Here is a 288358-nt window from a genome sequence, read left to right as displayed (position 1 = left end):
AATTGCTGCCTTGGTGGAGGATCTTCCTCCTGCCTTTCAAAGCCATCCTCTATAGGGTACAGGTGTCAAATTTGCCACGTCACGTGATGTGTCGCAATATATTGTGACTTTTTTTGCATTGCCGGAGCTGGGTGGGCGCAGCCTCTGCATGATGCAACTGGCTCGTAGACCGGCAGTTTGACACCCCTGCTCTGGGGTGTCTTTCGGCTGGCTGTTCTCCCATTCAGCTCAATCTAATGCATAGGATTATTGTTGTGGGGAAAAATAGGAGGGAGCACTATCTTTGCCAGCTTGAATGAAAGGCAGAATATAAATCAAATAAATACATAAACAGATAGCACAAAGAGCATTATGTAATATGCACAACATGACTGATGCGAATTACATGATTTGCATCATTTCTGCAATGATGTCATAGTGCACATGACATCACTTGTCCCTGCTGTGGATGCCCATGGATCCATAAGCAATTCTAGCACATCTGGAAGATGCCAAGTTGAGACTAAAAAAAAAAAAAACCAAGCAGAGTTTGGAATTATAGATCAGGTTTAAAGCATTATAGTGAAACAACATTTGAAAAACACCAAAAGACTATTTCTTGTCCTTGTCTTATTTCTCCTGTGGGTCAAAAGGCCCTTCCAATTCATTCCAGTTCTTCTCCTGGTTCTTCTTCCTGTTCCTTTCTGCCATCACAATGGCAGCGATCACTGTCACCAGGACAGTAACTGTGATCACCAAGACGGTGGCTGTCTCTGCCATGCACAGCTGACTGTCCACAGAAACAAGCGGTGAGCCAGCTAATTGCCAAGGACTGAAACAGGTGAGGTTCTCATAATCATCCACATGAAGATGCCGAACACTCATGATTTTGCCAAAAACCCTTTGGAGGTCACAGTCGCAGGCCCATGGGTTACCAGCCAGCTGGATGTGGGTGCTGACTGTTTGGATATTCAGAAAAGTCTTAAATTTTAGGTGGATGAGCCGGTTGCCAGTCAAAGCCAGAAAATTCATGTTGTGTAATGAAGTGAAAGCTTCTACCTCAATGAAACTGATGTTGTTGCTGTTAAGCAAAAGAACTTCCAGGTTCTGGAGCATAAAAAAGAAGCCATTATAGATCACTGCAAGCCTGTTAGACTGAAGGTAGAGATGTCGGAGCCTGGAGAGTCCTCGGAAAGTTCCTCTCTCAATCGAAGTGACCAAATTGTGGCTCAAGTCCAACTTCTCGAGGTTCTCCATATACTGCAAGCTTTCAAACCCCAAAGCTATCAAATAGTTGTGGGCCACCTTGAGATCCTTCAGGGAAATCAACTCATTTGAGAAGTCATGTGGTAAGCGAGCAAGCAGGTTGTGGCTGAGATCCATCTTCTCCAGGAAACTCAGGGACATGAATGTTTGGGGCCAAATCTTTGCAATGGAATTGTGGGACAGAAGAAGAATCTTCAAAGACCACAAAGCATCAAAGCAGCCTACCTCTAGCCCACTCAAGTTGTTGTGTCTCAAGTTCAGCATCCATGTACTGTGAGGGATGCCATGAGGAACATGGGCCAAGTGCCGATTGTGACAGTCCACGAAACTGGAGGATTCATAGCAGAAGCATAGATGGGGGCAAATCTTGGACGTATCAGCCCCATGAACCGAACAGAAAAGAGCAGTTATAAACAAGAGATACATTTCTAAGAGGCCTGCAGCAGAAATTATTCTTGCTGTGCACTTGCAAAGTCCACAGAAAGGGAATGGAGACCTACACTCCTGCACTTCAGATCCTTGTCAGCTTCTACAGATGGGAGAAGAGAATCAGATTTCCCCAGAGGAACCCATCACAAAGAGCTCTTTGTCAAGTAATTAGCTAAGAGCTTCCTTGGACTTTAGCCTTGAAGAAGAACAACAGGCAACTTGAGTGAACAAGAGAGGAGGAAGGAACCAGAGATCTGTAACTGGAGCAGTGGTATTTTCTGTAAGATAGGTCATTCATACCTTAGTTTCTCTGTTTTCAGCACTCGCTGGTTGATCTTTGATAGACTAAATCCAGGGCAAAAAAAATGGTTGTTGTTTTTTTCAGTTGATCTTCTGTAGAGAAATACTAGGCAAAAAAAAGAGGGAAGCGGCACTGATTGGCATATTTGTAGTGGAAGGAAATATAATTGCTAGCATTAGTTTCATAGGTTTGAACAAACAAACAAAAATCTCCCTCCTCTGAACCATGCATATATTTATGCCATGAATAGCACACACACACAAGGGGAACTCAAAAAACAGGCTAGGGATAAATCGTCATGGAGAAAATCTATCTATGTGGTTGCTAGGAGTCAAAAATGACTGGATGGCACATAATCAAATATTAAGGAATTGTTCATGCTGCCCTCCTGCACTGTACAAAAATTGAAGAGCACTAAAAGAAGCCTCTGCAATGTTCATATGCTAGCAAATGTTCCTGCTTCTGAGATTCAGCTGTCAGATAAATTTCTACTGGCCCCTGGACATTAAGAGCATTTGGTCAGTAAAATGGGAAAACTTTTTTTTAATAAATTGTCCAAGTATCCTTGTATTTGCAATAAGAAGCACTTGTGCATAAAGTATAGTTTAGCTAACTCACCTTTCAAGATGAGTTTGATTTTTGATGACTTCAGGTTCACAGTTTTCTTTGTATTCTTACAAATGTTGCTTGCCATTGTCTTCTTCTGGTACAGTTTCCAGCTTTCCAATCCAGCATAAAAAATACATATATTTTCTGGAGATCTCCTATTCAAGAACAATGTTGGGCAGTTCCTGCCAGCTTCTATAGTTATCTTGTTACTGTTGATGGCCAGAGGTTAGCCTTCTACTTCAAAGCAATTCTGAAGTATTGTCCCACCAGGCCTAGTATGAAGATCAAAGAAAGATAAGAAAGCAGAGAAATCAAAGGTCCATCAAGTGGAAAAATCGGGTGGCCATTAAAATAGCCTAAGGAAGATAACGAACCTTGCTGCAATGTCCACAACACAGTGACACGTAAACTTTGTTTCTTTTCTCTCCATTCTCTCTCCCTACTCCATATATTTTTTTCTCACATATATGCCCAAATTTCTCTCATGATTGTATTCCATAAGATGTCAGGAAGGAGACAGAAATACAGCTACTTTTTGTGAATAGAGGGGAGACTTTTAAAAAATCAGACTGTGCAGTATAATTCCAGACTTTTGATCTGCCGACTTTAGGCTCTCATATCACTTAAGAGTCCTATGTAAACTGTAAGATATATTTCCTGAAAATGTAAAAGAATGGATTGTGCAAATTCTAGGCAACATTATGATTGAAGGGAGATTGTTACCTTGGGATGCTCCTTTCCTCCTGGGTAAGAGCAGGGATTGTAGCAGTGGATTGTGGGTAACCTTTCTTCTTTGGCTTGTTCCCTCCACCTGAGTGAGAGGCAGTGGGTGGATGTGAGTGGGTTATCTAGTGCCTAGGTAAAGAAGTGCTGAGTGTGAGACAGAAGCATGCCTGAGGCTGGTGTCAGCTTTCTTTTGGTGTGATGTGTAGTTGTTGGAGTGGGAGACTGAGGTGGCTGGAGGAGAAGCAGAAGCCAGGTTATTAGTAGTGGCAGATAGAGGAGATATGGCAGGAAACTGAGGCTGGGTGGTTCTCAAGGAAAGTGACCTTGATGTTTCCAGCCACTTATTGTATACCCCAAGGGCTGGCCATCAGCATTCCAGAGACCCTGGTTTTCAGATCTGCTGCTTAAATACACAGTCAGCCTTCAATAAAACTTGATTCGCAATGTAACTGTGAATCAGAGGGCTGATCTTGTCTAGGTTAACAAAATCTAGCTGTGCCCAGATCGGTTTTGTGCACGGCATCAGCTAGCTTGCTAAATAAATTAAACAAACAAACAAACACCTCATGGCAATAGTGCTGTGATCAGGAATTGGTGGCTATTCCCATTAGTTCTTTGCCGTAGACCAATAATTCCTTGTTCCTTCTGGAGTTATTTGTTCCCCACAGGTCCACCCCAGGTACCTGACGGATCCTATCAGGTTTCAGATGGAACTTTGGAGTGTTCCTAGGACTCTAATGTGTGGTTTGATTAAGGCTTTAGTTGCTGCTTGGAATGAGACAGCAATTTTGGCCTTGGAAGCCTGGATCGCTGTCTTCATTGGACTGTTTCTAATGTTTATTTTTTTTAATTTCTCCCCAGTTCACATTCCTCTAAATTTATTGATACGTGTACTTTCATTTTGTGCATGTCTGCTGCCCTTTACTTACAGCACTGTCCTGTAGATCTCCAAATGTAGATGTACAGCATCATCCTACATCCTACATTGTTCACATAGAATTGAGCATGAATAGGGACATCTATGGAAAAAATCACGCTGAGGAAAGTTATTATATCACTGTCATGGTTCTGATAGATGAATCCCATTAAAGAACTTCAAGGCAAGAATTCTTCCTTAAAGAATTGTTGAAGGAAAAGTCTTCATCGTGGTTCAGTCCAAGCTGGGAATAAACAACATGGCGACTGTTATGTCCTGAGCCTGTGAAGGCAGGCTCGGGACGTTGCAACGGTCCCGGGCAGGTGCAAGCTGCCCGGGACCAGACTGGCTGTCGCCAGCACTCGCGCGCATGCGCGAAGTGCAAGCGCGCCAAATGTTGCCGTTTGGCCCGGGGATCGCCTTTAAAAGGAGCAGAGGGATTGGGGCGTTGTCGGCGTCTTGTAACCAGTATGCTGTACACTAATAAAGAGGCTCCTGAGAACTGCGACTGCTTCTTGCGTTATTTGCCATTTCGCTAAGGACTTAACAGCGACTGCTTTAGAAAGAAGGTTGCAGTTTATTGAAGAGGAGAGCCAGACAGAAAGATGGCTTTGGAAGAAAAGAGAGAGAGCACATGTAGGGAGTGGGTTTTTCTACCCTCTTGGGCTTTTGTTTGGAGTTGTTTCCTGTTCCTGTTTGAGGCTTTGTATTTCCTGTGTCATGTATTTTGACTTTAGTCTGAGTGTGCCCCTTTGGCATCTATGGGTTAATCCTATTATGTCCTGTCTTAGAGTTTGGATGGGGTATGTAGATTTTAGGTGTCTTTGTCTTCCTAAGCTTCTAGCTGGGGGCCGCCAACCTTCCTGAATGTTTTACATCTCCATTTCTACAGAGCTGGTTTCTGCTTGGGGGAGGGAGATTTGGGGCTATTAAGAAAACTGGGCATGCTTTTCTGCCTCTTTAAAATCCTTTGAGGGAATATATTTTTCTGTCCTTTTAGTATTTCCTTCTCTGGGGGCTGATTTTCCACGGAACATTTTATTTAGGAAACAAAGTATCAACACTACATAGTTGAACCCCAAACTAAATTCCCTTCCTCCAGATACAAAGTAACAAGTTGCAATTTCCATCCCCTGGAAGCAGTCATAAATCACATTCTCAATTAGCCTGAAGTGAGGACTCCCTCTCCAGCTTCTCAGGCTGCCAAAACATTATTAGTTTGTGTCCTTGAGTTCCCACTGAGTTACATTATTATTGTGGCTAGCTAAGCTCAAGCATTCACCCCATCTTTCCCTTCTACATCTGATTCCTAAGCAGCAAAAAAAGCACGTTGAAAGCAGAGTAAAAATGGTTGCAATTTCCCTTAGTTGTCAGAGTGGGAACATCCATTGTCACAGCGTTGACAGTTCCCTCTGGAGTTATTTGTTCCCCACATGTCCACCTCAGATACCTGACGGATCCTATCAGGTTTCAGGTGGAACTTTGGAGTGTTCCTAGGACTCTAATGTGTGGTTTGGTTAAGGCTTTAGTTGCTGCTTGGAATGAGACAGCAATTTTGGCCTTGGAAGCCAGAATCACTGTCTTCATTGGACTGTTTCTAATGTTTATTTTTTTAAATTTCTCCCCAGTTCACATTCCTCTAAATTTATTGATACTTGTACCTTCATTTTGTGCCTGTCTGGTGCCCTTTACTTATAGCACTGTCCTGTAGATCTCCAAATGTAGATGTGCAGCATCATCCTACATCCTACATTGTTCACATAGAATTGGGGGACATCTATGGAAGAAACCAATCTGAGGAAAGTTATTATTTCACTTTCCTTAGTTATCATCTTATTTAAATTAATAGGATCCTAGAAGCTGATTCACTTGTGAATACTTTGTGACCAACTATTTTCTTTCTCATTAAATTTCTCATCCCAAAGGAGACAATTCTGTTCAACCCACATTTGGAAGGGATATGATGATCCACAGAGAGATACCTATACTCTTATTGAGTATGGTGATAAAACAATGTCTGCTTGGATGAATTAATCACTTTGCATTTAATATGTTATATGATACTATAAAGCGATATTTCTCCACTAACTTCAGAGTGCTAGTTAAAGTTTTCCAGGAGTTGAAGTTCACACATCTTAAAGTGCTTGAGACCAAAAAACTCTGCTGTAAAGTATTCTTTAAAAAAAAAGGTCAGGGGTATGGGAATGGATTGTAAATCTGGAAACTCAACTTTTATTTTGACAGAAAAACTTTTTATCTGAAACCTTATATGAAGGAACAACACAAGAACAAGGTAGTGATTCAGATAAGTATTCAAAATAAAAAGAAAAACTATACTTATTTTAGAAGCATGATTATAGAAAATTTTTAAAAAATTTTTAATAGAAGCATGATTATAGCAGCCTGCAGTCTGACGCTCAAAGTGAATGAATATCTATTGTATGTGAAAACAGACCTTAGCTTTCTCTCTGCATCTATTCTGTGAATTTCCTGTTCCAAAATCAAGAAATAGATTTAAAAATGCATTTAGCCCCTTCCTCAATGGCCACAGGAAATCTATTGGTTTTATTTATATTCAACACATGTAGTTTAGCAACTGGTCCTCGGATTAATCCAGGGAGTAGGAGTTGACTAATCACAGAGGCAGCTAAAGCCACTTATCTTTGTTCTGCTATATTTAGGATGTTGAACACTTTTAATTTCTAAAAATGTCTCTTATAGTCTTATAGCAGAACATGATACATGACAAATACCAGTTTCCATTAAAAAATTAGATAGGATAATATTAAAACAAAATATCAAAAGAGACATTATGTAGGTAAAATAATTTGCCAAATTAATTTCAATAGAGGATACTCTCTACGAAGTATGCAGCCTTAAGTAGATATTTCCACTGAAATTAACTTTCCTAACCATGAAAGGATTGTACCTATATAATTCATTATAAATTAAGGGGCAATGATATATAATTGACAAGATATACAGTATATCATTGAAAGCCAGAGTGATGTAGTAACTGCTGGATTAGATTGTGAGTTTTAATTTTAGGCATGGAAGCTGCTGGGTGATTTTGGGCCAGTCAAAAGAACACAGACAGTGGCTTGCAGGATTGCCTCCTGGCCTCCTGTTCCAGTAGCCTTTTCTTACAAGGAAGCCCATTATATTATGGCTCAGTTATAATGTAGTTTGATTTGACTTATACTATGCAAACAAAGCTAGGATTTGCCAACCAGTTATGCACACACAGTTATGGTTTGTTCAGAGGTAGTAATTTATTATGAATATGTCCTACTGGTTTTCTCTATTATTTTTGTATTTTTTGTCAGATGACTAGTCTCCAAAAACTTAATATATTGCCTTGCAGTAAGAAACCAATGATAAATTATGGTTAATATCACGAGTGAAACCAGTCAAGGCAGCATGTATCAGAAGTTAAATGAGCATATTTGCATTTCAAAATCTTTAGCCCAGCACCAGCCATATAAATTTTTAAGAATTAATACGTTTCTTTGTATGAATTTATAGGAAAAACCTTTAGATAGTTTGGAATATTTTAGAATAAAGTATCACACAACACTGTATCATAATGGGTTTTTCGTGTATATTCCAAGCTCAGTTATTATTTTACATATGTTATGGCTTAGCAAACTGTATAAACCTAACCAGTTATGATTCATTGAAGAACTCTATTTCTCTGCTGCTATCTCATGACTGTCTAGATCAGGGGTGTCAAACTCAATTTCATTGAGGGCCACATCACCATTGTGGTTGCCCTCGGAGGGTCGGGTGGGTGTGGCCAGGGTGGGTATGGCCTACTGGGTGGGCGTGAATGGAGTGGGTGTGGCCTACTGGGTGGGCGTGATTTCGGCAGGCAGCAGGGCGCTCTCCTCACAGTGCTGAGAGGTTGAGCCGAGCGGTGCGAAGCTCAGCAACTTTGTACCTTGTTGCCTGCTGAAACTGGGCAGGCTGTAGGCTAGGCAGCATTGCACTTCTCATCAGATTTGCGCCACCCAGCTGAGCTCTTGGCGCTGTGAGGAGAGTGCCCCGCTGCCTGCTGAAACCAGGCAGGCTGGGAGCTGGGTGGCCTTGCGTTTCTTTTTGGATTTGCGCTGCCCGGCTCAGCCTCTCGGTGCTGAGGAAAGCGCCCCGCTGCCTGCCAAAACCCCTCCCACAGAGCCCATCAAGCTGGATATGTGAAGTAGGTGAGGGCCATTTGCTGGCCACTTCCAGGTGATGGTGTATTTCTTCATTCCTCACAAAGGGTGATACCTCCTCAGCATGCACCCAGGGGGTGGGGCCGACACGGCAGGGTCTGGTTCCTCGCTGTTTCCAGACAGCCTTGTGGAGCTAAGACTGAATGCGTTTCAGCATAGATGGCCACCACAGAATTGTACATTGGCTCCCGGCCGGCATGGGCCAGGGCCAAGGCAACGGGAGCCATTCCCTCACTGTTTCCAGGATGGCTTTGCAGGCCATATGAAACCATTTCGCGGGCCACATCTGGCCCCCGGGCCTTGTGTTTGACATGTCTGGTCTAGATTTTTGCAGTCAAGAGATGACAAACCTAATTTATTTAGAACAATAACTTTGGAAGAAAGCAGCTGAAAGTCAAAAAGCAGATGGTTAAAGCAGTTGCTGAATCATTTCTTAATGCACTGGTTTCCTGGCATAAATGCAGAGGGCTTATCACATAAACTTTTGTGTAATTTTTAGTTTGGTTCTGAATTGGATTGCTGCTGAAACTTTGATTCCCATTGCTAGCTATCTTCACAAAATGCACCACCAGGTCAAATAAAGATCTAACAGATGTATTCACGTGATTGATTGAGTTTAATTAAATCTGTTAACCTATTTTAGGTTATTTTGCGACATAGCATGCTCTGTGAGTCCAGTCTTCCTGGTTATAGTCCAATGCATTTTACAAAACTAGAAATTGGATTAACTTGGTAAACAGAAAGGCACATAATATGAAGGCAGCCATAAATGCAAAATCCTGCTCTTAAGGGGAAATAACTAAGGAGGAGCAAACATGAAATGGAAAGCAAATGGTTAGTGAGGAATGTTGAAAAATCAGAAGGAATAGAAGTTAGCATTTGATGAATTTTAAAATATGGATGATTATAGATTAGTCAACCTCAGACTGCCAAACTTCAGAAAATTTGGGAATGCAAATCCCCAAATAGATTTCCCTGGAGGATGCCAATGAGGGAGTTTTCTAGATGACATTAATGTGAAAAGTTAAACAAGATTAAACAGCAGGTAGTTATCGCTTAATGATCACTTATTCAGCGACCTTTTGAAATTACGACCATGATGAATGAAAGGACTTTTATATCTTGTACATGAAGTTATGTCTGTTGCAATGCCCCTACCATCGTATGATTAAAATTCCAGCACTTGGCAGTCTGCCCAGTTTTACAACCGACTGCAGCGGTGCTGCAATGCATCCATCTCTCCCTCCCGTCTCATTTCCCACTTGGCCTATTGGCACATGCGATGCTGCTGTGGTGTTGGGCCTGCTCCCCACCGCTCCTGTGAGGCCTCAGCCAGTTATAGCTGAGCAGTGCATGTGCTGTAAAATTGTAAGGTAATAATGTTAGGTATCAGTTTGCAGGACTGCCAGGTTCATTTAGTTGATAGTACCGTGTTCCACAACCATCCATTTCCACTACAGAGGTGTCTATGAAATTTGCCACGGCCATTGCCAACTCTCCATGGCCATCTCACCGCAGGACAACTTGCCTCAGGACAACTTGCCGCAGGACAACAGTTACATTAATATCAAAGACACGATGGAATAGAATCATTAAAGAAAAGATGCAAAAGGAGGAAAAGAATGAAATGTGAATGACAATTTTTTAATTATTTATTTTAAATAATTAAATTGAATTGTTAAATTGTCCCAGGCGATTTGTCCTGTGGCACGTTGTCCATGAGTTATGCCGCAGCAAGTTGTCCCATTCTGCTACACAGAGCCAAGGAAATGGCCTTGAAGCAAATATCCAGGATCTTTTAAGTTGGCAATAAGCACAATGCATTCCTTAAGTCCTGGGAAAGGAGTAGAGACGGGACATGAGAGATTTGTATGATTCTGTAATTATTACATAACCTACAGTATAATTCTAGTCTTCCTGAGGAGTTGGTTTCCTAGCCCAGTCTCCCAATGCAGAGATTAGATTTTAACCTTCATAATTTCCCAGGTAACATCTCCAGCTATGAGCATGCAACTGCAGTTTCAATACAACTGAAATAAGCCAGACTGGAGAAGATTGGTTTATTTGGCCTCTAGCACCAGTAGTTAAAATATTTAGGAGCATTTTTCATAATCTAATCAGGCACTGAAAAATATTCAAAAATGAAATTCAGTGTCACCCAACTGCAAGAGAAAGATCCTGCTAGATATTCCAAGTCCATTCTGCCAAAGAGAATCAATTGTCATTGTTATAACCATGCACATGCAGAAATTATTGGCAAAAAATATAGTTTTATCCTTTTGGGGGGGGGAAGAGAGCTTTGGAATTCTTATTAAATCAAATATATATATATAGTCAACAAAGCCTATAATGCTAGCCTGCAGAACAATTCAACTTTTGAAGTCCCTACTTTCTGCTCAGACAAATGCCTCCCCTCCTGCCAATTGAACAACTTATACCCATTTTCTAATTCATGAAGCTGCCATTCTCCATGGGAGAGCATTATATTTCAGTCATTCATCACCTGAGTCCCTATGCCAAGAAGATAAAATCATCCCCCATAGCACCTTGTCTATTATTAAAAGCTCCTTGCTGCCCAGCTAACATTAGCTTTGTTCATTTAAGGAAGAATAGAGAAGGATCCTTGAACAGGCAGATATGTTACATGCTGCTCCAGGACAGGTGCAGGAGTCTACACCTTATCAAGAAAACCTGGAATTATTGTAGAACTTAGCTTCCTGAAATGGTAAACCCTTTCCTTCAAAGGGAAACAACTTTGTTAGATGGAGCTATCTCAACAGGAGTTGGAACAAAATGCCTCCAGGAGACCCCACTCTTCTGTAGCCCCTCACCTTAATTTCCCCCTGTAGCACCTTAATTTCCTCTTCTGTAGCCCCTCACCTTAATTTCCCCCCCGATTAGATTTATACATGCTTAATCAAGCCAGTAAGATCTGCACACAACATTATAAACATGATTAAATTTTGTTTTGAGCCACAACAAGTTTTATGAATCCAGTTTGTTTAGCTTGCTTAAGCATTAGCATATAATGGAAGGTCAAAAGATTGGCTTAGTAAACTGTATAAACTTCAGAAGCCTTTTTTACTTAAAAATGAAAAATGTTGGTTTTGATGATTAGCTAAGATAAAGAAAGAAGAGTAATGTGATGTTAGAGATTAACATATATTTGTACTTATACTAGCTGCAAGGAATATTGAAAGCCTCTTTATATCTTTTTTCCTCTTTTCTATTTTTCTTTTCTTGCATTTTTTTCTTTTGATTTCTTTCTTTTGAACACAGCTATACCCTTCTCCCATATTCCCCACCTATCCACTGCATACCCTCTTCGATCACAATCCCCATCACTCCTCTTTCACCTTTACCAGGAAGGACACATTTTCTATCATTCTTTAAGCATTTAGTTACATTGCAAAAAAATCCTGTTCTTTTGCTTGGCATTTTAATACTTCCAGAAGATTCTTGAAGACAGAAGGAAAAATGCTTGAATTTGTCAGTCAAGCTGATAGGCTGATTGATACATCATACAAGGATAATGGCTGTGTTCTCACAAACACTCAATCACAAAGTACCAATTTTAGTCTACTGGTCTGACTCCAGATAAAGCAGCTGCCAGTTGCAAGTCTCAAGAAGATGCAGGAAAAGTTATATAGCATATATGTTAATTTTTTTTATAAAGAAATGGAGGGGGGCAGAGAGACCATAACACAATCTTGCTAATTTTTAACTGCAGTATATAATTCACTTTTCTTTAGGCAACATCCAATGTTCCTGGAAGACGTTCTAGGAATGTCAATTTTATGAATTGGGGTGATCTATTGTCAAAACTGTCCCCATTCAGAATTGACACATTTTATGAATTCTGTGGTATGTGGCAAGAGGATGCACAACAATGCCACTATTATGTCAGTCTCCCTCTCAGTGGGGAGAAAATAAGAAAGGCCATTCATCAGAGGAAAAAAGAGATAAAGATTTGTTGTATGGATTCCCCTGCCTCTATCCTGTAGGATAAAGAAGGATATGAATTATATGCATGGTGTATCTACAAACAGAGCATCAGCTCAGTTTCCCACATGGGAGCATTTATGTCTAGTAGAAACAGAGAGGGCAGCATGCTATTTGGGCAGAAGCAGTTCTATTTCACTTTCTCTGTAATTTTGAGGCTAAATATGTATGTATATATTAATATGTATTAATATATAGCACACAGATTAACATGGAAATGGATTGATTGCCTACCAATCAATGAGTATCAAAGGAACAATGGAGGTAGGTCACATAATATTATTGCATACAGCAGATCCATTACGTAAAGAAATATACTTTAAAACAGAAACTGATCATATTGATATAGAATGAATAAACTCTATGGTGCCAAAGTGGGGAAAACATCACCTGTTCCAGGCTATGTATTTTATCCTTTTAAGAGAATATTTATCCTGAGTTCATTCCAATATTTGAGTTGACAACTTTAAATGTAAATAGCTTTACTTCTTCCTTGGAGTGAAGTAGTAGGAACCCAAACTAATGACTTTTAGTGGAGATTACATCTCCAGAAGGAAGCTCTCGGCAGTGATGGCATTCCATTTTATGACTTTTATTATTTATTTTTTTGTAAATAAAATACCCCTTTGTTTTTATAAATAACTCAAGGTGGCGAATGTACTGAGCACTCTTTGACTTCTGACTATTAATACAGAGTGGAGGAAAACATTTTAACATTCAGTATATTGAAGTCTGTTTTTAAACAATAGATCCAAAAATTAATTTTAAAAACATATCTTTATATATTACACCGTGTTTAAAAGATGTTATGGAAGAGGAGTAAGTTTTACCAGACAAGACTGAGACTGATCTGAAAGTGGATTTAAAAATGTCAAACTATAAGAATGATAGGGGAAAAGATGCTAGACTGGACATACAAAAGAAGCAGCTGATATCTTAGGAATTAAAAGGAACATAAAATAAAAAGTGTGACCTTTTATATTGGATTTACAAAAGAGGCTTGTTAAAAATTTGAAGAATTTGGTAAGAAAGGACAAAAAATAAAATCAGGTTTTAGGACATTATTTGAAAAATTAAAGTTCAATATTGTCAAAAGAAAGAAATATAAATTTGCTTTATTTGATCAAGGTTAAAATAAGTATGTTGTTGTCTCTGGTAAACCTTAATGCACATCAGGACTCAAATAACAGGGCCTCATGGATTTGTTTACAGATAAGAGAGAAATATGAGAAAAAGCAACGATTTGTTGTATTTTAAGATAAAGTAAGAAATAACCGACCATAGTTATTAAGGATCTTGAGCACCAGGCCAACATCACAAAGCCAATATGTGTTAAGTCTGAAAGGTGCTTCATTAATATCCCAGCACTATTAACTAATTAACTGTATTATTATAAACAAACAGCAACTATAAATGTTAAGATTCTTGCTATCTTTGGGATCATGCTCTCTGGCTGAAACTGCTCACCCAAAATGTGTCAGTAGAAAGGAAATGTTGTAGGTATTAAACTCTTGAAATTCTGGGACAGGACCTTGAACTGTGGTAGCAACCTTTTCTCTCCGAAACTATTGGACCCTCAAGGTCAGGATGCCCCTCCCCTGTTTATATTTGGGTAGACTTAAAACTTTACTATTCAGCAGGGGCTTTGGTGGGAGGCTGTCATAGGACTCAGACAGAAATGCAGAAAATTTCCTTTTTCCAGGATCCATTACATTCCCAAAAACATTATCCTCTTAACCGAGCCTGTTTTGGAAATATTAGTTTTACTGAGCTTAAATGCTTCATAATAGTTTAAGATGCTTGCAGCTACACTTAAACCAAACTTAAATAAAATTAGGAAATTGATGTATTGCTCAAGATAACTTGATATTCTGTTCCGTATCTTTAGGCCCCAATAAGAGATCCAAACATTTATTTGGCTGAACATGCTACAGAACTGTATACAGAATATTCTGCCAAAAAGCCATTGCTTAAAAAAGAGAAGTGTGCATATTCGAATTTCTGTGATATTCGGCTGTAACCTACAGGTCATATTGCAGGAATAACAAAAGCTGAATTCTCCTAATGCTGGAATCTGGTCTAGAACCTTCCAGGAAAGTCAGGTTACAGTAATTCTACCATTATCACAATCAGAAAGGACATTGGGAATATGATCCCCACTTCAACATATCAGAAACCCAGGTCACAAATTTTGGGCCTCCTACATAACAAAATTCTGAATAGGCTGGCTCATGACAGGCATGACTTGTTTTCCATTAACTTGATATAACAAATTTAGAACTAAATCTTTATTATAACTCAAAAGCAGTAGCATTACAAACTGCTGCCTGTCTAAAATAAAGGCCAATTCACAACTTGAATGCTCCCCGGGTTTAAATCCAGCGCCTTTGCTTCATGCATATTTTTCTGTTAACCAACTCTCATTTTATTTTACACACTCATTGGTAAATTGCAGTGCTTGCTTATATTCTCTGTATTTCTGCAGTGGGAAACTTCAGCCACTAAGAAAACCCCAACAGCTTTTGAACTGTCCCTCAATCCATATCAAAAGATGTATTGTATGGTTAAAATTGAAATATAATCCTTGTTCTGATTGATTAGCTCTAGACTAGCCCTGCACTCAATCTGTCCACTATATCTCTGCTTTTTTCAGTGCCTTGTCTTTGTCACTGTGGGAACTTTACACACAGGTTTGCAATGATGGCTTTTATTACAAACCACTTTGTCAATTATTTTTACCATTCAGTTTTTATATATGATTCAAGGCAACAAACATATCTAACATTCCTACACCTATTTTCGCCACAACTACCACCCTGTTAGCACTGAAAGAAAGCAACACACTCATCCATCAGGCTATCATGTTTGTTAGAGGTTTAGAACTTAATTCCTCTTTTTAAGCTAGCATCGTAACCACTTCATCAAATTGGCTCTTAGTCCAGTCTGCTCTACTTACTCCCCATACCTTTTTTCAGTCTGCTGCAATGTCTTCCTCCTGTAATGTTTGTATTTCAGCTTTGTCCAGCAGTCTTATCTTGTGAGAAGTCACGATCCAAGGCAAACTGACAGATTTCTGTCCCCATCAACTCAATTTGGTCATTTAAATGTCCTCAATACATGTGATTTTATTATTACATGCTTTATTTTACATATTATTAGTCTTTCATTTTGCTTTGCTAATGTAGAGAGCCATGAAGATGACTTTAAAGGGAATATTCAGAAGCCATTATAAAGCAAGGACAAAAATGTTCTTAAGAGCTGGAAAGAGATAGTATTAGAAAAAGGCTTGGACTGACACATAGGGGGAAGAGGGGGAAGTAAAAACAAGCTGATTTGCAGGATGTATTCAGGTCAGATGTTACACCATCCCAAATGTTAAGATTCACCTATTTTTATTTTGAAATGGTGACAGTTTATGTGTGCCATTTTGTAATGTTAAAATTCAGGGGGGGGGGGAATGATATATTTAATTCCCAAAGGGAAAAACAAAACAGGGACTGCAATTTATTAGACTATAAAAAAAATTTGCATTTCGACTTCTGGTTCCAGTACACGGCGATGCCGGTCGCGCTTGGGGACTCGTCTCCAGTCCGGCTGGGTTTTCTTCATTGATAGACTCCTTAGTGGGTTGAAAGTTGCCCTGGAGGGGCAACCACCGAGGCTTGCTGGTGACTACGGGAGAGCGGCAGCTTCTCCCCTGGCTCCAGCTATTTCCTCAGGGCCGACAGAGCAAAGATTGTCCTGCAAGATGGATGATTACCCTGCTGCACCAGCTGAAGTTACAATTAATTAGACCCACCATGGAGGATCTGGGTGAGACCTTCTTTGCCCCTCTTTGCCCTAATTGGTTTTTTTCATTGCCTGTAAAAGCTTGGTTGGAATTACTTCCCTGTCTGGAAAAAGCAGCTTTTGTGTATGTGGGAAGAAAGGCGCTGAGAACAAAAAATTTTAAAGACTATATTTTATTTTCATTCATTTCGGGGTACAGAAAAAAATGCTTTTTCGAATTGTATTATTATTTTATATTGGAAGATTATCTTCTCCACTTTTGCCTTTAAAAGATAGAAAAAAAAGGAAAAAATGGTGTCTGGAAGATTTTTTATTTACTGAGGACATCTAGTGGTGAAAAGTTAATATTGTAATTGTGGATTATTCTTTGGTGAGAAGGACCTGACCTTCAAACTATTCTTGGAAAAGTTGGTGCAGCTGTGGGAACTGAGGGGGTGGACACTGCTTAATTACAGTTTTTACTAAAAAGAATAAAGAAAGGATTTTCTTTAATCACTTTTAAAATAGAGAAATTTTACTCTCACTTAAATTGCAAGCTTATACTGGAAAAGATCTATGAGGCTACTGAAGAAATATGTGCTATAAGGAAAAGGATTACTACAGAACGAAGAGTCAACTCCACCCCAAACTCTCAAACTGACTTTCAGATCATATCTGATTATTCTACAATCCAAAACATACCAGAAGAGGAACTAAGGGAGATTAAAGAGGAATTTGCTACAATGAAAGAGATTACTACAGAACTAAGAGCCAGAAACTCTCCTTCAAATCTTAAAATTGACTCTCAGATTACATTTGACTATTCTACAAACCAAAATACACTAAAAGATGACTTCATTGAGAATAAAGAGGAACTTATTTTAGCTTATAAGCATCTTATCTATATTTTTGAGGATCAGAAAAAGCAAAGATTGAGATTTGAACCTTTAAAGCAGCAATGCTTCAAGGATAATAGAAATAGAGATCCAATGCAAAGGACAGGAGGCTTCTTATTGTTTCAAATGGCATTACAAGCAACAGAGACCTATCAACTGAAAGGGAAGCTCTGTTGTGGAAACCTGGTTGGCATAAAAAGAAGCCTAGAATAAGACCGAAAAGAGAAACTTAAAACTATATATACTGGATTTAAGGCATTTTAGAACTATGGATTGATTTAAGGACTAAGTTTTTGAGTTAGAAGTAAGAAAAATGGGTGATTATTAGAATATATATATTAAATAGAGTAAGAATGTATTTTTTGGAATAATAAGTTTATTTGTATGAAAATTATTATGTTAATGGAATGAAGAAAACTGAAGAGGTGTTTTAGATTGGGATTGAACTAATAATTAATTGAATGTTGTTTTAATAAGATGATGTTTGATAATATGGATGTTATTAGGTTTGATAATTAATTGGATGAAATCAGAATCTTGTCTAATGGACTTAAATGATTTAAGGTTGATATTACTTTGTCAGTTTAAGGAAATTGATTGATGGATGGATGGATTAGATATGTATAGGATAGATCAATATTTTATTTTAATTGGGAGATATTAGTGGAAGAAGAAATAAACAAGATTTATGATAAAATTAAGGAATTAGAATATATTTGGAAGGGGTACCTGAACTGATAATGTGGTTATTTAAAGTTAAATTTGATTATGATATTGTAATTGCATAAAACTCAAAAACAGGTTTAGGATTAATAAAAATTTAAGTTAGAAATAGACTATTTTAAATATAGTAAGCTATTTGAGGGAAATAGAGAGGGAATATTTGATGTACTGATTGAGTTATTTATATATGTTTTGTCTTTGGATTTTTGATTGCCTCAGCACCACGGTGTGTCTCGAGCACTTTGTCTTAAGAATTAAAAAAAACAATAAAATTTGTTTAAAAAAAAAAAGAAAAATTTTGCATTTGAGGCCCTACTGAAAAGGTCACCATGCAGTTTGGGAAAAAACTGTAAGTAGTTTACCTTGGGGGAAAATAATCAAAATGCACATTAAAATTGCTTTTTATATATATTTCATAGTATGATTCTCTCTTCTCTTCACCTTATGCTACTTTTACTAATAAATAACCACTTCTTGTATCTGTACACAATTTAAAATTAACTTTCATTTTTATACTGCAAACATTTAAGAAAGTACTTCAAATCATAGCTTTTAACTACAAAATTATAGCTTAATGGCTGATAAACTATTTAGATCTGCTCATGGAGATGTGTTCTGCTGCCTTCCTTTTAACAGTTTGAGGATCAGTCTCAATTGTTATCTGTAAAAGAGATTAGATTTCTGGGTATTATAAAATTTGAAAATACATGTTGTCTACTCTCAAATGCTGGGACATCTGTTATGACTATCTAATATTCTTGCTGTTTCTGATTGGAGTGCAAATAACACATTGAATACCTTCCATGAACAATCATAAATTTAATCAAGTCTCTGGCTTATGGTTGTCTTATATACTGTTGGGCATATCTTGTCTATTTCAATTTTGTATATGGTTAATAATTTTGTTATTACTCACCTGATTACAATGTACATACCATTTCAATTAGCACTGCTACATTAGAGATTAAACCCTGTATGTGTGCATTTTTTCTGTTGACACATTCTTCCAGATCAGTATGCCAGCAGCAATACAGGATGCCAAAATCAGTACAGCAATAGGAGAGCCAAAGGAAGGCAGGGCAACCCCTTGTTTTTACAACTAATTCATGCTACTGTTTTCCCCCAGATAGACGATCTTTCTTACAAAAATTAAACTGAACCAAGCTCGCATTTGGAGAGCTAAGGCCAACTATGCCCTAGACAAGCAAGCACAACTGAGTTACTTACATGGCTTTGAAGACTAATATTTTTTAAAAATGTATTGATGGTCTATCAGCCAAAAAATGGTGTAAAGACTGGAAAGGAAATAAACTATTATGCACTACTTAATACAGGCCCCAATACAGAAGCAGAGTTGGAAGAAGCCAGTGAGGCAATTGAATCCAGGCCCTACTTTACATAGGAATCCAAATTAAAACTTCCCAGAAAAAATGTCTGCCTAGCCCTCACTGGAACACACCACTATTCTGGATCATTCACTCCATTCTCAAACAGCTGGTATAATTTTTAAAAACATTTGGTTGGAATGTGCTTATATAATGTGCTGCCCTCTAGAATGACAGAAAACAAGTCTTAGACCTTTTTTCTGGGTGGCCTCCTTTCAATTATAAAGAGGGCTATTTTATTGCTTCCATCTTTCTTGGAGCAAGCATTTCTTCAACTTATCTCCTTGGACTTACTTTCTAAATCTGATATAAATGCCCTTCTGTAAATATGTTCCAATTTCTCTAGATCCTTAAAATAGAGTACCCAGAATTAGACACAGTACTCAAGGTGGAGTCCAGCCAGAGTAAAATGAAAAAATTACCTGTTATGATTTTGAATTATTTCTGATACAATATAAAAACATTACTTTGCAGTCATTATTACAGCATTAATTCCTGTTCACTTTGCAATTAAGTATCACTATACTGGCAGTTTGACACCTCTGCTCTAGCCTATCAAAAACATTTATTTTGTCTTGTGGGATTTTGTTCTTTGTATCATATGCAACTTCAGTTAGCATTCTCTATATCTCTCAACTGAAGTGGCTAATAAAAGTTGAATTCTGCCACTTTACATTAGTTTAATAAGGAACTATTCATGAAGATGTTTTGAGCTAGCTATGTAGCCGCTTCATTCTAATTTCCTAACTTCCAGTAGAATGTCTTGGAGATATTTTGTCAAAATGGAAAGTCACCTATATGATGTGCAGAGAAATTTATACAACTCTATCATATTATTTTAGTGCTTGTTCTAGAGAACAAATGCATAGGGCTTGGTTTGTTTCATAAAGCTTTTCTTTTCTGCTTTCCACACATTAAAGTTGCACTGTCTTGCAAACAACAAAAATATTAATTCACACATTTTACAAAAATATCCAGCAATTTATCTTTCATAGAAATATAGAACTGATGGAATATGTAAAATAGGTATACGCAACAGAACATATGAGAGTGCACAAGTTGGCATGCAAGTTTGCACATAATGTGCAACTGTATATCCTCATGTGTCCTCCAATTGTAGCAAGCAGTATGGTATGTTGTTTTCCAATTCTCTGTAGAACTCTCCCCCCCAGACATCCTCTACCTGCACGCTTAAAGACACAAACCCACCAACACAAATGCTTAATTGATGGTTAAAAAAATTCTGGGTTTTTATTGGTTTTGCTAGACAATGCTAAAAAAAAAAACCTCCATTCTGAAAGGCAGGGCTTGAATTATTTAAATTTTTATCCTTTTGTTTAAAAATAACAAAAAAGGGAAAAGGGGAGAAGAGATCATAGCAAAAAAAAAAAAAAACAACCCAACCCAACAGCAGCCTCCCATTCTATGTTATCTTTATATCCTATGTATCTTCAAAATATTTATTTCCAAACCAAGGATACTTATGAATGACCCTGCAAGCAGCAAGTCCAGGAGAAGCAAATCATACAAATGCTGACCATGTCAACAACAGAAGTACATAGACTTACGGACAGAGATTATTTCCAGTCAAAGAATCATACTAGGATTCCCAGAACTACAGCTACTGTGCCTGATCACCATCTACAAACAAAGAAGCTGAAGTAACCTGTCCTTTTAACAATGATACAGCCAGCACTATCCATAATAAGTCATGATGTCAAAACATGTGTCATGTGACATACAGGCGATATACTTGCATCATGATGTCTTACAAAGGTACATAAGTTGCATCATTTGCACCACAACACATGTGTTACTAATCTTTTTGCTCCTCTGCAAATGCCATGGGCACAACAATAGACCATTGGAAAGATATTTTACTATGCTGCAGAGGAAAATCCCACTGAGACAGTTTTATTCTCCTACCAATTCAGATGCTTTATTTCCATGGACAAAAGGCAATTGAAGGACTAAGGACAATCACATTCAAGCCCAAATCTTCATGCTCCTGTCCAGCCCCCATTGGGTCACTATGGACAATACACAGATTGTTCCTCCTACATTATACCCAGGCAACCTTTACCTACAGAAAATCTTTGCGTGCTTCACTGTGGTCAGTAGAACAACACATAAGCAAGAGGAAGCTGTGAGATCTAGTTTCCATTCCTTTGAGGATAGAATGATTCCACTACTCTGTAGTCTTGGTTAGCAGTTCTAATCCAGTGGCATTAACAGAGCTCAGATTTGTGGCAATATAACATAATGCACAAGATAAAATTTATGGAAAGATCAAATGAGAGAAGCCTGTATGCATTCTGAATAGGGCATGACCCACTAAAGCCCAAGCTTCAGCAGAAATCTGGTCTTCAGAATTATACCTAAAAAAGCCAACTGCACAAAGCTTGATTGTTAACAAGCATAGAGATTTTTTTTCTGCCATGATCCCAATTTTGAATACTGCGAGAAGCAGAAAAATATTTAAGGGGTATTTATATATATATATATATTTATTTATTATATATATATTTCAAGATAAGAAAAATAAGGCTAATTCAAGCCTTGCCCTGTGCAAACGAAAACCAAAATGAGATCGCCAGTCACAGAAAAGTTCCAATTACATCACTACAGTCAGCTTGTTATTTTCTGTTTCCTCTATTCTTTTTGCTTTTTAATGTGATAACTAGGGAACAGAATTCTCCTAGCATATAGCAAGAATAGGGGTGGCATGGAATTGATTTCAGTAAAGCAGAAAAAAACCGGGAGGGAGAAAAACGTCAAATACAAGACAGCTGACTGTTCTAGGGGGAAAACCTGGTGGCCAAAAAAGTAAAGAGTCTGTTAGTCAAGTAATGAATGAATTTTAAATTATTCTCTGTTTGTCTTTGAAGTCTAAAGTTCAGAAGCTGTGGGTCCCATCATTACAGGGTAGCCACGACATAGAAGTGGAACTCCCCTGCCCTCCCCTGACCTCTTTTGAAGAAGTCTTTGTCATCTGCTGCTGCATGTTCGAAGGGTTTCCCCCCACCCCCACCCCCCGCAGGAGCACTCTGTCACAACCAGGAAGGGCAGGCGGGACTCAGGATGAGAGGGCGCTTTCCTTCTGTGTTGGCTGGACTTGTGAACGCTGCATCAGCTTTTGGCTTTCGACATCTCTAAAATGTTTCTCGACCTGGATGGAGAAGGAGGCAAGGAAGTTAGCACTCATTTTAGACAGTGGAACTGCTGGCATGTTCCTGAAAAATAGTGGTTCATGAGGCTGGAAACATTGATCGCAACAAGATGGTTTACAGCTGTGTTCCCCAACTTTTCTGGTCAGTGGACCGATGGAAATGATGGCAGTGGAGGGAGAGGGGATGGTTTTACATGCATGTGCACGCCACTTTCATAAATGCAGCTGTGCATGTGCGTGCTCATGTGTTTCCCAACATTTCCATGGCCTAGTTCTGAATGGACTGCAACCCGACAAAGTGCCACAGAACAGGGTTTGGGACCCCTGGTTTACAGCAGTTTGAAATTGGGGGTCACTGATGAACCATAAAAGAAATCAATTTTTTTTAAAGCAAAAAAACACAACAAAACCAAGGTGTTTGTGTTCCACTGCAAATATTAAAGAATATCGAGGAAAATGTATCAAGGGATTATACTGCTTGACATACAGAACATGTCTTTATATAAATAAACTTCAAACACGACACACAGACATTTTTTATAGTCCTACTACTGTAGGATTGTGAAATTTCATTCTATATTACAAATGCAGCTACCACTTTAATCATCTGAATTTTAGTTTGTCTCTTGTTTGATCAGATACTTAATTTTTTAAAAAAGTTACAGGTAGTCCTGGACTTACAACCGCAACTGAGACTGGCATTTCGATCATAAGTTGTCGTCATAAGCCAAGTCACTGACATGATCAAATCTAATTTTACTGTTTTACAGCGGTTATTAAATGAGATGCAATCCTAAGTTGGAATCCATTCTCCTGAATGGGTGTGTTTTTTTTTGCCAGAAAGTGGTAAAAATGTCACAAACTGTGGTCATGTGAGCATGGGACACTGCAACAAGTCATAAATATAAGCCAAGTTGTCAAATGCCCCAAATGCGGTCATATGACCTTTGGGGTATATGCATGAGAAACATTTTATAACAGCCAGAAGTGTTTTATAGGCTGTAAACCACCCTTTCCAACACTGAACATTTGTTAAACCACTAGTCACCATTCAAGGACTATCTGCATTGCTTGAGGCATACATGTGATGGAATGTGCACCTGCAACAGCAGAGGGGGAGGATTTTGCCAACTCAGAGGGCGATCCAGCTCAAGATTGCACAATCCCAAACTGAAAGGGGAAGGGGGAAAGAGTTTTAGGATAACCATACCGTAGAATCTCCCTGGATATATCTTGTAGCTTACAAAGTTATAGTTTTAGTTTGGCAAGAATCTGTCTATTCGGTGTAAGGAAATAAAATATTGGACTCAGTTGGGTCTTACTATTTCATCCCTGGGCCTGAGCCTGACAATATGAAATCTACATTCATACATTGTATCATCACTGTCTACTGAAGCATCATTACTGAAAAAAAATGTCTGAGTTTACCAAATATAATTAGAAGCTAGTATTTATGAATTATAGTGGCTGGGCTCACATATATTCCAAAATCAAAACAAACCATTTAATGGATAAGCAAGATATGTGAATTCAATTTAAGTTCACTTTTGATTCTGCACAATCAAGGTGCTTGCTTGTGCAGCTATTCTTTGAACCCCATTTTCGCTTTTCCCTGATACCCTCTGGTCTTTGTATACTTACTATTTTGCGTACATGACTTAGGGCACTCCCCTCTTTGCCTTTACAGTTTTCCACTTGATATGGAGGGGCAATGACAACTTCTTCCATCACAACTATATTTTTCTCTTGCCATTTACAATCTTTAATACTGGAGAAAGCACAGAGAAATTTTATTGGTTCTATCAATGAAAATTCATGGGAATTTGCAATGGAAAAAGAGAACAGGATAATGCTGTTTGTTCTCGTCACTAACTGACTAATGACTTTCTTTTTAGCTGAAGAACTAGTACTCCTGAACATTCCTATACAGGTAGTCCTCGACTTACAACCATTCGTTTAGTGACTGTTCAAAGTTCCAACAGCACTGAAAAAAGTGACTTGTGACCGGTTTTCACACTCTTGTGACCATTGTAGGATCCCATGGTCATGTGATCAAAATTAAGGTCCTTGGCAACTGACAGCTTCAGGGCCCTAGGGTTATGCGAGCACCATCTGTAACCTTCCCAGTTGTCTTCCAATAAGCAAAGTCAATGGGGAAACTCAGATTCATTTAACAATCACATGATTCTCTTAACAACTGCAGTGATTCACTTAACAACTGTAGCAAAAAGATAATAAAATGAGGCACAATTCACTTAACAACTGTCTCACTTAGCAATAGAAATTTTGGGCTCAATTGTGGTCGTACGTTGAGGACTACCTGTACTAGTTTTTCATGCTGTGAATTTGTTCTGCGAGTATACAAACTTACAAATGAGTCATTATTAAATTTTATTTTTATCAGTCCTCAACATTCCATTAACATTATCCTCTTTTTCAATCATCTAAACATCTGTACATGCTGAACTTTATAATTGTAGATATATAGATTAGGTTCGCATAATGCTAAATCAGCGTTTCTCAACATTTGTGTGACGATGACCCTCATCACATGAACGTGCCATGCATGCGTGGCGCCGCCCCCATGTGCGGCGCGCATGCGCGGCGCCGCCCCGAGGGGGGAAAATGGCAGATCACATTGTTTGGCGACCCCCGTAAAATGGTCGATCGACCCCAAATGGGGTTGTGACCCATAGGTTGAGAACCGCTGTGCTAAATTATGTTTTTTGTCAATAAAATATGATTAAATTTATATGCATGTCTAAGACATAAATTATAAGCCACAAGGAATTACTTTACACATAATGCTAAATCAAAATGAAATAAACCACATAATGGCTTAGTAGGATACCTGAATATTGTTGTGTAGTTTTACCAAACTGACTTGAAGTATGTAACAGGTATTTAAGCTGTAAACTGGTTCTTTTAATGGACAGATGTGCACCCTTCACAATAAACTAGTTTCAATATAATTTTCATTTTCATTACTGAATTTAAACCCTTTAGAAATACTATTGTATCTCAAAAAGTAATTAAAATATACAGTGGGATTTTTTTAAATGAAGTGATTTGCATAAATCATATTTGCTAGATGAAAATGAAAAAATAAAACATTCACAAAGCAAAATTCACACTATCAACATAAATTCACCAGCAAATAATCATATACCATTTGTATCAAAGAGCCATAACAATCCAAATTATCTGGGGTTAGAATAATTCACCTAACATATTCAATTTTAATCACAAAAAGTTAGGAAAAAAATCAGTTTTATTTCCAAGTTCTTGATTTTTAAGGAAAAGAAAAGAAAAACCAAATTATTTGTTGGACCGAGCACTTGGAAGGGATAAATGTACTCTAGCAATTTCTGCTCAAAAATTACCTACTAATACCATTATATCTATATAAGTTCATGTTACTTACGTCTTGTGTATAGTCTGAAATAGTTGTTGTCCTTCCAAGGAGACCCCAGCACTAATTGCATATGCCTGGCTCATCTTTTCTTCCTTCTCCATCCGTGCTTTGCTTGCAAGCTGCAAAGGTACATGAGAGATGCAGTAACTTTAATCTTCAAATGGAATTGAATCTGCGGAATGTCTGGATGACAAGAGATGGGACCAATCCCATCTCATGAAGTTAAGTTCTTTAACTAGTTAAAAACTCTCCAAATCAAAACATATAAACCACAGATAATTTTAAAATATGGAAGCAATGAGGTAGTTTTAAGAAGATTAAAGGGGTAGAGGGAAAGATGAGGGGAAAATGAGGTACAGCTGACATACAGTAGTCCAATCGAATATTCAAATCCAGGAATTCTGGGAGTTGAAGTCCACACATCATAAAGTTGCCAAGTTTGAGAAACACTAGACTAGAAGAAATGTACAAAATGCTTCACTTATAGCTTTATTTGTAGGAAAGAAGGTTAGTTAACTAAATCCATTTGTTTTATATCTTTGGCAAGAACTAAAATGTGGCTATCAAACAACACCGAGAAGCCTCCATATTCTCTTACTTAATTAACAAGTGCCATCGAAGGCTCTGACAGATGAAGAAATTATTTAATTGGGAATATGCCCAGCAGGCATATAACAGAACTATATTTCTATAGGCAAATCCATTTTTCCCTCATGCCATCACTCTGTGAATACCTAATCCTCACAATACTATCATATGTGTAAATATATCCACCCATGTTTTATGGCTATAGTATTAGTATTATTATTATCCTTCTCATATTCTCTATTACCGCCTCTTATAGATATCATTATTGTGATTATTACTGTTATTTTGCATGTACACTGAGAGATTCTGAGACAAATTCCTTCTAATCACTCTTGGCCAAATAAACCCTTCTCTTCTCTTTAGCAAAATTGTGCCACAAAATCAAAACTCTGAAAGGCAGCAGTAACTGCCTTTCTATACTTTGCCCTTATATGATAAATAGTTTAGCAGGCTGCAATATCCACCTGATATTATTTTAGATACTGCTGTACATTTGCATTTCCAGTGCAAAGCCAAATTACTTGACACTTAGTACAAAACTGAAATGTGTATTATTCACCCTTCCAAATCCCACATGAAACATTCTGAACAAATTTCTCCCATGACCCCTACAAAAGAGTTACATCTACATACATCTAATTATATACATCTGTCATTCCCAACTCTAGGCAATTAAAAGATAGAACATCTATGGGAAAAGGAAAAGCCTTGACCCAGAGATAGGCATCTAAGTAAAAAGAAAACAAAACCTAATAAATAAATAGCTGGACCAGTGCTTAATAAGGACACCTCATTCCAGTGATAAACAAGAGGATAGCCATCTTTCTTGAATCTAGCATTCTATTAAGTCCACGCTACAATCATATATAACTTTGAGGGAAGGCTGCCTTGTCCAACTAAAATGCATCAGGGAAATGAGATACAGTTGAACAGTAAAATACTCTCAAGATTAAGAATGCATTTTAAAGCCTGAAAATTATTATGGGATATATTATTTCCAAATTGAAGATATTGAGAAAATTAGAAGAATTGAGATGCACATTTAATTTTAAAGTGATTAGACATGTGTGCACAAAACACATGCATTATCAAAACCTGCTCCCATGTTTCCTGGCGAAGCCTGCAACTGGCTTGCATAATAACAATGGGGAATCACTGTTGAAGTGACTTTTGAAAGATGGTTAAACTGTCCATTGGAACTGTGACTGGCAAGTTATCTTCTGCTGGCTTATAACTTCCAATGTAATAGAATACTGATCATCTTTAGTGTCTCATGAAGTGTACACATTAGCAAAGTTTAGTATTTTTATCTGTTATTTAAACCTGCAACTTTTCAAAATGAAAATATTTTTGTGGTGCGGTAAGAGAAAAGTTAAAGTTGACAACTAATGCTAATAAAGTCAAGAGAATATTAAACACATAGTACTATATTAATTTCTTGGTCAAGCCAAATGAAATAATTTGATCTATTCATATGGATTTCATAAACTAATTCATTGTTTTATAAGATTGCTGTGCTAGGATTTGAGAATTTCTGGATTAGGAAATATTTAACAATTACCAGAAAAGATATTGCTGCTACTGAATATGAATATGAATATTTAACAATTACCAGCAACTATATTGCTGCTACTGAAAATATAATGGATAAGAACATCAAGATGCAGTTTAAAAGTCAATTGGAACTAAACAAAAAACATTTTATGCTGTGAAGTTTGTGTGCGTGACTTCAAAATCCATATTCACAAAAGAGTCTTACCTTGCTAACATTGAGTGAAGCTAAAGGTGGGGGTGTTTCCGTGCGGTCATTAATTATGTTAACTTCTGATACATACTGCAAATTTATAAGCAAGATATCTGCGTGGTTAGGTTTGCCACTTGAGGAAGGGCATTCTGGGGAAAAAATATTAAGGAAACGTACAAAACATACAATTGTATAGCAATTCAGAGTGTGATATACTTCTATGAAGGAAGATTTTATCTTTATAGTATATCCAATATAATCAGGATTGCCTCCTGAGAAAAGTTGCAAACAAATTCAACAGCACAATTAGTTCACTTAAAACATCCAGCAACAGGTGCTAACTATATAAACCAAACCTTACCCAACACAACAATCATTTTCTTAATAGCTTTATCAGTCTCTCTGCAAAACTGCTGTAAGAGCACACAAAATCTCTGTGGACTATTCATTACATCCATGAGGCTGCTGTCAAATCACCCAGAATACTAATTTCATTGTAATTAAAAAAAAACAGATCAAAGCCTCCTATCACAAGACTGAACACAGAATCTTGTGCTGCTACTCTGCCCTACCAGGATACTCCTTTTTTTCCATGAATTGATATGCAATAGCTTACCCTTTCAAAGCCATACAGGTTGAAATGAACTACACTTGGAAAAGAGAGAGAAGGTATTGAGTTTCAGTCTCCCTGAACCAATGTTCACTATGACATTTTAATAAAAAAGAACACTGTTTTGGGCTACTGTATCAGCTATGGGTATTATTTCTTAGATCAAGAAGGATGTCAAATAGACTACTGCATTATTAGGTTTCTTGCCTTTTAATAGCTATGATTATACATCACACCAAAATAGTCTATTCACATCTCATCATCATTCATTAACTCAATTTCTCTTGAGTTCTTCAATTCAAAAACTATGGCCCAGACTACAATTGTCTTAAATGTAGTCAGTGAAGATCCATAGCAGTTACAAGAAATAACTACTCCAACTACTTACTCCTTTCTTTTTGCTGCAAATCTTTTTTTAATTCATATAATAAGATAACCCAAACCAAATATTACTGTAAACCTCTACACACACACATATCAAAAACAATTGCATAAACAGCAAATGAAGACTTACATAGATTGACTTGCATAAAATACTTTTCAAAGATTATTCATACTCAGATTACTAGCCATCCTATACTGAGAAATCAAATGTTACAAGTCACCAAAATCCTGCACCACTGTCCACTTCTCTTCCTCAAAGCAGCTTCCCACATCCTATCTCCATAAATTACATATTCTTGACATATCCATTTTTTTTTCCATTTCTATTACAATACCAGAAAGCACTTTCTGTGCTTCAGTTTTCACTTCTTATCCATTAGCACTCAGTTTTCTCCTCTTCCTTAACCTAGTTAACTTAATACCTCTTCTTCATCCTCCTTCCTGTATAGTTCACCTCTGGCTCCAATTCCATATGTAAACAGTATGGTTCAAATACCCAGGTAGTCCTTCGAGTCTCCTCTTTCAAAATTAGGCCCCCTCCCCCAAAACCACGCTTCTGGGTTTCTGGGACTCTTTGACATAGCGCTCATTCCAGCAACAGCCCCAATCTTTCCAAATCTGTCACAGCTCCTCATGCTTCCATCTGCCGAAGAGGATCGAGTTGGCCGAGCTCACGTGCCCCTTTCCCATACAGACCCCTCGCGGGCCCAGCCACGTCCTCCCCTTGCCCTACCGGAGCTCTGCCCTGCCCTTCCCAATCAGGATACTGAGTGCCAACATCTTGCTGGGGTAATCAAAAGCCACCACCTCGCCTTGCAGCCGCTGTTCCTGGCAAGTCCGGCACGACACTTGGCTGCCCACACTGAAGTACTCGCCCGGGGCCGCCATCTTGTTTCAGGCCCAGGCCGCAGCGGCGGCACCCTTCGCGCCCCCGCTGCGCCTCTGCAACCTTCGCTGAGGTGGCAGAAGGAATGGCGCGAGGAAAAGGAGCGCCGAAATCGATCCCGGCGCGCCAAACCGGGGCCGATGCGCTAGTCTCTCCTCCTTTAGCCACCTGGCTCCTTCAGCCTAGGCGGAAAAAAAAAAAAAAAAAGGACGAGTGGCCAAGGCAACGGGGCCCCGCCTGTACGTCGGCCCCTCCCGCACCCACGCACGCACGTGACGTCACTAGCAAAGATAGAGGCGGTTGGCTGGCTGTTCTGCGGTCCCTGTTTAGGGAGGTGCGAGCATCCCCCTACCAACGTTTGGAAAGAACACCACGGGGAGCAGAGGCAGGTTAAAAGGGGGAGGAGCGACAGGAAAGGGGCGGGTCCTGAGCCGGCGAATCTCTTGAGGGGTCCAGTTAGGAATTTGAGCTGGTGTTTTATGCAGATTTTCCCTGAAATAAACCTGATTAAGGATTGAACTTTTTCTCAATAGATGACCATAGAGTAATCACTCTAACTACGAGGGAAAGCATCGCGGCTACAATCCTAAGCCCACTGAACCGAGAGAAATGTGACTGCTTAATAAAGGCTGCTTCTGAGCAAGCACTCCCACATTTCAATTGTAAGATTGCAGATTACCTGTTCGAGAGCAAGTTTAACCTGCAGTAAAACTATCTACGATGGGCTGCAAAGTGGAGATCGGTCAGTGCATCGCTCCTAAGGATGCATTGCTGTTTGGGGGCGAATAAATCGACCTCCATTTAGTTCAGATGAAAAAGTTAGGATCATTCATTAGTTTAATAACTTGCCTTTCCTCCAGGAGCTTAAAATAGTGACCACAGCATGCTCTTTTCCAGCGTTTCCCGACATTTCACGACTGCAATAGTATTGGATTGCGAAATAGTTCTTGGTCCCATATTATCCGGTCTCTAAAGGTGGATCTGGATATCCAATGCCTTTAAGCCTTTAAACTCTACATCACTGTAGAGTTTCGCAGTGCTAGTTCAATGCTTGCGATTTTCATCTGTGAGGGGACAGATGGATAGACATTTCAGATAGACGTTTATATATTCGGAAAGATAACGAAATTCTTGTGGCATCTTAAAGAATACTGTAATTTATTGTAGCAAGGTTTTCCGACAGCTTGCAAATGTCCAAAGAAGCAGAATGCAATTTATGAAAATGTATGCTATAGAAACTGTTGGACTCTAGAAGGTATAATCATCTCAAATGTTTTTGTAGCAAAGCCTTTTACTGAGTTCCATAGATGGATTAAACTAGTTTAAACTGAGAGGTCCATATTTAAAATATTCTATTAATTGAATCATAATAGATAAATCTATCATGGGTAGAACATATTCATTTTTGCAAAAGAAAACCATGTGTCTGATCAAACTTTCAAGTACTCTTAGTTTCGAAAAAAAATCTTTTTAAATGGAAGGGTGACAGTTGCAGGCATTTACTTTAAAAGATCGGTTGCAATTCAATAGATTTTATCCTGAAGTACGTATGGATAAAATAGGTTGCTACATAATTGCAGTCCTAAACAGATTAGAAAATGGTTGAATACAAAGCGTGTACAGCATTTGTAGAAATACAGATAATAAGTGACGGCACTTTTTTGAAAATTGAATCACTGTTTTGGACAAATAAGAGTTAGGAGCATTTGTGAAAGTGAGATTCCGATATATCGACCTCGACAGTTTGGAGGACTACTACCGGCAGTCCTCGATTTATGATCCCAATTGGGAATGGAACTTCCATTGCTAAGCAAGGCAGTTGTTACTTAATCAATTATTTAATTATGTAAGTTGCACCCAATTTTATGATCTTTTTTGCCATGGCCATTTTGTGAATCACCACAATTATTAAGTGAAACATGCAGTCATTAAGTAAATCTATTTTTCCCCAATGACTTTGTCAGGCTGGAAAGACGGCAAATGATGACCACATTACCCTGGGAGTCTGTACCACCAAAAATTCATTCCAATTGTCAAAGGCCTGAATTTGGATCATGTAACCACAGGGACGCTGCAATGGCTGTAAGTGGGAGGACCAGTCGTAAATATTTTTTTCCACAGCATCATAACTTACAACCATTTATTTAGTGACTGTTTGAAGTTGAAAACTACCAGTAGATGGCAAATTACTGTACCAAATTAAAGCTTCCTGTAACTATTTCTGGAGTTTTTCAAGAAGAAACTAGACCAGACATGTCAAACTCACGACATCACGTGATGTCGCGCGACATATCGGAGCTTTTTTCCCATTGCCGGCAATGGGGTGGGCCCAGTTTCCTGGTGATGCGTCCGGCCCGTGGGCTGGCAGTTTGACACCCCTGGACTACCATCATTTGTTCAGAATAGTATAGGATCCCATGCTTGAGCAAGGGATTGTACTAGAAGACCCCCAAGGTCCCTTATAACCTTGTTATTCTATTTCTATGTTTTCTGCTAGCTAATTGTTAGCCAGATTTTTGCAGTCCAACTATGGTAGCCTTGATTAAAGAAAATGGGTGCAAAGCAGGCATCAGTTGTCAGCCTTGCAAAGGTGAAAGAAAAGGAATTCAAATAAATTATCCATAAGTGTCTCTGATGAACATAATTTAAAATCTTACAAAGCCCAGCAGATATATATTTCTTAAAACAAGTCCTTAGAAGCAGTATTGAAAATAGTTATTGCAGAAGCAGAATAAATGCAAGTTAGAATTTTATATGAGGTCAGTATGATAAGAAACTCACAAGTTCTTTATACACAATCCATGCTACTTAGAGGAAACAGTTGAGGGAGGCAATGTATTACTTCAGAACAAAATATTAAAGCACTTGAAAATATATGTTCACTACATTAAATGGTACTGTGGGAAATAATCTTGAAAGTAGTCCCAATGTAAGGTTTGTTTATGAAACACTGAAGAATATTAGGAGCAGTAGTACTGGATCAAGCCAAAGACTAATCTATGGTCAGAGAATCCATCTACATTTCCAACTGTCCAAAAGTGAGATTAGCTCCATCCCTGTTAATGTTCTGGAAGTCCCTCAACACTTGGCCATGTCATCAGGCTGGGATCCTAGTGACATTCTAAGACGGTTCCATCATTGTGGTTAATACTATCTCCCATGCCTTGTTTTTATATATATATATTTTAATGCAGTAATAATTCTTTTGTATTTTTATTAATGATTGATTAATGAAATAATAACTTTTTGTGAGATGGGTGGCTATTTAAATTTGATAAACACTGTTTGAATTTCAAGAGGGGGAAAGAGAGAGATTCACTTTCTTTATATTCTGTATAATTTTAACACTTTTCATGACTCGTTAACATCTTTTTAATATATGTTGAAAAGTTCCAAGCAAAGTACAGTACAGGACTGTAATCTTTTACCAGAGGGGAATTCTTCAATATCTCCTGATACTTTGAATGTGCTTTTTTGTGGGGGAGGGGGCCTTTTTCCAATTTTGTAGGGGTGTGTGTGTGTGAGGGAGTGGGCCTACTGTATATGCATGAATGGGACAATCAAAAATGGATGAGAAACTGACAGAAGGTCTCCCAACATCAAAAACTTATATCCTAACAAATATACCAATTCATTAAATTGGAATGATATTTTAAAGTCATGGCTTTCTGAGACTCCTCTATTTTAAAATTTGGGGACTGCAAAAATCAGATCATCATATGGCAGCAAAGAGTTTCGTGCCATGTATCGGACAGAGAAATACATCTAACCAATAAAACTACAAAATTATTTAATAAAATAGTCAAAATTGCAACTTGAAAGATTACGCGAATCTTGGTGAATGTCCCTTTGTTCATCCGGTAATCAAACCGGATGCTGATGAATCCGTATCTCTAAGACTTCTGGGAAATGTAGTTTGGTCATTCAATTGCGCGAACAATCAGAAACCGGCAATTGCAGGTAACGGGAGGAGACGTGTAATTGACCCGAAAGCGGACAAATCGCAAAGAAAAGAAAAGAAAGAGGGAACTGTTTGAAATCGATCTTGGGAAATACAGAAACAGAGCTGAAAAGAATAGCTGATTAATATTTCTAATATTATAATGCTTAAAATACAGTTTTAAAACTTCATTTAGTATGTATTGTTGAGCCATTATTGGTGTTTGTATGTGTGGGGGGGAGAGGAGGTAATACAATATACGTTCAGTCAGACATGAAAATTTTCTAGCATCGCGTTTTGTATTCCTAACAAAAAAGAATGTTAAATTTAGCCTATGCGTGTCTCATCGCACCTTAGGGCATTACGTTGCTTTATCCTCAAGAAATCTCTTCCTAGAAATCCTGGAAGCAGTTTGGGGAGGAGAAGGGCTAATGCAGACTTTTCAGGTTTGTCAGATCAGGGTTTCTGGAGACCGGAAATCACTGCGGTGGTGTACTGAAAGCACCAGAAGAATCAGGAAGTTCCTGGTGTGAAAGTTGTCCTTGAACTGTGATGTTTTAGGGGCGTTTTTTTTTTCTCAAAACTGAAATTATTTGGGAAAATCACAGAGAGCAATTGTGAGTTGTGAGTTTTCTGAACTTTATTCTGAAGCTATCATAGAGGATAATGCAAGACCAACTAGGATAACAGATATAGTAGATGGCAGATGGTAATTTGAGCTTGGTTTTTGGCATCTTGGTTGCCCTAAGGCGGTGTTTCTCAACCTTGGCAATTTTAAGATGCTGGACTTAAATATCTGGAGAATTCTGGGAGTTGAAGTCCATTCACAGAACAAAACAAAGCTGTTCCCTCCTGCTAATTCTCTAGCCTTGACATTTCTAGGTTTTTGGATGCTATCAGCCATAAAATATTTGTAAAATGGTTGTGTTTGGAAGTATTTAGCTTGTCAAATGACAGAATAACATTTTAAGATTTTTATTCTGTTCTGGAAAAATATGTTTGTAGAACCACAGCTAAAAAGTTGTGAGAATTAAGCAAAATTCATACCAAGACTCTTGGTCTCTAAATGCTCACTTTACACCATGTGTTTTCTTGCCTCACAAAATTTTGTGTAGGGGATAATATGGATTTAATAATATTCCACAGAGGTGAGGCAGCTGTTGAAAATATCTGTTTCCAGGTCTGCTCTTCCGTGATCTGTCAAGTACTTAAGACATAGAGCATTCTCTCATAGGTGGATCAAATAGGATGAAGATATATTTCTGAGGGTTCTCTTATTGGAAATATTTTTGTTCAGTGGAAGAATCTTTCTGTTCAAAGCCATTTCTATTCCTATCTATGGCCCATCTCATAAAATCCAATCAGGTCAGCATGATCTCATTGAACATACATCCCCTGCCACCCTTCCATTCTCCTGGAACAGTTATTACTTATTAGGTGTATAATAATGGACTCTGGGCAGTAAACAAAACTGGAAAATCCTTGAAAATAGATAAAACATCAACAGTTCAGACTAAAACAATCTTATGAACAGCACAAATCAAACAAAATAGGAGTGCTACACAAATAATAATACATCATTCTCAGACCTGGGTGGAATTAAATCCATGTTTTCAGTACTTTCCTTGTTTCTGGGTGGGTGTGGGGGGGTGGATTGAACTGTTCCAGAAGGTGAAAGCACACCACCTTGATCCCACAATATTTTAATAGTTTTTCTTCCAAGATCTGCATGGTCTTCATGTAGGTCATAACAACCTGGCTGTTCAAGGAGCTCTGAGCTGTAGAGTTTTGTGAATCCATTAGCAATGCTATGACTGTTTTAATTTTGTATTCCTTGGACAGTTGAGTTGTTTAATAATTAAGCAGTCATATAAATCCAATCAAATAAATGAAATGAATAATTTGTTATTATGGTTCATTGCTTAGTCAGCCTGATGTTCAGACTGGATTTGGCATTTTTGTCCACCAATCAAGTCCTTTCCAAGGATCTGGGATAGCAGCTCTTGATGTTGATGTCATTGCAGGATGTACCGTATTTTCCGGCTTATAAGACGACTTTCTAAACCATGAAAATCTTCTCAAAAGTCGGGGGTCATCTTATATGCCCAGTCGTCTTATACGCCGGAAAATACGGTAAGTTGTTTCCAAGTCCAGCTGCCTTTTGTAATTGACCGATGGTGAATTTATCAATGCTAATGGTGTTCAAGTGGTGCTCCAGTTCTTTTGGGTTTTCACCAAGTCACCTATTATTATTGGTACAATTGGCACTGCAATCTATTGAACACGTGACAAAAGAATTGTCTGAAACTAGCTGTTTGAAAAACTTTTTTCTAGGACTTCCTTTAATAAATAAGGTATATTTCAAGATATTTGTTTTAATTTCTAATTAAAAGCCTGGAGCTTACTAGATTGATACTTCTTCCAACTTCCATAAATCCATGGTGGCTGGGGATAATGGATATTTACATATTTCCATGCTATCAAATTAGAAAAGACCACTATATGGTTTCCAGACCCAAATTCAGAATGGAATTTCCTTCTTGGCCACCCTCAAGAAATACTCTGTATTGTAACTAAAATTATCTTCTCCATAGCATTTAATAAACTGGATTTTTCTATGCCCGTCTTTCCCTGGGATGGTTTTACCTCTTTCTCACGTTGCTATTTGCTTCTTTTTAAGATTCTTGGCTGCTGCAAGCTGTTTTATATGTGGATTCCTTATAATCTAATTATTTTATATTTCAGTTCATTGGATTTCAAAAAACTAAAAACAAAAGAAAGGTATATTTGTTCCTGTAGTTAACCACTTTAGACATCTTTGGGATAGAAAGAAGAATGCAAGTATTTTTAAAATATTATTTTAAACATAATAGTTAATTTAGGCTTCAACTATCATATGTTAAACTACTGGTTTTATTTCTGTATCATCTTGACTCCAGTAAGGTTAATCAAAAGAACTTCTACTGAGAGACAGTGGTTGCAGTAAAGACAGGCTGAATCTAATGGTCCCGCACAAAGTACAAAGCTATTCTTCCCATTCTAAAATCCAACACACACACACCCCAACCAGTGTGCTGGCACCACTTGGTGCCACAAGGTTGTTTTAAGAATGTTGAGGTGCAAGGGCGCAGCAACCTTGGAATCAGGTTGGAACCGGCTGAGAGTGAGTCCATCTCATCTCTGAAGACAATCCCCCTCCCTAATTCCCATTTGTCTGAAATGGTATAGGGTTCCTGCCTGAGTAGGAAGTTAGACTAGAAGACTTCCAAAGTCCCTTCCAACTCTATCATTATTATTCCCCCTTGTTTGTGTGATTTATGCATGTTCCTGTGATTTAATTCATATTTGCCCATGTTTTCCTATAAGCTTGTATCATTAGTTAGGGATTTTAAGAGTTAGTTTTGGGACTCTATGATGGAAACAGAAGCAATGCAATAGTTAAAAAAATTCAAGATAGTGGCTTTGGTCGTACTATGTCCTACTGTTACAGTTGCCATCTTGACACATTTTACCCTATAGGTAGTCCTATAATGCTAGCATATCCACTGGAAACATGTCAAATAATAAGGGATTATTAAGTGCATACTTCTGCCCTACATCATATTTCCTAACTCTCTGATCATAATTTTATTTTATTTAATTATTTAACTTAATTCATTTATATAGCCTTCCATTTTATATCGAACTCTGTGAAAAAAGGAGAGGGATAATGGGGAGAAATAATAGGAGTGGGGGTTTAAATGACAGTACATGAATGGTAAAGGTAATGGATGTTTATTAATAGGGTATGCATGCATGATGAGTGAGGTATTTAGGTTTATGCCCAGGTATGGCTTTTCTGTATCCGTTTGTGGCACTAGAATGCAGTAGAAAAGTTCCCAGCAAGGTGTTTCAATACAAAATGGCCACTTTTGTTTGTCATTGACTTACAAGGTCCTTTCTCAACTTAAGTGATGGCCTCTGAGATGGCTACTGCTGAGAAATCTGAATTTCACACATCTAAAGGGTGGCCAGATTGGCTTACAAGCAGATCTTGAATCATCACATGCTTCTTCTTTATTGTTATGGAAGCTATTTAACTATTTTCTGAACAGTTTCATTGCTTGATTTCTGCATTGCAAAGACATTGGCTCAGTAAGAGCTTGTCAGAAACGCATTTTAATTCTTCTCATCTATTTCAGTTTCACCACCATGGATATCGTTTACACTACTGGTGTTCAGTTTGCTGAAACGCTTCAGAGTGCCCTGCCTGGCCTGGAGGATTTTTGGCTTTGGGTAACCTTTTTCGGCGATCCCAAATGTGTCTTCATTATTTATTTCCCTCTTGCCTACTTCCTGCTGGGTAAGAAGGTTGGATTGACGGTGCTGTGGTTGGGCCTAATCTCAGAATGGCTGAACTTGATGTCTAAATGGTGAGGAAAAAGCAAAGGTAAAAAGACAATATTCCAGAATTAAACTAGATTCATTCCTGTGAACTGTATGGAATGTTTGGAATCTAGCCATTCCATTTTTGGCATCAGGAAAACCCATAGGAGCAAGGGCAGTATTATTCTACAGTAAGACAGTAACTTCTTTGCTTTTGTAAGATGGAGAAGGAGCGTTGTCTTACCTGAATGCCTTTTCTCAGCATGATGATGGAGAATCCACAAATGGGTTGTCTTAATCTTCCTGCTCCAATAAGACTAAGTCTGAAGTGTAGATACGCCTCTGCTGTGCCATTGCACCCCAGTTTGAGACTAAGGCGATACACAGACATTAGTCCAGCGCGTGTGCTTTCCTAATATTGGAACCAGGGCCCAACTGACCCTAGGTGGGAGGGAGTGGATTCTCCATCATCATGCTGAGAAAAGGCGTTCAGGTAAGACAGCGCCCCTTCTCCAGCATGATTGGATGGAGAATCCACAAATGGGACATACCAAAGCCCTGTGTCCCTAAGGGGGGAATCAGTCTGGGCCTGGGTCCTGCTAGATGACAACACGTGTTGCAACACCCTGCGACCAAAGGAGGCATTGGAAGATGCATATTTATCAATCTTATAGTGACGGACAAAGGACAAGGGCGAGGATCATGTCGCTGCCCTGCAAATCTCCCCTATGGATGCCTGGGTCGCCCAAGCTGCCGAAGTAGCGGTGCCCCATGTGGAATGTGCCGTGATATGCCTAGGAACCATCAGTGATTGAGTTTGGTATGCTAGGGCGATGCAGGCCTTAATCCATCTTCCTATGTTGAGGAGGAGACCTTCTGGCCCATGCATGAAGGTTGAAAGGATACAAACAATGCCTCGGACCTATGGAAGGCCGAAGTCCGTCTGATGTAACGTTGCAGGGCCCTGCGAGCGTCAAGTGTGTTCCACTGCTTCTCAATTCATTGGACGGGGTGGGACAGAAATCTGGTAAAACCACCTCCTGGGATCTATGATACAAGGAATTTACCTTGGGTACAAAGGAAGGGTCTAGTCTGAGGGTCACCCTGTCTGCATGGAAAACACAAAGGTCCTCTTTGACTGAAAGAGCGGCCAGTTCTGAGATTTGCCTGGCCGACGTGATCGCAACAAGGAATGCCACTTTCATAGACAATAGTTTAAGCGAACATGTGGCAATAGGTTTGAAGGGTAATGAAACGAGTGCCTGTAAGACCTGGTGAAGGTCCCACGATGGGTATCAGTGTACTGTAGGTGGCTTGGCGTTAGTCGCTCCCTTTAAGAAGGAACGGACCGTAGGGTGATGTGCCAGGGGAGTGGCATTGTCACACGTGATTACCGTAGCAAGGGCTGCAACCTGTCTACGGATGGTGCTCGGGGATAGCCTCTTGTCCAACCCATCCATCAGAAATTCCAACGCAAGTGGTACAGAGATACCCGAGAGTTCTACCTTACGACCTGAGCACCAATTGCAGAAGCTCCTCCATGTGGCATCATATATTCTATTTGTCGAGGGGCACCTGGATTGTTGAATCATGGCTATCACCCTTGACGAATATGAGTCTTGGCTCAAGGCCCGCCTCTCAAGTGCCAAACGGTTAGTTGGAGCCATTGTGGGTATGGGTGCTGGAGCTCCCCGAGTGAGGGAAATACGACCTGCCGGGATCCTCCACGGAGGGGAGACGGAGAGCTCCATCAGGTTGGTGAACCATGGACGTCTCGGCCAATGTGGTGCAACCAGGAGGATCTCCGCCCGTTCGTGAAGTGTCTTTCGGATCGTGGCGGGAAGAAGTGGCAAGGGAGGAAAGGCATAAAGCAGTTCCCTGGGCAGGGGCTGTGGAGGGCATCTGTCCCCTCTGCTGTTGGAGACGGGAACCTGGAAAAAAATCTCGGGAGTTGGGAGTTGGTTGGGGAAGCAAAAAGGTCTAAGGCTGGGGAACCAAACCTGTCCACGATCTCCCTGAATACTTCCGGGTCCAATCGCCACTCGGCATGGTCCACGGTGGCTCTCCTTAATGAGTCCGCCTGTTGATTGGTCACTCCGGATATGTGCTCTGCCCTGATGGAAGCAAGATTCAATTCCACCCAAGACCCCAACAACTGGGCCTCCTGCATGAGAGGCCTGGACCTTGTCCCCCCCCCCCCCCGCCTGTTGACGTGGGGCTTGGCAGCAATATTGTTGATAAGTATCAGGACATGCTGTCCTGCTACTAGGTTGCTGAAATGTTGTAGAGCCAGATGTATGGCCCTGAGTTCCAGCCAGTTTATATTGTTTTGTAAGTCCTCCTGGGACCACCGACCCTGAGCCCAATGTGACTGGAGGTATGCTCCCCAGCCGAATAGGCTTGCGTCCGTGCTGATGGTGATTCTGACTGGTTCTCTGAACTCTGCCCCTTGACAGTGCTGGGGAAGCCCACCATCGAAGGGAGTTCAACACCGGCCACGGAACTCGAACCTTCTGGTTGGAAGCGCTGATGCGTAGCCTCTGAAATGGAAGAAGAAGCCACTGTAGTTCCCGGGCATGAAGGCGTGCCCACGGAATGATCTGTACACAGGATACCATCTTCCCCAGGAGCTGAGATAATGAGGCTAATGTGACCACCTTGGCTCTTCGGATCCGATGGACAAGGGCCTGAATGCTTTCCTGACGGTCCTGTGATAAATAGACCGTACAGCTATTCGTGTCTATAATTGCCCCTAGATGTAGGAGCTGAATTGAGGGTACAGTATAGCTTTTCTGAAAATTGACAGAAAAGTCGTGCTCCTGAAAGGTCCTGATAGCGAGGGCGAGGTCTGACTGAGCGCTCTGGTAGGAGGAGGACTGAATTAATATATCGTCCAGATAACACTGGACTCTGATTGGGGATTGTCTCAGGTGGGCTGCCAGTACTGCCAGTACCTTTGTGAACACTCTAGGTGCTGAAGAGAGGCCAAATGGTAAGGCCCTGTACTGGTAGTGCCGTTGGGCATAGCTAAACCTGAGGAATTTGCGATGCCCAGGGAGAATGGGGATATGCAAATATGCCTTAGTTAGGTCTATTGATGTAAGGAAGTCCCCTTTTCTGATGCTAGCTAAGATTGATTGTAGTGACTGCATCTTGAACTTCCTGTACATCAAATAATAATTTAGATCTTTTAAGTCTAAGATTGCCCTCCAGCCCCCCGAAGACTTGGAAATGACGAAAAGATTTGAGTAGAACCCCCGTCTTTCCTGGTCCTGCGGTACTCGTTCTGTGGCCTGAATCTGTAAAAGTTGAGCAGTGGCCTCTGACATGAAGTCCGCTCTAGTCCTGTTCGTGGGAATGGGGTAAGATCGAAACCGATCCGATGGACTGGCCCAAAACTCCAGCATCAGATCCTGAGTAACGGTGTTTAAGATCTATGAGTGATGACCTATGAGTCCGTGGTAGTGGCTGCCCATATGTCAGAATAAAGGGACAGCCGGCCTCCTATAGGAGAGGAGTCTGTGGGATCACGTGCCTCGTTTGTAGAAGTGTCCTCCCGCGCCTCGAAAGGGCCGCTTGGCCTGGACTTGTGGTCGATTTCTGTATGTGGAACAGTCTTGCTGGCGCTCCGGTCTTTGGTAGGAGGTGCGAGAGGCCTGGGCCCAGTCCCAGGTGGAAGCTGGCCAAAAGGGCTGCCTACGATAGTAGTTCTGTGATGACCCGGCCCCTGAGCGCTTATCTCCTTTTTTGGAGGTGTTAATGAGGGTCTTGCGCTTGCCTTCTATTAGATAAGGATCTAGGGCCGTGCCAAAAAGATGCCCCCCGGTATAAGGCTTAGTGGCAAGGCGCCACTTGGCTTTGAGGTCTGCCCGCCAGTTCTTAAGCCACATAAGTCTGTGGGCTGAAATGTCCGCCCCAATGGCTTGTGAAGAGTATCTGGCGGCATGTAATGAGGAGTCAGCTATGTACTGGGATGTGGCCACCAAGTTATCCAGGTTCTGGTGAAATCGGACCTGGTCAGGGGGAATCATGTCCTGGAGTTCACGCAGCCACAGTACTGAAGCCCGAGTGAAGAAGGCCATGGATGTGAAGGCCTTGATGGCCCAGGCCGATGCCTGATGAGATCTGCGTAAGGCAGCTTCAATTTTCTTGTCCTCTGCCTTAAGTGCCTCGGTTATGTCCCCTGGGATGTTTGTATTGGAAAACAGAAAATTCAGAGGCTCGTCAATTTGAGGAACCTCCAATAAGGAGGTGAAAGATGGAGCCACATTGAACAAGCTCTTCTCTGTTGATCCCAGATAGGGGATAGAACCCAGGTTATCCCACTGTTTCTGCACTGTGTTGCAGAAGAAGAGGGGGGTAAGGGATATGCTTCTGAGGTACCACCGGTTCGGCGTACAGTGGATTAGGATCTTCCTGTTCCGGAGTGATGTTGGCCATTGTGCAGGCCTTGAGTAGTAAGGAGTTGAAAAGGAAATGGTCAAAAAGACCAACAGGTGGAGCTGGATCTGATGTTGAGGTACCCTCGTCATCTGATAAGATCAGGCCTGAAGAGTCGAAGCCTGCAGCCTCTGAGTCAGAGGAAACGTCCTCTGTGAGGTCTGGTGATTCAAGGCAAAGAAGGGACCGAGGAGGTGCTGAGGGAACTTGGGGGGGGGGGTGCTGGGAGACAGAGGAGGCCATGAATTGGGCAAAGGCCTGAGCTATCATGACCTGAAAATGCTCAGGTCCTAATGACTGTACATCGGGGGGGCGGAGGCCTGCTGCAGTTGGTGTAAAAATGGCCTGAGGCCCAGATAGAGCAGAGTTGCCCCGTGTGTCCCTAGATTTAGCCCTGACATGACAGATTCAGTCTGGGCCATTTCTCTAGGGGGAGACCAGGCCCCTGGGGCTAAACTACAATGGTTAGATAGGGGCTCAAATATGGATCCTCCAGGTGTAGTGGTGTTCAATTGGCCTGGAGTAACTAACCTCAATTTGGAGGAATCCTCCAAAGTGTGAGGAGTGGTGGTCTCTTTGCCTGATCTAGCTCATTTGGAAGGCTGTGTTCTAGCCTTTAATACGCTCTTCCCCGCCGCCTCGGTAGAGGCCGTGTGTTTCTTTTTGGCGGGGGGCTCGATGGTGTCCTGTAAGGATGTTGGAAGGGAGTTGTCTGCCATAGTGTTTGGAAATTCAAATTGGCAACCTGCACTCTAAATTGCTCGAGGAACTGAGATAACAGGCCTCTGAGAGCTCTATTCAGTGAAAAGTTTCCCCCCCCCCTCAAGCATTGTAAATTCACTGAAGGAGCCCAGTCGAAGGAACGTCCAAACCCAGGTGAGGGTGGTGGTGGTGGGGGTCAATCGCCAGGTAGTGCGTCCTTGGGACGAGCTTGCCCTCCCCAAGTTCAGCTGCAATGTTCAGTTTAGAGAAACAAAATGGAGGCTGAAACAAAATGGCGGCAGCAACAAAAGCGCGCCAAAAATAACTGCCAACTGTCTCTGAGACTGTAAACCAGCCTAGCTGAGACCTCTACGAGCCCTGGTTCCTGTAGGAAGCTCCTGGGCTCCTCGGTAGGCACAAGGACGTGATCAGCGTTCCTGACCTGTCTGGAAGCCTCCGCTGTAAGTAATAGAGCTCCGACGATCAGCTGGCTGTCGTGCTGTGCTTAGTGTGGATTCGGCTTGCCGCAAAGGCTCCAGTCGATTAGGGAGTCCCCCGTCAATCAGCTAGCCAAGGAGGTGTGCGCAGGCTAGCCTCCAACAATCAGCTGGCTGTTGGAGCTGCTGGTAGCCTCCGGGTAATAAAGCAGACCTCCGCCGATCATCTGGCTGGCAGAGCCACAGCCCCCTGGACCGATGGTGCCAGGGAGAGCCTCATTGACTTACAAGGAGCCTGAGGAAATCATTGCAGTAACAACCTGTAGAGTTGTCTCTGAATATGACAAGGAGAGAACGAAGCTGTTATCAGTCTGCAGAGAAGAGCAGGTAAAAACTTCCCAGCAAGAAGAAATGAAAAAAATTTTTAAGACTAACTGATCAATCTTGTTCTAACTGACTGAAAAAAACGCGCCTGTAGAGCAAGAGACTAAGTCTAAAACTGGGGTGCAATGGCACAGCAGACTTAGTCTTATTGGAGTGGGAAGATTAAGACAACCCATTTGTGGATTCTCCAATCATGCTGGGGAATGGTAGATTCAGCCATTGTGATACAGAAGGAGGAGCCAACATCCAGGAACTAAACACAAAACATAAACTTTGTTTTGCATCAAGGACATCTTATAGAACTATCTCCAATTTATACAGAGGATGAATTCCTTTTCATGGTTTATAAATAAATGCTTTGTGGCTGAAATGGCATTCACATAACAAACATCAAATATATAAGAGAATTGAATTAACTAAATTAAGGTAATTACTTAAAGAACCCCAAGGGAAAAAAAATCTATTCAGTGATTCTGGATGGTGTGGAGAAGCAGAAAATCAGGCATGAAAGGAATTGGAATATTGAATTTATTTGTTAGACTTACAGCCTGCCTGTGATAAAAAAATAATTCACTCAAAGTCACCGTCTGAATTTCCACTTTCACCCCATGCTGCACTGTGTTTGAATAGGATGACTTGAATTGCAGCTGGTAGTGCTTTTATTTGTTATTAACCAACAGTCCACTAATATTTGTTAACTGACGTTCAATAGAATTTTGTGGAGTAGCAAAATATTTTTGGCTTTCAGAGGAATTAATATCAAGGCTTAGAACAATTTTGGAACTATTCATCGATGGAACAAATCTTCTTGTTCTGTCCAGGATATAGAATTATAGAATTGCTCCATTAAGAACAAGAGGAGGATGGCTTATAATACTATAGTAGTCGTTAGGACTTGGAGTAAAGGTTTGTATATATACATGAATAGGGCTTTCTTGGAACTCATGCATTAAAAGCTGATTGCAGATGGGTTGAAGAGCAGTGTAGGACCCTTGCCTGGACTCTGTGCATTTCATTGGCCTGGGAAAAGCTCTATGTGTGTGTGTGTTCCAGTGTTTGCAAATAAAGCTCTTCTACATTAGCATGTGAAGAAGACTTTGATTTAATTGGAAACTGTTGTTCTCTTTCTTTCTTACCATACCTGTTAGTTATACAGTAGGTGTGAGGCCTGATTCACACTGTGATGAGTCCAGTAGAAATTAACAAAATAATGTCCAGTTGCAGATAGCCCTGCCTTCACAAAAGTGGCAAGCTTGCAACCCTTCTGCTGTAAAATACAAATTAGAGCCAGTGGTTTTACGCTGATAAACAATAATATTTAGTCAGAATGGTGCAGGGGTTGAAGTATTTTCTAGAACTGGAGAAACTGGTGTTCTAGTCCACTTTCAGTCCTGAAAGGTTTCTTAACACTGTAGGCCGCAGTCGCTGGCTTTCAGTCCATTATTCCTCATTGAATTGTCATAGCAAAATATTGGATGAGGAATTGCTATCTAATGTACATCACCTTGAATTCTTAGAAGAAATGAATTAATAAATCTAGTGAAAGAGTACCATAGTTGTCAGTTGTAAACTAGTAGATAAGGTGGCAAGTAAACTTAAACTTCCTAGCATTTTGAAAGTGTTAATTTTGTTCTTCCCAGCTCTTAATTATATATATTTCCTCTTCCTTTTATTTCCAAGGTTATTATTTGGGGAACGGCCTTTCTGGTGGATCTCTGAATCTGGATTTTCCAAGAAGAAGGAAATTTTTCTCCGTCAGTTCCCATCCAGTTGTGAAACAGGGCCAGGTTGGTAATGCAGCCCAATAGAAAATAGGAATTGAAGAAAATAAGTGTTGAAAGTTTATGTTACCCTCTCTCCACATTCTTGAAATTCTGTTCTGTAAGGTTCTTGAATGGTTACTTTGCTTTTAGTTTCAACCTGCTTTCCTTTGGGTGAGTCAATGGTTTCAGATTGGCTATGCCTACCATGCCAGTTATTGTGTGAAAAAGCAAGGCCTTCTCATGACACTCATTTTGTGAGAATAGTGACAACATATTTTTATAATGTTTGATCATCCAAATCACCATTCCAATATCTTAGGAAACACCATTTTCACATAGAAAATTCAATAGTTTACCTATAGGATCTTTATAAAATGCTATTTTGTTTTCATTTGGACCATACATTCCCAGTATCAAAGTCTTAGCTCCTTGTAAAAAACTTTCATTCCAACATATCTGCCATGATTATTAGTCAGTATAAGTTTTGAATACACTTGAGAGAGTTTATATACAAAGCAACTCTGTTTCTTTTATTCCTACCGAGATAAATTCCAATTTTTTGTCACCCAAATATTTTGTATCCTTTTTCCTAATAGCTGTTTCTTTTTTAATTAATTTTTATCATAATATAAAATACAAATGAGAACAAAGATAAAGGGAAACGGGGAAGGGAAAAGAAAGAGAAAGAAGTGTAGGATGAGGGAAAAAAAGAAGAGGGGAGGAAGCATTAACTTCCAACTTTTTTCAGCATAGCAGAATAAAAAGAATAAAATAGCCACAAATTTTTATTTATTTGTACTTAACTTTACTAGCTATTTCTATAACAGGAAATGTATTTAATCAGAAAATCCCCAAATCAATATGTTTTATAATAAAAAAAATCCCCCTAATACAGTATCTGTTTCTTGTAAGGAAACCACATCTTGTTTGAACTTTTCCAGATAATGACATACAGGTGGTCCTCAACTTGAGATCAGAATTGGGGCTGGAATTTTCATTATAAATTATGGGGTCGTAAAGCAAGTCATCACATGATCAGACCCGATTTTATGATCATTTTAGTGCTTTCATTAATTGAATCAGCTTCCCCAGTGGAGTTTTTTGCCATTTTTTTATGGAAACCAGCAAAAAAAGTTGCAAATCACAAACCCGTGACCACAGGGTGCTGCTAAGGGTTGTAAATCCAAACTGGTATCCAAGCGCCCAAATTGCAATCATGTGATTGCAGGGGTGGTGCAACAGTTGTAAGTGCAAATACAGGAGGTAAAGTACTTTTTCCAAGACCATCATAACTTCAACTTGTCATTAACCAAACAGTTGTAAGTTGAGGAATGCCTGAATTTTTTTCTATTCTGAGGAGCATTTGCTACACTGTTATTCCACATTAAACATTTATAATCCACAGTTACACCAAGATTTTAGAAAAATCAATACTTGTGCTGAATGTGGTAGTATCCTCAGTGTCCAGCTGTATCTGCTGTGGCATTTGTTTAGTTACTCTGCTATGATCCTTTCTTTTTCTCTAATTCCTCTTTGAGTTTTCCCAGAAAGTCTCTTGCTTTCTGCACAGTGTTCAATCTGAATCTCTGTTGTCTAAAACTAAAAATCGCCCTTTCAGCTTATCCCATCTAAATGGAATCTTTTTCCATTTGAATTTGCTGACAAAAATCGACTAAAATCAAATAATCAGATTAACCAATTGATAATTAGTTAATACAGTAACAGAAGTTACCTGTTATCTTTATAGATAGTCTTCAACTTACGACTGGTCGTTTAGTGACTGTTCAGCAGACCTACCTAGGGAGCTATTTACTGGATTCAAAGTTCTGATGGGTCAGCCCCCGCTAGTCACATGACTGTACTTTGGGTACTCAGCAACATTCATTCCTATAAACCGTGTAGTACAATCCATGACTACATTTTGTAATGGTTTTGACGAAAAACGGCATTTACTTCTAATTTTTTTTGTAAAACCACACCCATAGCAAACCCTTGGTTGATTTAGTAATCACTGCAAAAAAAAAAAAAAGTAAAATCAAGCCGGTCATCTGACCAATACATTTTATTATATGAGTTACGACCACAATTGTAATTTGAGGACTACCCATAGATTATTAGTTAATTTAAGAACACTATGTGTAACTATGTGACATAATTATACCTTTTCTTTACTTTTTTTCTCTTTTACATGGATGGTCACCAGCAAGCAGAGGGATTTTATTTCTTTTTCTTTTTTGCAGGCAGTCCCTCTGGCCACTGTATGATCACTGGTGCAGCCCTGTGGCCAGTTGTAAGCATTCTGGCTAGACAGATAGCCAAGAACTCCAAAAGGTATGTCACAATAGCACTTAGACTTATATACTGCTTCACAGTGCTTTATAGCCCTCTCTAAGCAGTGTACAGAGTCAGCATATTGCCCCCAACAGTCTGGGTCCTCATTTTACGACCTCGGAAAGAGGAAAGGCTGAGTCAACCTTCAGTCAGTAATGATTGAACTGCTGACAGTTGGCAGAGTTAGTCTCCAATACAGCAATCTAACCACTGTGCCTCCACGGCTCTTGAATGCTGTCATTTTGACAATTCTTCCATTGTGACTTATAGTAATTGTTTGTTTATGTGTTAATGTATTCAGTTCTTCTTCCAAGAAATACAGGAAAGTATATGACTTTCTGACTCTCTAAGTCAGAATTGATTTTGTTAAAACTTGTGCAAATTTCTATTTTTTTTTCTTTTTTGTGGAGTTCCTGTCACTGCTATAGAATTCAGGGGCCCTTTTCAGTCTACAATAAATCATACCAAAACTATCAATAAATCCAGATCTATGTATTTCCAACTTTTGCTTCCAGCAAGACTGGACATTCCCCCCCCCCACACACACACATACACACTATGATGTAAAATAGGCAAAGACACATCATACACAAGTGCCAGGCAAAGATTTGGAATTTTTTCTTGCATTGAGATTGGAGGCATGGATTCTTTCTTTCTTTGAAATGCATCATGTCTGATTTATTGATTTATTGATTTGATACATACTCTTTTTTTCCCTTCTGGTGCTTAAGGTAATGTACATAGCTTGTTCTCCACCCATTTTTTTTCTCACCATTAGTGAAGTCGGGTAGATTGGGCTGAGAGGCAGCCCCTGACCCTAAACTCATTCAGTGAAGTATTGCGATCACAGTCAGATCACAGCTTTTACATACCTTGGACTTTATCTTAAGAGTTTGCTTTGTGTCTTAAAATTGCTGTTCACTGTGGAGGCAATGGAGCCTTGAGTTATTCACCTTTGGTCTGCAGTACTGACTTCTTTAAAAACTTCCTGTTGAAGTATGAAGCCCTGATCCTCCTTCTGTTACCTGCATGCGGCTTCCTGCCAACACTATTGTAACTGAACATCAGGGCCACAATGAATACTTGACAGTACAGCAGGGAAAGTCCCAGACTCTTTTCTTCCAAATACCTCTATCTCCTATCAGGTGATGTTGAAATCTATGCACATTTATTATAACCCTTTATGATATATTTCCTATTATATTTTATAATATAATTTGTGCCTGGTTCTCCCAGCCCCAGAAAAACAAAAAAGGCAAATATTTTATATATTTCCGGGTTGCAATTATTCCAGGCCCTTGATTGTTATGGTTGCAGATTCTGTAACTTTTTGAGCTGTGATGCTACTTTTTGGACATAATACTCTAACTAGCATCAAACACTTGCCTTCCAAATAGATAGGAACCCCTCCATTTGAAGACGGATAATCAACAAGGTGCTTTTGTTTGATCCATTCCTATAATTCTTTTCATTCTGTTAGTAGAATTGGCCTCACTAGTCTTCTAAAGTAGGAGCAATCCAGGAGTGAATGTTTGCAGATGAGGAAAAATATCAGCTTCTGGATTATCTGGATTCAGCTGATGCAATTGTGAACGAAGTCCCATCAAGATTCTTTTAACATTAGCAGTAGAGAAGGCAGCAGAAATGCCTGATTCTTTTTAAGGTGTTTCTAAATCAATAAACTGGAATTTCCATTTGTAGACCAACCTTAGCTGTGTAAATCTTTCACTCATATATGCAAAAATGCTTTATCCTGTTTTTCCTTAATTTGAACAGAAATTGTAATTTGGGACCTAGTAGTTCTAAGGCTGTTGGCTTTTGGGAGAAGCAGGAGAAATCATTCTCAATCCGTCTGAGTTATTTGGTGTGACAGTTTTCTTCTCCCATTTTACCTCAACAGTTGGATCTTGAAGGCAGTGCCCTTTACAGTTTATTTCCTCCTCTTGCTGCTTATCGGATTATCACGCATCTTCATACTTGCTCATTTCCCCCATCAAGTTATTGGTGGCATTTTGGCAGGTAAGTACATCATGAAAGTTAGCAGTACGTTATTTGTGCATGTTCTAGGTTCTTGGTTTCCACGTATATGGCAAAAACATGTGCTGAACTAAGAGATATCAGCCCAATTTTTAAACACTCCTTTGAATATTTGCTTTCAAGACTGATAAAAGCATGTCTCGTTGAGAATATTTCTATCAAAACCACTTTCCATCGGTAATCTGGTAGGACCATCAATATAGTTTCTCTCCTGTATCTAAGCCTGAATCCTGACTGATCCATAAAATCCTTTTTCTCCAGTATTCTCTGTAACTGCAGCCAATTACTTTTTCTATAACATTGCCCCCAAAAGGATGGTTGGAGACTGGGTGATAGTTATCTAAAATAACGAAATTAAACAATGACTTATTGAGAATGAGACATTAGCTCTGCTGCATTCAAGGCAAGAGGCAAATAACCCTTCACCACTATTGTCCTTCCTGGCAACCTTTCATTAGTGGGACAGATATCAAATCCACAGCTGATTAGATTATTGGATCAGAATGCCATATCCATTTCTTCTGCACCCTTCAGCTCTAACTGATCTTAAATAACTACAGATCAAAGAGTGCCAGAAAATTATCAGATTAGAAATATTGCCAGCTTCTTCTTAAAAAATTGTCCTTTTGCCTAAAAGCATACTTATTTCTAATTATATGTTCACAGGATTATAGCACATACTTGGCTAAAGAACAGTTTATGAGATTATGAACTTGGTAAAGAAATTACGTATCCCCTAAATTAAGAGTGGCCACATCTGGATCTCTTAGTTAAATCTTTGAATGATTTATAATAGATCATTTAATATTTCTCATGCACCATTGATTTATCATAACAGATATAAAATTATTATAATATGATTCTCTATCTCAGCTTATATTAGTTTGAGAGATAATATATTAAAAGATGTTTGGAATAACCAAGAAGGGACTTTCATGTGGAAGCATGATCATCCAACAGGCTCATCCTGCTTCTCTGTGTAGTTATTTGGCAGGGACTTCCAGGTTTTGACCTTAAAATCCTCCCAAAATCCAAACAAGAAAGGCGACAACAAAATTAAAAATACAGTTCTACTGCTTCTGGTGATAATTACCATATCACCGAATGCTGAATTGCTGACCTGGCTTCCCATAGGCTGCTGACCTCTGCTTTAGAACATCCAAAGATTAAGGCAATAGATTGGCAGTTTACACTGAAGCTTCCCTTTTCTACCATCTCTCTTCAGGGATCAGTCTAGGTTGGCTACTTCAATTCTGGGTCCCACTGGAAAGAGGATTCCGTTTCTACCTGATGACTTCATTCTCCCTTTGGCTAAGTGCCACAGTGATTTATTGGACATTGATTACTCTTGGCATAGATCTCAACTGGTGAGTTCCTTCAGTGCAAAGGAATGCACATGGTCATCTTTTTCACAGGGTATCTAAATATCTAACAGGCTTTCTTAACTAGCACTCTTTAATGGAACCTAGCATATGTACCTGCAACACTAGGATGCTGTTTGCCAGTCATCTTGGCTGTTTTCTGTATTTGCTAGTCTCGTGCACACAGAAAAGGGTAAGATAAAATCATGGCTTAAATCATGCCCTAAATATGAGATGAGGGCAACACTACGAAGACATCAAGTGAAAGTGATATTGCAATGCTGTTTTAATTATGCTATAAATACATGAAGGAAACAAACTCTCTGTTTTGTTGCCTGTTTCACGCACATGTTCACCATGAACTTTTTAGCACTTTTCTTGGTTTGAGTTGGAGGAAAAGAAGCCATCCATCCACATAAACAGGGGGTGAGTTTTGCCATTATTTAACTGGTCTTTTAAAGATTTAAAGATCTTCTTTAATTCTGACATCTTCAAAGATCTTCCAGCAAATACCAGGCATATTCAAATAATAAAAGAATGTTGACTTAAACATTTGTAGGAATTCACTTCTAAAAAAGAAAAAAACAGTTTACCCATGGATACCACATTTTGTAGTTTTAGAGATTCAGAGAGATTCTAGAACTACTCAGATTTCAACTTTTTCCTCCTGTAGATATGGCTATAGGTAAGTTTCATATGCCTCTCTTCATTTTACTGTCTTTAGGTCAATGAAACTTGCTATGAAGTGGTGTGAAAATCCCAAGTGGATCCATATGGACACATACCCATTTGCTTCCCTGTGTCGTGATGTAGCCACCGTCCTTGGATTGGGATTGACCTTTCACTCTTCATCCTATACTCAACTGAAGCTGGAGAGACTTGGTTGGCTTCAGAGGGGATGGTGTGCCATCCTGGCTCTTGTTGTCCTGTATTTCCTAAGTAGTATTGCCCAGCCACAAGGAGTGGCTCTGTGGTATGGGCTGAATTTTGTAAAGTATGCCAGCTTCCCATGGATAGTAATTACCCTGCTTCCAAAAGTGATTCTAATACTGGCCTCTCCAGGAACACAATCTCACACAGAGTAGCTAGAAATATTTGTTCTTTCTCCTTAGACCTTCCCATTGAAAGAAATGCTGTATTTCCTTCAAAATGAAGAGCAGCTATGTCCAACCCACGGCCCACGGGTCACATGTGGCCTTGGACATTTAGTAATATGGACCCACAAGATCATAAAATTTTAACATGAAAATTCAATCCACGATCACAGAAGATCTCAGGTTCAATCTCCAGCATTCCTACGAAGGGGTAGAAAAAGTACTCCAGTAAAATCAATAGAAAACTGAATTAGATAGTTTGATAATTTGATTTTGTATAAGGCAACTTCCTCCAATTCTAAGTGCCTTGTCTTGCCTTAATTTGGTAGCAACTTGAGGTCAAAGTCCTATCAAAGACCAGCATAAAATAGCTGATTCACAAAATGAGGTAGAAACTATTGTTTCATGTATGTCAAAGTTCACCATATTTTGAGGCAATTAGAAATGTCCCTGTTGAAGGCACATGTCCTTATTCAGTTCTGTAGTCCAAAGAAATCAAGACAACGTGCTGTGTTACTTTTTTTCTAACTGCTAAATTCTTCCTAGAGCAAAAATGACTATTCTGACAAGCTGTCAGTTTTTCTAAAGATGACTGGTTCATTATGAGTTAGCACCAGGGAAGAGCTTCTTGGAAGGGTTGAGCATCCTCTTCCCAAATATTCTGCTGCTTTCTGGAATTGAGCTGGAATGTTTTCCTGCTTTTTGTGAGCATGGATCCTCACAATAATTACTATATGATTAATAATAACCCATGTTCATAGAGCAGCATGACGTGTTTCCCCAAAAATAAGAGGAGCTTGTTTTATCTTCGGGAGATGTCTTACTTTAGGATTGCCAGAGCCAGGTCTACCATGCCGTGACACTTGTCGCGCTACTGCCTGAGTTCTTCTGTGGTTACTTGCGGCCACACGCCATGTAGTGCATTGCATTGCTACTGCTGGTCACAGTAGGAGACCACATGGTTCATTGCCCCAATCTCGCTGCTGCTGCTGCTCATGGCTGGAGGCCGCAAGGCTCATCACGCCACTGCTGCTGTCTCAGCTGGAGGCTGCAAGTCTCATCACATCGATCGCGCCACTGCCACCAACTGGCAGGAGGCCACAAGGCTCATAGCGCCATTTGCAAGTGGGTGCGATCAGTGCAAGGAGCCTCACGGGCTCCTGCCACAAGCATCAGCACAAGCTGCGTGGCCTCCTGTTGTGAGCAGTGGCAGCAGCACAATTGGCACAACAAGCTTTGCTGCCTCCTGCGACCAGCAGCAGTAGCGCGATGTGCCACATGGCATGTGGTTGCAAGTAGCTGTAGAACTCAGGCAGCAGCGCAACAAGTGTTGGGGTATGGGAGACCCGGCTGCAGCAATCCTAAGGTAAGTGGGTGTGCGGCGCGTGGGGCAGCTCCATTCCCCCACCCCCCAGATTGATTTTTACACGTGCCCCTTGCCCCAAAACTTATTTTGGGGTAGGGCTTATATTAGGCCCATGTGTAAAAATCAAGCTAAGGCATATTTTCAGGATAGCTCTTATTTTCAGGGAAACATGGTACAATTATTCAGGAGGAAATTAATCCTTTTAAATCTGTGAAGTATTGGAAGGGCTTCTTATTGGAATCCAAAACTACAACAATGTCCAAATTTGCTTGTCCAACATCTGGTAGATCCTAACCATCCCCTTCAAAATCATTTGAGTCCATTATCAAACCATTCTAACTATCCAACCATGGTTAAGTGATTTTTTTTCTATCCTATAATTTAAATTAAGTTTATCATCTAATTCTGCCTTTCAGATCAGCAAAAGACTAATAAAGAGACCTCTCCTTTTAGAAAAGGCATAATGGAGAATCTTTCCTTCCCTTTTAATGTGATCCTTACCACACGTGTGTTTTGCATTACAATCAAGCAGCTGGTACTGAAAATGATAACTGCATGGCATACTTGATTCAGGGCAGACCAGACCACCAAACAATGGAGAAATACGATCTCAGGATATCCCGTTGCTGATTTGCAAGTTTGAAAAGATGTTGCAGTAAATTATGTTCAAGTTGATATTTTCAACTGGTTGTATAATGTGTTTGTTTATGATTAATTCCATGCAGAGCAGCTGGTGTATGTATATTTTATATTTTGGTATATTTAATGAACTTCTATTAGATGGATATTTCCATAAATGAGGCTGCATTTTACCCATCATCTCTCTGATGTTCGGGAAAATGAAGGAAATACACACATAAAAGGTTTCTGATTATCCTAGAGGTGTGAACACTTCTTATTTGCACTACTTTGTGAACAGTCTTTAAATATGTTTATTTTTAAAAGTTATTTCCATAAGCAGGATCATTTATGTAGCCCTTTATCTGTCGTCTTACTACAATTAACTTGCTCTCAGTATGCCTCCATCCATGTACAATAAAACAATATCTTCAAGCCTAAAAGTCTCCAAGGTTGAAAAAAAAAAGCATACACTCTGAAATTACAGAACATTTTATGATGCAGCTCTCTCAGAATGCTTATTTCATTGTACAATCTAATAGTCTGTGGCAAACTAGTAGTATTTACAAAGAGAAGACCCAGTTGCTTAGCATCCTAAATAAAGCACTCCATAACGCAGTTTATTTGTGGCTGGTCCCATTTGTGAACCATGTACTTTTGTTACTGTGTTTCTTAGATATTATTCTTGAATAACTCCACACACCTTTGGGAGCAGTAATATTGCAACATTTAGTCTCTATTTTCTATACTTGTGTTTTATAGTCTGTTCTATTTTTGTTTCCGAAAATAGCTAGAGTCAGTTGAATCTCAGTGTGAGCATTAGCTACTTCTTGTATCTAGGAGAGAACAATGGTCCAATCTGGAACTTTTGAACAGGACAGAGAAGATACATTTCTACATTATATAATGCATTGCTGACCACTGGGATCTACTACTATTGAATGTAGTAAAAAACACTAGAAGTAACTTAAATTATTTGTAGTATAAAACTGTTTCTGCCCACAAATCATGATCTAAAATTCAGATTCAGAAAATGGCACTGATTATTGAGGAATATCAGTAATAATCATTTACTCTTCATCTGCATGTGACACTTCTAGAAGCATCTTGCAAACCATTCTGGACAAAAGGAGAGCCTTTGCACAATTTCATGTGTGCCAACTGCGCCCTTTCCTGGAACATGAGGCCATGTGCTCAGTCACTCATGCCCTGGTCATCTCTTACTTGGATTATTGCAATGTGGCCTACATAGAGCTACCCTTGAAGAGTATTCAGTAGTTACAATTGGTCCAAAATGCAGTGGCATATATAGTTTGGAGGCCCCAAGGATGGCACATGTGACACCACTTTTACGTGAACTGCACTGGCTGCTGGTCCACCTCGGTACAACACAAGGTGTTATTATCTTTACCCTTTTTAGCATGACTCCAGGATATCTGTACAATTGTCTTTCCCCAATGGAACTGGACCACTCCGCTCATGCTGGCAGAAGAGACCTATTGCAAACCCCACGAGTTAAGGAATTTCAGCAGATGGGATACAGGAGAAAAGCCTTTTCTGCCACGATCCATCCTTTGGAATATCTTTCCATAGAAGAGATCTGTCCCCTCCCATTTAGCCATAAGGAAAAGCCTTAAAACTTGGCTGTGCTGGCTGGCATGGGGTCCTGAAGGAAAAGTTGGCTGGAGATGGTTGGTGCACTAACAGAGAAGGCAGTCCCACCTCTCTTCTTTAAACTTGTTTTTGTGTGTGTGTGTTAATTTTTAGTAATTTTAATCCATTTTTATATTTGTCTTGATATTTTTATATTTTATCTCACTATAAACCACCCAGAGTTGCCTTGAACCACAAGATGGGTGACAAATTAATAATAATCAAAAAATCATTAGGTCAGTTAAGATTCCTAGATTTTTCCCATTAATAACACAACCCTATGCATGTTTACTCAGAAGTAAGCTCCACTGGACTTGATGGGCCTTATTTCTAGGTAATTGTGTATAGAATTGCAGCCTAACATGATGCTTTACTTTTAATGACTTACAACATACAATAATTCTAGGATTATGTATTTTTTCTTAGCATATTTTTACCTGGAATGTGCCCCTGGTAAATCAGCATTATACATTGTTAATCAAAGGTCACTTTTGTAAGAGTGTTTGTGTGTGCGCACTCGCATAAGAGAGAAAGAGAGCAGATCGTCCTGAAGATTGCCGGCATCTGTGCTAATTGCTTCCTCCTAAGCCCTCGCACTTGCATCAGGGCGGCAAAGTTGCCTATAAAAGTTTGGCTGTGAAACAGCTGGGAAAGAGGAGGAGAAGGAGGTGTGTCTTTGTGGGTGAAAGTAAAGCAGCTTAGAAGCAGCTAGAAGGGGATATGTTTTGCTAGGAGTACTCACAAGGAATAGTAGTAGGAACAGTATGTGTAGCTGTGGAGAACAGTGAGTAATTGTATGTGAATATGCAAGTGCTTGTGTGTGTTCTCGAGGGACCTGGATGGTTGTGGACTCTTTTGTGTCTTTTGAGCCCATCAATCTGAGTATAGTTAAAAGAATTGTGATAAAGTGGTAGTAGTGGGATATCCATAAAAAGATGGGATATCCAAAACAAGTAGAAATAACTACACAGGTGGCATCCAAATAGGCGGGATAGGCTCAGAGACGAATTAAATATGAAAAGAAAACAAACCTTAGTTACAAAAGGAAGTTTGGCCTTTGTAGAGCTCGGACTTTGCTGATAATAGCCAACATCCTGGCTGAAGAAATCAGACTCTCACTAGAACCTGCCCCCAAACAGGACTAGAAAAGGCAGAAGAAGCAGATTCTCCTTGGATATAGAAGAGACTACTACTTCGGTAGAGATAGGTATCCACTCTATGACTGTAGTTAAGCCAAAGAAGAAGAAAGACCAGGCAGAAAAGGGGCTAGGCTACTTAGGCCAATTACAGAAATGCTGAAGCAACAGCAAAAGGAAAGGATTTAGTTAAAAAAGAGTAAGAGTGGCTTTGGAGGGAAACAGAGAAGAAGATAGGCTAGAATGAGAAAAGAGTGAAAGAGAAACAAGAAGAGAAGAGTTTAGGGGGCTGAGAGACTTACTCAAAGGGGTTCGGTCACCAGAAGGAACACATTCAGCTCTATCGTTTTAAACCTTATAGTGGGAGAGGTATAAAGATACAAAGATCCCTAAGAAGAAGATGCTTATTTTACTATATTTGAAATTGTTGTTACCTCTTGTAAATGGTTTGAGAATGTAACTAGATTAGCCCTGAGTTTAACAGAAAAAGCTCTAAGGACTTACAGTAGTCTTCTAGCTAGGAAAGTAGTTTATTATTACAATATTAAAGAGTTATCTTTATTCAGGTATGATGCAACTTCTTAAACTTATAGGCAGAGGTTTAGAAGCCACATACGACACACATAAAGGGATTTGTGAATTGTAGGCAAAACTGATAGAAAATAATTGAGGCCAGATGAAAGAAGCAAAGAAAAGGCAATTTTAGAACAATTTTATAAATATTGCCTACCAAAATAAGATGCAACCTAGAAATGGGTCAAACAGCTATAGGCTGAAGATTACCTGGCAAAAAAGATTGGAGAATATTGGAAAGATACAAAAGGAGATAGAATATTTCTGTTCTAGAAAATAGGAACCATAAAGAGCTGGAAAGGTTAAGGAAAATGTGTATCCAAATTAAAGGAAGGCATTGGGAAACTAGAGAGACCCATAGTTGTTACAACTGCAGAAAAAGTGGACATTTGTCAAAACATTATAAAAGACAGAAAAAAAATGTAAGCACCTCTGGGGGAAAATATGATTCAAGCAAAAGTTAATGGGTTTAATTAGAGGTCTAGTACAGGGGTCCACAACCCCCGGTTCCATGGACCAGTACCAAGCCACGGCAGGCCAGCAACCAGTCCGCACAAACAAGCAAAGCCCCATCTGTGGAATGCAGGCAACACACAAAACCATGCATCCTCCGGTCCGTGGAAAAACCTCTCCATGGAACCAGTCCCTGATGCCCAAGAGGTTGGGAATCTCTGGCCTAGTAGATACTTGGAGTAGAGGGATGTTAGTATGCCCTCACTTAGTAAAAAAAGACAGCATCTATGGGAAAAGGGTCTCTTATCAATATGTTTGGGCAATCTAAGATGGTCTCATTGGTAAAGCTAGAGTATAGGGACACTGAAATGAACAGATAATGGTAGTAGGTATAATCCCTAACTTAACATATAACCTATATTAATGAACAAATTTTCCACTTACTGGTGGTTGGACCAGATAAAAGAATTCAAGTGGGAGACAAATCGTAGTTCCTCAGGAACATTGCATGGCTATATTGGAACTAGCCCATGAAGATCCATGGTTTGGACATGAATAGAGATAGGGCACGTTAAAAATATTAGGTAGATTTTATTGGCCAGGTATTTGTAAAAATGTGACCCATTACTGTAGATCCTACCCGGTTTGTTAAGAGGAAGATAATAAATTTCTAGTGGAAAGAGGGTCTTTAATCCCAATTTCTTTTTTAAAAAATAGTCACGGACATTGTAGGCCCTCTGCCACTGTCCAGTAAAGGCAATGAATATATCCTAGTTATCTGTGATTATGCAATTATGTATCATGAAACAGTTTTGTTAAGGAATGTGATAGCCAAAAAACAGCTGAGGAGCTGTTCAAAAACCTTTATAGGATAGGAAATTCCTCAGACATCCATGGGATTTAGCTTCTTTGAGTTACTTTATGGGAGACAATCTTGAGTTTTAGACATTAAGGCTGGGATGAAAACTTGGAAAGCCTTTAGAATTTAATAGAATATATATTAAAGCAAAGGAATAAGTTAAAAGCCCTAGGACACATTGTCCAGAAACATTTAGAAACAGACAAGGAAAGACAGAAGGGACACCATGGTAAGGGTTTAAAGCCAAAGAAGTTTAATGCAGAAGATCAAATACTATTATTATTGCTTAGTAAAGAAAGCAAATTACAGGCTAAGTGGTAGGGTCCCTACACAGTAAAGAGTAGTGGGGTATTAAAAGTTCATACCTCACTTTTCTGTTGTGGCTCAACCCCTTGTGGACCTAAAAAGAAACACTCTCAAGGGTAAAGCGGACCAAAGAATGCCAGGAGACATTTAATTAACGAGCTGTGTGTGGGAAAGCAGTATTGAAAGGGTTGGATTTTCCCTAAACCTTTGTCCAACAAATAGACACTTCTAACATAGACTTAGGTGCAGTGCTTATCCAAAGTAATGAAGGGATGTTGTGAGCCACCTTTCAAAGAAGCTCTTTCCAAGAGAACGAAAATATAGGCACCACTGAAAAAGTCTATGCACTAAAACGGGCAATCAGTATTCTGCATGTTTATCTGTGGGGTTGAGAATTCACTATAATAACCATCAACCACTCATCTAGCTGCCACCAATGAGACACCAGTTCATGGTTATACATATGGTATAATCTTATTGCCTCAATATCACATATTTGGGATATCACAATGCGGTTGTTGATTTCCTATTGTTGCATGGGAAAGACTTTGCATGCCAAAAATTAAACACCTGGAATTTGTATGTACTTTTGGACCACTGGCTGGGGGAATTCTGGGAATGGAAGTCCACACATCTTAAATTGTCAGGTTATGTACACTACAAATTCAAAGGTGATGGGAAATATAGTCTAACATACTTAGAGAGCACCCAGATGGAGAAAAGCTATTTCAAATACAGAAGTAGACAGATTTGTCTGACTCAGGATACTGCAGACTTGTTAGAAATTTTCCCCATTGGGGTTCAACAAGTAGGAAAACTAAAGATACACACATCAAAAAAGGAGGGGGGAGGGAAAAGCAAGATAGCTCCACACATTGATTTTTACCACAGAATATTGCCAGAAACAATTTTATTTACACAAGGACAAACATTGCAACATCTTACAAAATACTCAACTGAAAATTGTATTCAGAGCGAGATAGACAGAAAGCAAGAAAAAAAAATCTACAGATATTCCCCACTTGTTGGGCATCTTGCCATATCATGGGTGGGTGGAGAGGCTGTTTAGAAGGGAGGAAAAAGACAAAAATGTCCCAATCCTCCTCAACGATAACCATCCCCATGACAGTTTAACACTGTGTGGAATTGGAGCTGTAGCGTAAAGTTGTTCAATGCTGGTGTCCTAAGGACTAATGGCTTTTCAAAAGTAGTTGCTATTCTTGGCCAGAACTTTGTTTCTTTCTCCCTCCTCCCCACCCACCCCCCCAAAAAACTCAAGATGAAAAATATGAAATCAATGGTTCATGGAGATTTTCTTGCCCCCACCTCACATAAATAAAGGAGGTGGTAGAAACAAATGTAATGCAACAAAGTCTAAAAGTGGAACCATCATTTCCCAATTGTAAGCTTTATGGAATACATTGATATATTTAGCTGTAATCTTTTTTACTCTAGGTGGAGTGATTTGTATAATTGCAGTGGTAGAGTTTTTGTGTAATTTATGATGATTATGAATCTGTAAGTGAAAAAAATGGTAGTAGAGAATAATATATATTTTATATCTATGCCACTGGATAATTAGCTTGGCCCACTGAATGAAGCTGCATTTGTATAGAAATTCATTGAAAAGCCTGCAGTGTATTTTAGGGGGAGAGACTATTTCCAACAATCCTGGTAATGCACACAAAAGTTCATGGATTACCCAATGACATGCACAAATGGGAGCCTGACGATACTAGGCCCTTATGTACAGGTGGACATACAGCCAGAAGCCAGCAATAAGCCTGTTGCAAATCTTTAGGATTGCATAACAACTGCCCATAAATCAAATGCAGCAACACTTGTTAAGATGTATACATGAATGTACAAATAAAGGAAATATCTGCATCTCCTGTGTGGGCAAAGAGGAAAAGTATCAGTATTTTAAAGGAATAATTCATTCTATAACACAGTGATTCTCAACCTTTTTAATGCCGCGACCCCCAACCGGTCGTAAGTCAAGGACTACTCAACCGGTCGTAAGTTGAGGATTACTCAACTGGTGCAGCACTGTTTGCAGAATGGGACTTTTGGTGGGCTCAGAAGGGCAGAGACAGCTTGGACAATTCCTATTGGCTTTTGAAAGCCAATAGAATTAGACTCTATTCAAGAGAGTCTATTCTATTGGCTTTCAAAAGCCAATAGAATAAAAGGGAGTAGCACAGCTAAGGAAAAGGGGGGAAAAATGGTGGACTGCGTTGTTTGGTGACCCCCGTGAAATGGTCATTAGACCCCAAATGGGGTCCCAACCCACAGGTTGAGAACCACTGCTATAACAGAAAGGGAATCTTGCAGAGAGTTGATGCTACAAGTCCCATCAGCTTTGGCCTTTTTCACGCTTAGAATTAATAGGATTTCTGCCTCTAAATATCCTTGGCAGCTGGAGCTATAGCTGAAACCCAACAACATTCAGAACCCCCAAATTTCTCATGTCACAGAACTTTATTTAAAGAACCACAGAAATGCCTTCTATGAACATTATCTGTGTTAATTTGAAAATTCAAAATACTGCCTAATGGAGTTATATATCGTTTTCACTACAACTTAGGGTACAATCCTGTATACATTTACTGGTGAGTAAGCCCTATTTAATTCAACATTTCTTTCTCTGTAGACATGCATAGGATTGTGGTGATATACTGTATTCAACCTATTGTGCTTCATGGACAAAATATTCGGCCCTTTTTGAAGGTAGCAAAGAATGTCTAAGCCTTGCCCATGAAAAAGGTCATTTTAGAGTTTGAAGAAACTTCCCCAATCTGTCAGTCAAGGAATCAGATGTGAAATTATGGGATGGAATGGCTAGTATTGAAAATGTATCACTTTGGACAATTGAACAAGAGCCACAGCAGACCATCTGACCTAGCAATCATTCTCCTCTTACTAGAAAGATCTTCCCTAGCCTTCCAAACATGTTGGATTTCAGTTCTGATAATAGTCAAGCCATGTTGGGTGAAGGATTATGGGAGCTAAAGTTCAATACATTTGAAAGTCCCAGGTTAAAAAGATTGTTTTTCATTAATGAGTTACATCTAATCAGTGCTCCATATTCGGCTAAGCATAATTTAAAGACCAGAATAGATGCAAAATGACAGCTACTTTTTGAGCATTTGATCTCTGCTATAAGCATGAATCACATTTTACAAACCACAATGTCCTGTTCATATACTGCATTCAACCAAGACCAAATACACCAGAGTTCAACTTACTACAATGTTGAACAGAGTCTCTGTGTGAATGGCAAAGCCATTTGCTTTCATTGTGTTGACAGAAGCAGAAGGCTGCACAGTGCATGATACTGAATTACAGAGATGATATGGACAAATGCAAGAGTGGCGGTGCATCTTCTGTTTCTATCATTAGGAACCACATTTGTTTTGCTGCTTTCCCATTTGGGGTGGGGTGAGGAAAGATGGGCATGCTGGCCCATCTGAGAAGGATGACATGCTGTAATGTAGCCCATTCTGAACCTGATGTCCCCTCTAATCTACAGAATATGGAAACTGAAGTCCAACACATCTGAAGGCTGTTGTAAAGTAATTAATGCTACAGGTGATACTCTACCTCATCCAGATACCTTTCATAGCAAATATATAATTTACTGCTTCTCATTTCTCATGAAACTTGATTTTCCTTACTATTCCTCACTTCTAAATATACACTTGTATATATTGGACTTTAAAAAAAAACATAATGAAATTCAGAAATGGTAAGAACTAAATGATAAGGAACACTGATGCCTTCTTGTATTGAATGGTCCAGCTTGATCTTGATACTTTTAAATATCCAAAATATAGCATGAGGGAGAAATACACTACAGTACTTAGCAGTGGTCAGACTGCCACAAATAGATCTTGGTGGGACAAAGTGTGCATTACCAAGTTGATGGGGGAAGTCTCCAATCCTTATATCTCTCTCTAAGCAGAAAGCTTTTGGCTAACATGGGGATGAAAAGAAGCTATCTCCAGGCATGCACTGTTTGATAAATCAGAGCAACATATGGTATTGAAACAGTGGTCTTCATTGCCACAAAGAAAAATGGGAAAGAAAACAGAACATAGCACTGTCAAGACACGACATTCCACTCATCATGACTGTGAGAATAATTATAGGAAAATCTGGAAAGAAGTATCACTCACACAGGCACACCATGGAACAATTGGGAGGACTAAACCTGAACAAGTGCAAGAATCTTTAAAATAGACCCTGGCAAGGTTTCCATACGTGCAGCTAAAAATAGGTCACAGCCTTACATTCTACACAACTACCCCCTCCCCAGTGCCTCCCCCTCCCACACACAGCTTAGAAATCCAGCAGCCCTGGTTAGTGAAAACAGTATCAAGTCCCATCTTTTCCTTTGTTTCATTATCCCTGCTATCAACTTTCCAAAGGAAAGGAGAGTTGGTACGAGTTAAAAAAATACTATTAAATAATACATCTGTAATAAAATTATATACCTTTTTTCTTTATATCCATTTCTTTTAAAAGCTAAAATTGCTCTGTTTCTATTTTTCCTCTCTTTTTGGCTGGTGAAGTAACAGCAAAGAATTCTCTCCTTTTTCTTTTGCTTTGTTTTTTCTTTATGAATGGACAAACTTTCATCAAAACAGAGTTTGTACAAGTGATACAAGAAATCAAATTATTTACAATAAATGACAAGGAGTCTTTCAAACAATGACAGAGTGAAGGAGGAAGGAAAATAGCAAAAAGAGAATGTCAAAGCATTGGTCATGAAACAGTCCACATATGCAAAACTTTTGTTACAAAAAGGATTTTATGACACACAGAGTGATCCAGCTAAGGAGGTCCAATCTTGTAAATAGGCTTGTACGCATATATCGCATATATCGCTTGACAGATTGAGAACTGCAGGCATAAACAGGACACATAATTAGATGTGCAAATCAAAGCACAGCTGAGTGATGATGCAGTCACACTGAACTGCATTGTGTTGGAAGTGAGTTAATGCTCATCCACAATGATCCCCAGGCTGGTGAGATATTCATGGTTTCTTTGAACATACCTGGTGCAGGATCAGGGCCAAAACATGCATTGAGGCTGGGGATATGTGATTCCTTTCTGTATTTATGTAGGATAATTGTTAACTAGATGGCAAATGAAAAAGGGATAGGACTGAGGAGAGATGGTGTAAAAATGAACTTACAGAGAAATTAAGGCATTAACAAAAATGACTTAAAGGCACACTTTTTCCCCTTTTCCCCCACCTCGGGAGTTTTTTCTAGAACTTAAACCAGAACTATACAAATTGAGGAACACCTCAGAGCTGAGATGAATAGAGAGATTTAGGCAACAAAGCTAGCATTAAATCCAAATATTTATGAATTTATTTTTGGGGTAAGGAAGAGAATGAAAACATTAAAAATTGCAAAGGTAGGAGAAAGGCATTTGAAAATTCAGGGCCAGGGAAGGGATTTTCAACCCCATCTCATTGTGCAAACAACCCACAAGAGAGGAATGTTGTTTCAAGATCAGATTTAGAAAGAGGTGAAGTGGGTAAGTCTGGCTCAATGCAAACAGGTAATATGAATGGCTTGCGTAGGATAGTAGAACCTTGTGATGCATAGGAAAATTCTCCTGTTCTAGACTCTAAAATGCAAGAGGCAGCTGTGGGTCCCTTTGTTCAGACTGCAATCCATTTCTCTTTCATTCCAAACAAATGGAGGAGGGAAAATTATATATTCACTTATACGGAAGAGGAAAGAGGAGATGAAACTGAATTACAAGAGTTGGAGATGACTAATAAGATCATTAAATCCAACTCCTTGCTCAGAATGGGCATCCAGATTCAAAATTCTGAATAACTATTTAGGATCCATGTGAACACTGGAAAAAAATTATTGAGGAAGAATGCACTTCTTTGCTCGCTCCTACTAACTGTATGTATGAGAGACAAAGAGACAGAAAATATTTTTTTCTCCTTAAGAAGCAAAATGGTTTTTCCAATCCTAAGAAGGGGACAGGTTTAGTGTCCAATGGAGCGAGTGGGGGAGGGAATGGTATCTGAATAAGGAATAATGGGGATGTCCATGTGAAAGCCCCCTCACCAGTCCCTTCACAAATCTCCAAAGAGTCAGGACAATGATGCTGGTGAGAACAAATGCTTGGAGACTGACGCGATCACGCACACACACAGAGGCTCATTTTGTCCAGTGCAACTCTTTTTTTCCTTTTTTTTCTTTTTAATAGATAAAAAATAATAATTTTGTTGTTGTTTTAACGAACTCACAAATGACCAATTAAACCCACAGAGTGACAGCTACAGAAATTGAAGTCTTGGCACTTCACAACACTGGTTCAGCCTCCATTGGCTCTTCTACTGATCTGTAGGAAGAAGGTAAAAAAAAGAGATGATGATGATTAATGGTTTTTCACTATTAGTTATGCTGTTGATGAAAGGATTTTCAAGGGCTGCTTAATAGTAGTAGGGGCACTAACAATTCAAAGGCTTTGTTCTAGGTGGAGGTGAGGTCTAATGACAGTTATGCCCAATCTAGCACTTTCCAGATGGGCTTTGACCACTAGTGCACTCCTCCCACTTTCTGACAAATTGAGGGACCAACACACCAAAGACTAAGGCAATGTTTGTCAATCTCAGCAATGCTGGTTGATGCAAGGCAAGAAAAGACAGGCAATGCTCCTCTTCCTAGTGGATTTGGATGTGCAGAAGTGATTCCTGCCCTTAAGAAACAGTGGTACAGGTGCTGGGGCAACCTGGTCAGGCAGATTAGACCTTAAACTCTCACAAACAGACACTTGCCATCTCCCAAAATGAACCTACCGGACAGCACAGTCTGCTTTTCCTTGCTCTGTGTCCACTGACAATGATGCCATGGCATTGACGGTCTCTGCTTCTTCTGTCTCACCCTTCTGTGCCTCCAGCAACGAGTAGCCAACAATTGCTGCAGAACTTTTCACTGAATCCCAGTGTTTGCCTGTGATACAATTGCCAAGCATTAGATTAAAAATTCTAATACTTATGTTGAGTTCCTGTCTTGTCTACCTACCTTTTCCAAACCCATCGTACTATCAATAAAAGCACACTGTTGTAATCTTTATTGGAATATTTCTTGCTATAATCATGCCTATAATCAACCAATTGCTATGATCATGATTAAGGAGATTTATTAAAATAAATGACTAGCATCCCTAGTCTAGTCTTGAGTGGGACTAGATAGTTAAAACTAGCCAGTTAACTGTAGTTTAGAGATGAGAAATTTCAGGCATGCTCTCTTCTACCATCTAAAGATTGTTGGAAAGGTGGCAAAACAAATGTGATGCACCAGAAAGCAGGACTAGGAAAACGGGGTGGTGCAAGCAAGAGGATTTGTGCTAAAATTCAGAGAAAAATCTAAACTAATGCTTTAAAAGATAGTGGACCTTACTTCTCTTCTAAGCAGATGCTGGAAGGCCATTTGTTTGGGCTACTGTAGCTGATGATTCTAAGGAATTGACCTGGGTGGCTTCTAAGACATGTTTAAACCTAAATGTTATGGCTCTGAATTAGGCGGTAGCATCCTGGTCCAACTTAAACCCATCCACCCTCAATCCCATGTATGATAAAATGTTGAAGGTTATTTTATATCACTAACATTTTTTTTGCAACATAAATTTTACAATAGTTGAGGATATTGCAGATGCCATGCTGAATATAAAGGGCAATCTGCCTCTTACAAGCATGTTGCCAACCCCTATTCTTCATACCAACATGCTGACTGGGGAATTCTGGGAACTGAAATCCACATTCCTTAAAGTTACAAAGGTTGAGAAACAGTTTTATACTATAGAGTTATAACCCTAGCCTGAATGCAGAATAAATCACCAGCTCAAGTTTTTCTTCAACAAATCTCTTTTTTCCATAAGAAAATGCAATCTGAAGCCAAGGTCATGCCTCAAAAACTTACTCTGGATTTCAATGACATTCTCCAATGTAGCTATGGCATTTGCATTGGGTTTTTGTTGCAACAGAGCTTGATCCAACTGTTCCAACTGCAACAACAACAACAAAAAAAACCTCAAGAGTTTAGTTTCTTGATTTCAAATCTGGATAGAAGTCATGAGAAAAGAAAAATAGTTCAAATAAAATGGGTGCCCAAGCAAAAGGCTGTCTGTGAAAATAATTGGGGACATGGTGACAAAAAAGCCAAAACAATTCTATTTCTATTTCCCACAAAGCTTTCATTTGCCATTCCATCCACTTAATATTGTAAATTTATGAAGTTTGCTTCTATTTAGGTTTGAATGACATTTGTTTTTTGTTTGATTATATTTAATAATAAGGTACCTGTGCTTAAATATAAGTTTCCATGTCTCCTTGTGCTCTGCCTATAGTACTGGTATATATACACAATTCACCAACCCTTTATTATTTTGCAACTGAAAATTATAGATTTAGAGAAAAACTCAACACTCATAAAAATATTTGCATTCTAAATAGTGATCTAGAAAAATATCTAAAATAAACTATATTGTTTCATACGTGTTATAAATATATAGGCTGAATGCCAAGTCACACAGTTTTGTGTGCTGCTCAATTTGAGTTACTGTGGTTGAAGATACTACACAAATAAAATTTAGGACAGAGTTAACACACATTTGTAAAATAATCTAATTAGCATCTAATATATATAAAATCTAGGATATAGCCTATATTAAATTATAATATAAACACTAATGTATATTAAAATTACACCAAGTAAAAATATCTATTAATATCAGTAATATTAAAATTTTAAATGAATTATCATTAAAGGGGATGCACTGCAGGATAATAGCCCATCAGAGTTTGAGGGATCTTCTGTGCTGCTGTGCAAAACCTCATGCACTGCAATAAGGGGTGTTTTGTCTATAAGCAGCATCTGGGCATAGGCTAAATTCTGGTGACCAGGATATCTACTGATCAAAGGAAGTATGAATCTAGTTTGGATGTTTCCATCAAGGGAGCCCTGTAGAAGAACATGTTCTATAGTTTCTAACTCTCTGGAATCACAGGTGCAAAACCTTTCAGGCAATGAAATATTCTTGTATTTACAATTCAATACTGCAGAGGAGAGAACATGGCATTGGGCACTAGATAAAGCTTTTTGAAGACTAGGTGTTTCTAGCTGTGCAAGGTAACAGTAACAATGTACTGTTGATGCTGATAGGAAGGTTGGAGCTTTCCCTAGATCTGCTTGCCTTTGCTTCAGGGATTGTTTCCCCTGATCACATTCCATCTTAAGAACTGTGGAGGGAGAGTAGCCTAAATTTTAAAGATTAGATTCCACAGCCTTGATCCATGTGGACTGGATTTTTTCCTGAAGATTAATGGTGCTATGCCTTAGGGAAAGAAGCTGAGCTTTAACCAAAGCTTTACAGATGCACTCTGGACTCTGTCTTCTCTCATAGATGTGTGTTTGGGACACATCATGGTATATGGAGAACTGCTCTAATGAATTTAGATTGTACCCTTTCCAGAGAGGTGAAACACAAAGCCGGGGAGAGGGAGGGCAACCAAAATCCCAAAAAGGAGCTGGGCTAGAGGCTTAGCCTGAAAAAGTTTGAATGCGGTTAGAACACACTATCCTCCCTTGGATCAGAACAATTTAAGGATGGCATTGGCAGATCTTTGTCCAGTAGCAGCATCATATTCGCAGTTGGCATTCATGACTACTTCTAAATACTTAAAGCTAGTCACTTGTTCTATTTTGTGGCTGTTAATGCTCCATAAATGGAGCTTCAGCCTTTTGGCAAAAGTCATACTCTTGGTTTTCATTACTGCAAAAGGATGAAAATTCTCAGAGCTCTTTTGAATCTATTGGTGTTCTGGGAATAACAATTTGTCTGCATAGAGCAGCAGGGAGGGATAATTTAGAGGGATAGAAATTTGGATCATTTGGACATGCCATTGATATAGAAGCTGATAAACAGGGGTACTAAAATATATCCCTGTTTTACCCCTTTTGAGTTGTAACTGGCTTTGACAGAACCCCTGCACACTGTATTTGACTTGAATTTAGTAGAAAAGCCTATAAATGCTTGATGAGGCTTCTGGATTGGGACCTGGATACAGAATCAAAAGCTGCCTTAAGATATACAACTTATGAATGAAGAATTTGGGACTATTAGAGGATATTAGATATTATAAGAAAATAAATGTTATATATATAGCTTTAATATCTCTCCCCCCCCATAGCTTCTACGCTTCAAGAAATTTGATATTTTTATGTTTAGTGTATCTCATAAACTCTAAAAGGGATCTGCATTTTCTCTTCTATCCATTTTCATGACTCATTTTTTTCTCTAACTCTGATTATTAGAGGACTTTTTACATATATTGATCAATTTCCTATATACAAAAGTAGGTATTTTGTCAATTTCAGGATGAGCCTTGTGCAGACACCACTAAAGATGTCAAGAGTCAACTAAGTGAATGCCTTCTTGTTAGAGACATGTCTTTTCCTAAAGGATAGTACTTTTTAAGATATCTTATTAGAGACTTGCTTAATGGCACACAAGGCCTATACCCACTCAGTGTTTATTTGTAAAGAATATTTGTAAAGATGATGCCTTTTTGCAAGGCTTTAACAATTAATTTTTGCCTTGATTTCAATACTTTTAAATTATTATTTCTTGTAATATTTAGCTATCTTTGCTTAAATAGAAAGGTGTGTTATAAATTAAATAGTTAAATTTTAAAATGTACTCTTAATAGATACTGACATGCATTAATGTGTCAGGGAAGTTATACTTTTATACACCTTTCCCATCTATTACTCTACCCTATTGAATGCTAGTTCTCTTTTCAAAAGCATGGATAAAATCACAGCCAACTATTGTCGAAATCTAGACAATGATTAATCATTAGAGTCAGTTAAGACACCAGGCTAGAAAGCAGGACCCTGAGAGTTCATGTTGTGCCTTATCCATGAACGCTGACTGGTTGACTTTGGGCCAGTCACACACTCTCAGCCTAATGCACCTCACAGGGTTCTTGTTGGGAAAATAGGAGGAGGAAGATGCATTGGATATGGTCACCACTTTGAGTTATTTGTACAAATAATAAAATGAGAATAGATAAATAAACATATTTTGATGTTTCCATTCCAAGCCTGATTGAGACTTTTCCAGCACATACTTTTATGTGTTACTTTTACTCACCTCAAGACCAAGCAAGGCAGAGACACAGGCTTCAGAAGCATCACAGATGGCAGTCAGATCATGACCACCTTCTAAAGCTAAGACAACACGCCCATCTGCCAGATCCATCAGTTGTTTGGTCAGATGCCCAAAACCTACATGATCAAAAAAGATATATGAATTAGTGAGTTCTGTGTTAGCTTTTACATTGCTCCTTGCTAGAAATTGAAGAAAGTCATGGATATCTATTATGATGAAAAACAGTATCTTCAACATTTATGAAAATAGTGATCAGGCTACTTGGAACCTGAAAGTAGCTAAATAGTCTTTAAGCCACTACCTGGGACCATCAGGGATCTGTGTTTTTAATAATGCTTGTATGAGATATACATTTCATTTATCTCTACTTCCTTGATCTTTTGATCTCCATGGAAAAATCTGCACTCCAACTATTGTGGCATCATTTAAACCAGTGGTTCTCAACCTTTTTAATGCCGCGACCCCCAACCGGTCGTAAATCAAGGACTACTCAACCGGTCGTAAGTCGAAGACTACTCAATTGGTGCAGCACCGTTTGCAGAATGGGACTTTTGGTGGGCTCAGCAGGGCAGAGACAGCCTGGACAATTCCTATTGGCTTTTGAAAGCCAATAGACTTAGACTCTATTCAAGAGAGTCTATTCTATTGGCTTTCAAAAGCCAATAGAATAAAAGGGAGTAGCACAGCTAAGGAAAAGGGGAAAAAAATGGCGGACTGCGTTGTTTGGCGACCCCCGTGAAATGGTCGTTCGACCCCAAATGGGATCCCGATCCACAGGTTGAGAACCACTGATTTAAACACATGGAGAGACTATAGCTCAGCAACACAGTATACAAGCTTTTCTTGGCACTCCAATTAATAAGGCTGGGAAAAGCATGTCAGAAAAGCTATTACTTGTTAACAGTAAATAGCTGAATTACTATCAATAAGACATTCTCCTATAGTCATACTGGTTTTGAAATTCTAACTTGACAAATGCCTTTTGCTAAGGTTAGGAAACCTATGGAGACACTAGAATCTTAAGCAAACTACTTTAGCTATTTTAGCTCCATAGTGAAAGTTAACTGGGATATTTATTCATATCTTTCCCAACTAATCTGTGAATAGTTTTCCCTATTTATAAACTACATTTATAAAGGGACCCTCCCCCATGTTCCTCACACTCACATTTGGCTGTGACGGAATATCCACCCAACGGGGACAAGTGACCCTCAACAGCATCGAAGCCAGCAGAAACAAGGACCAGATCTGGGGAGAACTCGTGGGCTATAGGCATCACCACAGTCCTGGAGGACACAAAACAGCTCTCAGATTTCTCTTAAGAAGAGGAGGCAGGACAGCATTAATTGGATTAATTGGAATGTATGGATTAAGAAAATTCCAGCCATTTCAGCTTTCCCATCTGAGTCTTTGTAACTTTCTCCAATGCACTTAATTAAAGTGGCCACATATTTGTAGATAAGCATTCCTCAGCTTGGCATCATTTGGAATTTTAACTTCCATAGTGCATTATCAGTCTGGGTTTTGGTCTTGAATGCTAGAAATTAGGAATCAGAGATGAAGAACAATCATGGGCTATTAGAAGGTTTCTCCTAATTGTACTCAACAATTTTTGGAATGGGAACTATGTTAGTCTGCTGAAATAAAACCAACAAGCAAATTTTGTGTCCCTGAAACACCTTTTATAGTATAACATGAGCATAACATGAATAAACCAAAGCTCCACATAAAGTCTTTATGAGGCCTGCAATACCAATAAGCAGAGGTCATCTCAAGCATCAAATGCTAAAAAGTGGCAACAGAACATGGACAGAGAAAGCTGTGGGAAGCCTGTCTTTGTTGCTCTAATGTAGCGATCTTCAAACATAATCGTCCCATTGTCAGAGTTGAAGTGAAAAGGAGAGCCATCTTATTTTTATCCCATTAGGAAAAGTCTTAGACTATCCCAGTTGTTAAGTACCTATGAAAATTTTACCTCCTAGAATTTTGCCACAAAGGAAAAGAGAAAGGAATACATTTGACAGTGTTGACTATTGTCATCATGTATGTAACCTTTACTTTGAAAATGACAAGCCACCCCTTGGCATTTTCCAAGAGAAAAACAATGTTCTGGGCTTACCAAAACATTCCTTGTTGGGCCACGGAGCTTTACGTATTCTTATTTACTGTGGATAGCAAACATACCTGAAGGCTGTCAGATATTCCACATCACCAATAGGAGGATCTACTCCACCAGTCCAGGCAATGTTTACATTGTAACCTACACCCATCCCACTGCCAACCTGGAAGAAAGAAACATGGTGGATAACAAAAGCCCTCAGCCATAGGGTTTGCCATGCTGAGAGCTGTCAAGATATGGGAAGAAAAATATGTAAGAATAAATCCCAATGAGGGGAGCAACATGTTATCAGATTCAAGTGAGGAACAGGATTTCTCTGGAGAATTGCTGATTAATCTCAAAGTATGGCAATGGGTGGGCAGATCGGTATAAATTTGGCTTGGGTAAACGTTACAAGCATTTAAGTATCAAAGAGTTATGGTATATTTTATATAAACTATTTTTTAAAATCATCTAGTGGATAAGGCATTAGGCTGAAAATCAGGAAACTGAGTCCCACCTTAGGTATGGAAGACAGTTGGATGACTTTGGGACAGTTACATTCTCTCAGCCTAACTCATCTCACAAGGATTGTTAGTGTACAAAAATTAAGAGGAGGAAGGAGTATTAGTATGTTCACACTCTGAGTTATTTATAAAAATAATAAAGATAAGAACATCTAAAAGTTTGCAATTCACTCAACTTATTCAAATACATACGTTTTTGTAGTTTCCCAAATTACACTTCGTATGTAATTTTCTCAAATGGTACATCATTTTTAAACATCTAGTTTTTACATAAACAATGTTCTTTCTCTCTCACACTTCATTGTATACAATGTCAGAGATGCTTATTAATTGAGACCAATGTGTCAGTCCCCAAACCAAGAATAACACATAGCGATTCTTTCAAGTTGAGTTATTGTTCCACACATATAGACAAAAATCTTGCCAGACTGAGGACTCTACTAATTCCATCTACATATACTCTGAAAATTATTAGGAAGGGGCTGTATTCTCCTTTCTCTTACATACAACATCCGGACCAAGTTGCCTCTTACTCTTCTGGAATTCCCTCCTGGAATTCCATCTTTTTAGTATATTCCATCTTCATGAATTATGTTTATGTTGTGACCAATTCAATTTGGAAAGAGCATCCCCATTTTTTGCGTGTAAAGAAATGCATGGTAGATCTATTTCCTATTAATATTTGTTCTGGAAATACAACCCAATCAGTGGCAAACTGCCAGCCATTTTTCTTTCCAAGCTTCACATGGAGTACAAAAGTTCTGCCCATATAAAGTGGCATCTTCATAACAAGGGATAAATCAATGACTTTGTTCTCTTTTTTTGGATTCAAAGCTTCTACTGGACAAGCCTCTTATTTTTTTTCTGCAATTCCTCTATTTACTACAAAGCCATATAGTATGAATAGAGGAGGCTTGCCTTGAATTTTTTTCAATACTTATCTACTTCTTTTTACACCCTGCTTTTTTCCTTCTTGTGTTTTTCTCCACTGAAGCAAACAATTGGAACCCAGTTCAAGGTGTTTTATTTCTCTGCTCATATTTCTGAAATATTTTGGGATTAAAAATATTTCAGTTTTTTAATCTAGACTCCAAGCTTGTTCCAGCTTTAACATCTCTTGTTATACAAATCAGATTAAAAAATTAAAGGAATACACATACCTCTTCAGGAGCACCACTGCCTGGGAAGAAATTTCCATTATCGTAGCGATGAAGGGAAATGTATAGAACACTGGGGTCGCTGTAGAATGCCTGCTGGGTTCCATTGCCATGATGGATATCCTATCAAGATGAGTAGAATTTAAATAGAAGAATCAGCTGGGATCTGTACCATGATACACACAGGCAGCAAGACACAGCTCTCTTTAATTATATTGATGGACATTAAATTTTTAAAAATATATTGTAAGCTCATGAAATCATTAAATCTCATGAGATGTTAGTGTTTTCACATAATTTGCAAAAGTTTAGACATAAATGCCAACATTTCACAGGAGATTAATATTTCCACACAAGATTCTGATGTTCTCAAAGAAGTGTGTGCTACATATTAGGTTCTATGACATCTCTTCTCTTAAAATAACAGCCTGATAAATCTGAGCATCTGAAAAAGTTGCTGATGCTACCTTATCTAAGATAAAACCCAAGTCAGAATAGAGATAATGTTCAAAGATGACATTAAAAGTTGATATGGAAAGAGTTTCAGAAGAAATCCATGAGATAGGACAAAGAGCTTAAAGAAAAATCTTATTGTTCCATTAAAGATGGTACCATTGATAGCAGCCTCAGTGGAATGCTCTCCAGTAGTTCTGATGTTTTCTTTTATTTTCTGTGACTTTCTGTGAATTTCATATCAAGAGATCAGATTTTGAATATCAGACAGTGGACTTTAAATAACAAGAAGCTTTCTGGGTCTGTTCCTCCCTTTTCAAGTGTGGAAGAAATTCTAACTGAGGAAATGGTAGTTATCTCTCTTGGCAAGGTAGTTAGAAAGAGACAGAAGAGAAACAAAAGAAGGAGAAGGGAGGGGCAAGTAAGGAGGCATTTTACAAAGACTCAGAAAGCATGGGGTAAAAAAATCTCTGCTCTCCTCACTATATTTAACTAATCTTTGCTCACTTGTAAATAAGATAGATGAACTGCACCAACTCAGCAGCCCTCTGCTTCATTGAAATGTGGCTGGATGATTCAATTAATGATAGGTGCTTGCAAACCCCAGGATTTCAGATTCAGATAGAAGTGCAAAAATATCTGGCAAAAAGACAGGTGGAGGTATCTTCTTTTATATTAACAACTGATGGTGTAAAAATGTCACTATACTAAAAAATTTTGTGATGTGGACTTAGAAACACTATTCATCATTTGCATACCCTATTATTCCCCTTAAGAGTTTTCTTCATTCACTCTAGTTGGTGTCTACATACCACCTCAAGCTTGCATAATCAAGGTATTGCAGATCTTAACTGACCAAATCCTGTGGGATGAACAGCTATCCAGACTCCCTACTCAATGTATTAGGAGATTTTAACAATGCTAACCTAAGCCATTGGCTGCCCAGATACATTCAGCATGTCAACTCTCTCACAAGAGGCAATAATATTTTAGACCATTGCTATTCTACAATAAAAGCTCTCTACCAAGAGCTCTCTACCAAAAGTGACTCTGGGACACTCTGATCACTGTATGATTCACCTTGTACCTGTTTATAGACAAAGACTTAAAATCATAAAACCAATAGTTAAACTGTGATATCTTGGATTGAAGAGGCAAGGTTAAACCTACCAGCTTGCCTCGACTGCATAGACTGGAGTGTTTTGAAGCTGCCTCAGTGGACTTGGATGAACTCACTGACACTGTGACATCATACGTTAGCTTTTATGAGGACTTATGTGTGCCGACCGAAACCGTACGCATCTACAGTAATAATAAACCTTGGTTCACAGCTAAGTATAAACATCTATGCCATGCCAAAGAGGAAGCCTACAGGAAAGGAGATAGAATGCTGTACAATCAGGCCAGGAATGTATTAACAAGGGAGATCAGGGCAGCAAAGAGAAGCTACTCTGAAAAGCTGAAGAATCGGCTCTCCACAACTGAACCAGCAAATGTGTGGAAAAGCCTGAAAAATATCACTGGCTACAGCAGACCTCTCTCAGTTGCAGAAGAGAATTGGAAACTGGCATATGACCTGAATATGTTCTACTGTAGGCTTGAGAGGAGACCACTATCAACTATCATTACTCTCTCCATCTCAGATACATCAACAACATCTAAGTCTCCTACACCCAACTCCATCCCTCTGGGCCCCCCACCTCTGATGATTACCAAAGTTGTGCAAGGTCTATTTCACAAACAAAAAGGTGGGAAAGCACCAGGTCCAGACAGGGTAACTCCCTCTTGCTTGAAAGTCTGATCAACTGGCCCCAATCTTTACCTGCATTTTTAATAAGGAGATGTATTATCTCCCTTCCTGTTTCATACACTTTATTATCATTCTGATGCCCAAAAAATCCTCTATCAAAGAACTGAATGACTACAGATTGGTGGCTCTGACATCCAAGGTTATGAAAACCTTTGAAAGGTTAGTGTTGGCCCATCTGAAAGCCATCACAGATGTGCTTCTAGGCCCCTTGCAATTTGCCTACTGCGCAAATAGATCGGCAGATCATGCTGTCAATATGGCACTGCACTACATCTTACCACATCTTGAATCCCCGAAGAACTATGTAAGAATCCTTTTTGTAGATTTCACATCAGCATTCAACACCATCATTCCTCTCTCTAAATTGACTCATCTAGCTGTGCCTGACCCCACTTGTAAATGAACTATAGGCTTTTTAATGAATAGGAAGCAGCAGATGAAGCTAGGGAAAAATCACATCAAACACCCGGTTCAATTAGCACAGAAGCCCCCAGGTTGTGTACTCTCTCCATTACTCTTTTCTATATATATATATATATATATATATATATATATATATATATATATATATATATATATATATATATATATATATATATAATATATATATATATATATATATATATATATATATATATATAATATATATATACACCAATGACTGCATCTTGAAAGATCCTTCTGTTAAAATACTGAAGTTTGCAGATGATACAACAGTCACTGGTCTCATGCAGACAATGATAAGTCTGCATATAGACAAGAGTTGGATCAACCGGCCCTGTGGTACAGCCAGAACTATCTGGAGCTGAACATTCCTAAAACTGTAGAGATGACAATAGATTTTAGAAGAAGCTCTCCTATTCTATAACCTCTTACAATATTAGACAACACGGTATCAAAAGTAGACACATTCAAGTTTCTAGATTCTATTATTTCCAAGGACTTGAAATGATCACCAAACATTAGAACCATCATTAAAAAGGCACAACATTTCTCACCTTTTCTCATCTTTCCTACTATCTTCTCCTATTGGTTTATGATTTATCAATTGTTTTAAACTTATGATTAATGATTGTAATATGATTATGACCTGTAACCTAAGAGAGTAAGTGATCATTGGAGTAGGAAAAAAAAGCCTTACCCAATCCACAATGAGGATTTTACTGATGGCAAGCTTTTGTTGTAGAAGCTTAGCAGCAATGGCAATAGAGTTGAAGAAGCAGAAGCCCCTAAACAAAATGAAAAGGATGGCATTATTGGGCTAAGATAGATGAGCAGCATAAGAACTGATATATTCTACCAGAATAGGGCCTCCCTAAGCCCAACTTTCTCCATTACAGCAGGTAGCCAGATATCATGAAGGATATGCTCATTGGTAGAGCATCTAAGTGATTCTAACAGGTACTAGATTGAGTAACTCACCTCTCCAATTAGCACTAGGATAAAGCCTTGCCTAAAACCCTCGACTGCTCCTGCCACTAAATGGTGCCATGCCTTATTTGACCCTTAAAAATGCTACTTATAGTAACAGGTACCACAGTATGCTATGGAAAAGAATTTTCTAATCTTATCACCTTTTATACATCCATTTTCTAAACGTATTTGGGGGTATGGATGTCTAAGTAAAGTAAGTTTTTCAATAACATATCAAATATGCAGTACAACTCAAGAAAAAGAGATGGAATTTCATTTGAGAAGATGGCACATAAAATGGCTTTTTAAAAAATGCACCTTTACTTATTCCACTTTCCCAAAAGAATTTATTTTAGAAAATGTAAAATTTTTAATTTTGCAGTAGTTAAATGTAGTAGATATTTTTCCCTCAATTTATAGCATATACTTACATGGCAGTAGACTCTTCTGCATGGTGACCTGGTGGTCGGATGACAGCATATCCATTCTAAGGATGAAAAAGTCATGTATCTTTAATAATATGTTCATTACATTATGATTAGCAAAACCACTTTTAATGCACTTTCTGTCAATGGATTTAAAGAAGAATTTACCTTAAGTTCCCCTGATGCCACTTTAAAGGCCAGCTCCAGCAAACAGCCAACAGCCATGCGGACTGCACTGGATGAATGCATTTCATTCCATACTGTGTCACTGTCAACCTGCAGTGAAAGTTTATCATAGATCACAGGAGTTGCAGAAGTTAAAGAGTAAAGCCATCCAAGCTGGCCTGATCATTTCCTTCTTTGATTTCCATCTTGCTTTTAGTTTAGAAATTCATACACAATACTTATTCCTTCTATTTTTTCCACAACAACAACAACAACAATACTGCAAGGGTTGGGGTTAGAAGAGTGATTGGATAAGTCATCCAATGAGTTTCTGTGGCTGAGCATGTACAAGAATCAAGATTTCCTCATTTCTAGGCCAGCAGTTTAACCACTACTTCATACTTGGTCCCGTAGATTTTGTCCTATCTATGAAAGGCTTTAGGAGATGAGGGAAGTAACCACTTGCTATTTGATAAGTAATAGGAATGGTGTTGTAATGAGAGGACTTGTGCGTGGACAGTCCTTTGTGGGCTTTCCTTCCTATGCAAACAAGCTGCCCAGAGTTACCTTGAGGTAAGAAGGGCGGCCTATAATTTTGGAAATAAAACAAAAATAAAACTGCTAGAGGAAGTAAAATGGAGCACAGACAGAATTCAGGAAAGTGACAAAGATACATCCTTTCCACCAGGCTTCTAAATTGCTAACAAGAGTCCCTGCGGATTTTACTCAGCTAGTTCTTGCCGACTATAGAGGGTAGTGCTCATCTCCGTTTCAAGGTCATTGAGCCAGCGCTGTTAGAAGACATTTCTTTTTTTTAAATTTTTTTTTATTTATCCCTTTTTCACTTTACAACAAAAATAAAAATGAAAAATACATTTTTTTCTTAACAGTACTGTATTATACATCTCATATATATTATTTACAATTTATTTACATTAGTAATCATGTCTTTTTATTTCTCTGGTCTAGCCAGTCATAACATTTGTTCCATATTTCATAACATTCTGTTGCCTCCTTGTCTTTTAATTCTAGTGTAAGTTTATTCATTTCCGTGCATTCTAGAATTTTGTTTATAATCATATCGTTTGTAGGTATGTTTTCACCCTTCCAACACTGGGCATATACTATGCAGGCTGCTGTTAATATATGTATAACAATGTATTGGAGTTGTTTTTTCATCTTTAAGTTTATTATACCCAAAAGAAATAGTTCAGGTTTGAGTTCAATTTGCACATTAGTTATCTCCTGTATCCAGTTCCTTATCTGTTCCCAATAGGTCATTGCTTTAGGGCATAACCACCACATGTGATAGAATGTTCCCTCCTTATTTTTACATTTCCATTCCGGATTCATATTTTTATACATTTTAGCCAATCTCGCTGGTGTTAAATGCCATCTATAGAACATTTTATATTGATTTTCCCTATATGAAGTTGACAATGTCAGTTTACAATTTCTGTTCCATAATCTTTCCCATTCTTCCAGATTTATATTTTGGCCCACATTTCATGCCCATGCTATCATTGGCTCTTTCACTATTTCTTCTTCCAAATCTACCTCTAATAAATATTTATAAGTTTTTGTTAAAAATTTTCCTTCCTTACCTATTAAAATTTTATCCAATTGGTACGGGGTCTGGTTTATTCCGTGCTCTTCCATATCCTTACTCTGTTTAGATTGGATCTGTAAGTATGGCCACCAATCTATGATTATTCCTTGTTCTTCTAATTCTTCTCTTGATTTGAGCTTTCCTTGGTTATCTAATAATTCTTTGTATCTAATCATCTTTTTTTTATCCAAGGTGTTAGGGTGGATCATTGCCTCCATCGGTGAAATCCAATTTGGGATTTTCCTATAGTGTCTTTTTTTAACTTTTTCCCCATGTCTGAATCAACGCATCTTTTATCTGATGTTGATAAAAATATGTGTGTGTTTTCTTGTGTTTTCCCCATAAAAAGGCATGCCAGCCAGCCTGTAGGTCATGCCCTACAATCATTAAAACCTTTTATTGTCTAGGTTTATCCAATCCTTGATCCAGAGTAGTCCAGCTGCTTGGTAGTAAATTTCCCATTTTGGGAGCCCAAGTCCACCTCTACTTCTATTATCCTGTAACATTTTCATGTTTATCCATGTTTTTTTGCCCAACCAAATAAATTTGTTTATTATTTTGTCCAATTCTTTAAAAAAAAAAATTCTCTAATTTTATCGGGACTGTTTGGAATAAATATAATAGTTTTGGTAATGTATTCATTTTAATCGCAATCCTACCTAATAATGATAATTGTAATTTCTCCCAGGCCTCAAAAACTTTTTTCATTTGTAATATCAATTTTTTATAGTTATCCTCTTTTATTGAGGAACACCTTGTGGTAAGCCAGATTCCTAGATATTTAATCTTTTTTACAATTTGCAATTCTAGATTCTCTTCTAATTTTCTTTTCTGTTTTTCAGTTAGGTTTTTAACTAACATTTTGGTCTTTTCTCTATTAATTTTTAATCCTGCCACTATTCCGTATTTTTCTATTTCGTTCATCAAAATATTTCCTCTCTCTAGTTGTTCCTCAATAAAAAAGACCAAATTATCCGCCTGTGTCTTATATTCTTCTGTCTTAACCTGTACCCCCTTTATCTCTTTATCAGTTCTAATTTGAGTTAATAGCACTTCTAAGGTCAAAATAAAAAGTAGAGGTGACATTGGATATCCCTGTCTTACTCCTTTATTTATTTTAAAGCTTTTTGTATTATCTCCATTGATTATCACGCTGGCCTTTTGTGTTTTATATATTGCCTTTATCATGTTCTCAAATTGCCCTCCAAATTTAGCGTCCTCAATCTGTTGGAACATAAATTGCCAACTGAGATTATCAAATGCTTTCTGAGCATCTAAAAAAATTAGTGCTACCTGTTTTCCAAGGTATGCTTTGTAATATTCTAAGACATTTAATACCGTTCTTGTATTATTCCTAATTTGTCTTGTGGGTAAAAAACCATTTTGATCTGGGTGTATTATATCCTGTAATATTAGTTTCAATCTTTCTGCAATTACGGTGGCAAACATTTTATAATCAGTGTTCAACAACGAGATTGGCCTATAATTTTTGATCTGTTTGATCTGTGCCTTCTTTTGGGATAAGGGATTATAGTGGCTTCTATCTAGGAGTCTGGTAATTTGGCTTTCTCCAACACATCATTATACACATCCAGTAGTATCTTTTCAAAGTCCTCGTAAAGCGTCTTGTATACTTCCCCTGGAAGGCCATCTGGCCCAGGGGTTTTATTATTTTTTTATTTTTGTACCGCAGTTTTTAATTCCAAGGCTGTTATTTTCCCATTCAATATTTCTCTCTGTCCTTCTTTTAATTCTGGCAAACCATTAGCCTTTAAGTATTGTTTTATACTCTCCACATCTATTTCCTCTTTTTTATATAGTGACTCAAAATAATTCTGAATTATTTCTTTCTTTTTATCCATTTTGTATTGTGACCATTTATCGTATAGTTCCTGAATAAATCTTTTCTCTTTCTCTTTTTTAAATTTATAAGAGAGCCATCTCCCAGGCTTATTTGCATGTTCAAAAAAATTTTGTTTTGCTATTTTCAATTCTTTTGTTCTTTCCTCTTGATCTATCATGTTTAATTTATGTTTAGCCAAGACCATTTCCGTTTTAATCGATTCATCCTGGGGCTCTTTTTGTAATTTAGATTCCAATTTTTTAATCTCTTCCTGGAGTATATTTTGCGTTTGCCTTTTCACCTTATTTTTTCTTGCTATATAGGCTATTGCTAAGCCTCTTAAATATGCTTTCGCAGTGTCCCAAATAATTTGTACTGTTGATTGTTGTTTAGTATTCTCTTTTTTAAAAAAATTCCATTTCTCTTCTAATCCTTACTATAAATTCTTTTTCTTTCAAAATGTGAGAGTTCATTATCCATCTTTTTCTTACTTTTTTCTGCCCTTTCCAAACTATTTTCAGAGGGTTATGATTGGCCCATATATTTGGCATTATTTCTATTGTCTCTATGTCTTGCCCTACTTCTTCATTCATCCATGCCATGTCTATTCGAGACCAAGACTTATGTGGGTTCGAGAAAAATGTATATTCATTTTTTTTATTCCGTTTCCTCCACTGATCAGATAGTTTAAATTCATGTGCCAAATCAAAGAATGTCCTTGGTAGTGTTTTCCTTTTCTTTTTCATATCACTAATATAGTCTTTTTTTACATCCACTACCGCATTATAATCTCCTACTATACAAATATTTCTCTGTCCAATTTCTATAAGTTTCTCATGTAATTTGTAATAAAATTCTTTTTGATTCTCCTTTGGTGCATATATTACCGCTAGCAGCCATGATTTCGGTTCAGTTTGTAATTCTATTGCTAATATTCTTCCATTTGTATCTTGGTATTTCAATTTAGCATTAATTTCTTTTCTGATATAAACCGCTATTCTTCTCTGTTTTTGTTCAGCTAGTGCTGATTACAATACTCCTAATTTGGGGAATTCCAAATATTTCCTGTGCTGTTCTTTGATGTGTATCCCTTGTAAACAAACTATGTCTATATGCTGTTTTGCTAATTTTGTTAGTATTTGTTTTCTCTTTGCGGGTGCATTTAATCCATTTATATTAATAGATATTAGTCTAATCTCCTTTTCTATTTTCTACTTGTGTGTTCTATTTGTGTGTTTGTCTTGTTCTTGGACCTACTCCTCTTTCTTTCCTCTCTCCCTTTTCTTCCATGCTTTCTATCCCTCGTTCTATTTCCCTTACTTCCTGCTGTTGGTCTTCCTGGCTTTTGGATTCCAATTCTTCCTTGCTGCTATTCTCTTCCTCCACTCCTTCCAATTGTTCATAGAATTCTCGTGCTTTCTCTAGACTGTCTATCTTAATCCTTCTCTCCCTCCATGATATCAACATCCCCTCCGGGATTAACCATCTGAATGGTATGCTTCTTTTGATTAAATATGCACTAAGGAATCTATAATCTCTTCTCTGTTCTCTTATCTTCTTTGGTACCTGTTTTAGAGTCTGTATTTCCATACCTTTATAAATCATTGGATCCTCTCTTGTAATTTTGTAGATTATATCTCTCACTTTTTTCCTAGCAAATCTAATATGTATTTCTCGTGGAAGTCTGTTACGTCTGGTATAATTTGTATGAATTCTGTACGCCTCATCTATCTCTATCAATATCTCTTGTTTGTCCCTTTGTAGGGCCTCGGCAATCAAATCCACCATGATAGCACCCAAGTCCTCTTCCTTCTCCTCTACCACATTTTGAAATCATAGATAGAATGCCGCCCTATCCATTTCTAGATAGATGATTGATTCCTCCATTTTTTATTAGTTGCCATCATTTCTGTATCTAATGTATCAACTTTTCCCCTACTTTATCCAACCCTTCTTCTACTGTCTGAATTCTTGCTTCATTTTTCTCAATTGTTTGTTGAATCATCTCAATTCTATTATCCAATTTATTCATATCCCCTCTCATTTCTACGTGATTCTTAGATATTGTCTCCTGAATTTTTAGCATTGTTTCTTCGATAGTAAGAAGTGTTGTCTGCATGGTCTGCATATTAACTATTACACTCTGTTTTTCTGTACCAAACATTCCTTCTAGTATTCTTTGACCAGGTGGGGATGAGGGTGTCAGTGCTAGGCTTGACACTGTTTTTTTTCCTGTCCTCAGTGTTGTCATAGTTATCACTTATTTCTCTCATATTTTCTATTTCTGAATGTCACTCTATTTACCCAACAGCTTTTTAAACTTTATTTTGACTCTAAACTTCTAATCCTTCGTTTCCCTTCCTCAACTCCTCTGAAACTACCTCCACTGCCACAATTCCCTAAATCTCTCCTTACTTTCTCCAACCCTCTTCACTTTCTTTCCTCTTTCACACAATTTGTCTAAAAATCCAAATTACTTCTCCAATTGTATATTATCATTCTTATCTCTTTATCCCATCCTCTCGTTGTCTCCTTTGCCTTCCAAGCCTCGTCCACGTTCCTGTCACTTCCAATGTCGTGCCCCGTCCTCTCGTCCCCTTCCCTTCCTCTCGCACTCAACGTATCCCCCCTTTCAATCCTATTCACTTTCTCTCGCCTCTCTTAACTGAAGACACTGTCCCTATTAAGCTCCGGATTTTCCTTCCGATCTCATCACTCCTGCCGTCAGTCTGTTCCTTTCGCTTTCAACTCCTCTCTCACCTCTCTTAACTGAAGACACTGTCCCTGTTAAGCTCCGGATTTTCCTTCCGAACTTGTCTTTCCCACCGTCAATCCGTTCCTTTCGCTTTCGTTTCCTCTCTCACCTCTCTTAACTGAAGACACTGTCCCTGTTAAGCTCCGGATTTTCCTTCCAATCTCGTCTCTCCGTCAATCTGTTCTTTTCACCTTCGTCTCCTGTCGCGTCCTCTCGCCATCTCTTTCACCTTCCGGAGTTTTACTATGCACCACTCTCTTTCGCACTTAAACACGTACTCTCATCGTCTCCTTGGCTTTTTGAATCCTCTCCACGTTCAGGTCTGTCTCCAACTTTCTTCTCCAACCACTTTCTCCAAAAGCCTCTAATGCTCCACAACGTATTCACTCCTCCATTTCTCCTAAATTGCCATTTTCTTTTCCTCCCCAGTTGTTTGCCTATCAATCTTCTCCCTTCACTTCTCTCGTCTCATAGGCTCCACGAACTCTGCCTTCGCCACCGTCTCTCAGCCTTTTCTTCCTTAATCCTCCACCGTCTTCCTCGTATTTGCACTCCAACGTTTACCATAAGGTCTTTCCTTCCTTTATGTCTCCCTCCTGTTAATCCTCTGGTTGTTAAATCTGTCAACTCATGGCTCTTCCCGCCGGGTCGTCACTTGCATTGAGGATTCCCTCACCAGTTGAGCTTCCTTTCAACATCCACACTAACAGACACATAGATCTTTTTAGACTTTTCAATTATTCCTTAGAGATATTTTGAACTATTTTGACTCACTCATTAACACATTCTGTTAAGTTTCTCTTTTCTTCCGCATCCTCTGTGATTTTGTCAGGGCCTCAGATCCGCCATCTGTTGATGGCAGAAATTTCCACACTGGATTTAGGGGGTTTCTTTCCTCATAACAGGTGGTCGCCTCTCACCTTGTTACTCTACCGGCTTCACCCTTTCTCACATGTAGCCCTCCAGGCTCTCTACACCCCCGAAGGGTCTCCAATCGTAGAAAGATCAGAGTTAGGGGACAGAGACTGTCCTCTTGCCTCCACACCGCCCTGACGTCACCACCGGGAGTCTGTTTGAAGACATTTCTGCAGTCGTGGCCAGCATGACATCACAGAGCACTGTAGCAGTATCCATTTATCTACTTGCATTTGCATGCTTTCAAACTTTAGGTTGGCCTGAACTGGGGTGAGGATGGGACCTCACCCTGTCGTGTGGCTGAGCCACCGCATTGCTCCAGATTGTTAATAAAATTGATTTAATGATATTGATGTTTAATTTTACTCTAATTTTAACATTCTTTTTATTTTCATGTTTTATAATTTGTACTTTAGCTGCCTTGAGTGCTGTATGGATAAAAAAACAGGATATATATTCCATTAAAAAATGAAAATAAATGAAAGATGCAGCTGAGGCCTCATTCATCACTTTATCTATTCCTTGCAGGCAATAGATAATTGCTATATAGGATTCTTGTGGGTATTCAATAGCATGTAGAATGAAGATAAGAAGCAACAACCCCAAAAGGAATGATTTTAAAGCCATTTCGGTACAATTCAAGGACACATGAAAAGATCAAGAAAATGCAATTAAAATATAACATAAAGAACCATCTTATATCAAACTCAATCTTTTGTCCTCTGGGTTTCATATTGGAGCTCTACAGGCTTTGAGGCAGGGTCATGCTCCATCACAGATGAAAACTACATCTGGTTGCTATTAACATGAAGCCTGATTCACAGAAATTAAATAAATGACACAGCAGAAATGAAGTTTTAAGCTGGAATATGGGAGGCTTTCATTTCACTCACCCCAATTCCACCACACGGGAGGACAGCATACATTTTCTGACTAAGGGGGCCTTAGAGGAGAAACAAAGAAGAGGAAAGGGTATAAATGCCACATTTCATATACCAGTTACACTGTACTTAATTCATTTTCCTTACATTTTTCATGTCTATTTTACTACCATGGAAAGAACAAAATTATAATCTTCATGAATACAGGATTCAATTGGGCAACTTTACATTCCATTACTTCTTTTTAAATTGCCTACAGTGGGTTATAAGTCAATTTAATAGCCCACAATTTTGAAAAAGCATAAGCTCTAAAATAGCTAAACAGGCATAGATCAAATAGCCCCTTCCCTCAAATAATCTAACTTCCTCTAAAAAATGGGACTCTTCCCATTATGTGCAAATGCTCACTTAGTTTTGTATCATCACTGCCTCACTCATTCCATCTCCCAATTCAGGAAATACAGTCCCCTGCCATACAATGTTTTCCCATCTGATAACAGAAGTTTAAAGACAGACTTTGCCAGGTATAACCATACATGTTATGCCTTTACCATATACATAGATAAAGCAAAATTCTGTATATTCTGCGATTTTTGGAAGGGGGAGCAACATTCTGCATTATGAAAATAGAATTGCATAAAGTCCTAGACATTCTACCTAGTAATTTCTTGTTGTCAAGTTTTTGCCTGTTCAAGGGACTTGTTCCATATAGTAATGTGTGATGTTCTGAATGGACAGCCTGGATTTCATCCAATGTTGCCTTCCGGCCTCGGATTCTCTAAGTAACAAAAAAACAGGTGAAGATATTAGACAGAAAATTTGAAATATGGACTTTGAAAGTTACATTTACCAACACAGATGTCTTGTCCATGTTTTGGTAGTAAGGTTTATTCATTTAATATTATTTTCAAGCTAAATATCTAAATTTGGTTTAACAATTAAGCTTTTCTCCATTCCAGCCTTTCCAATAATTCATTTCAGGTTAAGAATTGTGGACATTTCTTCAACTGTCCCTCTTTACCATTTGAGCATTCATGAATGGCTTAGGGCCCATGTCAACATTGCAATCAAAATTCATATGCTCTTCAAAGACTAAATCAAGGATCACTTTAATAATGTTCAATATTAAATGATTTTATAGAAAAATGAATTTGTTGTTCTGGCTTCAGAACAAAGGGTTCCTTTTCAGGCTGCTTTTCTATTCTGGTCAAGCTTTGTTTTTTGAGTAGGACCCATGGCATAGCACACATATACAATGGTCCCTCCAGGCAAAAGCAATGCCAGCCCTGTAATTTAATTTCCTTTGTGCCCCATTAGGCTTTCTCTGAAATATTTGCAAGAAACCTTCCCCTGACAAGTGCTTTGATAGTGGCATGATCCTTGGGATATTTCTCCACAATGCTGTAAGATCGTTCACATTACCTTGCATTAAGTCAGATCACTGGTCCATTTGCCAAAGTACAACTTTTTGACTGCCAGCAGCCAAACCGTCAGGAAAAGGTATTTTCATTCCTCATTATCAGAGATATTTTCATCTCTCATTATTAGAGCTCATTACCATCTCTCTAAAATCTGCATGGAAAGAATTCATTTGCCACTAAGCCTGCCTTCCTTAATCTCAGCATCTTTAATTCGCGTGGTCATCAACTTCCAGAATAGCCCAGGTTGCATGTAATTTCTACTTGCTGAGAATTCTGGGAATTGAAGTCAGCACATCTGGGAAGTTGCCAGATTGGGGATGGCTGTAGTTGTAGCTGAATCTAAGTTTCCTAGATACATGTGTGAGTTAACAATGAAAGCAAAGGTGAATTCAAGAAAGAAAATACATATGCAAGTCTCTAGAAAGCAAATGACCTTATCAGTTAATAAAATCAGTTTAGTGTCTCATTTTCCTTGTTTATTGTTCTTTCTCTGAAAAAATCTTCTTTAAAAAAAGGTCCAAAGAATTTGACAGAGCCTACAGTTTTATTCTTTTGCCTTTTTTTAGAATGAAGCTAGAAGGATTATTGAAAAACGTTGTAACTAACGAAACAGCTATATATATGTACCAAAGTTCAATGTCAATTCACATCGAAGTAGCAGCTATCTTTGGAATCTCATATTTTAGAAATTTCCCCCCAATCCCTAACCTGATCCTTCAGGTCTTCCAATAATCAAATGTATCCATCTTCCTGATGCTTGTCCTCTTCTTGCCTTTCCTTCCACTTGGCCATTTGTATCTCAAGTGAGAACCCTACATTTATTTTTCAATGATCCATTTGTTAGCTGTCCATGGAATACTGCTCATTTTTTTCCAACACCAAAGTTTAAAAATGTCAATGCTCTTCCTATCTTGCTTTTTCAAAATCCAACTTTCGTTTCCATAAAGTATCACCGGGAATACCATGGCTTGCATGATTCTGATTGATTAAAGATCTATGTGTCTAGTACAATGCTGATGTGAATTAGTACATTAGGCCTTCTGATTAGATTTATATCAAAACATATAACAGCTGATCATGTTTGATACAAAAATTATAACAAAACTTCAAAACAATCTTGTATTTTTGACTAATCATTTCATAGCACTGGATTTCACCTACTTTCTGCTGAGAGAGTTCAATGACCTGGTATTCAAATACATTTTTACTACCCTTCCCCGCCCTCTAATTTTAAGCATGGGAAGAAAATAAATGAACAAAAGACTCACCCTCACAGCTAAATTTGCAGATGTGGCAGATATCGAGAGACTGCATAGATGCTTTCCCCAGGAAGGTTCAGTACATAATTGATGATCAGCCCCGGGGGGAGGGGGGGTCAATACTTTTATAAAGTCAATACACGTTCCTGCATGAAAAATGTAACAAAGTAACCTATAGTACTTGAAAATTAATGGAAGAGCAATGAGGAAAGATGTATATGGTACTGTTTTTCATGCAGGAACATGAGCTTTCAATTTGTACATGGACTATTTGTTTTCATGCTAGGTATCAAGAGTGTTGACATCCCCAGGAATGGACTGACCTTGCTGGGGAAATTCTGACTCTATGAAATCTCAAAGTATTACAGATTATGATAGAGAAATCTGAGATCTTGTATGTGTTTGCTGAAGCAAAAATTCCAGCAGTTCAAAGTGGCTAGGGCTGCTGGGACTTGTAGTACAGTAACATGTAATTGGAGTAGCTTTTGTTTTCAGAGTTCCACTGCAGTTATTTTCTTTTGTGATGGAAATACAGACCGAAGGCTATGCTTTATGTATCTTTCTTTGTTTTTAAAATCCTCTTCTCTGTGGATTGTTTCCAAAACAAATAAGATGTAGCAAAATTGGATATTCTTGCAGCAATTTAAAGATTAGCAAATTTATTAGGACTTGGGAACAGAATAAAAACTATCACGTGCCTGATGCTGTGGACTCATCTATTTTGTATTTCTTATTTTTTATGATGCCACAAAGCTTGGATATTCCAGGATGGGGCCCTTCCTCCACTGTAAAATCATTTCTCCAAGTGAGCTATTTTTTTTTTTTTAATGTGACTTTGGAAGCTGTCTTACCAGCTGCTGGCAAAAAAAGTTGCACTCTGAGATTTCTTACCTCACACTTGGTTAGCAATCCTGTCTCTTGTAGTCTGGACCAAATACTCTGTATCCTCCCAGCATGTTCTGGGTGAACATTAGTGTTTCCACATGTACACTGGTGCTTCAGCATGAATGTGTCATAAACAACACCTATGAGAAGGTGGTAAAAACGCACAGAAGGAAGGAGGAAAAAAATAAAAAGCAACCAAACTCCTGCCCAGGTAGAATATTGGGATTCTGATGGCATGCTAAAGACACTATTGTATCACAAAATTATTATCACCATGGATGTGTTCAGTTATAAAGCAATAGTTTACTAGAAGACAAACTCCTAAGATCGCTTCAGTAAACCAGCATGGCTTCTTCTATCCTGATCTCTCTCTCTCTCTCTCTCTCTCTCTCTCTCTCTCTCTCTCTCTCTCTCTCTCTCTCTCTCTCTCTCTCTCTCTCTCTCTCTTTTTGTGCAGTGACTTACCACTCTTTCTAAACAAAGCAGGAGCTTGTGGCTACCACATTATTTTTATTTGTTAAGAATACCTGAGGTTGATGAGGTTCTCAGATACATTCTTATACATTAGAATACATAATCTACCACTGAGCCCCCATCCTGGCCATACTGTCTTCAAAGACTACAGCCAAATGCAACAAAAGAGAAAATAATAAAATATATAAGGAGAGAGATCTAATGCAAATTTAAATTATATCTAGTTTTTTTCCACTAACCCTGCCTATTCAAATGGCATATAGCAGCCAGCAAACCACTTTTTTTCTCTGTGCTTTTAAGTCAGTCTTGACTCATGGATTAACTCTAAAGTTTTTCTGAAAAGATTTCAGAAATTGTTTGCCATTGTCTTGCTAGGGCTGAGAGAAAGTATCTGGCTTTGTACCTAAAGCAGGACCAGAACTCAAGATCTCTCAGTTTTACATTGATACCTTAACTACTATACCAAACAGGCTCTCCAACAAACCACAAAGGACCCTAAAATTGAAAAAAATAATGCATTAATTAAAAGTATCTAAAAAGCATTTGCATTAGCTAATCTGATAACCTGGCAAAGTGAAGGAATCACATGATTTCCAAATATTCACTGGCTTTTACTGAAGGTGCTATTTTTAAAGTCTTTTAAAATTTAAGGCTTAAGCTCTGAGTATCTGAGGGACTGCCCCTCCAGTTATGAACCTCTCCAGTCATTAAGATTTGCAGAAGCCTCCCTTATCAGAAGCCTGCATATCTGGCATGGGAAAGAGCATTGCATTGTTTCTAGCTTGGAATACATTCCCCTATGAGTTACATTTTGGCCGATATTTTGGCAACTTTTAAGAAAAATTGTAGAGACTAATTTTTTTCTACATTGTTTTGATACTGGTTAATATCTAATTTTATATAAGTTTTAACATTTTGTGATTGACAGAAGTCTTAAATCCTCATCAAGTACAATAAACCAATAATAAAACAAATCCAGTTAAAACCACCAAACTGGCAATCTTCTCTCAATGAACCAAACTGATTTAAATTCAAGATATTATCCTGTTGTGCCCTAAAGTAAAGAATAAAGCAGAGACACTATTTAGTTCTTGGACACTAGGGACTGGATGTGATAATAAAGGAGAACTTACGCAGAATCCCCTGCATATCTGAGAAAGAAATTTTCAGGGTAGGAGATGCAGTTTCTAAGTAGCTTGTTCATGCCCAGCAAGACAATGATCTCACTGTCTTCCAAGCTTCAGGAAATAAAGTCCTTCACCTACCTGTAGTGAAAAGGTGATGGACCAAAGGCTCAGGTGTACTGTTCTTCAGGCTAGTGCTAGCAGGTGAAGACTGGGTACGGCTAAGGGCTTGATGGGGTATAGTACTTATGCTCAGGGGAGTTTGATAGAGCTGCAGAGATCTTAGCTGATGTGCATCAGCAAATACCTATACATTTCAGAGGAATAGTAGCCAGAGAGAAAAAAAAAAAAGACAGATCAAAAGATCTACTATTTCAATATTTCATCAGTTTTAAAAAAACTGCCTTATTTAGCCCAACCTATAGCATTTATGAGGAAGCTAATGCTCATTGACAGTTGCTTTTTTACTTGTCCATGTATTTATGATTTATCCTAGTACATACAGAGATAGGACAGTACAAAACATGTCATATTGAAACATTGTAAGACTAAAATTTCATAAAATGTTCTGTTTTGAGTATGAAATGGACAGCTGAAGCAGTCTGGAAATGATTTAAGCTTGGAAGTAATCTTTTCTAAGCTTGAACCACTATATGAATCAGAATGCTTCCAAAAGGTAAAAATAGCTAATTTTGCATGGTTATTTCATGAAATTTTACAGCTCAGTTATTTCAAAATAACTTGTTTTGCTTTGCCCAAAGAGAACTATATATATATTGTTAAAACATTAGATTTCAGAAACATAAAAGAGCTGAAATTTTATTGTAGACAGGTATATGGCTGATATCAATCATATCTTATAGCAAGTTCTATGGATGTAGCCTAATCCTACTCAGTTGGCCATTTTAATTTGAAAAGTTCATTGAAAAAAAATTAGTTTAGACCTCAAGCAAGGATCACTTGGAAAATGGACGAATGAGAGGAAAGGAATTTAGAGAAGGTGCATGTGGTGTTTGTGTGTGTTTTGCTTACTTCCAAATCTGACCCAGATCCGCTTCCTGTTGCCTTGAATCACATAGGCATGGCAAGCACAAAACATTATTCATCAGGAAGTATAAGAAGTGAAAGGAAACATTTGTTTATCCTGATCTAACCCATTCCCCTTCCAATTATTTCTGCAACCCACACACAGAAAGGTTAATTTCTCTGCCAGTAGCAATGGGAGAACAAATCCTTCTCTCAGCAACATCAATGGGATTTTTCCTCCAAATATCTTCAGTGTTAATATATTTGTTTAAATTGGTTTTTATTTTTTGCTGGGGGGGTGGGAAGCCACTCTGATTTGTTGAATGGGAATATAAATTTCATACAAAAATAATTAGATTCACACATTATACTAGGCTAATTTAGGCAATTAGATTAAGCAAACCAGTTCCAGTTAATCATGGGTTAATGTGACCTATGAACACAGCCACTGACTCCCTATGCTGCAGCCATCCTCAATCTGCAGAATTTTAGAATCCCCAGCCAATTGCTCTGATGGTTGGAAATCCTGGAAAATGGTTACAATAAATCTGGAAGGTACCATGTTGAGAACATTCTATAAAGTACATTCACAGAATCGAAAACATGGCAGAAACTTCAAAAATAATATAGACCACATCTTCTGATTTAGGAAACCTCTGGTAAATGGCCATTGTCTTTGTTTAAATTCCTACAAGTTTATTTGTTTATTTTATTTTATTTAGAAAATTTATATTGCTGCTTACTCGCACATGGTGACTCAAGGCGGCTTACATGGTTACTTACTCCCCCACCCTGGCAACAACACACATTCATACAAGCAATTTAATGGGCTCCATCCTGCTCTGGGTTCCCCAAGCCTGCTGGCAGAACCACGTCTTCAGCATCTTCTGAAAGAGTGTTAGAGTAGGGGCCAATCTCATCTCTGGAGGGATGATGTTCCAGAGAGAGGAAGCAACCACGGAGAAGGCCTTTCTTCTAGGTCCCACTAGATGTATCTCCTTAGGGACCTGCAACATTCTCCAGTATAGTGGGTTGGGTAGATATGACCAGCAAGAGATGGACCCTCAGATAACCAGGTCCCAAGCCATGAAGTGCTTTAAAAGTGACAACCAGCATCTTTCCCAGAAGGAAATTGGCTACCAGTGCAATTCCCACAGGAGAGGTGATATATGTGCACACCGAGTTTTGCACAAAACCATGCAGCTGCTGCATTTTGCACAACTGGAGCTTCCGGATGTTCTTCAAGGGCAGCCTTATACAGAGTGCATTGCAATAGTCAATATGAGAGGTGACTAGGGCATGAGTGACTGTGAGTAGGGTTTATTGATCCAGGAAAGGGCATAAATGGCACACATCCCGTAGTTGCACAAAGGCCCTCCTGGCCACGACGGCCACCTGCAGAGCAGGAATCACAAGTCCAGGAGAACCCCTAGATTATGCACTGGGTGTGTTTGGAGTAGTGCCATCCCATACAAGACCAAAGATGGCAATTCTCCATGGGACAAAGACCTCCAAACCCAGAGCCAACTCAGTTTTGCCAGGGTTCAGTTTCAACTTGTTGCTCCCCATCCAGCCCCTAATAGCCTCCAGGCACTGTGAGAAGGAGGTCACTACCTTCAGAGGCAGTTTGGGATTACTTGGTCAAGATATTTAGTTAAAATTATTTTTCTTGTATTCTGAATTCAATGATTCAGAACTTATGCACTGGAGGAACAGAAGATAAAACGTTCTACCCTTGAGCACAAAATTATCCAGGACTATACTTCTGACTTCCCAGATATTACTAATCTTCCAGAGATTAGATTCTCCAAAATTTCTCATCACTGATCATGTTGCTAGAATTGCTGGGCATTGATGCTCAGTAATTATTGCAGGCTGAAAATTCCACACTACTGCCAAGATTTTTAGATATGATTGTCTATGGGATCACACTGGAGAAAATGGAGCTTAAATGTACGGGGAAATGATCAACATGAATCAAACCTGCATATGACTGGTGTTGTGTTCTATGTTTGACTGATTAAATATAGAATTCCCCAGTAAACTCAATTAAGAATTTTCCAAATATGTGGCAATCATTTTAACAATAGCACCCATACCATATGCATGTGAGTCCTAAGCTACCCTTCAATGTTCCTTTGACATACTTTATTTTTGAACTCCTTTCAATCAATTCTGATTTCTTTGCTGACCCTTTTTCTGGAGGACAGGACTTTCATTTTTTTTTGCCAAACACACATTCTAATATGGAACTGATGAAATTTTTAAATGAATAGAACTGAAAGGAAGACAGATGACTCATAATCAAGGATGACGTTCAGAAGCCCGAAGTATGCTCAGAAACCAAGGATAAGAGAGACAGAAAAGGTGACTGTAATGCAGTAGATGAGTCATTTCCCCCTTTGGAAGCTCCATTATCTCAGATGAATGGGGTTGAAGAACGGGAAACAAGAAATTTAGTCATTCAACTAGTTCTCCAAACTTATAGTTCCTTGTAATTCACCTCCCCTGTGCTATGAAGCACCTCTTTTTCTATTCTTCCATAACCATATTATTCTTCCTACTTTGATCCAGTCTTCCTCAAGAAGCAGTAGTAAACAAGCTCAGCATGAATGGAAGAATTGATATGTTTGATCTCTAATGGGACTGCTGCTGCTGTCTGCAGTATTGTTTTCAATTTATAAAAGTTTATTTTTACTTTTAAAAGTGTGCTATACTTTTCTTTAATTGATATTTATGTCCAAGCAATATGACTAATCATTCAAATGGGGCATACTTTTCTTCTGAACCCTTCTGCTTTTTTTCTACTTCACTGCAAATATCAAGAAGTAGCATGGCAGCTACATTTTCTTAGGGCATTTGTCATAAATAACCCAAATGTATTTTCTGCCTTTATGCCCACTAATGATTTTTAGAATCATGATTTCTCTGCTATTTCCATTCTTTTCTACCCTCTACTTCTTCTATGCCAATTGGCCAGCAGTGTTGCCGAACTGGAAACACCATACACAATCCCCAAAGCAATTATAAAATAACGGAATCTCACTTCCTCTCATACTGAAGAGCAGGAAAAAAGGGCTATTAGTTTTCCTTGCTAGCCCAGAAATTAATTGCCATGCCTAAAAATATATGTTATGCTAAGCAAGTTTGAATCTCACATTTTTGCATATGTTTCAAGGCACAAAGTCTCATAACTCATAGAGAAGTTCTTTACTCTCATACATACAAGGATTCCTATATGCTTTGCTATCTTGCTGAGGAAATGAACAGATGAACATCAATGCCTCCCCTCTCATACTGCATGTAGTCTTGAAGGGGAGAAGCCTTTTGCAATAGAACAAAATTTTAACGAGCACTTTCCTGTGACTTCAGTACAGATTTTAATGACACATTATTTTAAGAGAGGCCTCACCTGCCTGTAAGTAACTCCCAGCTCCTCAACCTCCTGTTCTTCTTGCAGCCTGTTCACTCCAGCTTCATCTTTCATTCGAAGACAGCCTTGCTCTTTGGCTATACTTTCTTCTTCTTCTTCGTCCTCCTCTTGTTCCTCTAAGCCATCCTGGGTCCCCTCATTTTCTATTGACCCATCCAGCACAAAGGGCCCCTGGCCCAGGCCCAAACCAAGCCCCAAAGATTCCTGTTGTTCTGTCAGTTCCTCTTCTGTTTCTTCAGGGTGTGTGGTAGGTGGCCGGGGCAACTCACCAGTCTTAGTGATTATCTGCAAGAGGGGAAAAAATTAAAAAGGAACAACTGCTTGCACTTTAATTGCCTGGTAATTTTGAGGTCAAAGCAAGAACCTGGAAGCGTTGGGATAGGGAGGAACAAGGCACACTAAATACATAGTTTTTGCTGTTCTGGTGACTTTAATTCTTTGAGCTTCATTTCTAGTCCTCTTAGCTGCCTACAGGATAAAGAGGAACTCAGAAAAATACACATATTATTCAATTCCCCTATTCTAAACAGACTGACAGTAGCTGGAAGATTTCAATCCCAGGTACCTTAGAGCATGCTGAATGACAAATAGAAGGGGAGAAAAGAGCTTTGCTATCAATCATATACTTTAGTTTGGAATACCAGAGAACATGGATTCATGTCCAAATGGATTACACAAAAGTTTACCCGAGTCACATCTGCCTACCTTTCCCAGTTGAATCTGCTGCTGTTTCTGCTTCTCCAAGAAATGTTGGTGCTGTTGCTGCACAACCAAATGTTGCAATGCTTGGGGGCTCTGAGGCAGTGGGGACGATTGGGTGCGGCTCAATGGACGATGTCGAGGCAACTTGCTTACGGCGCGCAGGTTGGAGGGGATGCGTTCTCCTGTCACTAGAGGTGATTGGCCATGCAGAGGAACTGTAATGAAGAGACCAGGCTTTATTATGAAGACACATGCAAAGTATTACATTATATTACATTTAAAAATGAAAAGCAATTAGCCCTGTAATTAGATCTCATCTTTCTTTTTATTTACATGGAAATATTAGTAAGCAGCTTGAACATAACCAGACTTTCACAAAGCTCATATTCTGAATGCAAAAGTTGGCTGGATAGCAGCAGACTTGATTTTGAAGAGAGGAAAATTATACCAAAGATACATTATAAAGACTACTTAACACTGCCACTAACCCAACAGAGGCTTCTATATGAGAAAAAAAAATATAGTAAGATGAAAGACAAAAAATAATTTGCTTTTAGCCACAGGTCTTGATGATCAAATACATAAAATAAAGTCTAAGAATGTACCAACTTCTTGTTTTTATTAATTTAGAGTAATTAAAAGTAGTTTTCAAAGCACAGAAGTGTTGCGCACATTCATCCCCTTTGCAATCAATTGCAATTCCAGGGGAAAAAAAGTTGCTTGCACTATTTTGGATGCTACCACAAATTTTGCAATCTGGTCTGTATTGAAAGCTTTTATCCATCAAAATCTTTATTGCTATTTCAGTATTTGTGAAGTGCTTCATTGCTGGATAAGAGAGGACAAAAAGGTCCTTCTTAAATTAACATGTATTTGGTAGGAAGACAAATAACCTGATCTTTGATCATTCCATTACCACAAATACATTCATGGTTAAAACTAGGGAAGGTAAGAATACCTGCTTTCTGGGAGAACTGTAGGCATGAGGTGGAATCCCAAATCAATAAATGCTCCCTACAACAAGAAAGTTAGGATTTTCGGATAGGGTGGTTATCATAATTGTTGTGTAATGTGATACACTATCTGAAAATATGTGACTGGCTGATAATTTGCAGTCAATTGCAAACTCATAATCATAAAACTGACTTTTTTGGTTGAATCTGGGTTCTCTGTTCAACACAGTCCTAATGAAAAACAGATCTACTCTTGACTGACTAAATTGTGTCCATCTTCCTGATTTCAGCAATTCTTCCTGATAATATAAAGTAGATAAACTGTGTTCTGCATTTGAAGCAGTTTTTCTAAGTATGGCAATACTGATTACTTGAATTGGTATTGTGTATCATTAATCTGTTATTGGTGTTCAGTTACCAAGTCGTATCCAGCTCATCGTGATCTCATAGCAACCTGTGATGACCCAGGGCACAGCACAGAGGCAATGCAGTCAGCTGGCAATTCAAACCGCCCTTTAATTCCTCCAATTTCCCCCAAATGCTCCCACGTTTCTGGCAAGCCTCCAAACAAAGGTAGACACACACACATATCTCTGGCTGCAAGTAGTTTCACATACAGTCTAATAGGAGAGGAATTTATTCAAGGCCACGGAGATAAGAAAGAATGACACATAGATCATGAATCTAAAGAGTCTCACGGTTGCCTGAGCAGTTTCAGTAGGGGAGCCAAAATACAGTCCGAGTTCTTTAAACATCCAAACAATGTTGTCAGCCAGTCCAATGGTCAGTGTCCGGGTTTCCAAGCAGAAGTCACAAAACAAGAGATCAGCAATAACATACACAAAACTCCAAGGAATCAGCATTCACTGTGCCTCTCCCCACAGTGTCTCCTTAAATCTCATTCTCCAGGTGTGTCTTGTGGAGAGAGGTGGAAGTCTCTCCTCCCAAGTAGTTAAGCCTGCCTGCGTTGTTCCCTCCTTCTCTCCACTCTCTGTGCTCTAGGATCAGGTGGGGGTGGCTCTTCCTCATCACTTGAACTCTCTCTCTCCTGTTCCTCCTGTCCCACTCCTGAAGGGCCCCGGCCTGCCTCTGCCTGCTCTTCCCCACATTCCCCTGAAACCACAGACACCTCTCCCTCAACCTCCATAGGGTCCCGCTCATTTTCCTCTGCAGATTCAGGCTCCAACAACTCTTCACCCCACCCCCGGTCCTACACTGCCCAAACTCATGCCCACTGCATCAATGATACTGTCTAACTATCTCATCCTCTGCTGCACTCTTCTATTTTTGGCTTCAATCTTTCCCAACATCAAGGTCTTTTCTAATTAGTCCTCTCTTCTCATTTGGGGCCAAAGTATTTGAGCTTCAATTTCAATCCTTTAAAGGACACTTGGGATTGGTTCCTTTAGGGTTGACTAATTTGATCTCTTTGCAGTCCAAGAGACTCTCTAGAATCTTCTCCAACACCACAATACTTCAACACTCAGCCTTCCTTATGGTCCAACTCTCATAGCCATACATTACTACTGGGAAAACCATAGCTTTGACTATATGGACCTTTGTTGGCAAGGCAATGTCTCTGCTTGTTAATATATTGTCTAGGTTTGTCATAGCTTTCCTCCCAAGCTTTCCTCTTTTAATTTCAGAGCTGCAGTTGCCATCTGCAGTGACTTTTAATATCATTAAATGGAATATCATTAATACTCAATGATAAAGCTGTTTCCTTTATAGTGCTGTAGCAATCTTCAGAAAAAGGATTCTGCTGACAACTTTCTTTTTTAGACTTTCAAAAACCTTGTGATTGCTTGGACTTCTGCTTCCGGATCAGGCAGCTTCAGCCACACGAAGGGCTTTGCTCTTCGATGGCTGCCTTTCTCTCTACTGGTAGACTCTTATGCGGGTCTTAAATCGCCTTGGAGGGGCGACCACCACCGAGGAGGCTTTTGCTCGGCTGCGGTGGAGCGGTGGCTCCCCCTACAGTCCGAGCTAACTCCGTAGGGCTGATGGAGAAAATCGGTCAGTAAAATGGCTGATCACTTTGCTGTGCCAGCTGAAGACAGAAAATCATCTAAGCATAAAGAACCACCGTGGTAAATCCGGGTGAGACCTTTCCTCCCTCTCTTCATTCTGAACTATTTTTCCTGCAAAGAGCTTGCTTTTTAGATGACTTCCCTATTCTAAGAGAGCAGCTTCTGTCTGTTTGGGGAAAAAAACCACTTCAGAATAGCACTTATTATATTTTGAACCTTTTGGATATTGGGCATCCCTGGAGAGATTTCTAATTTAGAGCATTATTTTACTTACTATACTGAAGATATTTGCTTTTTTTCTGTCTCTTTCGTTATCATTTTTAATGAGATAAAGGCTTTTAAAGTGCAAAGAAAAGCTTTTTATAGCTTACTGAGGACATCTTGTGGCAAAAATTACTTCAGGAATTAACAAGAAGAAAAGATAAAGGCTTGGAAATAGCTGTGGGTTGTGTTTGTGATTTAAAAATTGTGGAGGCGGATGTATATGGATTCTAAATACATACAGTTTCCACAAAAAGATTAAAAGACTTTTTTTTATTATGGAAATAGAAGTTTTTTACCCACAGCTTGACTATTAGCTGATATTGGAAAAAATATTGGAAATGACAGAGGAGATGAAGTTATGGAGAAAAACTAAAGATCATTTTGCAGAACCACAAGCTGAGCCTCAAACTTTAAAATATCAATCTATAGGCCAAGAAGAAGCCTATATGCAACAGTATACACAATCTGAGATGGAAGAAGAAGTTACTGATCAATTGAATTCTGGACTGGATTATGAGCTGATACTGGAAAAAATATTGGAAATGACAGAGATGAAGTCATGGAGAAAAACTAAAGACCATCTTCTAGAATTACAAGCTGAGTCCCAAATTTTAAAAGACCAACCTACAGGCCAAGAAGAAGCTTATATGCAACATTGTACACAATTCGAGATGAAAGAACTTACTGATCAATTGAACTTTAGAAAAATTCTGGACCCAAAACCCCAGACTGAGACTTTAAATAATTATTCTATAAATCAACTGATTACTACAGAGGAGGATATTTCACAAGCCTATGTACAAATGGAGAACTTTGAAGATCAAAAAATGACTATAAGTGAAGATCTCCCATTGCCAAAATTAATTGACAGCCAGATGCGATCGACTGAAAGTTATGACAACCTGGATAACCAAGATGAAATTATAATATGGAATAAAATGGACTATATTGTTTATATGATACTGGAAGAAGGGGAAGAGAATTTTGATCAGATTGATTTGTTGATAAACATTAGTACTCAAATACTGAGATTTGATGACATAGATGCGACATTACGGAAACTAACTTGGTATAGAAAAAAAGCCAGAGTTAGATTTAAAAATGTGATTTAAAATCTTAATTATTGGGTCAAAAAGGCTTTAGAAATTTGGACTGATTTGACAATCTAATTGAGTAAATGAAAGCAGTAAGATAATAACTGGTGTAATAATATGTTTGTTTTAGATATGATAGTTAATTTGGTTGAGAGTTAAATTTTACTTAACAGGCCGAAATGATTTTTTTGTTTGTGTGTGTGTTTTCTACTCTGTTTATATAGAAAACTATTTTGTAATAGCTGAAGAATTAGAGAGATCTATGACAAGAGAAGAAAGGGTATTAATTAATGATGTATTAAATTAAGAGATGGAATATATGTGAAAATATTAGAATGTTATTCTTGGAATATTATGTGTGTTGTAGAAGGGATACCCAAAATTTTATTAATATGTTTGTTTAAGATTAATTGGAATATTTTAATTGAAATTAGTGGAGATTAAAAGCAGGAATGATTTATGTAGATGTAATAGTAGAGGCTTTATGGATTACTGCCTTGTCATGGCGAAGGGGCTTGTGTAACTCAATGAAGCTATAAGCTATGCCATGCAGGGCCACCGAAGACGGACAGGTCATAGCAGAGAGTTCTGACAAAATGTGATCCACTGGAGAAGGAAATGGCAAACCACTCCAGTATCTTTGCCATGAAAACCCCATGGACAGTACTAAAAGGCAAAAAGATATGACACTGGAAGATAAGCCCCTCAGGTCGGAAGGTGTCCAATATGCTACTAGGGAAGAGCAGAGGGCTAGTACTAGTAGCGCCAGAAAGAATGAAGCGACTGGGCCAAAGCTGAAAGGATGCTCAGCTGTGGATATATCTGGTGCTGAAAGGAAAGTCCGATGCTGTAAAGATTTTTTCTCCATAGGAACCTGGAATGTAAGATCCATGAATCAAGGCAAGCTAGACGTAGTCAAAAAAGAGATGACAAGACTGAACATCGACATCTTAGGAATCAGCGAACTAAAATGGACAGGAATGGGTGAATTTAACTCAGATGACCATCAGGTATACTACTGTGGGCAAGAATCCCTCAGAAGAAATGGAGTAGCCTTCATAGTCAATAAAAGAATAGGAAAAGCAATACTGGGATACAATCCCCAAAATGACAGAATGATCTCAATTCGAATCCAAGGCAAACCATTCAATATCACAGTAGTCCAAATCTATGCCCCAACCACTGGTGCTGAAGAGGATGAAATTGACCGGTTCTATGAAGCCCTACAGCACCTTATAGAATTAACACCAAAAAATGATGTCCTTATCATCATGGGGGATTGGAATGCTAAGGTAGGAAGCCAAAAGATAACCGGAATAACAGGCAAGTTTGGCCTTGGAGTACAAAATGAAGCAGGGCACAGGCTAATAGAATTTTGTCAAGAGAATACGATGGTCATAACAAACACTCTTTTCCAACAACCCAAGAGACGGCTCTACACATGGACATCACCAGACGGTCAACATAGAAATCAGATTGACTATGTACTCTGCAGCCAAAGATGGAGAAGCTCTATACAGCCAGTAAAAACAAGACCAGGAGCTGACTGTGGCTCAGATCATGAGCTTCTCGTTGCAAAATTTAGGCTTAAATTAAAAAAAGTAGGGAAAAGCACTATGCCACTCAGGTATGAACTAAATCATATTCCTGATGAATATACAGTAGAGGTGACAAATAGATTTAAGGAACTGGATCTGATAGACAGAGTGCCTGAAGAACTATGGATGGAAGTTCGCAACATTGTACAAGAGGTAGCAACTAAAACCATCCCAAAGAAAAAGAAATGCAAGAAAGCAAAATGGCTGTCTGAGGAAGCTTTGCAAATAGCTGAGGAAAGAAGGGAAGCGAAAGGCAAAGGAGAAAGAGAAAGATACACCCAATTGAATGCAGAATTCCAGAGAATAGCTAGAAGAGATAAGAATGCCTTCTTAAATGAACAGTGCAAAGAAATAGAAGAAAACAACAGAATAGGGAGGACCAGAGATCTCTTCAAGAAAATTGGAGATATGAAGGGAACGTTTCATGCAAAGATGGGCATGATAAAGGACCAAAATGGCAGGGACCTAACAGAGGCAGAAGAGATTAAGAAGAGATGGCAAAACTACACAGAAGAACTATACAAGAATGAGCTTAACATCCCAGATAACCACAATGAGATGGTCACTGACCTCGAACCAGACATCCTAGAATGTGAAGTGAAATGGGCCTTAGAAAATCTGAGCAACAACAAAGCTAGTGGAGGTGACAGTATTCCAGCTGAGCTATTCAAAATCTTAAAAGACGATGCAGTAAAAGTGCTACACTCAATTTGCCAGCAAATTTGGAAAACTCAACAGTGGCCACAGGATTGGAAAAGGTCAGTTTACATTCCAATTCCAAAGAAAGGCAATGCCAAAGAATGTTCAAACTATCGCACCATTGCACTCATTTCACATGCTAGTAAAGTTATGCTTAAAATCCTACAAGCTAGACTCCAGCAGTATGTGGATCGAGAACTACCAGAAGTACAGGCAGGATTTCGAAGAGGCAGAGGAACTAGAGATCAAATTGCCAACATACACTGGATCATGGAGAAAGCTAGGGAGTTCCAGAAAAACATCTACCTCTGCTTCATTGACTATGCTAAAGCCTTTGATTGTGTGGATCAGAACAAATTGTGGCAAGTTCTTAAAGAGATGGGAATACCAGACCATCTTATTTGTCTCTTGAGAAACCTATATGCGGGTCAAGAAGCAACAGTGAGAACTGGACACGGAACCACTGATTGGTTCAAAATTGGAAAAGGAGTCCGGCAAGGCTGTATACTGTCACCCTGCCTATTTAACTTATATGCAGAGCACATCATGAGAAAGGCAGGGCTAGATGAAACAAAAGTTGGAATTAAGATTGCTGGAGAAATATCAACAACCTAAGATATGCAGATGATACCACGCTAATGGCAGAAAATGAAGAGGAACTAAAGAGCCTCTTGATGCGGGTGAAGAAGGAGAGTGCAAAAGTTGGCTTGAAACTCAACATTAAGAAAACCAAAATCATGGCATCCGGCCCTCTCAATTCCTGGCAAATAGATGGGGAAGAAATGGAGGTAGTGACAGATTTTATTTTTCTGGGCTCCAAGATCACCTCAGATGGGGACTGCAGCCAAGAAATTAAAAGACGCTTGCTCCTGGGGAGGAAAGCTATGGCAAATCTAGACAGCATACTAAAAAGCAGAGACATCACCCTGCCAACAAAAGTGCGTATAGTCCAGGCCATGGTTTTCCCAGTTGCAATGTATGGCTGTGAAAGTTGGACCATAAGAAAGGATGAGCGCCAAAGAATTGAGGCCTTTGAACTATGGTGCTGGAGAAGCCTCCTGCGAGTCCCTTGGACTGCAAGGCGTTCAAACCGGTCAGTCCTACAAGAGATCAACCCCGACTGCTCTTTAGAAGGCCAGATCCTGAAGTTGAAACTCAAATACTTTGGCCACCTAATGAGAAGGACTCACTGGAGAAGGGCCTAATGCTGGGAAAGATTGAGGGCAATAGAAGAAGGGGACGACAGAGAATGAGATGGCTGGATGGAGTCACTGAAGCAGTAGGTGCGAACTTAAATGGACTCCAGAAGATGGTAGAGGACAGGAAGACCTGGAGGAACATTGTCCATGGGGTCGCGATGGGTCGGACACGACTTCGCAATTAACAACAACAACAACAATAGTAGGGGTGCTTCCGTGGATTGATTGAATTTTAAGAAGAAATAGATTAAACTAAATTTGTTATATCATGTGAAGAAATAGAGGGGGGAATTTTTTTTTCTTTTTTTAAGGTATTAATTTTAGTTATATATATATATGACTTGTTTTGCTATGATTGATCACCCTTTCACCACGGTTTTTTCCTGAGCACTTTGATGTTAAAATTAAAAAAAACAATAAAATGTGTATTAAAAAAAAAAACCTTTTTTTTTTTTAATCAAGATCTTACATTGCCTAAAAAAAAAAAAAAACCTTGGACTTCCGGTGGTTAAGGCGGTGGAGATGGCGGCTACTTTGTAGCCGTCCTCCTGAGACGGTGTCAGATCCGCGGAGCACAGCGTTCATCAGCTGGCCCGCGGCTCGCAATCCTCTTCCCGGGCGAAGGGAAGGGGTAGAGATCGCATGAATAGAGGTAGAACCTCTTAACCTTCCCTGGATTTTTATTTTAGGGGGGTAGAAAGAGTGCTCCCTCGGAGTTCATTGCCTTCTCCGCCTCTCAGCTGTCTTTGTTTCTTCGGAAACAAAGCGAAACGCCGCTACCATCTCCGTATTTAAAGTAACCGTGAGTAATTTTAAACCGGACAGAACTGTTTAAAGGATTTTATTTATAGTTTAGCTTTATTTTATTTTTTTTTAGTTTACTTAGTTTATTTAGTATGTGCTGATTTTTTTTTATTTTTTGAGCTTTCTTTTTTTTTCTCGCGGGCGGAAAAGTGAGAGTGAAAGTAAAATGGCGTTTTGAAAGTTTTTTTTTCCTTTGAAAGACGGACTGGCTGAACTGTTGCTTAATACTGCTTTCCTTTTTATTTTTTTTATTATTTTTTGGGAGTTTTTAAATTGATTCTATTTTATTCTATTTTACCTTATTTTTAATTTTTTGGATTTTTTATTTTCTATTGGTATTTTTATGAAGAAAGAAAGATAAATTAAAATGGCTTCAAAACGGCAACCAGTTACTACAGCTCCTAAGGTAACTTCTTCTCCTGCTACTTCTACTGTGCAACAACAACTTAAAATAATACCCTCAGTGCAGCAACCTAAAACTACTCCACCTTCACCTCCCCCATCTGGCACATCAGCACAAGACATTAAAGAAATAATGGTAAATGCTGTATCACAGTTTAGGGAGGAAATGAAGCAACTTTTGGAACAGAATAAATCTGAAAGCAAGGAAGAAATGAAGAAAGAGATGAAGGAGCTTTTAGAACAAAATAATACTATTTTGAGGGATGACATACTTTTAGCTTTATCTGGAGTGGCCTCAGTGGTCGTGAAGCTGGATTCTAGAGTGGAGGAAATTGAAGAAACAGTAGAACTTTTGGATTATAAATTCCAAGATATGCAGAAAAAAGTGGAAACTTCACAAGATGATATTCTCATGTTCCAGTACAGACAGATGGAATATGCTTTGAGAATAAGAGGCCTGAAAGAAGATAAAACCCAAGACTTGATGGAAATGGTGATTAATGACTTGGCTGTTATTTTGAATATAGATAAAGATGAGTTACGTGGGGAAGTGGAAAGAATTTATAGAGTTAATTCTTGGATTGCAAAACAGAAGAATCTGCCTAGAGATGTGGTGATATATTTTGCTAAGAAGTCTTTGAGAAATCAGATTCTGCAAATTTTTTACAATAAAAGATTTCAGATTGCTGCCCAAGATATTATTATTTTAAAGGAAATTCCACCTAAAATTTTAAGAAGCAGAAAAGATTTTGCTTTTCTAGCAAATGAACTTAAAGCAAGACTGATGCCATTTAGATGGGAGATTCCGATGGGTATTGTTTTGAGCCATGCGGGGACACGTTATAGACTTAACACAGTTGTTAAAGCTAAGGAATTTTACAAAACAGTCCTGGGTGCAGGCTCACCTTTGCCCATGATGCACAAAGTCCTGAGTGATAAAGAGATGGAACAGAAACCTGAAGGTACAGGTGCAACGACTGCTGGACAGGTGGTATGGATGTCTCAAGCAGAGGTTAAAGAACAGAGAATGACCCGTGCAGCACATAAACGTAAAGAAAAAGAACAACAGAAAAAAGAAAAAGAAATTAAAGAATCTACTCAGCAAATTGTCTCAATGCCGGTGGGAGGAGCAAGACCCAAAAGCTCTGCAACATACTCTTCAGTAGCAGAATTTGAGGGGATCTTCTCCAGGCTCAAGGCCAAGGGAGATGGCAAAGCTCCTGACCTGGAATGTTAATGGATTAAATATTCCTCAAAAGAGAAAAAAAATCTACCATTATTTAAAGCAACACAACAATGATATTATCTGCTTGCAAGAAACTCATATTACATCTAAAGACCAAAAATACTTAAACAATCCTCGTTTGGGATCTCATTTTGTATCTCCCGCCCCTGGGAAAAAAGGGGGTGTGGTAATTTATGTTAAGCAGAATTTATCTGCTATCCTGTTAGAATCAGATCCTCATGGAAGATATGTTATGCTTGAACTTGGTTTATATGGCAAGAAAATTCTTATTGTGGGGCTGTATGCACCAAACCAGCAACAGGAGCAATTCTACAGGTTGCTACATCAGAAAATAACCTTGTTGGACTATAGATCTGTGATTTTAATGGGAGACTGGAATGGTGTCTTAGATATACAAAAGGACAAAAAAGGCTCTTCTACTTTTTTTAAACAGGCTAAACTACCTAAAGCCTTCTTTGACATGAAAGAAGATTGGGAATTGAGAGACTATTGGCGTGAACGTAACCAAGAAGAAAGGGACTTTACCTTCTTCTCAGATAGACACCAATCTTTCTCAAGAATTGATTTTTTTTTGATCACAACAGATTTATACAACAGGGTGAAGAATGTAAAAATTTTTCCTAGGACATTGTCTGATCATAGTCCAGTTTGGATGGAACTGTTTGCTGAGAAAGAAGACAGGAGATCCTGGAGGGTGAATGAGAATTTATTTAAACAAGAAAAAAATGTCCACAAACTAAAGGAATGTTTAAAGGAATATTTTGCTTTAAATATGAATAAGGGAACATCAATGTCAATGGTGTGGGATGCAAGTAAAGCTTTTATGCGTGGTATTTTGATAAAAATGAATAACTTGCATAGACAGAAACAGATTCAGAAACGTAAAGATTTAGAAGAGGAGATTAAATTAAAAGAGAAACTCCTAATTTCAAATCCTTTAGATGAAAAGGTGAAAGGAGCTATAAAACTGTTAAAAACACAATTTAACATGTTGATGGCTGATCAAGCTGCAACCAATTTACTATTTATGAAACAAAATACATTTTGTAATGCTAATAAACCAGGGAGATGGTTGGCTTATCAGTTAAGAAAGAAACAGAAACAGAGGAATATAGATAAAATAAATTATAATGGTAAATTGGTTTATCAGAAAGAATTGATTAAGAAATCTTTTTTAGAATACTACCAAAAATTATACAAGAGTACTAATATTCAAACTACAGATATAAACAATTATTTAGGTAAAGTTAATTTTTCTAAATTAACAGAAGATCAGGAAAAAGAGATTAATGGTTTAATTACTAAGGAAGAAATTGTTACAGCTATTAAACAATTGAAATTGGGCAAAGCGCCGGGTACGGATGGGTTGACATCTATTTATTATAAAACTCTAGTAGAAGAGATGACTCAACCGTTGTGTGAATTGTTTAATAACTTATTACAGGGGTTAGAGATCCCTCCATCTTGGCGTAATGCATTTATATCACTGATTCCAAAAGACAATCAAGATCTTACATTGCCTAAAAATTATAGGCCTATATCTCTTTTAAATGTGGATTATAAAATTTTTGCAAAAATTTTAGCCAACAGGCTTATGGGGATCTTGCAGCAGCTTATACATAAGGATCAATCGGGTTTTATAACTGGAAGGTATATGAAAAATAATGTCAGACAAATCATTAACTTATTAGAGTATTTAGAAAAGAATAACCAAGTCTCTGCAGGCCTGATATTTTTGGATGCTGAAAAAGCCTTTGACCAAGTGAATTGGCAGTTTATGTTATGTTTAATTAAGGAGATGAATTTTGGACAAAATATATTACAAGTATTATCTAATATATATCAAAAACAGACTGCTCAACTTATTGTAAATGGGGGTTTGTCAGAGGCTTTTGTAATAGAAAAAGGTACAAGACAGGGATGCCCGTTATCTCCGTTATTGTTCGTTTTAACATTGGAAATTTTGTTGATTAAAATTCGGGAGTCTCAAGAAATAAAAGGAATAGAAATTAATAAAAAAGAATATAAATTAAGAGCCTTTGCAGATGACTTGGTTGTTACTTTGTCTCAACCTACTTGTTCGGTGGTAAAATTATTACAATTGATCCAACAATATGGACGTGTTTCTGGTTTTAAAATTAATAATAATAAGACTAAAATATTAGCTAAAAATATGACTAATGGTGATAAACAGGTTCTAGTTAAGTTAACAGACTTTGAAATTGTTGATAAGGTAAAATATTTGGGGGTTATATTATCTGCTTCCAATGCAAAATTGTATAAAAATAATTATGAAAAGCTGTGGACGGAGGTACAGAAGGATTTAAAAAATTGGAACAATTTACAGTTATCCCTTATGGGTAGAATTGCAGTTATTAAAATGAATGTCCTGCCAAAGTTTATTTTTCTGTTTCAAATGTTACCTATTTTAAAGAGTGATCGTAATTTAGATGAATGGCAAAAAGGTATTAATAAATTTGTTTGGGCAGGGAAAAAACCAAGGGTGAAACTTAAAATAATGCAAGATTTTCGTGAGAGAGGCGGACTCAAGGTACCAAATATGAAATTGTATTATGATGCTGTAGTATTAACATTGATCAGCGATTGGGTGAATTTAACAAATATAGAAATACTTCATTTGGAAGGTTGGGACTTACTTTTTGGATGGCATGCCTATTTAATATTTAATAAAAAAGTGGATTGGGTTTTTAAGTCTCATATTATAAGAATCTCTTTGCTTAGAGTATGGAGGAAGTATTATAAATGTGATTTTAAAATACCATTATGGGCTATACCTCGGCATGCCATAGAAGGCATAAGGAAAGGGGTTAATATGGATATGGTCTCTTATGCACAGTTACTTAGATGGGATGGCCAAGACTGGCAGTTAAAATCTTTGGAAGAATTAACACATGAAAATCTAATTTATTCATGGTTCCAATATAGACAAATAGTGGATAGATGGAAGATGGATTGTAAAATGGGCTGGCTCAGAGAAGATGAAATTCTTCTAAAACAAGTAAGAGATCAAAGGCCAACCCATATAAAGAGAGTTTATGGGGTTTTAGTGGAATTGGATTCAGAATCTGAATTAGTTAAAGATTGTATGATTAAATGGGCACAGAATATTGGTGAATCGATTTCAATGGATACTTGGGAACTTATTTGGATAAGAAATGTTAAATTCACACAAGCGCAAAATTTAAGAGAGAATTTTTATAAGATGTTTTATAGATGGCACCTTGATCCAAAGAAAATGTCCATTATGTACCCTAATTTACAGCCGAAATGCTGGAGATGTGGATACTTGGATGCTACTTATTATCATATCTGGTGGACGTGTAAGCATATAAAAGCTTTTTGGATTAAGATATGGTGGAATATTCAAAGAATTTTTAGAAAGAGGGTAAAATTTACTCCGCAATTATTTTTATTAGGTATCGTTATTGATTGTGATGCTAAGGAGGTTATATTGATGTTAAATTTGATTACAGCCGCTAGGCTGTTAATAGGACAATATTGGAAGAAGGAATCCTTGCCTACTTTACAAGAGTGGTTTTATAAAGTTTCGTATTTGGCAGAAATGGCAAAGATTTCGGCTTTTTTAAAGGAGCAATCTCAAGAGAAATTTTTTGCGGTATGGGAAAAATGGATAAATTTTATACAACATAATTTGGATATGGAAAAATATTATTTAGCTTTTCTATAACTTGTAATGATTGTTTTTTTTTTTTCTTTCTTTCTTCTTTTTTTTTACGCTTTATGTATTATTATTCATATACTTTTTTATATATGTTTTATTTTTCGTCTACCTTTTTCTTTTTTTCTTTCTCTCTCTTTTTTCTTTTTCCTTTTTTCCTCTTTTTTTTTTAGTATATATTATTCACTTTAAAGCTTATGTTATGTATATTATTATTATATATATTATGATTACGATTTTTATTATTATTATTAATTATTTTATAAATTGTAAACGTTATTTTTAAAATTTGTTAAATAATCCTATATTCAGTTCTGGGAAGTCGGGGGGGGGAGGGTGGGGTGGTTTGGGAGGGGGGGGGTGGATGTTTATCTGTAAAATTTCTGAAAAAATTCAATAAAAAAAAAAAAAACCTTGTGATTGCTTGTTCTCCAGACCTCAGCCCTTCAATAATAGGGCTACATCGACTGCAGGCCCTTGGTAAAAAAACATCTTGATTGTATTATATTAGACACTGCTATGTTAATGTGCCGATTGTGGTATCCTGAAGTACTTTGTTTCTGAAATATATTCCAGATATTCAGAGGAGTATATTTGTTCTATTTCCTGTCCTCTTTGTGCACTTTTGATCTCTTGCCAGAAATAATCACTTTCAATGTTTGATTCCCGATTTCACTCTTTAGCAGAAATTACTCATTTTGACCAGCAGCCCATTAAAATGATTCTGCTTCAGAAGAATTATGTAGTACCCTTTTGCTGAGAACAACCAATAAAAAGGAATAAAATGCCTCATAAGTGAGCTGCCTCTGGCAGCTAAGAAGTCATCATGGATACACATTTAGTTAATTATCAGCATTGCCCAAGATAGATTAGGATAATGACAGACAGTTAGGTCTAGTGGTTAGGGCACCAGGCTAAAACAGGGAGACTATAAAATCTAGTTCTCCCTTATGTATGAAAGCCACCTGAGTGACTTTGGGCCACTCGTTCAGATTGTCTCTTAGCATAACTAACTTCACAGGGTTGTTGTTGTGAAGAAAATAGGAGGACGAAGGAGTATTAGGAATGTTCATCATCTTGAATTATTTATAAAAAATTAAGGCAGGATAAAAAAATGTTATTGATTTCAATTGAATGTTTACCAGCTACTCCATTCCCCCTTGTTTCTCAGCTGCTTCCAAGCAACATTTTCTATGCCATGCCCAGCCCTTGTGGACACACTATGTTAAATCACATCTTGACCTGCTCACCAGCAATTAGTGTATTTTGTTGTCGAGCCTGTTCCAAAAGCAGGACATGTTGAAGCAAGGAAGCGTGCCCATGATTATTGGTCTCTCCCTCAAGAGCAACCCCCAGAAGGCAACTGGGAATAGATGACATGCTGAGGAACTTGCTTGTCAAGGCACCTCCCTGGCGCAATGACTGGATGCTCTGGCGCTCTGCTTCTTGCTGTGTGGTTAGATTTGGGGAGGCCTAATGGAAAGAGAGACAAAGAGGGCTTTTAGATCTCGTAGGTCCAGATGGGAGATACAATAAAGTAAAATATAAAGTAGGAAAAAATGAAAAAATATGAAATTAAGAGGTAAAAGTGCAAAAGCAAAGAAAGAAAAAGAAACAAAGTGGCTTCTAATTTCCTTTATAGCATTCAAAAGCATTTTCACTGCAAAATACACACTCACTGTCCCCTTCATCCATTTTAAACTTTCTTACATCATCTCCTTATTAATCTTTTTGCCAGAAGTTCTTATAAGTCTTTAAAACTTTTTTCTCTTTATTCCTTAGTAATCCAGAAAAAATGATAACCCACCAAGTGGAATATTATCCTGCCACAAAGAAAAAAAATATCTTTAGCTATAAATTAATTAGTTCCAAAAGTGATTAAGAAATGAGGACTGGGCAAAGTTTATGATTCTCGTTGAGATAGTGAAGAGTTCTTGAAGTCCAGGAATATCTTGGAGCTACAAAATCCACATTCCTGTCTTAACCTGATTAATACTATGAATGTTTCATCTTTTAGTGTGCATTACTATAATCATTCTAGATGTTCAATAAATGGAAGGACGAGATGAGTTTAATGAAGAAATATATAGAAAACTACACCCTTCCTATTATATCCCATAAATTCATCAAAAATATTAACCAGATTCTGCAGAGCTCTGGAAAGGTCTACACCTTGCAGTAAGTTTAGGAAAACATGATGTTGAAGAAGGTCCAGGTATGGAAATAATGTCTTTGGATATTTTTAGCCTCATTAAGATATCACTGGATACCCAATTTAAATTCCCAGCCACATCTATAGTTAATCCGATCCATTATCTCCCCCTATTTGATCTCTCTGCTTCTGCCATTTGCCTTGTACTTACTTCATATTGGAAGTAGAGTTCCATTCTACTTTTTGTAAAGCTCCATATGTACTAATTGTAATTATAGTGATTTTATGAACAAGAACTATTGCAGCAGCAATAGGAAAACTCAAGCTCCAGAAACTTCACTGATTTGAAACATTTTTTTTTCCTTTCCCTTCATTGTTAATTTAAAATGTTAATTAGGGGAAATGACTGAATAAATGATTAAAATCTTGATACATTTTAAACTTTCATTTTGATTATGTTTAAAATTTTAATTTGAAAAATATTGGAGCAAATCTCTTGCAGCCGTACTCACATTGAGGTGTGAATTTGTGACTGTGACAGTTGCCTGGAGTCCTAAGGAGATATTGGGCAATGATGGAGAAGTGTATAGACTGAGTTGGTTAGCTGATCCATCCACATTAACAGCTTGGTGTTGGGGCAACATCTATATAAAAGGAAAAAAAGGATTAGGAACAAGAGGGAGCAGTAGATAAGATAACAGAGATAAATAAGAATATGTAATATATAGCAGGAAGAAAAAAACCTTGTTATTCTCCCAACTCTTTAATATGACCTCATTAACAAGGCAAGACAGAGCAGAGATCCTGGGATATACTGTAAAAACCAAAAATAATTATTTTCTTATTTTATATATATTATATCCAAGAAACAAAATAATAAACAGCTGAGGGATCAATGTCCCTGAATAATAGTCAGTTAACATACCATCTGGAAATCTGGAGCTATGCTGGCCAGGAATTATGGGATTTATAGTGTAATACATCTAGCCAGGCAGAATTAATAAGACTGGTATAAGCATTTCCTTTTCAATTATTCTCTACTAATCAGAACAGATTTACATATGCTTGATAATCTAAAATTAGCTCAATAAGAAATTAAAGTTGTGAGTTCTGATATCAAAAGTCATCAAGAAAACAAAGATTAAAACTCCCCAATTCTTTTCAGAGAAACTTTACCCACAAAGGAAATTAAATTATGTGCCAAAACTGGACTGGATTGAATCTCTAAGCCATATACAGCCATACAGCTGCATTTCAAGGCAGCTGGGACTCTGAATTCGTAAATAAATATTCATTGCTTTCTCTTTTGCTTTTAATCCTTTAGACAAATAAAAGAAGACGTTATATTCCTCCAAATATTTTGTCTACATCCTCGTTCTGCATCAATAGATACCACCAAATTAGTCTACTTGGATTATTCATACAACTGCATCAGTAATGATATGATTCCAGCAGATAAGAATAATTGTTTCAAAAGTATGTTATAAACTTATCATAGAAGATTACTACCTCTCTGCTAGTATTAGATTTTAAAATCTTATCAGCTGGGCTGAACAACTATCAAAGATGCAACTAAGGCAGTTGTGGCTGACTCCATCTTCTTTCACCCTTATATCTCTTCTCTACTGCAACAGTTGGCATGGTTGTATAGTATCTGCCACTAACACTGTAGATTTTTTCTTTTTCCTTGGGTGCTACAAACACTTTACCACTGTAAAGTGAATTATACACTGGTAGTAAATGATGGTGTCATTTTAAAGTTAAAATTACAATCATATATTTTAATTTGATGTAAGATAGAATCAAAGCCTTTCTTGCATATGTTTGTGCACAAATATATATATATATATATAGACATACATTTACTCTGTTTCAAAATGTACAGTATACATTAACTGTATAATTGCAATGCAATATTCCCACATAGATTTGCTGTCTGGACTGTTCCTGGCTCAAGATAATGTTAGATATTTAAATAATTAAATTTCTCGTATTTTTTTTAAATCTCCCTAATAGGCCTAGATAATGATGATATTATAAGTGTATTTCAAGCAAGAAATAGGAGCTTGGAACAATGATATTGTTCTTTTCAATGTCCAAAAGCAGATTTGTCCACCAGGTGGTGTTTTGTTTTGTAACAATGGGAAAACACTCTTCAGAAGTGCTGGGAGAAGGGACTGTCATGTAGAAAGTAATGATAGGTTCTTCTGCACTGCAGCTCACTCCAGCCCAGCCCAGTGCAGTCCAGAAGAAGTCAAGGGGAAAAAAGTGAGAGAATGGAAATACCCACAGAATTTTCCCCACAGAAACAGGACAAATGCTCAGTGAAAATCAGAAGAAAATATCTAGCTTTGCTTTTTACAGACAAAACCATTTCTCTCTTCAGGGAGTTTTCAGGTTGTTACAAGAAACCTGGCACTGTCCATATAAATACTGCATAGAATCACATGTTCTCTTGGAAAAGAGAGTAAAAGCAATGTTTTTGTTCAACAGACATCCTATCACATTAAAAGCTTTTGTTGAAGAGAAATAGTCAATGTGTGAATTTGCCATTCTTCTTCATCTTTTCTAATGAGTCTCAGCCTTTCCTCTTGTTGCTGCCTTATCAGTTCTGGGGCTATATTGGCTCACATATCTGGGCCTGATCCCATTTCAGGTTGGCCTTCCTGCTTTGACTTACGTTTAGGGTGGGCACCTGCTTCTGTTCTCTTCCAGTCTGTTCAACTGGAGAAACTGCCCTTTCTATTTGACCCACATTAGTGTGTTTAGTATATGCTGTGGCATTGGGTCTGGTTTCATCAGCCAGCATGATGTCTAATTTCTGCAAGGGCAAAGCTCCTTTCTTTTAAGAGCCGTGGTGGTGCAGTGATTAGAATGCAGTATTGCAGGCTAATTCATTGCTCACTCCAGGACTTTGATTCTGAATGAGTCAAAGTTGATTCAGCCTTCCATTCTTCCGAGGTCAGTAAAATGAGGGCTCAGATTTTGTGAGCAATATTCTGACTCTGTAAACCACTTAAAGAGGGCTGTAAAGCACTATGCAGCGGTATATAAGTCTATTACTATTGCCCTCTTTCAACAATTGTTTTTCATGCATGATATTCTGGATCACTGCATCAGCCAGCACCCCTTGTAGTTGCCCCTTTCAATTGGATATCTCTGTTAGATATCCCACTTTGCTTTAGGTCATTGCACTGTGTTTTGGATATCCCACTCTGCCACCACGTTGCTCTAGGAACTTTTGTTTATATCCAATTCAGGGCCCACTCCAGCCTCTCTGGCCTTTAGATAATCCACACACCAGTAGACCATTGGATAGTAGTCCTAGTTTGCTATCTCACTCTTCCCAGGTCTACTGCTGCTCCTGCTCTTTATTATCAGGAATAAATTATAGTTCTCTTTAACTTCAGGTTGTTTCCAATTTCCTATACAGAATAGCAAAACCTACAACCCTTCTTATTCCCAGAATCCTTCAATGCCAACCGCTCCATCATAACAAACATGACCATCCTTGTACCACCACACTCAGATGCTTTGCTGCAAGGCTTTTATTGCTGCTGTTTGCCAAGCTAGATGGGCTAGCTGGGAAGAAGCAGGGCACCATCAGCCCAAGGTGTGAGCTACTCTCAGCCAGCCTGCCCATTCATAGTGGTTAATTGAGAAATTTCTATTATGTTATTACCTAAAAGAAAATTTTAATGAAATATACTGTAGATATGACTTCAAGAAAAATTGTCTGGAATGTATAAAGTTACTTCAAATTTATTGAAAATGAACGGTCATTTTATTATGTGTGGTGGATTTGTAAAAAAAGTCTGAAATTTCTAGAGTCAAATACATATAATAATTCAAAGAATTGTAAACTCAAAGGTCCCTTTTTCTTCAAAAGGAAACTGGACTGTTTTTTCCTTGAGGAAGAAGAAGAAAATGTTTCATTTCTCATCCTAGGAGCTTCATCAGTTCTGGTGGTGAGGGGAATGGAAAGATAGGTACTAAGAGTTGAGATAGGATGGTGGGAGAAGGGAAGGATAGGTTCTCATAGGATGGGGGGAGGTGGAAGGATTGCATTTCTTTGTAGTTATCCGGTCATTAGCATTCTCTGAGAGCTGTTGAGGCCACTTGGGGATTTGTCTGTGCCCTCAGGGTCACCTGAATCAGGGTGCAATTGGTTGTTGAATTTTCTTGGAACTGCTGCAAGGGCTGCATTATAAACTGGAGATAGTGTCTTATTCCCCCTCCTCTGTTGAGGAAGAGGTATTTAATTCTAATCCTCTTTCAAACCAATGGTCCTCTCTATCCAAAATGTGGACTTTGCTGTCTTTAAAAGAGTGTTTTTCAAATGCAGATGAACTGCTGAATCTTGTCCTGATGGGTTTGTTCTCCTATGTCAGTGGCGGCAAACCTATGGCATGCGTGCCAGAGGCGGCAATCAGAGCCCTCTCTGTTGGCACATGCGCCACTGCTGCCAGCAGCAGGTCCATCAGGCTGCCACCGCCACACAGAGCAGGAGCCCCATCCAGCACAAAGGAGGTGAAGCGGCCGACTAGCAAGCTCGAGTAGAGGTGGTAGAGCAGAGGTCACCAACCATTGTTGATTGGTGGACTGGAAGAAAAGGGAGGGGGAAGCATTTTACATGCGGGCATGTGCACACAGGGCCGCGAGCACGCACACACTGCAAATGGAGCGGGGCTGGTTCCTGCATGATATTCACTAGCCCTGTCCTGTTCTTGCGTAGTGCAGTGCCTTGTATCTGCACCCTGTGACATGGTGGCGGCCATTTTTGCACCCTGCAGCTCGGTGGCCCATTTTTGCACCCCTGGTTTTTGCATGCCAGAGGCAGCACTCAGAGATGCCTCCTTGCCCTCCCCCCCGAGGGCACCACAATGCTGATGTGGCCCTGGCACTTTACAATAAATAAGTGGATTTTGGGTTGCTGTTTGGACACTCTGTCTCTAAAAGGTTCGCCATCAGTATCTTATGTTGTGCCATGTGCTAGTGAAGTGGTTGTTTTGTTTTATCAATGTACAGATCTGCATATATATCCCTGATATATTGCACTGCCTATATCACATTGCTGTTTGTGTCTGGATGTTTTTTCCTTGGGCTGGACAAGCTTCTGCCTTAGTGTATTCCTGGCTTTAAAGTGAACATATATATTGTGTTGAACTGAACATGTGAAAATGTATGTTGTATTGAATGTTGTGTTGAACTGAAATCAGAACACAACAACATGTACGTTGTGTTGAACTGAAATCAGAACTTTTCTTGCTAGGATTAACTGACAGTCAAGTAGAAAAGAGCCATAGAGGATTATTTTTATATATAATTACTACTGCAAGACTATTACATGCACGAAAATAGAAATGCTCTGAAATACCCACAGCAAAGGGATGGTTGGTGAAGACCGAATTAGTGAAGATGGTAAATTTAACTTTTTTGATTAAAGATCAATAATTATATTTATCAATAACTGAAAAATCCTTATATGCATTTTAATGAAAAAAAGAAAAAAATGAATTTGTGATTTATGGGTTTGAGGATTGGTATGGGTGGACTATAGCAAGAAGGAAATTATAATGTAACATTAGACAGAGAATAAAATATAAATTCATTTATAACAGTGGTTCTGAACCTTTCTAATGCCGCGACCCCATAATACAGTTCCCTATGTTGACCCCCAACCACTTATACATCACCGGGTGCCAAGGGCGTGGCCAAAGAAAAGGGGGAAAAATGGCAGACAGCCTTGTTTGGCGACCCCTGTGAAATGGTCATTCGACCCCAAATGGGGTCCCGACCCACAGGTTGAGAACCACTGATTTATAACTTAAAAAGATTGAAGCTGCTTCTTCATATTTTTTCTTTTCTATTTCTTTTTCTATTTTCTTTGTTTCAAATATTTGTACTGTTTTTATCTTGTTAAAATTATTCAATAAAAATTAAACACATACACTATGTGCACATTCATAAAGAGAGAGAGAGAGCATATGTATACGCTTGGAAAGCAAGTAAGAGATGTTTTATCCCATTGCTATCTCACATTTAATTTGTGAAGCTAAAATAGTGACAGGCCAAGTCTACTGGAGAGCCCAGATAAGCGCAGCCATCTGAGCCCTGGTCTGTTTGCCCCAAACCCAACTATTGTTCAAAGCAACAAATACTGGGCTAAATATGTATATGTAGACAAGGAAAGAGACAAAGCACATATCATAGCAAGTAGCAATACTCTTTCACTAGACTTACCTCAGAATGTATATTAGGCACTGAACCAGTAAGCCCATTTTCTGTGATGGTGCTGTTGGAACTATTTGGGGAACTTGGGCCAGATCCAGGAGCACTGCTGCACATTGAAGACACTGCAATGAAAGTTTTTTTGGGGGGTGGGGGGGGGAGGAAATTGCCAAGTTAGTTCTCCACTGAATTAAGATGCTCTTGTGCCCAAGTAGGCTACTGAAAATTTCCCTTTTTATTTTGAAGCAGAATTAAGTTTCAGTTCACACGGTAGCAAAGAAATATTGGAAAAATATATGTTAAAAAGATAAAATTCAGTTGTTGGTTTGGTTTTCCTTTCTAACAGAACAAAGCACCAAAGAATGTTAACATGCAATAAAGGAATATCATGTTACACAACATACAATTTACACAAGCTGCGTAAAAAAAAATCCCTAGCATTTCCATGTTTTTAGTTCACAGGGCTATTAACTGAACAGCTGTCTCAACTGAAAACACTTATTACAAATGATATACACTCAGTCTTCTTTTACAAGATTTACTGAAATGAAAGGATATCATTAAAGAATTTCAGTGATTAATGATTCCCAATTTTCCCTGAATATGTATACATTTAGTTGGAGATATTCTTAGTTTCTTTCTAACAGTTTTTCAATGAACTGGTGAGGAAATACTTCTTTTCACTAATAACTGAGAAGCTTGCAGGTGGCTATTTACCACATAGTTTCCTGAAACCATATCAATCTGTAAACTATTACCTCCCTTTGTGATTTTCTAATCAAAATGTTTAGATTTCCTTGTTTATCAGAATTGATAAAAAAGAGAAGGATGCAATGCATGATTCCACCACACAGAAATGAATGCTCCTAGCTTTGTTTTTGACATTTCAAATTCATCTTTCTACATTAATTATAAATACCGACATGAAACAAAGAGAACTCTAGTTTCCCAGAAGGAGCCTGAGGTTGCTAAGAGCTCAAATGTCAACTTTCTATACTCCTTTCCCCAATTAAAATAAAAATCTCTTCAGAGTGTTGTTCTATAACTTCTACAAATTAAATGGCCATCCAATAAATTACTACTATTTAAATAATAATAATAATAATAACAATAATAAAGTTGAAAGGGATCTTGGAGATCATCTAGTCCAACCCCCCGCTCAGGCAGGAAACCCTATACCACGGGTCGGCAACCCGTGGCTCCGGAGCCGCATGTGGCTCTTTGAGCCATCCCCTGCGGCTCCAGAGCCTCCCCCCATTTTCAGAGAGAGACAAGGAGAGAGAGAGGCACTTTCTCTCTCTTTCTCTCTGTCTCTCATGTGGACTTGCCCCCTCGCAGGGCTCCTGAATGACCCTGCGCCCGGGTGCCCCACCCCCTGGGAGAAGGGCGGCCAGGAAGTCCCTTTCCCGGGCTGGCCCCATCTGAGGCGCACGTGGCTGGGGAGCCATGTGGGGAAGCCCCAAGATCCCCTCTGGGAACAGCCCTCCCGAGCCTCCACTGAGCGAGCCAGCCCTTCCACAAATGTGGCCCCTAGGGAGAGCAGCCCCTCCGATGCCCAGCCGGCGCGACCGTTGACCAAGCAGCAGCAGAGCTGGAGACAGAGGGTCATTGGCGGGGGGGAGGGGGCTCTGAGTCCACTGCTGCAAAGTGGCTACAGGGCAGGTAGCGCCCCCCCGGCTTACTTGCTCCGGGCGGCACTCTCAGTTGGGGCATCGCTTCCTGGGCCATCCCCGGGCCGCTCCCTGGGCAGCCAAGCCAGCCACATGTCTCCCCGGGCCAGACGGCAGTCATGGCTGGTGCGGCGGCCAGTGGGAGCACCGCACCCCGGGAAGCTGAGCCGGCCACATGTCTCCCTAGGCTGGGCCGGGCGGCAGTCATGGCTGGGGCAGCAGCCAGCATGGGCATCGCTCCCCGAGAAGCCGAGCTGGCCACATGTCTCCCCAGGCCGGGCCGGGCGGTAGTCATGGCTGGGGCAGCAGCCAGTGCAGGCATCGCTACCCAGGAAGCCAAGCTGGCCATATGTCTCCCTGGGCCGGGCCGGGCAGCAGTCATGGCTGAGGCAGCGGCTGGTGAGGGCATCGCTCCCCGGGAAGCCGAGCCGGCCACTTGTCTCCCCAGGCCAGGCCGCAGTCATGGCTGGGGCAGCGGCCGGCGCGGGCATCGTTCCCCAAGAAGCCGAGCTGGCCACATGTCTCCCCAGGCTGGGTGGGGCAGCAGTCAAGCATGAAGCTCGCCTGGATGCCGCAGGGCTCTCCACCACCTGGCCCCATTGGTGGCGTCTTCCTCGACCACTTTCGGGGAGCCGCCAGCACCGCTGCCCTCAGTGCTGCAGGAGGAGACCTTGGGCTGTGAGGCTGGTGGGGCCGGCAGCGATTGGGACCCCCCCTCGACCCCGCGGCGGCATTCCCCATTGCCGGCACAACTGCCCACGGTGCACCCAGTCCTGACACCCTCCTCCTGCAACGGCAAAGTGGCTGAGGATGTGGCGGGGGCGGGGGGACCCCAACCATGCTGCAGTGGCCAACGCCGCCGGAGCTGCCGCCGCCACCACCAGAGCTGCTGCCTCCTGTCCTCCCCCTCCCCGCCTGTTCAGCTGAGGACACGGCGGGGTGGCGGCTGAGAGCGCTGCCTCTCATCCTGCTCCCCCTCCCCACCTGTTTGGCTGAGGACATGGGGGGGCGGCTGGGAGCTGCTGCCTCCTGTCCTGCTCCCCCTCCCCACCCATTCATCTGAGGATGCGGTGGGGGAGTGACTGGGAGCTGCTGCCACCCGTCCTGCTCCCCCTCTCTGTCCGTTTGGCACTGTCTGCCTTTCGCTCTCTCTCTCTCTTCACCTGGAGGGAGAGGGAGAGAGAGAGAAAGAGAGAGAGAGAGGAAAGAGAGAAAGAGGAAAGGAAGAGAAGAGAAAGAGAGAGGAAAGAGAGAGAAAGAGGAAAGGAAGAGAAGAGAAAGAGAGAGGAAAGAGAGAGAAAGAGAGAGGAAAGAGAAGAGAAAGGAGAGAGAGAGAAAGTTAGAGGAAAGAGAGAAAGAGGAAAGAGAAAGAGGGGAAAGAGAGAAAGAAAGAGAAAGAGGGAAAGGAAAGAGCCCCTAAGATATTGGAACACTGCTATCATGTCCATCCTCGTCCTTCTCTTCATTAAACTAGACATACTCAATTCAGCAACCGTTGCTTATATATTTTAGCCTCCAGTCCCCTAATCATCTTTGTTGCTCTTCTCTGTATTCTTTCTAGAGTCTCAACATCTTTTTTACATTGTGGTGACCAAAACTGGATGCAGTATTCCAAGTGTGGCCTTACTAAGGCATTGTAAAGTGCTATTAATACTTCACATGATCTTGATTCTATCCCTCTGTTAATGTAGCCTAACACTGAGTTGTTTTTTTTCGGCAGCTGTAGCACACTGCTAGCTCATATCTAAGAGACTGTCCATTAGGATTCTGAGATCCCTCTCATAGTTGCTACTATTGAGCAAGGTACCCCCTATACTATACCTGTACATTTGGTTTTTCTTGCCTAATTGTAGAACCATATTTTTTTCACCATTGAATTTCATTTTGTTAGATAGTGCCCAGTGTTCAAATCTGTCCAGATCCTCTTGTATCTTAAACCTGTCTTCTGGAGTGTTGGCTATTCCTGCCAATTTGGTGTCGTCTGCAAGTTTGATGAGTTCCCCATCTATCCCCTCACCCAAATCATTGATGAAGATATTGAAGAGCACTGGGCCTAGAACAGAGCCCTGGGGCACCCCACTGTACACTTCCCTCCATGTAGACGCAGTTCCATTGAAGACCACACGCTGAGTACAGCTGGTCAACCAGCTACGAATCCATCTGATGGTGATGCTGTCTAATCCACATTTTTCTATCTTATCAAGTAGTAGGTTGTGATCTACTTTATCAAATGCTTTACTGAAGTCCAAGTAAATTATATCCACAGCATTCCTCTGGTCCACTAATTTTGTCACTTGGTTAAAGAATGCAATAAGATTTGTCTGGCATGATCTGTTTTTGACAAACCCATGTTGGCTTTTAGTAATGCGTTTGTTTGCCTCTAGGTGTTCGCTGATTCGTTGTTTGATTATCTTTTCCAGAGTATTCCCAGGTATTGATTATCAGTGATACATGTAAAATGAATGCATCACATATTTATTTATTTATTTATTCCTGAGCTTTTTCAATCTGCTCTTAGGTTCACCAATCCCTCCTCTTAGATTGCAATTTATTTAAGAAGTCTTTGAATAATTATCACTTTATTGATAATATTATCATACTATTGGGTCAGGATTAAACTAAAAATATTCAGACATTTCTTCCTCTTTCATGTTTTTAAAAAAGAAATGCTATAATTCTCATAACATTCATATTCTTTGGCCTGAGTTATTGTGCTCCCTTTTGACTAAAATTCTAATCATATACAAATTCACAATGCAGTTATGTATAAGTAATAAAATTTACTTAGTATTAGTTAGTGTTATGTTAGAATTTGATAGCAGGTTTGTCAGGGAGACCAAGGACTGGATGCATAACACAGTAATATAATTTATAATTTATAAATGTTTTTGAGTCTCATTAATATCTCTAATATTCCTGTAGAAATCCATAAAGTGAAAAATAAAAATGGCAGAAAAATAAAGTGGAACTAGCCAAACAAACAAAAAATATTTGAATTATCTGAAAAATTAATTCAAATTTGATTCTAGCTTTCGCACCAATTAATGTTTAAAATAAAAACATGGTTTCATGTGATCACAACATAATTTGAGCAGAGTGCTCTCAGCTAAGCTATCACTGATCAATGAATGTAGTTTAAAACAGAAAGCTCCATCTTTCAAGCAGGAAAGAGAGAGGAAAGTGAGGGAAAATTGTACAGGGCTCTCTATAGTTTTTTCTTTAGGAAAACATGGCTTTACAATTACATTTCAACAAATGATTGTTTTATCTATTTTGCCAAATTTCTTCTTCAATTGCAATGTTTTGACTCCAGTATCCTGTTTCATCAGCCACTTTGTAGTACACAGAGTATACCAGTATATAGTTTTAGTTTTTAATCAGTCTTTTTTCTCCCTTCTTGATATACTTGGGGAGAGGACTGAGGAACGAAATGTTTCATCCATTTTTTTTTAAAAAAAGCAAATGATACTTGCACGTGGGCTAACGTCCTCTTACCTGTGATTTCAATTGCTCGTTTTTTGAAGGTGCTGATGACTGTCCCATCTTTCCTCCGCAACAGAGGACTGCTTCTTCTCTCTGCCACCTTCTGTTTTAATCGTGAGCGCACTTTTAAATTGGGTTCTGAGGCTGAAAGGAAGAGGGAGGCAAGAATGAAAATTAAGGTGATCAGTATTCTACTGAAATAGACAGACTTAAGCAAGGAAGCAAACTGTGGTGAGGAGAAGAAGCTAACTGCATCTACATTTACCAGATCAATCATATTGCTTCAAGAAAGACTGAGCTTTTTTATAAATATATTTATTCTGCATTTCTGAAACATAACAATAAAACATTCATTCCCAACACAATGTCTTCTAGTTCTACCAAATGCCAACCAGTACAGTTAAATGTCAAAGTCCATGATATCTGGACTCAGGATGACTCCATTAAGAAATGAAGAATCTGAGCAGAAGACATATTATTATTATTCTTTTTTAGCAACACAGATATCCAGCACTGATAGGGCCTGTGTAGGTGGATGCAGCTTATTCTCACTTATTTATTCTCTTCTGCCTGATAAAACCCTCCACCTCCACCCAGGATACCAATTTAGATTATTTTGCTCCATAAAATCTGGAAGATATTCTATATAGACAACTTTTTTCTATTCAGCTTCTATGTCTTTATAAAAGCATAAGTGGAGTCCTGCTTGATCAAGCTTATGATCCATTTAGTCCGTCCATAGCTATGCAGATGCATTCATAAACAAAGACAGCAGAGTTATTGTCTTCCCCTAGTGCTAGCAGCTATCTGGGATTAAGGAAGTAATAAATAGCCACTAGGATTAGTAGCCACTAGGACTAGCAGCCATGGATAGCTGCTGATCTTTCATAAATTTGTTCACTCCCCTTTGAAAACTTAGTGACCATCATACCATCTGATAGCTGCAAATTCCATGGTTTCGCTAAACACCATTTCTACATGTCCTTTGAAAGTATATATTCAATCAGACAATGCCAAACAGACTACTACCTTTTATTCAGATCCTATCGTTTTAGAGACTATAACTCAGACATTGGCCAGTTTCTTTGCATCACCTTTTCAAGATCTTAATTCTTTCAAACTATATATTTTTTACTTGTAACCAAGAAGTTGGCAAGGTTCGAATAACCACAAAATACACCTAACAGACTGGAGGTGGGGAGAACAATGGGGAGAACCACTTAATATAGTTAATAGCTTCTCCAGTCAAAAAGTTGAAGAGGTGATGAACAAGATTCTTTACTGACTTAAATCCTTAGATACATGCTGCCAGTCACTAGGTTAGGAAGACAAACAGTCAGAGTTGGCATAAGGCAACTTCCTATGTTCCTAAAATGTCCTGATTTTACTTAGCTGCTGGGCTGTTTTTTTTTTCACATAGTTTGACTGTAAAAAATTTTTTTGCAAAAACCAGCTGAGATGTTACACAATTAGCATCTAAACAGCTGATTTCTTGCAAGGGGGCAATGACTGCATCTAAAAATAGGCTGTTTGTGAAGCCAGTCTTTATAGTACATTTATCCAGTGCTCTATTGTAAATTTAGAATTCATGTCATAATATTTTAGCAGAATGAGGATTTAGTATGTGAGCTTGATTTTCAATCAGAAGTTGGGTTTTTCACATTGTAAAATGCAGTATTTCATAACATACTTGTAATTAATATTCCTTTCTCATTTGTAATCTGATTTAATCATATTTAATCAATTTTTCTTTCCTTCGCTCTGTCAGCACCAGTCCATTGTCTCTACAAGTTAGTACATATAAGTTGCAGAAAAGCCACGCAAATTGACCCTCTCCCCTTTTGTTTATTCTTCAGCTATAGATCTTTACTAACCAGTTTTCCGGAGTGGAAAGTCATCTCTGCTATCATAAGTGCCAAGTAAAGGTAGTTTGCAAGACGCTGGTGTTCCCGGGCTGCCTGTCTGGGGAGGGGAACTCTGGTCCAATGAGGTATGATGAGCCCCCCTGCACAAATCAGAAAAAATATGTCCAGATTTATGTATTTATTAAGAAAATTTATATAGCTGCCCAACTCACTTTGGTGACTCTGGGTAGCTTACAAAGAAAAACCAATAATTCCACAGTCATCAAGATTTAAATCAAGATAGCTGTTTGTACACTAATTAGCATACAAGTAGTCCTCACTTACTAACAGTTTCATTTAACAAACATTCGAACTTCCAACAGTGTAAAAAAACAGCTTTGTAATCAATCTTCAAATTTATGAGTTGAAGCATCCCACAATCACATAGTCATTTGTGCACTTTGCAACAGAGATAATGAAGAATGTGGAAGTAAAATTATAAGCCAATGATTTTCTACAGTGACCATTGCGCTTAGCAATGGAATTACTCATACAATTGTGGTAGCTAAGCAAAGACTACCTCTGCTTCTTCTGAAAGTATCCTTCTGCTTTCTCCATTCGTATTGGATTGCATTTTTAATTTATAGTTATTTAACATTTCTTTAAATTTCATTGAATGAAAACGGCACCCGAGTATATTCAGTAGTCAAAGGCCACTAGTACAGATGGATTCAGTTATCATTCATTTCTTCATCCTTGTTTTTTTCTGTATAGCCTGAAATTCTTCTACCTTTCCATTCAGCTTTGATGAAAGAATTCTGTAATACCAGAATGCTCATTAACGCTACCAGTATGAGTTGAAAATGGTACCATGATTCTTAAATTTGTAAAGAATGAAGGAAAAGGGAAGATTGGAAGGAAGATCACAGTAATCTTTATCTTCTCCATTTCTCCTTTTGGCTGGAGAATGATCACTGATTTAGTATAGTAATACTGATCTTCAACCCAAAACTTAACTGATTATTTGATCAATATTAATACCATTTCATTGAGCAACATATTGTATCCCTTTGTCATTAAAGCTTAGACCACTATACCAAATTCAGTCTTCTTTCTATGGCCTTTTCTGTAAAGCAGAAATTCAAAGAAAAAATTCTGATAGCTACTTGATAGTAGAAGCATGAAAATAAGTATAGGCTTAACTGGGTAAGACTGGAAAGGATTTAGTGATATTTCCAGTAAAACTGCCCGTTTCCTTGAGAAATGGATTTGACCAGATGCTATACAAATTAGACAAAGATGTACTATTGTTGTGAACAGAAAAGGAAGGAGAAACTGTCTTACGCTTCCAGTTCCCCCACGATTCATTATCCAAAAATAGAATTTGCTTTTGCATGCACAGACACAAACATATACACACACAGAAACACACAAGCTGGCATACTGGTGAGGGAACTGTGAAATTGCTATTTTGAGCAAAATAAATGAATGAATTATTTCCCATCATAATGTAATTATGTAAATATAATTATTGCTGAAGATTTAAATTTAGAGAAAATTAAGTCCTTGAAAATGAAGACATATTCCTATTCTACTGCTGGATATACAGGAGCAAATATCAGTTGCACACTGGTTGTATACAGTAGATCTTGCATGTTTGTGACTGAAGTATTTATTCCATAACTGAAACTCAACTCTGTGCACAGCCTGTCCTAAATCAGTCTTAGATGAAAATCCTAGAGTAGGGTTTCTCAATCTTGGCAACATTAAGATATGTAGATTTCAACTTCCAGAATTCCGTAGCCAGCATGCTTAAGTTAAGGTTGCCAAGGCTGAGAAATCCTGTCCTAAAGACAAAGGAAAGACTTACCAGCATTTTGGATGCTGGGAGAGGGAATGATTCAAGCCACCCACTGTAGTTGGCTCTTTTGACTTGCTGAGAAGGAACTCTTGAAGTTTCAGCTTCACTTCAGTGCTTGCAATAGCACCTTTAAAAATTATAGAAAAACACTGGTAGAAAACATTAAAGGCAAGTTGAGGTGTTATCTCCCTTCCCTAACCTGGGGCTATGCAAATATGCGACCTTCAATTCTCACAAGTATGCCAGTGAAATGTGTTCAGGGACACTACTTTCCTCATCTTGTATTCCAGGCTAACAACCTATTTTTAAAACCCAGCATCAATCAAGCTTACAAAAGGGGGGGTGGGGGAGAATCCACTTTTCCTAAGTACACTGGCAAGAATTTTAATCACATCATCCTTCACATATTACTGAAGAATTCCATCACAGAGCTACATTTACTGAAATTTTTTAATCATTCTTTATTTATTATGAGGTGGAGGTTACAGCATCAATTGAAGAGCCAAGCCAGACACAGCATAACATCCAGAAATGCCTCAAATTTTATTTCTTTAAACATGTTATACAATCCCAAATCAGGGCATGTCCCCTGAGGTTTGCCATTGAGATCTCTCAATTCAACCCATCCCCATGCTCCTGTTGACACAGATAACTGTTGGTAAACTGTAAAGAGCCTAGTCATGCTGGAGAAAAGTGGTAAATCTGTCCATCCAGTGTGAAAAAAAAAGTATATGTACAGAAATGAATTTATGTATGGTACTATACCTGCCTGCTTCAATGCAACATTGACTACATGTACAACCATGGGTGCTCAACTCACCATACATTGTCTCATTTAATCTTCAAAGGGAAAATGATTGTTCATCTTTGTTCAAAAAATAACTCCCAAAGTTTGCAGATTTATGAAGAATCTGAAAATTAATTTGCAAAGATTCTCCATTTAAATATATATATATATATTTAAATTCTACAATCTGAAAGGAAGTGCCATGACAAAGAAGTCTAACCTTGGGTTGAAAGCCAAATTCAACAATTTATTTACATCTTTATATTGCCAATATACTTGTGAGGACAATTTTAATTATTTGAGTGGGTTTAGGTCCATGCAGATTGTTTTCAAATATGCTTCTCTATATGATATTTTGGGAATAGGAGAATATAATCCTCTAACACTCTCTAGTTGTTTCTTCCAGTCCTTGAAATACAAACAGGATATCATTCCAATAAATGCAGTGCAATGCAATTAAAATTTATTACTTTCTTTGCTCTTCTCCTTGTTGCGTAAGATGAGTAATTGCTGCTCCAGACGCTGCTTCTCCAGTTCTTCTTGTCGCTGTTGTTCTCGTTTACGCTGTTGCTCTAGTTCTTGTTGACGCTTTGCTGCCAACATCTCTTGCTGTTGCTATAAAAAAGAACAGGGAGAGAGTCAACACCACCAAAGGCAATTATGTATGTGCTTGAGCTTACATACATAAGCTCATGTATGATGAGCTTATGCATAGATGTCACATATAAAATACATTTTCAAGTCATATTTCAAACACAGATTATAACATCAAAGGTGGAAAAAGTGAATTAAGATTGTTTTCACCCATTAATAACTTCTCTCTTCCAGTAATTATTGCTTTATAAAACTTCTGAGTGATAGGAAAGTTATAACTAAGGCTCTTTCTACAGGATTTTAGCAATTTAGAAGTTTCCACTAATAAAACTACCATGGAACTCCTATTTCCATATAGAAAACATTTCTGTTACTCAGTTGATCATCTGAGCTCCTGCCTCCTGCTTCTCTAGCATTTGAAATATGATAAAAGATTATGCAAAAAAATAGTAATGCTAGTGCTTTGAAATATCCTTCAAGAGGTCCATGTTTGCTTTTATATTGCTTTTGCAGAACATATTTGCATTCTGTAGTAATTCAGATTTCTCTTGATCTTATTGACTGATGGTTTCTCTTTTATGTTGTTCTCACTTAGTGTTTTATGGCCTGTCAGCTGTTACAACCTTTTTTTTTACAGGAATTATGCTTCTTTCTTATTATTTTTGTGATTAGCTCTCTTACTAGGCAAAAATCAAGCTTGGGCTCTGTATGCATATGCCAGTGAGGGCAAACCTTTTAGAGACCTAGTGCCCAAAAACCGCCCAGCCCCTGCCCCTGCTCCGTCCCCACCCCACCCGCCGGACCACCCACCATTTCCATGACCCGCTGTAGCAGATCGCCCAGGCGGCCCAGCAGCGTCATGGCGGCCATGCCCTCTGTTCGCGCCCTGCAGCATCATCTACATGCGATGGGGCGTGAGGGTGGAGTCTTGTCCCTGCTGTCATGTGCTTGGCTGCACTGCTCCATGTGGGCCATGCCCGAGGGCGACTCTCCCCTGGGAGGGGGCTGCTGGTGAGAAAGGGGGTGTGGGGGGAGGTGGGGCTGGGGCGATGGCCCATGCCCACAGAGAGGACTCCGAGTGCTGCCTCTGGCACGCATGCCATAGGCTTACCACCACTGGCCTATGCTGTCCACAATGTAAATTTTTCATTTGTGTATTTATGCTTATGTAACATATTTCTACCAAAGCCCATGCCCTTCCTCTTTCCATTCTCTAAGCTGTTCTTTCCTCGTCTGGATAAAATCTGTTGTCACCATTTAATTGTATTATGGTAACAACACAAAAATAAATTTAGGTTTGATAAGACACCAAAAGCATTCTAAAAATATAGCTTTAAAAATCAGAAACTTCAATTAGATAACAAAATAACATTATTTCCTAGACTTTCATTTATTTTACGGGTAGCTGCAAAAAGGTTGATAGAATTAGGAATGAATACAAACATCATCCCTGAAAACTACTTGCCAACTTAGGTTCTATTGTCTATATTGATACCTTCAGAAGAAAACAGCAAAATCAAGAAGAAAGGATTTTTGTAGGGATATGTGATGTAGAATGATATTGGAAAATAAAAGCACCTGGCCATATTTGGCTTCTTTATAATTAGCTTCTGATCTTGATAGTATTTAGAGAGGAGATTACCATCAAATTCCAGGACTTCTGGCTGAACTAGAAAGTTATTGTGAATAGCCCAGAATTGCTTAAGGTGGACAGACATATAACATTATAAATAAATAGGAAGTTGAAAAATAATCCAAAGACAGCAATGCAAACCATTTCTATAGTATCTCCTCCCCTCAAAAAACAAACAAACAAACAAACAAACAACGCATGAAGAATTGTGAAGATACTAGAAGTTGGGCTCAGTTTTATAATATAAACAGATCCCTTTTTCTACTTCTGATTTTTATCCCCAGCAATTATTATTTCTGAAAACAGAAAATATATAGAGAAAATCCTGCTGAAAACTTCCAGGTCTATGAAAGAACCTGGTATGTATAATTCAAAATTGAAGATGTGTATCACTGTAAGTGAGGTCTATAAACTATGGATTTAACTAAAGTTAAAAAAAAGTAGAATAAGGAGGTTTGGGATAATAGTTAAGATAAAAAGCTGCAAAATACTGATTTAAACAGTGGCTGATAGCATTTATACGTACTACAATTTGTAAAACAAAAATGTTCATATAAAAAAATCCTGATTATTAAATGCAACATTATGTTCAGATATAACTCTGAATTGTTACTACTGAATAAACCTACTCTCTCATCTTCTGACAAGCCTGTTATTAGTTGTAACTCGTTTATTCGATTCATACACATATCAAGTGATAACATAGCTTATAATCTAATATATGAGCCCACCAGTTTATTTGAACAAGCTAGAATCATAAAGTACAGTGAAAATATTTTATCCCAGTTCAAATATAAAAATAAGTTTATTGAAAACTAGGAACAATTTCCTCTTCATAATCACAATGGAACGTAGCTAAAAAGACATGCAAGTTTTTCCACCTTACCTGGGCTCATTGTATTAATCTGAAGTTCAGAATTAAATATGAATGAGGCCAGTGTAAGTAATAGCTTGATTAGGTTGCAAGCTATTAAAATAAGGGACATGGTAGTCTGTTTCTCGAAGTGCCTTTAAAAGTATGAAGTGGGTATGAGTGATTCATACTGATAGTAATCCATATTTTCAAGGACAGGAAGATTCTAAAATACAATACATGAACACCATCAAATAACATTACCCATATAGTTTTTATCACTGCTATTGAAACAAAATCTGGAGTCGCATGCATGAGTGATCAAAATAGAAGGGACGTTGTCTTACCTGAACGCCTTTTCTCAGCACGGAGATGGAGAATCCACCAATGGGTTAGGTCTGTCTTCCTGCCCATTCAGACCAGGTCAGTCAAACTTGCCATGCCTGTCCTAAGCTAGGACACACCCAGTCTTGACAAGGGCGAAAGCAGCTGACGACAGTCCAACGTGTTGGCTCCCAGACCCCTAACATTGGCCTGACGGCCTTATAGGGAAGGAGTGATTCTCCATCTCCGTGCTGAGAAAAGGCGTTCAGGTAAGACAACGCTCCTTCTCCAGCACAGGAGATGGAGAATCTACCAATGGGACATACCAAAGTCTCACTGTCCCAATGAGGGGGAAACAGAAAAGGCCGGAGCCACGTCCCCAGAAACCACCTGCTGAAGGACCCTCCTTCCAAAGGAGGCGTCCGCAGATGCAAACTGGTCTATCTTATAGTGCCTCACAAATGGGGAAGGCGAAGACCATGTCGCAGCCCTGCAAACCTCCTCGATAGAAGCCTGTGTGGCCCATGCCGCAGAGGTTGCAGCGCTGCGAGTAGAATGTGCTGTGACATGACGTGGAGCTGGCAGGGAATGCAACTGGTACGCCTCTGCAATGCAAGTCCTGGATCCACCTGCCTATGTTGAGGCAGACACCTTCTGCCCCATGGAGGCCTGGTGAAAGGAGGCGAAGAGGGCTTCAGACTTGCAAAAGGACGCTATTCTCTCGATACAGTGTCGCAACACCCTGCGGATGTCCAGTGCGTGCCACTGCCATTCCAAGTCATGAGACGGATTAGGGCAAAAATCCGGCAAAACAATCTCCTGTGCTCGATGAAAAGGGGTGTTGACCTTCGGGATGAAGGTAGGGTCCAAATGAAGGACCACCCGGTTTTGGTGGAAGGTACAAAGATCCGCCCTGACCAACAGTGCCGCGAGCTCAGAGATGCGCCTGGCCGATGTGATGGCGACCAAGAAAGCCACCTTGAGGGACAAGGACCTCAGGGCACAGGTTCTGATAGGCTCAAATGGCAGTTTGGTGAGGGCCCATAGGACCCGTGGCAATTCCCAAGAGGTTTACCTATGTACTATGGGAGGTTTTGTGTTGGTAGCGCCCTTGAGAAAGGAGCATATCCTGGGATGCTGGGCCAAAGGAACCAAATTGGCACAGGTAAGTAGAGTGGACAGAACTGCGACCTGCCTGTGGATGGTGTTAGGTACCAATCCCTTATCAAGACCTTCGAGTAAGTATTCCAGGATGCTCAGGATAGTCATGTCCGAGATAGCTAGATGCCGCCTCTCACACCAATTGCAAAAGTCCCCCCATGTGGATTCATAGATTCGATTTGTTGCCGGCCGTCGGGAGGCCTGAATCATGGAATCATGCCGGGCGAGTATGATTCCCGTGTCAGGATCCGGCATTCAAGTGCCAGGTGGCTAATTGTAGCCACTGGGGTTCTGGGTGTTGCAGAGCTCCCTGGCTGAGAGACACACGATCCGGGGGAATTCTCCATGGGGCAGAATTGGAGAGATTCACAAGGTCTCCAAAACCTTGGGAGGGTGGAGGGCAATTTTAGACCTCAAAGGTCTGAATTCCCATATTGCATACCGAAAATTCAAGATGCAGACTCTTCAGTCCATCTTGGGCAGCATAAGGAACGGAGACTTCCTGGCGTCCATAGACCTCACGGAAGCATATCTCCACATCCTCATCCTCCCAGACCACCGGCAGTTCCTCAGGTTCTGTTACGCGGGCCATCACTACCAATACAGAGCCCTTCCCTTCGGCCTTTCACCAGCTCCAAGGGTGTTTACTAAAGTCCTGGCAGTGCTGGCTGCACATCTTCGATTGGTACTGCTGCGTGTCCAGTGTTATCTGGACGACATTCTCATCCAGTCGTCCACGAAGAGGATGGAGTAAAATCCCTGCCCCTGTTGACCGACCGGCACAGGTTCTATGACTCTTATCTCCAAAAGATGTCAAATGGCCTCCTGCATGAGGCCATTTTTGACAGGATTCTTTGATAGGGGCAAGGAATGAAGTGCTCTGGGGGGCTGCACACGAATTCCAGGGATAGACTGTATTGAATGGTCTGACGGACCCAGGAATCTGTAGTGGTGGGCAAGAGCGCCAGTCTGCCACCTATGGGGTGGTAACTTGGGAGTCATTTGGATCTTCTATAAGGGCGACCCCCCCTCAAAATGGCCGCTTGCTCTGGAATTGTTGTCTGGGGCTGGGGCTGGTCCTGTCAGCCGGGCGATCCTGTCTGGCCGTGAAGGGGCGGGGAGGCTAAATGGAACTTGAGCCCATTCCTGGCTGAAAGGACTGCCTGTGCATGTATGGGTTAGCGTGCCTGTCGGCCCGTTTGCTGAGGTGGACCAACTCCTTCCACTTGTCCTTATTTTCGGTCAAATAAGGAGTCAGGGCCTCTCCAAACAGCTGACCACCCTGATAGGGGGTGTGGCTAGACCCCATTTGGACTTTGGGTCAGCTTGCCAATGTTTTAGCCATAGTATCCTTCGTGCTGAGATGTTGGCTGCTATGGATCTGGATGAGAACCTAGCCGCATGTAGTGTCACATCTGAGACATACTCCAATGCTGCAATGAGCTTGCTCAGGTCTTGTTGGGTATGTACCTCCTCCGGGGGAAGCCTAGCTTGTAGTTGACGGAGCCAGAGTAGGGAAATCCTGGCAAAGAAGGATGCACAAGTGGCAGCTCTAACCACCCATGCCGCCGCCTGGTGAGTCCTGCGGAAGGCCAGTTCCCATCTCCTGTCCTCAGCCTTTATGCCTCTGCCATATCCCCCGACACTGTGGATGAGGACAAGAGGGGACCAAAGGGTTCATCCAACATTGACACCTTAAGGTCCTCCGCCAGGTCTGGCGCTGCGCTGAACAGTTTCCTGTCTGTTCCCCCCGGGGGGGGGAAGGTGCCAGGTGATACCCATTGCTTCCGGACCGCATTCCGAAAGAGTGCTGGACAAGGAACATGGTGCGGAGTTACAATGGGCTCGAAGAACACCAGGTTCGAATCTGAGCTGGATGGTGGATCTGACTGAGGGGTCTGGTCAGGGCCTATGTTGGCTGTTGTACTGGCCCTGCAGAGCAGAGGCAGGAAAAGGGCCGGATTGAATAGACCTCAAAATGGTGGAGGGTCTGGGGGAGGGTCTTCCTCCTCCCACCATGACATGTCAGGTTGGTCCTCCCACGAAGATGAGGCTCTGCTGAGAGAGGATCAGGATGGTGAAGAGGGACCCTGGTACTCGGGTGCACCCAACTGAAAGGATGGGGGCATGGAAGCCACGGACTCGGGTCTGGGCACGTAGTAAGACCTAGCAGCAAGTGCCCGGTCCACCACCTGGGTGATCAGGGTTTGGAGACGGTCCTCAGAAGGTGAGCCCTTGGGCTCAGCCACCCTGAGTCCAGCCACTGTGGAGGTAAAAGTGGCCTCTGGAACTGAATGTGAGACCTGTGGTGGCAATGATGGTTGGTGGGTCATTTGGACTTGATCCACCCCAGAAGAGGGTTTGCGGTGGGACTCCCCTCTGGAAACCAGACCCCTTGAGTAGAAGTCGAGGGCCCCAAAGGGAGATCAAAGTCCGCGTCCTCTGTCTGCTCCGCCTTTGCCCTGACCTGCTTCTGCGCCTTGGAGAATTCCTTCTCCAAACCCTGATGCCTTGTGCTAGCCTGTTTCTCTGCCACTTTTCAAGGCTTCTTTCCAGAGATGGTTGGGCCTTGGCTTTGATCCTGCCTGCCGCATCCTGATTGGAGGATTTCTGCCTTTTATGGCTAGTAGATGGGGAGGCAGTGTTCTTGAGTTGAGACACCGTAGAGTCCTCCATCCTGGGGTGAGAGGGAGCTCTGGCAGGGAATCAGTTGGCGATTTGGCTGAGCAGGTGGAGCAGGGGGTTGCCAAGGCAATAGTTTATTCCGCCCTGCTCCCCTGGCCACCCAGTCGGTGAGGGAGGCGGACTGTTTGTCCCCCTATTTGGGTCCAGTTGTGTCTACGGCTACGGCAAACCTGCTTCCACGTACAGCTCTGGTAACGACGAGGTGTCAGCACGCTCGCCTGGTGGGTTGGATCTAGCCCACTAAGGGGTGGCCAGGTTAATGAATTGCACCAGTGAGTGCCAGTAATGCAGCTCAGCGGCTATGGCACACCACGTGCACAAATAGTGGCGGCACAGGGCGCTGGTAATAATGCAGGCCGGCCTGGTAAGCATGGGCCGGAAAGGCCGAACGACCCCAGCTCTTAAAAACCCAACACAATCCTAGGTTGCTTTAACTGAGGGGATGGAATAGAATCAAGATCACGTGAGAATAGGCTGAAAATGGCCCCAGCTGCAGGACAGGCTGCGGTCCAAGATGGCGGTCACCCGATCGGCCTGTGAGGGAAAAACAGAAGGCTGAAGATACGGAGCCAATAAGGGGGTCTCAGTAAAAACCCGCCGGGAACTTGCTCGGCTGCCACAACTCTTTCCGGTAGCCAAAAAGACGACCGGAGCATTCCGGGTTGAAAACGGCAGGAAAGGAGCCTTCCGGGTCGAAAAAAATGGCAGTCGCTTGAAACGGCAGGAAAAGGAGCCCTCCGCCTCTACGATTCTGCAGTGTCTGTTCAGGCATCGCTTCTCGCACTTACTCTCTTTAAAAAGGATTCAGCCGAATGAGAATCCCACCCCCCCCCCGGGAGGTTTGAAGAGCCTCGGGCTGCAGCGCTGATCCCAGCGCTGTAGAATCTAAGTAAAATGAATGAAAGTAGAACGGAAGTCTCCATTCTCTTTATGGACCCGAAAGAAAAAAAATTTAACCTCAGACTGCAGCGCTGATCCCAGCACTGCAGAATCCAAATGGGACTGGATGGAGGGAGAACGGAAGCCTCCGTTCTCCTTAGGAGTCTAAAAGAAAAAAAAATTGTCTATCTTCTATCAGTCATTCAAAGCAGCGCTGATCCCAGCGCTGCTGAGAATGAACATGGATCTTATAGGAGAATTCACCAAGGGTAAGCTCTATCCTACCTCTTTCTGGGAGCCAAGATTGGCATGTCTTGTAGGGCTGGAGACCAGGTCAAGACTGGGTGTGTCCTAGCCCAGGACAGGCATGGCAAGTTTGGCTGACCTGGTCTGAATGGGCAGGAAGAAGAGCTAACCCATTAGTGGATTCTCCATCTCCTGTGCTGGAGAAACATAATATCACACTTGGAGATGAAAGAATGTGCCAGAATTTAAATCACTGCAATTCTTATCTCTGGATTCTGAAAATTGGAAAACGAGCACATAACATTCTTTGATCATGTTCAAAAAAAAAAAAAATCACTGTTCCAATACCCAGATTTTTTCTCTGCATTTGGATTCAGTCTAAGGACTTCCAAATGAAAAGGTACAGAATCTATGCAATTTTTGAGTCTTGTCTCTTACAGTAGTACAGTGCCTAAAAGAAAGGAATTCCTACTCCAATCCCGAGTAGTTAATTAAATGTAACTGAAGTGAATGCAGATTTATTTTTACCAGTATTTTCATCTGCATTGAATTTTAAATTCTAGCTTGGTTGATTGAGCTTGGGGGTTTCTCCTTCATAAAGAGCTTTGCATTTTGATGGTGAGGAAAACAGTAAAACAAGGCAGAAATGACACACCGTACTTCAAATCCAAAATTAGAAAAAGTTGATTGATACATACCCCATCCCATTCCCAACATAAATAGTTCTTCCCAGAATGGAGCTCTAAAATAAGAATGCTCTATCAGAAAAGATCCTGATCCCTGGAACAGTCTAGATAACAGATGGAACTCATAGCAAGGCTTTATCAACAGAAAAGAGCAAAGAAGAAAACAGGGGAAGAAGCACTGGCATGGGGGACATAGGATCAGGTCCATGAGTGCTAAGATTGTTAATTAGGCTCAGAAACATACAGACTATCATGGAATGCAGACTAATGCAACCTGGAATACTTTCCTGCTTTGTCTATATCAGGTGCCAACCTGTGGAATTCAGTACTTTTCCAGTGTCTAGGAAGAGCCATTAATTTAATAGGAGGATAGATAGGATTAGCTTAGTTGGCTGCCAAATTCTAGACAACTATAATACAGCAATGTTATCTACTGGCTATTTTTGCATTCTAGATGTGGTAGCCAATGGTTATAAGATCAAGGAAGAAAGAGGAAAAGTATAAAATAAAGGAGATAAATGGTAATTCGGGCCACAGCTATCATGGGAGTCTCAGATCACAAGACTGAAACCTTGAGAAGCTACTTGCTACATTCTATAATGTCAGAGGAAATGTTAGCCAAACCCCCAAGCATCTTAGGTCTGGGTTTTATCAATATTCAATCTTGCTTATATGTAGCCTCATCAAGCCTGAAACTCTTCTTCAACTATTGATCTTTATTCTAGGAAACATGCTGTTGCAGCTGGCACTAGTATCATTAGCCTATGTCACTCTGTGACAAAAAGAAGGTATTGTATGAATACCATTTCAGGTACAATCCTATTTAAAGGATTTCCATTGGGCTAGGATTCTTGACAACTGCTGCGAGTTCAAATAGATAATACTGGGTGTGACACGAAAAGTATGATTCAGAAGGAGACAGCTTGGTGAGCATCTCCAAATTACCTTGAGGTGTTTCTGCAATTGGACTTCATGTTGCCGTGTTAGATGCTCATGTTGCTTCTGAAACTCGGCAAAGAGCAGCTGCTTCTGCAATTGCTGTTGCTGTTTCAGAGCCAGCAGTTCCTGCTGCAGCTGCTGCTCCCGGACAGTTGGGTCCATAGTGGACACATTAGATCGGGAATCCATCCGCAAATCCACTGGGCTGCTGTTGCTGTTGCAAGAATTCTGCATCACCATGGGAAGAACCGGCTTCAAGTCCATAGCTGGAGATTAGAAAGAGAGTTCATGATTGCAGTAGAACAATTGGCAACAAAGAGTGCTGAGATCATGGCCTACATGTGCACGTTTGTCTATCCTTAAAGAAGAGCCTTGCAGCAAGTAGAGTACTTCTGTTTGCATGATAAAACTGCCAAAGACAAACTTCATGGATATACTATTACAATTTTATGCACATCAGTAGCTAAACATGATTTGTCGTTTATGAAGTCTACAATATAATATAATATAATAGAATAGAATAGAATAGAATAATAACTTTATTGTCACTTTGAATGTACACTAATCGGCATACATTAAAATGAAATTTCATTGCATTCAGCTCTTAAAGGGTCACCATCTCCGATACACACTACATAAATATGACAAAAATAAATAAATACAGAATTATCTATATACCCACATATATTATATGACACAGAGAAACAACAGTCTAGTTCGGGTTATGTATACATGTGCATGGCGAGAAAAACAAATCTTGCAAATTTATCAGACGGATGGCATAGGGAACATTGCCATTATCTTGGTTGCTCCAGTGTCATGGAAGGTTGATAACAGTCTGGATCCTTGGGAAAGGGTTTGGGAGTTTGTTTGTGGCTGACAATAACAAGTGGGAGTTGCACCAAATATTATATTTCAGATTTTCAGCTAGCTACCCATTCTTTTTTTTCCAGGATTGATTCAATATGTTTACAACTTTTTCCTCTACTGAGTAATCATGTCCTGTTCAATGACCAAGTTCTACCCTATCATAGGATTAAAAATAAACGTATTTTTTTCTTCTTAAAAATTTTGCATTTCTGCAAATATTAAAATCCCTTTAATCCTACTGATAACCCTCTTATTTTGTGTAGATTATGTTGCTTGACTACCTAAGAATCAATAGTTAGGTTATAATTTAGAAAGTGGGAAGAGAAGGATGAGGGGGGACATGATAGCAGCGTTCCAATATCTCAGGGGCTGCCACAAAGAGGGAGTCAAGCTATTCTCCAAAGCACCTGAAGGCAGGTCAAGAAGCAATGGATAGAAATTAATCAAAGAGAGAAGCAACCTAGAACTAAGGAGAAATTTCTTTTAAAATCATTAACTATGGTCTAGGAGTTCAATGTTATCATTATAGGGACATGATATTAATGAAGAATGTATTTAAAATGAGTTTGTATTTTTTCTGACCTCCCTTTATGAAGATGGGCAGACAAATTAAATATTCAAACGTACTAATTTTCATTACTCCAAAAGAGAACACTAATAATTATGCTGCAAAGTAAAAAATTATTTATATAAAATAAATAAAAAATATTTTCAAGATATAGAACAGACGCTAAACCTTCCATGCCTACTGCAGAGATTTACAATCCAAGTCGGTTGTAAACGTCATGCCAGTCTCAGGCATCTGGCATCTGTTGAGGGGTTTAACATGAGACATATCACAATGAACGGATGGATGAATATTTCAAGGTTCCAAAGAAATCTATTCACAAACGGATGCCAATTTCCAATTAGCACAACTTATTTCTAAGACTATTTTGCCAACCATTGCCAATGTATTGGCTTTTTTATCTACCAACATTTTAAGATGCCTAGACAGGAGTGCCACAAATTCTCCCACATCTTCAGTCTTTTCCAAGTCTAAAATCAAGACGAGGTTTCCTAAATCAATATGAAGATGTAGATGAAAATATGATACTTATGAACCAGGCATAAGGATCATCTTCAGGGATATTCATCTAACCAACTTTTGAAGATTTGTTTAAGAAACTGTGCAGACACACAAATTATTGGTTTTCAGTGTTACCATTTTACACATATTTGGGCCTTGATTCAAAGGTCTGGAAAAATGACACAAGAAGTATTCATCACAGATAAATCTTGTAAAATAAATCCTTTGATGGCCTAGGCCACATATGCTGCAAACTGAGATGGCAGCAAGGGCTGCTATTTCTGAAACTTCCTATTTATGAAAAATTCTCTACAAATAAAAATTTGTGTCAAAAAGTAGCAAGACAGCTATTGCTCATTTCTTCTGATTATGTTTACTTGCAGAGTTTTGTGTTATTTTTTTCTAAGGGAGCACTTTGCAAAACTGTCTCCTTCACCACCAGTAGAAAATCTTACCTCACTATCTCAATAATATGTATCCTAGCCCAGATGTATCGACTGGGCTTGGGGAGAGAAGAAATTTAGACGGCAGCTATTCCCAGGCAATCAAAGCTGCCCTTTTTTACACATGTGTGACACATATAATAAAGCGGCAGAGCTTCAGTCACACAGTCATGATTGCCATCCTGAACATTCACACACGCTGACACTTTTAGATTAGACTATAAAGAGAACCAATTGAAGGCAAAAGATTTGGAGAAAAAATTAAAGTGTGGTTAACTAAGCTCTGTATCTTTATACATTAAGAGGGTTGCTTTGAAGAGAAGTGAGGGAAATCCCCAGCTAATTAAACTTGTGCGTCTGTAGGAACTCTGTAGGACAAAACATATTTAAAAATAAAGTTTGGCATTTCCTTCCAAGATTTAGGGCTTGCTAAGGCTACTACTTTGTCCTTAGCTTGTTAAGTCCTAGGGTTTGCTAAGGACAATACCGAGCAATCCAAACCTTGGATTCCTAAGCCTGCAAATATAATTGCAAAACTTCAATGAAACAATATGTACTTCTATCAGCACAGAGAATTCCTTAGAAAAAAGACCAGTCTCAGGTGGACATAAAACAAAAATATCATGGCAAGGTTCATCAAAGGACAGTTTTCAAAAATAGGTATGAGTTTATACGCCAGTAAAGTCTGTAATCCACTGGACAGGGGCAAAAGAAATATCATCTAATCCCCAAATGATGGGATAGATTGAAACAACCTGCATCTGGAAGCAATATGTCTCCAAGCTAGGTGGTATCTCAGCATGTTGGTTGCAGAAAACAGATGCTTTTCCAAAGTAAGAGCTTGTGATGTGCTTTAGTTTAAAACTTATTGTTACTCTGGCTCAAAATTATCAGCATATCAGAGGACAGGTATGCTTAGCCTTGAAATGTTATCCCTATAAGGTTCTCAGCCTTGCAACATTAATGAGCAATAAAAGGAAATATTAAGTGCCCTTCTAGGATTCATGTGGAAGGCCTTTTCAAGCAGAAGACACAGCTTTCAAGCCTCAGTGCAGAAGGAGAGGGAGAGAAGGAGGAGAGACACAGAGAAGGAGATTTCTCACAGATTGGCAACTTGAGCAGAACTCAGCACTACTTCTGCAGCTTCATTTGCACTTCCCAAAGTAACACTGCTACTGCTACAGTTCACACTCTTCTTTTCTATATCTGAGTGACTTGCAGTCGATTTGGCACATTGTGAATGAACAAGGGCTATGGTGACTCATCAGATACATACCCTCTGTTTTCACTGCTGTTGTAAAAAAGCACGGTCTGTTTTATTAAGTCACATGTGCATATCTTCTGGGTATATGTGTATATGTATATGTGTATATATGCGTATGTTTATAGAACTCTGCATCACCGTTACCATCCCAAATGAGATGCAGCAGCCTAGAATAGTCCCGCACAGAGAGACATGGACATATAGTATCAGTAGCTGAGAAATCAAGTCTGACACAAATCGTACCATTCAACCATCCTTTTCTGGGATTCTGTTGTAATTATAAGCAAGAGGGTTGGAGCAGGGGAGAAAAGCCCATAAAAGACAGCAAGAAAGTCAGGAACTACTGTAAATATAGATGAAACCAAATAACAGCTGTTCACAGAACAGAAAGCAAGGAGAGGAAGAAAGGACAGTTAACCCAGAGGTGAGAAAGACAGATGAAAAGGAAAAAAGAACTCTTGATTGATTGTTCTCAAGTTTTAATGCTTCTTGAAACTCTTGTCTGTCAAGCAAAATAGAAGTGAGAACAAGAGCCCTGAAAAGTTTTAAAAAGCATAGAGAAAAATAGAGAGAGTATTTACACTTGAAAAATAGAGACATACTAAATACAAATATGTTTTGATTAAAAATTTCCAAGGCAGCTGCAATAAAATGTTAATGTACATGTGACAAACAAGTAAAACCAAAGCCAAGCTGTTTTAAATTTTTTTCTCAAGTAAATAAACAAAATTGTGCAATACAAAGAGTGCTGTTAGTAGCTTGTAGTTATATCCATTGAATATAGCATCCAATTTTAACTCTGTCACCATAGTTATTAATCCCACATTTTTTTCAAATTGTGGATCCAGACTTTGGGAAAATAGTGACCAACTTTGCAAAAGGAGTTTATGTCACAATCTTTTTTTTTTTTTTTTAATCTGATCTGACTTTTGCAGGCAAAGTGAAAATATCAAACTGGGTTTGGGCATTGGTCCTCATTTTGCTTATGCAGATTACAGTAAGTAGTTGCTGTCCTGCAGTTTCCTATGATAATACAGATTAACATTTAATCATTAAAAGTGGTATATTTATTTCCTAACCAACCATAGAACCATTAATAATGTATTATTATTAATGATACATTAATGCAAATTAATGTATCATTTTAGTATTGCAAAGTTTGAAAAGTAATATATTAATTGATTAGCTGGCACCACTGTGGAGGGAGGATCTTGTTGGGGTGAGATTAAGATTAAGAACTCAAGAAAAGTCTTGCAAATGCCATCAAAATCCAGCATCTAATCTACTTGGCAGTCTACCAGAAGCTCACAAGCAGAACATAAGGCAACTGATATTTTCCAATATTCTTGCTCCACAATATTTTTTAAAGTTTTTAATTGATTCAAATATAGGCAATGCCAGACTTTCAACCACAAATGGGATTAGAATTTCTGCTGCTAAGCAAGGCAATTATTAATAAATTGCACCTGATTTTATAACTTTTTGCCATGTTTGTTAAACAAAACAGTGCAACTGTTAAACGAATCAAGTGGCTGTTAAGTGAACCTAGCTTATCCCATTCACCTTGCTTGTAAGAAGTCACCTGAGAAAGTCACAAATAGCAATCATGTGACTTCAGGACACTATAACTATCAAAAAAATTGTGCCAGTTGACCACATTTTGATCACATGACCATGAGGATGTTGCAATAGTTGTAAGAGTGAGAACAGGTTGTAAGTGACTTTTTTCAATCTTGTTACAACTTCAAACAGTTGCTAAACAAATGATTGCAAGTAAAGGACTATTTGTAATCTTAGTCTCAAAAGATTCTACAGGCATGTAATGCAAAATAACTGATGCTTCCAAACACAGGTTGGCTGAGCCAAAAAGTACAGAGAGTGCAAATCATAAATATTTTACCCTTGTAAACAAACACATATCATATCTACATATTGTACACCTTTTTGTTCCACTGCTAAAACTGTGTGATTTTTTTTGTAAGGTAGCAGTTGCCAGGCAACAAGGGGAAATAAATTCAGTCACATGGATTCAACTGCATCAACAACTCAAACTCAATTCCAAATAAGGAACATTGCCCAGCTTCTTGGACAATGAGGACAAAGCTAGAATCAGAAGCTGGCACTGTTAAATATCTTTCAAGGTTCCACAGGAACCATTCCGAATTCAAATCACACTGTTCTGAATGAGGCTTATTTGTTTGGATGCAAAAATACGCTGTTCCATTCATTTTAGAAGTGGTTTGACTTATTTTCATTTGAAACTAAGCATTTCAAGTTCAAAATGACCCAAATTCAAAATATTGAACCATATCACCTACTGTTCTTCTTCCTCCACCTCTGCTCTTAATGCCTATTTACATGATATCTCTGGACATGAGAATGCAACAAGGGCAAAATGAATCAGCAGCATCCTCCATCTGAACAGCAGTAACCCTTGGGCATGGAGGGAAACCGCTAATGAATGGACAATGGTAAAAAGTAGCAGGGATGTCAAAGCAAGGGCCATTTTGCTAGAATCCACACAAAACTTTGCCTCTTCAAAATGAGAAGTAGGATTCCCTTATTTGTAGTAATGTCATCAATATTAAATTGGGAGACTCTTTTATTATATTGCAATGGTCAGCCAGAACCATGCAACATAGAACCTTTCTCTAAGGAAAAAAATATATATCAATGCTGATGATAGAACTGAAATTTCCACTACATCAGAGGTTAAAATGGGTCAAGAGACTGCCCACTTTTCCATCTTATAATATTCGTGGCAAAATTTCCCTTCGAGCAATGCTAAAGTTGTTCCTAGCTACTGAAGACTTACAAAGACTGGAAAACAAAAATGATGCCCTTGGTCCCAAAGAATAATTTGCCTACTATTCATCTCCTTTTTATTGAATTTTCAGAGAAACATTACTGAAAACACATTATTATTTCAGATCTTTCAAGACTAAACCACAGTTTTAGTTTTCCATTTCCACAAACCCTTCCCAAAGCAGAACACTAACTTGCCTATATGAATGACTTTTACCCACAGGAGAAACTTCTACAGAAAGCTCAGGATGGACTGAAACTTCAGGCCTAATGTAACAAAAATTTAGAGCAATCTTTTCCAACCTGGTGCTCTCCTAATATACTGTGTGTAAGTTCCATGATCTCCAACCAGCATGGATCTATGACCCTCTAAAAATTAAACTTAGTCCTAGTTTAGGAGAAAGAAAATGGTAAACATATGAGTTTATTATAACATGCTAACAAAATAGATACTTAATAAACCATTTTAAAAATAAGAGGAAAAAAACAGATTCAAAGAAGAGCTTAGTGTCCTTTTCCTGAACTTTTGCAAAACACCACTAAAAACTCTTGTTAGCTTGCTCTAGAAACAATGTTGACACTGTGACATCCAAAGTGCGTAACATACTTATATGACTCAATCTCATTTCAGTAATTTGATGCAAAAATCAATTGTAGTTATCTTGTCATCTTAGCTGTTATGTGGCAATAGTACATCCTGGTTTGCAATGTTTTTGATCTAACGGTCATTTTGATGACCTCTGTGTCTTTTCTCTCCTTCCACTTTTGCACATTAAAGGGGAAGTCAAATATTTGGAAATCTACCTAGGTGAAAAGGGCTTTGCTTTACAGGTATGCTTAGTGTTCAAATTCTTCTTTGCTGTAGTTCAAAATGTGAAGCTCTTTGGCCTATATTTGGAAAGCATTAAATCATGTATTTATTTAAAGTAGGTCCTAAATTAAAATATAGAAAACTGAATGCATAACGCAAGAAAAAAATAAGAATTTTTTCTTTGCACACATAATTCCTTGCTTTTATTAATACATAATCCCACCATGAAGGAATATTAGAAAAAAATCTCCAGAGTAGTTCTAATGTCGGTCTGTAGTACCTTATAATGCTTTGTATACTCATTATCTTTTTTAAAAAAAAATCTCATGCAAGTATTCCTCAACTATTTTTTAACATGTGAGTATGCATGGAATTATCAAATAATATTTGAGTACATTGCAGTCGCAGCTTTGGGCAGCATGATTAATCACAGTATATTGCAAATGCTCCAGCCAACATTCAGTATATGTGCATGTGTATTTTTGTCTGCACAGGTGCAGTTCTGTATCTCTGACTGCTTTTTCTCATACTCGAACTCATCTTTTTTTTTTATCAATTCTCATGATCAGAAGAATTCCTCACTCCCACCCTGTAGTTACTATAGCATCCCACAAAACTCCTGTGAGTTTACCAACAATTGAACCTACCCTTATAATGAGAATTACTACTATATTCCTTGCAATATGTAAATTTCCCTTTTTTTCCAGGTCAAAGTTAAATCCAAGATGATTGAAAGGAACATAGTAAAATTTTTGTGTCATTGCCTTTTCATATAAGACCAGAATGTGATATCAGAATCAAAAATGAGTATTTGTCCAGTGGATGCAGACTTGGCAAACAAAAGAAAACACCTGGTGCTAGCTTTTCAAATGAAGAAAGTGTAAAGATCATTGCACAGTTATAAAGTTAGCCCAAGGTTAGAAGGCCAGCTGCAGCATTACTAAAAAAATATTAGAAAACAGCACCCTCTTTAATATTAGCAGACTAAAGACAGACTTTTTAAAGAAAGGATGGCCTGAGGTTATTACCAAAATTGAATTTCCTGGCAATGTAATAAGCCAATGGTAATGGTATCAGCAAAGATTTCTTTTGAACCTAAAAACAGCTGATTCCATGAAAAAAAGGTTGAACAGAAAATAATATTCTTCCCAACAATGTCTGTGCCAGCTGATCTTAACATTTATAATGTATTTGCATTTATGGATGGGAAAAGCTTTCAAACTACAATAGAGAAATCTGAGGCTTATTACCTGTCATGAAAACATACAAGGTTTTCAGATCACACTAACAAAAGTAGGCTGATGAATTTGTAACAGATCTGAAATCGAAGAGTAGGTCTTGTGGCTTTGATATGTTGACTGAATCTCTGGTCAAAGATCAAAATTGTTTTGGGCAAGAGAAACAACAAAATGCAAAAATGCTTATAGAGAGACATGAACTTGTCTCTAGAAAATGCTACTCAGGTATATCAAGCAGCAGAAGTTATTAACTCATATTTGAAAGTTAGGGGAATAGAAATGATAACATTACTATGCCTAATGGTAATTAGCCATCACTTGTGATAATGACTTAAAAGGAGAAATGAGATAAGTGAACTCTAGTCAGAAACTGCTTTAACCCTAACAAACAAATCAGCAAAGTGGGAAAATAACAAAGAAATTAGAAATAGGGTAAAGTATGCGCAAATAATGTGGCTGATATAATATGAAGCAAACCTACAGTGTCCAGCTTATGGACAGAAATATCACAATTGTGGAAAGTATAACCATATGGCTAAAAAGTGCAAAAGTACAAAAACAGTTCAAGAACATTGTCGGAATAAGAATCTGAAGATTTTGATTTCTTCATAGGCTCAACTGATGTGAATAGGGTAAGACACCAGAATGAAGTCTGGATTGAAACAATATTCACTAATCAGATCTCCATTGTTTATAAGACTGGTACTAGTTTGCAAGAAACTTTAATAACTCAAAGTGACTGCACAGATTGAAGCCTAAATTTGGCTATGCTTCTGAAATCATATGCTATGCACACAAAACTACTGGGGATTCAGAACTCTGAAAGGGAAAGGCATTCTCTATGATATCAAACCAGTAGTAATATTAAATCATTCTGGGCTTAGAAATATCTGAGAAATAATCAGTTGTTTTGACTCAGACAATATAAAACATCATAAGGAAAAAAAACCTCTATGATCTCATGACTTTTTTTTTTTTTAGTAAAGATGGACAATTAGTAGTACATATTATCAAAAATGTTAACAGTAGCATTGAGAACAAAACTGAAATGAGACTTGGACACAATGAATACAAAAGGAATTATTCACAGTACTGAATGATCAATGTAATGGGTTCCTTCAATGGTTGTAGTTCACAGAAAGATAGAAATCGGAAATCTGCCTGGACTCTAAAGAATTATACAAGCAAATTCAAAGAGAGCATAATCATATCTCAACACGAATAGACCTCTTAATGAAACTGGCAGGCACAAAAATATTTTCCAGCTGTATGCAGCAGCTTGGTTTTCGCACCTACCACTGGATGAAGAAAGCACATGCCTATGTACTGTATATTTAGTATGTCATACAGTTTTGATACAATATTAAACATATGCCCTTTGGGTTGCATTCTGTTTCAGAAATATTTCATCATGCTATGCAACAACTGTTGGAAAGTATTCCAGAAACAGTAAGCATGGCCGATACATGGCAGTGCCATAGAACAACATATGGTAATCACTAATCAAAAGAAAAAGTCACATCCTCCATTATTAAAGTGAACAAAAGTAGATAAAATCTATAATATTTGGGAGAAATACTGACAAAACATGGCATTAAATCAGATCAAGCTAAAGTAAGAGGTAGGGAGATATGCCAAAACCAATAGATTGATAAGACATTCAAAAGATCATGAGAATGGTAACTTATGTTTTGAAATTCAAATGTTCACATTTGAACATTACTTTCCAAAGATGCTGTCTGGCACACAGGATTTCAGCAAATGACAAAGAATATCCAGATGCTTCTATACAAGCTATATAGAGCAGAAGTGTAATCAAAAAGTCAAATAGACTAATCAAATAGTATTGAAAGAAGTGTGAATATTTTTTGTCTTTTTCAGAAACAGGATGTGTGGAAACTTTTATTTACTAACAATTGAACCTACCCATGTTATAAGGATAATGGTATCTCCCTTACAATGTTAACTTCATTTTTTTGGTAGATTAGACTTAAATCCAAGCTTATAATAAACATAATCTTTTGCCTCTTGTATCACTGCTTCTACATAAAGGGGCGTTGTCTTACCTGAACGCTTTTTCTCAGCATGGAGATGGAGAATCCACCAATGGGTTGAGACTGTATTCCTGCCCAATCAGATCAGTCAGCCAAAGTTGCCACGCCCGTCCTCGATGAGATCCCAGTCTTGACACGAGCGAAGCCATTGACTGACAGGAAGACATGTGGCTCACCAAAAAAGGACTAACTAACCCTAGGCCTATATGACCTACCAGGGTGGGTGTGGATTCTCCATCTCCGTGCTGAGAAAAGGCGTTCAGGTAAGACAACGCCCCTTCTCCAGCACTGGAGATGGAGAATCCACCAATGGGACATACCAAAGCCTATTGTCCCTGAGGGTGGGAAATAGACTGGTCCCGTGTGGAACTTTAGTGTACAACCTGCTGGAGAACCCTCCTACCGAAGGAAGCCTCTGCAGAGGAGAATCTATCGATTTTATAGTGACGGATGAACGGGGAAAGCAAGGCCCATGTGGCCGCTCTGCAAACTTCCTCAATGGAAGCCTGGGTGGCCCATGCCGCAGAGGTGGCTGCACTCCTTGTGGAGTGTGCTGGGGATCAGCAATGCCTCCGCTTGATATGCCCCGGTGATGCATGCTCTGATCCACCTACCAATGGTGGAAGAAGAGGCCTTCCGACCCCTGGAAGAGGAGTGGAAAGAAATAAAGAGAGCTTCTGAAATGCGGAATTCCGCTGTTTGTGAAATATAGTACCTCAGGGCCCTACGGACGTCCAGGATATGCCATTGTAGCTCCAGGGCATGCGCTGGATTTGGGCAAAAGTCCGGTAGCACCATCTCCTGTGACCTGTGAAATAAGGAGTTGACTTTTGGAATGAAAGTAGGGTCTAGGCGCAGAACTACTTGATCCCTGTGGAAAGAACACAGGTCATCCTGTATTGAGAGTGCCGCTAATTTGGAAATACGATGAGCCGACGTAATTGTCACCAAGAATGCTACCTTCTGGGTTAGGTAGCGGATGTCGCACGTTTTCAGTGGCTCGAACGGTGCCCTGGTAAGTGCCCGTAGGACTGTGGTAGATCCCATGAAGGGTATCTGTTTATGGTGGGGGGCCTGATGTTCACGGCCCCTTTAAGAAATGAACGGAGTAAAGGATGATGACCCACAGACTCACCAGAGTTACAAGATAAAATCGTGGAGAGGGCAGCGATCTGTCTGCGTAGTGTGTTTGGAGCCAGGCCCCTCTCCAGGCCGCCTAACAAGAATTCCAAGATGTTGGGAATTGTAAGTTCCCCGATGGTCAGGTGCCGGCCGGACCACCATGACTGAAAACTTTTCCACGTTGCCTCATAAATACGATTCGTGGAAGGGTGTCGAGAGGCCTGAATCACCCTGATGACCCCCTGCGAACAAAGTTCCCTTGTTAAGATCGAGCGCTCAAGTGCCAGACGGCTAGTTGGGGATCCGGGTGGAGAATCACCACTTGATTGAGCGAGACCCTGTCCGGGGGGATCTGCCAAGGATCCGTGATGGAGAGCTTCTCAGATCGGCGAACCAAGTTCTCCTTGGCCAATATGGGGCCACCAGGAGTATCTCGGCTCGTTTCTGAAGGAGTCTGCATATTACGGCCAGGAGAAGAGGAAGGGGGGGAAAGCCGTAAAGCAGACCCTGTGGCCATGGGCTCCGGAGCGCATCTGTCTGCTCCGCTCTCGCGGACGGAAATCGGGAGAAGCGAGTCAGCTGTGCATTGGACTGAGATGCGAAGAGGTCTACCAGAAGGCAACCGAAGCGGTGACAGATTTCCTTGAAGACCCTCGTATGGAGGCGCCATTCCGAGTGGTCTACTGTTGTCCTGCTCAGTAAGTCTGTCTGAGTGTTTGCTTCCCCTGATATATGGTCAGCCTTGATTGAGGCCAGGTTCTGTCCTGCCCAGGATCCCAGCAGGAGGGACTCAGACCATAGGGAGCAGAACCGAGTGCCCCCTTGGCGATTTATGTGGGCTTTGGCTGCCACATTGTCCGTGAGGACTAGTATGTGTCGCCGTGCCAGCAAGCTGTGGAAGTGTCATAGGGCTAGGTGGATGGCTCGTAGTTCGAGCCAGTTTATGTTGTGTCGAAGATCTGATGTGGACCAACAGCCCTGCGTCCACTGGATCCGGAGGTGAACTCCCCAACCGAACAGACTTGCGTCGGTCGTGAGTACTAGCCTGTCTGGCTCTCTGAAGTATGAGCCTTTGAGCATGGCTGGGGACAGCCACCACGTGAAGGAGCGTCGTACCCATTGTGGCAGTCTTACCCTTTGCTGGGATGCACTGAGGTCCTGCCTCTGGAAGGGAAGCATGAACCATTGCAGCTCCCATGAGTGAAGTCTGGACCACGGTACGATTGCTATGGTTGAGATCATCTTTCCCAACAATTGGGAAAGACTGGCCAACGTTACAGACTGCCGCCAGTGCAATTGGAGCACTGACTCCTTTATGCTGTTCCGGCGTTCTTGGGAAAGGTACACCCGGCACTCCACTGTGTCTATGATGGCCCCGAGGTGTAGTAGTCTTGTTGTGGGTGTCAGATGACTCTTGGGAAAGTTCACTGAGAAACTCATGATCCTGGAGCAGTTTTACCACTAGTTTGAGGTCCGCCAGGGCGGACTGGGTGGACGACTGGATTAGTATGTCGTCCAGATAACATTGGACTCTGACTGGTATCGTTCTTAAGTGAACTGCCAGGACCGCCAGTATCTTGGTGAACACCCTGGGAGCCAATGACAGGCCAAATGGGAGCACCCTGTATTGGAAGTGGCGTCCCCTGTATGCGAACCGTAGAAAACGGCGGTGGGCCAGAGAGATAAGGATATGAAGATACGCCTCTGTGAGGTCGATAGACGTCAAGAAGTCTCCTTTTCTTACGCTTCCCAATATGGAGCATAGCACTTGCATTTTGAATTTGCGATATGTTAGATGGAAATTCAGACTCTTGAGATCTAGAATGGCTCTCCATCCCCCTGATGTCTTGGGGACGACAAAGAGTATGGAGTAGAATCCCTGGCCTCTCTGGTCCGGTGGTACCGGTTCTATGGCTCGAATACTTAGATGTTGAACGGCTTCGTTCATGAGTTTTTTTTTTGTTCAGTTCCGGAGGTATGGGCAAGAGAGGAACTGATTTGGGGGGTTGGAGAGGAATTCTAGGGAGAGCCCGTGACAGACGGAGTTTATCACCCATGCGTCTGTGGTGGTGGCTTCCCACTGGTGGGAAAACAGAGCGAGTCTGCCCCCTATGGGAGGGGCTGATGAGGAGTCATCTGGAGTGGCGGAAGGGGCGGCTGTTCCCGTGAAAGGGCCGCTTACCCTGCGCTTGCTGCCTAGGCCTTGAATTTTGCCTATCTGCCTGTCTCTCTCTTGTCTATCTTGTCTGGCCTGAAAGGGCTGCGATGGCTGGGAGTAGCCAAACCTAGCTCCTGTACGAAAGGGCTGCCTCCTTGAATAGTGACCGGGGCACCTTTCCGGCCTCTTGAGGATGTGATTAAGGACCTTGTGCTTGTTCTCTGTTAGGTAAGGAGTCAGTGCATCCTCAAATAGTTTACCTCCCTGGTATGGTGTGGATGCCAGCTTCCATTTGGATTTGGCATTGGCTTGCCAGTGTTTTAACCAGAGCATGCGCCGGCCGGTGATGCTGGAAGCAAAAGCCCTGGCTGAGAATCTGGCTGCTTGGAGTGTTGTGTCTGCCGCATACTCCATGGCCACTACCATCTTACTGAGTTCCTGCTCTGTGCGGACATCCTCTGCTAGAACCCGGTTCTGCAGTTGCCGGAGCCAACAGAGTGTAGCTCTGCTGAAAAATGAAGTGGAGGTTGCAGCTCTGGTAGCCCATGCAGCTGCTTGGTGTGTTCTCCGGTAAGTGGACTCGCATTTGCGGTCCTCGGCCTTAAGGGCCTCAGAAAAATCCCCAGATATGGCGGTGGTCAATACTAGGGGCCCTAAGGGCTCGTCCACCGTCAGTACCTCCAACGCCTCCTCCAGTTGCTTGGCTACGTTGTACAGCCTCTTGTCAGTGTTACCTGGGAGAGGAAGAGAAGCCGGGGAAGCCCATTGTTTCCAGACCACATTCAGGAACCAGGAGGGGCAGGGGATGTGGTGTTGGGTCGCTATCGGTTCGACGAAGTTCGGGTTGGCCTCCGCGTCAGGGAGAACAGGTTCTGATGGAGTTCCCTGTCCGAGGTGAGCTGTGGGTGCAGCCTTACACAGTAGGGTAATAAAGAGAGGGGGGTTAAAGAGACCGCTGAATGAGGGCACCTCAGATGGGATGTCCTCCTCCTCGGACATTTGAACCTCTTGCTCTGTGCCGGGTAGGTCAAGGTAAGAATCCTCGGAAACAGATGACCCGGATGGAGAGGAGGGACATTGCTGGGTCTCTGTCCCTTGCTGATGGACGGACCTGGACCTGGACGTCCCCGGCTTGGAGGCCAAAGCCCTAGCCTCAAGAGCTCAGTCTACTGCTTGTGCGATCAGGGTCGCTAGGCAATCCTCCAAAGGTAATGGGGGTGCCTCGCTAGGTCATAGCCCTGCTGCCATGGATGTGAATGTGGCTTCGGGAGCCCCGAGACACCCGTGGGGAAAAGGACTGGGAGAGAGAAGAAAACTCACCTGTCCCACAGCGTGTGGGGGACTGAGAGGATTTCCCCGTTGACCAGACCCCCAGTGGGGACGATGAGGCCCCCAGAGGTAAATCAGGGGCTAGGCCTCCGTTCTGTGTCTTTTCCAGCCTGGCCCTTTTCTGCGCCCTGGCGAACTCCTTTTCTAGGGCTTGGTGTCTCCTGCTTGCCTGTTTGTCTGCCTTCCTGGAAGACTTTTTGGTAGACCTGGCCTTAGTGGCCGTTGGTTTATCAGTGCCATCTGGGCCAGGTAAACCTGACGTGGATGGCAGGGCTCCTGTCGAGGGAATGATAGCTTCCTCCATTCTCCAGTAGCACAGGGCCACGGTAGGGGGACCCTGGTAATAGGTATACACATTGGGTAAGGACAGACGCACTACAGGGGGCGCCTGGAACCCAGGTACAGCCTCTGCGTCCTGGTACAAACAATGGCTGTGCACGGATAAGGACAGGCACACGACTGGGGGGTGCCTGGAATCCGGCCTGGTATGCTGTGGATAAGGACAGGCACACGACTGGGGGTGCCTGGAATCCAAGCAGTTATTATCCGGATAAGGACAAGTATACTACTGGGGGTGCCTGGAATCCGGAAAGAGTCAGTCAGTGGAGGTGGTTAATTGTGGAAGCAAGGAGACACCAAATCCTGGAAAATGAGAGATCAATAACTGTGCCTGAGTGATCAAGCTTGCTTGTTTACTGAAGGAGTGCTTAGGATACTTCTTGGGATTGTGAGTAATGTCAGATGTTTGAAGGACTTCCTGAAATTAGGCCTCTCCTGTCCTTGACAGCGAGCCTCTACAGGACAGTCTAGTTCTTCAGCTAATCGGTTCCCTCTCTCTGGTAAAGCTTTGCCCTCAGTTGAGGGGAGGAGAAACCGCTCTATCAGTAAGGCCTCTCTGATTGTAGGCCACTTGAGTCACTTTAGCTGAGGCAAGGTAAAGAAGGGAGAAAATGGCCATGCGTGCGCAAAGATGAATGCCGCGCATGCGCAGTGACTCCCTCATTCAGTATAGTAAAAAGGAACCGCTGGGCATGTGCAAAAATGGCCGCCGCGCATGTGCAGTAGCTTTCCCCTTCGACCTGTGCCACGTGCGTCTGGACAAAGGGAGCCACGCGTGCACTGCGCGGTTCCAAAATGGCAGCCCGCGTGGAACCTGGGAGGCTATCAGGTGAGAGATTAACCGCGTTGTTCCGGTCTTTTAGCTCTCCAGGTTCCCCCTAACAGCTGGTCCACGTCTGATAGCGCGGGACCCCGAGCGTACCTCCCTCCGCACGCACTCCCACCCTTCTTCTACATACTAGCCTCTCAAGCTCTGTGGGTCCGGTGCTGCCCACGAGCCACTGCTAAAAGTCAAGAAGAGACTGGGTTCTTCTGCGGAGCTGCAGCCGCAAGCTCCGCTCGTGCGAAAACGCGCTCCCCAGCTGGCTAGACTGATTGGTGTTGGTCAGTGGCCGTTTCTAGTTTTTTTTCCCCTTTTTGGAGGGATGGGGGGTGTGGGGGGAAGAAATAGGAAGGAGCCCCTTCCCTACTCAGGTTTAATATCCCACAGTGGGGATATGCTCTCTAGATTTTTTGGCAAATTTTAGAATTTGGTAAGTAATCCAAATAAAGTTAAGTTCAATTATTTCCTATCAACTCTTCAGCTACTGGAAAAATAATCCACCAAAAGAGAGACTGTACCTGCCTAAGAGCCAAACTTCCACGTCTGTTCAGTGGGCGAGATCAGTCAAAACTGGGATCTTGTGGTCCAGGACGGGCGTGGCAACTTTGGCTGACTGATCTGATTGGGCAGGAATACAGTCTTAACCCATTGGTGGATTCTCCATCTCCAGTGCTGGAGAATGAACAATACACTATGGGAATAAAAACCTCATGAAATCTCATACCTAGCATTAAACGGTACAAGCTCCCATCAGTTAAATTCTTTTTTAAATTTACACAAAACAAAGTGGAGGATAGACCAAGGACCTTGCACACCACTGGTTATCACCAAGGATGCTATGCTATAGATTGTAATTACTGATTTTTAAATTGTCTTATAAATTCATGTTGAATACTGAATCTGCCCTGGTCATTTAAGACAGAGGTCTCCAACCTTTCTGGGTTCAAGGACCGGAGGGAAGGAGAGCAGCTTCAAAATTGGTGTGGGCATGCGCGCACACACACAGGGCTACACACACTGGTGCGGCACTAGCAACCTCATTCCTGCATGTGGCATAGCTCCAAATTGATACTATATAGATATATTTTAGGGTTTAAAAAAACCCTATATTCTAGCAACATGACCTTCTTTCTATACTGCAGTTTCTAATGCAGGGCCTGAGGCTATCTGCAACCTAGTAAGATCAACTGCATACTGGAATACTAAGCATTGATCTTTGGAAAGATGGCACAGAATAACTTTTTAAAATATAGGAAATGACAGGAGGAGAAAGGCGGCATAGAAGCAATCATATTAGAATTGGTTCCTGCTCTGCCTCCCCACTCTTGTGTCAGTCTTATCCATTTCCAGCATTGCAGCAGGTGTCTTTGGTGAATGAACTCTCTGCAGTTGTGAGTAACTGCTTCATAGACGCAATATCATTTGTATGCGAGTGAGAGGCCCTGCACAGCTGAATGAACAACCTGTTCTTAATCTAAACAGGAAGTTGGGGGTGGCGTAGGATGAGAAGGATGATTCAAGGGATGGAGGGAAGAGAAAGATGCCCGGAATACTAATGCAGTTTCCCTCCACCCCTCCAACTCAAGTACTGTAGAGTGTGCTGGTGTTATGTAGGCACACAGGCAAAACAGATGCTTGTAGTCTTTAACAAAATTCATTGAGCCACTGATCATCCAAGCAGAGTGTTAGAAGACAGTTCTTAGTCTCTTTTACTTACACACACACACACACACACACATACACTTTTACACAATTAATAGTTTCATCCTTTTGTCCAAGAATTCAGAGAGGCCTAAGCAGGAGAATCCCAGAAAGGCCTCCCAACTTTTTGCTAACCAGGACTGATCCGAATACATTTCAGAAATAAAACTAGAGCACAACACTTTTCAGTTTTTATTTTTAGATTAATCATTGCAACACCACCAAAAACTTTTCAGGATCACTATGTAAAAAGTTGGCAACATGGTCAAGAATTCTAGAATCTTATGAGCTTGATTATCTTCCAAGCTTTGAATCATTTAAAATTAAAAAAGAAAAATTTGTCATGCCTTACGTGCAGTACCCCGATGTTCCACTAGTGGAACCAAGTTCTATGATCATCACTATCCTCAATTTTTTCATTTCCCAAGGGCTCTTAATTCAAATTCAACCAATAATGAGATTTAAGCCCAAGCAACAATCAGGACTGAATGAAATGTGCATTTACTTGAATAGCACAATTCATGTGGTCTTATACTGCTGAAAAGAAATGCTAGTTTATGTATTTGAGAAGCGGTGTCTTCCAGTGTTCTTTTTTTCTCCTTCCCATTTATGCAGTTTAACAGAGAATAAATCCCAGAATAAGAAACTCTTATCTGCATACACAATTTCTACATTATTTTCTAATCCTTTCTCCAAACATGTGACAAATTTTAGATGTTTGCTCACAATTCATCAAATTGAAGATTAAGAAAATTAAATCAAGGTGCATTAACTTACGTTTACAGAAAGCAAAATATTCGTCAACTGTTTTGTTGACGATGAAGAATTTGTTTTTATCTGAATTATAATTTCAACTCAGCAAGGCTTAAGGAGAAGCATTCTGAGCAGGAATTGGTTAAATTCTTACTGTGAATTCTGTGAAAAGCAAATAAAATAGTCAAGAAAGATGAAAAGGAAGATAAACACAGGCATGTTCAGAAAGCAATGTCCGGCTTACTCCAGTCAGAATTCACATTAGAACTACCTCTCATTTAGCAATACTGAACCAGTAGCAAAATGCATCAAGGAACTGTAAGCTCTGCTAACAAAGATATGTCTTGCCCGGATTTAACATAAATAAAATTCTTCCTACTCATATAGCTGAACCATTTAGGAGGGAAAATTTATATAGTCTCTCTCTCTCATATTACAAATTTAGATCTATATGTATAACATTCTGCCCCTGCCTCCCCCAAGAAGCAGAACATTACTAGAAGAGGAATATGCTCAATTGCTCTTGGGAATCCTTCTCCTGCCCTTATTCAGGCCTTTCCATGAAATATATATATGCCTAAGAAATTTCCAAGCTTTATTACTAAACCACAAATAATAAAGTATTCATTTTTTACCTCCTGCTATAACACTTTCCTTGAATAGTCTACTTTCAGCCTAGTCCATATACATGCTTCATTCCTTTTTCCTTCTTTCAGAAAGTCTTCAAAATATTCTGAGGGATACTTGTATTTGGTAGAAGTATGTAGCAAAAACTAAGGCAGAGATCTATGACAAAACAACAAAACTGAGCTCTAGCCTGTAAAAACTGCTTGTTAAAAGATTTTTAACAAGAATCTACATCACTGTCTTCTAATTCAGTAATTTTCTATTGCATCTTCCAGTTATAATTGCTTTTGACCTTAACCAACTTAAGATAACAAAATGAAAGTTTTTCTCACTCTTACATAATCTGTTTGCTCTCATCCTCAGGTTCTTCAGTTGTGTTTTCTCACTCTATACCTAATTTTCTTTGCCTTTCCATTTCTCCTGTTCTGTCTCTAAAACAATCATTGCAGGGAGGTGTTGAAGAAATTTACACATTCTGTGTGCTAAACCCAAGTGCAAATTTGATATTTCCATCCTTCTTCACACCTCTCTATAACAGCAGAGGGAAAACAGATTCCATATTAGCAACTCCAGATTGTGCAGTAAAGTTCCATCCTGCTCAGAATCTATTTTCTGTCATTTTATATCCCCTCCCCCAAATTCCTCAGTAGAGAGTTTTTGCCAAATTCTGCTTTAGTTGCTGAGGTTTATGGTTGTCGTCACCACAAACACTCAATGTATTTATAGATCTATGGGCTTTACTCCAAACCTGTCCTTCCACCAAATGGTCCAAAACATTTCTTGCCATTTACTCAAACTCAAGAAAAGAGGAAGACATACAGACATTGATCCCACATGTATGCTATGCTAGAGACCAAGAGTTTGCCTTTTCTTCCTGGCACGGTGAGACAAGCACAGCGTTTTGCTTCTGTCATGTATCTTCTGGCTGTTGCTTCATCTTTGCAATGCAGGAAAGGGAGGGGTTGATTTCAATTAGGAAAGGCAGCCTAGACCTTTGCTTGCTATGATTTTGCCCTCAAACATTTTCCTCCATTCCCCTCCCAATCCACATTTGAAATACATCTTGGCTTCCAGAAGACAGAAAGCAAATTTGGAGGGCTAAATATTTGAGAGAAAAGGAAAAGCTCTTTAACAAACTCTAGTAGTCTCAACATTATATTGTCTCATTTCTGTTTCATCAAAACTCCTGGAATAAATTTCTAAGAGTGTATATAAGAGTTTTAAACAAAATATAAGAAGATTGAAAGATTCTGCTTCTCCATAGAAAAAATAATACTTCCCCCTTCCAAAAGAACAGGGGAAAATTCGAGGAGCAACTTTGAGAAGAATTAAAGACTCTTTCTTCTACTTACTATTTTTCCCCTCATAATTATGCCTTCCTCCTTTTTAAAGATAAATTAGCAGCCCGGTTTTGAACATGTATAAAGGAAAATGAACACAGTATCTTATTCCTGCATTTTTAAATTACAAAATCTGAGAAAAGCTATGTAAATCCAAAACGTTGGACAGGTACTTACATGAAGTCTTGCTCAAGTCAAGTTCAGCTTGTGGTGATAAATACAGTTTCTCTGCAGGAACCCAAAGTTGTTTTGCTATTGGCTTTTATTTATTTCCCACTCTAGTTTAAAACTTACAATTTTTTTGCCAGTCTCACATCTAAATACTAATCAGTTCCAAATTATGGTAGCTTATTTTTCTTTTAAAATTAGCCACAGTTAGCTAGATGTTGACACCTCCTGGGATGGTACATAAATCTCTAGCTGCAGGAGTTGATGGAAATATCAAATTCTGTAATCCGTACATTAAATTTTTTATTTTTATAAATAACTCGTGAGCATATCTAATACTCCTTTCTCCTCCTGTTTTCCCCACTAAACAAACCTGTAAGGTTAATTTGGCTGAGAGAGAATGACCCAAGATCATCCCGCCAGTTTTATGCTTAAAATGGGATTAGAATGCACAATCTTCTGGTTTCTAGGTTAGTGCCTTAAACATTAGATTAAACTGCCTCTCTGGGGTGATCACTGTGTCACAATCCATGTGCTACAATAGTTCACTTTCTATTTTAATGGTCAGTTTCTTGTTCTGGAGAGGGATTGGGAGAAAGATTGCACCCATGGCCCAAAATGAAACTGCTAGGATTCAGCATCATCAGTATGCTGATAATACCCAGCTGTATATCTCATCCTTGGGCTGTGCAAGTGAATCTATCAACATACAGACCCACTGTCTGGAAGTTGTTCAGGTCAGATGGAGCAGAACAACTTCAGTTCAATCCTAACAAGACTGAGTGAGTCTGACTATTTGGTTGGGGACATTTTCATCATTGATCTTGAATGGAGTAGCATTTCCCATTCCAGACTGGTACCTAATTTGGGGATCAGGAGGATTTTTGTTTATCTTTTGTGGCTATTGCACCATTTCCTAGAGTAGGATGCGCTACAGCTATCATGCACTGATCACGTCATGAATGGATTATTGCAATATGCTCTACATCGGCTGAATATCATCTAGAAACTATAGCTGGTACAAAATGCAGCAGTGTGAACAGTAATGGGCATTTCTCAATATGTTCATATATCAATAGGGCTATTTGAGCTGTACAGGCTACCAGTTGTAAGACACCTCTTAGAATATTGGTATTATTTTATGTGTTTTTTGTCTTCTTTTATAAAAACTGTTCAGTGGCAACTGAACCACAGGTACGCATCCTTCAGTCTATAGGTAACTTTGAGGACTTCTTCTATATCAAAGCACCTTTAATAAGGCTTTATTTAAAATGCAGTTACTTTTGCATGGAATTAGGGATTTTAATGGATAAAAATGTCTTAATTCTTAAAGAGTTTTAAGGCACCCATATAGTCCTTTAAAAGACAAACTCCCCCAAATTAGACCACCTAAAGCAGTGGTTCTCAACCTTGACAATTTTAAGGCATGTGGACTTCAACTCCCAGAATTCCACAGCCAGCAATGCTGGCTGTGGAATTCTGGGAGTTGAAGTCCACATATCTTAAAATTGTCAAGGTTGAGAACCACTGACCTAAAGAAATATTTTACAATACTTATAGCCCATTATGCTATCTCTAAGTTCCAAACCAGACAAAAAAAGATGTTAAAAATTTTGGTTTGACCCAACCAAGTATCATAATGGCTTCAAGAAGCTTGTTCCCTGTGAGCCACAGAGATGATTATTTTAGTCACTAAAAATACACATTTATATTAAACACATGTTTAACTTGATAAGAACTTTAGATGATGAGCTTTATCTCCTTTAGTTTACCACTGCTACATGTGGCATGATTTTAATGGCAAAGATAAATGAAGACAGAAATTATAGTTCTTGCTATTCCAAGTTCTAACATCTATTCTATTCTACATCTAGATATTCCCTAATATTTCCTGCTAGCAGGCGTAGTCAACCTTGGCTCTTTTATGACTCGTGGACTTCAACTCCCAGAATTCCTGAGCCAGTCCACGAATCATAAAAGAGCCAAGGTTGACTACCCCTGTGCTAGTAGATACATTTGGAATGTATCTACTCTGAGAAAGTGGCTGCCATGGGTTCAGCCCAATCATGAAAAATGAGAAGTCAGAATAAGCAGGGTAAAAAACAACAAAACTTCATAATTTTACTGTTTTCCCCTCATCCTTTGCTCAGCAAACATCATGCCTTTTCTGTAGGACATTATGCATTGAACAAACTATTGCCAGGATTTAAATTAATATGTAGTTTGCCTCCAGATAATGGGTCTGTAAAGGCAAAGAAACGGTAGTGAAAAAACATCTCTTCCCAACTTTCCCTTTCACATAAATTGGAAGTATTTGCTTATTGATCTTTTCAGAGACAGATGTGTGTTGACTCCACAAGGAGCTTCCTGTGCTTTTAATTGATAGCAAAGGGAAAAGAATGGTTTATATCAAAAGTAATTAATCTGCAATAGCAGACAAATTAGACTTTTCCCTTTCACCCCAGCCTTTGCTTAACATGCAGTTAAGAGCACTTGGACTCATGCTTTATTTCTGTGACACAGGTAGTCCTCAACTTACAATCAGTCACTTAATGGCTGTTCAAAGTTACCGAGGCTTCTCCCAAAAGCTACTTATAATCTGGTCCCTAAATTACAGCTGCTGAAGCAATCTCATGTTCATTGCCCTTATGACTAATTGCAGAGATGCTGCATCACTCCCTTCTCCATAGCTCCTGGTTCCTGCAAGCACTTCCCTCCCCCAGCGGCTTCCCGATGGCTTTAGAACTGATTTCCACTCCTCATTTACCCTTTCAGGAGTTCTGAAGCTTTCTATAGGAGTGAAACAGGCCACTTTTGTCACTTGGCCATTTGACACTGCATAGCACATGGACAAACCACTCCATTTTGCTGCCTTAATGCAGTTTGCACAGTGCTGCAGAAGCTTTCTGTATCTTTCAGAAGCTTTCTGCAGCACTGTGCAATCTTGTTAAGGCAGCAAAATGGAGCAGATGTCTAGCAGCTTCCATTTGGTTCCAACAAGCTTGTGGGGCAAAATGGCTGCACACAGCCTATGGAGAAACTGCTCTTTTGCTGCCTTAATGTACTACAGTACTGCAGAAGCTTTCTTGCAGTTTTCAGCTTTTCGCAGCACTATGCAACCTTTTTAAGGCAGCAGGAAAAAGAAGTTTGTTATGCAGCTGCCATTTTATCCCTGTCCACAAGCGAACAGGGCAAAATGGCAGCCACTTCCTGTCACCACCATGCAGCCCATGAGCAAACCACTCTGTTTTGCTGCCTTTACATGGTTTGCACAGTGCTGAAGATTTCCACAGCTTTCAGAAGCTTTCTGTAGTGCTGTATAACGTCGTTAAGACTACAAAATGGAGTTGTTTGTGTCGTGGTTGCCACTTTTTCCCCATGCATGAGGGCGAGGGCAAAATAGCCATCTGTACAGCCTTTCAGAGGTTTTCAAAAGACAGTGCAGACTCTGTTAGCAAACCAGAATAGATCACTTTATCCCTCAGCTATCTAGCATGATTCTAGAAGCAGCTGCCATGTTTCCAGAAGCCAAATTGCATTCTTGTAGCTGTGAATATGACCACCACTTCCAGAATTGCGCCATATAACCGTGCGATGAAGCAATCCATTTCAGGACTCTTCAAAAAGTAAATGAGGAGGAAGCATTTAGCCTGGTGTTGTGGAAATCAAGTCTAAGACTGGGGGAAAGGTCTGTGGGGATCTAAGGGGCAGGAAGAAGAGCACAGGGTGTCTTGGGGGGTAGGGGAAGCCCTTGAGGGTCTAGCACAGGTTAAGACCCACCTGCCCAACTATCCCACCCCGTGCTCCTCCATTTAATGACCTGCACCTCCATTTAATGACTGCATTAGGAAATGCAGGGACAGGGGGAATCACTAAGTGAATGGCTTCATTTAATGCCATCACAACATGTGACCATAATGGTCAGGCTCCACTATGGTCCTATTATAAGGAGTACCTGTATTATGCTCCCAAATGCTTAATTGGAAAGTTAGGGTAAACAAGGGGCAGCTATGGTCCATTCACTCAGTCCTGACTCCTGGGGACAGGAGGGATCGCAGGTAAACAAGTGTCTGCAGTTTTCTTGGCAGTATTTACAGAAGTGGCTTACCAGTACTGTTAAGTCCTCGCATTAATGGCGAATGATGAAGACACATCTTTCCTTGAATAACTCTTTATTCATTTTCCAGCCATAACTCCAACAATGAGCAAAGGCACACAGGCCTCCTTTTATATGCCCAAATCCCCAGACACAATGGCAACAGAAACCAGGCACTTTTCCCGCCTTGCGCATGCGCACAAAGCCAGTGCTACTCAGTCTGGTCCCGGGCAGCTTCTGCAAAGTCCGGGACATTGCAACGTCCCGAGCCTGCATTTGCAGGCTCAGGACACAACAGCCCTACCCCCTAGCTTGAATCAATCCTGTCATTTTTTAACATTCTTCTTTGGGAAGAGTGTCATACTTCCTCACAGCCAAACATGGAAAAGAGTGCCTGAGGTTGCCTCCACCCACAAGTTTCTTCCCATTGCTTTGGTGAATAGCTAAACTCGAAATCATAAATAAAACAAAACAACATTATCAGTCTATGACTTTAAGGGCATTACCCCTGGAACTGGACAGCAACTTCACAAAATTGAAAGATATTTGGGCAACCTCGGACCGGAAGAGTTTGCTTGGTCCCTTTCCTCGCCCACTGGGTTGGGTGTTCCAAGATGTTGCTGCCCACTTGCTTCAGGAGACCCTGGTGTTGTTGCCTAACCTACCTGCTCGCCTGCCAGGCTCAGTAGGTCAGGATTTTGCTGTCCCCTGTACCTGGTCAACCTGCCCATCTGCTGGCTGGCTGAGCCCTCTGAGCTGAACCCAGCATCCCTTGGAGGGGTGATATTCCCCGGATCCACAATGGACCTTCCTTGGGAGCATTGTTCCTGGAACCCAAGGTCAGCAGATGGAGAGTCAGGGTTGTCTACAGGGCCCCAGTACCCTGTGGGCCCCAAGGTCATGCCTAAGGAGACAGAATCAGAAGTTGCCTCTCTGTTTGCCCCCTTTCCAGAGAACTTCCTTCTGGGAGCAGTTGGGGAATTTGGCCAGCCGCCATGTTGTGTTGCCAGTTCTCTTGTCAAATGTGAGTTGTGTGGATACCCCCGTCAGTCTCCCTGACTGGAGCATTACTGGTTGTGTATGAATAGTGTGGATACCCTGTGTGACTCCCTGGCTGGAGTAAGTAAGGGTGTATGGTGTGACCCCCTGCCCCATGAATTCCTGTTTGGAGCACTTGCGGAAACTTGAGATGGGTCACCAATGGCCTGCTCAGCGGCCAATGAATACCGGTGATACTGATCCTCAGAATGCATATTATCATCTTCCTCCCTCCCCCCCCCAAAGCAGAGCCAGGAGTGGAAGGGTGACAGTCCAGCCGCCAATGCAGCTGGTCTATGTGCCGCAGAAGTACACGGCCGTCCTCCAAAGTCACCTCATAGGACAAAGGTCCAGAGACCTTGCAGACCACAGCTGGTACCCAGAGATGACCGGGCCCGTAGTTCCGAGTCCAAACCGGAGCACCCACTTGCAGACTCCTTGGTGCCCGAGGGTGTGACACCTGAGATGCCATCCGGTCAGGGTGCAGTCTGTCTAACTTAGTGATAAGCCGGCGACCCCAGCGAAGTTCAGCAGGGCTCTTCCCTGTGGCTGTGCAAGGTGTGGTGCGATGTGCAAGAAGAAAGTCTGCTAACCTGTGATGCAGTTACCATAAGTCAGTTTCTTAAGGGCATCCGTTGGTGGATGGGTAGAAAGGAGCCGAAGTTGCATGGCGGATCAGGTTGGCCTGAAGAAAAGCCTGGAACTCAGAAGAGGTAAATTGAGGACCGTTATCTGAAACCAGAACATCTGGAAGGCCATGAGCTGCAAAAATTCCTCTCAACACCTGGATAGTCTTGGCAGTAGTAGTGGAGGATACAGGAACAACCTCTAGCCACTTGGAATGGCTATCAAGAACAACCAGGAAGAATTGCCCCTGAAAGGGCCCAGCCTAATCTATATGTACCCTAGACCATGGGTTTTGAGTTTCCTCCCACCTGTGAACTGGGGCCTGAGGCTTTATCAAGCCCAGGCCACCACAAATGGCTGCACGCAAGCGCTTTCATCCTGACTATCCCAGGATGTCCCTCATGCAGAGAGATTAAGATTCTAGATCTCAATGAGGCTGGGATTACTACCCTACTACCCCATAACAAACATCCCTTGAAAGTGGACAACTCATGCCTCTTTTGCCAGAAACGTTGGAACTCAGAGTCCAGGCATGTGTCAGGCCATCCTGACAACACCCATGTCAGCACGCATGTAAATGTGTGATCAGTGGCAGTTTCTGCAGCCACATTTCTAGCATTGAGGGGAGACTCAGGCAGCTCGTGAATGGACAGAATATTAATGGCTGGAGCAGGAGCAGGCTCCAAGGTTGGCAGGGGTAATCTATTCAGGCCATCTGCATGACCCATTTCCTTTCCAGGTTTGTGAATTAACATGTAGTCATATGCTGACAGGAAGATGGACCAACGCAGCATACGAGGAGACAGGATATATGAGGTTTGTTTGGTAGTGGTAAACAACCATAACAAAGGCTTATGATCAGTGTAGACCGTGAAGTGAAGGCCATATATGAAATCATGAAACTTCTTAAATGCCAGCCACGATAGCCAAAACCTCTCTGTCAATTTGAGCGTAATTACGCTCTGCAGAAGACAGAGTCCTGGAATAATAGGCCACAGGGACCTGTGTCCCATCAGCCTTCAGGTGGCTAAGTACAGCTCCCACCCCATATGGAGATGCATTACAGGCAATGCAAACAGGTAGCTGCTCATTGAAGTGAGCTAGCACTGCATTGGAAGTAAGCAAGGTTTTAACCTCATTGAAACTTTTTTCATGGACGTTAGTCCACTGCCAACAGGCTTGTTTGTCTGTGCAAAGGTTCAGCTATTGCAGCTTTATGTGGCAGAAAAGCATGGTAAAAGATTAATAGCCCCCCAAAAGCTTGTAATTCGCCCTTAGACTTAGGGCTTGGGGCCTGCTGAATAGCTTTCAATTTAGCTTCAGAAGGGTGAATGCCTTGAGCATCTATCCTGAATCTCAAAAAGTCAGTAGAATTAACTCCAATCTTACACTTGTCCTTCTTTAGCTTAAGGCCTGCTCTTCTAAAATGAAGCAAGACAGCCCTTAATCTCTCTGCCAAGTTCTGAGATGATTCCCCAGCAATGAGGACATCATCAAAATATGGGCAGACTCCAGGAATACCCCGCAGTGTGTTCTCCATAACACTTTGGAATATGCCAGGAGCTACATTCGCCCCAAATTACAGTCTCTTTACTTTAAAAGCTCTCTATGGCAGTGTTTCCCAAACTTGACAATTTTAAGGCATGAGGACTTCAATCCCCAGAATTCCACAGCCAGCAACGCTCTATGGGTTACAATTGTCTGAGCTCAGCAGCTGCCTCATCAACAGGCAACTGTTGATAGGCCTGTGCCAGGTCAAGCTTCGCAAAAATGTGCCCCCCACTTGAGGGAGGCCAGGATATGGCTTACTATAGGTACTGGATAAGCGTGCTGCTGCAGTGTCTTGTTTAGTGTGCACTTGTAGTCTGCACATATACAGAGCCGAGGTAGCGCAGCAGTTAGAGTGCAGTACTGCAGGCCACTTTAGCTGACTGCGTTCAGCAGGTCAGCGGTTCAAATCTCACTGGCTCAAGGTTGACTCAGCCTTCCATCCTTCCGAGGTAGGTAAAATGAGGACCCAGATTGTTGGGGGCAATGTAAATATATATATATACATTGCTTACTGGTGTACACCACTTAGAGAGTGCTTGCACTTAAAGCGGTATATAAGTCTCATAAAATAAATAAAATAAATAAATATGTCCCCATTAGCCTTTAGAGGCGTTACTATGGGGGTTTTCCATGGACTAGAATCTACAGGTTCTAAGATGCCCTGCTGGAGCAATTTGTCCAGTTCAGCATCGATCTTGCTCTTGACAACAAAAGGTACCCTCCTGGGCTTAACCCTGATGGGCATTATGGAAGGATCTAATCGTAATGAAACTGGAGGCCCCTTGTTGGTTCCAAACTCAGAGCTAAACACATCTGCAAATTCCTTGCAGACTTCTGCCAGGCTCCACGTTTGCAAATTGTGCAGCCCTGTAACCTGGATTCCCAGAGCCTCGAACCAATCGAGTCCAATAAGACTCGTGCGTTCACCCCTAACAACCAACACATCTAAGGGACCTTCAAAATCCTTGTACTGTACCTTAAAGGTAGCCTCCCCCTTAACACACACCTTAGAATTCTGAAAGTCTACGAGTATTACATTGGATGGCCTGAGTTTAGCTCGAAGGCCACTGCTGCTGCAAATTTTCCTGAATGTGTTGAGGGAAATAATGGAGAGAGTGGACCCAGTGTCCATTGATAAAGGAACCCCTTGTAGCCTTACTTTAAGGGACAGTTTCTTCTTAAGGGATTATGTATGCCTATCCTTAAAATATTTCTGCGTGTTGCGCAGAAACCCACCCTATTTTGGCTGGGGACCCTGGTACCTTTCAGATGCAATTCTTCTCTAGGTTGTACCTTCTGACAACTCAAACAGATGGATGCGATGTAGCCTTGCTTGCTGCATGCTCTGCAAATGGCGGAACGGAACCAGCAGTCAGCTTGTTTGTGGCATCCTCTGCACCCGAAGCATTGAAGAGCTGTTGGGGCATTTTCTGTGCGTTCCTTCTGTCTCCTTCCAGCTGCCTGGTGAAGCTTATCCACCTCCTCTTCAGGATCTTCCTCTGAATCTTCTCGCACGTTCTCCTGGTGGACAGTGACTGTTTCTGGAGAGCTTCTAGTGGGCTGCAGATTCTTTACCGCCCTGCCTGCTGCTTCCTCTGCTGTAACTTCTAGCAGAGCATCTTGGAAAGAGACATCTTCTTTAGCGAAGATCTTCTGCTGTACGTCTCTGTCCCTTAACCCACATACAAAACGGTCGCACAGCCTTTCTTCCAAGTCTTTAAACTCGCACGGTCTGGCTGCTCGCCTCAAGGCTGCAATAAAGTCCTTAGCAGATTCACCTGCCCTCTGGTCCCTTTGTTCAAAAGTGTGCCTCCAAGCAATGACGGACAACTTAGGCTGGAAATGCTCTTTCAGAAGTTTCTTTAAGTCAGTATACGTTACTGACTCCAGGGAAACAGGGGCTACCAGATTTTCTGCAATCTCAAAGGCTTCCTGCCCGCAAACACATAACAGGGTTGCAGCCTTCAATCCATCTTCTCTGATCTGGTTTACCCTGAAATAATTCTCCACCCTCGCAACGTAGGATTCCCATCTCTCTGGGTGTGAGACATCGAACTCGGATAAACGGCCGATCTTCGCCATTCTGACTTGCACTTCACCACTCGCTTCTCTTTGGGAAGGGGTCTTTCAGCCAAACTCACCCTCCTGCGACGCTGTACTGGCAGGCTGGGACGCTGACTTTAACGCCGTCTTCCCTCTTCAGGACTTCTTTAGGTTAGCCTTTACAGCCTTCTTCTGTTAAGCTTGTAAAGAATCCCACCCTCGTCGCCAGTGTTAAGTCCTCGCATCAATGGCGAATGATGAAGACACATCTTTCCTTGAATAACTCTTTTATTTTGTTTTCCAGCCATAACTCCAACAACGAGCAAAGGCACGCAGGCCTCCTTTTATATGCCCAAATCCCCGGACACAATGACAACAGAAACCAGGCACTTTTCCCGCCTTGCGCATGTGCGCAAAGCCAGCGCCAATTAGTCTGGTCCCAGGCAGCTTCTGCAAAGCCCGGGACCAATGCAACATCCCGAGCCTGCATTTGCAGGCTCAGGACACAACAAGTACCTTCTTCCTAGAGCTGTGAGAGAAAGTAGTCCAAAGAGAAAAACTAAACTAGACCTTTAACATAGGGCCTTAACTACTAGATCAAATTACATCTTTTAAAATAAAGGGTAGAGTAACATATAAGGGAAAAGTGGTAGTAGTGGGAAAAGAAATAGTTAATTCCTATTATGACTGCTTCTTCTCCTGCCTCCACATACACAGGGAGCCATTTTCAAAGCTTATTTCTGGTCCTTGCTAGGCTAGATGGGCATTTGCAGGGGAGAATAAGCAAAAGAGGGGAGGCTGTAGGAAGGGGAAAGAAAATAAAACAAAATAGTACCTTTCATCCAGTATTCACAGGAAAAAAGCCGGGCTGAAAATGCACGTAACCATGCAGTACTAGGCATCTTATAAATTTCAGAGGGGAAAACACACCAGAATATAAATAACACCACAGAAAAAGCCTGCCAAGGAATAACCACAAGATGGCACTCTCCCAATTGGATACAGTACACACATCAGGACCACTCCTAATAATCTTAGTGATTGAAGAGATCTGTAGAGTACGGTGAAGGTAATCTGTCAGGTATCCCACCCAAGTGGTTTAGGGCCTTGTAAGCAAAATATTGAATCTGGGTCAATAGCCAGCTCACAATTGCTTCAGCAGATGGAACACATTCACAATTAGATGCCCTACTCAACAACCTGTCTGCCACATTTTGCATCAGCTGTAACTTCTAAACTAAGTTATAGTAGCTGCATGCAGAATACATTACAATGATGTAAACCTGAGATTAATAGTGTACCAAAATATTATAGACTAGCACTCTATAATATTTTAAATCATATCATTTGTTTAAATATTGCAATTTTTTCTACTCCGGCCGGCAGGTGCTTTCCAGGATCTCTGACAAACTTCTTTCTCATCATCAGCAATCTGAATTGTTTTAACTAATGTTGCTGAGAATTCAGTCTCCGGTGTCTACAGGAAATTTATTTGCAAAACTAGAATTTCTCCTACTTGCAAAGTATATGGGAGGTTATTGAGCTATGGATTCCTCCTTTTCAATGTAACCCCAGCTTCTTTTAGTGCAAAACTTTATGTTCTTTCCCTGTTAACTAGGAAAAAATATACAGCCATATCAATAACAAAGAATGTATTTAAGGAAGAATGCAATAGTGTGCAAGTTTAAATGACTTTTTACTGACACAAGCTCAATTCAAGAGTTCTTACACAAAAAATGGGAAAAGGTTAAGCATTCCTTTCCCTTTTTGTTCTCTTTTCCTTAGTCAAAATTGCTAAACAAAATTTGTTAAACATATATGATGCTCTATTCTTAAAAATGACAATTCCATTTAGTTAAGAGGTAGGCAATTTGTGCCCCAGTTAAAGTACAGTTCCTAACTTCTCTATAAATTATGTCCAATGTGGTATTGTTTGCCCACATACCCACAATTACCTACATCTGATTTAGTTAGCGCAGAGGCAGTTTAAATAAGGAACCAGGACTGGGAATAGAAACAGGCATCTTCAATATATTGAATTTTTGTACCTCACTTTGTCTATGTTGCTCTTAAACTCAAGTTAGCATTAGCCTGCCACCATGAAAACAGGTAAAATGAAAAAAAATGGGGGTAAGGATGGAGAAAAGGGTTTTATCCCTTATTGCACTAAAATTTAAATTGCTAAAATGCACTAAAGAAAAAAGAAGAAATTGGAAAAGAAACATGCAAGTCTCTTTTCCATTTCCACTCCTTAAATCTAGCCAAAACAACAATGCCAAAGAGTATTTTAAAGGTAGTCATCCCTGTCATTAACCTACACAGCATTAATAGTACACATGGTGATTTACAGAATTTTGTTAACAAAACAAATGTGTACACTTCGCATGCAGAAAGTTTCAGAATGATACTGGTGATCTTGTAGGCTGTATAATCCAAATCCTCCTTTATGAAGGATATCCAAAATGGAAACATTTCCATTTGATGGTTAATTTCCCTTTGCTTGAAGATCTCCAGCATATCTTACTGCAAGATAATTGGGCCCACTATTGAACTGCTCTTTATGTCTAGTTAAAACATGAATAGGCATCATGTGGTCCTTAATTTCTTTTTGCACCAACAGAAATAGCCCCCATCAATTATACTGCCAATAGCATATTTTCCACCATTTGGAATATGAAACAAAGCAAAGATAGCTGAGGTTTTTAGCTTTGAAAAAGATAAACACATCTAGATAGCAGGTGGGAAACCAACCTCACAAAACATGCTGAAAATATGAGCCTGGTAATAAAATTATGTCACTTTTTACCAATTGCAATCCCTGTTCACAGAAAAATAGTTTTCTGATTGTTAAGTAGCGCCCCAGGTTTAAAAGTTGGTAAGGTAAGGTAGTAATAAGAATGATCTCTTTTTCTCTGAAGCCGTTGTAATGTGCTGTCAGCTACAGCAGATAATATTGAATGACCTTGATAAGGAGGCTACTCTAGTATAAATTATTTACTTTTTAAAATGTATCTATCATCTTCAATAGTCAAAAACATTCTCCAAGTGAACTTACAAAAGAGTGGGGAAAATGAAAATATTTAAAACATAGCAAATATCCAGAGGGAAAAACCTCTAGTAAATAAAGCTCAAGGGCTTAAAAGAATTAAATTAAAAATTAAATTAGAAATGTTTATAAAAGCCTTGCACAAGATGACAACAAAACCATATTAACAAGGGATGAATAAGATCAATGTTGCTATAGATAGTTAAATTTAATTACAACTGCAATTAAGTCAAAGGCCTCAAGGAAAAGGAGTAAACTGGATTCCTGTACATCTAAGATAATGAACCTATAGTTGAAAATCCAGATGTAAATTTTATACTACTTTCAAACACTGCCTACTTTAGCTCCAGATATACCCACTGCTGTCACATAGATCTCAATAGATTTTGATGGACATAATGCAAACTTTAAGTGGTTACAAGAATGTATGGATAACAGATAATATTGAATGACCTTGATAAGGAGACTACTCTAGTATAAATTATTTACTTTTTAAAATGTATCTATCATCTTCCACTCTCTAGACCTGTCAATGGAGACAAGAGATAGTTGACTTTTATCAGATAATTACAGAGAATGGCTTTATCAGGTAATTATCATACTTTCCACTGTACCTCTATTTTGGTACTTATTAAGTGCTACTAGTTACCCTAGAATTTTTTTCTTGATTGTCAGCAGCTCTCCAGGCTTCAAAGAAGGATCTATATCTCCCAACGTAAACTGGAAACTTATATACACAAAGCACGTGCCTAGAGTTGCACTATAGTGTCTCCCCTGAAATTTGTAGAAATTTGGTTTTCTTCTGTTTTTTATGAAGGTTAAAAATTGGGATCTGCAATAATTCTGAGGCATCCATCAAAATTGTTGCTTTCTAACAGACATGAGCTGGGATGATGGAAGATGTAGTCCAACATGTTTGGATGGTGCCAAATGAAATCAGGAAGGCTATTTTAAATATTACTGATGCCCCCCACCTGACATTGTTATTCATTCCACGTCCTTGTCCCATAATAAGCAACCTCAATTCCCTCATTTCCACCATATCAGGAGAAAAAGAGACAAAAGCACAGTTTCTATAAATCTAATACTGAACATAGAGTAAGTTTATAAATAAAAACCAATTTAAAAAGTTTAGTTTAAGATGCATAATTATACTGTTTGATTCATACTTTTGCCCTATATCCAGATACTCCTTGGTAAAAAGCTAGAGTTACAGATAAAAAGTGAGCCCAAAATATTAGTGCAATACAGGTAGTCCTCGAGCTACGAATGTAATGGAGTCCGTCTATTCCATTCGTAACTCAAAGATTCATAGGAGTGAATCTTGTACCTTGAACAAGATTCATTCCCAGCTTTCGCACACTCATTTGCTAATTTAATGTGTGGGCAAACGCAGATTGTTAAGTGAACATGAGGTATCTCAGGGTGGGGAAGGCCATGGGGGGCCTAGTGATGGAACAGACCACCTGCTTTAGACCACCAAAGCCCCCCACTGAAATACCTTATGCTCCCTCCCCTGGGGTCCCCACAGTTGTTCACCCAATCCTGCCACACCAGGTCACTTACATTGTGAAGATCTGTCTCCTCTCCAGCCTATTTCTTTCCTCTATTTCCAGCAAGAGCAGAGGGAGGCCTCCAAGGCCCAGAATGGACCTTTGGAAGCATATGGCCACCGCCCACAACCTCCGTTCTGGGCCTTGGAAGCCTGGAGGAGGCCCAAAACAGACCTCCGAAGGCCCGCAGATTACTTTTTGGGTGGCAATGGCCTGGAAAAGGCCTCCGGCATCCAGATCGGGCCTCCAGAGATAATCAGAAGCATCCCCCAGCTTCGGTTCCATTTTCTGTTGCGGAGAACAGAGGCTTAAAGTACCGTGAGATCATGCGAGATCAGTAGCATGCGATCTCACATCACTCATCTCGCGGTGATCCTGTGTTACTTTAGACCAGTGGTTCTCAACCTTTCTAATGCCGCGACCCCATAATACAGTTCCTCATGTTGTGGTGACCCCCAACCACTTATACATCACCGGGTGCCAGGGGCGTGGCCAAAGAAAAGGGGGAAAAATAGCAGACAGCCTTGTTTGGCGACCCCCGTGAAATGGTCGTTCGACCCCAAATGGGGTCCCGACCCACAGGTTGAAAACCACTGCTTTAGACCTCCATTCTCTATGAATGCACCAAAGGCCTAGAGCAGCCAAGAAAGCGAAGGATCTCGATCTTCGCAAGGTGAGTATCCAAGGCCTAGTGCCTAGGGAGACCTGGGGCAGGGGGTGGAGGGAGGGAATAGCCAGGGTGAATGTTGCAGTGCCACTGCGGTCATTCATAAGGGTGAACAACTGCTGTGGTATGGCAACATTGGTAATTTTGGGACTTTTTCATAAACACTAGGGGGTGCTTATCATGTAACTTCAAACGTTCGCTAAGGGAATGCTCGTAACTCGGGGATTAACTGTATTGACAAGGATTAACATTTGTTTGGCAGCAGTAAGCAGCTTAGACATTTGATCTAAAAATATCCACCCAATATTTTTAGACACTGGCATGCTTTTTTTATATAGAATCCCTTCTCCCACCCTCATGCTAAAGTATTTAATTTGCTTACAGGCTGCAAATAGAATGGGTATGCAAAACTATCAGCCAATAAGGAATGGGGAAGGCATTAATACTAAATCATTTGTCTATATGTCAATAAGACTGTGAAAGTAGCCCTGGTTTTTCAGCAACAAGACAAAAACAATTGCTAATTCAGCTATTGACTTTGCAAGAATTAAGTATTCAATTACTGTTGTTTAATTTTCTAACCAGGCTAAAGGCTGGCTAAATATATTCTGTGCTTCCATGATTGTATTGAGAGTCTTTTCCAGAACAGTAATTTGAAACCTAAGTGACTAGCATTCAGAAACAGGCCTAAATGCCTTAGATCAGGGGTGCCAAACTGCCGGCCGGATGCATCATAGCGAAACCGCACCCACCCCATTACCGGCAATGGCAAAAAGGTTATGATACGTCGTGACACTTCATGTGACTTGCGAGTTTGACACCCCTACCTTAGACTGAGAATATTTTTCATTTTATTTTAAAATCAGTTTTTTTTCCATTATATATAGCTAAGAAAAAAGGCAGTGTCCAGTGAAAGCTCCAAAACCAGAAGAGAGCAGAATGTTTTGGCAACAAGGTATGTGTGAATGTGTGCGCATATACACATGATCCTCAGAGCTTTCTTTTCTGTACTGATTCTATAAACATTGCTTCAATTCACCTAATCTCAATCTTCAATCACTTCCCTCTTTCAATACTTGCTGGAAAATGACATGTACTTTGAAATTCTGCCAAGGGATATAGAATGAATTATGGAAATCAAGCTAAAACAGTTATATAATGCAACTACTTATTCCATCCATGAAGTGAATTTTCTGAGGTCAGAATCTGGATTGTGGAGAGGATCAGCATATACAAAGAATGACAGAAAGGTTTAAAGCTTGGAATGTAGCTGCTCTTTGCTGAGAATACCAAGGGCAAACATCCAAATTTTCTTAGAACAGGCCTACTGAAATCAGTAGGTCTTAGCTTAGTGACTGATATTTCTTTATTTAAATATGGTGGATTTGAATTCAACTTACTGTATAGGACATAAGTAATGCAAAGCACAATTTTTAAAAATAATTAAAAATAAAACTCAATCACAACAAAAAGCATCCCAAAACCTCCACTATCACTTAAGTGATTATCAAAAGATGATTATTTTATGGCCTTACAAAAAGTCATAAGGGTGGAGGTTAAACTAACCCAAGGGGATAAGCCAGCCATTTCTTTGTGAGAGAACCTTAAGGATCCTTTCACGGGTGATAGCACAGGATAAACAGAGTTTAATCAGACAGGATGATCTTAAAGATGAATGGGCACCAAGTCATATATAGTTTTAAAGATTGATCTCAGTAATTTGAACTGGACTTAAAAGCCTATCAATCAGCAATATCATAAAACAGCATGGTTGCTATACTGCTAAAGAAGCTCACTCTGGTCATCAATGACATTTTGAATCAAATGTAGATTTGGGGTAGTTTTTAAAGACAATCCCCTACCGAGGACAGACAATCCTTGCTTCACAGTCCTAACTGAGGTTAGAAATTTGCAAGGTTTTGTGAAGAATCAGCTGCTGCCTCAGCCAGGAGTATTCAGCAGCAGCAGGCAGGCAAAGGTCAGTTGGGGGAGCAGAGAATAGATAGGGGCCATGGAGTGCAAGGTGGCCCAAAGGATAGAGATGAAAGAGACAGGCAGTGGGAACAAGGGAAGTGCATGTTGTAATCATAAAGGCAGGCAAGTTGCCAAAAGCCTGAATTCTAATCACATGACTGTGGGGGCATTACAATGGCTGTAGCTTCAAGGATTGGTCTTGACTGCCATTTGTTCAGCACTGTTATAATTTCAAACAGTTGTTGAATTAATATTTGTTAAGTGAGGACTACCTGAAGATCATTGTGGGCTGATAAGGCATTCGTCTAATTGTGTATTGATAAGCACAAAAAAAAATTGAATCTGGAGACTTCTGGTCCTGTGCGGTAGCAACTGGTTGTGGGCTTGTGGATTGCCCCACTCCTACAGCCAACTTTTATCCTGCCAGGAGACCCTAATGGGTCCAAGCCATCCTGGAGAGATGGCAAAGAAAGAAGGGTGCCCCAGCAACTCTGGAGTGACGGTCGTTCCGTTCGTCTTGGGGAAAGCCTTCTAACCTGACAGGAAAAAGGCTGTACTTCATCTATCAGCCCAAGCTACTTGCAATCTGAGTCCAAAAGAACTAACCAGCACTACAGTAAACAGCGTGGTTGAAACTGATTGAGGAATCTGATTTTCTCTTTTCTATTCTACACTTAATTTCCTGGAAAAGATCCCCAAGAAGCAAAATACCTCAGAAAGTGAAGGAGGGGAACTTCTGCCCCATCCTTATACTAATGGAACGGTGAATTATGGAGGATCAAAATATATGGTAGTGAAATAAATTTATAAACTTGAAAGCTAAAATTTAACTTTGGACAAGTTTAAGATTGTTGAATGGTTAAGACTCTCATTTTAAAGACCATTGTTCATATTGAAAACTGAATAGATGCTGACACCTAATGGTGGATGAAGATTATGACAGCTATGGTTTCCATAGAGAACTTGCCAAAACCTGGGAAAAGCTAATCTTCAAAGCTTTAATAATAAAGGAGAGCTGTGACAAAAAAAAAAGACAACAATCTGGGCTGCAGACAAAGAGAGAATTATTAACTTTAGGGAAAAAAATCTTTTTTGAACTCTTTGGATTACAAATATCTATTTAACAACAACAACAACAACAACAATAATATTGGAAGGGACTTGGAGGTTATCTAGTCCAATCCCCTGCTCAGGCAGGAAACCCTATACCATTTCAGACAAACCGCTGTCCAGTCTCTTCATAAAAACTTCCAGTGTTGGAGCATTCACCGCTTCTGGAGGCACGTTATTCTACTGGTTAATTGTTCTAACTGTCAGGAAGTTTCTCCTTAGTTCTAGGTTGCTTCTCTCCTTGATTAGTTTCCATCCGTTCCTTCTTGTCCTGCCTTCAGGCACTTTGGAGAAGTGATTTTCACTCCCTCTTCTTTGTGGCAGCCCCTGAGATATTGGAACACTGCTATCATGTCACCCCTCGTCATTCTCTTCATTAAACTAGACATACTCAATTCCAGCAACCGTTCCTTATATGTTTTAGCCTCCAGTCCTCTTAATCATCTTTGTTGCTCTTCTCTGTACTCTTTCTAGAGTCTCAACATCTTTTTTACATCATGGTGACAAAACTGGATGCAGTATTCCAAGTGTGGCCTTACCAAGGCATTGTAAAGTGGTATTAATACGTCACGTGATCTTGATTCTATCCCTCTGTTAATGCAGCCTAACACTGAGTTGTTTTTTTTCGGCAGCTGTAGCACACTGCTGGCTCATATCTAAGGGACTGTCCATTAGGATTCTGAGATCCCTCTCATAGTTGCTACTATTGAGCAAGGTACCCCCTATACTATACCTGTACATTTGGTTTTTCTTGCCTAAATGTAGAACCATACTTTTTTCACCACTGAATTTCATTTTGTTAGATAGCGCCCAGTGTTCAAATTTGTCCAGATCCTCCTGTATCTTAAGCTTATCTTCTGGAGTGTTGGCTATTCCTGCCAGTTTGGTGTTGTCTGCAAATTTGATGAGTTCCATCTATCTCCTCTTCCAAATAGTTGATGAAGATGTTGAAGAGCACTGGGCCTAGAACAGAGCCCTGGGGCACCCCACTACACACTTCCCTCCATGTAGATGCAGTTTCATTGAGGACCACATGCCGGGATTCTAAAGCTATTTGCAGATAAGAAGGAAAACTGCAACTTTTGGCCATCATGGATCAGAGACATGTACACAGAACACACCAAGAAAACATTATATCTCTCAGGAGGAGATATATAGTATACTGCAATTAATTCAAATAACACTGAGTTCAAATCACAAAGAAATCCAAAATAACTTTGAAAATACAAATCAATCTATCTCTAAGTTAACTTTACAACAACAAAAAAACTTCCAGGAAACAAGAACAGAGAAGGAGCAGACAAAACAAATAAGTGGACATAAAATTGAAAATAGAGACTCAAAGACGGAACTGAACAAAGCAAGAAAACATGATTTAATCCTAGTGGGAAAAAATTTATAAGAAATGGAAAAAAATCATCCCTTAAGACTACAAAATAAATCTGAAGACAAAAAAACCAGATTGGATAAAATGGAATGTAGAGATGTTGAAAACATCAGAGAGAAAGGAAGTGATAAAAGAAGCAAAGAAGGAGAAAAAGAAAAACATTTTCAAGAAACATGGAAAGGCAAAAGCCTCACATGAAGACACTTTATTTGATTTACTTCTTATACCTACAGCAACAGTGATGAATATATGGAAAACCTTTTTGATTCAGCAAAATACATTGATCAAGAAAGATACTGGTGAAAGGAAAAAGATCAAAGTGAAAATTAAGAAAATAGATGATGAGATCTACCAGAGAGAATATTTAAAAAAGAATATGGTTAATAGAAAAGATTCTGAATACATGTCATTCTAAGAGAGATGAATTTTTTAAATAATACTGTATGCTCCCCCCTTATTTTATTTCTTGATATAAGTAATATAATACTGCTGAAATGGCCTAGATGAAGGAAATGTTTTAGATAATTAAATGTGTCTGAATTTAAGGAAATTATAATGAATAAAAAAGAAAAAAATGTTTTGAGTAAGAGTTAAGGGATTAGATGACTAGGCACATTAAATGGAATATTTAAAGATTAAATATATTTTTAATCATGGTTAAAAAGAATAAGAAATTTTGGAAATGAATATATATTAGCTTAGGAGGAATATATATTTTAAGTAGTATTTTACTTTTTATGTTTCTTTACTCTTACTCTCTTTTCCTTTTCTTAACTGTTTTTACCTATTTTTTAAGAAATGTTAAAGTGTTGAGATGGTTTATATGGGAAAAATGGATTTAAATCTTTAAATGTAATTAACTGTTGAGAAAATCTTAACCAGCAGGAATACTTTGAACTTTATGGGAGAAACAAATCTAAATAAGGACTGTAACAGGATATAAGATGAGGCAACCAGAATGATTAGATAGAAAAGAAATATTATATAGATGTGATCATTATTTCTAAGAATATTGGGAAAAATCATATATGTGTTATTTATCAGAATAATAAGAACTGTATTATTTCAAGGTTTGCAAAGAAGACATTTTGGGGAAAAGGGGAAATCAACTAAATGTACTATGTGGATTATGGATTATGGAAATCAATTGTTAATTATTTTTCTTTACAAATGTAAACCCAGCAAACACACTGTTTACCAACTATTACCGTAAATGCCGGCGTATAAGACGACTTCCGCGAGCGCTGAAATCGGCGCCAAAGACGGGGGTCGTCTTATACGCTGAGTCGTCTTATACGCCGGAAATACTGGTAGTTTCCGGCGTATAAGACGACGTTCTAGGAATGCGGCCCAGCTATAAAGACGGGGGTCGTCTTATACGCCGGGTCGCCTAATACGCCGGCATATACGGTAAGTAATTTATGTTTTAAAAAATCAATAAAATATATGGAAAAAATTGAATCTGGGAAAAGATTTGTTGGCCATGGCCTCCAACTACTACCCAAAGTAGACCAAAATAGTTCTGGAGTCAGAGAGCCTCTAGATTTAAATAAAACAATTATAATTATAATCAATCCACCAAGGTGCAAGAATGTTCTATCAGAGAAAGTGCCACTCCATCCAGAGTAAAGCTGAGATAGAATCAGATTATTTTCCTATTAAGAGCACCTCTATCTTACTGGGATTCAACTTAAGTTTGCTTTGTTTCTTCTAATCCTTCACAGCCTTCAGACACAAGGTTGTTCTTCTAGTCCAGTGATGGCGAACCTTTTAGAGACCAAATGCCCAAACTGCAACCCAAAACCCACTTATTTATTGCAAAGTGCCAGGGCTGCATCAGTATTGTGGTGCCCTCAGGGGAGGTGTGGGGGCATAGCCCACTGGGTGGGAGTGGCTGCAGTGGTCATGGCAGACTGGGTGAGCATGGCTGGGGCCAGGGCGGCGGGGGCCAGTCCCTCGCCATCTCTGGGGCATCCCTGGGGGCCAACGCCGCTTGCTCGCTCACTTTCTGCCCTGTCGCTTCCAAACACCATGTGCTCGCTACTCTGGCGAACTCTGCTGGGGCAACGGCACGTGTGCCCACAGAGAGGGCTCTGAGTGCCGTCTCTGGCGCGCGTGCCATAGGTTCACCACCACTGTTCTAATCCAACCCCCTGCTCAAGCAGGAGACCCTATATCATTCCAGACAAGTGACTGACAATCTCTTCTTTAAAACCTCCAGTGATGAAGCACCAACAACTGCTGAAGGCAAGCTGTTCCCCTGGGTTAATTGTTCTCACTTTTAGGAAGTTTCTCCTTAATTCCAGGTTGCTTCTCTCCTTGATTAATTTCCATTCATTCTTTCTTGTCTTGCCTTTTGGTGCTTGGAGAAATAAGTTGACCCCCTCCTCTTTGTAGCAGTCTCTCAAATACTGGAATACTGCTATCATTCCCCCTCTTTGGGTTTTCTTTTCTCTAGACTAGCCAAATCCAATCCTGCAAACCATTCTTCATATGTTTTGGTCTTAGTTTAATCTCTTTTAAATGATTAAAGGATTTGGCTAGTCTAACTCTAACCCTAATCCTAACCATGCTTAAGTTTCTTTCACAATTTTTCATAGGATTTAGTCTCCAGATCTTTTCTCATCTTTGTTGCTCTTCTCTGCATTCTTTCTAAGGCCTCAGCCCTTTCACACTGTGGTAACCAAAACTGGACACAGTATTCCAAATGTATTCTCATCAGTGTGGTGTAGAATGGTACTGTCATTTCCCATATTCTTAATGTTATCCCTCTATGATGCAGGACTATATTAGCTTTTTCTGTAACTGCAGTATATTTGTTCACTCAAACCTAAGATGTGAGAGCCATCAGAATCTACATCCCTCTCACAGGCAATACTGTTGTGCCAGGTACTGCTTATCCTATATGTGTGCATCTGGTTTTTCTGTGTAAATGCAGGCCCTTACTTTTCTCACCTTGGATTTGCAACTTGTTGGGTAGGGCCCAATGCTCATGTTTGTCTATATCTTTCTGAATCTTGGGCCTATTTTCTGAAGTGACAGAAATTTCCCCAGCTTTTGTGTCATCCACAAACTTGATGAGTACCTCTTTAATAATCTTATCTAGGTCATTTGTGAAGATGTTGAAGAACATTGGGTCCAAGACAGAACCTTGAAGTGCCCCACTGCATGTTTTCCTTCATGTAGATGTAGTTCTATTGAGGACTACATGCTGAACCTGGTTAGCCAGCCAACTATAGATTCATGTGGCAGTGGTACTGTCTATCCTCCATTATTCTAAAGAGTAGGCTGTGGTCTACTTCTCAAATGCCTTACTAAAATCTAATTATATTTTATCCACAACAATTACTTAGTCCACTAATTTAGTCTCTTTGTCATATAAGACTATAAGATTTGTTTGGTATGACTTGTTTTTAACAAACCCGTGTTGGTTTCTATTGGTCCCCTATGTTCATTTCTAGGTGCTCACAATTTGCTGCTTGAATAGAACCTCATAAAGTATAGCTCCCTAACCCCTGTCACTGCAGCTAATCCAGAAGAACACCGTGGTTTATAGTATGGAATGCTGTTGAAAAATCCAATAGGGTCAGGAAAGGTGCACTCTGCCCATCCTGATCCAAGGCAGGTCATCTACAAGAGCAATCAATGCAGTTCTTGGAATCATGTCCAATTCTGAACCTATCTGGAAGGGATCTGTTTTACTTAGGATCCTCTGTAGCTGTAGCCCCATCATCTATCCCAAAGCAGAAGGTTGGAGTCCAAAACAATTCCATGTTTATATATTCAGGAATAATCAAAATGACTGACAACTCCATCCACCAAAGGGGCATTAATCACCTCCCAAGGAAAAGTGAAACATTCAATGTAACAATGTAACAATACTGAGAGACCATGCTGGTAAATGACAAAACAAAATATGACAGTGTATAGCCATAATACAACCAAATTTAAGTAGGGATATCTCCCAGATATACACCATGTTGCACAGCAAGGCAGATTTAGACATATGGCATATAACTTCTAGGAAAAGAGTCAAGAAACTAATTAACAATAACAGATGAAATGATTTAAACAGATATAAGCAAAAATCCCCAGTTTAATATTGCATATTAAAAGCATAACATAAATATTTAAGTAATGATTAATGGTTTGAGAAAAAAGGAGAATGTCATCCAATTTTCTTTCATGTTTTTTATTTATGTTCTATTTTTCATTCTGTTTTTTGTAACTTTATTCCTTATTCTTTTTATTCTTTCAAGCCATGCATTAAAAAAAAAAAAAAAAACACCTCATACATTCAGACAAACACACTGCTGGTTACAGCCAAGTAGAGTGTTCTACAGAGAGCCTTATCTACTTCCATTGGACCCACAATTTCAAAAGTATCCCCATGACTTGGTGGGGTATTGCCCCATCTTGTTACACCATGCCCAAGTGGCATCCGACTCAGAATATGAGCAATTTTATCCACAAAATATTACAGTGTCTGCAGAAATATTTCTTCCCTCTTTCCCAAGAGGATGCTGATAAACTTGAAAATGGCTTCTGAGAATATACAGACAAAATAAAAACAAAGACTTACACAACCTTCAGCAAACATGGACATCATAACCAATCCTCCATCCCTGCAGAGGGTAAGAAAATCAACAATTCTTATAAAGACTAAAAAGTGATATGATTAGGGCAAAAGATTGGTCATACGGTATTCCATCTTCATAGAATCTACTGTTTGCTCCAATGTGAAATCTGTATCTAGCATATGTTTGGACCCGAGATCATCTTGAATAAGCCCACAACATTCTGATCTCATTCCAGTCCCAGACCTAAGGCATACAGCTTGAAATCTTGTAGCCCAGAGGACACCAGAATCAGATTAGGTGTAAGAATTAGGAAAAGGAGAGGGGGCAGCAAAGTGGACAATATCTGAACTATGCAGTATTATCCGTTAGGAGAAGAAATTAGTGAACTTTTCTTATTCAGGTTAAGAAAAGATCACCCAGTTTTTTCCATTCTGTCTTAATGAACTATGCAACCTACCTTCTTCCAGTACAGCCTGCCAACTGTTTCAATGAAACCACCAATATATCCTGTTTAGTCTTCTAACGAAGTTAAACTAAAGCAAGCCAAACCAACACTAGACCTTTCTTCTTGATTGTTTATTTGCCCCATTTAACTCTTCCCTGTTCTAAACAATTGTAACTCCATAGTATTAAAACGTCTATGTCTGTTTCCATAACACTGCATACAACAGATACTCCAACTACAGTACATTGCCCAAAGTTATATATCAATGGTGAGATCCAACAGAACATTCTTGGTCTACCGTAACCATGAGAAGTTACATGATTTTCCTTAAAAATTGCCAGCTATGCTGGAGAAACCATGAAGCATTCCACTATTTTCTCCTTTTGATTTTTAAAACAATAAATTGTCAAACAAAAGTGCCACTGATTATATTTGACCAACTCAGAACTGGTTCTGATTTGGACCAGAACAATGGTATATGAAAAACAATAAATTAACAATGTTTACTATTAAATGCTTCACCTTGTTTATTTCTCTGTGATGTCATGTCAAACCCCTAGAATTCTCTCTTTCCAGTGTTCAGTTTGTTCTGTATTTCTTATTTTAGCAGATCAATATGACTTTCAAGACTTCAGTCCAGTTCACATTGAGTGCTGTCATACTGAAGGATTGTTTTTATTTCAGACTGCAGGTGATTACATTTCTGGATGCCACACTACACAAAATAAATCTTACAAGTAAGAAATAATCACATAGGGAAATTCTTTTCTATTAAGTTTCCTACTTGAAAGGAAAGCTTGGGTTTTGCATTTGGTTTTAAAATCTATTCAGAAAGATGAACCCTCACCCGTAGTTTGAAGTGACATAGTTCATTCCACTGCCTCATTCCCACCAATCCTAAAATTACCCAGGAAGACTATTATATAAGTATCCTGGGCAATATTTTCCATTGTCAACCTTCTCAGCACATCATGACTGCTGCAACAAAATCAATTTTACATCAGTATATTCCAGAATAATATGAAGTGTAGACACAAAATATGCACAGTTTGAACACCTATGCATATATATTTACTTTACTGTTGGATTTGTATCTATCTTTCCTTCAAAATCTCACAATAGTGTATAATGTATCCATTTTTTCCCCAAATCAGTTTTCATGGGGATTAGGCTTGCTGTAAAACAAAGATTTGCTCAAAATCACTACAAGCTTCCATGATCATAGTTCAGTACTTTAAATATTGTACCATTACTGCTCTATTATTTACTGTACAACTATCAACAATAAGAAATTACTACAATGCCTATAAAATTGCCCAAGAGTAAGGAAATTTTCTTTTAACTCCAGTAATAGGTAACTGAGTTAGGAAAAATCCATGAGTATTCTCAGTCGATATTCCATCCTAACAATTTACTTCTAAACGATCTCTAGCAGAAGTTAATTCCCCCATGTTTACTTCAGAAACAATACAGAAAAGCAATTTGGTAAATATCAGAAGGTCAATTAATTCAACTTCATATAAAAAAAAACCCCTTCTACCTCTAGATGTTAACAACCTTAGACAAGATCAATCAATCAATCAATCGATTAGATAGGATCACATATGGAGGTTCTCTGAAATCTATAACTGAAAAAGGCTGGTGCTAGAGAGTACACTTGTCAATGGAAGACTTTATCTCAATTATCTATGTACAATGACTAGATTTACCATTATGCATTTCATGTAACTTTGCCTTTGAAAGATGATTTGGAGTCACCCAGTTAGCACCAACTAGATATGACACCAATACTACATTTCTAACTCCAATGTAAAGGTTTGAAGTTGTAAAACCTCAAATAATTTTGAACTATAAATATTGTACTGCTCATATCTTCCTTTCTCCACTGGTTGAACTGGGAATTTAAGGAAAGAGAACCTTTTCTACAGTTTCTCCCAATAGAGGAAAGCTCTGAAGATCCATTTATTTTTGATGGCCTTCTTCATTGTGGTTTCTAATAATCAATTATGTCATTATATTTTAAATACTGAATTCTCTTGGTTAAATATTTTTATTGTTGGGTTGCATTGATGATGACTGTTATCAATTAAGTCAGTTTTAAAAAGGCTTTTGCTCTTAATGGCAACCAATAAATAAATAAGCAAACAAACAAACATTTACCAATGGATGAATCCACCATAGTTGGAGAACATTGTCACAGAAAGTATTTGAACTTTGATCCAAACTCATATGCAAAAGTTTAGAATAACTTCTTCCTTGTCCTCTACCTCTGCAATACATGGATGGCCACATGCATTTTCTGTTTAAAAGCAGGCAGCTACAGAAGAATTTCTCATGGGTCTCCCCAACAATGGTGCTTTAGAAAATATTTTAGTCCTAAATACCGTATATGCCGGCGTATTAGGCGACCCGGTGTATAAGATGACCCCCATCTTTATAGCCGGGCCGCATTCCTAGAACATCGTCTTATACGCCGGAAACTACCAGTATTTCCGGCGTATAAGACGACTCGGCATATAAGACGACCCCCGTCTTGGGCGCCGATTTCAGCGCTCGCGGAAGTCGTCTTATACGCCGGCATTTACGGTACTTTGGGAGATTTAGGGCTCATAACAGTATAAACGTAAGTAGATCAAACAAGGGTTAATTACTTCACAGAATAAGATTCCATCCAAGTCCAGTCTGTGCTGTGCTTTAGACATTCCAAGTTTTGCAATACAAAATTGATTTGTATCTTTTTCATTACATCAAATTTATTTCAAATAGTTTTCAGCTTGTTGCAGGACAACTGAGAGGAAATATGGAAAGTCATTTTCTTCAATCAAATGAATTCAATCTGAGTGATATGAATGCATTAAAAGGTAGGATAATAATAATAATAATAAGCGGCATGACAAAGTAGCAACAATGGTGCTTTGGAAGATCTGCAAAAAATATCATTTGCCTGTAAGCAAAAACTGGTGGGATCATAAAATAGAGAAAGTTGTAGAAAATGATAAAATTAAACTGCTCTGGGACTTCAGAATTCAAACAGACAAGCACCTACAACATAACACCCCAGACTTCACAATTGTTGATAAGAAAGACAAAAAAGTCTGGATAGTGGATGTGGCAGTGCCTGGAGACAGCAGAATAGACGAGAAAGAACTGGAGAAGATAACAAAATACAAAGACCTACAAACAGAAATAGAAAGACTGTGGCAAAAGCAAGCAAGGGTAGTACCAATAGTCATAGGCTCCTTGGGTGCAATCCCAAAACAACTGGAGCACCACTTGAACACCATTGGCATTGACAAATTCGCTATTAGTCAATTGCAAAAGGCGGCCTTACTAGGAACTGCTTCCATCCTGCGACGATATCTGTAATACCATCAAACATCCACATCTGCCTATCCCAGGTCCTGGGTAAGGACTCAATTGGTAGACAATATGCCAAATCCAGTCTGAACATCTGGCTGACTGTGCAATGATCCATAATAATAATAATAATAATAATAATAATGATGGTGATGATGATGTTGGAGGGGACCTTGGAGGTAATCTAGTCCAACCTCTTGCTCAGGCAGGAAACCTTATACCATTTCAGACAAATGGCTGTCCAGTCTCTTCTTAAAAATTTCCAGTGTTGGAGGCAGATTGTTCCACTGATTAATTGTTCTAACTGTCATAAAATTTCTCCTTAGTTCTAGGTTGCTTCTCTCTTTCATTAGTTTTCATCTGTTGCTTCTTATCCTGCCTTTAGGTGCTTTGGCGAATAGGTTGACTCCCTCTTCTTTGTGGCATCTCCTGAGATATTGGAACACTGCTATCATGTCACCCCTCATCCATCTCTTTATTAAACTAGACATACCCAATTCCAGCAACCATTTCTTATACTGTACGTTTTAGTCTCCAATCCCCTGATCATCTTTGTTGCTCTTGTCTGTACTCTATAGTCTCAACATCTTTTTTACATCGTGGTGACCAAAATGCAGTATTCTAAGTGTGGCCTTACCAAGGCATTGTAAAATGGTATTAACACTTCATGTGATCTTGATTCTATCCCTCTGTTAATGCAGCCTAGCACTGTGTTGGCTTTTTAGGTAGCTGCAATACACTGCTGGCTCATATCTAAGTGATTGTCCACTAGGACTCCGAGATCCCTCTCACAGTTGCTACAATTGAGCAAGGTGCCACCTATACTATACCTATGCATTTGGTTTTTCTTGCCTAAATGTAGAACCTTACTTTTTTTCCCATCACTGAATTTCATTTTAAATAAATAATCTATGCAGATTAACTAAGATCATGTTTGTATAAGTATTTTTATAGTTGACAGAATACAACTTATGGGGAAAAAACACGAGGAACCAAAGTAAGATTCTAAATAGGACCCAGATGCTTTTTCATTTTGAATTGAAATGCATCTTTTAAAAAAAAAAATCCAACAAATAGAATATTCTTTTTTGCTTATTTCCCAATTTTTGCTAATTATGCCTTATGTGAAAAACACTGGAATCAATGTGGGATCAAATCTATATATTTTGCAAATCTCAATCAAAGGAATGAATTAACCAGAAGATATTCAAACTATTTCCACATTTAACTTGGATTAGCAAAGTAATTACCACTTCTATTTAATTTTAAAATTCAAGGCTAACCTCAAATTCTGTTGAGCATGGCATCCTAATTTTCAACATTTCAAATTAGGATGCCATAAGGCCAGTCCATGGAATATATAATATAACTATATGTAATAATAATGAAAAGCATACACAAATGAAGATATTTTTATTGAAGTCTTTCAGTAATAAGCAAAACAATGAAAACAAATGGAAAGGTAGAACTTTGGAAGACATAATTCTACTAATGGATTTCTTAAAAAAAATATGCAGGGCCTCAACTTTGCTAAGAAAGTCAGTACCTAATTTTCTAGTGAGACAAGAAGCTTCTGCAGTTCTTCAATGTTGAAAAGCCATGACTCTTCTTATGACTAGGAATACTCTTTGTTGCCTACATTCATGGCTAAGTTCTTGGTTCAAGCTTGATTCAAATTAAATCATTACCACAATCTTTTAATTACTTTCAACAAGAAAATGTGAAAACATATAACTAAGAATATAAACATACCGAAGAGCTGTATATATTATTTCAAGGAGCAAGCAATATTTGCACATTTGATCTACCATCTGTCTCATATGCGCCTGTTTTTATGAAATGCCATGTCCCTTTGCTGCAAACTCAGCTAAAAATCCCGGCCACTCAGATCAGAAACTAACCACATATTTGATTGTTTTAACCTTAGTTAGTTTAAAGACAGATTTCATAGATCTGCATAAGGCTTACCTGCCACAGGTATGGCATGGATCTGTGCCCGTGACAGGAGTTCCAATGATGGCTCACGTCCAGAAACTCCATCTGAAGAGAAACATGATTCAGTTTCATAAATTGTCTGCAACATCTCTGGCAGTCCCCACACTGAGGATACAAGAAGCATGCCAAAGAACGATTATGCGCTGTCGTTATTCCACTTCAGTTTGCCTCGATGACAATCCTTTGCCCAACTAAAGCCTTCAAGGGGGGTCTCTTGTTATGCTAGACTGTCAGCTCAAACCATCCAACATCTCCTAAAACTGTTGCAAGCATGCAGGCATCCATCCTTCTTGGAGAAGACTATCTTTAAAAAAGTTAAATTGTTTCACAGCAATGGTGTGGTGCAGTGGCGAGGAAATCCCCAAGAATAAATCAAAGCTGTCAGGAGAGAAAACAAAAATACTTGCAGATGAAAATCTCCTTGTAAGAAGATAGCAGCAGAGGTAAAAACTTTTTCATCCACACCAGATTGAAAGGGAGAGGACTTGCAAGACACAGGAACAGGCAGAGGGAAAAGATAATGGAAAGGAAGGAAATGACTTATAACTTAGCCATTATTTGTTTTATTCTGAAAAGGACAGATTTAGCAACATCTTCTTAAATCTCAGGAGAAGTTTCTAAAAAACAGAACATCCCTAAAGTGATAGATTTATTTTGAAGAGGTTCCTGAAAAACAGAGCAACAATTCCTTAGAAGGGGCCCATTTTTGTAAGATGCAAAAGTTCGCTCCAGTCACACAATTGTTTCCCAACCCAGTCACCAAATGAGATGGCTTCTGCTGGGGGTGACCTGAAATAGAATGTCAGGGAGGAACCAGCTATAAATAAACTCAGCTGAGCTTTCACCAAGCAGGGAGGGTTCAGGCAAAAGGAGCTGCCTGCCTATCAGAAGCTGGATTTCAACCGGGATCAGAGGAAAAAGATTTCCTGAGGGAAAGTCTATCCGCCTGCCAACTAAGAAAAGGAAGGCGACACAAGAACAAAAGGGAGGGGAATGACCCTTTCTGTGTTCTGGATGCCAAAGTCCACCTACAGACATTGCCTGGCTGGTTAAAACACTTTTTCGAGCAGAGATCATTGAAAAAACTGCAGTAAAATGCCAAAGGCTATAATCTTGACTCCATATTTGCAGAAAAGCAAAGCTGAATACAATCTGTTAAAAAGAAAAAGAAGACAAAAAAAACCACAACAACCAACCATAACTACAATTATGTCCTTAAAAGCAAAAAGTCTGGGTCTTGGATAAATTATATATTCTATGTGTATTAACATGTATTCTTTATTATCACCGCTCCTAAAGAGTTATCTAGAGCACAGGTGTCAAACTTGCTACGTTACGTGACATGTTGTGACGTATCGTGACTTTTTTTGCATTGCCGGAGCTGGGGTGGGCGCGGCCTCCGTATGATGCAACTGGCAGTTTGACACCCACTGATCTAGAAGAATCAGATGAGTTTTATATTTAGCTGATGTGAACAGCAACATTCATCAAACATTGCTAATTCTGACAAAAGAACAAAAATGACTTTATTGGCTGAAGAACAGGTAAACGTGGAGATAGGAAACTAAATTCAGTGAAATTGCTGGAATGGTGTGATCTGATTTTATATTTCTGTTCTTATATTTGCAGTCAATTTGGGTATTCTACAAGTATGTGGACCAACCTCCAGGATTCTTAGTAATGGCCAAACTGTCTAGGGAATTACTGGGAGCTGAGATTCATCTTGAAGGCACCCAGATTGAAGACAGCTGTAAGAAGACATCAGAAAGAAGTTGTTCCCCATCACCAAACTAAACACAACCACACTTTTTATATCTCTAGCATCCCTTCCATAAAAGCAGAGATACACAGCACGTGGCTCTCTATTAACAACTCTCATGATACCTTGCCATTGACCATATTAGCTGGGGGACATCATGACTTGAAATCCAGCATCATCTGGAAGATCAGTTACTTCATTTCTGCTAAATCCTATAACACAGTTCCACAAAAGATGAACTATACTTTTTAAAGAACATGAGAATGCAACTATGCAGTACAAAATGGTTTAAAGTTAATTAAACTTCCTCTGTTCCTCTTCTCAATACAATATTTCAAGATAGTTCGTGGAAATAAATGAAGGTTTTACTGAATATACTTAGAATAAAGGAATGGCAATGAACAAACTTTTACAGCAAAATACTAACATAATAATATTTCCATACAACCAGGTAAATCTGCACACTTATCAGACTAAGTAAGGGACTGCATCTGGCTTATGGGCTCTAATAAACAGCCAGTTTGGTCTACCAATTAAGGCATCAGGGTAGAAAATAGGAGAATGTGAGTTCCAGTCCCACATTAATTATGAAAGCCAGCTGGGTGATCTGGGGTCAGTCACTTCTCTCAGGTCAACCCACCTCACAGTGTTGTTGTTATGGGAAAAATAGGAGAAGGGAAGAAGTGTAATAGTAATAGTAGTAAAGTTGGAAGGGACCTTGGAGGTCATCTAGTCCAACCCCCTGCTCAGGCAGGAAACCCTACACCATTTCGGACAAATGGCTGTCCAGTCTCATCTTAAAAACTTCCAGTGTTGGAGCATTTACTGCTTCTGGAGGCAGGCTGTTCAGGAGGCAGTATCAGATATGTTTGCTGCCTTGAGTTATTTATAAAAATAATAAAGGGAGGAAAAAACTAGAATGATTCAGTAGCAACAATTCTGAACTAGATGGAGAGTTAATCTAATTTTGCTGGTAAAGCAGCATTATCTACATATTTTCCTATGACGCTGAAATCATAGATTATAAAAAGAAATGAAGTTCTTTCCCCTTAAGAGCAGATCACATGGCAATAGATCTGAGGCCTGCAGTTTAAACCAACAGGTTCAAGTTGTTGATCTTTTCTGAAGTCTCTTTTAAAAATAGCTCTTCCTCAAGCTTCACCTACTCTTTGGACCTGCCTATCCTACAGCATAGAATAGGAACTGACATTGGAGATTTGAGAGGTGGAACCATAGATTGCAACCAGAGCCAAGTCAATTTGTTGCCCCACTAAAGCCAATATCTGCTTCTCTTCAATAGTTTTTTGGGTAAAGTTGGTATTCTAAACTTGGTAGAATACTTTCTCATTGAATTTAAATCTACAAAGCCTACATGACATAGAGCCAGTCTATTCGCAGAACCACCTTTCTTCCATTGTCCCAGCTTGTCCCACCACATTTAGCAAAAAGGATTTCCTACACAGCGCTTTTATCAAACAATGTCACCTTACTATATCTCAGACTTGGGCCTTCTTAGTGGCAGTGCTTGTTCATGACATCCCCCATCCTGAGATTCGAATGACCCCCAACCCTGTTAGTCTTTTGCAAGGCACTGAGACCTGGTTGTTTTCTCAGATATTTGGATCAAAATAAGGAAAATTACCTTGATAGAAATATGCAAGAATTGTTTCCTAGGTAAAGACCCCAGAAACATTTGTAAGCCACTTGCAACAAAAACTACTCAGGCAGATGCCACCCCTGATGCACTGAAATATAAGACTAGGGAGGAGCTACAGCACAATCAGATTTGTAAGATGCTGTTATTATAGCTAATTTCAATAAAAGTAGTTCCAGGTCTTTCTATGGAATTGATTTTCTGGTTTGGTTTACTTAGAGCGGATGACAGGAAGGTAGATTAGTAGGTGTTTTTTGGGAGTGGAGCTAATATTTTATCCTTTGGTGCCAGGGGCTATATGTTTTGGTTTTGTCTTTTAATCTTTGTACGCTGCCCAGAGTCGCTTATGCGCAGCTAAACAGACAAACAAACCTTCCTGTCACCCATTACGAATACAATTAAATATACTGAGCTACCTGTATTTATTGTAATCAGAGATTCTTCTTCTCCCTCTTGGGTTCCCTCACTGCAAATCATCAGACTACAGAAATCTGCAGGAATCTCTCTCTGCTTATGTACAAGATTTAATAGCAGAATTGCTTAATGTGCTTATTGTATGCAGTAGTGGATTGCTGGATCATTTTCAGATGGAGAGTGGCTTTGCAAAATAGGTCACTACAATTCCATTTTCCAGATGGAGAATTAAAATAGGGAAGACAGTATAATTCAAGACAGAGAAACTTTTAACTTCTCTCGGTCCCATTATAATACCAATCTGACCCAGAAAGCTAGAAACATATGGCAATTCAGTTATTTTGCATGCTTAAAGATCTAAGTTTAATTCCCTACAGCACAAGGATAGGCCTAGAATTAATCCTCTATAAAATACTGGAGAAGTACTATTAATAGGCAACATTAAGTAAATGGGCAAAAAGATGCATATACCTTAGGTTTCCCAACCCAATATAACCAACATTGTGTTAAGTACAGGAAGTCCTCAACTTATAACCATTTGTTTGGTGACTGTTCAAAGTTACAATGACACTGAAACTTATGACCATTTTTCACATAACTGTTGTAACATCTGCATGGTCAGTTGATCAAAATTTGGACCCTTGGCAACTGGTGTGTACTTATGACGGCAGGAATGTCCCACAGAAGCCTGATTAACAACTGTGCTACTAACTTAACACTGCAGTAATTCACTTAATAACTGTGGCAAGAAAGGTAAAAGGGCCAAAACTCAGTTAACAACTGTCTTGCTAAGCAACTTTGAGGCTCAATTGTGGTCATAAATCAAAAACTACCTGTATTATCAATAGTCTGACTTGATATAGGTGGTTCTCAATTTATGACTACAATTTTTGTTGCTAAGCAACATGGCCAATTTTATGACATTTTTTATCTGATTGTTAAGTAAATTGTTAAGTGAATCCAGCTTCCTCAAGTGACTCCCCCCCACTAACTTGTTAGAAGACAGCTGTGAAGATTACAAATGGTGAGTACATGAGCCTGGGATGCTGCAACCATCATAAATATATCTATGCCAAGCACTTGAATTTTGATCACATGACTTTGGGGATGCTGTGATGGTCATAGTATGAAAACTAAATTGCAAGTCACTTTTTTTAGTATTTCCGTTGTAACTTCGAACGGTTGCTAAATGAACGGTTTTCAGTTGAGGACTATCTGTTTATAGCTTCTCCCGTCTGTACCCAAAATTACTTTGCTTGTTCTCCCTATATCACATATTACAGGAATAGATCAGAGCATGCTTATCCCTTCAGCCATTTGGATATTTCTAGGCAGGTCAAGAGCACGGCCTGTATTTACCAGCATGTTATTTCAAAGCCAGAGTTTTAAAATAGACCTGTGTTATTTATAGATATTAAGCCTACTCGGTCCCTCTGTCTACACTCCACCTCATGTCCTTTTAGACAACGTCAGAGAAGTTATTTATGTAGACATGAGTGGATGGGAAACCATTGGAGTCTTTTCATCCATCCACACACTTCTCCTTGCAAGTCTAGCCTTTTGGATCAAGTCAAAGGAGAATGTCACAAAACAAGGAAAGTAGATATTACATATCCCTCTCACCACACCCTAAGGCCTTGATTTTAGTTTTAGATGGACAGTCACACACAAGGCTTTCCATCTTTTTACCAAGCCAATCCCTGCCAGCCATGGGTAATGCAATAAAATAAAAATATGTGTGCACAACTTCATTAAGCACTTTATTTTCAAAATCTAAACAGAGTATTTGAGGAAGATAGATAGACAGATCATTGCACAGGCAGATAAATCTTATTTGTTATTGATCTATCTTGGGAAACCAAAAATCAGTAACACAAGAGACACAGATTTTGTTAGTGCAATATTATATTTTCCTACACATCAATTGTATTTAAAAACACAAAAAACTAACTCAAGTATGGAATGCTTTTCCATAACGAATGTATTGCAATTGTCATGCAATAAACAATTGCCCAAATGCCAATAGTACTCAAAAACGAAAACTGCATCAAGTACTGCAGAAATAAGAACAAAAAGTTCCCAAATATAGCAAACAAATGAAACAGATATGCAAAAAAATTAAAAATATTTAATATAGAAAAGTATGGTACAGCTAAAAATGCAGTTTGTCTTTATTAAATGCAGCACTGTTTTAAACTTTTTTTTCCTGTTTCTGACTTTTTTTTATTCTAGGATTATGTGTTCTTCTTTCTTTACTCATGTGTATAGATCTGCAGGTTTATATCACCAGCAGAGATCAGTCCCCCCTTCTTTTAATACCTTATTTAAGAAAGATTGAGAATTTCTTCCCATTGTTTATAAAAGAAGAAAAACAGAGTGATATAAGAGAATAGCTGTCCCAGGACAAGCCCAAGCAACACTTTCCCTGTGATGAATACACATTATTGTGATTCTTTTCTTTTAAAAACTTTTTTTTTCAGTGCCTAGCCAGACGTCCCTAGGAAGCCAGCAAGCAAGATTGAATGCAATAACTAACAAATATCTCTCTCAGTGAGGAATTTTCATTTTCTACTTCACTGTTTTGTGTAATTTTTCACTTCTGCTTCTCAGTGCATAGGATGAACCTTGTTCTTTAGAAGACATATATTTGGCGATGTTCTCTGTTAGACTCAGGAATAAGAGTCGTTTCTCTTCTAGATAACCTACACTGTAAAATATTCAATTTACAAAGAAAAATGAAAGCATAGATAGAAAAATAAATGTAAAATCACTGCATATTCATAGATTTGTGGCTGAAATTTTATTTTCCTTATACAAACTATAAAGCAGTATGGTTTTTACATTCTTCAAAAAATTCAGAAATTTAGCTGACATCGTTTTTCCAAACAGCTGCGTATTTGGTGATGGTATTTCTTATTTTGTCAAGACAGACCAGTGGTTGCTTTGTAACATTATCTTCCACTGGTTTATATTTATAAAGCTAAGCTGGGCTGTCTAGAGTTGCTGTTATAAATACCTAATTAAACTCTTAGCTACCTTGTCATGCATTCTGATATGGCATCATTCCACAGAATTGTGCAGTCTAATCTGAGAATGCAACAAGAGGATCATTGATTGTACTGATATCAAAAACCCAGTTATCTCACATTATAAAATGTAAGAAACCAAATTATACCTGATTAGTGTGGTATTCTAAAATTAGTCAACCAGAAGGATCTGGGAAGCTCACAAGCAAGACAAAAATGCTCTTATGATATTGCTTCCCAGTAACAAAACATACACTGTCCCTGCAAAAAGAAGTTTCATTTAGCAATTACAACTAAAATAACTGATTAAAGTCAATATTATAAGTTAGTTGGCCATCATTTTAGTTGGGGGGGACAGACATAATTCCATTAGTAATATGAAGCAATAATTCTAAAAGCATGTAGTAATTGCACACAATAGTAGAAAAATTTACAATGAATAACTTTTTTTACAATATATACACAAAGAACCTATCAGGTCATGCCTTTTTGGTTAACACACTGCTTTCTCTTGAAACAGGGGAAGTCAGCAACAAGAAGGAACCACAATTGTCAGCAATCTTTCCTAACCCATCACTTAACAAAGCACAATTAAAACCTGAAATCTGATCTGATAAATAAATAAATCCATATCCCAAATTATTTGAGTTATAATAATCCACATAACTAGCAATTTCAATGTATTTGTTGCATATACTCGCTGTCTCAGGGCGGTCCCAGGTCAAATGTACACAACCCGCAGGCATGCCTATCCCCTCCTCCTCCTTTTGTCTTTGTTGTAGCCGCAACTGACTCCTTTCCCCAGGCTGCGTGCAGCTTCCAAAAGTGCCAGTCAGCTGGAGCCCCCACAGATCCTGGGTGCTCAGCAGAGCCCCAGCAACACCACGGCTCCAGCTGGCTCTCCCATAGGCCTTTGCTATGTTGCTGCCGCTTCAGCTCATACCCATGCTACACTTTTTTTACACTTTTTTTTTTACAGTGCTTTTCAACCTATCATGAAGAGTATCACCTTCCAGGTGCCAATATACCATCAGTGGTACGCTACCACCGATTGAAAAGCCCTGTTCTATAGAACCATGCCAATCAGTATATTATTCATCTGGAATAAGGTGGTATGAGGCAGTTTTTATTTCCATTTCAACTGGCTGATGAGTAAGAGGGTTGATTAGCTGCCATTCAATTATTGTACTCTGGGGAGAAGGACTTATCCATCTCCTAAGTTTAGCAAAGGAGTGAGATGCTGTGCATAGTTTCAATTACCTTGTTCTTTCTCATATTTGTTTATCTGTGCAAGCTGTATTGCTATAGGTAATCTCAGTTTGATTGCTACCTTTCTCTTGTTTTTTTCATTTCAACATTTACAGATAGTCCTCAACTTATGACAGGTCAGTAAGTAACTGTTTAAAGTTACAGCAGACCCCCCCAAAGCTACCCATAAACCAGTCCAAAGTTAAGGGCCACTGCAACACCCCTGAAGCCATTCATTCTTACTACAAGGATGCTGCAGACCCTATCTATCTCCCACCCCCATCCCCCTCACTGAGTCCCCACAGGCCTTCGGCCTCTTCCCACCCCACTGGACATCATATCTTCCTCTTCACTCATTTTTCATAGAATCCCAAAGCTCAGGAGTCAGGCTAGAGAAGGAAGACAGGCCACTCTGTTGCTGAGCCACATGGTCCAATCCTAGAAGTAGATGCCATTTTTCAAGCAGTTACACTGAAATGTCGCTGCTAGGAAAATGGTGGTGATTCCAGGGGTGCACAATGCAGCCAACAATGGACTGCTTTGCTTTGCTCCACCAACACATTTTTTTCAATGCGGCTGTTCAGAATATGATGGATTCTGGAATTGCATCATGTGGCCTAGCAAAGGAGCAGCCTGTTCCCCCTCCTGACCTCTGAAGAGCTTCAAGAGATAAGTGTGCAATTGTGATGGAGGGTGGGGAGGAGGCCCAAGCCCTGTGAGGATCAGGGAGTGGGGGCAGGAGGCTTGCAGGGACTTGGTGGGTAGGAAAGAGGCTCCAGGGCTGGGGGACCCTAAGAGGAAGGAAGCAGAACACGAGGTGTCTCAGAGAGTGTGGGAGGCCTTGGGAGTTCTGTGGCAGGTAGGTCTGGGCCTATTCTAGGACTCCCAGAACCTCCCCCATCCCTGAACTCCACCTAATGACCCACACAGTCATTTATCCACTATATTAGAAGAGCAGGGGGTGAAGGTCATAAGGCAAGACCATCTTGCTTAATAAACATCACCACTTTTACCCTAATGGTCGCAACTGGAGAACTTCCTGTATTATCCACAAATCTGTTTTTATAGATGGACAATATTAACTACAGCTGTACAGTTAATGCTCAATACAGCATTAACAGAACTTACCAAGTAAAGTGTAATCATACTGTTCATAATATAATGAAGGAAAAAAATGAAATATGAATTTTTGAGCTTAGTAACAAAGTCACCACTATATCATTGCTTATAAATATAGGATAGGATGGGATGGGGAGCTGAGAAAATGGAAAGGGAAAAGATCCCTAAAAATAATATGAGTAAGTATCTGATTTTTCTTCTCCTTCAAATAATTTGCAGCATCTATTGCTGTAAACCTTTAGAAAACATACTATAAATGTTTTGATTGTTACTTTTCCTTAGGCTGAAAAACTATGAATCCAATGATAGGTTGCCTTTCTTTTAGTCCTATAAAATTCCATGATGTGGGTGCTTGTACCTGGTTGTCTGATACGAATAAAGCTTTTTTTTTTGGTTACGGTATTCGTAATTCTAGCATAGAGTCATTCAAAGTTTAGAGGAATGTAAATCATCTTAAAGGCAAATTTTAAGCTTGGTTAATTTGCCCAAACAGATATACCACAAATAAGAAAAGAAGAAAGACTAAGATTAAAAGAAGGCAGTGCTTGAGAATAACATGTTACTTACCACCTTACTGTGCAGAAAACTGTGCAGAAAACACATTAGATTAGTATTTCTCAACCCTAGTAACTTTAAGATGTGTGGACTTCGATTTACAGAATTCCCCAGCCAGGTTGAGAAACACTGCATTAGATCAATTATTGCTTATAGATAATTATAATCCCCGCCTATAGGCTTCAAAACAATATCTATTTGGATATCACATCCAACAGAATGCTAGAAGAGATGGGTTTTCTGGTCTGCTTCAGCAGCACTTGTAAAACAAGATCTGCAATACACAGTAAAAATATGACTTGAGTGTAGAAGGACCTGCTTATTGCTCTCCCTTTCACTAGATAATTTTTTTGCCTCAAACTGTACTCAAGTGTACAGAAAACAATAAGAAAATAGTAGGTGAATAATGAAAAGTCTGGGGAAATGAAGGGCAAAAAACCCATGGAGAAATCTCCCCAAACATCTCCTACCAGTAGTCATCCAGATTTGAGCAGCACCACCTAGTGGTGCTTGCAGCTGTCTATAAAGTTGCACTTCCCATTAAATAACCAGCCCCATAGAATATTATTTTTTTTCCATTTCTTCCCCTACAAGTTAGTAGGGAAGACTGTTCATAATCAATGCAAGAAGTGCTTCACAGGCAGGAGAGTACATATGAAGTGCCTCTTTTTGTATCATTAAAGCAACCACTCCATGAAATGGATGTATGTGCACACACTCTTATACATATGATAGAAACAACCAGAAACAGCAACCTTGCTAGCAATATGGTTACCTTAACAATAAAAACAACCCATTTTGTTTATACCCCCCCCCGGATGCTGTGAAGTACTTTTTTTGAAAATTGTATAGTTCTATTAAGGAAGCTTAATATTACTTTTTGTTTGTTCTTGGACATTGGGGCAAGAATTGGTTAGAAGCTGACTTAGGCAACAATTTTTTGTCATTCTCCAGGAGTCGAAATTAATTACAGCATACCTCCTTCAAGACCACTGATCTCTTCATGAAATCATATGAAACAAACTCAGATTGCCAAAATAAAAGTTAAATTTAAATGTTTTTATTTTTGCCTGATAAGCAATTTTGCTACTCAAATAAAAAATGGAGTATTTTTATCTAGAACAAACAAAATGCTAAAATAGTTGGTCATTAAAAAGGCACTGAATGAGAATGAAGTTGGATGGGATTTCCCCCCCTTCTGACAAATATCATTTTAAAAAATATACAGAATATATTTGTAACCTAAGAGATGGAAGGCAAAGTTAGCCAATAGCAGCTTACAATATGGAGGAAAAGAAGAAAGATGGATTTTTTTTTTAGGCCTTTGCTTCAATGCTCAAATAAATTTGGAGCTGAGAAGAGTGCTCCTCACTGTACTGCACAGAGATGCTACTGAAGGAAGGAAAAGAAAAAGGGTACCACATGGTATAAATTATTTAGCCTGGAGATTGACCAAAAAAATTAGACAACAGACACAATTACCACAGTCCCATTGCTCCCCTTCCCAAATATTTTACCATGTCCAGATGTCTTGGTAATGGAGTAGAGGGATTTGATCTTTTGACCAGCAATTCTGAAATAAACTGTTTTTCTGCTTCACAGAACTATTTATTTTTCTCCTAAATGATTGATCAGTATGCAGCAAGAAAAAACTGGCTTCTGGAGTTGTTAAACTATACTGAAATTTGCTAAGAAGCAGAAATTGCCCATATATAACTGCTATGTTTTACCCCTCTAAATGAGTTTCAACTTTGGATCAAATTGAGTGGGGAGAATTTGGTGCTGCCTTGTTAATTGACATGAAAATGTCAACACTTTTAAGTGTACTAAGACTTAACCTCTTGACTTACAAATTCTATTGCTGAATATTTAGTATAAAAGGTAATGTTCCAAAGATTAGATCTTTAATTATTGGAATAGTTTTCATCATCCCTCCTTTACTCCAATCCACAATATGTGGCATGCTGAATACAGAATAAATTTCTTATGTTGCTTTTGGCAAGACATGTCGGAATTTTGCTTTGCAAAATAAAACCAAATAAAAATGTAAAACATTTAACAAGTAATTTTATTATTCCATGATGGGAGAAATGTATTGATTTAATTCATGCTAATATTGCTTTTCCATCCACCTACATGAGCACTGAAAATAATTCACAGCAAAAGGTCTTAAAGCATCAGTGAAAAAGTTGAAATTTAGATATCAAAAGGTACTTCACGATGCTGTATATCTTATGCCCCTCCCACCTATATTCATTAATGTAATACTCACCAATAAAAGAAAAAAGTTGGACTTTTGAAAAAAGAGATAAAAATTAAATTTCATATACACATTGGGAGGTTCTTTGCAAGCTCTTTTCCCTAGCCACAATTCTATGGCCTAGAGCTATGCTTTCCAGCAGAATAACTAAGGTATTCCAGCTATTTCTGCACTACAACTCCCAGAAGCTTTAGTGAAAGATGCTGCAAGTTGTAGTTCAGTAATACTCAAATATTCTTGCCTTAGGAATACCTATAGCATTGCTCTTGCCAAATTACAGTATTTTATTCACTTTGCCATTAACTTCCACAGTTTTAGCACAGTCTTTTTGATTCCTTTCTCCATGACCCTTTGATCTGAAACCCTCATGTACAATGGTCTTCAGACTTCTTGCATGCAAAGCCTTTGTACTGTCACCAAAGTACAGCTCCTAACCTAATAATGAGAGACATGCACTCTTTCCATATTCTGGAGCATTCTGATACATTTTAATTTTTTTTTTAAAAAAAGTGTGATTTAGTATTTAGGTAGAAATACTCAGCACAACATAAGGCTCACTCATCATTCCCTCTCTCCTTGTGACTTTTTCTAATACAGACAAATAATAATAACAGATTTGGTTTTGCATTGTTGCAAGTGTCAATGTAAGCTTATGCAAAACATTCCAAACATAAGAAAAAAGCTTCAGGAAAATAGGAAGCTTATTTCTACCACGTGTAATACAAAAGTATAGTAGGGAGAAGGACTAAAAGGAAAAAAAAAAAAACCCGAACAAGCAGACAGAAAGACCTTACTTCACCTGAACATATCTAGACATGCCAGCTAAATCCGCAGGGCTCAGCGGCAACAAAAGAGGCTGTATTCCAGTTGATCTAGCTTTCGTAAAGAGGGAATGTTTGTGACTGGGAATAAACTAGACAGAAATGTGGTGTTGCTATGGAAACCATTCAACTGCCATCTTGTACCTCTTGGTAATTTGTTGATAGGTTTTAATATGGACATCAAGAACTGATTCAAAGAGAAAACCAGCATGTACTATCTCTGCTACATACAACATTAACAGGGAAAAAATAGGTATCTGGATGAATTCAATTTGGATTGAAGCCTGAAATCTTAAACTAACCAGGAAGGCTGCCTTCTGAACAAACAGAACCAAAAGAAAGCTTTGAACATGTGCAAAGTGCTTTTGCTCTATGATTTCATATTTACAATGTAAAGAAAGAGTCCATCATCTAGCCCTTGTCAGTTTTAGCTACACAATAATCTTGTGAAATTGACTGGAAAAGAAGGAACTGGCACAAGATCAATCAATGAGATTGTGGTTGGACAGGAATGTGAAGCTGTGACTTGGATCTCATCCTTCCAAGCAGACATTTTCACAACCATATGCTGCTGATGGAACCACAATCAATTTCCTCATAGTTTGGAGTAGGCATGGCTTTCAAGAAACTTTTTGAAGTACAACTCATCAAGATGTTCAGCTTTAAAGAAGTCCCCACAAAGATCTGTTAATCCTTAACATGAAAAGCTATGCCGAGCTTTCAACAACAAATTAAATTAAATTATCCACCAATTTATGAAAACATAAATGCATTGTTTAACTTAAGATTTTGTTTGAAAATGGACTACCAGGGAAGCAATGGTGGACCAAAGATAGCTTCGCTTTCAGCACATCCAATGTCAGCCTTCTCAGGTAGATTAAATAGGAACAAAACCAAATGAGCTAATTCTGTTTTATGGTAAGACTTCATTAACTGAATCTTGCAAGTCTGATACAGGTAGTCCTTGACTTATAACCATAATTGAGCCCAAATTTTCTGTTGCTAAGATGACAGTTGTTAAGTGAATTCTTGCCACAGTTGTTAAGTGAATCTGGCTTTACTTGATTGAATTTGCTTGAAAGAAAATGATCACATGGCCCCAGGACATAGCAACCATCATAAATATGAACCAGTTGCCAAGCATCCAAATTTTGATCATGTGACCATGGGATGCTGCAATGGTCATATGAAAAACAGTGATAAGTCACTTTTTTCAATGCCATTGTAACTTTTTGTAAATTTTCACTAAATGAATGGTTGTTAAGTCAAGGAACTTAGCATTTAGCAACTGATTGACGTAACAACTGACACTCTCCATCCAAAGCTATTTATGGCCTAGTTTAAAGTTCTAGCTGCTGCAGCTTCCCCATAGTAACATGCACAAAATTTGGATGGATTCATCTTTATAACTGACTGTAAGGACACTGCTGCGTTCCCCCCATCCCACTGGGTCCTGGAGGCTTTTGGAGATGAGGGGGATCGCAGCTGCTGGGTCCCCACAAAGCTATCTATGTAGCTTTCTGGAGCTCATGTTCAGGAAGAATAGACCACTCCACCCTTTGGTTTCTCTTGGCTACATGGCAAAGTCCTAGTCACATATTCCATTTTTGAAGAAGCTGCGATGAATTGTGGCTACTCTAAAAATGGTACCCACTTCTGGGACTATGCTACGTGGCCTGCAGGGATGCCGGGGATGGGGGAGTGGCCTGTTCTCCTTCCCCAATATGAGCTCTGGAGATCTAGAAAACCTGAGTGAGCAATGGATGAAATAGGGTTTTTTGTTTTATTTTCAGAGAGAAGTGAGAGACTATATGTTAGAAGGAAAGGAGTACAAAGTTGGTTTATTTTTATTACAGTTTAAATATAAATAGCAATAGCAATAATATTTAGACTTATACATCACACCATAAAGTTTTACAGCATTTTTTGACAGTTTACAAATGTCAATATGTTGCCCCAAACTATCGGGTCCTCATTTCACCAACCTCGGAAGGATGAGTCAGCCTGAACTGGTCAGAATCAAACTTCTGGCTGTTGGCAGTTAACCTGCAATACTGCATTTTAACCACTGGGCTATCACCAAAGATAGATATTTCTGGTATGTATTAAATTTGTGAAGGAATTTTTAGGAAGAAACAAAGAGAAAATGATAAGAAATAATTTGTGAGACACCATTTGAAGGGATTACAGATCAAGTTTCTTAATATGTTGTTTCTAGTAACTTTTAATTTTTTTTAACTAGGTACAAGAAATGAATCTCTAAAGGTTTGTTTATAGATACCAGATAAGATTTGAGAAGGCTATTTTTATATTTTGAAAGAAATATATTATTGTGCTAAAAGTAAACTAAAGGAATATGAAATTGATCAAGTTGAAGAAGATTAAACTATATATTACTACTAGTAATTCTTAATGAACTTTTGCTGATTAAGACAGAATAATGAGGTTTTATAATTTCTTTATACATAGGAGATGAGATATGGGAAGAAAAGATCCTGGATTTAAATGTCAAAGATAAAAATTTTTAAAATTGTATGTCATTTCTTTTATAATTTTTCCTCTTTTTATGTTTTCTTTTTCATATTTCATTTTTCTCTGTACTTTTAACCTATTTTTCATATTTTGTATTAGTGTATTATCTTTGTATTATTAACCTTTTAAATAAAAATTACTATAAAAAGTAAAAAAGATTTTCTTTGAAAATATATTTTTGCATAATGCAGATCATGGACATAGTACTGACTTCTGCAATTAAGGTGGAAATCAGCAGCAGAATTAACAAGGGCATCTACAAGTGGGCTGAAAACAGTCTGGAGTCAATGGCAATCTATGACTAAGGTTGAAATGATCCAACGAGCATTCTATATAGTTTCCAGCAAAAGTTCTGTTATTTAAGGCAAGGACTGACAACCACTTGCAGTTTACCAGAAATTAAGATCAAACTGCTGAAATTCAACAGCAATGGTCAATTTTTGGCATTACACTCCCTCTCTCCTCCCAAGAAATAAAGGTAGAAATGGAAGTAAAAGACCCTTGGGAAAGTGCTCCTATTCCACCATTAACCTCCTTGTCTTATTAGCTCAAAAAATCACATAGTCCAAATGTGGACCTTCTGAATTGAATTTTGGAATGCAGTAATAAGCTAAAGCTATCCCCAATCATTAGTCATATTGTATATCCAACAGTCAGTTTTCAGGAGTTGCCTCTAAAGAGGCCCAAAAATAACAGATATTAAATAAATATATGTAGTAAATGTGCAAACTATATGGAACATTTTATCAATTAAATCAATAACTGTGGACAAGAAAAATGACCAGGAAATTTAGAATAGTCTTTTCAACCCACAATTGAAATAAATAAAAATAATTCAATTACATGTGTAATTCAACATGTCTTTATCAGTTTTCAGAAAGTCTCCTTACATTGTAAAATTTAAATGTTCTATAGGGATCCCAAGTAGCTCTTTCCCTATTTTAGCATTACCAGTTCTTCCTTCTGTATTTTTTCCAATTCTAGTATAAGAGCAACATTATCTAGGAATGATGCTATCATGAAGCTGTTCAGTTTCATTCTATCAATTTCAATTTTTCACTAACCCATGTTGGGTTATATCCTGACAGACAACTCCATATTCTTTCTCCCCAGACAGAGCAGTTACCATTTTCCCAGCCCTAGCCCTTAACTTTCAATTATTTGAAGCAGGTACTTTGGAGCTGGGTAATTCTATTATCAGCCAAAATCCATTTATTTTCTTCATTTCCTTGCCAGCCTAGGGAGCTTGCATTTCCAGTTTATCTGTCCAATCTCCTACCCAAATATCTGTATCCCATCTTTCAAAAAAAAAAAAATCCTTAATATATTAGTCTATATCAGGGATGACTGCAGGGTATGGTCAAAAAAGTCAAGATAGCCATCATGATGGTGCAATTGAAGCTTTATCTATTTTTATGTATATTGCAAAGCTCTGATCACATCATTATGGCTGCTATATTGACTTTTTAAACCATCCATATACGTTAAGATTTAGGATTTAGGATCAGGAATTGCTCTACCATTTTGCCAAGTTAAAAAAAAAAAATCTTATGAGGTTGACAATAGATGAGCAGTTTCAGTCCAGAATGTCTTTCTCCAATTTCTTCAGATATGTTTGATTCCAGTAATCTCTAACTAGCATAGCCATTGACAGTTTGAGGTCAGAAACAACAGGAAAGATCAGTTTACCTAAACATCAATGAAATTTAAATGACTTATTTATACAGTATTCAACCCAGGTACTCCATCAAAGAGACAGATATAGCCCTCTGATTACAGCACATTTTAATGGGCTATTTTCACTTTTATGCTCTTTTCAAAATACAGCATGCAGAATTCTAAATATGATTGCTTTGTTTTTTCAAATGTTTCTCTACTAATTCTTCATTTAACCATGTTTAATAGGGCATATCTTTTAATGCTTACAGCAACTTTTATAACACAAGTTTTAAACTCACCTTTTGGTCTTGCTTCATGAATTTTGAAACAATCTTATGGATATTTAAATTTATGCATGAACATAAAAAGAATACTAAAGAAAAGTATTTTATTGGCAAAGCTGCATTCTTTATCTCACACAATGGATTTTGAACACAATACACTCTTTAGGAATAGCACTATTTTCTTTTCTTCTGAATAAAAAAGTTGAGAGAACATTTCTTTTTGTTCTTTTTCTACAGGAAAAGTATATTAATTACTTGCAAATAATGTATGAAATTTAAGTAGATTCCTCACCCTACAAAATTCTTTCCATATGGTGTCCAAAAATATTTCTTATTTTCCCCAAACAGGCATTATTTGCAATTCATGTTTGACCAAGAACTATAAGCTAAAAGCAAATAGCTTTGTTATATATTGTTACAGAGTTCCCCAATTAGAAAAGCCATCAACAGCTAGATTACATTAATCTGTCCTATGAAGATATATATTCTCTGTCACTTCCCGAAGATAAAACACACTGAGCTAAGAAAGCACTAAGAAGTAAATTATCTTGATGGTTAAGGCATTAGGATAGAAAACGTCAGACTTTGTGAGTTCAAATCCCACTTTAGGCATAAAAGTCAGCTCAGTGACTTTGGGCCAGTCACTCTTTTTTCCGCCCAACTCACTTCACATGGTTGTTGTGATGGGAAAAATAGGAGGAGAAAGGAATATTAGGTATATTTGTCGTCTTGAGTTATTTATAAAAATAATAAAAGTGAGGAAGGAAGGAAGGAAGGAAGGAAGGAAGGAAGGAAGGAAGGAAGGAAGGAAGGAAGGAAGGAAGGAAGGAGGGAAGGAAGGAAGGAAGGAAACTTTAATCTTCTCGGGAAAGATTCAACAAGTCAATCAAATATTTTATACGCCCATATCCATTCTGAAAGTATTCAAATCATTTGCACACAGGGCAAAACCAATTTAAAAATCAATATAAAAGTAGAAAATGTAATTTCATAGCTGGAAAACCCAAAACATGAGATCATGACAGATGTCCAAATAAGCAAGTACTGTACATATTCATACAGGACAAGAGGAATGATCACTAATATTTTTTTCAGATTAAATTCAAAGTGCTGATATGAAAAAAAAACAGTCTGAGGATGGGATGCCTAAAGAGTAATTTATTCCATATCAATCTGTCCATCTCCACAATTCTGAAGAAGCAGCTTTACTCTGCATCTCAACAATTTCAAAAAGTGTTAAAATACACAAGTGTTGTAAGCTTGAGAGATTCACTCAATCATCAGATGCAATTCTCTTCCACAAATAGTGATAGCATATTATAAAGAATGTATATGGAAAAGGATGACTTTGTCTAAAACTGAAAAGCAATTAGGAAATGAGAAATGAAAACAACTGAAAATGCATGTAGAAGTCAGACAGCCTCCCCAAATGATCTCAACCAAATTTATTAGGACCACAATTTTCCAAACAGCCATGAATCACCCCAGCATCTCCAGAGGGTACTGAATTAGGATAACGTTTTATGCAAGCCAATGCAACTGCAATTCTGTTCTATATATTGTAAATGATATACAATGTAGTGGGAGTCAAGCAGACAGAGAAGTCAGATTTTCTTTACACTTCACCATACAAGTAGTTCTCAACTTACAACTATTATTTATCTACTATTCAGAATTAAAACTGCACTGAAAAAAGTGACTTACAACGGGTACTCATACTTACAACCATCACAGCAATCCCCAGTGTCATGTGGCAATCAGTGTTTATTTACAATGGTGGCAGTCATGTTGAGGTCATGTGATTGCCTTGTAACCTTCACAACTAGTTTCCGACAAGCAAAATCAATGAGGGAAGCCAAACCATGTAATTCACTTAATTATAGTGATTTGCTTAACAAGCAAGCTTGACCAAAAAGCTTGTAAAGTCAGGCATGACTTACTTAACAACTATCTTGCTTAGCAACAGAAAATCTGATCCCAGTTGTAGTCATAAGCCAAGGACTGCCTGTACTCCAGTATCACTGAGGCTGTTTCCGCATCAGCAGTTTACCTCTGATTCACCACTAATGTACATATTTGTAGCATGTATGTATCATTCATACTTAACCACAAGAGATTACTTTGAAGTATTCTGAAAAAAAATCATCATTGGTTATATTTAATTTTTTCCTGGATTGCATGTCATAAGTGTGTGTGTGTGTGTGTGTGTGTGTGTGTGTGTGTGTGTGTAAAAGGCTTGCTTAGAAACTTTCAATCTCTTACTAATTATAACAAACCAAGGAGAGATTGCAGTAGTTACTCCTCAGTGAACTGCAGCAACATTAGATAGTTTGAAATACATTATCAATTAAATTACTGCAAAGTATAAAGAGATGCAAATTCCCAAATGAATCTCTGACCTTCATTAACAGAATCAGAAATAGCAACATCTTCACCAGCCCAAAGTCATACATCTCTTGTTCCAAACTGACAAAGCCCAAGAAAACTACCCAGGTGTCTTACTTTTTCAGTCACTTTTGCCTGATTTTTACTTACCTGATTCATTTTTGGAACTCATGTTTTCCTTCTTAGTAAGTGGCTGATTGATGACAAATCAGGAAGGAGGAGGCCGTAGTTTTCAGAGCTGGATCTAAGGTAGCCTTCACTTAAGGATGGGGATTGGTAGTTAGAAAGGTCAAATGCTGTTTAGCCAATTCTGTAGGGACATCCCTTGAAAAGAAAAGGAAATCCTTCTTGGGAGCCCTTGGAGAAGAAAAAAAAAAAAAAGGGGGGGACAAAAAATTAATATTCCATTTCTTAGCCTAACAGAAAAAGACCAACTGGTCAGGATCAACCTGTACTGCAAAAGAAGTTAACAGGCATTATAGAATGCCCCATTTCAAAACAGTTTATTTAATCTTGCTCACCATCACATTTGTAGCGAAACAATGATAGATTGTTATATTATATGCTCCTTTCAATACTGCCAGTCAGCACCTTTTTATTACAGTATATTTGGCTAAGTAGCCACAAGTATCTTCATTTCTTATGGATGTTGTTTATGTATCTGACTATTTTACCTCAGTATGAATTTTCTCTTATGGATTCACTGATTGGCTGAAAACAATGCTTGATAAAATCAGAGAATCTAAGGCAAAAGAGAAGGACTGTTTTTATCAAATGCAGAGCAGATAGTTCAGGACAGTGAGCCCAAGTCAGGTTATAGCAGTGATTCTCAACCTTTCTAATGCCGTGACCCCATAATACAGTTCCCCATGTTGTGGTGACCCCCAAGTGGGTGTGGCCACCAATAAGAGGGAGTAGGACAGCTAGGGAAAAGGGAAAAAATGGCGGACAGCATGGTTTGGTGACCCCCATGAAATGGTCATTCGACCCCAAATGGGGTCCCGACCCACAGGTTGAGAACCACTGGGTTATAGCTAATATACAGATTGTAGAATCAAAGGATTAAATACGAAAGAACATTTAACCATTTCACAAGCACACTACACAATAGGGATCAGACACCTAGGAAAAAATGAATCTATGCTCTTCTCCTACAAGTTTATTTTAGACACTGCCTGCACATACAAATCCACAAGTGCCACAGAAACAAAATAAGTGATCAACTGTTTTACTCACTCATACAAAAACACAAGGAGTATACAATAAATAAGTTATGAATGAACTGATACCCACAGCACAGCATGTGCAGCAGACATGGTCAAGGCTACTATTACATTGATAGGCTAAATCACAGAGCTTTAATTCCTGCATGCCAATGTTATTACTCAAGGTTTTGGCTATTAAGCTTATTTACAATAAACTACGTGCTCTTCTGTGCAGTTCACAACAGTATCAAGCCACATTTCAGGTTCTCAGCACAGCAGCAGCTTCATCATTGGTGGCAAGGAAAAGGAAAAATCAAAGCCTTTGGCTTAATTTTCCAGTTCAGCATTCAATTTGTTTGTAATATATAATATTAATGCATAAAGGCATGGAGATTTATTTATTTATTTATTTATGAGACTTATATACCGCTTTAAGTGCAAGCACTCTCTAAGCGTGTACACCAGTAAGCAATGTATATATATATATTTACACTGCCCCCAACAATCTGGGTCCTCATTTTACCTACCCCGGAAGGATGGAAGGCTGAGTCAACCTTGAGCCGGTGACATTTGAACCGCTGACCTGCTGAACAGTCAGCTAAAGTGGCCTGCAGTACTGCACTCTAACTGCTGCGCCACCTCGGCTCATATGGCTCAAATGCCATATTCAGGCATTGAGTTCAGGTAGGCTGTAGTAGTCCTCAACTGAGAGTCACAATTAAGTCCAAATTTCTGTTGTTATGTGAGACAGTTGTTAAATGAGTTTTGCCCCATTTTACAACCTTTCGTGCCCTAGTTGTTAAGTGAATCACTGCAGTATTAAATTAGTAACAAACTTCTTAAAATCAATCTGGCTTTCCCATTGATTTTGCTTGTCAGAAAGTCATAAAAATTGAGCACATGACGTCGGGCACTACAAACATCATAAATACATGCCAGTTGCCAAGTGTCCGAATTCTGATCACGTGACCACGAGGATGCTGTAATGGTCATAAATGTGAAATATAGATGTGTCCCTTTTTTCAGTGCCACTATAACTCTGAACAGTCACTAAACAAATAATTTTAAGTCGAGGATACCTCTGACCTGCTTACAGAAAAAAATTCAAAATATAGACCAATGAGGATTTTTTTTTCCCCTCTGAAGCATTGAGACAGCAAAAGTCAAAACTGATATGTATATCTAGGACAAATGCTAATACAGCGAATCCTCTAATTACAACCATTCATTTAGTGACTGCTTGAATTTACAATGTCACTAAAAAAAAACTTATGACCAGTTTTCACATTTATGACCATTGCAACATTCCTATTGTCACGCGATAAAATTTGGTTACTTGGCAACTGGCATATACTTGTGCAACCTCCCAGGGTCATGTGACCAACTTTTGTGATCTTCTGATGAGCACAGTCATTGGGGAAGCCAGTTTCTTTTAATAACTCTGTTACTAATGTAACTCCAGTGATTCACTTAACAACTATGGCAAGAAAGGTTGTAAAATAGTGCAAATCTCACTTAACAGTTGTGTTGCTTAGCAACAGAAATTTATACATAGTTGTCCTACCCATTTCTAAGAATATTTGGGGAAAACGTAAGGCTACAGATGACAGTATTTCACTACTTCTAGTATTTATTAGGGGACGTTTGATTTATAGTATTCAAGCAACGGTCCAGTGACCTCTGCTGTAAGGAACAGACCTTTTTTTTCTTACTGGAAGAAGTGAGTCAAGGTAGAAATTTGGAGATGAAATTTTAAGTGGTGTTAGGAAAAAAACTTAAGGTCATCTAATTGAAAACTCTCTTCACAAGTGATATGTTCACGATTTAGAACATGATATTTCTGGTAATCCTGTTCAGCAGCTTTGTAACAGTCAACATTGTTTTCTTTGCATTACACATGGCAGTTAAGGATGGGACAGGTTAAAGTAACAGTGATTCGCCTATGGTCATTCAGCAAGACCATCTTTGTGAACCAGGTATTTCCTGTTCAACAAGTCATATTCTTAACTGCCCTGTGAGGTACCCAAAGCATGGCATGTTATACACATCAACTAGAAACTTAATATTCATTTAACTCTCTATGGGTAATAGAGTGGTAGTAGAGTACAAGTGTGCTTGATCAAGGTGCCTTCTTGGTAGGTGCTTCAGATAGACACCTACTAGAGAAGAGCAAAGAGACCCATTACCCTCAAGGATTTATCACTCAGTTCTAGGTGAAGTTTCTTCATATTTTGACAAGGTAGATATGACAAAACTATCAAAACCAGATTCCATGAGGTAGTACAGAGGCAATTTCCACACATTCTCCATTATATTCTGTAACCAGATCTTCCCAACCCCCGGTCTATGGATCGGCATTGGGCCACGGCATGCCAGAAACCAGGCCACGCAAACAAACAAAGCCCTGTCCATGGGATGCAGGCAACATGCAAAACCATGCCCCCCTTAGCTCCATGGAAAAATTTCTGTCCACAAAACCAGTCCCTGGTACCCAAAAGTTAGGGGCCGCTGCTATAGGCAACTGATGCCTGCTAGCCCATTCCAAAACAAAACTGTACTTAAATAAAATAACCACGTATTGTTGATAGGGTATTTTGCATAGACAAAAAATATGGAATAACTGGAGAGAATCCATGTTTGAATGAAATATAACCTGTCTGCAGACTTGGCTATAGCAAATTACCCATTCTAGTAATCATAATGCCTAATAACCGTAATAACCTACTGAATGAATACTTAGACTAATGAAGTACATACAGTCCACTGGAAAGCACAGCTATACAGAAGTGTAACATCATGCTAGGGTGGACTAGAACAATGATATGCTAGAGACTAGGAGAAAAATCAAAGTATGACTGCTTAAAAGTACCAAGAATCAGGACATAACTTCCATGATCAAGAACTGCCAAGAGAACAATTATATCTGTCCCCAAAATGTCCTCTGAACTGTTAAAATATTCTGTGACAAATTGATGAAAACAAGTGAGGTCAGTGTCCTACACTTTTAGGTTATAAAACAAGAAACAAAAATAAGCTCTCTATGAAGCACAAAAGGCAGCTTATCCATTCTATCTATATACCACTAAAACTCTCATGTCTACTAGCTCATTTGTAACCTTCAACTGCATCATAGGGCAACAATTATTGAATCATTATGCCTTAAAGGGGCTAACGTACCAAATGCTGAGACATATTACTGCTTGGTAATGAAATTTAGGAAAGCTGTGAGTCCTTCAGTACCACTGTGCTGCTGTGATCAATCACAGTTAAGTGGTTCTCAATACAATGTTCCTTGTCAGCTTCCCACAAGTCAATGGATAAGCCGGTAGGAAGTGTAAACTCAATCATGATTGCTGATGTTCCCTACCAGCTACCCACAAGCAAAATCTTTACTTATGGGAAGCTGGCAGGGAGCATTGGCAATGGAGAAGCTAACAGAAAAAGTTGCAAATTGTTCTAGCTCTCTCAACCACATAGCCTCCCCAGCTCCTCTGCACTTGCATTGTGCCAGCTACTTGCCCAGCTCCACAGACCTTTCCTGCCTCTGCAGTACCTCTTGTGCACACCCATGCACCTTCCTGACCTATGCTGCACCTCAGTCACCCTCCCATGGAGATACCTTGGACGGGGAACAAAGGTGGTCAATGGCTCTCTTTGTTCCACTTCTCCCGACAAAGCAGCAAGAAGTTTAATGGGTGAGCTGTGGAGGAAAGATTTCTACCAGCTTCCACAAGCAATGTCAATGGGGAAGTCAGCAGGTAATCAGAAACTGCTCCCACTCCACTGTTTTTTTACCTGCCAGTGTTCATTCTGTTTTTCTTTTTAAGTAAATATCTCTGAAAGCATTGATCTTACAGGTCATAGGTTGTTTAGTGTTGTTGCAGGCTTTTTTTGGTCTGCTACTTCTCTTGTTACCTTTTTCAAACAGAGAACTTTCTGGAATCCAGGAGCTACAAGACAATGTTTGGTTAACTATGAGGATTGTTCATTAAATAGTCCTTCTGCTTTCATTAATTGTGAAATCGTGTTGTTCAGAGCTGATTTCTTACTCTAGAACCAAGAAATGGATTAAAGGAACAACCATAGTTAAACTTTGATTTAAAAAATCAGTGCAACTATTGTACCATTTACTGTTGCTTTTTGTTATCATTCTACCAACTGGGGAAGAAGACCCTGAAAGGGAAGTAAATAAATTCTCTGATTTTACTCTCCCAAGAAATGAAGCCCAAATACAAATTCAGCCTCAGCAATTAAACTCTGCTTATTTCCCATATAACCATACATATGCACATATTGCCATGGAATCAATTTTTGCAGGGTGGTGGGAACATAGATAAATATGAAACAACTGTGCTATCAAGGCATGATAATAAATAGCTACAACAAAAATAACCCAAAAAGTATTTGAGAACTTTTAATCACATGGATCTCAAAAATCAGGTGATGAAGCTTACAAATATTATCTTTAGAAGATTAGAGACAATGTAGCTGTTTTTACAGGCAGTTTTGCATATTAATACTTCAGAACCATTTTAAGTTGTTTTGCAGTTATATGAAAAATAGGTAGAGGAAAGATATTTGACTTCCTTCAGTTCTTAAGATGGCTAGAAAGATGTTCTTAAGACTAATATAAAACCTGCAAACTCAGCAGTCCATATACAGATAGCCCTCGACTTAACAACAGATCATTTAGTGATTGTTCAAAGTTACAACTGCACTGAAAAAAGTAACTTTCGACCATTTTTCATACTTACTATCTTTGTAGCATCCCCATGATCGTGTGATCAAAATTCAGATGCCTGGCAATTGGTTCATACTTATGACCGTTGCTGTGTCCCAGGATCATGTGATTACCTCTTACAATCTTTCAATAAGCAAAATCAATGAGGAAGCCAGATTCATTTAACAACCATGTTACTAACTTAACATTTGCAGTGATTCATTTAACAACTGTAGCATGAAAGATCGTAAAATGGGACAAAATTCACTTAACAAATGTCTCACTTAACAACATAAATTTTGGGCTCAATTGTGGTTGTAAGTCAAGGACTACCTATAATTGATTACTCTCGTATTGCTGTCTTTTTTACTTTTTCTGAACATAGCATGAGAGAACAAGAAGCTGATTTATCTTATTTAAGAGACAAACAAGTTTTCTGGGAACTATGCATATGGTTTTTGCCTACAAATAAAAAAATGTAGCCATCATAAATGTGGTATGCATCTATTCAATAAAAAATTATTCAAAATTTCATCAAAAGAAAGTGATTGCCAGCTGAACTGCCCAAATAAAATAATATTCTATTCCAAGTAGGAAACATGTACACAATAGTGGGATTCAAATATGTGAACAACCGGTTTTCTGTATGGATGCCACTTCTGGAAGTCCATTTGGACCTGGGCAACAAAAAATTAGCTACTGGTTCTGTCAAAGTGGTGCGAACTGGCTGAATCCCACTACTGTATTTGCACCACATTCTAGATCTAACCATGTCTCAACATTACTAATTAATACTGTAAACATTCTTTTTATCTTTTTTGGTTTTGCCCTTTGTCCCATTTTGTTTCTACTAACTTGATATTGTATCTAATCAAATGACTGTTAGGTCATCAAGATGTATGTCATAATATATCTTAGTTTTAAAATACCATAAAACTCCTGCTTTTGCCCTGCAGCAGAATAATATTCCCACAGTTTATCAACATGGTATTCATTAAGTCTTACTCATTTACATTTCAAGGCATGCTATAGGAAAGAACAGTTCCCAGATTGCAGAAAAGCTTTGTCAAGGTTCAAAGTAGTAAAAAAGAAAATAAAAATGCAAATAAAACGGGAGGGGAACCTAGAGGGTTCTTTTGCCCATATTTATTTTCTTCTCTTACCTTCACTTTATTCTTCTACATGATACAAACATATAATGTGATGTCTGCATCAGCAGGAACATTATTTTTTGCACAATCAACCTTCAAACTATTATGTTCTTATTACTGCCACAAAGATCAGAAAAATTGCACAAGGAAACCCCAAACAAAGAATGAAAAGGGGTTTAGAGTAAGTCAATATATTATGCCACAAAATTTGAAACAATGATGCTTAAAGTCCTTTTTTTATTCTTACTTATTATTGCTTTAGCAATTTCATACAAATTGCACAAGACAGATTTGGAAAAGAATTCCCAGAACCAAGTTAAAAATGTTGAAATACAGAAATAAAAACCACTGAACTAGTGGAAGAATGCACAAAACAACAGGAAGAGATCAGATTAAAACATCCACCCCTTCAGAAGAGGGGGTGAACTAAACACAGCAACTAACAGGGTCAGTTTCTGTGTTTTGAAAAAGGCTCAAATCTATTCTTTTTGTCTGTCTTGTAAATCGTACCCATTTTTGTCTGTCTTGTAAATCGTACCCCGCGCTAGAGTCAAGAAGTCTTTCATTGTTATAGGCGCAGCCCCACATCCGAGGCTTTCCCTACTCTTCTCCGATCTGGAATTCTACTGATATGTCCGACTACAAAGCCCAACATTCCCAGTCAAGTATTCGCTAGATCCTTCTTCCAATGGTGGCAGTTGTAATCCAAGAGTTTATCAACAGCACCAGTTTTTTTTTGGGGGGGAGGCCCCTTTTGGACTGCTCCATAAAAGAGAAGCGAGCCACAATCTTCAATGACAGGGTGGAAGGCGGAGTGTTCTTGTGAAGCAACACCCCAACTCCACCCTGGACTGTGTGCTCTACGCGTTGAACAACACGATCGCCCCGCAAGCGACCCGTTAGTTTTCTGACGGGTGCACTTCAGCCTCTCCATTTCCACCCTCTTTTCACCTGGCTCGCACAGCCACGTCTTTAGGCAAAGCCTCAGGCCCACCGAAGACCCTAGCGAGGCGCGGATCCCGCCACCACCTCCCCCCCCCCCCGTGTGCCGCTCTGCAGTTTCAGATCCTTTCTTTGGCAAGGAGCTGCGGAACCTCCAGCGTTCAAGCCACCGGCGGGCCGGGCGGCGGCGATGGCAGCAGCAGCAGCAGCAGCAACAGCAAGCAAGCAAGCTAGTACGCGCCGTGGGGAACACCAACCCCAAGCTTTCCGCCGACACGCTTCAGCCATCCCGCTCTCTTTCTTTACCTGGAAGAAGACCGGGGAAAAATGGCGCGTTCCTGCTGCTGCTGCGGCTGCTTTCCTTGCAGATGTGCGTGCAGGATGGGAAGCTGCAATTACTGGGCCCGGCCTACCCCAGATCGATTTCTTCCTGACTCCCCTCCCCTCTCCAACAAGAAAACTATAACCGGCTGTCCTGCCGCGGCAACCCTTCATAACCACAACCACCTCCTCCTTTTCCTCTTCTCCTCCATCTTTGCAGCTGGCTTTGCTCGCCTGCCGCTACCGCCGCCAAACACTAACAACAACATTTAGTGACGTCATTCGAAATCACGTGATCGTCCATTGCTCTATAAATAGCCTCGCTCCCTCGCCTATTACTCCGTGAGCTGGCAAGCTTTAGGGAGGGGCGGTGTCTGTACCTGCTTGTTTGCCTGTAGTTAAAGGGTCCGCTGAGAAATAGTTCTCGAAATAGTGGGTTTCTTTATCCTTTTACCCCACAAAAGGGATGCCTCCAACCATTGATCTCAGATGAAAACTAGGACGGTCTGAATATCCTTGCTTTTCATGCCAGAGTTGATCTGACCATATAAAAGAGAAGCAGCAGCTTCAAGCAGCAAAACTTGACAAAGCTCACGCATCAGGTTAAACCCTTAATGGGGTTTGTTTCCCTTTTGCTTAGTCTGTTGGATCAACCTTGCCATTTAAGGTTGCAAAACTGATTGAAAAGGTTTGAATAATGTGCTAATCCTGCCAATTATGGCTTGCTCAACAAGCCACGATTAGGCAAACTAGGTCCTCCAACATTTGAACCCAGTTTTGAGCATAGGTAGTTCTCAACCTAAAACCAGTCGAAGATACATCACCATGAAAAAGTGGCTTAATAACTGCTTTTAGCGTGACAATGGCAGCATCCCCTCGGACGCATGATCACAATGGCAACTGACATGTATTTATGATGGTTGCAGTGTCCCAGGGTCATATGACCCTCCGACAAGCAAAATTAATGGGGAAGCCCGATTCACATAACCATGTTAATAACAACTGCACTGATTCACTTAACAACTGTGGCAAGAAACATCATAAAATGGGACACAATTATCAACTGTTTTGCTTAGCAATAGAAATGTTAGGTTCAATTGTAGTTGTAAGTCAAGGACTACTGAATCCTAAAACAGCAATATTATTTTTTTTATTAAAAGTTTTAAAGATTTTATACAATATATATCCCAAGTCTCTCTCCCCTCCCCCCTCCCCCAGTTCCCAGAGCTGATTACAGGGTTACAAATAAACAATCATAATCTAACTAACATTACCTAACTATACAAACAGTCAAATCCATAACATGCTTTAACTCCTTTTCGAAGTAAATATTAACAAATTAAATACGAAAATAATAATATAATTAAACCATAAAACTAAGAGTAATATAAATTCTACCATATTAAACTATTAGTAATAATCTAAAATTTACTCATAAGCTAGATAATACTTTTTAGTCTCAAATTTATTCTGAGTATAATCTATCCATCTTCTCCAAACCGAAATATATCTTTCTTGTGAGTAGTCCTTCAAATAAGCAGAAATTTTTGCCATTTCTGCTAAATTAGACACCTTGAGTATCCATTCTTCCATAGTAAGTAAAGAATCTTTCTTCCAGTATTGCCCCACCAATAATCTTGCAGCTGTTATAAGATTCAACATCAAATTAATCTCTTTAACATCAAAATCTACAATTACACCTAACAAAAATAATTGTGGCGTAAACTTTATCTTTCTCTTAAAAATCTTTTGAATGTTCCACCAAATCTTAATCCAAAAAGCTTTTATATTTCTACACGTCCACCAAATATGAAAATAAGTTGCATCTAAGCTTCCACATCTCCAACATTTGGGCTGAAAATTAGGATACATACAGGATAGCTTTTGATGATCCAAATACCACCTATAAAACATTTTATAAAAATTTTCTCTTAGATTTTGAGCTTGAGTAAATTTTACATTTCTAACCCAAATTGTCTCCCATGTGTCCAATAGAATTGGCTCTTGAATATTTTGTGCCCATTTTACCATACAATCTTTAACTAACTCCGTTTCAGAATCCAATTCTATTAAAACATTATAAATTCTCTTTATATGGGCTCGAGTTTGATCTTTAATCTGTTTTACCAAATTCACGTCATCTAAAGTAATACCAACCTTTTGATCTAAACTCCACCTAACTAACAATTGATTATACTGTGACCCTAGAAAAGAGATCAGTAGTAATTAAAAAAAACCAATTCTAGAAAACGATTGATGCCTGTCCGAAAAAAAGTGAAGTCTCTGTCCTCCATGTTCCATTCTCTCCAAATATCTCTGAGTTCTAGATCATCCTTCAAATAAAAAAAAAACTTTAGGTATTTTAGCGTGGTTGGAAGATTTAGAAAATCTTTTCTTGTCCTTACTTGCATCTATAACTCCATTCCAATCACCAATCATAATAACAGATTTATAATCCAATTGAGTTAGTTTCTGATGTATCAACTTGTAAAACTGTTTTTGTTGTTGATTAGGGGCATATAATCCAATAATAAGAAATCTCTTACCATATAATAATAGATCAATAATAACATATCTTCCTTGTGGATCAGAATCAATTAATTTCGCCGATAAATCTTTCCTCACTTAAATAACTACACCCCCTTTTTTTCTGGAGCAGAGGCTATAAAATGTAATCCCAACTGGGAGTTAATCAAATACTTTTGGTCCTTTGAAGTAATGTGAGTCTCTTACAAACATACAACATCATTTTTATGTTGTTTCAAATAGTGAAATACTTTTTCTTTTCTGTGGTGAATTCAGACCATTAACATTCCATGTCAGAAACTTTGCCATTTTTAGTGGCTTGAAGCCTCTGGAACACTGCTTGGAGATCAGTTGTCGATGATCTCTTCAGTCTTGTCCCTCCCACGGGCTCTGAAGTAATCGAGTGTGTTATAGATCCAGCATCCACTTTTTGCTGTTCTTTTTCTTTATGTCTATGAGCTGCACAAGTCATTCTCTGTTCCTTTGGATCATCTTTTGTCTCCAAACCCTGTTGCGTAGATTCAGCCTGCAAATCTCCTACCACTAATGATGTTGCACCTTCAACCAGCTGTTCTTCTAGCTTTTCTTCAATTCTCTTAGATTGTGGAGATGGTGATGAGCCTGCCTTCAGGACAGAAGTATAAAAATCTCTCACTTTTAAAATTGTATTAAGTCTATAATGTGTCCCAGCATAGTTCACCACTATTCCAACAGGTAACTCCCATCTGAACTGAACCTGTCATTTTTTAAGCTCCTCAGACAAAAAAGCAAAATCCTTTCTTTTACTAAGAATTTTTGGAGGTATTTCTTTTAAAATTATAACATCTTGAGCTGCAATTTGAAATCTCTGCTTATAAAAAGCCTGTATAATTTCATTACGAAGTGATCTTTTGGAAAAATAAATAACCACATCTCTTGATAAATTTCTCTGCCTTGCAATCCATGAATTAACCCTAAAAATTTTATCTATCTCTCTCAGAATTTCTTCAGGTTCACATCCCAAAATGGAAGCTAAATCTGCTGCTATTTCCTCTCTCAGATTCTCTTGCAAATTTTCCTTCAGACCTCTTATTTGCAAAGCAAATTCCATGTCTCTATATTGTGACATAGTAATTTCATCCTGTGTTATATCAACCTTATTTTCACCTTTACCAACTCTATCTTCTAATCTTTCAGCATTTTCCACCACATCATCCACACACTCATCTAGATGCTCTATATGGGCTGCTAACCCTTGGAGTGCAAGCACTATGTCCTCCCTCATCTTCCTATTTTTATCTTCAAAAAGCTCTGCCATCTCTTCTTTAATCTGTCGTGCTGTTTTTCCCAAAGCATCCTGTATATCTTTAAGTGTAAATGCCGGCGATGGGGGAGAAGGTGGGGGAGACTTAGTCTTAGTTTGCTATGCAGTCTGAATTACTGGAGAGGAAATTGAACCTTTAGGAAGAGCAGAAATTCCGAGGCATTTTGAAGCCATTTTCAAACTATTTAGAACCCTTATAAATCTTGTATAATCTTATAAAACCAACAATTACAAGAAAAAAGAAAAAGAAGAGAGGGGATAGTTAAAAAAAAATTCCCCCCAAATAAGAAAAAAAAGCTTGCTTTTTAAATGAGCAACCAAAATCCGTTATATTGTTTAAACTTTGTTGTCAAGTGAAAGTCTTTCTTAACAATGTCCTTTCAGACAAAGAAATTCTCACAATTCTGATCCTTCCTGGTCAGCTCCGTCTGCTTTTAATTTTACTCACAGATCTCTCTAAAATGCAGATGTGGAAGCAGCGTCTAGCTTTGTTCCTAAGAACAAAGGCGTCCTGAGATGCAGAGAAAATCCCGCACTCTGAGGGAGTTCTCACCCTTCGACCTCCAAAAAGATTTATGGAGGTCCTGGGGAACTTGACCTCTATCCGAGAAAGCTTACCTCCTCCCCTTCTCCAGGGAAGAGAGGCTCCAAGCCACAAAACAGCTGTTGTTTGCCATCTCTGCAGGCTTTAACACATTCTCAGGGCGGACGGCTAAGAAAAAGCCGCCATCGGCACAGTGATTGCCACCGGAAGTCCTAAAACAGCAACATTATTATATCTTATACAGGATATATATTTCTTGGTGATTTCTTAGGGCAGGGGTGTCAAATTCAATTTCATTGAGGGCCTCATCAGCATTGGGGTTGCCCTCAGGGGGGCAGGGGTGTGTGGCCAGGGTGGGTGTGGCCTACTAGGTCAGCGTGAATGGAGTGAGTATGGCCTACTGGGTGGGCATGGCCAGCTCTACATCATTTGCGTCGGGGTGCCTGTGGGGGCCTGGGCATGAGTGGGACATATCTGAGGGTCTCTGGCAGAAGGAGGTGGGACCGGAGCAAGCACCAAGGCATGGTCCATTTCTTCATTCCTCATAAAGGGTGACACTTCCCCAGCATGCATCCGGGGGGGTGGAGTCAACACGGCAGGGGCTGGTTCCTCGCTGTTTCTGGACGGCCTTGTGGAGCTAAGACTGAATGTGTTTCAGCATAGATGGCCACTACAAAATTGTACATTGGCTCCCAGCTGGCCTGGGCCAGGGCCAAGGCAGCAGGGGCCGTTCCCTCACTATTTCCAGGATGGCTTCACGGGCCACATGAAACCACTTCACAGGCCACATCCGGCCCCCAGGCCTTGTGTTTGACATATCTGTCTTAGGGCCAGATATTTATTTTAACTATTACATCTCATATAAGTGGGCAGTTTATATCAACATAACAATATAAACATATCAATAGAAGGACATATTTAAAAATGGGTTACGAAAAAGTTAAAACTTACAATGTTACACACTCGCACATACACTTACGGTATATTTATGTGTAAAAAAACAAAGTTTTGAGACACTTGAGCTACTAAAGCAAAAAATTGACTACTATGTTGGAAAGCATAGTTATCAAATTCTTTTAGCAGCATACAATTTGCTATACAGTCCATGCATTCTTAATGAACTCCTGTGATCTAATAAACACATTAAACTATGCATTAATTATAATAGCGGTTTAATCACACCATGCTTAATCACAATCTAGATTTTTTGTTAAGTTTTAGACAATGTTCATATTCCTTAGTGCCAGTCAAATTGCTGTTTTTTATAACCCAATCTTTCAGAATTTGGGGGTACAAGTAATGCAATTCAGAAAGCCTATTCTACTATATAAACATGAACTGTGTATGATCGGACATCAGCTTTTAGGCAATCTTTGTTGATATCAATTGTAAATTTGAACTCATTTTAGTCTTTACATGTTACTTCAAAATATTATTTGCTTGTTTCTTGTTTAATGCATTATATATAATTATATGTATTAGAACAGTGGTTTCAATCTATGGTCTGTGGATCCCTGAGGGGCTACAATGTTGTCAGAGGTAGTCCACGAAGGCTTGAAGAAATGTTATGTTTCAAATTTTAAGTCTTGGGGGTCCGAGATTTGTGTGAAATTATTCAATAAACAATGGTTAAATAAACTATTAATTAGTGTGTTGCATGAATAGAGTCCAATGATGGCTTAGTTTTTCAGGTTTAAAATGTGCTTAGTTTGCAGTTTGGTGAGTTTGCCAATAGCCAAATTCTTCCCATATTATGAGCAATTTATATTTAGACACAAATCACTACATTCCTTTAGAACAAAGCTGTCAATATGGAAAGTTCTACTAAAATCTTTTCAGCGAAAATTGTTGTTTTTATCTCTTCTGCTCAAGGAGGGAAATAATAGCTCAAAGAAAGGATAGAGAGAGAAGTTGATAAACCCTTTTAGCCATAGGACTTTGTTATTCTGCTTAGAATTAAGGAGTTGTCCATGATATCTGGAGGTCCAAAGCTGCCTCTAGTGAGTGAAAAGTTAAATAGAAATTTGCTTATACCTCAAAGAGAATAAAGATTGAAAATTTATTTACAATATACCTTAAAGCTGTTGAGAATTGGACAGCGTGCAAATTTAAATAATGATAATAATCACCACAGCCACCATAGGGATAGCATTCCTTACCTGAATTCACATTTGTAGGTCCATCCATATCTGCCAGAATGAAAAATATTTCCAAGTAGACCTTATATTCAGAAAGATGGTAAATGATACTTTAAAAACTATTTGCCGTCCATCATTATGACAGCAAGCTTAAACAAAATCAAGTGCTGTGTATTAGCATATTCACGTTAAATCAGTTTTTTAAGGCTTTCTCATTTATACCTCTTTGTTATCTAGTAGTGTTCTTGTTCCCTGAAGAAACAGAAAAGCATCTATATACTAAGTTTCCTGTCTGCTTCATTTATGTGAAATACTGCATCATAAGGCCACAGATTTCTCCAGTCAAGGTACCTTAAATGGACAAACTTGTAGGTTACAAAATCCAGGACCCCAATGGGATTGAAATTTGGCAAAGCTGTGCCTGCTTCAATGCTGCCATATTTCTACAGTCAGCCACAGTCATGTGATTATCATTTCCAACTGACATTCCTTCCCTGACAGATTCCTACAAGGAATGTCTATGGAAAATTGGAAGTTGCTTCTGCTGCCCAGTGCTTTTTTGCCCATCCATGGTCATTCTGTTTCCCTGTTTAGATATGGAAGTATCTCTGGAACAATGACATAGATTGTGTGGTTAGTCAGCTCAGAGTTCCTAAAATGTTATTTTATCACTATTCTGAACAAACATTTGATTACCCAAACACAATATTAAGCATAATATGTGGTTTGTTTGGCTTTAACTTGTGAACCAAGACTTATCTTCTCTCTCTCTTGCCTGAAACCGACTTTCCTAACGTAGATTCAATAATGGCAAGTGAAAAATGAGGAAACTGCATAATCTGCTACAAGCAAGGCACAAACGGAAACAGTTGTAGAAAGGGATAATCATGGAAATGTATTTGAAATTTGCCAGCTGCCAGATTAAAATAATTGCTGGAGCAGTGTGATGAAGTATTAAATAGAATTTCAAAATGTTACCAGACTTTTTTTTTTAAAGTAATTTATTGTTTTTTTAGTTTTTAAAACAAAGTGCTCAAGGCACACCGTGGTGTTAGGATAGACAAACATCCAAAACCAAACATATATACATAATTCAATCAATACATCTAGTATTCCCTCTTTTTTCCCCTTAGGTAACATAATTTATTTAAAATAGTCCAATACTAGCTTAAATTTATTCAACCTATACCTGTTTTTAAAGCTTTAGAAATTTACACTACCATAATCAAATTAACTTTAGGTACAAACCTTATCAATTTGGATATCCCTTCCAAATATATTCTAGTTCCTTGACTTTACCATAAATCTTAATTATTCTTCCACTAATATCCCTTAATTAAAATGAAATATTAATCTATCCTATATATATCTAGTCCATCAATTAATCAATCTCTTTAAACTGACAAAAGAGAATCAGACCTTAAGTCATTTTGATCCATTAAACAGAGTTCAAATTACATCCAATTGTCATAACTAATAACATCCATGTTATCAAACAAACAAATCATCTTATTAGATTAACTGAACGTTGCATAATAATTTTCTTACAAGTAACCCTATCGTCCTAATTAATCAATTTAATATATTCCATTAATCACCCCCTTTTTCTCTTACTTCTAACGCACAATCTTAATCCTAAAATCAACCCATAATTCTAGATTACCTTTAATCCATTACCTAAGAATATCTCCTTTTTAAGCTAAAATATTGATCTATTCTAAAGCTATCTAATCCATCAACCAATCTCTTTAAGCTGACAAGATAGCATCAAAACTTAAGTTATTTCAATTCATTAAACATCAGACAAATAAATCATCTTGTTAGAAATAGTAATTTTCATATAGATAAACTTTATATATCTTCCATTAGTCGCCCATTTCTCTTACATCTAACTCATAATCTTAGTCCTTAAATCAGTCCATAATTCTAGGTTGCCTTTAGTCCATTACATAAAACTTTAACTTTCACTTTTTTTTCAGTCTTATTTTGGGTTTCTTATGCCAAGTAGGTTTCCATAGCAGAGCTTCCCTTCCAGCTGATAAGTCTCTCTTTATTGCTTGTAGTATCATTTGAATCAGTGAGAACCATCTTGACCTCTGCATTGGCCCTCTGATTCTCTTAACCATAAAATCTTGTTGCTTTAATATTTCAAGTCTCAGTCTTTGCTTTTTTTGGTCCTCAGCACTATAAGTGAATTGCTTATAAGGCAAAATCAATTTCTCTTTACTCTCAGTTAAGTCCTCTTCTTGTGTAATCTGTTTTATAGAAGAATCATGTATAGTATGAAAGTCAATTTTGAAGTTTGAAGGAGAGATTCTGGCTCTTAATTCTGAAGTAAGCTCTTTCATTGTAACACATATTTCTTCTTTAGCCTCATAGATCTTTTCCAGAATAAGTTTACAATTTAAATGTGAGTGCAACTCCATTTTAGAAATTGTTTAGCTAGATCAAATTATCTTTCTCTTAAAGAACAGTTTGAAGGCCAAAACCATCTCCTTTCCAATTACAATATTAGCTTTTAACCAGTAGATGTCCTCAGTGAGCTAAGAAATCTTTTGCAAAAGTCATTTTTTTCCCTTTTCCCTTTTTTCTATTTTTTCAGGAAAAGGTGGAGGAAGAAATACTCAAAAAAAAGCACAACCGCATAGACTGATAGTAGAATTCTTAGGAAAAAATTTCTTCCAGTATCCCAAAACATATATATATATAAAAACGTAGTCTTTAAAGCTTTGTTCTATTCTTTTGTCGCCTTTCTTCCCAAACATGTAGAAGCTGCTTTTCCAAGCCAGGGAAATAATTCCAATAGGGCTCTTACAAGCAAAAAAAAAAAAAAAAAAAAAGCGAAAAGGCATAAAGAGAGGAACAAAAAAAAAAGGATCTCAAACAAGAATTGGAAAATTAGGGAATTAACCTGTCCTGGTGGGCACATTTACAGATACAAAGTACCGTATATTCCGACGTATAAGGCGACTGGGTGTATAAGACGACCCCCAACTTTTGAGAAGATTTTCAGGGTTTAGAAAGTCGTCTTATATGCCAGAAAATACAGTACAATATTGAATTTCTGTTTATAGATGAGCACAATAGGAGCTCCATTCCTTTGCTGCTAGAAAGCTTTGTCCTGTTAGTGCTTATTTCTGTAAAAAAAAATAGGGCTGGCCATTAGGGGGCAGATTGGTTTTAAATTCAGAGAACAGCTACCCGTATATTCCTGCATATAAGATGACCCCCGACTTTTGAGAAGATTTTCAGGATTTAGAAAGTCGTCTTATACACCAGAAAATATGGTAGATATGAAAAAGATGTAAAAATGTATGGATTTTACAAGGATCAAACTATGTTTGATAAGATTTTGTTAACTTCAGATGAGAAATTAAGAAAATGTATAACTTTTTGTTAATTTTAGATATGTAAAGTGAACAAGTGAAAGAAACAATGATAAGATGGGCAAAATTTTTTGGTTATAATATAGAATTAGAAAAATGGCAAATGTTATGGGAGAGAAACTATAAATTAACAATGTCAACTTCATACAAAGAAAATCTGTATAAAATGTTTTATAGATGGCACCTTCCACCAGCAAGATTAGCAAAAATGTTTAAAAATATGTCAGATAGATGTTGGAAATGTAAACATAACATAGGCACATATTACCACATTTGGTGGACATATGGTAAGGCAAAGGCCTATTGGAAAAATATACATATGTGGTTAGAAAAATATTGGGCGAACAAGTGGATTTTAAATCTGAATTTTTTTTACTAGGCATTATGCCTGAAAAGATTAATAAGCAGAAACTATATTTAAGTTTACACATCACTACAGCAGTGAGAATAATTTTTGCACAATACTGGAAGAATGAAGGACTGCCATCAGAGGAAGAAATAATCAGGAAAATATTGGAATGTGCAGAGATGGACAGATTAACTATGAGGTTGAAAGATAAAGAAGATACAGACTACTATCAAATTTGGAATTTATTTTATTCTTGGTTAGAGAAGAGAATGAAGGATTAGGAATTGAACATGTATTAGCAAAGCAAACTCCAGACAACTTGTTGATTGGAAAAATTAACATATGTTGATGAAAAAAAAATTAATAAAATTTATATATATATAAATATATATTCAAGAATATTGGTAAAAATACGACTCCTGGGCATAATTATAAATAAAAGAATAAAACACGATCACCGGGAGAGTTGAAGTAAAAATACTTTACTAAAAGTATATACTTTACTAAAAGTATATTAATACTAAAAAGTTGCCAAGCTTTCACTGGGGGAACTCCCCAGCATCGTCAGGGCTAAAAGGCCATTGCAATAAAGGTGGTTTAAGTAGGTTCAAGTAACGTTTGCGCACTGCTCTTAGATCGTGTTACTGGCCCTGATTGGGGTGAGCAGCGTTCACAACTTTGGATGCATATGGCGCAGGAGGGCCATCAATTTGACTTTGCTAACACCTGTATCGTAGCTAGTGATGCCACGAAGGGAGGCCGGCTACTGAAAGAGGCCTGGTTCTCGAATGACAGCTCAATTAATCGTCGCACTGACTTGCATCCAGCGCAACAAGCGCTGCGGAAATGGGACACAAATCATCACTCATTACATCGCAAGCAATCATACCAACACCTGCGGCGTTATGGACAGGAACCCGCATCCCCCCGTCGTCGGAAACACCTGCATATGGACGTTAATAACTATACTATCAACACCACCTTGCCAGGTGACCGGCGCTGGATCATGCGGCGAGAGAGTCTCCCACCCCAACATGTGGATGGTGGAATAGAGGCTATGGACTACCCGCGCACGGAGAAAGAAAGGGAGGGGGTGCCCGATATGGACGATCCATGCACCGCCCAACAACCCCATGTGAGCCTCACACATCCCCAGGAGGGAGGGAGCGATATTAGTGGAGCCGGAACACCTAAAAGACTTAGTGCTAAAATCTTGGAGTGTGCGGTTGCCCATAGCAATGAAGAGGAGCATCCCATGTGGAGAGGGGAGAGAAAGCATAGAATGACAACCCACTCGATCAGCAAGGGGAGGAGTAATGAGAGCAGTTTGAGTGCCAAACAATGGGAGGGAACATATGTAAGGAAGACTGAGGTGAGGAATAAAGATTTGATTGTTGAGGCATACCATACCCAGACAGGAGCTGTTAACATGACAAAGGAGAGAGATACACAATTGGGAAGGGATATTAACTCACAGTTAGTGGAGCCCTATCCCCATTGTAAAACACAGGAAAGCATCAGATCAAGTCCTCCCCCCGACACGGCAGACGTTGGTATTATCGGAAGAGGAGGGGATGTAAGGTTACTAACGCCTCTAAAGACCAATAGTGGAGGGATAGGGAAGGGCATCCGAAGAAAAGAACATAATGTTATAGACACATCTTGGCTCTTAGCTGGCCAATCAGGGCCAGTAACACGATCTAAGAGCCATGCGCAAACGTTACTTGAACCTACTTAAACCACGTTTATTGCAATGGCCTTTTAGCCCTGACAATGCTGGGGAGTTCCCCCAGCGAAAGCTTGGCAACTTTTTAGTATTAATATACTTTTAGTAAAGTATTTTTACTTCAACTCTCCCGGTGATCGTGTTTTATTCTTTTATTTATAAATATATATAAATATATAAAGATCTCACCCGGATTCACCACGGTGGGTTTTCAAGCTTAGCTGTTCTTTGACTTTTCTACCGGCTAAGAGATCGGCCATTTTACTAGCCGATCTTCTCTGTTGGCCCTCAGAGTTTGGCCCAGACAGCTGGAGGAGCCGCTGCTCCTCCACAGCCGAGCGAAGCCTCTTTGACAGAAGTCGCACCCTCCAGGGCGACTTTAGACCCACATAAGGGTCTACCGGCAGAAGGAGGCTAGCCGACGAGGAGACGAGTCTCTTCGTACGACTAGGAGCGCCGCAACCCGGAACCGGAAGTCCAACAGACATTCTTGTGTATTGATTTATCTTTTAAAAGTTACCGATGCATCCAAGTTACTATTTAGGATTAAAAAGCCCACTTGGCACCTAGAATATATTTTTTTCATCATTAAATATGACAGCTATTTCTATATTCCAACTTCATTCATATATTGTATTAAGCAATAATGTGACTTATTTGGTTTGGTTTTTGTATATTTGAACCCAACTACTACCTTGGAATTGATCAAAGTCTGAGATTCAATGAAGTATAAATCACATTGGAAAACCAGTGCTTTCCCTTTAATTATGTAAGAAAGGTTGTAACCCAGACATAGACCATTTTTCAGATGGATGGACAATTGTGGAAATTTGAGGATATCGGCTGCCAAGCCACTCATATTCCTGAAATGTGACATGATGAGGCTTCTTTCTCCTGCATTTCTTCTGGTTCCTCAGGAAGATCCCATATTTTACCAAATGGGTGGTTTATTTCTAAACAAAGCATGGGGCTGCACCTATTCATTCATTCATTCATTCATTTATAAAAAGATATAAGTCAATTTCTTTTCTTGCAGTATGCTAACTTGCCACCTATTATTTTTTACTAACAGGGTACTTAGGAAGTACCAACTTATCTAAGAGATCATTGATAAAGGTACTACATTGCCTAACCGTATTCCAATTTTTTCATATTGTCTCGCTTTCATCACTTTCTTTTAAATGGCAAATTCTTCAGAAGAAGTTGCACTATTAAGTAGAGATATGAGAACACACACATATTAGATAACAAATACCTCTGATGATTTGCAGATTATTTTAATTTATGTGAAGGGACAAAAGGCTGATACGCTTCATTCCTGTTTAGCATTTATCTTTTTTTCTATATGCATAAGGTTCTTCTTTGCAGAGGAAGATTAATTAATAAATAAAGGAATGAACCAAAAGAAAGATCTTAGTAATAAAACTATGGAGAAAAACAGTTTTAGTTGTCTTTTCTCTCTTACATGGTTTTATAAATGAGTGTCTTACAAAACTTAGCAAACTTGAAGCTTCCTTTTTTGAGAGCTCAGTAATATTGTCTTCCTTCTCTTATTAGCATTACTTAAATTACATAACAAGCTTTTAAATATTTCTATTACAAAAGGACCTCTGTGAAACAAAACTTTATTCAATTGGTATAATATCTATTGACAAAATAGTTTAAAATATATCCCACACATTTGCCATTTCTGATGTAAAATATCATAAATGATAGTTATATAAAAATCACAAATTAAAATATCTTTTGGGCTGTAGATTGCATTTAAAAAGAATCTATGCATGTTCATGCTCTGACAAGTGGCGTTTTGCACATGCTGTTTTAAAGAGCAGCTTAATGTTATTGCATCAGTGATAAAAGTATAATCAAGATAATACACGAAGCTTAACCCTCAAGTTTCTTCTCATTAAACTCACTGTAAAAAGAATCCATTATACGGAAATGGTCAAATGCCATCTTGAGCATTTATAAAATGCAGCAATTCCATAAGACTGCAAAGTGGGAGAAGCTCCAGATTCTAATTTCCCAGCATATACAATTAGTAAATAATGTTGAATACCGGTAGATATAATTCTCTAATAGGCTTCTACCTGAGGGTAGGGGGAAGTGAATTGCACGGTTATTCAGACCCTGGTTCCTTGTCAACTTTACATAGTTAGCAGCTACAGAGACACAGAGAAATACTGGAGGATATGATACAATCAGAAAAGCACATTAAAATCTAAAAAAAGCTCTTAAAACATCTAAGCATCTGTCTAAAAAAAGAAAAAAAAATAGTGCATACACCCTGTTCCAAACCAGCAAGCATGATTTATATGCAGAAATAGAAAATACAATAAACCTATATAGAGAAAATGAATCCAAAGAAGTCAGCTATGTGGAAGATAAATGATTTTCAACAACTGGGTAATGTATGAGGAATCATATGACTGATCCAACAAGGATTTTCATTTGCCATGCAGGAATTTGCAAAAAGACACACCGGTGTGCCCCAAATTCTGTATCAGGTCAACCTAATAGGTAGTGTGTTTACATTGTTTTAAATTAATTATGTTATTAATAATTATCAACCCTACAGCGAATACTTTTACATGCCATTCCCCAGTTGCTCATATATTGAAAGCAGATATAAAAGAGATGCTTATCTGCATGCACATTTACCACTGAAATTGCTATCTTGTAATTTATTTCTGCTTATCTCAAACACATATTCAGCAGTTTTTTCTAGAATTTTCAGCATAATAGTTTGAAAAACTGTTAAGTAATACTGGTTTAGCACTTTACTATGACAAAGAAGTATGAAATTCACATATATTTCATGTGTAACTATTAGATGTCAAGAGTGCTATTTGCACCAACTGTAAAAGAACCAGATTTTTTTTCTTAATATGAAGGATTGGTTATTAGTTTCTATTTTGGGCACTTTTCTAAATATAATCAAAGTGCTTATGCATTGTTGGTACATTCTAAGAAATTGTGTGTGTTTGTGTACCTTGTGCATATATCTGTGTGAGAGTACCTATGTGCATACATTTTATGTGTATGTATATCTAAGTGTGTGTACACTCATACTCATCATGCATTTAATCAAAGCATCTGAAAGAATATTGCAAATTTTTAGAACTACTTCCAAAGCAAGTAGGGGAAAAAAATCTAAGATGGAAGAGAATTGCAAAGCTCTCTATATACACATCTGAATGTTATATAAAATCAAAATGGGCTGCACCATTAAAATATTTATTATTAGCTGTCCTAGTCATTAAAGAGGATTGAACTAGGTCCAGAATTGCAATCCAAATGTGGATTAAAATACATTTATTTTATTGATAGCTAAGTATAATTTTGCTGTTTTGGAGGTCATGGCTGAAGCAATTCAGTACATAAACACATTTTTTAAAATTGTGTTAAAACCAATAGAGTTAAACACAACTTTGCCAAATATATACATGGAGGGAGAAATCTTTCAGTCATAATCCCATGAGCAACAACAATTATTATCAAAAGTGGTTCTTAAGTGGCCAATGATTAAGGTCAGGAATATAATCAGCTTATTGTAGGCAGCAAATTGCAACTCTATGGTTGGCACCAAAAAGATATTTCTTCCAAATGAGTTTTTCACATGGCTTTCACCTTGATCTGTTTCATTTTCATTTGCTTCTTTTCAAGTTTTTTCTGTTCACGACGCAAGGCAGCCTCCTATAGGAAAGAAATTGATTTTGTGTAATTATTGGATTCTGTGTTTGATTGTAGAGCAAAGTCAAAGACACCAAGGAAATGTAGCAGATTGTTTACTGTTATGAGATAAATACTAATTACTCTTCCACGCAAAAATCTGCAGTTACTACATTGGAACTATGTGGGTGTTCAAAATATTTCTCTTTCAATTAATGCTTTCAATACAATGAAAAATGGATCTGCTTCCAAATGGATTTTTTCTTGTAAATATAGAAGTATTCAAGCACTGAATTAGGTACCATTTCCTCAGGCCTTGGGAGGATTAATTTATAACTTTCTAAGGAGACAAAACTGGCCATTAAATCCCCTGCTTGACTGAAAGCTACAAAACAGGGCTTTGCTGCTACTACTAGAACTTTGCTACACCGAGATGCTGGTCTTACATAAAGCTAATAATAATGGGATTTGATAGGTTTTGGCTTAATGTGACAATATAATTCAGACACAATGTTTTCTGAGCCATGATTTGTCATTTAACTCTGTGGGTGAACAAGGTGATTACAGCTTATTGAAGACTGTAGCTTAGTTAACATATGAACCTAGCTAGAGAATTTATCCATATAAAGCAGGATTATAAGCAATGCATCTTACAACAAAAATACAAGCAGCGAATTCATCCTCTTTAAGCTTGAAAAAGGAAGTACTATAGTATCCACCAAACAAACCATGAAACAACTGTCTTTCTCCCTCTCCAGAGATATGATGAGGTGACAATGTCTGTTGCTACACTTTCCAGGAAGACTTAATACTCAGCTACTACAGGCTTCTACAAAGAACTTGCCCAAAACAACTTTGGCTAAAACAAAGGATTCCTCTTAGAAAATCATGTGAAAGTTAGAAATCTTGTTAACTCCTCTAAACATATAACAAGTAATTCTTGAGTATAACCATTCATTTAGTAACTGTTCAAAGTTACAATGGCAGTGAAAAAAGTGACTCATAACTGGGTCCTTCAACTTACAACTGTCACAGCATCCCCAGGGTCATTTAATAAAAATTCAGGAATTTGGCAACTGGCATATATTTATGATGCTTGCAGCATCCCAGGTTGTATTATTACCATTTGTGACCTTCCCAGCCTACTTCCAAAAAGCAAAGTCAATGGGGGGGAAGCCAGATTCAGCTAATGACTGCCTGATTCATTTAACAACTATGGCAAAAATATGGTCATGACTCATTTAACAACTATCTTGCTTAGCAACAAACTCTGATCCCAAATGTGATCGTAAGTTGAGGATTACCTGTAAAGCACTGCAAATAAGATGGGCTTGGACACACACACACACACACACACACACACACACACACACCCCAAATCTAACATAGGAAAGCCAAATTATGGAATGTACATTTTTCCTCCCAGACCAGAAAGTTTATTTGTTTATAATATTAATCACTGGAATCTTCAACATTCTGGAAAAATAGCATGTCATGAGTAACACTGCAATATTTTTCTGCAGAGATTATGCATATTTCTATAGCAATAAGGGATTATATGTATTTCTGTACCATATTATTTATAGCACATAAGTGCAAATATCTTTACATTGTTTTTGCTTATATATATATATATATGTTTTTGCTCATGACTGTTGGGGGATGGTGATGATATAATTTTATGGTGTAAATAAAATACTCTGAAGGAGCAGATTTATAGTTTGATATTTAGAAGAAAATTTCTCAGGCAAGTTGCTAGCCCCATTTCAATCATTTTGTGGTTATGATCTTAGTAACTTTCTTAATTTAGTATGGCTCCTATAGGCTGAGCATACTTCTTCTATTATAGCAAGTTTATTGAGCAGAATACCTCTAGACGTCGCTGCTTTTCTGGATCTTCCTCATTCATGATTCTCTCCTTTTCTGCTCGTTTTTTCTCTTCCCGGCGGGACTGGGCAGCCTCTTGTCTTTGAACATGAGTCAGTTTCAGGAAATTCTCTTCTACACGTGCTCTATTTTTATCTGCTTTCTGTTTTCCCTTTGTCCCAAAGCAAGAAGAAATGCAAACAACTTAGTCAATATGTATAAACACATAGTATAGGAATCAGCAACTTTTCTCAGATAGTAGGAACCATTGTGAGATTCCCCATAACAGTACAGGCACCAAAAATCTAAAACATTATTTATTAATGTCCCAACCATTTTGATATTTCAGGTAAGAACATAAAACTCATGTAAAATTTAATTATTTTGCAAGATTTCAACCATTATTATGATACGTTCTATTTTTTTTTTGGAAGTGAATTAGTGCCATCTAGTGGAGCAGGAACAAAGGTTTGCCAATAGTTGACAATACATCAAGCAATATCATAAACTAGCTACAAACATAAAATCTTAGCAAATTTGTTTATTGAAATGTGAACCTGAATTGGTTTGAGGCTCCTATAATGCACTGGTCTAATAAAATGTTGTGTGAGTCAACCTTGACTTTTTATCATTTATCATTTGCTGACAGCTTGTTCTGAAGTCCTAAGACTGCGGTACCATGAGAAAAGGGCAGCTCATCTTTCAGCTCCCAACCCCTTCTTGGCAGTCTTAGATCTTCCACCCAATCCAAGATATGGCTGATTTTTACCATAAAATGAAAGAAGCCCCAACCCATTCGTACTGTGGAAAAATGGACCAAAATCCCATTGCAGTCCTCTGCAGTATAGGTACAGTAGTGCTCAAAGTACAACCATAATTTGGACCAGCCTTTCCATTGTAAGAAAGTTGGCTGTTAAGTGAGTCATACTGATTTTGCAACTTTTTTTCCCTACAGTTATCAAGTGAATCATTGCAATTGTTAAGTGAATCACATGACTGTTAAGCGAAGTGGCTATCTCCATAGTTTTGCTTGTTGGAAGCTGGCTGGAAGGGTTACAAATGGTGATCTCATGACCCAGCACATTGCAACTGCCAAAAATACAGTTGCCAAGGGCTTGAATTCTGATCATGATTGAGGGGATACTACAATATTATAAGTACAAGGACCAGTCATAAGTCACCTTTTTCAGTTTGAACAGTTGCTAAACAAATGGTAGTAAGTCAAGGACTACTTGCAACGTTAATGATGATGATGATGATGCCTTTCCCAATATATCCAAGCAAAATCTATCTACTTGTTTAATTTCAATAGTCCTCCCCCAGCTTTTTGAATCAAATGCAAATGTTGAAGAACAAGTTCTTCAAGGGGACGACAGAGAATGAGATGGCTGGATGGAGTCACTGAAGCAGTAGGTGTGAATTTAAATGGACTCCAGAATATGGTAGAGGACAGGAAGACCTGGAGGAACGTTGTCCATGGGGTCGCAATGGGTCGGACACGACTTTGCAATTAACAACAACAACAAAACATATCCGGAGTGTTCTAGACTAGAAATGTAAAGACCTGCAACTCCAATAAATCTAAAGACTACATTGTAGAAGAAAGCTGGTCTAAAGAACTATAGTCTTTCTGGTTTTCATATCTACCTGTTTCTAAGTCACACTTGGTACTACTCATCAATTATTTGCACCATTTTTCCACCAATATGCATATGCTTATATCCAATCTCTCATGATACTTTATACATTTGATACAAAGGCCTAGAATTCATGAAAGCTTGTGCTTTACTAAATGTGTCTGTCTTTACAGTTCCATAAGACTATGTTTTGAAATTACTATAAATAATAAAATTATCTCTGGAGAACGTTTTAGCAGAATTTCAAAAAATATATATCTCAGAATTTCAAAAAACATATATCTCATTGTCAATGACTCCCAAACAAACTCAGCAGCCATAAGATAAGAGAACACATACTGTACGTTTATGGACTAGAAAATAACTAAGAAACAACACAAAGAACAAGAATTAAAATATAATTTTGAAATTGAAACACATTCATAGTAGAGTTTAGTAATTTGTTTATAAATGATTTGGAGTGAGAGTATAACATTGAGATGATGTTTAATGATAGTAATAAACTGCTCAGTCATAAAATAAAAACATGACTGCAAAGATTGCTAAAAGATTTCTTCAAAGTTCATGATAAGAAGTGCAAATGAGGTACATGAGAAAAAAATCCAAGCCTCACAAATATGTTAATTAGCTATGGCTGACAGATTAAAAAAAATACCTTAGAATCATTGTGGATAGTTCAATGAAAATATAAAAAAGAAAAATTCTAGATTAGAATAATTGGAAAGGGAGTCCAAAATAAAACAAGATTACCAGCATATTAATGCCGTTAGATAAAATTATGATGAAGATATACCTACAAAACTGAATAGTTCCAATCATGACACCAGAAAAAAAGATTTTGTAGAGATGAAAACAACCAAAACTGAAAACAAAATCACTTCCACAGTAAGATGGGTGGCATATAAAATCAAATCAAATCAAATCATTAGGAGAAAGGCAACTGCTTCACAAGGAGGGACAACTGCATTTGGACTCTTCATCTTGGGGTGAAGACAGGTAAGGGAAAATATAAATAGAGGTATATAATATGGACACATTTTCCTCTCACATTGTTGTAACGTAGGGCATTCTTTAACATTAATGCAGTGAGAATGACACCAATAAAGTTATTTAGAGAATGCATATTTAACTATGGCTTTTTCTGACACATGTGATTTTAAAGGAAACTGGACCAATTCATGGAAGATTGAAATATCAGCAGTTACTCTACTTTATAAGAGATATTAATTTACTCCTAGACTATAAAAAGCATGTTTTCAATGGCCAAAGACTGAAAAGGAGGAGAGAACTTTCAACTTCCTATTCACTTTGTAACATTTCTGAATGCATCCAACAGTCCACTGGGCATGGATGCTAGGTCAGTTAAGCTATTTGGAATGAAATAGTGATAGAGCAGAAAGGAATATAAACATATCTGGGAGAGAAGTGCATGGATTTTTAAACATTCTCATTACATGAGTCATACATATAGAACTAGCATAAAAATAGACAGGGTTAACATAAAACTTACTTCTCTATTCAGACGGAACTTTTTTGCTTTGTCAATAGAATAAATAACCATGTTCATCAGAGGCAGCAGAGCTTCCATGTCTTTGGGGGAAGTGTTGCCTGAACCTGGTACTTCCAAGAAAAAGGATATTTATGTTCAGTCTTACTTGTGAATTAAAATTTATATGGGTGTACAAATAGAGCCACTATGATGTGGTGGCTAAGCTCCTGGACAAGGACTGGGAAGTCATTTAGTCATTCCTTAGGTAAGGCCTTGGGTGACCTTGGCCCAGTCACTTGCTTTCAGTTCTGAATTAGCATCAGACTCTTATGACAAGCTGGCTGAAAAACAAAACTTATTGCATCATACAATGATAAGCTTCACTGCAAGAACTAGGCAACAGCAAAACAAAAGACTGCAACTATGTAAGATAAATACAATAAAGGACAATCTAGGAAGGCAAACTTTTAAATTTTTAATAAAGTCACTTCATCATTCTAATCTGCATTTACCTACAGCACTCCTGATAGTTTCATTGAGATGCTGACATGGTAGAAATTCCTATACAGGGCAATTCACAATTATAGCAATGAAGAGATATTTATTCTATTTATTATTAAATTTTAGGCTGCCAAGGCAACTTATGGTATTTTAAAATAGTCAATAATAGTCATGTCTCTGCTAAGATTCTCATAAACCCACTATCTTTCCTTTCTTTAACTACATTTTAACCTCATCCTCCTGCCAAATTACAATAGGAGCCAAACAAATATTAGAAATAGATCTGTTAATCGGGACAGATTATAAGTTATACTCCGATTTTGAAATACACTCTCAGGGGTAACATTTTATGTTTCCTAAGGAAAGCTATTCAAAACAGAAGCTTATTCTTACCATTAAAAGTAAACAGCAGTGTCTTTTTAGTTTCAGGCAGTTTCAAAGGCTGGCCTTCCCTGGGTGAGAACAAAAAGAAGCACTGGTAAAAGGATTTTAAAAATGTCCACAAAAAATGGCAACAGCAATATCTAGTAAGTTACTCCATAGTGGGCTCCTATTTTGGGTGAAACTGCACAACCCTGGCAGCAAAGGTTATCCTATAATATTATAAATTGTAAGGCTTCCTGCAAGAAGGAGAATCATTAACCTATGGCAACAACAACAAAAAAAATCAGGAGTCTGGTAACATCACTTGTAATTAATACATTTTATTAAAAGTGCAATAAAATAATATTTTAGAAGCCATTATTTATGCCACTTTGTTATTGTCTGTCAGTCTCCTCTAGGGCCTAGCAAAAACACCTATGAGTCCTGGGAGACCTTCCCATCAGAAAGCCTGTTAGAAAACCAGGAGAAGAAATCTGGCAACAGCTCCTTTTGTCATTATCTCAAAAGATTAAGTCACCCAGGTGATACCATCCTAGACCCCCCCCCCCCGCAGAAAGAATGTAGAATCTCCTTTATCATCATCATCAGAGGATCTGTCATAGTGATTTATCCTATCTATTGAGCAGAAAATAAGCTGTAACAGATCCTAGCCTGAATCTTAAATGTAGTAAACATTTGTGGTAGTTAAATGTGGTAAACATTTAATGCAGCATTATCCACCCTATAATGATATCCGCACAATTATTGAGAGATAAGCCATTGCAAATGCTCATGTTTCGAATAGTTAGAATAGGAATTAATAGTTGGGATATTAGTATCACATTGAGTTCTTTCACTTAATGCCCTTGTTCAAACATCTCTAACATTTTATTCAACATACTGTAAAACATGCTCTATTGCTGAAGGAATAGTCATTCCCAACTCATGACTATTGTAACCAGAAATATACAATACAATAGATGTCATACTACAGTTCCTAAGCTAAATTTCTCCTTTAATTCCCTTTTTGCAAATTTTAGAGCAGTATTCATTTGGAAATACAAAAGCAATTTTTGTGCCATACTCACTCTTGCATAAGTTTTGGACCGGAAAACTGGTCTGAAAAATGAATTGACTCAATCTTATCAGCATAATGTGTGAGGAAATGGATCATCTACCAAGATAAAAAGATTTAAAATATTAAACATAAGAGCATATTTTTATTTTATATATATATATATATATATATATATATATATATATATATATATATATATATATATACACATACATACATACATACATACATACATACATACATACATACATACATACACCATTGGGAAAGGCTAGCAACTATTTTCCTGCCTTCACTGTTTATGCAAGGCAGGTAGTTGTTGACTTATGAAGGCAATTGGGACCTGAGTTTCAGTCATTAAGTGATGCAGTCATAAAATGCGACTACATTGCTTAAATATGGTGACCTCTGCTATCCTGATTGTTGTCATTAACTGAATCACAGTTGTTAGGCGATGAAATCTCCTGCCATCTTCACACAGCCAAGTCAGTTGGTAAGCCAGCACAAAAGTTATAAGTCCCAGGCAGCTTGCAAGCAGATCAGCAGCAGGTAAATGGCTGCTTCTAGATAAGATAGGGTGCAAGGAAGTACATCAGGATGCAAGGGAGGTGTGGTAACGCTGAAGAAGGGTGTGTGAGGGAGGCACGGGGAAGCTTGTGGAAGGTACAAAGGAGTGCATGACTAGCACAAGTGCAGAGGTGCTGGGGGAGATTGGACGAAGAGAGGAGACTTATCCCAACAATACGAGGCTTCAAGGATTGTATTGAAAGAACCCAGGCTGTTTTTCTTAGGAAACTTCTGGGTCTTCCTCCTTGTGTTGGATTTGCTTCGATGTACCTGGAACTGGGCATTCGTTCAGTCGAATACATGGCGTGGATTAACACCTTTAAATGGTGGTTTTGGGTGCTCTTTTCGGCAGTCCCTGTTAGCTATCTCTCCCTGGTGTTTGCTGACTCTCATACTTCTTGTTGGGAGAGGGAGCTGACAAAGAAACTCCACTTGCTAGGTTTTACGGGGGATGCTCTGGGAGATTACGGTCTCAAGGACGCCCAGTTTAGGGTAGTCCAACGGCTTGTGGACATAGATTTGCAATACTTAAGAGCCGGAGCCAACAAAACTTGCTCCTCTTTGATCTTCAGCCATTCTAATAATTATGGATTGAGGATGGCTTCATATTTCTATATTCTAAACCATCCCCAAGTATAGAAGAGTCTTTTCCCTAGCCCGTTTCAATGTCTTGCCCTCAGCACTACTCGATGGGTGATTCAAGAGGCTCCTGTTTAGTGAGCGACTATGCCCCTGTGATAGGGCTGAAGTTGAAACTGTGGAGCATGTCTTATCATACTGCCCTATATATAACACTGCCAGAATTAAATTATTGTCTCTCCTTGGAATTGATCTCTCTGGTTCTAATGTCAGTAATTTGGTCTTATATTGTCTAGGGGATGACTCCTCCTATATTACTTTTCAGGTTTCTAAATTTCTTTTAAGAGCTTAGAGGAGAACGTGGTAATTCCCTTTAGCCAAGGCTTCTAATGTTAATTGTTTGTGATTATATTTTTCTTGTGTTTTCTTTTGTTGCACTTGCATTTTGGTCTGTGACCGCAAAATAAAAATTATTATTATTATTATTTCCTGCTGAATTAGAGCAAAGGACTAACGATTCTTCCACGTTCTCTAATGGTAGTATCAGCAATAAACTATCTCTGGACTTCGAGATTTTATTTAGCTCTCATTTCCTTTGACAGACCTATCATTCTTGAATTGGTTCAACTATCTAGCGAGGGGAAAAAACTATTTGATCCACTGCTGATTTTGTACTTTTCCCCACTGACAAAGAAATAATCAGTCTATAATTGTAATGGTAGGTTTATTTTAACAGTGAGAGACAAAATAACAACAAAAATATACAGAAAAACGCATTTCAAAAAAGTTATAAATTGATTTTTATTTTAAGGAGCGAAATAAGTATTTGACCACTTTGCAAAACATGACTCAACCTTGGTGACAAAACCCTTGATGGCTATCACAGAGGTCAGATGTTTCTTGTAGTTGGCCCCAGTTTTGCACACATCTCAGGAAAGATTTTATCCCACTCCTCTTTGCAGATCCTCTCCAAGTCATTAAAGTTTCAAGGCTGCTGTTTGGCAGCTCGAACCTTCAGCTCCCTTTCTATGGGATTAAGGTTTGGAGACTGGCTAGGCCACTCCAGGACCTTAATGTGCTTCTTCTTGAGCCACTCCTTTGTTGCCTTGGTTGTGTGTTTTGGGTCCTTGTCATACTGGAATACCCATCCATGACCCATTGTCAATGCCCTGGCTGAGGGAAGGAGGTTTTCACCCAAGATTTGACAGTACACAGCCCTGTCCATCGTCCCTTTGATGTGGTAAAATTGTCCTGTCCCCTTAGCACAAAAACACCCCCAAAGCATAATGTGTATGTTTGACAGTGGGGATGGTGTTCTTGAGGTAATAGGCATGAGTCCTCCTCCTCCATGGTGAGCTGAGTTGATGCCAAAGAGCTTGATTTTGGTCTCAGCTGACCACAACACTTTCATCCAGTTCTCCTCTGAATCATTCAGATATTCATTGGCAAACTTCAAACGGGCCTGTACATGTGCTTTCTTCAGCAGAAGGGGACTTTGCTGGCGCTGCATGATTTCAGTCTTTCACGGCGCAGTGTGTTACCAATTGTTTTCTTGGTGACTATGGTCCCAACTGCCTTGAGATCCTTGACAAGATCCTCCCGTGTAGTTTTGGGCTGATTCTTCACTGTTCTCATGATCATTGAAACTCCTCAAGGTGAGATCTTGTATGGAGCCCCAGACCGAGGAAGATTGACAGTTATTTTGTGTTTCTTCCATTTGGGAATAATCGTGTTGTGGGTTCCTTGATTGGCAGCAGTTCCGGCAGCCAAGTCAGATGAATCAGATGAGGGGGAAGAGGTTCCTGGGTTCACAGTGGAGTCTGTGGAAGGCTCTGAGGAGCAAGAAGACTCAGAGCCAGACACGGAGCTGGGCCCATCTACTCACGCTCAGGCAGAGAGAAAGCTGTGTTGAGGGCCTGAACTGAGCGAAAAGGAAGAACAGCTAGGGCCTGTCCCAGATATGGTTATGTGCAGAGAGGAGAGGCGTGCAGGACAATGGAGGGCAATGGGACGGCTCTCTAGGAAAAGTAAGATACTCTAAGAAGCCACGCCCTGGTTGGAGTATAAAAAGGAGAGGTGTGGAGGCGCCGGTTGCTGCAGGCAACCGTTCATGCTCCAGTATCTTGTTTCTCTGTCGGATTTCTTTTGCCAGGATTCTTTGCCAATTCTTTGCCAGGTTTGTCAGCTTTCTTTGTGTCTGGGTTGAATTGTTAAATGAGCCTTCCTGCCAGGAACTCAGAGACTTTGCACTTATCTCAGCCAGGTGGGAGCAGAGACTGCTACTGTTTGTTTCAACATCTAAGGACTGTTATCTGATGTTTATTCCATAAATGCCTTGTTAAAATAAAAAGGGTTTTTTTCCTCATGAGTAAGCCGTTGAGTAGCAGTCACAATGGCTGGGTCAGAACAGTTTGCCTATGGCCTATACCCCCTGCTACCATGCAGCAATTACGTGCAGAAAATGCCCGGCTCTCCCAACAGCACAAGTAGCACAAGTTGCACAGTTTCAAGCTCCTGCTGCTCCACAACCCTGTCGGAAATACCCAGTAACAGAACCAGATAAATTTGATGACACTCAAGACATTTCCAGCATTTTGGGGACAATGTCAGCTCTTCATCAGCCTGAGAATGGAGGACTTCCCCACGGACCAGGATAAAGTGGGGTTTATGATCAGCCTTCTTTCAGGCACTGAAGCCCGCTGGGCCACACCTCTCCTTGTCTGGCCTAGTCCGTTATTGGATGATTTCCAGGGGTTTTGTGACCATCTTTGGCTGATGTATGAGGATCCCATGAAGATGCAGACCGCTACAGACGCTTGAAAGCCCTGAAGCAGAATATTACAAGAATATAGCAAATTTCAGCTGCTGAGCCAAGATTCAGCCTGGAACGAAGCTGCCCTCATGGATGCTTTCCAAGATGGTTTGTCAGAAGAGCTGTTGGATGAGCTGCTCTGTGTCGATGTTCACCTGACCCTCAATGTGTTGGTCCATCTCTGCTTAAGGATTGACGCTTGGCTGTGACAGAGACTCGGGTGGCCCTGGTCATGCGTGAGAACCTGGCTATGTGGGAAGAGCCTATGGAATTAAATGCTGCCAGGCCCCACCTATCGGTAGCGGAGAAGAATAGACAGAATTCAGGGGCTTTTGTGTTTTTACTGTGGGGATCCTGGGCACATGGCCACCTCTTGCCCCAAGAAGCAATCAGTGGCGTTGGCTATCAGGTCTGTCGGGAAACACCCTGAGCCCAACCTAGAGGGCACTCTGGGTTGGGCCTCCATCAGCACAGATCAACGCCCATCGGATGCTTCACTCGGACCCTCACGGCACTTGATCCTGGTGGCACATCTGATCCTATCCAGTAAGCCATAGGGTATCCTGGTACATGCCTTAATCAATTCCGGAGCAACCACTTTATGGATGCTGTGTTTGTGACCAAATGGGCTGTTCCTCAATGCCTGATGGACCTACTTCTGTTAGTGGAGACCATTGATGGCCAGTTGCTTCTATCTGGGTCAATTAAGGTTGCCATGCAACTGTTGAGTATGGCCATCGGCTCTCATGAGGAGGCCATTCAATTTTATATCCCCTCTGACCTGCATTTTCCAGTGGTCTTAGGCTTGGCGTGGCTCCAGACACATAACCCTCAGATTTATTGGTCCCAGAACTTGGTCACATTCCTAAATTTACAACGTAAACTGATCACACCTGTCAAGTCTGCGCAGAACAGGTTCTGAGTCCCCCAGGGGTTTCCCTGCCAGCTGAATTGACGGACTTCGTAGATGTCTTTAGTGAGAAAGAGGTGGATAAATTGCCCACACACAGGCCATATGACTGCTCCATAGACTTGATCCTTGATGCGCCACTCCCAATGGGGCATTTGTACTCCATGTCTGACCCTGAGTTAGCTGCATTGTGTAACTTCGTGCACAAAAATCTGTCTCAGGGCTTTATCCAGCCCTCGTCTTTGCCATTGTCAGTGCCAGTTTTGTTCATGAAAAAGAAGTTTGGGGAATTGAGACTCTGTTGCGATTATCGCAAATTAAATGCCATTACTGTGCATAACCGTTACCCTCTGCCCCTCATTCCCAAACTTCTGGAACGGCTCCAGGAGGCCAAAGTCTTTACCAAACTGGACCTGAAAGGAGCCTACAATCTAGTTAGGATCTGGCCTGGTGATGAATGGAAGACAGCATTCGGCACTTAGTACGGCCACTTCAAGTACACAGTCATGTCATTTGGGCTGACCAAGGCCCCCGCTGTCTTCCAGTATTTTATGAATGATATATTCTGGGACCTGTTGGATCAGTTTGTTGTGATCTATCTGAATGACATCCTGATCTACTCCCTTTCACAGGAGAGTCATCATCAGCACCTCCGTATGATTTTGCAATGGCTCTGGGAATATCAATTATATTCCAAACTGGAGAAATGCCAATTTTAACAATTGATCATCAACTTCCTGGGACATCACATTTCTCCTGAGGTTATTGCCATGGAGCCAAGCAAGATCAAGTCCCTGTGTAGTTGGCAACCCCGTTAAGGATATCCAGTGACTCCTTGGGTTTGCCAACCAATGTAGGACATTCATCCCTGTATTTGCTTCCCTGACCATGCCCCTCACTTGGCTCCTTCAGTAAAAGATCCTGTTTCACTGGACCAACAAGCTTTCCAGGCCTTGAAGCAAGCCTTTATGCAGGAATCCATCCTGAACACCCTGATCCACACCATCCATTTGTCGTGGAAACAGATGCTTCCGACATTGCCATTAGAATGGGGTTACTCCAGGCTCACATGCCCAGCGGTACCCTCTTTCTTTGCACATATTACTTGAGGAAACTTAATCTAGCCGAGGAAATACACTATCTGGGAGAAGGAGCTACTGGCCATTAAAGTGGTGTTTGAGGCCTGGAGACATCATTTGGAAGGGGTCTGGCATCAAATCAAAATCCAGATGGGCCACAACAATCTCGAATGCTTGCAGACTGGCCAGAAATTGAACCAATGACAGATTCAGTGTCTCTATTTTTCACCAGGTTCAATTTCTGCATCACATATATCCCAAGTGGTTGCAACCAAAGAGCAGATGCTCTCTCGAGGAAACCAGAATACTCCCACAAACCTCTGCCCCTAGAGCAGTGATGGCGAACCTTTTAGAGACCGAATGCCCAAATTGCAACCCAAACCCCACATATTTATCGTCGGGTGCCAGGTGGGCATGGCTCACTGAGTGGGCATGGCAGATTGAGTGGGTATGGCCAAGGTTGGCATGATCACTTTGATGTTGCTCGTGGGGACAGACGCCTGTGGGGGCCAGGCAGGGTTGGTGGAGATCCTTTGGCAGGTGGGGCGGTGGGCAGGAGGCTCGTCCTGTGGGGTAAGGCGAGGCAAGGTAGGGGTGCCATTGTCACAGGGCAAGATGAGACAGGCTGGGGTGGCTACTGCCTGACACCATCGGCCCCTACAGACAGAGGCCAGTGAGTGCATGGGTGCTAGGATGCATCTGGCCATGTGGGCCTCAGCGAGTTAGCAGGCGGCTGGTTGAAGAAGGACGGTTGCCATCTCCGGGGCGTGGCGCATGTGCCCACAGAGAGGGCTCTGAGTGCTGCCTCTGGCACACGTGCCATAGGCTCGCCACCACTGCCCTAGAGTCCTTCTCTGCAGTTCAGGAACCAGTAGATTTACAGGCTCAGATATGGGAGGCACAACAGCACGATACATGGGTGGATCAACGACAGGAGGAGCTGGGGCCAGACTCTCCATGGACTTTCACTGAGGCACTCATGACCAGCTCTATATTCTGAGGGGGCCACTCTGGGGACTCATCCTCTCACAATGCCATGACAATCCTGTGGCAGGGCTTTTTGGCCTGTTCAAGACTCTGAACCTGGTCTCCTATACATTCTGGTGGCCCTGATTACAACACGACATCCAGGCCTACGTCACATCTTATGTACAGTGCTGGCAGGCCAAGTCAGCAAAGGGAGCCCCACCAGGTCTGCTCCAGCCCTTGCCGTCAGCCGAGAGACCCTGGAGAGCAGTGTCCATGGACTTCTTGACAGACTTGCCCCTGTCTTCTGAGTTCATGACAGTGTTTGTGGTAGTGGAATACTGACTAAGATGGTGCATTTCATCCCTTGCCGTGGTTTGCCAACAGTCCCACCATAACTTGCATGTTCATTCAGCATGTCTTCCATCTGCACAGCCTACCTGATAGGGTCATTTCAGATAGGGGGACTCAATTTATGGCCTATTCTGGAAATGGCTGCGGAAGGTCTTAGATGTACAAATATGTCTGTCATTGGCGCATCATCCAGAAACAGATAGCGGAACTAAGAAAATTGATCGGAATCCTGGAAGATTATCTGCACTGCTTTGCAATAGGACAATTAGGTAGATTATCTTCAGTAGTCGAGTTTGCTTTCAACAACTTGCAGCATACCTTCACACAGATGACACCTTTTCTGGCCAATGTTGGGTATCTCCTCGGCTTTTTCCCCTCACGCAACTTGACTTGCCTGTTCCCTCAACTAACGAGTATCTTGCAGAGTTATAGGCTGTCCATCAATTGGTGTGATGGCAACTGGATAAAGCCAAGGTAGATTATAAGAAAGTCGCTGATCGATCTTGGCATGATATGCCTGCGTTAGCTGTGGGAGATCAGGTATGGCTGTCAATCAGGCACCTTCCATTAGACTGGCCTGCCAAGAAATTGGATCATTGGTACCTAGGCCCTTTCCCCATTGAAGCTGTCATTAACCTGGTCGTCTACCACCTGACATTGCCACACTCGCTAAGAATGCATCCGATCTTTCACCGGTCCTTCTTGGTTCCAGAACAACTGGCCTGTCTGCTCTGCTGACCAGAATAACCCCCCCACCAGAACAGCATGGCAGAGACAGTGCTTCCCAAGTACAAGGTCGCCAGCATCCAAGTTTCCCATTGGCTGAAAGGCCAGTTCCAATACTTGATTGAGTGAAATGACTATGGACCAGAGGAGTTCACCTGGTAGGATGTGGCCACTGTGCATGCTCCTGCTCTGGTGAAGTTCAAAGAGCAGTTCCCTTTGCGGCCACATCCTGCCTGTCGGACCCGGGGGAAGGATCGTGCAGTGAGGGATAGTGTTGTGGTTCCTCAACTGCCAGCGAATTGGATAAGAGGGAAGGGATGTCTGGGTTCACATCAGAGTCTGTGGAAGGCTCTGAGGAGCAAGAAGACTCAGAGCCAGATGCGGAGCCAGGCCAATCTACTCATGCTCAGGCAGAGGGACAACTGTGTTGGGGACCTGAAATAAGCAAAGAGGAGGAACAGCTGGGGCCTGTCCCAGATGTGCATATGTGCAGAGAGAAGAGGCATCAGGACAATGGAAGACAATGGAGCAACTCTCCAGGAAAAGTAAGAGACTCTTAAGAAGCCATGCCCTGCCTGGATTATAAAGAGTAGAGGTGTGGGAGGCGCTGGTTGCCACAGGCAACCGTTCATGCTCCAGTATCTTGTTTCTCTGTCGGATTTCTTTTGCAAGGATTCTTTGCCAGGTTTGTCAGCTTTCTTTGTGTTTGGGTTGAATTGCAAATTGAGCCTTCCTGCTGGGAACTCAGAGACTTTGTACTTATCTCAGAAACTGCTAAAAAGGGTTTTTTTCCTCATGAGTAAGCCATTGTGTAGCACTTGCAAAGGCTGGGTCAGAACAAATTGCACAACTGTTGTCACCTTCTCACCAAGCTGCTTGGCGATAGTCTTGTAGCCCATTCCAGCCTTTGATAGGTCTACAATCTTGTCCCTGACATCCTTGGACAGATCTTTGGTGTTAGCCATAGTGGAGAGTTTGGAATCTGACTTATTGCTTCTGTGGACAGGTGTCTTTTATACAAGTAACAATTTGAGATTAGGTGCACTCCCTTTAAGAGAGTGCTCCTAATTTCAGCTCGTTACCTGTATAAAGCACACCTGGGAGCCAGAAGTCTTGCTGATTGATAGGGGATCAAATACTTATTTCATTCATTAAAATGAAAATCAACTTATAACTTTCTTGATTTCTGGAATTTTTGTTATTGTTATTCTGTCTCTCACTGTTAAAATAAACCTACCATTACAATTATAGACCGATCATTTCTTATCAGTGAGCAAACGTATAAGATCAAGGGATCAAATATTTTTTCCCCTCACTGTAAATATTTTGGCTTTAACTAGCAATGAATTCCATGAGCCTAGTAACAAAACAAGTATGTCATGGATTTCTTCTATGGATGAGATATGACAAGGCACAACTCATTAACAGTAATAAAATGAAACAAAAACAAAGCATCAACAATCAGATCGACATCATGCTAGGGATGTTCTCTAGGAATGTTTGATTTGCTTCCACCAAAAGAATAAATTGAACTAGTCAGATTTTGTTTCTGTGAAAATGCTGTGTACAATCATTTTTATAACTAATCTGTGAGACAAGTGGACTAAGTATACATTTGCCCAGAATTATTCAGTACCTTCATAGAAGGACATGATTTGGGGTAATCTTTTTCAGACTTAACCAGTTATACCATGACAATACATAGAACACTCACTTACCAATTTTAGGCATATGCTTATTTCCAAACCTAAATTCTCAGTTTTTCAGAATAGTTCAAGACAGAAAGTACTTCATTTTAAAACAAGTAAACAAAACAAATAAGGATGTTCCAATGCATAGCAATATGCAGACTTGTACCCTGGATGCTCTCATGAGAACTGAGCATTATTGCAACTTGAATATTTTAGCGGTTTATTTTACATTACCTTCGTATCCATCATTCCTTCTGTGACCTCACCCATTTCCGATAAGATGGCCAGTGCTTCTGGGAGCCCATACTTTGCCCCAGTTTTGGGTTTATCACTGCAGAACTCACTCTGCCAAAAAGGAATCGCCATGTTATAAGGTAAATCTGCTTTTTCTTGCACAGTTAAATGTCCAATCAACCTAATCCAAACCTTGAAACTGATTTAAGAACTTAACAGTGAGAACAAGACCCTGCTCAACTGAAAGAACATTAGCTTCTGATTGCACAAGACGAACTTGCTGCCTTTAGGGACTTGTGAGATGTTCTAAATCTGGAATAAAAGATCTCATATTCCCGCATAATTGTTCACATTTGAAAAAGGATTACAATAGAGGTTTTTAATTCATATGTTTACTAAAAGAAAAAAGATACATATAAACTGAAGATACATATAAACAAAACATAAAAAAGCCCTTCCGTCATGGGCTTTATGTCCCCAGAAGATGTAACCATTTATTTAAGTGTCATTCCAAGCTACACAATGGTTCCCTGCCCAATTTAGCTATAAAATTAATTAGTTAGATTGACATTGCAAATTAGACTTGTTATAAACCATCCAATTAATTAATTAAGGCAATATATTAAGACAACATGTAGTTAAGACAGTCCAGGACTATTTATAAGACTTCATTATGTGTTTTAAAATTCCCTCTTCCTTCTCTAATTACCAAATTTTTAAAAGTTCTTCCCACAACTCCAGTACATACCAGGTCCTGCATTTCCTTCTGAAGCCGTACCAAGGCTTTTCTTGTCCCAACAGCGAAAACGTAGGTATCCATATCATCATCATTCATAGTAACTTTTATTTGCTGGATAACAATAATGTAATAATAGGAACACATACATTATTTTGCACAGAAGGTCCACTAATAGAAGAATAGTCCGATCATATGGCAAAAGTATAAAACGCCCTGGATAGCAAATGTCCATTTAGCCAAGATCAGGTCATGCTTAAGGAGAGTCTCAAAATTGTTCTGAGAAGCTCTAAAATACAGTATAGTATTAGTATTTTTTCAGTACAAGAATAACTGCAGAACTCCTTAACAAGGCAAAGTAGGTAATACAGGTAGACAATTTCTCATCTGAAAGTTACATTTTTATTTATTTTATATAATATTACGGAATACTGGTGGTGATCATTTACCAACAGTAATTGGGACAGGAATTCCAGAGCTAAGCATCAAAGTAATAAAACTGATATCATCTGACTGGACCAATTTATACAACAAACAATCCTGAATGCTGTCATTAGGTAAAGCCTGCGTGTTCAATATTCCATGATCAAGTGGTTGCCATTTGGGACCTCCTGCTGGTTTCCCCATTGAGTCTGCTTGTTTGCAACTAGTAGTGAAGCTAGTGGAGAAGTGACTGGAAGATGCTGTGATGTCATAAGCTCAACCAGTTGCTATGTGCCTAAATCACAATCACATGGCTTTAGGGACACTGCAATGGCTGCAGATAGGACCTGTCATAAATATCCTTTATTCAGTCCAGTCAATAGCTGAACAAGTGGATGTTAAACAAAGACTACCTGTACCATTATTAGGGATCTGTACTGCTACCTACTCTTATAATACAGGTATAATACATAATACAGGTAGTCCTCAACTTATGACCACATTTGAGCCCAAAATTTATGTTGCTAAGTAAAAAAAATTGTTAAATGAGCCCATTGTACAACTTTTCTTGTCACATTTGTTAAGTGAATCACTGCAGTTGTTAAATTAATAACAGCTTTGTTAAATGAATCTGGCTTTCTCACTGACTTTGTTTGTCTGAAGGTGATCACACAACTAAGGGACACTGCGACTGTCATAATTATATGAACCAGTTGTCAAGCATCCAAATGTAAATCACATGACCATGGGGATGCTGTAATGGTCATAAGTGTGAAAAATGGTCATAAGTCACTTTTTTCAATGCCTTTGTAACTTAGAACAATCAATAAATGAATGGTTGTAAGTCGAGGACTCCCTATATTGGTCATTTCCCAGATAAAAAATTAATAGTCTCCACTCTGATTATAAAATGTGCATATAATACACTTATTTTGGTGCCAACTGACATGGTGATAAAACCCACATGCTTTGACTCTGAATTTCTACTAAGACACATGTTGCTTCTGGGATTTAAATGAAAATGTCAAAAAATTAAAAACTTATTTTTCAGCCATATGGGTTATAATTTGTGAACTTTTATAAGGAAAAAACAGAAAGCAGTAATTCCCACTGTGAGAGTAAAAGCATCACACATATTGAGCTACAGTTTTAATAAGCTAATCAAACAGTGTTATGAATATAATTCACTCAAGCTATTTTTGATTATAAAATTAACACATACCACTTGGTCACAGGCTGGCCTCATCATGCGTGCAAGAACATTCAGCAAGTCTTGTCTCTTAAGAAACTGAAAAGTGAAAAGTGCAAAAGTGTGAGAACTTCTCATCTCTCCATTGAGACCCCTAATTCAATGAACATTACAAGCTTCCTACAGTAAACATATCAATCTGTGCAAAAGATACATCCTGAGGTTTATTTTAATTGCTTATTTTAATATATTTTGATGCTGCTTCCCCTCCCCCCACAGTACAAGGCAGCTGATACACATTAAGGACCCAGATAGTGAAAATCAACTTCTTCAGTCCAAACATGCTCAGGCAAGTCAAGATGTACTTCCAGACTATATACTGGGCCTTTCCATAACCACCATACCTAGGAGAAGCTTTAAGTAAACAAAACTAGACTTTGTCTTAGGACTCTGGCATCATGCTGCTTTTTCATGGGAAAATGAAAAATGAGGAACTCCTATCTTGCTAAGTCACTGGAGGAAGCAATGACCCATTTTAGGGGATATAAGTTTTATTTACTCGCTTCCATGTTCTTCATGATAAAAGGAGTGGAGTAAAAGACATGTACTAAGCAGTTAATTCTTCGGTTTGTTGTATCAGAACCTGCACCTAGCACATCTGCCCAATCAACAGAATAGGCTTTAGTGATACAGCAAATGTAGGAGTACTCTAAACACAGTTCAGATCCTGCAAATTCAGAATACTGTTGTTAGCTATTAGTTCTTTGCCAACTGAACTAGCTTCCTCTCTTTCAAACATACAGTTTAGACTTGATTATTGAAGTTCTTTACAGGGTATTTAATTATTAAATTTATATGCTGTTGAACTTTCAAGACTAATGCTGTATCTGCCAGTTCATTTTATGTGTCTACAATCTTGAGATTCTCAACACCGATTACGGAAGGTAAAACCTTCATTTTCAAAATCCTGGCCTTGTTTGTCATCTATGATTTTTTTCCAATGTCAGAATAACTTCTGGATCCAAGGTTTTAAAAATTTCTAACATTTTAACATTCTTTTCTTTTTTACAGGGAAAAGTAATATTACTGCTATTTCCAAACAACTGGCATTCAAGGAACTTTTTGGTTTACTGCAAACTAATCCACTACCTTGAGTTGGATAAGCATGCCTTCACAACACACTCTACCGGAACACCACAAATTATAGATATGTTCATTCTCTTGGTTCAGTTTGCCTGTACTTGTGGCTTCTTTGTTTGTACCATCATCACCTTGAAAGAAAGGATATACCAATTAATGGGCATTTATTATTTATACTGAGCTGCTATTGATGACATTCCCAGTGACAGCAAGTTACTGTAATACATTATACCAGTATTGCTGATTTATTGTTTATCTTCTAAGTGCCAGCAAAAACTTTGAAAGCTTTAAATGACTTGCATCACCTAGGTAAGAATTTGCTTTTACCACAACTTCTCTCTCAATTAATCTACCTTTGACTGATCCCAATTCACCATTTTATACAATGCTGTGATAGCTCCCATAAAATACTGCACACTGTGTTTTTCACTCCTTTGTGATCTAATGATTTTCACTGCTACTATCCTCTATAACTGATTCTCTCTCTGCTGTCTCTTATTCCTTCTATAACCTTCAGTCCATAAACTTTAAGCAATGCCATTTCAATTTATCATCCGCTGTTCATTGTTCAATGTCTCAGTTCTTCTCCTCATTATCTTCTCAAACTAGTTATTTCATGCTAAATCATGGTGATTCCATACATTTGATACTTCAAGCAACAGAAAGGCTCTGAGGGAGATTTAAAACCTGATTAATTCTACACCAATTAATGTTTCTTGTTTTCTAAGCCCTCTTCCTGAAAAAACTAAATTATCACATATAGTACCTTGAACTGCACTAACTCTAAGAATTCCTGGACTTTGTCTGCAATTTTGTTTTCATGGGAAAAAGGGAGAAGAAGGTAAAGATAAATCATAAACCAACTCACCAACTAGTGCAAAGTTACTTTCAAGTAGCTCTCGATGACTACTGAACCAGGCCTGGGCCAGACGATTGTTCTTATTCTTTCCAATGATATAGTTCATGATATAAGCAAGGAGTCCTGTCACCATTAAAATTTCCATGTAGTAACTCTCCCAACTATTTTGAAGATGTGCAGGAACCTGATGAATTTGAACATTATTAAAAGCTATTTCATTTAAGGAAAAATCTTGGCTCTTCATTATAATCAGCATTAAGGTTTTATTAATTTAGCAATCAGCAATTCTAACTCCAGGCACAGAGAAAATACTAAATCAACATAATCCATTCTTCTTATAAATGTATTTTAATCCTCTGAATACTACTGAAATACCAATAAACAAGAATATTTATAGCTCAGGGTTGATATGAAGAGTCCTTGGTACTCTCTGAACTTGGTTGTTTTCTTGCAGATATTTTATTACTCAAATTACCCAATAGCACTGATATTACCTTGTTTGCGTAATGAAATGTCTGCAAAAAAACATCCAAGCTCAGAGAGCATCAAGGACCCTTTATTGCTAAAATACTTTTCTGCAGTTCAGAATTATTTTCTTTAAATTAATCTGATTTCACTATGTCATTCAGATCATATCTGTGATTTACTATAATTCAGCAAGACTTTAAGCATCTAGACTTTGCTATTTAGCTATAATGTCCAAATACAAAGTGACACTATGAATGCCAGTATTTACCAGGGTTTATAGTTACCTGTGGAATAAAACCACTTCCATCTGTTATCTCTATTTATCAACCAATTAACATCTACCAGGAAAAGTTCTGGTGTTTTTGAAGAGTTTGGGCAGAACAAAAACATAAATTAGCAGAGGTATGTGCACACACACGTGCAGGGGGGAAGAGAGAGGTAAGTAGGTGTGTTTATGTGTATGTGTGCACATACACATACACACACATGCAGAGAGAGAGAGAGAGAGAGAGAGAGAGAGAGAGAGAGAGAGAGAGAGAGAGAGAGAGAGAGAGAGAGAGAGAGAGAGAGAGAGAGAGAGAGACTATCCACATTTCATTCAAAGTAGAGATTAATCCAAGATACTTATGATTGCAACCTTAATTATAATAGTTCAGGAGAAAACCTAATATGAGACATTAATTAGAAATTATGTATAACTTTTCATAATCTTCACTTACATCAACAATTGTAATAGGATCCTTATTTTTGCCGAGAGATGCATCAGGTTTTTCTTCATAACCTTCAAACTCCTCATCATCATATGGCTCACTTTCTGTATCACTTTCCTATAACAAGAAGGCAAAAATGTACGGAAATATCTATTGTTTCAGGTAAATGAGATAGTAAATGTCTGTCTTTTAAACATACAGCTATCTTCTGCTTTTTCTATTCTAAAAACAATATGTACATCTTTGATAATTGATGACTGATTCAATCATATGTCTATGGAGATTCTCAATTATCTAGGTCATTGTTGTCCAAAAGGTGCTTTTTCCAAAAGGCAATTGGATTTTCTTGGGTTTTTCTTTGAAAACTTTTCACTTCTCATCCAGTTCTAATTGACTTGAGGGGAATGGAAGGATTTATATTCTTTGTGGTCATCTGGTTGTTAGCCTCTGAGGGTTAGTCATTAGTGTTAGCTGTTTGGAGGTTTATCTGTATCCTCAGAGACACCTGAATCACAGTATAAATGGGTGTAACTTTCTTGGGACTGCTGAAAGGATTGAATTGTAAACAGGAGATAGTTGGTGTTGTACCCTCCCCCTCTATTGAGAAAGGGCTGTTTAATTTTACCTAGATGGTCTCTGATCCCTCTTTCAAACCAGTGGTCCTTTCTGTCTAGAATATAACTTTGCTATGTTCAAAAGAGTGGCCCTTTCAAATGCAGATAGACTGCTGCAGCTTGTCCTGATGAATTTGTTTTTCTGTGTTGTACCATGCATTTATAAAGCAGTTGTTTTGTTTCTTCAATGTATAGGTCTGCACATATCTTGCTGCAATGCACTGCATATAATGCATTGCTCAGTTTGTGTCTGGGTGTTTTGCCCTTGGACTGGACAAGCTTCTCCCTTAATATATTCCTGGGTTTAATGTGTGCACATATCTTGTATTGTTGAAAATCCTCCTGAGTTTTTCAGATATTCCTGCAACATATGGAATGACAACATTGTTCCATTTGTTGTTTTCTTTTTTGTTATGAAGGAGCTCCTGCTGGATCTTTTTATGGATTTGATGAAGGCCCAAATAAGAGAACCACAAGTTCTGAGGGTTTCCTTGATTGTTTTTGTTCCTTCTCTTTTCTCTCTTTGATGGCAGGCAAACCTTCAATTCAGTGGTATAAGCTCCTGATTACTCCAGTGGATGGTAAGAATGAAAATGTAAATATTGATCACTGTTTGTAGATTTTGTGTATATTGCAGTATTGAGGCTTTTGTCTTCTTTGATGTATATTGCACAATCTAAGAAGGCCAGACTATTTTCTTTAATATCTTTCTGTATGAACTTAATGTTTCTCTCCACAATATTGATGTATTCACACTGTGGATAGAGGGGACCACTTATTTGAAAGAGGGATCAAAAAGGTTATGTATGTTAAAACTCAACAGAAGGGGATACGACACCACCTATCTCCTTTTTACAATGCAGTCCTTTCATCAGTTCCAAGAAGCTTCCATACCCATTTATACTCTGATTCACATGACTCTTAGGATACAGCTAAATTCCCAAGAGGCTTCAATGACTCTCAAAGAGCTACCACTAACGATTGACCCTTAGAGTACTATTGACCAGATGACTGCAAAGAATATAAATCCTTCTAATCCCCTCCAATCAGTTAGAACTGAAGAAGCTTCTTGGATAAGCGAAATGTTTTCAGAAAAAAATCCAAGAAAGTTCAGTTACCTTTTGGAAAAAGCACTTTTGGGATTCAATCACATGGGTGAAACTAATCAAAGAGTGCTATGCACAAAAATAGACTACAAATGCAGCAGAATATGAATCTCATCAATATGAATGCCCATGCAAGAAAACTAGAATGCTAATTACAATTTCCTACTTAAGCATGGGCAGTTATTCAGATATTGAATGCTGAAACTCAGTTCTGTGGGATTATACCAGAAGAGGCCTGGCCAAATGTTTCTTGACTCTTTGCTTACGTTGTAATGGTAGGAATGGAAGGTAAACCACTCTCATTTCCATCCTTATGTGCTTCCAATTACTACCTACCACCAAATCATGCCTCCAAAATTTGGCAACAAAATGATGAAACTTTGTTATTTCAGGTATGGGGCTGGAGGGTATTAAGAATGAAAATAGGATCAGATCAGCTCCCTGAAGCTTTTTGTATTCATTACCTCCCTCATTTTTGAAACCAAACAAACAAAAGGTCCCAACAATGAAAAGCTGCATAGCTAAAATTAGCTATTTTGCTTCTGAATTTCAGTAGTATAATCACAGACTATTAGAAAATCATAAATTACATGTTGGAAAGTTGTACACAGTTCACCACCTGCTCTCAGCTGTTTGAATATGATATACATGAAGCTCTGGCCTAGTAAATTCAACTTCAATGCAAAAAAAATATATATAAATCTGCAGTTTATAAATTGATCATGTATAGAATTGCTCTGTAATCATGGAAATGTCTATGGCAAGGACTATAACAGCAATATGGAATACTTTCCAAATTGCATGCAAGATCCAAGCAGATTTTAATTATAGGTGTTATACTATATTTATATACAAGAGATATATCAACCCACAACTTACATATGGTCTCCAACCTTCAAGATTGTACCATTAGAATTCAGCAGAGATTTCTGATTTTTCAGTCCTTTTCTTACATTAAATAAACTGAACAGTTATCTTAAATTTCTGATAAACCTAAAATATCTATCCTGAACTTAAAAAAAAATTACAACGTCCATTAAGGAGACAAATATTGATCCTATTCCTTTGCTTACATCCCTGCTGTTCTTCCTGCAGCCCTTGGAGCACCAAAAATATATATTTTTAAAAAATGCAGCTTCTGTCTATAAGCATTTCTCCCACTCCTGATTAATAGATATCTGGAGCTATTTGATGTTCCAGAATTCCTTAGATTACAATAATTATGTATGTATCATGTGGAACTGATTTCTTTGAATACAATAATTATGTATATATCAGATGAGACTACACAAACTATAGATTCACTCCTGTTATAGCTCCAGCATTCTGTGACACTCTCTAACACAAGTTTTCTTGCTGATTTTTTTAAAATCAAAACTTATTTTACCAATGAAACTGGCCAATTAACATTGATACTATCTTGTTTTCATTGTCTGTCTTACTTAGTCTTAAGCACATCAAGCTTTATAGAATGGCTTACATTTTTTAAAAATATAAATTATATTAGAAACTTGTCCACAGATATACCCAAACTAAAGAAAATACACAGTATAATTGGATTTCCTATTAACTGGTCTTACACATTATTATCCCATTGCATCAAAAAAGATAAGTCCTTCATCTCACATCACCTGTCCATCAGCATCCTCAAAATCAAGACCTTCATCTTGTCCTTCAAGTTCTACTGTGGCTTCCTCCTCCTCTTCCTCCTCCTCTTCTGCTGTAACAATCCGCTGGGGAGATTCTGTGGCTTCAATCACATCTTCAAACTCAGCAAAATCATTATCATCATATTCTACTAAGTCATCGTCATCAAACTCCTCAAATTTGGCCAAAGAAAGACCCCATAGGATAAAGAATGTAGCCACGAAAAACCACCAACTTCTCATTGTTGCTGGGGAAGAAAATGCTCAATAAATAAAAAATAACAAAGGCCCCAAAACTTTCAAGTTCAAAATATTTTTTTTAATACAGCAGTGTAAAAATGGAACTAGAAAACTAGAAAAAGAGTACTGTATCACAATCAGTAATTGTGTTTCATCTTGCACAGCACTTTCAAAAGTGTAATACCCAATGCAATAATAATAAATTAATATCAAACATTTCCTCCAGGTGTACCTAGTACTCCTTCTTCCATTTGTTTTCTCCATAAAAATCATGGGAGGTGGGCTGGATTGATAGCAAAATGAATTTTCAATGCATTTGTTATTTATTATTAGCAACCAGAACAAAATGTTGCAGATTACTTCTTCCCAAAAAATAAGCCATCATTCCATGGAGATCTTTTCCACACATATAATCTTTTTTTTCTAAACCAATTTAGATTAAATAAGATTAACAGGAATTGTAACAAGTTGTGGAAATAAACCTCAATAATAGTGCATTTCACAGAATAAATACTTTATTGTAGCCATCCTGAATTTACTTCAGCATTATATGAAAGAACCACAATCTTTCTGTAATAAATAGGGCAAGATGTGACTTTCCAAATGTTGAATTATAGTTCTGGGCATCTTTCCCATTTTTGAAAAATTTGTTTAGATTTAGATCTTTTTAATTTAGATTTTTTTTACAATCCTGCCTTTATTATTTTTGCACATAACTCAAGACAGTGAACATATCCTTTCCCACAATAACAACCCTATGAGATAAATTGGACTGTAGGAGAGTAATAGGTTCAAAGTCACTTTTATGCCTAAAGTGAGACTAGAATTTATAGTCAGGAGTTTCTAACCTGAAGCTTAACTACTAGATCAAACTGCCTAATACTCATATTAGTATTATTAATACAGAAACAGCAGATATGCTACAAATAAAATAAAATAGTTCATATCTCAAATTCCCTATTTTCTGTACAATTGCCTTATGAAAAAATAAGCAGGATTAATGAGTCCTATGGATCACTGAAAGAAATGTGACTGATTTGGGGTTTAAATGATGCTTGATTATTTATTCACCTCTAATCTGCCTTGAAAGGACATAAACTCCTCCATTAAACAGCTGGTTGTAGTAATAAAACAGTGATGGCGAACCTTTTAGAGACCGAGTGCCCAAACTGCAACCCAAAACCCACTTATTTATCGCCGGGTGCCAGGCAGGCGTGGCCCACTGAGTGGGCATGGCTGTGGTGGTCATGGCAGATTGAGTGGGTGTGACCAAGGTGGGCGTGATCACTTTGATGTTGCTCGTGGGGATGGACGCCTGTGGGGGCCGGGCAGGATTGGTGGAGATCCAGTGGGTCTTTGGCAGGTGGGGCGGTGGGCAGGAGGCTTGTCCTGTGGGGTGAGGCGAGGCAAGGCGGGGGTGCCATTGTCACAGGGCAAGGTGAGACGGGCCAGGGTGGCTGCTGCCTGACACCATCGGCCCCTGCACACAGAGGCCAGCGAGTGCATGGGTGCTGGGATGCATCTGGCCATGTGGGCCTCAGCAAGTTAGCAGGCAGCTGGTTGAAGAGGGATGGTTGCCATCTCCGGGGCATGGCGCATGTGCCTACAGAGAGGGCTCTGAGTGCTGCCTCTGGCACACGTGCCATAGATTCGCCACCACTGTAATAAAACATTACCACATCTATCTTTTGAACAATGAAGGAGAATTAGAATTCTATTACATGTAAGCCTTCAGGATATGAACAATTTAAACAATTTAAAATGGAAGAGAATTAGACAACCATATACATTTAATGAAACAGTTTTTAAAAATTTCTTTTAATTGACATTTCAGGCCTAGTCTCTCAAGTTTAGGATTGAGTTTATCAGACATCAGCACCCAAGTTTTAATAATATGATAACATGTGAATAGGGGTTGGGCAGAAAGTAGTTCAGAATTTACTAATATAAATAGATTAGCAGTGACTCCATACTTTTTAAATCTCATGCTTTAACAACAAAAGGATTCCTACCCTGAATCTGACTGTTGGATATTAGTCTGATGTGCCCTGAGGCAAGGAAGATGCTTCATATCTGGTGTAGAGATACTTACTATACATGTCTACCAGCATTTTTAAAAAATTATGGCTTACGTAAATAAACATAGATTAACAAATATATCCATGCCAAACCCAAACTACCTATCTCATATTGAATGTAAATAATGCAAACCTATTTTGCTTGAACTTCAAAAACATAATTTATTTCAATTTGCATGGCTACTTGCTTGTCATGCAACTCTGGACAATTAACAGATATTTTTTAAATTAAAAAATGTAAAGGAAATAATTAAATATAGCACACTGAATGTAATTCACATTCAAAACATTATTGGCTTGCATAACATCCTGGCCAGTGTCTTCAAAGGATCTTTCTTCAAGGCCATCAGGGCTTGGCCCATCCAAATTTCAAGGGGAATATTGTACAATAAAGGAGGCATGGTAACAGAGAATCCCTGGCAACTGAGAACACATGTCCCCTAATCCCATGAGATGATACTGTTTAATTGATGATGCCTGGAACATGCCAACCCTTTGAGTTTTGTTGGAACAGCAGAGATAATTGGATGCAAATGATTGTGCAAATATCCATTCTGTGTGCTATTAAGGACTTGTCAAGTGATTACAAAAAATCTTTAATGGCATTGGAATCTCATTGGCAACCAATGCAGTTCACGCAACAAGCATACCCACACTGCTGAATTTGGGACTAGATGGAGCTCTGAGTGATCTTCAAGTAAAGCCCCATATAATGTGCACTGCAATACCCTAAATGCAAGGTCACTAAAACATTATAAACAGGATCTCTTCATCAAATAATGGGGCCATTTGGCACACAACATGGATTTATGCAAAGATCCTCTTAGCTATGTCTGTTCAACTCCATTCAGAACTTAAAAAGGAGAGATCTCCAGATCTAGATGATTCCCAAAGCCACTTGGTCTTGCTAGAATTAATCTGAGACTGGTCCTTTCTAACCAGGTTCCCACCTCCAGACTCTAACAGATTTTTTGTGTGTATGCTAGGATTCAGATACAGGTAGTCCTTGACTTACAACCGTAATTGGGCCTGAATTACAGTCATAGGTCAAGGTACCCTGTGATTGGATTTGAATTTACCACTGTTTTTTACAACAGTTATTAAGTGAATACCATGATCTTTAAACAAATCCATTTTCCCCAATGGGTGTTTTGTAACTTTGAAAAGTTTTTAAATAACCAGTTGTAGCTGAGGACTGTCTGTATACAACTGGGTATCAACCTTTTCCTCCTCAACCAGCCAATCCAAACAGTGATTGTATTATGTGGCCATTTGTCAATATAAAACGTGAAATTGAAAAAAAATAAAAATAATTAGGTGAATTAAATTAAATTAAAATTTTGCATGTCTTAGTTTTATCACTGAAAAAATAATTCATAAATCCTTGTTTTAACATTTTCTTATAATTATAAAACCTATTTCTTGAATTATTGACCAATACAATATAATGATATAGGAAATAATAAGAAAATGGAGAGGGAATAGAAAAAAAATCTGTCCAACTCATTGACCTTTGTAACCAACTTGTATTTTTAACTGGGATTTGAGCTAAGAATCAAATTATTCTACTGGCGCAATAATTTACACATGCAGGTAGCTATTGCAGAGCATTATACTTACCCTATGGCCACTTTTTCAAGTATGATTAATAGATTCTATTTAAAAAGCAACATGTTGTAGTTTCCCAGTAGTCCTGACACTACTATATGCTTGACACGAATAGATAATGTATTATTAAAATAATTCAACCTCTACAGCATGTTGGTTGCAATTTCCATAATTCCTTCTGTGATCAAAATTCTAATAATAGTATAGATTACTTTCTAGCTGCTGAAATACAACTTCCACAATTCTTTATCACTAACCATGTTAACAAAGGTCTGTAACTCCTGGAAGGCATTAAGCTGCCTAACCTGCCTAACCTCAATATAGTTAATGGATTTATGGAAGGTGTAGTTTGACACATCCTAAAATTACCAATATTAAATTCCAAGAAAGCAGCCTAAAATTTCTGAATGCATGAAAGATCCGACATCTCAGTGTTTCTAACTTTATTATCACTGAGGGCTAAAAAAACCCCCACATTTGTAGAGCAGATTGGGATTACTATTGCACTACAGGAGCAGAAATTTGACAGACTTCTTTTTAGCTTTATACACACAATTTCCTGCCCATCTATACTAACCAGTTTTCTAATAGTTTCCATTTTTATTATTTCAGTTTAGCAAGATATGTGTGAAAGGCGTTCACAGGACTGGCCTAGATACCCAAAAGGAACCTAAAAAGCGGTGGAAATGATTAGCCAGATCTCCAACGGAGTCTGTTCCAACCAGACTAAATCACCTTCAGCCATTCACGGTGGCTGAGATTGTTAAGAGTGCAGTTCAGGTCATCTGGAGGGAACGAGCTGGGGAAAGCTAGCTTCGGGACCAATTCCAGGTCCAGGCACACACCTGTGAGAAGCAACCCTCGTGTACAGCCAATTTGGGGCTGTTTTTCCTCTCCCAGACGGGCCGTGTCCACGCCTCTCCTGATTGAGGAACAACATTACTATTTAGCTTACTATTTAGCCCTACAAGAGACAACTCCCTCCCCCAGGATCTCTTAGTCCTCCAGCCCTTCCGCTCGATACCTCAGACCAGGGTTAGTCTCTCAACGTCCCCAAGACCAACTCGCTCCTCGGCTAGGTTGAACGATCCCAACAGGGTGGCTTTTTTTGCCCTGCCGTTCTTCCCCGTAAAATACGACACTTGCGTAAATCAGCGCATGCGCCTTGCAGTTGAAAGATGAGAAAAGGAAGTTGCTGAAAAGGAGAGAGCGAGGGGACATTCCTTAAAAGGATACCTGGCTGCTTCCAGGTCTTGGCAACCTTCGTTGCGTTTTGACGATTTTAACCGATTAGAAGAGAGAGAAAAGAAGAACTGAGATTTTCCTTGTTCTGGAAAAATATGCATTATATTTTCTACGGGCGTAAGGCAGTGATTTAGGATTAAAGCAATGCTGCGCGCGGCGCACTTAGTGCTTTTTATATTGGATTCTAGAAGTCAAGTTGAGCTAAATCTATCTCTCCCCGTCGCATTTGTATTTAGAAACGGAGATTAATTCTCCCGTACCATAATATTTTAGGTCATTAACTGACATTTGTTGAGCTTTCCTACCGCAGACATATTTTTGGTAAAATAAGTTGAACTGTTTCTGACACCATATACAATCATTCTAGCATAATCTTTCAGGATAAGTGCTCATGTCAACTGAAGGAGAACAGTACGTTTGTTAGGCTGCAATCTAGTAGATGCTTACATCTGAGAGTAAATATCACACTCCAGATGCTTTGAGGAAACTGACCAAAATTAAATTGCATTGTAGTTTGAGGTTCCACACATGGTATCTGTGCTCATTCTATTAGCATTTTCCCTAAATAGGTATCTGTGGCTAAAACATACTGAAAATGAATTATCTGTTTTATAGTGTACACTGAATGCAATTAAACATGCAATCTTGGATTATGCGATCACTGGTTTTCCATTTTATGACCTGAAGCATTCCAGAATTCAAAACAATTGTAAGGTTTATCAGTAGTATGTGTGGTTCTTCATATATTTAAGAACTGAAGTTTCAGCTAAAATTGTTTAATACCATAGTATAAGTGCATGCTGGTGTGATGTAAGATATCTTCAAACTGAGTGACTTTACTAACACATGGGACTCATTTAGACCATGAGGTTCTCCTGAGAACAAGGTAGAAGTTGTTTGCCATTTGGAGGAAATTTTTTGACTTGAGAGATTTTCTAGTGGTTGCCCATTTACAAAGTAGCCAGGTATACTGTAATTCATCAAAGATAGGCTGGGTACTGCCAGCCTGCAAAGATATACCATGTAAATGTTTCTATTGCTGTCATGGTCATAAGGGATTTCAGAACTTTACTGTGAAATGCCCAAAGTTAGAATCTTCAAAATTCAGAACTTACTTTCAAAGATGGGATTTCTGTTACTCCAGCTGCAATTATTTTTTCTAGTGGGGCGCGTTAGGAAAGCAGTGAGTTCACTCAAAAAAGAAATGTGTCATTCACAAAGGGCAAACAATTTGTTTTAATATTTAGTATTTAATTTATTTAGTACCCAGTATTTAAGTTTTCTCCACTTTTATAGACCCACCACCAAGTCGAATTCAATTGAATACATCTTGGGTTGCATTTTTGCCATTTCATATTTTTTTCAAGAAATGATCTCAATTCAAAAAGAAGTACAGTATATAGAGTGAAAAAAAAGCAAAATTGTATTTTTACAGATTTGGAGAAATAAAGGCATGTGTTATGCTACTCTATACATTCAAACTCTATGTTCCATTCTTTCAGAGTTTATGACTGGTATCAGGCGTCATCAAGGAGCGCAGGGTAGAGTAAAGGCCCACGATTTGAGGACGAGGTTTATGTGCAAGGGCCTTCAAGAGGAGAGTGTCGGTCTATTATATGCGTGACGTATGTACGTCACGGTCATTTCAGCAGGCAACGTCTACCTCCTCGTTTGCACATTACAGCAATCCAGCAAAAGAAAGGAGGGAAGAAGGATCCCCAAATACCTGAGTAATAAACAGCAGGTAAACAGAACAGAAGCAGAGAAAAAAGGCAAAGGAAAGGGCCTAAGGAAAGCCTAGATCGTCCTGTGTTTGGCCGTTGGTTAAAGAGGAAAATGAGGGGGCGGGGCTGAGGCCTAGTCGGGTCACGTAAACATTTGGAGTTTATCGTTTTCACATTTTCTTCCATCAGGTAACCTCTTTTTTGCGTTTTCTGACCGGCCTGTGGCCCGTCTTGAGGTAAGAGAAAGTATAAAATCAGTTTGAAAGGGAGTAAATTTGAGAAGCTAATGAATGTTCGACTATTAAAAAAAAAGATCTTACCTACATTTTGGCTAACTTAAAGAAAAACACTTATTCCTGAAAACAAGTGACTGGAGATTCGTAGATTTATGCTAAACAGTATAGTGAGTTTCTTAGTCTATGATTTATTTATTTATTAATAAATAAAATGACATAGTTGCCAATTTTTTTATATTAGCAGACTAGATTTTAATAAGCAGGGCATAATTTATTATATGATACATATCAATTATTTAAGATTGAGCGAGCAACCTTGAGTTGGAATGAGAGTAGGAGGAAAATTCTTTTTTCTCTGAATGATTAGATACTTAGAAGATGAGGAGCAGATAAGGGATCACTGCATATTAAAAAACAATTATGGTGGAAAAATGTTTAGGATAGCCACTACTCTGTTGCAGTTTGTCAGTGTATGGAAAGAAACAAGTAGCTCAGGGGAGGTCTAGGGTGCAATGAATCCAATCTCTTCATTCACCTGAATGAATAAAAGGGTGGCAAAATTATTTTCCTTTATTGTATACAGAATCAGTTGAAAAAGAAAGTACCAAAAAAAAAAATCTCACTTCCTCTTTAGTAGAACATTTCTTCCCTATCCCTCTCAAAAGGATTGTTGCTCCAGTTTCTGATTTTAGTTACAATAACTGATAATAAGCCATTATGTTAATCTACTTAATAAAAGTAGATCCGTTGTTTTAGTAAACAAAATACTTCCATTAAATTAAGCTTTAATTTGCCTATTTTGAATTGTGAAAAGTGATGTCCTGTAAAAAATATAATGATATTTATTTTGAAGGAATTTTCTAAAGTGTGGTAATTGTTAAAAGTAAATAACTTATTTGCCTATCAGTCTTTTCTATGTAATTCATATTATGTCAACATTTCTTTATCTTTTAAATGGGTAAGTGGTTTTAAATTTGATTTTCTCTTTCATTAGATACATTACCAACATCATGAATTGGAACAAAGGTGGACCTGGCACTAAGAGAGGCTTTGGTTTTGGTGGCTTTTCAATATCATCTGGAAAGAAGGAGGAGCCCAAGCTGCCACAGCAATCCCATAGTGCTTTTGGAGCCACTGGTTCTGCTGGGTTTGGGAAGACAACACCACCTCAGCTGCCATCCTTTTACAAGATTGGATCTAAACGAGCAAATTTTGATGAAGAGAATGCGTAAGCTCTTATTTTTGCACATATATCTACTGTGTTTTCCTGAAAATAAGACCTGGTCTTTTTTCTCCACCCTCCAAAAGAGATACCAGGTTTTATTTTTGGGGGGGGTGTCTTTTTAATTCACCTTGTGGCAGTGGCACCGACAGCCCCACCCAACCAGCCCACTTCTTCTGCAGCCAAAGGAGCAGCTTCATTCTTCAACTGAGAATGGAGTTCTGGCCTATATTTCGCCGTCAGAGGCTTTTGCGGAAGGCTTCTGCAACCGAGAACCAAGTTATGGATTCCATAGCTCAATTCTCGGCTGCAGAGACCTTCCAGAAAGGCCTCTGATGGCGAAATTCAGGCTTGAGCTCCATTCTCAGCTGCAAAATGAAGCTGCTCCTTTGGCTGCAGAAGGAGTGGGCTGGCGAGGCAAGTGTCAATCCATGGGAAGCCTGACTGCAACGGTAATCTCCACTCTCACCTTGATTTTTAGGCGTGCACCTCGCCCCAAAACTAGGGCTTATTTTTGGAGTAAAGTTTACTTTTGGGGAAACATGGTATAGTAGACATACTTTCTAAAGTATGGTTGTGTTACCTAACAGTATCAAACACAGCACCAATGAGGGATGTAGCCTTTTTTATTATAGCCAGTAAAATCAGTATGACCTAATTAATTTGTTTTATTTTTATTATTGTTAAGCTACACTATGGGACAAAAGTCTTGAATGCAGCCTGAACTATAGGCAGCTCATATAAATGGAGAGTTAGGAAGTGGTATTACTTAACTCGTAATCATATAATATATTTTAAATTCAAATAAATTGAAAATGAAGTTTTTCTGTGTTATGCTGCTGGATTTTTGATAACTGGATTCTTTATTAAGGATTTCCCTTTTTTCTATTTCTTTTAATGATTAGGTATTTTGAAGATGAGGAGGAAGATTCCAATAATGTTGACTTGCCATACATTCCTGCTGAAAACTCTCCTACTCGTCAGCAATTCCATACTAAAGCAGGTGACTCAGATAGTGAGGATGACCCATTAGAGGCATTCATGGCTGAAGTGGAAGTAAGTTACTGTTTTCTTTAATTTTACAAAGATTGCCTGACATGAAAATTTGTTGTCGAGAAAAGCAACTTACACTTTAAGTCTGATCTTTAAAAACAAGAAATAAAAGTATTATTAATCTTATTTAAGCACTTTTTCATTTATTCTTGAATGTACTTACTTTTCAACAGATTGCCCAGCTAATATTACAGAAATAAAAGAAAAAGCAAAACAGAATAAAAGCAATTGCTATCTTTTCAGCTATAAAAATATTTTGGGTTGCTATCATAGAAAAGACCATGCTCCAAGAGCTTTTGTTTAAATCTGAGACTTGTTTTTGTCAAGTCTTGTCAATCACAACTGATTCAAAAGAAGGCACTGTTTTTGCTACCATTGAAATCAGTTTTCAAGTTCAGTGAAAAAAATCTGTACTTGGTTTATCAAATAACATACAAGCAGCTCTCTGGTTATGATAGCAATTGGGACCAAGATTGCCATTGGTAAGCAGTGCAGTCCTTAAGTATGATGTCATAAGTTCATGTATTCAACACCACGGTAAGTTTGAACTGTTGCCAAATGAACTGACTTAAGCTGAGGATTCTGTATTTACTTGCTTACAGCTCCATGAATTTCTAAGTAGCAGGAATTTTGATGGAAGTTGATATCAAATATGCTACTTTCTAAAATCATGTTCATTTTGTGATTGATTAGGATCAAGCTGCTAGAGACATGAAAAGATTAGAAGATAAAGATAAGGAAAGAAAGAATTCAAAGTAAGTTTCGTATATCATATTCCTGTTGAAATAAAAATTCATCGCGTTTAAACATGGTATCATATTATTTCTAGTTAGATAATATTTTCATGCCAAGATAGTTCAGCTTTGCTGAAATTCTCTAGAGGCTGTGATTTGGATTTGGATTGTTAAATTGTACAGGGCTAGTGTATGATTATTTCTGACTTATGGCAGAAGCGAAACGTGACTTTCTAGTCCTTTTCAGGTCTAGAATTCTGTAAACACTTCTCATATTTCATAAATTGGAAATACCAATCGACTTGTCAGAATTTGGCAAGTCCTGGGGGGTTGGGGTTGTTATAAGAAATGTGTTTTTATTGCAGCTGAATGTATCTGTGTTAAGTCATTTTGGTACTCATCAGGCTGAATATATGGAGCTGGGTATGTGGAACATTTGCAGGGAAGTTTTGTTTCTCTGCTTATTTTTCCAGGGGTATACGCGATGATATTGAAGAGGAAGATGATCAAGTGAGTTTTCTACAAAATCTTTCTATCTATGTAAAAATGAAATTGGATCCCTTGTACAAATTAATGTTAAAATCTGTCTTAGTATAAAAGGATGCTTTTCACCATGTATATCACAGCTGAGAAAGTGTAAGTAGAAGCCATTAGAGAGGTTATTCTCTTTTAATTTTCACACTAGAACATCTAATTTTATATTTTTTAGACTGCACTGTAACTTAGTATACTACATAAGAGCTTCATGTGTGCTGGTAACAAGTTAGTATGTCTTTGATACCCAAAGTATCCACTTTCTTCATTTGTACAAATGTGATTCCTTTACCTTGTTGCTTCTATAATGAATGGACAATCATCTCCATATCACAATGGCAAGTATAGTGTAATTATTCATTCCAGTAAAGTCCACTTGTTACCTGTCTGTGGGAGGTCTTGTTGCCTTCTTTCAGCCAGGAGCATACTCAATTCATTATTTCTTCAAAGTTGAGGCCCCACAGGACCAGACTAATTCTAGTTCAGAATACAGAAATACAGAAATAAATCTTTTGCAAACAAAATTTTAACTTATAAATAGAAATATGTCCTAATGCCCTCCTATATCTTCTTATTTGGTTCAAGGTTCTTACAACATGCAGAGAATACTTATGTACATCTCGCCCAGCTTTTTAAAGAGAGGAAATAAAAGTGGAATATTGATACAGTTGTAGAAGTAGTTAAAGCAATCAGTTGATATAATTGGTTAAATGTGCATATGAAAAACTTAATTCAGGTTTTTTTAAGGATTTTGATAGGTAGTTACTCTGAATGTAAATTAATATTTTCTTTTGAAAGAAGGGAAGATCTTACTTAATTTCATTTTATCGTTAAACTTGAAATTATGAATAGATGAATAGATCCTAAAGAAAGTGCTTTCAGAAGTTTATCTTGTCCCATAATACATGAACTTGCTACCAGAACTTTATTTTGAACTTTTGTCTTCTGGAAAGTATTTTTAAATTTTCACTTATAAATTTATTTCATTTAAATAGAGGTAAAGTAGATGAAATGATACTTCATTGTGTGGGTACAAGACATTTAAAATACATGAAGTTCTTCTGAAGCATTTTGAATCAAGGTATATCTTGGGCATCCAAGTATGGTTTTCTCATACTGATTCTTGGATTTTGATTTTTTTGCAAACATCATCTTAATCAAGTTTCTAATGAGTAAAAGAATAAGAGAAGAGCAAGAAAACTTTTAAACCCGCATATTAAAACATTTATTTTATAGGGAGCTTTGTAGTCTGGATATAAGAAAACGTGTTTATTTATTTATTTATGTATTTATTTATGAGACTTATATACCGCTTTAAGTGCAAGCACTCTCTAAGCGGTGTACACCAGTAAGCAAGTGTTGACAAAAGGAACAGCCTTCATTTAGAATTCTTTCATATACTGACTTAAAAGTGTTCTTATGCATGCTGAATTCTTGCTCCTACTTGGCTTTGCCTGGTGGAAATAGTTTAAGAGACCAGGTTGGCTCTATCTGTGGTTTGTGAATAGAACCTGTGGCTTGATGATTTTTAACAATGTTAAAAATTTCAGAGTAAAAATCTTTCAAAACTCCTTCTAAGTGATAAAAACAACTGTAAATGAAAAGAAAGGAAAATGCTGTTTTAAAACAGAGACTTCTAAATCCTACTGACAGGATAACCAATGATACTGGTGTTCTTCGTAGAGAGAAGAATCCAGCTAATTCTTCTAACAAGATAAAATCATAATCAATGGTTTATTCTTGGCTTTTGATTTTGCCTTGTTTAGAGAGTTCATGTGTTGTAGTGGTAAATAAAACCAGAGACAAGGCCATCTGGGTTTCGTTTAGTCATTCCATCTTGCAGAAGTAACCAGTGAAAATAACCAGTGTGTACTAGCATGTTGCTAGTTTATAATAACTCAAGAATTCTGAATAAGTGACCATTCTCTTGGCCCACTTTCTTAGTAACTTAGAATGCACTGATAGGCCAAATGAAAAGGTTTTTCTCTTCCATTTTAAAATTAGCTCCTTGATTTTTAAATAGGTAACTCTATATAACTACAGACTTTAAGAAACTATTTATAATTTTGCTTCAGGGCCTGCAAGGCAAAATGTGAAATAAAGAAGAGAAAAAAATATGTGCAGGGGCATTCCTTTGGTAGTTCTTGTTGAACAACCACTCATTAGTGACTATTTGAATTAACGGCATTGAATGAGGGTGTCTGACGGGTCCTCATAATTGTGGCTGCTGAAGCATCCCCACAGTCATGTGATTGCAGTTGGGGTGCTTGGCAGTTGGCTTACAATTACGACATTGCAAGGTCACATGATCACCATTTGCAACTTTTACTGCCATTTTCTGTTAAGTAAAGTTAGTGGGGAAGCCATCAGGAAGTCACAAATTGTGGTTATGAAACTGCTTCAATTGCACAAGATTTACATAGTGACATCAACTGGGACTGCCACAAGTACCCTTGTAATGTTGCACAGCATTACTTAGGGACATAGTTGCCAGCCCAAAGTTCCATTGTTTAAGCGAGGACTTCCTATAATCACAGCCATCAGAGATCCAGAAAAGAGTTTGGAATATGATTAATATAATGTGTATTATGTTGTTAAGAAATCACATATTAAAGTCATCTCAGTATTTGGAACAATGTCCTTTGTGGTTTTATCTGAATTTTTATGCAGATCTAGGTTCTTCTGAATTGTGTACATTACAAGAAGACTTAGAATATTGTTCATATTCGTCAGTCATTGTAGTTTCACTAGATAATTTCTGTGCTAAAAATGCAATTCAAATAGACTCCTACTGCTGTTGCAGACATTAAAGTAAACTATTACTTAATGTGGTGAGCAATAAACTGCATTTCTTCCCTCTCGGCATCTGTATGCAGTTACACTTTTCTGTTTTGCTGCAGGAAGCTTATTTCCGCTATATGGCTGAAAACCCCACTGCTGGTGTGGTTCCAGAAGAGGAGGAAGATAACTTGGAGTATGATAGTGATGGCAATCCAATAGCACCATCTAAAAAAATTATTGATCCTCTACCACCTATTGATCATTCAGAGGTGATGAAATTTATTCTTTTAGTAAAATTGTATTACTGCTAAGCTAAATAATAAGAACAATAATATTGAAGAAGCAAAATAGGAAGAAAACACATTCTTTAATGCAGTAGCCCCCCTAATCTTTTTTAGCACTAAGGACCAGTTTTGTAGAAGACAATTTTTTGTGGTGGGGGGTGGTTTTTCATTTGCTCAGTTGCCCGCCAGTTGTGTGGCCTGGTTCTTAACAGGCCAAGGACCAGTACCAGTCCATGAACTGGGGGTTGGGGACCCTTAGTGTAATGTGTTCAGTTTCTTCTCTGTTGTACTGTAGTGTTTCTGAAAGATTAACTATTAATAGCTGAAATGATTAAGTAAAGGATTTTATTTTGACAAAAGAACTTTATTGCAGTTATTGTTTTCCTTACTTTGACTGTCAATTTTGTGCTCCAATGTTTCAAATGTTCTGCTAACATTCTCTCGTGATTGAAAGATCATAATATTACAGCAGTTAGCAACGGTTAGCTTTTACCTGTTCAGATGGCATTCCTTACTAATAAGGAGTAGTTGGCTTGCAGATTGAGTACCCACCATTTGAGAAAAACTTCCATGATGAGCATGAAGAAATCACCAGTCTCACCCCACAACAAGTAGTGGAGCTGCGCCATAAGTTAAATCTCCGGGTAAGGTGAAAACAAGAATCTTGTTTTTTTCTTGTTCAACATTTTATTGTGTGCTAAACAGATGCTGGATCTTACAGCAGTATTGCAGTGGACCAGGGAGTGCTTTCCAAAAGGAAAGAGTTTGGAGAAGAAAATATGACTTGAGAGGAAAGGGAGACATAATATTGAAAAAAAAAAGAAAGAAAACTTTAGGGCTCTAGGGAATTGATGGATAAATGTTTTGGTTTTGACAGTTTGTCACCTATTTCCTATTCAGTATTTTTTTAGTTCATGTAGCATTTTTCTTTGTATTTTAGAATTGGAAAGAGGCTTCTTTCTAGACTCTCTGAAATGCTTCCTGAGCTTTCCAGTTTCTGGCCCATTACTAGCACTTTAAAAAAAAAACGCTTCTAGCTATTTACTTTTTCTTATAGTGCATCAAGTAACAGGCATAGAGGTTTGAGGCTAACTAATTTCCTTCCTGTATAACTTTTTATATATCACTTGTGATCCGCAGCATCCTTTCCTCTGTGTCCTGGTGGTAGCATCAATATTTGGAAACAAAATAGCTATATGTCAGTGATGCATTATTGATCCTCTTTTTTTCTCCAAAACCAAGAATCATATAGGAACAGGAAGCCTCTGAAGCAAGCCATTCTTATATATATATTGTTAAAGTACCCCCAAATGGTGCTGCTGAAATTCAGAAACAAAATGGATGAAATTAATAATGCAATTTTTAGCTCATTTGAGATGTGATTAGGAAATTTAAGACGGGAAAGAGAACACTTTTTCTCCCAGAGTCCCAGAAGAAAAAAGTGTAAAAAAATTCAATCTTACCCCTTCCAGTAACATCAGCAAATACTGGAAAGCCTCTTCCGATTTATTTGTTGGGGGACAAATTGTTCAAACTGTTTCACCCTATCCCTTCCAGTAACCTCCAACTTGGGTAAGTAGCCCATTTCTGCTCCACACCAACATGCATATTAAATGATTTTCTTAAGTGAATAATACAAGCAGTTAAACTTTGGCATGTCTAATTAACTTCTCTTTTCCTAGGTCTCTGGTGCTGCTCCTCCAAGGCCAGGAAGTAGTTTTGCTCACTTTGGTTTTGATGAGCAACTTATGCACCAAATCAGAAAATCAGAATACACTCAACCCACTCCTATCCAATGTCAGGTGAGTCTCATTGTTCCATAGTTTTTGCGAGAGCAGGGAGAGACTATCAGTTGGTTATCACATGTAATGGACTTAGAGATATAGAGCCTGAAAACCAATCTGCATCTTTAAAATAAAAAAGAATGGCTTCTATATGTAAACATTCCAACAAAATAGAAACTATTTAGAACAGCGGTCCCCAACCTTTCCGAGTCCGTGGATCCGCAGGGGTGGCTGCAGGGGAGGATGATTTCGCATGTGCTACCTAATCCTGCGTATGTGCAAATGGAGCTTTGCACACTTGCCCACACTTGCTCAACAGGCTACAGACCTGTATCAGTCCACGGATTGGGGATTGGGGACCCCTGATTTAGAACATTTTAAAAAGTTAGCTATTCTTACTGATTTCTCTAGAGCAGGGCTTTTCAACCAGTGGCATGGATACCACCTGTGGTACATTGGAACCTGGCAGGTGGTATGTGACCAACCTAGAAAAGTGGTAGCGGGGGAGGGGAATGAGCTGAACCGGTGGGAGCACCGCACAAGCCTGAGCAAGAGATGGCTGGAGCTGCAGGGCTGTCAGGGCTCAGTGGAAGGGCCAGGATCAGCGCCAGGCTCCAGCTGGAGCTCGGTGCTGATCCTGGTGCTTCTGCTGAGCCCAGAAGAAACGTCGATCAGCTGGAATGTTGCAGCATCTCCAGGGTCTTGTGATTTACATTCAGATGCTTGGCAACTGATTCATATTTATGACAGTCACAGTGTCCCAGGGTCATGTGAAGTGACCAAAACCTGCTGCAGCCACCCAGTAGACGGGGAGAATAAAAATCAAACACCCCCCCCCCCCATGCACCTCACGCTGCCAATCCTCAACAGAAATGCTCACAACAATGAAAACCTCAGACAGGAGGAAGAGCGCCATCGAGTGGGCAGGCAGGTGTCTTGCTCGGCTGTGGCTTGGGGAGCACTTTTTTCAGTGCCATTGTAACTTTGAACAGTAACTAAATGAACTGTTGTAAGTCGAGGACTACCTGTATTTCATAACTTTTTTTCTTTCTTTCTTTCTTTTTTTTTTTTGGTCATCAAGTTTTTGACACCTTGCTAGGCAACTGGTGGTACTTGGATATTGCCATATCCTAAAAGTGGTACAGTGGGTGAAAAGGTTAAAAAGCCCTGCTCTAGAGCTCACAAATCTGTAGAACTTAAATCAGAAGAATCATTTATTTTGTTGAATACAGAAACGAAGTACAACTTAGAATTTGATATAGGACTATAAGTCATTGTTTCCTTTGATTGATTGATTGACTGATTGATTAATTAGACTTTTATCCACCCTTTATTTTTATAAGGTGGCAAACATACATAATATTTTTTCCTCCTCCTGTTTTCCTTACAACAATGGCCTTGTGAGATGGAAGTGGGACTGAGATGAGTGACTGGCCCAAAGTCATCCATTTGGCTTTCGTGCCTAAGGCAGGATTAGAGTTCACAGTCTCCTGGTTTCTAGACCAGCCTTGAGTACCAAAAACATCTTGGGCAGTGTACAGTGAGATTAGGTGTGTTGTATGTTTAAATGTGGTTTTCCCTGATGAAATAATAAGGAACCTAAAACCATTCAGTTATTACTGAAATGTGGTTTTCCCTATCCCTTATTGACTATAAAGGTTGCAATTCAAGTTGTAATTCAGCAAAATCTGACGGCATGAAATTCCCCATCCTTGTTTCAGTGGACATTTTTCAAACTAATTTATTAAATTCAGAATCACCTGCTGTATTTTGAAGGATTGCTGAGTTTGAAATAAAAGCAGAGTTTTGTTCCTCTTTGTCTGTAGGGAATTCCAGTGGCACTCAGTGGCAGAGATATGATTGGCATTGCAAAAACAGGCAGTGGAAAAACTGCAGCTTTCATTTGGCCCATGTTAATCCATATCATGGATCAAAAGGAGCTGGAGCCAGGTGATGGTCCCATTGCTGTAATTGTGTGTCCCACTAGAGAATTGTGCCAACAGGTAAGTAAGTTTGAATCTTTGTGGGGGAAATGTGGGAAAATAAATATTTATAGAAGGGGGAGTAATGTTTAAGAATTTTCTAAAAGTACAATATATACTATTCATTGTATCTTTTGAAGATTATACTGAAGGGGTTATAATCAGATATCTATTGCTATCTCTAGCAACAATCCTGTCTTAGTTATTCATTTTAATCAAAACTACCAACTCAGAAAAATCATTTAGTGATTTTAATATCAGGTTGGTTTAATATTGATTAGTAACAATTTATTATTGCAAAATCGTGAAAAACTAAAGTACATCTTTCTCTGGGTCATTGGTATTTAGAAATATAGGAAGTTGCATTGTCTGACAAATTAGTACAACAAATATAATTTTGAAGGCTCTTTAAGATTATAGTTTGTAGCCTCCACTTCTTAGCGTTTCCTACTAGTTTATCTTTAACTATTTATCTGTTTAAAAAATCCTATTGAGTATATGACTGTGATAATTCTGCAGAGAAAAATGACTTCTATGAAAAGGCCAGTTCTTTTACTATATATGACTAGCTTCTTCTGAGAGTTAAAAAAAAATCTCCAGAGGAAGGAATTTATGTTGCAAGTGCAAAGAACTTTTCTGAGTGTGGTTTTCTAGCATGTTGTGCTGGTGTGAGCAGACTGCAAAATTGATAAGATGTAGCTGTGCATATAATTCTTCATGTATGAACGTCACAGTAGTACTTGCTTTTGTTTCTATTACTTTTGAAAGAGTGTAATTACAAAAATAATATTTGTATCTGTGAGGAGGTGTTCCTGTCTTCATTTACATACTGTTCCAATTGGATGCCTTGGCATAATCATGGAGATATTAGAGTTTGGTCCTTAATATTTAATCAAAAAACCTGAAATTCTGCCTTCTGTGCAATGGGAAAATGCTATGAAGAAACACAAGAGACTATAGAAAGCAGCCTGTATAATTTAGTTATGAACAGTTGATGCAGGATAGATGGGAATAGAAACACCAGAGAAGAATTAAGTTATGGAAGAAAAAAATGTTTATCCAGACTGTATGTGATACTATTAAAATGCTTTCCCAGGGCCTACAGGCTGTGAGGGTCTAACTGGAGATGAACAGCTGTCAAATCAGTGCTTTACGAAATTGAGATCTCTAGGGCTTTGCCCTCCCTCCCCTCCTCCAAACAATTCTGGAATTGTTCCATCTGTAACTTTGATTCAGATAGTGTTCTCATAGAGTGAATTAGTACGCAATATGGGGAAGATGGGGGGATTCATGAATTCACAGCTCCTGCTCAAGGGTCTTTGCATAATTCATCTTGTGAGCCAGTTGCATCTCCTGGCCAGCTCTCCTCATGGTTGCTTACTCCTTAGTCACTTCCAGTTTGGAATACTACAACATGTTCAAAATGGACCGTCCTTAAAGAGTATTAAGAAGGTGCTGGTTGTCATCTTTACAGCATGTGTCTTTATTTATTAAGAAAATTTAGTATTTACTATCGGAATATATATATATATATATATATATATATATATATATATATGAAGCCTTTAAAGTGGGTGGTCTGAGATATCTATCTATCTATCTATCTATCTATCTATCTATCTATCTATCTATCTATCTATCTATCTGTCTGTCTGTCTGTCTCACTCTCGGCCTCAGACCCATTGACAAAACCATGTCTCCAAGGCCTTGAGAAAGAGTGTCAGTTTTATCTCTGCAGGGATTATGTTCCACAGAATAGAGTCTGATTTCTACCACCCACAAGATCTAACAGGCTAAGTTGCCTCAGTAAAACTAGAATCTTGGAATTTGCTTTATCTGTTTGAACAGCCTTCCCCTATGATACAGATGTAAAACAGTACAGTACTATATGTACTGTGAACAGTCTCCTCCTATGATCTAGATGGCCTCAAATCATTTGGCCCTTCAGAAAAATCTGTCTTTTCTTTCAGGTGTTAGGGAAAGTTGTAATGATGCTACATGCCCACTTGAAGTTATGAATATTTTTTGAGATGCCTTGGCTCTTGTATTTATTGTGTTTGCTTTTCATTTTATTTTCCATTTTGTTCTCCATTAATTTTGTTTAGCTATCCAGAGTTGTTTGCTTAATATAAGCAGACATGCACGTTTTCTAAATAATTAAATCTTATGTGGAGAGTTTATAGATCCAGTGCAGCATGCAATTTCATTGTCCTTGAAATAGTCTGAAAATTGGATGCAAAGTTTCGCATCATTTTAGGTGGGAACCAAATGAAATCTATATTCATAAAATGGGTAAATAATAATTACATAAGGAAGTGCCAAAGCTCCATATACTTTGAGGCCACCAAAATGTTAAAAAGAGCCCTTTCTACCAAACAAATGCCACTACTGTGCTAAGTAATAGGAAGACTTTTTAAAGTCATTTTTAAAAAATAACTAAAAAAAATTCTCAGTTTTTCATTACTTCATTCTTAACATGATGTGAACCTATATGGTTTTAGATCCATGCTGAATGCAAGCGTTTTGGAAAAGCCTACAATCTGCGATCTGTAGCTGTATATGGTGGAGGAAGCATGTGGGAGCAGGCCAAGGCACTTCAGGAAGGAGCAGAAATTGTTGTCTGCACTCCAGTAAGTATTTCACCAGTATGGTTGTATTGCAGCGAGGAATAGAATATTCTTGCTTTTTCTGCTTTTGAACAAAATAATTTTCTGAAATTGTTTGATTTTTGATTTGCTTAATCTCAACTCAGTGCTCACTAGCAGGATTCAGAAAAATTCCAAATGATGAGGGACAGGGATACAGAGACTTGGAGACTTCCAAATGATAAGGGATAGGGAGACTTGGAACAGTGATACCCATTTCAAGTATTTCCCGTAGCTGGAATCACATTGGTATTTATTTTGGTTTCAGGCTTAAGGTATATGTTAAATGTTTCCACACAGGGTCGTTTGATTGATCATGTAAAGAAGAAAGCCACAAACCTTCAGAGAGTCACTTACCTTGTGTTTGATGAAGCTGACAGGATGTTTGATATGGGTTTTGGTACGTAATCAGTAATAGCACATTACCATAGTTAATAAACAGTGCTCTTGTTACTGTTACCTGTTGTCTTCTGGAAGCGTTTGGTTTGATAACCACTTGCAAAATTATTGTAAGACCAATGCTTTGTTTAATTATTTGCCCAGTAGGCTAGCCAACTAGTTTCAGTTTAAAAAAAAAAAAGTATAGGTATTTTGGTAATAGCTGAAGTAATTAACTGAAAGTTGTTTTGCATGTGGGAATGCAATAAGCATGGAGAAAAAAAATAATTTCATCTAGTGAAGAATACCAAAAATATGAGAAATAAAAAACAAAACATATATCTTATGTATGTGAATACTAATATCAAGCTATGTTGTGTGTTCTGTCATAATCTCTATGGTTAATTGAGAATATTTCTTAGTAGTGTCCTTGCATGACAGAGGGCACTATAAAAGCATGTTATAATCAGAAGAAAAAAAGAGAATTTTTGGTCTTCCATTTTTCTCTCGATGGCAGTAACTTTGAAGGTAGCACATAAAGGCTCAGAAATTAATTAACCCTAGTTAATTGGCATTAAACTGTCCATCGTTTATTTACTCAAATATATCAGCATCCATTTGAGACAGAGTTTACTGAGTTGTTCTACGTTTTAAAAACATTTATTCGTTTAATGACCAGGGAATTCACTTGATGAACACTACAAAAAAAGTCATAAAATCACGTCTGGTCATGTAAATGTCTTAACCTATGACCGTCATAACTTACAATGGAAATTCTGGGTTCCGATGTAGTCATAAGTAGAGAACTACATGTATACAGGTAGTCTTCGACTTATGACCACAATTGAACCCAAAATTTCTGTGGTTTGGCTAAACATTTGTTAAGTGAATTTTGTCCCATTTTATGACTGCAGTTGTTATATTAGTAACATAATTGTTAAGTGAATCTGGCTTCCCCACTGACTTTGCTTATAAGAAGGTTGCAGAAGTTGATTGCATGACCCCAAGATACTGAAACCGTCATAAATATGAGTCAGTTGCCAAATATCTGAATTTTGATCATATGACCATGGGATACTGAAATGGCTGTAAGTGTGCAAAATGGTCATAAATCACTTTTTTCAGTGCTTTTGTAACTTTGAATGGTCACTAATGAACTGTTGTAAGTTAAGGTGTATCCTTGCCAAATCTTATTTTTTATTTACACTATATTGAGTATGGTTCAGAGGGTGATGCTTTTTACTGTAGCTCATTCCTTTTTCTTCAGAATATCAAGTCCGATCAATTGCCAGCCATGTCCGCCCTGAAAGACAAAGTGAGTATGGGCTTTCCTAATGCAAGATTAACAATAACAATAAAAAAAATTTAGGGGAGGTTTAGACTTCTCTGTTAATATTAATTTAAGTTATGAATGGAACAGGATAGGCTAGATATCAAATGTTCTACACATAACTTTCAGTTATGCAAGGGAAAACACTTATATCTGATTTTCTTATATCTGATTTCCCCGTCTTTTTCTGGTTTAAAGATTTGTCTGAATGGGTTTTAGACAAGGAAATCTATTTCTCCCTCTCCACACATATCTGAACAAGGAAAGTAGGCAACTAGCAACCATCTTGAATAGCAAAGATTAGAAATCGTTCTAGGTAAAATAGATCATAAATAGTTTACTCAGTTTTACAGCCAGAGCAGCAAACTTTTGCTGGTCTCTGGCTGCTGTTTTCAATGTTTTGGAGAAGAGCTGAAGGTTGCAACACATAGTATAATGATACATAATATACAGAGCCATTTCATCGAGGTATGTAGTTTTCATTCTGCCTTCATCTTTTAGGGAAATTCTTTTTTTACATTTCATTTTTCAGCATTAAGTCTGTTACCAGAAATACAAAAGCATTTCTGTATTTTCTGCATCAAAATGATATGAAACCACTACTAACTTTAGCAGAAGAAACTCTTAAAATAAACTGTCTATTTTTGTGTTTCAGGCTAAATTCCATTTGATATTTTAATTTGGTTACTCACTTAAATCAGTAAGAAGCTACCAGCATTGATACCTAATTTGAATGAGGACTATTACATATGACAAATTTTCTTATGACTGCTAATGGATATGAGAGAAGAATGTTATTTTATGTCTCTGAATATGGGCAGAATTACCTGCATCATTGTGTGGGTATTGGTTCACACATTGTGCTACACAATGTGATTCATTTGGGTTTTGTTTAGAAATGTGTTAAACTAGCTGTTTGATTTGTAAACCACAATTCCTATAATAAATCATATTCTTGATGTAGCCTGTGAATCCAACTATTGTGTCTATATTCCAAGGGATTTGCCTTAGTGGAGAACGTATGTTCTGGTATCTCTTTGGGTATGTGCTATAATCAGCACTGCATTTCTGACTTAACAGCTCTTCTGTTCAGTGCAACTTTTCGGAAGAAGATTGAGAAACTGGCCAGGGATATTCTGATTGATCCAATTCGAGTGGTGCAAGGAGATATTGGCGAGGTAAATTCCCGTTCTAAAATAATAATTTGAATGAATAAAAAGGTAAGTCTTAAGCTTGCATATTCCCCTGTTTTGGCCTTGCTTACAAATATTTGCTTTATATTGCTAAATTCTAATAGTCTCTGTTTGCTTCCCCAAACAGGCAAATGAAGATATCACTCAAATTGTAGAGATCCTCAGCTCTGGTCCAAATAAATGGAACTGGCTGACTGGTCGTCTAGTGGAATTCACTTCTTCAGGGAGTGTCCTCCTTTTTGTCACCAAGAAGGCAAATGCAGAAGAATTGGCCAACAACCTTAAACAGGAGGGGCATAATCTAGGGCTCCTGCATGGTGATATGGATCAGAGTGAAAGGAACAAAGTCATCTCAGATTTCAAGAAAGGGACCTTTCCAGTTCTGGTTGCTACAGATGTGGCTGGTAAAATTGCAGGGCCAGATTTAAAATACAAAAAAATTGTTTCTTAAAGCATCCTTTTATCCCTCCCCACAACCAGTATGGCTTCTTTGCTTTATATGTTATGCATATTGTAAAGACATTAAAAACATATTTTTGTGAAAAAGATTGAAGGGGGGGGCGGGTGTAACTCTTTAAATACATTGTTTGAAACTAAAATCTTCATAAGTGTTAGTATTGAAGTGATAGCAAGGATACAGAAATACTGTTTTTCCAGTTCAATGGTAGCATGGGTTAGGGGTTAGCATGGGTTAGGAGGATACACAGAATTAAATCTATAATGAATGTTTTTTTCCCTCCCCCTCGTTCCCCGGATTAGCAGAATTTGAATTTCAGTTCAATCTCATTATTCCAAGCTTAGGAAAAATACTCCTTTTAGATCTGTAATTAGAGATGTGAAAGTCTGAAAAGAGGGGTATAAAAATGGATATGTTCCCCTTTTTTCTCCAGATCTTCACATAATTTAATACTTAATGCATAGATCAGTAGGTGACTTGCACAGAAAAGCATAGCTGAGAAACCTTTCTAAAATTGAAAGTGGTGAAATAGAATAAGGGCCTTTGAAACTAGACGAAAGACTGATTGCATTGGAAAGGGCAGGATGAATAGTTTTTTTAAAGACAAGTATCTATAGTGTTTGAGAATTGCATTCTTGGCCTCCAACCTCATAACTGAAGTGTTTTTATCTAGCTCGTGGTCTGGATATTCCTTCCATTAAGACTGTGATCAATTATGACGTGGCTCGCGATATTGATACTCATACTCATCGAATTGGTCGTACTGGTAGAGCAGGGGAAAAGGGTGTGGCCTACACCTTGTTGACTCAGAAGGATAGCAACTTTGCTGGAGATCTTGTTCGCAATTTGGAAGGAGCCAATCAGCACGTTTCAAAGGAACTTTTGGATTTAGCTATGCAGGTAAAAACTTTTTTTCTTTTTTTGTTTTGAAGCACGTGGTTGTGAGTACAGTAATTATATAAGAAATATAGGTTGTAAGTTTGAAGTAATATGGAGTAAGTTTACTTGAAATTTTACTATATTTTTGTCTAAGCCAGACAAAACTTAGGGAAAAAGTTAGAATAGCTATCCCCAGCTTTCTGGCTCCACAGACTGGTAGCAACCCGGCGGGGGGGGGGGGAGGATAATTTTGCGCACATGCCTGCCACAAATGGAGCTTCAACGCAGTCAACACCATGTGCACGGCCCATACCCAATGGTCCATGGACCAGGGGTTGGGGACCCCTGAATTAGAACATTGATCAACATTGACTGTATTAACTGACACAGTCGTAGAAATAGTGATACACAATCTAAGGCTATTGGCTATCATGTCTATTTGAAAACTTGGTACTGTGGAAGAGTTGCCACCAAGTTATAATTAGTTATAATTTTTAATGAGATAAAATGGGAAAATATTGATTATGATTATGATTATATTTATGATATAATTTTAATATTTTAATTTACCATGGGAGCTGTATTTAATTTAATTTTAGATACCCCCCAACTTCCATAACTATTCTGTTCTTGAAACCATTAATTTTATATATATACGTACGCACGTACAGACAGACAGACATATACATACACACACACACACACACACACACACACACACACATACAGTAATTACCAGTGGCATTTTGGGGATTGATGAGGAAGGAGATTGTCAGATAGGCATTGCAGCATTTGTAACTAACTGGTCCTTGCTCTGTAGCTCACCTATATGCATTAACAAGAACAAGTAGAAGAGAGGAAGAAAGCTATAAGAAAGGAAGACAGCATATTGTCACATGAGACTCTTCACAGAGGTTCATTTGTCATTTTTCTTATGAGCCAAATGAAGTAATGAGAAGCAATTACAAGCTTGACTCACTGATTTAGTTAGTGGTAACCATGTAGTGATGTGTCAGTAGAAGGGAAAACAGATTAAAGACCCACTGCAGAGACGAAAGCTGGAAACCATTCTAAAGCAAGGTCCTAAGAATAGAGTCAAGGAAGTGTATAAAGAAACTATTAGAAGTGTTCTATTGAAATGTTTATACAAAACTGAGTTTATAAAAGTCAGGACTTACATAATGCAAAGAGCATCTATAATTAATGCTTTCACTTTCTTTCTTGCCAGGGTAACTGAAATATCTAAAACAATAATGTGCTAACATATTGGAAACCCAGCATTTTTTATTAATGTCATAATTTTCTCTCCCAGAATGCTTGGTTCCGGAAATCACGTTTCAAGGGAGGGAAGGGCAAGAAGTTAAATATTGGTGGTGGTGGTTTGGGATATCGTGAGCGGCCTGGCTTAGGATCAGAGAACGTGGTAAGCATTGATGCCTAGATATCAAACATATTTATTTCTACTAAGGATACCTAAGACTTCTGCCTCAACTAAACAATGCAACTTTATTCTAGGATCGGGGAAACAACAGTGTGATGGTCAACTATGAAGCATATAAGCCATCCTCAGGAGCAATGGGGGACAGGTTATCTGCAATGAAAGCAGCATTTCAGGTTAGTATGAAAAGAACCCCATGTTAAGAGCACATTGCCCTCATTCTAGTGCTGCTGCCACCTTTTCAACCAAGACTTTGAGTCCAATGTGGCCATTAGTCTTTGAAACTCAGTGCCTCCTATTTGTACCATGTTACCTGTGAAGAAGGAAATCCAGCTAATTCAAGTTATCACATGAAGATTTGAGGGCTACAAGGGGGACTAAAGGCCACCTAACAATTCCCTCCCCTTAAGTTCCTTAAGTCAAGAAAGCAGTGCTAACCAATAATTTCTGATTATTAAGCAGAAGCTCATCCCATTGAGCTCCCAGTCTCCAGTTTTAATTGATGCTTAAAGAAAAGTCCCATGCTTCTCTGAGAAATTTTATAAGTAATATTATATTTACTATAATGTTTTTTTCTCTTGTAGTCCCAGTATAAGAGCCATTTTGTTGCTGCCAGTTTTAGCAACCAGAAGACGGGCAGTTCTTCAGCAGGTGCCAGTGGTTGGACTAGTGCAGGCAGCTTAAACTCTGTGCCAACAAATTCAGCCCAGCAGAACTCAGCAAAACCTGACAATCCCATGGTAGTATCAGGTTTAGCAAAAGGTATCCCAGGTTTCACAAGTTCTGGAAACTTAAACAGTGTCTCCAGCTTTCCAAGTGCAGGCATTCAGGGTTACAATAGCGCAAATGCCATCAACAACAGAGAAGGCAACAATGGAGGCAGGGAAAGATACAATGACAATCGGGGTAGCAGTCGTCATAGTGACAGCCAGCGCCATGGAGATAGCAGTCGCCATAATGATGGCCAGCGCCATGGAGAAGGCTACCGTCATGGAGAAAACCGCCATGGGGATAGCCATAGACACAGTGAAGGCCGACATTCTGGAGGTGGGAGCAGCAGCAATAGTCGCCATGGAGACAGCAGAAATAATGGAGACAGTCGGAACAACAATGACCGGAACAACAATGAAAATAGAAATATTGAAAATAGGAATAATGAGAGCAAGAAAGAAAGCAACAACCGAGACAACAGCAAGACAGATGGCTTTGCAGTTCCTGAACCGCCCAAGCGCAAGAAAAGCCGGTGGGATAGCTAGACATCTGCGCTTCTCCTCAAGTGGCAAGATGTTTCTCTCTAAGAAAGGTCTCTGTACCAGAAGTGGCTATTTGAAAGGATAAGAGTGGACAATAGCATTTCCCATGGAAGCCTGACGCAGCGCATCCAATGTTAACTGCTTCCCCTTAACGCCACATTGATTTTATGCTTTGGTCAAAAGAAAGTTCCCTTTTAAATATAATTTCTTTGTGCCCTACCTTTGAAAAGTCCGTCCATCCAGAGTGGTTTCACAACACTGATTATCCTTTGGAAGAATTTGTATTTTTTTTTTAACTAAATATTTCTAGGAATAAATGGGTTAGGGTATATTTTAGTTTCCTTATTATAGACTTGACAGAAGGTGACTTGTTTAGGTGGTGTACCTACCCATCCACCCTTTTAATTTCTATAACAAGAATGCTTTTACCCATTTTTCTTCTGGCTATAGTGACTGTCTATGCCCAGGCATAGATCCTTAGTTCCGTTTTTCTTAATTTCATGCATATGGATATTTCACAGACTACTTGAGAGTAAATCAAACTGATAAACCAGCAGACATTGTAAAGTTGTGATGATCACTCTGGCAGAAATCGAGGATGGAAGCGAATGGAATTAGCCCTTTTACACCAACATCTTGGATCATGCATGGAAAACCTGCTGCTTCATTATGGCTTGTATCAGTCCTTCAGCTACTCTTTCTACTTTTCATCTGATAAAATAGCACTCATTAAATCCCTTTCATTTTGAATTTCTGCAGGTTTGATTTCCTTTTGTTTGTATGTATGTATGTATGTATGTTTTGTCAGTTGTTGTAGTTTCAGCAGTTAAGGAGGCAACAGATCCAGATAACTCCCTCTATCTTTTATATTCGCTTTGAATAGTATCTGCATGCTTGTAGATAAAGGAGAGAGAATTAGAATTATTTCTTAGATGTGGAAAGACTACACAGCAGATACGTAGGCAATAATGCCACTTTTCCCTTTGTAAACTAGATAAGACAATGTCTTTGGCTGGAATTTGACTCCTCTGATTCATTACAATTACAATAGTGTGTAGAATAAAACACATTTCCTGGGACTAATGGAAATCTCCATGTTAATCTATGCAACATCCTATCATCTATATTTTGAAAGTTTCCTTGCAGAAGCAGAGATTAAAGTGCACAACAAAACTGATAATTGTAGCAGACATTTACTAAATTGAAGCCTCTCTGTATCTAGGAATGATACAGGTTTTACTTATATCGGCTTGTTAACAAGTATAGATTCTTGAAGCTACATTAACCTTGAATAGAAAAGACAGACCATGCATGCAGCAATGAAAACATAGGAAGCAAGTAGGATTAATTTTGTTCTCAGCAATATTCATTTAGGATCTTCTGTTTGCTACTTTGTGGGTGTTTGCAAAGTTATTCCTTCCTACCCCCAACATTAGATTCAGGAGTGTGATGGAGAGGCACCTTTTATGTATAGTATCAAGTTTCCGTGATTGGGGGGCCAAGCTTAAACTTTGTAAATTTGGGGTTGATTTTTGAAGCAGCAGGCATGAGGACCTGTGCAAAACCTTTTTTCAAAATGACTGTCATTACACCTCTGGAAAGTTGACGCGAAATGTTTTGCTTGATATTTTTAATTGCATGTTCTTAAACTTTTTTCCCCAGAGTAATAGGAAAATAATCTTGTTTGTTGAAATACGTTCTTGCTTTGCATTTTTATGAAGATATATCTGAAACTGTTAAGATTCTGTGACATGCCATGTCTTTTACTTTCCATGTTTTCTTCTAATAAATGTTTTATTACTAGTATAAGTGTCTTGGATGGTCTTTAGTTTAGCTATCCTTTTATCCCAAATGAGTTTTGAAGGTTCAAAATACTTGATTGTTCTAACTGATATTAGGAAATAATACAGAAATCAAACTGGGATCTTTAAGAGATACTAGCTGGCTTTTGTGATATATTCCTTGCTGCATTAACTGAAGTTCTGTGCTTCATACGGAAGGTTTAATCATACATTTTCCTA

At 38.9% G+C, this 288358-nt stretch overlaps 6 protein-coding genes across 17 annotated transcripts in view; 2 read left to right on the top strand and 4 right to left on the bottom strand.

Moving 5' to 3' along the window:
- The window catches only part of LOC120313699 (slit homolog 2 protein-like), a 3408-nt gene extending 86 nt beyond the window's left edge, over window positions 1-3322 (bottom strand). Inside the window, exons 1-3 of the mRNA XM_039355866.1 lie at window positions 3308-3322; window positions 2594-2856; window positions 1-2080 (exon numbers count right to left, since the gene is read on the bottom strand). The exon at window positions 1-2080 is cut by the window's left edge and continues 86 nt beyond it. Coding sequence (XP_039211800.1) covers window positions 610-1671 — 1062 coding nt within the window. The 5' untranslated portion in view covers window positions 1672-2080; window positions 2594-2856; window positions 3308-3322 and the 3' untranslated portion in view covers window positions 1-609. The remainder of the gene's footprint in view (window positions 2081-2593; window positions 2857-3307) is intronic.
- A 15709-nt stretch (window positions 3323-19031) lies between these two features.
- LSM12 (LSM12 homolog) lies at window positions 19032-30289 on the bottom strand. The gene is made up of 5 exons (XM_039355860.1): window positions 29892-30289; window positions 28146-28279; window positions 25808-25917; window positions 24025-24151; window positions 19032-22383 (listed from the first exon to the last, which is right to left on the bottom strand). Exons 1-5 carry the CDS (start codon window positions 30010-30012, stop codon window positions 22291-22293), a joined length of 585 nt encoding a protein of 194 aa, XP_039211794.1. The 5' UTR covers window positions 30013-30289; the 3' UTR covers window positions 19032-22290.
- Window positions 30290-33917: 3628 nt separating this feature from the next.
- Window positions 33918-55466, top strand: G6PC3 (glucose-6-phosphatase catalytic subunit 3). 4 transcript variants are annotated; one of them, XM_039355857.1, is made up of 7 exons: window positions 33918-33970; window positions 38132-38362; window positions 45959-46065; window positions 48282-48372; window positions 50273-50391; window positions 51635-51776; window positions 52495-55466. In XM_039355857.1, exons 2-7 carry the CDS (start codon window positions 38142-38144, stop codon window positions 52853-52855), a joined length of 1041 nt encoding a protein of 346 aa, XP_039211791.1. In that variant the 5' UTR covers window positions 33918-33970; window positions 38132-38141; the 3' UTR covers window positions 52856-55466. The 4 variants fall into 4 exon arrangements, with proteins under 4 accessions (XP_039211791.1, XP_039211792.1, XP_039211790.1 ...); XM_039355858.1 differs by lacking the exon at window positions 33918-33970 and adding an exon at window positions 33985-34145; XM_039355856.1 differs by lacking the exon at window positions 33918-33970 and adding an exon at window positions 34316-34567.
- A 10562-nt stretch (window positions 55467-66028) lies between these two features.
- HDAC5 (histone deacetylase 5) lies at window positions 66029-218141 on the bottom strand. 6 transcript variants are annotated; one of them, XM_039355851.1, is made up of 27 exons: window positions 217858-218141; window positions 209684-209890; window positions 189791-189862; window positions 139441-139700; window positions 129905-130049; window positions 128657-128774; window positions 126817-126947; window positions 124955-125086; window positions 119802-119914; window positions 114071-114202; window positions 112657-112879; window positions 97421-97632; window positions 96695-97000; window positions 92398-92563; window positions 90665-90798; window positions 87751-87871; window positions 87106-87155; window positions 79094-79201; window positions 78932-78987; window positions 78229-78316; window positions 74828-74947; window positions 73227-73324; window positions 72210-72328; window positions 71025-71158; window positions 67790-67874; window positions 66667-66820; window positions 66029-66209 (listed from the first exon to the last, which is right to left on the bottom strand). In XM_039355851.1, the coding sequence occupies exons 2-27, from the start codon at window positions 209703-209705 to the stop codon at window positions 66170-66172; spliced, it is 3339 nt and encodes a 1112-aa protein (XP_039211785.1). In that variant the 5' UTR covers window positions 209706-209890; window positions 217858-218141; the 3' UTR covers window positions 66029-66169. The 6 variants fall into 6 exon arrangements, with proteins under 6 accessions (XP_039211785.1, XP_039211786.1, XP_039211787.1 ...); XM_039355852.1 differs by lacking the exon at window positions 189791-189862; XM_039355853.1 differs by lacking the exon at window positions 209684-209890.
- Window positions 218142-231452: 13311 nt separating this feature from the next.
- CCDC47 (coiled-coil domain containing 47) lies at window positions 231453-264338 on the bottom strand. 3 transcript variants are annotated; one of them, XM_039355848.1, is made up of 14 exons: window positions 264210-264330; window positions 264031-264107; window positions 259245-259507; window positions 255903-256010; window positions 254725-254899; window positions 253866-253987; window positions 252750-252815; window positions 251117-251218; window positions 250369-250479; window positions 240461-240546; window positions 239403-239461; window positions 238530-238639; window positions 235387-235554; window positions 231453-233540 (listed from the first exon to the last, which is right to left on the bottom strand). In XM_039355848.1, exons 3-14 carry the CDS (start codon window positions 259500-259502, stop codon window positions 233460-233462), a joined length of 1446 nt encoding a protein of 481 aa, XP_039211782.1. In that variant the 5' UTR covers window positions 259503-259507; window positions 264031-264107; window positions 264210-264330; the 3' UTR covers window positions 231453-233459. The 3 variants fall into 3 exon arrangements, with proteins under 3 accessions (XP_039211782.1, XP_039211781.1, XP_039211783.1); XM_039355847.1 differs by lacking the exon at window positions 264031-264107 and having other exon boundaries at window positions 264210-264338; XM_039355849.1 differs by lacking the exon at window positions 264031-264107 and having other exon boundaries at window positions 238530-238633; window positions 264210-264338.
- Window positions 264339-266013: 1675 nt separating this feature from the next.
- Window positions 266014-288146, top strand: DDX42 (DEAD-box helicase 42). Of its 2 annotated transcripts, XM_039355844.1 has the most exons (19): window positions 266014-266174; window positions 266344-266390; window positions 267385-267618; window positions 268518-268668; window positions 269359-269420; window positions 269873-269909; window positions 272834-272983; window positions 273538-273642; window positions 274681-274800; window positions 276609-276785; window positions 279266-279394; window positions 279710-279809; window positions 281055-281102; window positions 282198-282295; window positions 282438-282714; window positions 283441-283667; window positions 284959-285069; window positions 285162-285260; window positions 285669-288146. In XM_039355844.1, the coding sequence occupies exons 1-19, from the start codon at window positions 266058-266060 to the stop codon at window positions 286338-286340; spliced, it is 2961 nt and encodes a 986-aa protein (XP_039211778.1). In that variant the 5' UTR covers window positions 266014-266057; the 3' UTR covers window positions 286341-288146. The 2 variants fall into 2 exon arrangements, with proteins under 2 accessions (XP_039211778.1, XP_039211780.1); XM_039355846.1 differs by lacking the exon at window positions 266344-266390 and having other exon boundaries at window positions 266056-266174; window positions 285669-286340.
- Window positions 288147-288358: the final 212 nt, after the last annotated feature.

Source organism: Crotalus tigris, unplaced genomic scaffold, assembly GCF_016545835.1.
Source record: "Crotalus tigris isolate CLP2741 ecotype Arizona unplaced genomic scaffold, ASM1654583v1 scf7180000018762.419966263:882430, whole genome shotgun sequence".
Classification (NCBI taxonomy): Eukaryota; Metazoa; Chordata; class Lepidosauria; order Squamata; family Viperidae; genus Crotalus; species Crotalus tigris.
This window is presented reverse-complemented; position numbering and strand designations above follow the sequence as displayed.

Coding starts and splice junctions, on each gene's coding strand:
- G6PC3 (XM_039355857.1), top strand. CDS start 38,142: ATGGATATCGTTTACACTACTGGTGTTCAGTTTGCTGAAACGCTTCAG. Junction 46,066..48,281: donor CAGTTGTGAAACAGGGCCAG/GTTGGTAATGCA, acceptor TCTTTTTTGCAG/GCAGTCCCTCTGGCCACTGT. Junction 48,373..50,272: donor ATAGCCAAGAACTCCAAAAG/GTATGTCACAAT, acceptor TTACCTCAACAG/TTGGATCTTGAAGGCAGTGC.
- DDX42 (XM_039355844.1), top strand. CDS start 266,058: ATGTACGTCACGGTCATTTCAGCAGGCAACGTCTACCTCCTCGTTTGC. Junction 272,984..273,537: donor CACCTATTGATCATTCAGAG/GTGATGAAATTT, acceptor GTTGGCTTGCAG/ATTGAGTACCCACCATTTGA. Junction 282,296..282,437: donor TGCAAGGAGATATTGGCGAG/GTAAATTCCCGT, acceptor TTCCCCAAACAG/GCAAATGAAGATATCACTCA.
- HDAC5 (XM_039355850.1), bottom strand. CDS start 189,941: ATGCTTCTTGTATCCTCAGTGTGGGGACTGCCAGAGATGTTGCAGACA. Junction 114,203..119,801: donor TGCCTAATATACATTCTGAG/GTAAGTCTAGTG, acceptor CCTTTTATATAG/ATGTTGCCCCAACACCAAGC. Junction 66,210..66,666: donor AAAGCAGACTGTGCTGTCCG/GTAGGTTCATTT, acceptor TTCTTCCTACAG/ATCAGTAGAAGAGCCAATGG.
- LSM12 (XM_039355860.1), bottom strand. CDS start 30,012: ATGGCGGCCCCGGGCGAGTACTTCAGTGTGGGCAGCCAAGTGTCGTGC. Junction 28,280..29,891: donor CAGCAAGATGTTGGCACTCA/GTATCCTGATTG, acceptor TTTTTTCCCCAG/AATGCCCTTCCTCAAGTGGC. Junction 24,152..25,807: donor TTTCAGACTATACACAAGAC/GTAAGTAACATG, acceptor TGCTTTCTCCAG/TATTAAAGATTGTAAATGGC.
- CCDC47 (XM_039355847.1), bottom strand. CDS start 259,502: ATGAGAAGTTGGTGGTTTTTCGTGGCTACATTCTTTATCCTATGGGGT. Junction 254,900..255,902: donor ATCCTATTACAATTGTTGAT/GTAAGTGAAGAT, acceptor CAAATTCATCAG/GTTCCTGCACATCTTCAAAA. Junction 238,640..239,402: donor ACTGCTGTTTACTTTTAATG/GTAAGAATAAGC, acceptor TTTTCTTGGAAG/TACCAGGTTCAGGCAACACT.